Source organism: Amia ocellicauda, chromosome 2, assembly GCF_036373705.1.
Source record: "Amia ocellicauda isolate fAmiCal2 chromosome 2, fAmiCal2.hap1, whole genome shotgun sequence".
NCBI lineage: Eukaryota > Metazoa > Chordata > Actinopteri > Amiiformes > Amiidae > Amia > Amia ocellicauda.
This window is the reverse complement of record NC_089851.1, coordinates 10,187,321-10,432,030: the sequence shown is the minus strand read 5'-3', so window position 1 is coordinate 10,432,030 and position 244,710 is coordinate 10,187,321. Positions and strand designations below refer to the sequence as shown.

The following is a 244,710-nucleotide window of genomic DNA, read 5'->3' as shown; positions in this document are numbered from 1 at the left end:
ATACTGATATTTAAACGGATCTAAATGTGTGTAATTACAGTACAACTTGTCAGAGGAGACAGGTGGTCAGAAAATGTACTGGACTTTCTTTGATTGTAATTATGTGTGTATTCACATTATCATCATTATTAGAAAATCATGCGTGTGTATGTTCAGTACTGTTATAAAGATCTACAGCAGGTGCCTTGAAGGAAAACACCGGTGTTTCTATCAATGAAAAGTTTATATCCCTCCTCCACAGGTGGAGGTCATATGTAGCCACAGCATCACTGTAGACTCAGTGTTTTATTTGTTAGATTTTGTTGAGTGGACGTTGAAAATATACGCCTTTATTCCATAAATGTAAAGAATTCTAAACCAGCCTCTCGCAATCACGTAAAAGTACAGTTTTTACATACCGGTACATGTTAAGAACATACACAGAATGGAACCCAAGGTTCTGTAGTTATATCTTTCACAATGGTGACAATTATCATGATACAGTTGCCTACTTAACTCCTGGCATGCTTTAGGCCCTCACTGATGATCCCATCCAGAATCCACTGAAGCGTGTTTTTGATATGGAGTGGATTGTTTAGAATGTTCTTAGTGGGACTTATGTTCCCTGTGAGACATTCATTCTCTGTTGTTTTCTGTAGTTTTCAGTTCTCCTTCTCTTACGGCCCGTTGGACAGTGCAGTTATGATCTCCGGTGAGATGCTCACAACAATGTTATAAAATGTTAGCAGATCCTGTGTAGGCAGCATTGCGGTTACAACTTTCCTCCTGTTAAACACGGCCTATTAAAAGGATTTTTTTTTTTTTAAAGCAGCCACCGCAGCACTGCGGTATTAACAAACAATACTGCCACCACGCAGGCACCATTTCAGAAAGACTTCAGGCCAGACTCTCAAACGCCCACATTGTGTATAATGTTTTTGTTTGTTTTTGGTGGTCGCTTCTTTTTGAGAAACGAAGTGTAGGAATGTTACAGCAGATTCAGCACTTCTTACGTCATAAGGAATCATGCTGTTTAATTGCCTCCGACTCTTGTTATGAACCTTGCACATTGTGAATGATAATAAGAACAAGTATGTATAACTGGCAAAATGCAGACACAAACTGCATTCGGTTGACTTCTCCCACATGTATACACTCACCTAAAGGATTATTAGGAACACCTGTTCAATTTCTCATTAATGCAATTATCTAACCAACCAATCACATGGCAGTTGCTTCAATGCATTTAGGGGTGTGGTCCTGGTCAAGACAATCTCCTGAACTCCAAACTGAATGTCTGAATGGGAAAGAAAGGTGATTTAAGCAATTTTGAGCGTGGCATGGTTGTTGGTGCCAGACGGGCCGGTCTGAGTATTTCACAATCTGCTCAGTTACTGGGATTTTCACGCACAACCATTTCTAGGGTTTACAAAGAATGGTGTGAAAAGGGAAAAACATCCAGTATGCGGCAGTCCTGTGGGCGAAAATGCCTTGTTGATGCTAGAGGTCAGAGGAGAATGGGCCGACTGATTCAAGCTGATAGAAGAGCAACTTTGACTGAAATAACCACTCGTTACAACCGAGGTATGCAGCAAAGCATTTGTGAAGCCACAACACGTACAACCTTGAGGCGGATGGGCTACAACAGCAGAAGACCCCACCGGGTACCACTCATCTCCACTACAAATAGGAAAAAGAGGCTACAATTTGCACAAGCTCACCAAAATTGGACAGTTGAAGACTGGAAAAATGTTGCCTGGTCTGATGAGTCTCGATTTCTGTGGAGACATTCAGATGGTAGAGTCAGAATTTGGCGTAAACAGAATGAGAACATGGATCCATCATGCCTTGTTACCACTGTGCAGGCTGGTGGTGGTGGTGTAATGGTGTGGGGGATGTTTTCTTGGCACACTTTAGGCCCCTTAGTGCCAATTGGGCATCGTTTAAATGCCACGGCCTACCTGAGCATTGTTTCTGACTATGTCCATCCCTTTATGACCACCATGTACCCATCCTCTGATGGCTACTTCCAGCAGGATAATGCACCATGTCACAAAGGTCGAATCATTTCAAATTGGTTTCTTGAACATGACAATGAGTTCACTGTACTAAACTGGCCCCCACAGTCACCAGATCTCAACCCAATAGAGCATCTTTGGGATGTGGTGGAACGGGAGCTTCGTGCCCTGGATGTGCATCCCACAAATCTCCATCAACTGCAAGATGCTATCCTATCAATATGGGCCAACATTTCTAAAGAATGCTTTCAGCACCTTGTTGAATCAATGCCATGTAGAATTAAGGCAGTTCTGAAGGCAAAAGGGGGTCAAACACAGTATTAGTATGGTGTTCCTAATAATCCTTTAGGTGAGTGTATATCAGCTTGCAATTGAGATGAAGACGACACCTGTGAACGTCACAGAAACGTTAGTAAAAAAGAAGACCATGTTGAAGCCACTGGTTTCTATAAAACTTTATATTTTACCTCTCAAACTGTTTTCCCAGTGTGCCATTCTCCCTGAGTCAGAATGCAGCAGACAGATTTCATGACTTTAAACTGGAATGAGACTTGAAAATGAAGAAGATTAGCAAGTGCATTACTAAGGCTCCAAAAAATGAAATAATATATTGGTTGTGTGTCCACCGCTAATTGCCCTCTGTAACTATTTAAGATAAATGTCCTTGATTGATATTTAAACGGGTAAGTCTACAGCAACCTTCCAGCAAATGAAAACCTCTAACATTTTGAGAAGAGCGATACATTTACTATGATACTATGATTTTTTGGTGACCCCATGATTTTGACCACCAGTGTCTATTGCATCAAATTGGCTTTTCTTGGAAGTTAATATTTTTATGAGTTCCACCAAAAAAAAAAACATTATCCCGCATTTAATTTCCAATAACTAGTCGTAAATCTGGGAATCTTAAATTGGAAATGCTACTACTAAAGTTGGAATGGGTTTATTTTATGTTAGCATCATATTACTGTGGCAATAAGCTATGGGAAGAATACATAATGCTATATTGGCACAGCAATCCTATGGAAATAAGAGATGGATATTGCCATTCATCATCCATTTTGGCTGCTGCAATTCTGTCGATGCATGGTATATTTTTGGTCATCCTCTCGTTCCAAATACTTGTGTAATGCTCACTTTGACTTTAAGACCGGGCTTAACATGGTAACATGTAAACAAAAAACACCACATAATTACAAGCTTTTTAATAAACAAATCAAATTAGATCAACATGGACAAGTTAACGTTTTCACAGTTAAAACATATTTCCTGTGAAAGTCTCTTGTTTTACTATGACGGTTACATTTTCAAAAATAAAACCCCATTAGAGAAGTGATTGGCATGTACAATTTTTTTTTTCTTAAATATTTAGTCAAAATAAATTCATCCAGTTTTATAATTGCATTGCTTATTTTCCTTTACAGAGTTGATCTGGCTTTCATGGTTGCACCAGTGACATAATTATTGACCTAGGTCCAGCTTCCCAAGTCACAAATGCACTCCTTCTTTCATTGAAGTAGAAAGCTCTAGATCTTTGCCTGACACACATGCTTCAGCCTTTGCTTATACTTCCAGTTTGTAATCAAGTTACCCTGAAAATTTAAAAAGGAAGTGGGGGTTTAAACTTTTAAAATTCTTCACAATACGTTTTCCAATATCCAGGTTTGGCGTAATTATAATTCCAGTCTATGCAGTTGGTTCTATGTAGTCCCTGTGTATCCTGAACTAACCAAATTAATCAGACACGAGGCCAGTTCTGTTAATTGCTGTATATTTTTCTATGAAACGAGTTCATGCTAAGCAGTTATGTTCTGCTTTACATGGATTATTTTTGTAATCTTCAACAGTGATTCTTGGGTACTTTGCCAATGACTTGTATAAATTCAGGCATTCAGACTATTGCAAGGGACTTTTATTTTGAGGGGTAAATCACTCACTATTTGAAAACAAGACCCCCTTGTCCCTGACAGCAAGAACATCCTTTATTGACTTCAAACAACCTGTGCATTTTTCTGTAATTAGGATATTTTTCTGAAATGTTTTAAATAATCAGTTAAGAATGTGTTCAGATTTCATTAATAAAGGCTTTGAATATATAGGATCTCAACTGGAATTACTGTAATCCAGCATACTTGGATTTTGTTCCCATTTGAACAATAAAGGTATTCTGGGTTCTGTGCATCTCCCACGCTTCTCTGCAGTGAGAGTTCTGTGCTTCTAGAGCCAGGGAGTTTTTGTAGATCATCCATTGCTGAGTCTCTTCTGTGATGGGAGTAAGGGGAACCTATTTTCATCTTGAGTCATGCATTCAGCCATTCTTCCACAAGTTAAATTAAATATATGTAGTTAGATTAATTATTTACATTGTATATTGCTGAATAGAAAGTTTATTGAAGAAAATGATGGTCTCTTAAAGGAAGCATTTATGGAAATCTATCTATATATCATTGTTATTAACAATTGCAGTTAGGTCTATAAATATTTGGACAGTGATAAAATTGTCATAATTTTGGCTCTGTACGCCACCACAATGGATTTGAAAGGAAACAATCAAGATGTGCTTTAAGTGTAGACTTTCATCTTTAATTTGAGGGTAGTACATCCAAATTGGGTGAACAGTGTAGGAATTACACCCATTTTTTATATGTGGTCCCCCCTGTGTTAGGGGCTCAAAAGTATTTGGACAAATTAACATAATCATTAATTACATTTTGAGTTTCAATACTTGGTTGCAAATCCTTTGCAGTCAATGACTGCCTGAAGTCTGGAACCCATAGACATCAGCAGATGCTGGGTTTCTTTCCTGGTGATGCTCTGCAAGGCCTGCACTGCAGCTGTCTTTAGTTCCTGCTTGTTCTTCAGTTTTGCCTTAGAAATCAAAACAAACCAATCAGAGAGATAGCAAAAACATTAGGTGTGGCCAAATCAACTATTTGGTACATTCTTAAAAATAATGCACTGGTGAGCTCAGGAACACCAAAAGGCATGGAAGACCACGGAAAACAACTGTGGTGGATGACAGAATTATTTCCCTGGTGAAGAAAAACCCCTTCACAACAGTTGGCCAGATCAAGAACACCCTCCAGGAGGTAGGCATATCTGTGTCAAAGTCAACACTCAAGATAAGACTTCACCAGAGTAAATACAGAGGGTTTACCACAAGATGTAAACAGGAAACAGGAAGACCAGATTACAGTTTGACAAAAAGCATCTAAAGAACCCTGTACAGTTCTGGAACAACATCCTATGGACAGATGAGACATAGATCAACTTGTACCAGAATGATGGGAAGAGAAGAGTATGGAGAAGGGAAGGAACTGCTCATGATCTGGAGCATACCACCATCTGTGAAGCATGTTATGACATGGGCATGTATTGATGATGTGACTGCTGACAAAAGCAGCAGTGTGAATTCTGAAGTGTTTAGGGCTATATTATCTGCTCAGATTCAGCCAAATGATTAAAACCTAATTGGACAGCAGTTCATAGTACAGATGGACAGTGACATGAAGCATAATGTGAAAGCAACCCAAGACTTTTTTAAGGCGAAGAAGTGGAATGTTCTGCAATGGCAAGGTCAGTCACCTGACCTGAATCCAGTTGAGCAGCATTTCACTTGCTGAAGTCAAAACTGAAGGCAAAATGCACCAAGAACAAGCAGGAACTAAAGACAGCTGCAGTGCAGGCCTGGCAGAGCATCACCAGGGAAGAAACCCAGCATCTGGTGATGTCTATGGGTTCCAGACTTCAGCCAGTCATTGACTGCAAAGGATTTGTAACCAAGTATTGAAACTCACAATTTAATTAATGATTATGTTAGTTTGTCCAAATACTTTTGAGCCCCTTAAATTGGGGGAACCACATATAAAAATGGGTCTAATTCCTACACTGTTCACCCAATTTGGATGTACTACCCTCAAATTAAAGATGAATATCTACATTTAAAGCACATCTTGATTGTTTCCTTTCAAATCCATTGTGGTGGCGTACAGAGTCAAAATGATGACAATTGTGTCACTGTCCAAATATTTATGGACCTAACTGTATGAGACATGGAAAGATGCTGCACATATTTTGTTGTTAACACACATGAAGACACACCCATTAATCACCATCACCCTATATTGATCCATTGCTGTATGAAGGCTAAGATGTTTCCACTTACTTTGATCTACAGCTTCCCTTTTCCATGCCACGCCTGCAAAGTTTATTATTTAATCTTCCCATCTTCTGTGTGGTCGTCTTTTAGGTATTTTTTCTTGGGTCTTGGGTTCCTTGCAGTAGCTTCCTTTGTCCATCTTTGATATGTTCTGTGATGAAGCTGCTTTGCATCTCATCACTAATGCAGGATCGGTCATACGATCATGATCCACTTTTCTTACCCGTTTTGCTGTTACCTTTCATGACAAAGTAAAATATACTAAATCTGTTTATTAAAACATACATCCGTTATTAAATAAATACATAGAGTAAAAAAACAATCGACCTGGTGTTTGTTACATGGGGATGATTACCTTCCCTGCAACCATGTAAATACAGGGTGTTCCTTTATAGTAGCATTTAATCATGCATGACATTAGTTTTGTTTGCTTTTGCCTGTTTTCATGTTTTCTACCTGCAAATTACTTTCTCTTTTATATTCTTTTACAGTTTCTTTCCAGTGAATGACTACCAGTTTTCTCTTGATACGAGGGGGAAGTCCTAAGTCTTGTTTAAATACCCATGCCACGGTTTTCGTATGTTGGAGGGGGGTATCGGTTTGATATGTTCAGATCATATGAAGGATATGTATTCTAATACCATTAACATGAATCATTTCACTTTTTATATTTTCAGATTTTAATGGTACAGCGTAAATATATTTGTGTGGGGGTTATTCACTTAATGTCTCAATAGCAAAGAGGGTTACATGAAGCATTGATGAATTGGTTTAGTCCAAAACTATAAAGATGGGGGGTAGGAAACATGGGGTAGTTGTGGTTTCTGGTTTACCCTGGTTTCATGACTGAGGGGCCAATTTGATCTTCAGAGCAATTATGTTTATACATTTTTTTTATATAGTTGAATCAACTAATTATTTAGAATGTGCTTCAAATACAACCTGGAGTTATTTTTCAGGTTTTTTTTTACCATATTTAGATTTTTTGTGAAGATGAAATTGCCACTTAATTAAGCCTGGGCTGCTCATTCTGACTACTTCAGGGGACTATTATCCCACGTTATTATTTTATATATATATATATATATATATATATAATGCATAAGTATTACAAAATGTAGACTAGAGCAATATATAGACTTCTTTCATTAAAATCATGGTGACCTGCAGTGTTTTCAGGTTTACATTCCCCCTGAGCTCTTAACTTTAATCACTTATTGACTCAACTGAGCAGATTTTACCACTTTTCACAGCTATTTACATACGTGTTGTGCTTCTCTGTAGAGCATGGTGCTTGTGGAAGGAAGAATGAAATATAAATATATATTAATCAAAAAGATATATTCCTGCTGTAAGATTTTGTGGTGTTCTTGTTACTCTGGAAGAGCATAGATGTGTAAATATATAAGTCTATATCTGCAGAATGTGACATCTACTGTGGGTTTCAGCTGTCATAGAAGTTTACTTAGTATGACATATGGCATCAATTATTTATGACAGGCTCTCTAAAGCATATTTTTGTAGGTGATGAATGCTTTTGTAGGAAATAAATTTCATGCACCAAGTTTGAATTTATTGCAGATTGTTAAAGTGGCCCCAGAGAAATGTACTTGTTTATATTGTCATGCCATGATTTAATTGGAACGCAACTTGGACCATTTACAGTGCAAGACGAAGAGAGTGCTTCCTGACCAGCTTATTTCTCTGTGTTAGTTTATGGCTCAGGTAAAGCTGGAGACCCGACACTGCCAATTAGCAAACACTCTCTAACTCAACAAGAAAAGAGTATATGTTTTGAAGTGGTTTTGCCTCAGCAGAGTACACTGTTAAGAGTCTCAATGTTATGTCTGTAGCTCTCAGTCCTGTGCTTTAATATGACAGACAGTCATGTATTGTGACACAGAAGCTCGGGATAACAAGATGTGGCTGAAGTTCAAAAACTTCAGTTGTTACGGCGCCTTTCACAAATGGTATGTTCTACTCAAAAGGTCTGAATGACGGATCTGAAGCCCGTTTCTGAAAACAGACACATTAATGAAGGTACATATTACCAATGAGCTTTGGCTAGATGTACTGCTCTGAAAGTTACTGGCTTTTTATGCATTTACAGCCTTAAATACTTTGGCTGCTCTTCACAGGAGGCACATTTATAGTTCAAATATTTACATTTTTAAAATCAAGCAGTAGACAGTAGCACATATATTTCACTGAGGTCATTGAATCCAGCCACCCTCCCTAAAAAAGTGAAAAGGCCTCTAGATGGGGGTGAATTGAACAGGAGAATTATGCCTGTTGGACCCCACTGTCAATGGTTCTAAATTCACATTTACATGGCTAGTCTTTGTTACCATTTATAAACTTAAATGATAATTTCTGCGCACTTTTTGTTTTATTTATGTATTTATATAATTTATAATATGAACTTGATGGAATTGTGAGAAGCTTGACAGTTCACGTCTGTGTGAGAAAGAAGAAAAAAGACAGGTCTTGGTGCAGATTAAAATACAGAGCTGCAGAGGAAGCGGAGCAAACTAAACTTTGATAACTGCCAGACCATCTGGATCAACATATATTACTGTCTCCGTATGAATCTCAAGTAGATCGCTGTCTTTTTATAGCTTTGGACTGAATACAGAGGAGCACAAAGCAGCCTTTGAAATGTGGGGAGGAGGTGCATTAAACAGTACAGTGTAAGGTTGATCAAATCAAAGAGAGGAAACAAAACTCTTCATCTTGAATGGGAATATTCTTCATGTTTTTCATGATTTGCTTTTCCTTCAAGAAATGATGTATAGCTTTTCCCCAAAGCACTTAAGTGACAACTTCAGGACTCTTATGGTGTAATGTGAAATTTGATTTGTGTTTGTAAATTCAGATACATACATTTCTGATGATATCAAGGGCTTTCTGATTTTACATAAAGAGGTTTCATTCAGTGACATAACAACCAGGTACTGGATGTGTTCCTCCTTGGTTTCTTGTATTAGCACTACCCCCTTACACACATAGGACCTGCTGGGGTATCACCTCAAGTCATGATTTCAGGGAAATTGCCAGTGTATCATGAAACAGCCTGATTAAACTTAGTCTTCAACAGCGAAAGTGTCAATTTAAAAATGTCTGTATATTCTTGGATATAAAAACAACAGCAGAGCAACATCTGGGATGACCAGCGTCACACAGCTGCAGTGTGCCCGTTGCAGTTTTAATGTGTGGTCACAGTACGGCTCTCACTCTCACACAAGGCTAGATTATTTCAAGCCGTGTTTATTTGTTGGCTGCTAGGCCTGGCGGAGAGCAGGGCCATGCCTGCTGTAAGGTTTGGATCGGCCCTCTGGAGTCACTCTTCGGAGATCTGCTGCAATGTCACACGCTTGAAATTCAGTGGTACATGAGTGGGATGGCAAGGAAACGATCATCATCTTTGTTCTCATTTTTCAGCTTTGTCAAAAGGAGACTTCATATGGCAACAAAACTCTATGCGTCATTACTGAAGTGCGCGTCTCACAAAAACAGATGTAGAAGCATATTTTTATTTTTATGTTCTTCATCTACATGTGATATAACTATTATTCCTTTCAAGGGAAATATGATTTATCCCATGAATGCATTAATACAAATGTATAACAGAAAGGTTAAGCATCATATGTATAATATAAAGATGATAAACTAAAGATGTTGGTTTAATCAAATATGAAATATAACTTGTTTAAGGTTCAGGTGACTCTCAAATATTCTGGAAATACATAATAGTTAATTAATTCAACCCTTTGTGTTTTTTCTACACTGAGGTTAACCTGCTTCACACACAGGTATTACAGAAAAGGCCTTGTTAAGAACAAGAGGGTGGTCTTAAATGTTCTTAGCCATTTATCTCAATTTTTGTCTGTAGTTCTAGTAGGTGTCTATAACCCATTCACACTGAAACAACAAAAGGTCTGTGTGAATGGGTCGTTTTTCGGCAAGGGTCCTAGTCTAGTTGCCGGCAATTTTCTGGCTACACGTCTGTTGAATGGAGCTGGAATATGATTGCGGGCAAAATCAGCGTCAAGTCCTTGCGTGTCGACGCAGTGCGTCAGCTAACTGACTATCCAATCAGAGTAGGGGCGCATTGTTGCGACCACAACACGACAAGGCGAAGCCACCTTTGACCAAGAATGACCGTAAACAGAAACGGACCGGGTTGTTACAAATGGCTGAGGTTGAAAATAATACAGCCGCAGCAATTCTGAGTGTTGGCTTATGTAATGGTAAGTATTGACACACATGTCAGAAGTTATGTTCCAATAAATAATACAAAATATATGATCTCTATGCAGGCAAACGAGTTACCCCTCACACTGGGTTCGTTTCAGACGAAATCGGTTCGGTTGTGACACAATGTATCCGTCACTGCGCTGCTGTTCACACTTGTGTACAAACTCAGCTGGTCACTCGGGCTCGTTTTCGTGATTCACTCCGTTTTCTCAGGACTCCGATCATATTGCAATAATCAAGTGAGCTCGGTTCCTTTTGTATTAATAAAGACCGGATATTTACATGTTACATGATTAGTGCATATAAGAAATGGCAGCATAACGCGTACAATAACAAATACATTTGACTACATTGTATTGCTTACTGTATATTTCCTATACACGTGTGTACATTGTAAATTGCATTAGGCCTATGCTTTGAACTGTGCTGTAGTTTTGCGCTTTGTATTGCCCTGGATAAGTGCGTCTGCCAATAAATAAATAATAATGATGATGGCAATAAAGTTACTACATGTAGTCTAACACATTTGACTACTTCTGATACAACCAAATAATACAGGGTGTGTTCACGTTGTGCAGATCTGACAGCAAAGCGATTCATTTTCATAATCGTATGACAACAGTGTGAATGGTGACGCATCAGCTGTCTATGAAACACATGCGGTCACAGAACAGTGACTATTATAATCAGCGCTGCGCTGCCGAATGGTGATTGTTTTGCTTATATAAAATATACAATACCACAGTAGTGTGACCTCTGATAAATATCCATCTCGGAGTATTTTACTGCTTCTGCCATATGATCGCACTTGTACAAACACGTCCACAGTGCCGTCCGGCTCTGCTCTCCGGATGCATCCTGAATGCATCCTTGAGGGCAATTTTCCGGCATTCAAACCCAGTGTGGATGGGGGGCAACGGGATAAAAGCAGGCAATCGTTGCCGGCAATTTGGCGGCATTTCAGTGCGAATGGGGCTTTATATCAATGTTTTGACTTGTGTGGGGGTAGACCATAGTGCTGAAAAAAATACAATTATAAAACATCAAACCTAATCATGATATATACATCTCTGCATGCTCATTGGTCTCCCTGTTAAAATCCAAACATAAAATACAACTAAGGGACACAGCAGAGTCCTGTGAATGGTCAGCTTATTCACATCAATGTCAGCTGCACTAGCCAGGGTTTCTTTTATTTTCACTTCAAACTACCCTTGTATATGAAGAAGAGCATTGCTTTAAAGCCCATAGAGCTTTCCTTTGACTTATAGATGCATTGTAACCTACCTCCTATTTGAATTGGTTTGTCCCACCTTCCCCTCCAGTTGGCAAGGATATAAAACCTGCTCTGCAATGACAAAGTGTAAATTACATTTGAATTCCGATACAAACATAAATATTTCTTTCCAGGTAAGCATGTCCAATTCTCGGCCGTGTGTTTGTCTTTCTGCTCAGCAGGAATGAAGGATACTGGGATAAAAGCACTTTATGGCTTTACAAGAATTACCTTGAAAATAAACACAGAGGAATAAATAAGCCCTTGAATTAAGCTCTTTGAATAGCTCTTGCTTTCTTATCTGGCTGGGCGTCTTTCTTTACTTTACAACTGTGTCGCTTTGTTGGAGAGTGTTTTCAGGAAAAACACACAGTTGTAAAATTATATGTCGCATTATGGACATAAAAGCATCATTAGATGAAAAGAATACGACAGGCTTATTATGTATCAGTTTCTGTGGCAGCTGGCAACCATAGACAGGAGGCACTGTGTTTTAAACCATCAGATATCTCTTAAAACAGGCTGCGTAGCTTTCAATCAATTTTGTGGTGCTGCTGGAAGAAGAGTGGTCTTCTCACCACCTGGATAGTAGTGCACTGTTGCTCTTACAGGGTAATTTATATGCTGGTTGATTGTTGATATTGTTTATCTACCAGTTCCACCATGGTTACCCAAAACACGTTCCTCATGTGTAAAAGTGATGTTTGCTGGCAGAAAATGTAATTAAAGGTGTCATATCCAGACTTTTGCTACTGCCTAATGGTTATAAGTTTCCCGTTATCAACTGCTTCCATTGGAGGAAGGCTCCTTTTGGCTGGGCTTGGGCTGTAACCCCTGTGTCACATTGAGGACTTATCCCACACTTTTCCTGGTTTCTGTTGTAAGGATTGACTGTTGAAAATATTTGTCATTGCATACTTGGTATCCTTCAGTTTGATTCTTGCTGATGATCCCTTCTCATTTTAAATACTGCCTGTATTGTGTTTGATTGTGTTAAAGCGACATTTTCTATGCGTAGTAAAGGAATAAAAGACATGGACTTAAAAAAGAGATATCCTCCACCTGAAAAAACATGCAAAATGTCCTCATTTGGCCATGCAGAGGAGTTTCATGTGGTTTCTTGACAGTTTATTGTAAGTATCTTTTTTTTTGGTGGTTTCTTGGAAGTTTATTATAAGAAATAAAGACAGGAAATATTTTTACTGCCCTAGGTTAGCTTACTGAAAAGCAGATTTAGAAATGGGTTACCGCCTTGCCATAGAATTGGAAACAGAAAAAGAGTTAAACATCTGTGGATATAATACAACAATTTGGAAATGTAAAACGAAAAACAAAGCCAGCATTCATTTTCAGTCTGAAACCAATACAAAGCAGAGCGAGGAAGTAATCTATTAAGAAACTTAATATTACAAAATAAACCTATTATGTCAGATACAGAGCAGGGTGTTGTTGCTCCACACCAGAAACACGTATAGATCAGGTCCTGGTATTTTTTCAGCTACGATAACAGGGTGAACAATTTGATGGTGTTTTGGTTGAAGCAAAGCTCACTTTTTCCACTGAAAAATATGCATGAAACAGTTCAATATCACATAAAAATCACATATCACAACATAATTTTCACAGACTGTATAGAATAGATGTAGTATATTAATAACAATTATTATAATAATAATAAGATGATGATGATACATGTGAAGAGAGGTGCTCTGTTGAAGATCCGGTTTACCTCACACAAATTGGCCCTTTTCTTTGCAGTGTATCCATCTGGACTGAAGACGAAAGTGTGGGGAATAGGAGCTGGTCTTGAAAAAAGCATTTGCATTGTCTGGCCTAATTTTACTTGATAAATGATTTTATGATTTGTGTTTAACTGACTCATGTGCGTTCCATGTGCAACAGCATGGTATGAATACAGTAGAACAATATGGGCTACCTCTAATTAATGTCTCTGCTGGAATTTAACTATAAGGTAACTAATTACTTCAATATGGTAGGAGGTCATATTTCTTCATCATATAGGAAATACTTTCTTTCTAATTCAGAGCATTTCTTTGTTCTTTTATTTCATTCGTATTTTTCTTTATCCTTTTTTTTTGTAAATGGAATTCGCAAGTGGAAAAAAAGTGTTCTGTTCTTTGTCAAGTCACTTGCCATGCAAGCATCTTGGGTTTGTCCATCTACATCTTCGGTAGATGAGATAACTGTGGTGCACTTGCTTAGCAGGCTTCAGGCCTTATTCACGTGAATATGATTAATGCAGATAAAGAAAAACCGCTATGAAGTCTAATAAAGTAAATTTGTGTTGTGTGAGGGGAGGATATCCTCTTAAAATGACTGTTTATAATAAATGATAGTACAGTGAGGGAAAAAAGTATTTGATCCCCTGCTGATTTTGTACGTTTGCCCACTGACAAAGAAATGATCAGACTATAATTTTAATGGTAGGTGTATTTTAACAGTGAGAGACAGAATAACAACAAAAAAATCCAGAAAAACGCATTTCAAAAAAGTTATAAATTCATTTGCATGTTAATGAGTGAAATAAGTATTTGACCCCTTCGACTTTTAGTACTTGGTGGCAAAACCCTTGTTGGCAATCACAGAGTTCAGACGTTTCTTGTAGTTGGCCACCAGGTTTGCACACATCTCAGGAGGGATTTTGTCCCACTCCTCTTTGCAGATCCTCTCCAAGTCATTAAGGTTTCGAGGCCACAGATTTTTTATGGGATTAAGGTCTGGAGACTGGCTAGGCCACTCCAGGACCTTAATGTGCTTCTTCTTGAGTCACTCCTTTGTTGCCTTGGCTGTGTGTTTTGGGTCATTGTCATGCTGGAATCCCCATCCACGACCCATTTTCAATGCCCTGGCTGAGGGAAGGAGGTTCTCACCCAAGATTTGATGGTACATGGCCCCGTCCATCGTCCCTTTGATGCGGTGCAGTTGTCCTGTCCCCTTAGCAGAAAAACACCCCCCAAGCATAATGTTTCCACCTCCATGTTTGACGGTGGGGATGGTGTTCTTGGGGTCATTCCTCCTCCTCCAAACACGGCGAGTTGAGTTGATGCCAAAGAGCTCGATTTTGGTCTCATCTGACCACAACACTTTCACTCAGTTCTCCTCTGAATCATTCAGATGTTCATTGGCAAACTTCAGACGGGCCTGTACATGTGCTTTCTTGAGCAGGGGGACCCTTCGGGCGCTGCAGGATTTCAGTCCTTCACGGCGTAGTGTGTTACCAATTGTTTTCTTGGTGACTATGGTCCCAGCTGCCTTGAGATCATTAACAAGATCCTCCCGTGTAGTTCTGGGCTGATTCCTCACCGTTCTCGTGATCATTGAAACTCCACGAGGTGAGATCTTGCATGGAGCCCCAGACCGAGGGAGACTGACAGTTGTTTTGTGATTCTTCCATTTGCAAATAATCGCACCAACTGTTGTCACCTTCTCACCAAGCTGCTTGGCGATGGTCTTGTAGCCCATTCCAGCCTTGTGTAGGTCTACAATCTTGTCCCTGACATCCTTGGACAGCTCTTTGGTCTTGGCCATGGTGGAGAGTTTGGAATCTGATTGATTGATTGCTTTTGTGGACAGGTGTCTTTTATACAGGTAACGAGCTGAGATTAGGAGCTCTCCCTTTAAGAGAGTGCTCCTAATCTCAGCTCGTTACCTGTATAAAAGACACCTGGGAGCCAGAAATCTTGCTGATTGATAGGGGATCAAATACTTATTTCACTCATTAACACGCAAATCAATGTATAACTTTTTTGAAATGCGTTTTTCTGGATTTTTTTGTCTCTCACTGTTAAAATACACCTACCATTAAAATTATAGACTGATCATTTCTTTGTCAGTGGGCAAACGTACAAAATCAGCAGGGGATCAAATACTTTTTTCCCTCACTGTATGTCATGATTTGGTGAACTCTTGGACTAAGGTCTTCTTTAGAAACCACTTGGCTGTACTCCAGTAGGAGTCATGCTGAAGACACATTTATTTGACCAATTAATTCCTTTGTTTTGTTCTATGGATTATAATGGGAAGAGTAACAGTACCTTGAAAGCTAGTAACTGAGTGAAGAGTACATTGAAGTGTGGGCATCAAATCAACTTTGAGTTAAAAGTTACCTCCTATTAGGAAACGTCCCAAGCTACTATAGTTGTAACCTTTTCATGGTAAATATCTCCCATTTTTTAAAAGCGGTGTAAAAGTATAAAAGCAAAATAGTCCACTGATAATAATTGAAGATTGGCCTGTATATGTAATGTTGTTTTTATGATCTTGTCCTGACTAGTGATAGATTTAGTTGTTCCATCTGTTTGCGTTTTGTGTGGGAGTTTTGGATTCAAGACTTTATGAATGACCTTACTTTCCGAAAAGCTTGTTCGAAATCTTGTTGCTTTTTTGTGTGTTTTCTGTTTGTTTTGTTTTGTTTTTTGTCCTGCAGTTATTGAATGGAAACCAAAGAGAAAATTGCATGCAGCATAATTAATGGTTCCACATTTAAATCATGGCGGTTATTCAGTAAAGAAAGCAGAAGACATTGCAACACCATCTGAACTTCAGCTGAACCTAAAAGATGGATAACAGCTTTATATTTTGTGAGGCCATACGTTCTGGGATGAATTGTTTTCTTAGTTTTCTTGTTTCATTCTCAAAAGTGAGAATACAATGTTAAATCAAAAAGTAAACAATAAATGGCTGTGGTTAAGGAACAGGATTTGAGTAATTACAGTGAGGGAAAAAAGTATTTGATCCCCTGCTGATTTTGTACGTTTGCCCACTGACAAAGAAATGATCAGTCTAAAATTTTAATGGTAGGTGTATTTTAACAGTGAGAGACAAAAAAATCCAGAAAAACGCATTTCAAAAAAGTTATACATTGATTTGCATGTTAATGAGTGAAATAAGTATTTGATCCCCTATCAATCAGCAAGATTTCTGGCTCCCAGGTGTCTTTATACAGGTAACGAGCTGAGATTAGGAGCACTCCCTTTAAGAGAGTGCTCCTAATCTCAGCTCGTTACCTGTATAAAAGACAACTGTCCACAAAAGCAATCAATCAATCAGATTCCAAACTCTCCACCATGGCCAAGACCAAAGAGCTGTCCAAGGATGTCAGGGACAAGATTGTAGACCTACACAAGGCTGGAATGGGCTACAAGACCATCGCCAAGCAGCTTGGTGAGAAGGTGACAACAGTTGGTGCGATTATTCGCAAATGGAAGAAACACAAAATAACTGTCAGTCTCCCTCGGTCTGGGTTTCCATGCAAGATCTCACCTCATGGAGTTTCAATGATCACAAGAACGGTGAGGAATCAGCCCAGAACTACACGGGAGGATCTTGTTAATGATCTCAAGGCAGCTGGGACCATAGTCACCAAGAAAACAATTGGTAACACACTACGCCGTGAAGGACTGAAATCCTGCAGCGCCCGCAAGGTCCCCCTGCTCAAGAAAGCACATGTACAGGCCCGTCTGAAGTTTGCCAACATCTGAATGATTCAGAGGAGAACTGGGTGAAAGTGTTGTGGTGAGATGAGACCAAAATCAAGCTCTTTGGCATCAACTCAACTCGCCGTGTTTGGAGGAGGAGGAATGACCCCAAGAACACCATCCCCACCGTCAAACATGGAGGTGGAAACATTATGCTTTGGGGGTGTTTTTCTGCTAAGGGGACAGGACAACTGCACCGCATCAAAGGGACGATGGACGGGGCCATGTACCATCAAATCTTGGGTGAGAACCTCCTTCCCTCAGCCAGGGCATTGAAAATGGGTCGTGGATGGGGATTCCAGCATGACAATGACCCAAAACACACAGCCAAGGCAACAAAGGAGTGACTCAAGAAGAAGCACATTAAGGTCCTGGAGTGGCCTAGCCAGTCTCCAGACCTTAATCCCATAGAAAATCTGTGGCCTTGAAACCTTAATGACTTGGAGAGGATCTGCAAAGAGGAGTGGGACAAAATCCCTCCTGAGATGTGTGCAAACCTGGTGGCCAACTACAAGAAACATCTGACCTCTGTGATTGCCAACAAGGGTTTTGCCACCAAGTACTAAGTCGAAGGGGTCAAATACTTATTTCCCTCATTAACATGCAAATGAATTTATAACTTTTTTGAAATGCGTTTTTCTGGATTTTTTTGCTGTTATTCTGTCTCTCACTGTTAAAATACACCTACCATTAAAATTATAGACTGATCATTTCTTTGTCAGTGGGCAAACGTACAAAATCAGCAGGGGATCAAATACTTTTTTCCCTCACTGTATGTCTATGACTATCTTATGGACACATTTCTATGAAATTAAATGGATGGCTTATGCTTGTCCCAGCTGAAGTGCATCATGGGTATTTGTATCTGACAGTTATGTCCATCCCACAATTGTTAACTTGGTGATAACCGAATGCCCACCTCTCATGCAGACCCTTTCTTTTGCTCCATTGTATTTAATTATGTAGATCCTTTCTTGTTCTTAATGCTTAAATTCTTAAATCTGATTAGTCTATTTTTAAAACATAACCATAGCCATTAAAAGGTAAATGGATGGAAACAGGTTGAATTCAATTAAAATCCCACAAAAATAAAAGCAATAAAGGATATAAAAAAATAAAGGAAAAGATGTGAGTCAATAGCATTTTCAAACTGTTTATTCTTTATTCTGGAGAAAGTACCGTAGTTCTTTTAAAATCTTTACGTAAAGCAGTTCAAACATAATGTGAAAGTATGCATTGGTCACAGGACAAAAATCCAGCCTCTGAAATTCACATAACTTAACAAAAATAAAAACAGAATATTTTCTTCGGCTTCACACTCCATAATAATTTATATTAAAAAGTATGAACAAAGTAATTGCTATAGGTTCGTAACTGTCCAACAGAATGTGTTCAGAATACAGTACAAACATTGATATTATTTTGTATTGCTTAAGGTAATCTTAGGTATCAGTCTACTGTGCACTCAGCAGTAAGGCCTGCAGTTTGGATTCCACATTATTCACAGGCCAAACTGCTGGCACATTAAACAGCTGCTGCAGTTCTTCAGGTGTATTAAGCCACATTAAATCTCTTTCAGGATCAACTATAGTCATATGTTTATGTAAACAACCATATATTTCCTTATATACAGTTTTTGAGTGTTCTCACTTCTTGTGTTGTCATGTGCAGATCTGTATGTATTTATAATTGGATTTATTTATAACGGAGCAATTAGCATACTAGCATAGTGTTGCTACTGGTACAAAAAACAACTGCAAATGTTTTTATATATATATATATATATATATATATTACAAAGTACCTTTGGAAGATACTGAGCACTTACTCTGTCAGCCAGAACAGCTAACTACATTTATTCATATAGTCATACTTCAATTTAATTTTTAATTGTATTAGTATACTTAGCAATTATTGCAAATATGAATATAACATATGTACATACTTTCTTTAGTAAAAAAAACAACTTTTGGCTGCATGAAAGGAGCTTGATAGCTAATGTGGTATGACACTAAGAGTTTCTACATAAAGGAACAACCACAATAAAAAAAAGGAAAATACACACTCCAGGCATTAAAAGATAAATAATGATTGAGCTAATGTTAATGAACAAAACAAAACACACACACAACATATATGTTTATACGTGTGTGTGTGTGTGTGTGTATGCATGTATGTCTCCAGATTCTTGTAAACAGCCATTGCTATTTTAAGTACCTTGTTTCAGAAGGAAACATATGCAGCAAATCAGTTTTCAATTAAAAACAAAAATAATCCAGGATATGAAGTCCTTTTGGGTTTCAGTTCAATTAAAAACAGCATCAGACCTCTATACAGAGATTTGTCTGTTCAAAGACCTAACCTGGAAGAGCAAAGTCAATGCTGGATGGGGTTCTTCATCCAAGAGCAACGTCTCCTTGGTCAAAGCAATACAGGCAGCAGTTAATTCGATTCTCATCAACAACATATACAGTAAGTAAGCTGCCAGTCAGTTTGGCTTTGGGTATTTGCCTTGCATTAACCGAGCTCACTTATCCATTTATTCACAGTTATGGTTTACATTATTTAGGTCAATATTGTTTTAGAGACACAACAGTGTTACATCTACAGCCATAATCAATGGGCAGACAAAACATTTCCAATGCCATTACAAGAATCATATTCTACACAGCTGAGTTTTTATTATTGTAAATAAAAGCTGTGCATGTCATTAAAGGTTAGCTTTGCCCTTACAGATACATATTTGTCAACATAAAACTGGCTCCTGTTCTTTTAGCTCTCTGAAAAGCATGAAACCAATGAGCAGAAACACGAAGACACCTCTTCAACTCTCTTAAATAAAGCATATATTTTTTATGTTTAAAAAAAAATCTAAACAATTCCCATTTGAGTGCATACATCCACTGTGGACATGTTTTTGCTTCAAAAGGCACTTCGGCAACGTACAATACAAATTTTGGAGTAAAAAAAGTCAAATTTTATCAAATAAGTTAACATCATAAAAGTGTGTCGTTCAGAATACTGTCATTAACAATAATAAAAATGTTTTCAACACTTGTTTAATGCACGTGCATGGAAAAAATGCTTAAGACTTATGCAGAAATAAAACTATTGTCTTTTGTTTACTTCTTCACCATATATAATAAAATAAACATATTCAGTTTTGATGGACTAAAAGGTCCAACGACGTTAAGATCTTCAATGGAATGTTGCATAGAGCCGTGATAATTGTTAATATTTCTGCGCCATGGGCACTTTCACTGTCTTTATTTCTGATATATGGGAGGATTTCTGAATGATACAGCTGGTTGTCCCTGATACACTGTCCTTCCCCTGTGCAAGGTTTGTCAAGGCCATGGCTGCGTTGATTTCTTTCCAGTATGTCTCATCTTTGCCTCGTCCCTTTTCCTTTGATGCGCTACAATTAAACACAACAGCACTTTCAGATTGTGTGTACAGCAAAGCCTTCTCTTTCTGTAAATATATGTAAAGTCTACAAAGAAAATGCAGAGTAACATGGAAGGAATCTGTAAAAACACTCACTTGTCACATTTACTTGATCCATGTTCCACAGTCTCTGAAAGTACAACAGCAAAAGTTAATTTTAAACGTACAAAGGTCAATGAAGATTTATTATGGAAAGTGTAGCTTGTGAAAATGTGTACATGGGTTTATTAAAGAAACATGTGTTTCCTTGTTTTTCTTCTTGATTTTATGACAAATAAAGAGCCTCCAAACAGTCATATCATAAATGTACTTTTTGGGCCATTCATCAGCAGATGCTTTCCTACTGTGCTGAGAGACGGAGACATACACTTAATACTAATGAAAACTCCTTCAAAACCACAATCTGCTGTGGAAAGGTCTGTGGTTAAAGGATGGATACACCTGCTTTTTGTACAAGGAAAACAGTGAGAGAGACTGCTGAGAATGAAGAAACAGATTTACAGGAACGTTTTTATAGATATATTAGCAAGTATGTTTGACTTTTACAGAAAATGAAATGATCACTGACTGGAGCAAAGAACTGCCCATTCGTCTTTGACATGTCTGCTTCAGGAAAGGAGATCCACAGAGCCGACTCTTAAATAATGGCAGCAGACCATCATGGCTTTGCCAACATGCGAAAGCTGCTGTGAGCATGGTGTCTTGCCAAGCTGGAAAGAGTTCTGAGTCTGAAATATTTGAGTCCAAGGATAGCAGCTCAGCTCTACCCAGTGATGATGACACTGGCTTGGCACCCGTGACACACATTAAAAAGAACAGAGCATCTGGGTTTCCTGCTCATAACACTGGCGGCACACCCTTTACATTAACAAAACACAGAGTAAGTCAAATGATCGCTTTAAGGAGGGAAAAGCTAAATATACAGTTTCTCTGAAATTGAACACGATTTCTTGTCACTTGTATTTGTAAAACGTTTAAATGTAAAGACCGAAAATCAAGACTCCAGCAGTTAACGGACACTTTGATAATGATTTCTTGATTAACACTGAAGTGACTGAAATGTCCCTCCTGTACTCAGAAGGAAGCCCATTTAATCACACTGTGACCCCCCAGTAATAGCAGGTACAAATGTGCTTAATTGTGGTTATAATTCTGACTGGAAGAAAACATAATCTTGCCAAAAACTTAAGCCAAAGCATAGTTGAGGTTTGTAGATTGATATTAGCATGGGGGGTCAAAGTTTAGTTTTAATCTGGCTTTGAGATAATCACTGTTCGTTGGGAGAAGATAATGCCTAAAGGGTGTCTCTTTTATCTGTTAATTAGTTCTCCAAAGAGTGATTAATATACTGTTGTTCCTAGTGCGTTTCCTAGAACATTTGAAATGATGATGATTAGGAGGATTTGATCACTCAGATGGAGAACAGCTGCATTCGTTTACGCTCATCGACCTCTTGGTAACCCCAATCCACACAATAGATAATGACTGAAAGAGAGAGCGGCACCACATTTCCTCATAATAAAAATGAAACATGTTTGGTTGATTTAATGAGCTCCTGTCAAACCGTTCAATAGCCTGGCACCAGCACTCCCGAGTTGTTTTTGATTCGAAGTTCACTAATTTCACAGTGAAGGTCTGTCTTTTATCCTGCTATTATCTCTCTATTTGTGTGTCTGTAAACTTTTAAATCATTACTATATTTGAAAATCCTAGTCCTTCAAAAAGGAGCTTGCCGGTTCCTTCATGTCAGAGCCCTTGTTCAGGACCAAAATCATGTCTGATTGTAAATAACGGCTGTGGATGTCACTTCGGCTCAACCTCCCGTTCCCGGTACCACGAACTGGCCAACTCACAACAGGCATGTTTTTTTAACAGTATGAAATACTCTAAAATGTACAATCTAGACATCCAGAAAAAACTAGAAATAGGCTTCAGCTGTTTCTATTTGAGTGCATTTCCGTTTTCAACTGGAAAAGGTACTTCAGCAATACACCTAATAGGTTAAACCTCTCACTCTCCACTAGTTGGAAGCAACGACAAATTCACACCCTTGATCTCGAACAGGAAGCGGGCGGCTCTCAACTTTCCATTGATTATGTCACAGTAACAACCCAGTGGCAGTGACAGCAAGTTTGATATTGGTTACATCATTCCCTGTTACTTCATATTTCTTAAATAATAATGATTTTAGTGTGCACAGTCATTGTAAAAAATAACAACATATCTCAGAGGAAGATTAACTATCAAGTTATAAATACGAATAAATCTGCGAGATTCTCAAAGCAGAATCTGTGTCTCTCAGTAGCTGAGCAGCCAGGATTGGTTCACATGATCCATCGCCTGCAGGTGCCTTTCGGTGCCTGTCGGGCAGAATGACTTCATATGAAAAGTTGCTTATGGTTTACTTTAGATTGAATATATTCTTGTAGTACAGCCAACGCAATTTAAATGTTTCTGTTGGTTATGCAAAAAATTCCACAGGCCATTTACATGCTTGAAATGATGACTTTTGGTTTTGTTTGTTTGTGTGTGATTCTGAATCCATCAATGAAATATACACCGATCAGCCATAACATTATGACCACCTGCCTAATATTGTGTAGGTCCCCCTTTTGCCGCCAAAACAGCCCTGACCCGTCGAGTCATGGACTCCACTAGACCTCTGAAGGTGTGCTGTGGTATCTGGCACCAAGACGTTAGCAGCAGATCCTTTAAGTCCTGTAAGTTGCGAGGTGGGGCCTCCATGGATCGGACTTGTTTGTCCAGCGCATCCCACAGATGCTCGATTGGATTGAGATCTGGGGAATTTGGAGACCAAGTCAACACCCTGAACTCGTGATTCATCAGACCAGGCCACCTTTTTCCATTGCTCCGTGGTCCAGTTCTGATGCTCACATGCCCATTGTAGGCGCTTTCGACAGTGGACAGGGGTCAGCATGGGCACCCGGACTGGTCTGCGGCTACGCAGCCCCATACGCAACAAACTGCGATGCACTGTGTGTTCGGACGCCTTTCTATCAGAACCAGCATGAACTTTTTCATCAATTTGAGCTACAGTAGCTCGTCTGTTGGATCGGACCACATGGGCCAGCCTTCACTCCCCACGTGCATCAATGAGCCTTAGCCGCCCATGACCCTGTCGCCGGTTCACCACTTTCCCTTCCTTGGACCACTTTTGATAGGTACTGACCACTGCAGACCGGGAACACCCCACAAGAGCTGCAGTTCTGGAGATGCTCTGACCCAGTCGTATAGCCATCACAATTTGGCCCTTGTCAGAGTCGCTCAGATCCTTACGCTTGCCCATTTTTCCTGCTTCTAACACATCAACTTTGAGGACAAAATGTTCACTTGCTGCCTAATATATCCCACCCACTGACAGGTGCCATGATAACGAGATTATCAGTGTTATTCACTTCACCTGTCAGTGGTCATAATGTTATGGCTGATCGGTGTATATTTCTCTGTGAACTGTGTTTGGCAAAAAGTTAGAGTGTTGTTATTGTACGCGTAAGTTGTCCTTCACATATAAGCCGCACAACAAGTATTTCATAGCTCTTGAATGATAAAGAGGATTGAAATTTAACCTAGACTTTGAAAAATACCCCTGTCTATGAAATGATAAGACTTGAAAAAATTGGTTTATATTGTATTTTGTTGTAATAATCACGGGAGTCTGTATTGCAATTGTGCATCTACCGTGATACATAGAATATTGTCAATGTTTCCATTACAAAAAACAAATATCTTATTTCCTTACAGTATTAGTTTAACCCCAGAGAGATGTGATACAAGCCTTACAGGCTTCAATATAACACTGGGTGCTTTGATTTTCCATAAAAGGAGGTTTATGGTGTTATTTAACAGGACACTGAAACTCTCATGTGAGAGGAGACTGAACAAAGTCCACAGTATTATTTTAAGTAGCACACATGTCAAAATGTATTTCAGTGCAAAATGGGTCAAGCAGTATTCTAAAAAAAACGCTTTCATTTTAAACGTACTCAGAAATTAATTTACCTGACAGCTGAATGCTGCAGTGCACTAAATCTGTGGAGGCCCAGATTTGGCACTAAGAATTATGTATGAACTTGATCACAGACAGAAATAAAACTTAAGTATAAGATGGAAAATCTCATTTCCAATCCTCTTTACTGAAAATATAAAAAATCGTTTTTTAAGATTATATGTGTCCGAAAATTGTAAATAACATAATTAAATCATTAAAGATTGTTCAGTATTATCTCTCGTTTTTCATTCAGCTGTAGCAATACCTTGGTAAGGCACACAATGCCTATGGTTTAGACTAAGACAAACATAAAACAAGTAAGAATAGAATTTTTAACCAAGCATATATTCATACACAAACTGTTATCAATCATATTAAACATCTTAATTAACAACATTAAAATAAAGGAACATATAATCAATTACAAAAACTATTAAAAATAAACCAGATTAAGAACCCTCTACAGTCGACATAATGAAAATCCTAATCACAACTAATGAATCACTTCAAAGTGACTATGGTAAGGATCATAAATAAAATTAAAAAATCCTAGGGCCCTATCATACTAATGATAAAGAGATTGTATGATTATTTATTCCCCTGTTCAAATATTGCATAAACAAAATGAATTCCATGTATTATTTTAGCTATTGTTGTTTGAGCAGTTGGTTGATTTAAAAATATACAATTATCCTTGTTTGCTTGTTTGCTTTCTTAGGCAACGTGCATAAACTACATTGGGCTTCATTCCTTCTCAAGTCTAATCCCTAAGAGCTAAGAGCAGATTGTTCACCACTCTGCTTGCACCCAATCCCCCCCTACACACTTGAGTAACAGTGACTGAAGATGATAAATTGCCTGCTGTTTCCAGCATCTGTTTTCATGCCTCTGTGCTGGATGAAACTCATTATTAGACTTTATTAAGGTACCTACCGCATTCTAACACTGCAATTTCCATATGACCTTCCTGGGTATCTTCTCACTAAGGGCTGTGGTACTGTGTGAAGTATCTGGACTAAGCTCAACTCTCTCCCTAACCACAGGAATAACAGCAAGTAACGAGCAAGTTAGTAAATTTTTGGATGACAAACTGGGTACCCCCAATTTAAGGTGTTCTCTAAGCAAATTAATATAAAGTCCAGTGGTAGCATAAGATGAATACCATAACCCAGTTATTCACTGTACCACCACTAACAGACTAGAAACTGCATTTTCTAATAAATGGTCTGCTTTTTTATCATGTCAGGAGAGAGGGGTCTGTAAACTTAATGACGGCTTGGCACATCACAAGTCTGGCTGTTCCCTTGCCAAGTAGACAAATCATTCCTGAGCCATCACCACAGTGCCAACGCCTCCCAACTTGAGTTTTCTGCAACAGTTTTCTGGTCAGCTATGGTGAGTGAAATGAGTCACCGCTTTCAGAATAAAACAAACGTAACGGAACACAAATACAGTGAGCATAAAAAGTGCAGGACAACCTATTGACAGCATCCCTGTTCCCTGCTTGTCCTTCTGTATTCACATTCTGGATCTTGTTGATAAATCAAATGCAGAGTTTATTATTTTGTAAGATTCTCATGAAAGTTTGGTGTTGTTATCCCTAGTAATGTGTTTTAAATATTATAAAATAACAGCTCCTATCAGAAATCCCCCAAATCAATTACTTCTGTGTTCTGCATTCATTTCTGAATAAATAAGGTGGCTCACATATGTGAGTCAGTACAAGAGTTGACTTAAATGAGAATAAAGTGTCATATATTAATTCAAAGTTGTTTCCTTAACAATCGAAGAACATTGTTGTTGTTTTTTTTGGGGGGGTGGGGGTTGGCATAAATGCAGCTGGTAACGGGTAACGGGTAACAGATTTTATCATTCTAATATCCACTGCTGGTTGTAGATCAGCCTTGTCTTTTTCGGCAATTTAGTTTTTTCACTCAAAAAACAATCAAAGTCCACTATTAGATGAATGTGATTACACACACTGAAAATCCCATATTCAAGATCATAAATAACTTATTATACTGAAAAAATGGGGCCAGAGTGTCCATCATCAAAGCCATTAAAGCAGGTCTTGAAATTGCAACACTGTGTTGCACACTTAACTCTTTTCGGCGCTGTCATCTGACTGGAGAAATGCCAAACACAGCAGTTAATCCCCAGCTATGCAGAGATTTCCAAGGAAAATTATGAAACTGCAACACTGAAAGTGCAGGAAATCTACTCAGAATGGAACAACAAGGTTTAAATTAACATCGATTGAGCAACTACATTCTTTCACTTTTTTTACATGGTGTTGCATCAGTGTAATTTAAGTTGAATAACACAGTCCTGTTATAATGTTAAAAGTTGAGAAAAACAACATATGTATTATGTTTATGCATAATTGTGAATCATATATTACCCCTAAATTAAGTAGTTAGTATTAATCAATGTAATGAGATTTTGTGATGGGCTGCCCTGCTGAATCAGTATGAATTATAAAGTAAATCTGTTGTTACAGCCCTACACTTTAGTGTGCTGCTGCCATGTAGTCCTAAACACCAACACACTGCACAAGAGTGAGACAGCCTCACAGATTAGACCGACAGTGATGTACAAATCCTTACAGCAGATGGTTGGCCAGGATATAGTTATCACAAGTCTGTACATTTTTGGTCACAGGATAGTAACAATATTTATATCTAAAAAATGATAAGTAAAAGGCTTTTCATTGGTATCATTTATACAACGACCCAGAAAGGTTTAGAACACATAAATTGTTCTGGACATACAGGCAACATAAAGACATCTCTGATAACTTTTGGCAAGATGTAGTCTATTTCTAATAAGCTCACAGCAAAAGTATTTCACAGCTGTGGCTGCTATTATCTTTGTAATTTCCTATAATATTCATACTCTTCATTGTGGCTCTCCTTTCAAAAGCCAACTGACAGTTTAAGATCGTCCTTGGTTTCCGCTCTTCTCCTGTTTTTGAATAGATTACACAGGAGACACTGAGAAACAATGTGTGATATTAAGTTCCATGAGGCTTCCATTTTTAAAACGCAGAAAATCTGTTCACACACACACACACACACACACACACACACACACACACACACACACACAAGATTATATAAATATACAACTACTAACTTATTCTCCAAAGGAATACATAAAAACGTATTAACAACTTTTCAAATATAATCTCAGATGGTTTGCAATAAATCATAATGTCATGAAGTTTGAATGCAGATCCTATGTAAACAGAAGTTACTAGGTTGTTAAGCATTTTCTTGACTAAAATAGTCTTTCTGGAGCTGAAACCAAAATGATATGTTTGCAATGCAGTTTCACGTTGCTCCATTATGTTACAATTTTGTGGCATGACCTTGAAGCACTAACACAAATCAACAACATTCAGACAAACACCCCTGAAATTTCCAGCTGTTCATAATTAGCTTAATTTACCATTTTATAATTAAATTACCACATGTCATTTTCTTGCAACACTTAAGAAACTTGTGCACACAAGTGGAATGATTTATAAATACTTCAATAAAGACATTAAAAAAAAACATTTATCAAAACCTATTATTTTTAAAGTCTGTAATACACAAAGACAAAGTGTGTCAAATAACTGAAATATTACCATACACATAATAGTTTTAAAATTTCTAAAATGGAGACCCTGAGAGATTAAATTGGTAATATATGACTGTGATGTACATAAAAATGAATACATACATAAATAAACAGAATGTATATTTGTAATGCACTTTAATGCTGTTATTAGTAGTAGTAGTAGTAGTAGTATCCTATGTAAATATGCATGAAACTGTCCAGATCATCTAAGTACCCTTTATATAATGAGATCATTGATCATGTTAGACATCACACATAACCTCACAGAATACAACAAGTTCCTCCATATTAAGTGTATCAATATGACAAACAAAATTATAAAGCTGATGTGTGACAAACGCAAATCAGAGTTCCTTCACCAGGCGAGGGGCATGAACAATGAAGATATTTTGTAACCTTCCACTACCAGCCAGTCAGCACAGTAAGAGATCCTTTGAGGAAGCTGCAATGAATGCTTTAGGAGAAAGTTGCAAAACTGCCTAATTGCCAGGGCTCCCCTGTTCTCCCTCAAGTATGTCTACATGGTGCCAACCGACAGCAAGACACAATGCACGTGTGACTGACAGGTGCACAGAGCAAGGAGGACAACAGAACCAAGCACAGAAAGGATTTCATTGCTTATCCTGAAAACTTTCATCATATTTTGTTTCAGGGAACATGATGAAAACACTGCTGTGGTCTTTTATTAACCTACTTTCACTGCTACTACAGGCCATGTTTTTACTTTCTCTCTCTTTCATTAAGATGAGTTTCCAGCAATAATAAAACACATTTATTCCAAAGGTCACCTCCTGACACTGATGTGACATAAAAACCTTTGCAACTTTCATATTCTTTCTCAGCTGTGTTTACTTGACAGTGCCTGTTTTCAGATAAAATATAGCAATAATCTACCCTTAGATAAATATTACACAGAAATGTGGATTGTGAATCTTGGCAAGTGTCATTTTTGGAACAGATTTCTTTCTTCTTCCTTATTTTGCAACTGTGGAAAGAAAAATGTAGTCTGTCCTTATTCTGGGTTTCTAAGATGAGGATCTCCACGCCACGTGCTGATTGTCCACTGGCTTACCTTGTGGCACATTCCCAGCACAAGCACAAACACAACAACGTTTTTGAGTTAAATCTGTATTCAGGCAGCTACCAAAAAGCTAAACTGTGTGTTCCTAGTAAGATAGTTACAAATATCTACTATAAATCCTACAAAATATTTTACACACTATTCACATTCTACTTGATTTATTTTAAACTGAATATATTTGCTCTCACTCAAAAAAACAAACTACTTTATAACAAAAGACAATGTAATCTAACTGTGACCAGAACCATTAGCAGCAATCAGCCATCTTAAAGGGGAAAAAAAAACTTGTACATGAGTAATTAATATGTTCAGAATTACTGTAATGCTTTTTTTTCCTTCCCCAAGTCCAGTAAAATACCTGATATTTGAAATGGCAAGTGTAAAACAGTATGTATGCTTTCTCACTTCCATTGAGCCATGGATTTGAGCTGGTTTGTATAAAATGTTTCCATTTAGGGAGATGCTTTTGAGCACTTTTTAAACAGTGAACAATTCTCCAGGATTCAATAACTGTCTGGCTCTCGCTGTGACCTAATTTGAATGGTTCTTATGAGTCTCTGTTGCCTATTCAACACTACTGTTTTCATTTCACATATTTCTAACTGAACTATGTGTTAATTTTTTTTTTAAAGTAAATACTGCAAATTACAGGTAAATTATATATTTGTTGATAATTATACTGAATCAGAAGTCCAAGTGATAGCTCTGGAGTGATATTTTTAGTAAAGCATTTCTTTGCAAGTCTGTTATCAGTTATGCCACGTACTTGCTGTAGCTTATGTAAGACTTAAAAATAAAACATTTAACTTTCACTTATTTTTCTGAAAATTAATTTTAGTAAGCTCATTCTATTGAACACTGAATTGTTCAGGTCCCCAAAGTACACAAATAGTGGGACAAGGCATTAATGTAAAATATGCAATTACAGGGTTACCTCCGAATCAGGGAAAATATGGTCAATTGTGAATTGTAGTCAAACTATACCTCAAGTGATTAGCATGTAGAGTCGTCCTTTTCTACAAATATCTGCAATTTTTCATTTGCCCGTAAATAATTTTTTTGATCAATATTGTCAAGAATTATTTTATTTATTATGATGTATATCACACCAAATGGAATAGAATATGGTTTTGAGCAAGAAGAAAAACATAGAAAGAGATTCCTAGCATTTAATATCCCATTAAAGGATAATTTGGCATAGAAAGCCTGGCATGTGCAATGGAATTCTCCAACTCCGTGTTTTCAATGAAATTCCCTTCAGGACTTTTTTTAAACAAAGGCCTTTAGTTTTCCGCTGGAAAGACAAAGAAAATCTAAACCCACCATCTCCTGCCACATGTCCGATTAAAACTTCCATTGAAGTTTGAGATTGGCATTTATTATGTGTATGTTGGAGCCAGTTTCCATTAGCCACCAATTGTCCCATTAATGTAAATTTCAACCAGCACACTCCCGATAATTTGGAGTGCCAATTTGTTTAAGCGACTGAAAAGTGAGGCGGAGGTACACTAATTCAAACCATCGGTGCCATGCACTTGGAAAGTTCAGCTTTCTTCAAACCAAGAAATAAAGGTCTGAAATTTCAGACGTTCGGTAATTGTCAAAAGACTAAGCAGTTCCTTTACTGTAAAAATATCTTGGAATGTACTGAGGACAAAGTTATAGAGGAAATGATGCAAAATAAAGATTAAATGATTTTAGCCATAACAAGATGGCATGTATGTATTAGATTTTTCTTCATTATATAAGCATTACTGAGACGGGCTTTAGTTTGAACCCACAATTCATTGCTCTCTGAATGTGCTGTGAAGGGAGCAAAAGTGTCAGCACACTCTAACGTAAAAACGATGGCTGATATGCTTGACTTCTATACGTATTAATTTGATTTTAAAGAAAGACAAAAGCACATAAACATTTGTAGCCCTACTTTGATAGATTCTAGGCAAGACATCCTATTTTATATACTGTTTGATTTCAGTGTCGTAAACAGCCTGCTGATGTTGTCATTTAAGGCATATTCAACTCTATTATAACAACTGTCAAGCAGAGGAATACTGTATTACCAAGAGTGAGACAATGTACATTAAGTGCATCTCACTCACAAATAAAGCAGTCCTATCCAGATCAGTATTTTCAATACTGAGCTAATTATTCTAGGAGTATAACCAGCAGAATCAAAGCCTTTTGTAGCATACATGTAGGCAGAAATTCTACTTTAAAGGTATTCTATTTAAAGAAGGTCTACTTGTTCCATAAAGATATGCTTGTTTTCCTGCCTCACACTGTCCATTTGCTATGTTACAAGCCTGTGCTCTAGATAAATTAATTTAAAAAACTGTAAAAGAAGCACGAAATATACTGAGGTGCCAGTAACATATTTGCACACGGGAGCTGCTAGAAACTGAATATTCACACAGGGACTACAAGTATATGCAATTTTTGTTTTTAGGCCTCAGTACAAACATCCATGTTTGTCAGGCAACTGTCTACAGCCTACAACTTCTTCCATCTTCCAGAAGAGACACCATGATCATGCAGATATACTTCTGTCACCGCTATGTCAAAGGCCTGTTACACTGCAGTCCGTGTCTTTATTTAGCTGTTCTGTGGAATGCCAGATTAGGTCTCCATTGAAGAGCAATGCCAAATCATGACAAAGTAGATAACTGAATGCAAAGTGCAAGGCTTCCTGATTTCTCATTGCATTAATCATCTGGTCAATATACTGTACATTCAGTATCTATTATTATTGAAGAAAACAAACTAGACTTCCAATACACAAACACTGCACTAATCTTATCACACCTGCTTACTTTTTGTAACCACAGAGTGTAGCAGAGGTCAGAACAGGAAACTTTCCACTAATCATTCAAATAAAAGGAAAAAGAACAAGTAATAGTAGTAATTATATAAATGGAGCACTAGAGGCTCATGATAGATAGCTATGAGCTGTGAACCCAAAGCCAGGATGACACGTTGAAAATATAAGCAGAAACTTACCGGCACGATAAACAAAATTTGCTTCAGTCTCAGAAGACGAAGGCGAGAGTAGTTCTTCGTCATACTCGTTAGAGCTAAAAGATCCTGAATGGTTTCTTTTGCGCGAGTCCATGACGGCACTGGACACCATGACGTGGCGCAGAGAGTCGTTGAGGTACCGGTGCAGTAAACTGCTCTTGTATTTCGGTGGCGACACGTAATCCTCACTGAGAGACGCGTCTGCCCTCAGTCCAGTGCTGACAACGTTGCCTTCCTTCTTAATGACACTCTGGTACATGGGCTTATTGAACTCAGCGGTGCTTGGCTGGGTCCGGGATGGATTCTCGCCATCTGTAAGAACAGGAAGCAAAATAGGGTAAAAACAAAGAGCATGGATCAGGAAATACTTTTCAGAGCTGACACATAACTACTGAAGACTTTAAAAGTTTACGTTTCTGCTCTGCTTGGAAGTGGGTGTGGAACTCTTTGCCCTTCTTCATTCAGTGTGAAAAAGGACCGAACTGCTGAGCATCAAAATGCAAATGACAAGACTATGCTGCCAATCTGCACTGATAAAATATCAGACAGGAGAAATATTTTGTGTTATATGTTACATAATACACATTTTTCCTCCATTGAATGCTCACAGCACAATGAAACACACAGAGTACGAACCCCCCCATACTCCCCGTGAAACCACACGCCCCCCGTGGTCAGTTCTACTGTGCACTTGGCTGCTGGAGAAAATCCTTTGAGATGCCACAAGAACAAAAGCCGCTTCTTTGATATCCCACTCTGCCTGCATCAATCAAAACAGTGCTAGGGTACTGCTGTGTGACATCTGCAGGACTCCTAGAAATTGCTTCCAGGTTTAGAAAGCGCTGTCAGGCCCTTGACATTTCTGAGTGACGGAGCCCACAGAGCTCAGAGAAACTCTATCTGGAAACAGCAGCAGAAAGTTTGAGCTAGTCTTTTGGAATTGGAACTGCATGAGGGCATCGTCAGGGACATGCCTAAGGTACTAGTCTGGCTGCGACAAAAAATAAAATAAAAACTGGTCATAAAGAATGAAATAAAAAATGCTTTATAAGGTTTAAGCCTGTATGATACATGAGTAGAAACATCTATTCTGAAATGCAACAATTAAACAAACACAAACTGAACACTTGCAGCCTGATTTCCCTGAAACCCAAGGGATATCTCAAGTATGTGAAGTAATCTGAGCCAGTTATTTAATGGTTTCAAACATTGATGAGCAGGATACACAATATATGAACTAACAGCTTTTTCAGTCACCCAAACCTTGCCTTTAAACACTTCTACATTTTCTGTTTTCAGTTTAACACCAACACAAAAAGAAACAGGAAAATGCTACTAGAAGCTTTTAGAGAGAGAGACTGGAACACAGTGATGAGTACCTTCTGAACATGTGTCTTCACTGCTCACGCTTAGCCTCTCTGCGTTCCCCTGAACGTATTTGTTATATAATTTAATGCGTAAAGCCCAGCTTAGGTCAGGTTGTCTTACAGTATTCTTCAGTCTCCGTCGGGCATTGGCAAACCAGTTAGATACCTGCAAAATACAAGAACAATGTCTATAAAATGAAAGTGTCATGAGCACTTTCATTCACAGTAATAACCTAAAATGCTTACCAACCACAGCAAAAATAAATAAAAGTCCTCATGAAAATGTATACTGAGCTGCTTCACGATTGCCAAATTCAGGGCATGAAAGGAAATTAAATTACAGAGAAGGACCAATATTTTTAATCCCTCTGATTCACTCCATGGTTATTGTGACCATCAAAGACTATTGCCGGACTGTTTGATATTCACTGCATTTTGCACTCTTGTGTTAATGGAGCGTGCCTTCTGGTGATTTTTTACGGGAAGAAAAATCCGAATCACTGTCAAAGTCTGCATTTACAGTAAAGTTACCATTTCTAAGCCAAGAGAATTTCTTTGCCTTCCTCGCGGTGGGTTTGCCTGGTCGAGCCAGCTTTTCAGTATGCAAAACGTACCATTTTCTTCCATACATCCCCACTCTACTGCTTTGGACATGACATGCAACGCGATGAGTGGACTTGGTTTTGAACCGTGAGTACCTGACTGAAACTCCCAGTCACAGGATTCAAACTGAAAACTGAAATCTTTCAACAGGTCCCATGCGGATTACAGGATCAATGTGATGTCCTGTTCTGATGCACTTGGAAAATACACATTGTTGTAATGGCGCTGGTGTTGAATTGTAAAAACAGAAGGAAAAGACGAAGCCAGAGAAAACAGTGCCACTGTCGCTCATGCAAATATCTGTGCCATTGTTTTAAAATACACAGGATCAAAATCTCCTCCATTTAGTCAGCCCGGCCACACACTCCACGAGCATATCTGAATAAGGCTAACCAGAGAAAGAGATAGTGAGTGTGACCTTTCTCCTCACCTCAAATTATAAGGAAAGATGTATAATCCTTACTGCTGATAGTGAGTTAGGTATGAGGAGCCTGACCACACATTCATCACATTCCTCTGCAATGTGCTCATACGGAGACACAAACTATCTATTATTATAGACTATACAGAACATTAAAAGCCATTTGGATGGATTAGTGAAAGGTTGTTCAAAAATCAGAAATGCTTGCCCAGCCCAACGAGATCCACTGCAATGTCTCAAGATATACAGTGATCTCCCCATGCTAAACACAATGCCTCGGCAGAGTAGTCACCCCTCGTCCCGGTTCACCGTGTTTCAAGTCATTTGGGTGCTGCTTATACCAGCTTGCCATAAATATGTTTTAGTTTACAGTAATCGACATAAATTATCGTTATGCAGTGGAAGGATATAGCAATTTGTGGTTTGTACATAAAATAACTTAAATCTCCTTGAAACAGGAATTAAAAAAAAAAGTTCTAACCAGAAAAAATATTTTTACAAAATAAAATAACATAAAATAACACTGCCATCAAAAGGTTCAATACCAAAAACAGCCCAAATCATCTTTCCAACGACACTCGGTGCTTAAATGGGGCCCTGCCTGCCTCAAGTTTATATAAACTCCAAGAAGTCTGGAATATTGATTTAAATCTGTATTATAAGCTATCCATTATTTTTTATTTTAATTTCAATTTCAATTAAATATCAACAGACCTGTTCACTTTGATTCCCATTTTCCACAAGTTACAACTTCAAAGATAATTTTGCTGTAATTTCACTTTAGATTTTAAATTAATTTATAACATTGAGTAAATAATATTGGTTTGATGGTCTAAAAGGAATAATATATATATAAAGGTTCGTCTCTTCACTTTATATTTGTAAGCACAGCTTGTCCTCGTTAAACAAAACAATAATAATTACCTCTCTAACACTGTATCACATGCAGTTAACTTTAATTTTCCAAATGTGTTATTTTTCCCCTCGTTTATTTCACATGAAAACACTGAAAATAATATATATACTCAACATGATTCAGGAGAAAACATTTTTAAAGGTAACAATGTGTAACTATAGTATATACATTAATTTGCAGCTTATTCGGGATCTACATGTTTGTATAACAACTAGCCTACTGTTATTGTGATAAAGGACTATATCTCTGTCCATCTTTATGATTCATGGTGATCCATCTTACCTGAACTAAAGTCATCTGTGAGCCAAGTGCCAGGAGGATTTTCTCAGTTTTTGTCGGATAAGGATTATCTCTGTGTTTGTAAAGCCACTGTTTCAGAGGACGAGCCATATCCTGCAAAGCTTGTCGTTTGTGTCTCACCTTTCCTCCACTCTGACGGGACCTACAGATAGAGAAGAGAAAATGCGTCCATCACAATGCACAGAGTAACGGAGATCACACAGCACCACGAAATGCCACCTCTATCATTAATTACATAGCCAACATGCTTCACGTCTCATGTTACAACATAAGGTGCATAAATTGGCTTATTGCACATGAGAATTTACACAAAAACACTCAATGTATTTTTTTTGTATTATTGTAAGTGGTAGTAGTAGTTATTCTGAATATAGTTAATACTAAAGTGTATATTCATATTTTAAAGGTTTGTCACAGTCACGGGCACTTGCAGGGTGCCGTTTAAATTGGGATTTTTATTGTAAAAATGTGTGTTGTTAATTGACTACAAGGGATATACTGCAGTCTTTATATGTTACAAATATATTACTATACCAGAAAATGTATTAAAGACATTAGCACCCTGGCCTTAATTTAGCCTTTATAGGCTTTACCACATAAACAAGTAGCCTGTAGTATAATAGCTTCACGTAACACAAACATCTGTAAATAAATATTTTAAAATATACACAAACATCTGTCATCTTTGCTGTGTCATATACATTTCAGATAAACTTGAGCAACCCTCGCCCAGAGTCACAGAATTGATTAATTCTACTGGAGATCCAGTTGCAATCCTCATTCTCATAGTTAAATAGAGAGATTAAGACATTGTGTTTCAGAAGCTGGGTTACTATCCCAGACCAAATTCAGCTAGTTTTCTATTTGTGTGTGTAAAAATAAAGGTTTGCATCATGTATTCCTCCTTAGACGTGATAAACCCTAACTTATTCTTCACCTTTGGAGTAATTCATTTTCCCATCCTGTGGAGTTTGCCCCTCTGCAGCACCATTTCTGCACCCGTAGGTGTCAGCGTAGAGCTGTGATAACTCGCCTTTATCTTCTGAGACTTGCAGCAGATGTAATATATTTCCTTCTAACCCCAAGCCTGCCCGAGGTTCATGTTGTACAAATATTTTCCTTGTAATCTAGATCTGCATGAACAACCTAAAGAACATTTTACTCCCTGTACCAGCTTTCAGTGACACACACCTCCTATTTATATGAATATCCTTTATTAGCAGGCCTAATGATACTCCCTGAGAAGCGGCACCTAGTTACAGTCATTGTGTTATCCTTCAGTTTCAGCTTACACACACAGCAGTACAATAACTTCAAGACAGGCGAAGGCAGTGTAAAGGATGTTTACTTAGTCTGACTTATATTTCATACAGAATCAAGTAAGACGTGTTGTTGGTTTAAATCGCCAAGGATTATAAAGCACTAGGCCTACTGTACTGTCTGCACATACAGTGTCTGTGCAATGTCAACACCCGGGGCAGTGACTGGCATGTGTGTTTGATTGTGCTGAGGGATGGGAGAAATAACACATGACATGATACCTTCAATATTCAAAGCCACTCAGCACACATACAGGCGTGTGTTTGACTGACTGGACCTCACAGGCAGCTACAGGAGCTCTGCTCTTTTGGCTATTTTTAAACGACAAGAATAACTTAGCGTTCTGGTATATTCTCGCAGGTTGAAAATGTAAAATTGTAAATGTAAAGTTACATTCAAAAATAATGTTGTGAAAAACAATGTATAAGCTATCTTTTCACGTGTTTCTGTTACTTTAATAAAATACTTAGGCCTTCTTAAGTGAAATCTGAGAGTAAGAAAGCCAAAGAATCTTTACACAAATAATTTCATAAATGAAGACCGCCCACTAAGTTCCTCATATATATATATATATATATATATATATATATAATGTTATTTTTATTATTATTTCAGACTAGCCACAACATGACCTTAGAAATAGGCTATAGGTGATGTATCACAAATGCTGATAAATGCTATCCAAATATAAGTACACGTTTACCCGAACATAACTGCAAATTTAGACAGGACTTATTCGTCAATAATATATCTAATAAACAAACACATACATAAATGCATAAACACGTACATATATAAGTAAATAAAATGCAAGTTACAATACAGATTTTACAGTATTTTATTTGTATTTATTTATTTATGTATTTATGTATTTATTTATTTTAGACAGGATAATCCAGTAATTCACAATTGCCACTGTTTTACAGGGAGTCCTGGGTTTCGTTTATTTCTTGTCTGTCTGTTTTAATCCTGTTTTATATTTGATAGCCTATACACACACACACACACACACACACACACGTTTAATTTTGCAGCGGGTAACGGGGTATTTAATTTGTGACAACAGCTCACGAAAACAATCTGAATTGCGCACATTTGCAATAAAATGCGTTTTTGTCAAGCGGTCCAGCCGTCGTCGTGCAGCGGTTATTGAGGCGCACACGTACCCGGACCTCCTGTGTCTGCTGCCGGAGCTGTCCTTGCCTGTGTGGCTGCTGGAGATGAGCTCTGGATGTTGACCATCGATGACTTCCAAATAGTTCCTGCTGCTCCTTTCCACTTCTTTCGCCTTTTCCTCAAACAGGACTTGAGTGCTGAGTTTATTAAACACGATGGTGTTCATCTTTGGTTTTGTAATAATATATTCCCTCGGTTTATTCTGTGCGCAACTGAGTGGAGCCGCAACACTGTCTCCTGTTAAAGTTCCTGCGGGGGGAAATATATACATTTGAAACTGGAGACAGGATAGTGTGATTTATTTAGTTAAATGTGGGTTCATGGTTGAACATATGCGTGTGTATAAACAGACCATTAGGTAACAAATACCACGCACACCGTTTTTCCATGTTCAAAATTAAAAACATTTTAATGCATAGATAATATATGGCTCTAATGCCCACATTTCGTAACACTTGTAGACTACAGTGTAAAGACAGCAGTTCATATATCAAATGCATTGTTCATTTAGCAAGAGGCAAACAAACCCATCAGTTTAATTCTTGAACTTATATAGTTATAATGAATATGCTCATACACTGATTTAAATGTCTGCGCGGTGTATGTCTATTTATGTACAGCCTATATATATATATATATATATATATATATATATATATATATATATATATTTCATGCACCGAGCTAGTAAAGCAAACACTAAGCAAAGAAAGATGTTTCTCTTGACTTGAATGCCAATGTTTTCCACCTTGTTGACTCAAGTCTGCAAACAACTCGCTCTTTTAGCACTTAAGTCTTTCCCCGGGCTCTTTTCAATGTCAAATATGCGAGCACATTGCTTGGATGCATTATGTTTCATTGCAGCTACGAATGCATTTTCTATAGCCTATATTATATCTACATGCATTGTACAGTTGTATAACTTCATTGTAATGTCAATCACGACGCACTCATTATCTAATAATAGCTGCACTCTTCATCCCAATGCGCTCTGCTGTACAGAGAGAAAAGAGCAGCTGCTGTGCGCTGACCGCTGCGCATCTACACACACAGCGCTAATGCACAGCGAGGTTTTGCACATGCTTACCTGCTCCGCGCCCCTCCTGCGTGTCTCTGTGCCGAATAACCCCGCTGCCTGTTTCCCATCCCCGGCTCACATGTTCCCACTTCCAGCTCCTGCGCTCAGACCGCACGAACCGCGGCCGCCTCTGCGCTTTATCCCCCCAGCCCGGGACCCCGCGCCCGGGAACATGAATACGGCGCCCTGCTCATGTTTCCCAGCTAGGCGGCGCGGCCTGCGAACATAAAGCTAATGCCGTACGCCCGTTCCGGGGCCCCGCAGAGGGAGGCTACTCGGCTACAGCGCTGCAGTGTTGCTTGTTAGTCGCAGCCTGGACCACTTCCAGCAGCCAGTCAGTGGGACACAGCGGTACTGTGCGGACGGCGATAGAGATGCTCATTTACACCTTGGGCCGGATTAAATCAAATAATAGCAAACTACAAACCTGCACATCATAGTGGTTACATTTATGATTAGAAGAAATAAAATCTTAATCAAAATGATGCCGCAACTGAGTACAGTGCTGTAGTTTTCTGTTAGCGGGTGGGTCACAGTTTTGATTTAATCCGGCCCCTTATTGAAAGTGTGTTGCTAATGAAGGCATCTCACTATTTACTGCATCACTTAGTGCTTTAGTAAATGCCTTGTAAGTCAAATGGATACATCAAGAGGAGGACAGAGGCTTAACTATCTCACATGAATAACTATCATTGGGAAACCATGTGTATTGAGGAATATGCTTATATTATTAAATTGTCTTAAAAAAAAGAATAGTAGCCTTATTATCCATTAGATCAACTACTCATTCTTCAACTCTACAGCAATAACACACCATTATAATGCCTATATATAGAACTATTGGAAGACTAATTAAAGTATGCAAAAGAAGCAACTAATCTCGCAGGTTTGGTATTTATACACGACAAGACACACCTCAAAATAAAGAGATGCACAAATACATCGATCTGCAAGTTGATCAGATGTGTTTTTGATGGTCCTATTTTTCAGGACATAGCTCGTTGTAGTTAGCTGAAAGGGAAAATTACAACCGATTTTCAGCATCAAGTTGGTATTAGTTATTTATTCACCCAAATCCAGGGCCAGGTGGGTGTTTTTGTACCGTTTTTATAATAATGTGATTATTTGTACAGGATTAAAAGTTTGGTGGGAAACTATATTTAGGAGGTTACAGAGTAAATAGAAATTTAACAGTATTTAGCTGCAATCAAAGTGTACGTCTAACTCTAAAATAAACCATTACCAGGTACCGACACCTTACAATATTTAAGAAACATCCCCACTCATAGTGTGATTAAAAATAAATGTTGTCATATCATTCAATATTAAGCCTATTTAATCTATCTATCTATCTTTGTCTCCCAGTTATCCGAACAGTGCGAATAAACAGTGTATAGGCCCACACTATACACTACAAATAATACTTTCTCTCAACAATACGTCGCATCAATGCTAACACTTCAATAATACCATTGTTTTAAACATTTAGCTTTTTAACGCACAATTTAGTAAAACACACTTTACAATACTTAATGGTGTGGTTAACCGTTTTTAAATGAGTGTTTACACAAATCTTATACTATATATTACACAAACTTTAATCATCATCATAATCAGAAAAATAACGCCAATTAGTTGTTTTGTTTCTTAAGGCACAAATAATGGCATTAAAAAAAGAAAACAGTGCGAAACGGAGACTATACGAACCAATGCTTAAAATAATATTACAGCTTGTTAAAAGTCAGAAATAGAGAGGAGGTGGAATTTAACACATTAGCTCAAAAACGGTTTCAGTCCTCAGTGTTTTATGAACCGGTGGTTTTATCATCTTGGTCAGTGGTCAAACTCAGTGTGTGTGAATCAGTGCTGTGCTGTATAGTCCTGTAGATAAAGGGGGAATATAAAAAACACATGAATTCGTCTGCATTGTGACGGGGGTAAGTGAGAAATCCGTCCAGCGACATTATTATTATTATTATTATTATTATTATTATTATTATTATTATTATTATTTATTAATAGAGTAGTAGAGGTAGCAGTAGTAGAAGTTCTAGTAGTAGTAGAATCTGTACTAGGCTACTACGACCATTAGATTTAATTGTTAATACTTTGAATAGTAAAGTAATTCTGTTTGCGAAATTTATTATTTTGAAAATTATTATTTATTTACTTCGAACACGTTTAAGTACTGTAACATTAGTTTTTAAGGAACTCAGATGTTCTCCTGGAAGATTGGAGCTTTTATGGATGCGTGTGCTGTTTAGGACTCTGTACTATATCCTGAATTTGTCTTCAATATAACAGACACCCCCACGGCGTATTTTCAGGGAAAATGCATGGCAAAAAAATAAGCTAAAGAAAAAAAAAGCTTTGAGCGAGGATAGGCATAAATGGTCAGGTTGCCTTGGATGTGCCACCTATGTAACTGTGAATTTGTGACGAACAAATTATTTTTGTACTTTTTGTATATAGGCCTAGTTGTATATGTGTGTGTGCTATATAATTAAATACAATACATGAATTATGATTATTGCTGTTTTTAAAACATTTCTTACATGTTTAATTGTGTGTTTGTGTGATGGGGAAATATAACAAATATTCCACGAATTGAAGTGACATATCAAAATCACAACAGCAAACTGTTCTTTCCTTATCACATCAAATGTACATTTTCTAACTATAGCCATCTAAAAGTGTGATATTATATATTATTAGGGAGTTGTTTGCATTTGTATTGCTTAAGTAAAATAACATGTTTACACTGTTTACACTGTTACACAGCTGTGTCTGTGAGTAAAGATTTGTTTAAAGAATGCTTTCCATTTTCTTTAGAAAAGCAATTAATACATTGTTTGGAAATGTGTCCCTTTTAATATCAAGACGAGGACAAGACACATATAAAAAATACTATGGATTGAATTTGTCAGATTTTGTCAGTTTGTTTGACATTTAATAGATTCAGCGTGTATGTCTTTCCTAATCAGTTTCATAAAGAGAACATTATATCAGTTACATTTTTGAGCAGAAGCCTAAGCAAATTCTGTCCCATCTATCTTTCTGGATGATGTTCGCTCAGACTCAGGATCGGGCATCCCACGTGTCATGTCAGTTGCAAGAGCCAAAATATAGGCTTGAAACACTCCGTCAACTCTCTGCGGTTCACTCATTCGCATTCCATGAAAATACAATGCAAACATGAATGTCTACAAAATGTCTATAATCTCATCTATATGATTCACAAATCATGATGCAAACTTCCAGTTAATACTGTATCAGCTTTTATGGAGAACTATAGAATAAACCATGATACCTTATATTTTACTGGAGGAGCCCTGCATTGTCTTTAAGTCTGAGTCTTGTTCTGATACTGTCAACTGTAATAACTATTTCAGAGAATCAAGCACAAATGGCTGTATTTTAAATTTCCTCAGAATCTTAACTGGGTAGTGCATTCCTTCTGCCATAACAGACAGCTTGCATATGGTCCCAAATTGCAGCCAATTTGATTGTAATCAGTGCATTAAATGGGATTAATAAAAGGACATCAACAGTTTATTTAAATGAGGCCCCAGCTCCACATGCATTATAAAAGGTGGGGATGTTACAGGTGCACATTTGACACACACCGCGGTTTTCATTCTGGCCCCAGAGAAGAGGAAATGTGTAACTTTTTGGCTTGTTTGTTTGTCTGTTTTTAAAAATCTGAATCCACTCCAAGAGCATGGCCTAGACCAAATCAAAACTTTGACCTCCCCACAAATCTCAAATTACAATCTTGTACCCAATCATGGTTTGTTTTATTGTCAGAGGCTGCTTTCTACAAATTATAAATAAAAATTGGCTACAAGTGTATAATTTGTGATTCACGGGTAGGTCAACGTTCTAATTTGTTCCAGACCCATGTGTTGATTATAGGCATTCACTACATGATCACAATCAAATCAGATGACTGTGGATAGCCACTTCTCCTTTAAAAAAATATAATTGGTGCCATGCTTTCATTGCAGTGACTGTGGCAGTCTTGCTAATTTATTTATTTATTTAGTTCATTTTATGTTTTGTTGATACTTAAAAACCTGAACATATACATATACAAGTAAAACAAAGCAAGACAGTTCATTAATGTAACTCATAGAACATATTACTTTCAAATTGTGATGGTTTTATGTAAGCCCATAATTAGGAATCACTGTAGTAATGGAAATACTTGAAAAAGAAGCAACAACAACAAAACGTTTCCTCCAGTCAATCCCTTTACCCTGAGCAAAGTTTGAGACCTAGATTCCAGACACTGATAGTTAGTTAGTTGTATTAGGGACTATCTCATAGCTGACTGTGACTGGGATTTCCCATGGGGTAGCATGGGCTGACACCTACTGGGGACTGGAGAGTGGGTTTGATTTGTCTAAGGTTTCCTTGGCTTGTGTTCTACAGTGATTATTTGTTGTGCTGTGCACTTCCAGTGTTAAAACCAGGGGAAATCTTTGCAGCGCCTAATTCAGAGTATGTGTGTTAGCTGCCTGTGTGAGTTAAGGAGTCGTAGTTGCATGCATTAACAATGGGCCACTACAAACTGTGATGATATAACATTAATGAAGGAATTAACATACAGGAATGAATTCCTCTCTGGAGGATAAATCTGACTTGTTCATAATTGACAGGATTTAAATATTCAAATCTGATTCATAACAGCATGAACATCTAGACTTGGGAAGGGCTGTTCGCGGACAGCTTTTGGTTATTGAGGTTTCGTGTGTGTACCCAATGGAAGACTGCCATTCACTTTTGGGTTTGGAATCTGCAATGGGTGAACGGGTTGAGTCTGACTGAATACCAGCACTAGTGCTCATAGGTCACACCTCTACTCTCCTGCTGCTCCACCTTGTCTGGAGGAAGATAAACTATCTGCCCTAACAACTTGTGTTCATGTTCACACTCAGCTGGCTGAGGCCGCAACGTAGGAGAGCTCTTGAAATGGCATGTCTCTGCAACGGATGACTGGAAAAAACAACTGCCTTGGCTTCATCATTACTTAGTTGAGAGAGGGAAAAGAGTCCCTGCTGACAGATAGACTTTATTGCAGGAATTCATTGGCAATGGCACCTCGACAAAACAGATGCACACTCAAAGCACTTCTGCAGTAGCTTTCCTGCAATTAACATCTCATACAACATGGACACACCTGTGACTAGCTTCATATTAGAGGCTAACTTATTACCATCGGGCTTGATGTCTATGACACATCCTGTTCTGTATAAAGTATGACAATGCTATCCAGGATATCAATAAGAAAAAAAAAATGTAGTTGTTCCGTTTTCATATTTATATTGTTTTCTTCTACTATGATAATATGTAATAAAGATAAGCCAGCACAATCTCTTGAATAAAAGTATGCATTACCATGAATGATAATACATTTAAAAACATTGTAGGAAAGTACAAAGTCTTCAGACATCAAAGAGACAAATGATGTTACAGTTGAGAGGTCATTAAGATGTTTATAGGATAGTCTAAATCTGGGAAAATTAATGCCCTACAGAACATTTCGGTTATGGCGAAATGTATAATAATATTGTGTAGTTTATTACGTGGTAATAACCATATAGCAACTGAAGATTTTTGCTTGTGTTTAGTTTTACCAAGTACAGTTAATATATAACTACAGTGATATAGGCTATACAACAGTGTTGTATTGTCATAGCACATAGTCACAGAATATGTATGAGACTGTCTATACTAATGCAGTTAAACTCATTCAAATCATAGTTAATTTTCATTTTTACACATATTTTTTAACACAATCTGTTTGGGGATCCAACAGACTATTTTTATTTGTCTAAAATTTTGACATAAAACTTGACCGACATAATAAACAATGGCAATTATTGTAGCTTATGTTTTCTCAATTACAAAGCTATCCAATGCCCTGTGTAAAGTCACACCAATACTGTGTGGCACATGCCAACAATTATTTGTTGTTTTGATTTTATACTGGAAATGTAGAGGAGACCATTTGGCTTTGTGACAGCAGTGCAGTTCTCCGTAAGTTATTAAAGGTCAAGTCAGGTGATAATATAACTATCCCCTCAGATAAACATTTCACAGTTAATATCTATGAAGCCTTAGAGTTGGGTAATTAAAAAACCTGTGTGTTTTGTCGTTATGCCAGATTTTGCCAATTTCTAATTTCCTGTTCTGCTGCATTTTTTCTATACATGTATTCAGATGGCATCAAGTAGATTTAGTTTGTACCGTGAAAAGTAGCTCCCTTTAAAAATATTTTTCCTTAAATTGTAAGCGATATGATTATGACACAACCATTTTGCTAAAACTTTGAAAGAAATACAAGTATCATATTGATATTTTACTCTCAACAGTGTATCCCTTCATTGAAGTCATTTTGGACACTTGCAAATTGTCTCATGGTAACACAGGTTTGTATTTTCTTACATACATCTGAAAAAAGAAAGAAAACATCCCTGACTTAAAATATTCATGACTACTACAGTATAAAGAAAAAAGTAATCAAGGCTTTAATTCAAGGAGACCACAAGGCCATTTGACTGTTGCCTACAAATTTTGATAAAAATGCCTATCATGTCTGGAATAAAAAGACATCAACTTCTATTAGAGTATTTAAAATGGCTCAATCTGTATGTTTACTTTGATTATTTTAAGATTCTGGGACACTGATCAAAAAGATACACATATTGTCTTTCAGCACATACTTAAACCAATTATGGATTCTTAGCCAGATATCATTAGTGGGCATTACGGCCTCTGTGGCAATAAAAGTACAGTGGGAAACCATTGTCTGCACTGGATCTGAGCTGCTGGATTTGCTTTAAAAGTGCTCCTTAAAACACAAAATAGACCCTTAGGTATTAAGCATTTTTCAAATATGTGTATTTTAAATAAACATTTTTTTGTATATATATATATATATATATATATACACACACTCACCTAAAGGATTATTAGGAACACCATACTAATACTGTGTTTGACCCCCTTTCGCCTTCAGAACTGCCTTAATTCTACGTGGCATTGATTCAACAAGGTGCTGAAAGCATTCTTTAGAAATGTTGGCCCATATTGATAGGATAGCATCTTGCAGTTGATGGAGATTTGTGGGATGCACATCCAGGGCACGAAGCTCCCGTTCCACCACATCCCAAAGATGCTCTATTGGGTTGAGATCTGGTGACTGTGGGGGCCAGTTTAGTACAGTGAACTCATTGTCATGTTCAAGAAACCAATTTGAAATGATTCGACCTTTGTGACATGGTGCATTATCCTGCTGGAAGTAGCCATCAGAGGATGGGTACATGGTGGTCATAAAGGGATGCACATGGTCAGAAACAATGCTCAGGTAGGCCGTGGCATTTAAACGATGCCCAATTGGCACTAAGGGGCCTAAAGTGTGCCAAGAAAACATCCCCCACACCATTACACCACCACCACCAGCCTGCACAGTGGTAACAAGGCATGATGGATCCATGTTCTCATTCTGTTTACGCCAAATTCTGACTCTACCATCTGAATGTCTCAACAGAAATCGAGACTCATCAGACCAGGCAACATTTTTCCAGTCTTCAACTGTCCAATTTTGGTGAGCTTGTGCAAATTGTAGCCTCTTTTTTCTATTTGTAGTGGAGATGAGTGGTACCCGGTGGGGTCTTCTGCTGTTGTAGCCCATCCGCCTCAAGGTTGTACGTGTTGTGGCTTCACAAATGCTTTGCTGCATACCTCGGTTGTAACGAATGGTTATTTCAGTCAAAGTTGCTCTTCTATCAGCTTGAATCAGTCGGCCCATTCTCCTCTGACCTCTAGCATCAACAAGGCATTTTCGCCCACAGGACTGCCGCATACTGGATGTTTTTCCCTTTTCACACCATTCTTTGTAAACCCTAGAAATGGTTGTGCGTGAAAATCCCAGTAACTGAGCAGATTGTGAAATACTCAGACCGGCCCGTCTGGCACCAACAACCATGCCACGCTCAAAATTGCTTAAATCACCTTTCTTTCCCATTCAGACATTCAGTTTGGAGTTCAGGAGATTGTCTTGACCAGGACCACACCCCTAAATGCATTGAAGCAACTGCCATGTGATTGGTTGGTTAGATAATTGCATTAATGAGAAATTGAACAGGTGTTCCTAATAATCCTTTAGGGGAGTGTATATATATCAACCTACCTAGTTTATCAAGAGTTAAAACAACAGTTGTTTGGATGACAAAGAAGGTTTAGAACTTAAAGTCTCATGACAAATATTTTGCAAGTATCAAGTTCATATTTTGTTTTTCAATATTTACTGTATGTCATAATTGCAGCCATGTGTTTTGTACCAGATATAATCGGATTTCACGTATTTACTGAGGAGAATGTTTTTTTTTTAATTTAATTTTTACTATGCCATATACAAAACAACAGCACAGAAAAACAGATAAATGCTTTTCAAAGAACACTAGATTTTTTTATGATAGTATATATATATATTTTTTTTTCAATATTTCAAAAGGATCACATTGGCTAAATAAATATATACGTATTATATAAACTGTTCAAAGGTGTAGATTAAAAAGCATATTAATCTATGCAGAAAGAAAATAATATAATAACTAATTATTCATATTATTATTACCTGTTTATTTATATAAAGTTAATTTTATAAAACAGTAGTATGTCATGCATGGTCATGGAAAATAAAAGTACATAATTACCTGAAATATAAACAAAACATCCTTACATTTAGCATTTATATTTCTGTATTTAACATCACAAACTTGTATATGAGTTTCAACTAGTAGGAAAAAAAATACAAGGGGTGTAAAACATAAACTGTTAGAAGATAAATGGTAGAAAATATGGCCAAAAACGATCAGAATGATAATCTACTACAAATAAAACATGCACGCAGACTTCAGAGTTATTTGTCAAATGTGTCAGCTGGATCTCAATTATTTTATGTAATCGTGTCAAGGTAGCAAAGCCTGGTTAGGAGCTTTACTCTCATGGTGTTAGCAATCTGTCTTGAAAGGGAAAAGAGTCAGAAATGCAAAGCAATCAGAGGAAGCTTTACTCCCTGGTGAGTTCATCATATTTTCCTCTGTTCCTCTTATGTTTAGAGTCTGATCGTTTGATGAAAACAGCTTGATGAAAATTCAAGGATAATATAATTTTTGGTAGGATGCCATAAGGAATTCTCGGTTTGGTTCAGAGCTCAGTGAAGAAAACCCAGTCATTTATGGCTCCCAGCTGTGTATTCTCCAGTGGAGCAACGCAGTCCTGTGAGGAAGAGTGCACATCTACCTCGATGTACAGCTGACAACTGTAACTGAGCTAAACTGCAACACCATAAAAGATTCATTCAATGCATATACAGTGGCAATATTATAACTATCACTTTTTTCTAGATCCCATTCTGTTAAACTTTTGTCTTTCAATTAGTTATTTCACATTCATATCAACTGTACAGCAGAAATAAAATATTTGCATTTCTGAAAACATTATAAAAATGCAAGCCACTATATACTTGCATATATATATATATATATATATATATATATATATATATATATATATATATATATATATTTTTTTTTTTTTTTAAAGCCTCTTGACTTATTTGGGACAATGATACACTGCTTAAAAAACAAAAATGAAAATATCAGTGAGAGATGAGAGCACTAACAGGTTAGTTGTCGGGTTCAGAAAGAAGAATACATTAAATGAGCCATTATAGGCACCTAATTAACAAAGACACCCACTTCAGTTTCTTGATTTGAGATGTTACATGAGTACAGTAGTCTTACAGTAGATAACATATTCAACTTTCCTTTTTGGGCCATCCTATGGGTTGGTTTCACAGACCCAGATTAGTACGAGTCATGGACTACTAATGTGAATTAATGCAGAGTTGTCCTTGCCTAGTGCTAATTGAGGTCTGTAAAACCAGCCATACTGTATATTTCAATTTCTCTATATTGAATGACAGTGCTGGATGACATATCCAATCTATCTAATATATGACACACATTTTATTTTACATTACTACTATATGGTTCCCACATGGAGATTGAATTCATTATTCATTTTTTGGAAGGACATTTATTATAAAGGGAATTTTGAAATTGATTGGGCCAATTAAACTATTTAAAATGTTTCTAAATCATAGTCGCGGTTTCTCTCTGTCTCTCTCTCTCTCTTTCTCTCTGTCTCTCTCACACACACACCATATATATATATAACATTTGAACTATTTAAAGTTTTTGGTCACATTCTAGTACATTGGTCACAAATGAGTGGGGGAGACTGGGACAAACATACTCCAATGATGAAGGAGCAGTTTGCAACACAGTAATATTAATATAAAACTTTACTTTACATTTTAAGATGAAGGCAGTATTGCACTCTGCTACTTTCTGAGAGCTCAATTTGTCATATGGAACAACAACTAAAAGCTTTTGTGTTTGTTTGTCTTTCCTTGTCATCGCGGCTGTAGCTGCACTTTAGACCGGAGTAATATTACAATGGTGCTGAGATTGTGAGGAGAGAAAACCACTTATGTTGCTTGGAAGGAACTTTTAAAGTTCATTAGTTGCTTTATGAAATTCTTTAGGCTCAGTGCCTTGGGAGATGTGGGTTATATAGGCTTCAAAGACCAAATGAATTTAAAAGGCATTAAACTGCTCTGATGTTTTGGGAAATGCTTCTGCACATTGTACCTTGTCTGGTACATAACACCTAGAAGAATGAATGAATGCTGCATTCAACAATACACACCTTCATGTGAGAATTCTGCCTTAAAGTGATAGTGAATTAATGTGGGGGAAAACACAACATTAAGAATGCTTTTCCAGTAGGAATTGACTGAATCATAAGTTGTGTTCTTATGCAACAATAATACAAGAACACAACTTTAATGATCAAAGTGAAAGAACTCTCAGTAAGTATAACACCAAACACCAATGTATGATCAGCTGTGAGTCTGTTAATGGGGAGAGATTGCACTTGTTTATTGCTCATTTTTATACAATGTTTATCATAAATCATTAGTAGCTCTTATTTAACTTGTCAAGACGATTTGAAAAGTGTGGGCACCTCTAATTTCCATCAGTCAATGTCCCTGAAGTGTAGGGACTTTGCAGAAAGTATAAAGTACTAGTTTAATTTCTGGAGGGACACATGACTTGGTTTAGAACCAATAGCTTTGAAAGTGACTATTCCCTGCTCCCTCCTTTTGCTCAACACTGAAATCAAACACACATGCCTCCAAAAGTAAAACCAAACCAACAAATAAAAGAGAGATGTGACACAATCGCGAAACACAAAACATAAAAAATGTAACCAAATAATGTGCTTAAAAGCAAACATACTTTACTAAACCCTAAACATATACATGTCCTATGCATTGACTACCTCTAACTAAACCTATTAATATTAATAGGTAAACCTATTTAATATTAAACCTATTAAACATCTCATAAATTCCTTTCCTTCAGTGAAACATGCAACATTTGTTTAATGATGCTAGTTGTGCATAGCCTTCCAGTAACTGGTCTTGCACATTGAGAGACATTATAGCAGTTTATTCCTGCTTATTTCGATGATCATATGAAAAAGAGACTTCTATTTAATGCTATAGGTTTTAGATTGTAATACAAAAATGTATTTGTTATTTGTCAATGTTGTTTTTAATTGATTTGAAACCAAACTCATTTGACTTTTGTCTTACACAGTCAACTGAATGTGACATGAAGTGGGGTCACTGACAGGTTAACTGGACCAATATGGAACCTACTGAGCTGCTTAGGTCCAGTAGACTAAGTAGAAGGTTAAAACAATGTGAGTAACTCTGGATGACACCCTAATGATAGATGACACCCCAGTATGGACTGAATTGTGTTTATTTTAGGGGTACTCACAACACACGTGTCTCTGAACACTCCCTTGTTTGAGAGGGATCCTGCCTTTCCTACATCATTGTCATGTTTACTGTAGCCACAATGCAAGAATAGCCCAAAAGAATAGAAAGGAAAAATGTTTCAGTGTTTATTTAATGCCATGCCCTTTGCTTTAGTATTGATAAGTACTTTCATGACTCTCAGAACATGTGTTTAATTTTAATTTCCATGGCAGCAGCAAAATGAGTGAGGAAATTATAAAATTATTTTCCGCTTATTTGTAATGGGTTCTTTTTCCATAATCTGATTGCAATTCCACAAATCTGAAGCATGTTAATTAGGGGGAAACTACTGATACACACTATTATTTCATATAAGTATTTTGTCTGACTTCAAATGCAATGAGAGTTTTCAATTCTGTCTTAAAATTGCTGGAAACTTTCCTTCCTTCCTATCAGTGTTAATTAAAGTTATGAGTGTATTGTTTTATTTAAAAGTATATTTTTTACTGAGTGCAATGTGCAATGTGATGATAACAAAAACATACCTGTAGCTAACCTACATTTCCTAAGATTTTACGAATCTGTAGCAGTTGATGTATGTATAGATCTCATATTTAGAAATGTGATGGTGATATATCATTTTTATTGCAGCTGCTTTGTGCTCTTCTTACACATATTAACTAAACCAGATGTGAAGCTTTTTTTATCTTAATCTCTTGTGTGGATTACAGAAAAAAATGTGAGCAGGGGATCCGTGCTTAGGACTGCTAAATAGAAAGGAAAATGTATAGCACTTGGCAAACAAAAGAATAAAAGCATTTATTGTTATTAAATCAGACTATATGAAAACAAGGCAAGAGTAAATGTCTTAAATCTCCACATAATGTCCAAATTAAATGGTTTCAATTAAACATGACTTCCTGGAATCATATATCCTACAATAACATCAGGTTTGCAATATTCTTATTCTATTATAAGGAATATTCATTGATATTGAGCAAATCACATATATAATATTAATATATTTTTCTGATAGTGCCTGGGCAGGTTACATGCCACAGTGCTGCTGTGGAGTCAGAGACGATGATAGAATATAATTTGTTTTAACCATATCTGGCCTTTTCATTAGCCAGAGCAAGCCTGCGGATGTTGGCCACACAACCAGCAGATGCCTCCTGCAGAACTTCATCAGGAGAACCGACCATGTCCAGGAGAAGCTGTTTGGGCAACAAGTGGGGAGAAAACAAATTATAAAAATAAATAAAATGCCAGAACTTGAAGAAATAGATAGTTTGATCTGAACAATGCCATGATTTTGTCCGAAATATTAAGAATATAATTTGTTTAACAACAGCATTTGTGCTGTCAAGAAGCTGGCTACTTCCGAGAATGTTGTCGTTATGGGTGGTGATATTTCTTTAAATACGAATCACTGCAACAGTAAAAACAAAATCAATAAACAAAACAAAAAAGACTGAACCTTAACTAGTATATACAACGTATTTCCAAAAAGACACTATACAACATTCAGCATAAAAAACTCCAGCCACTTCAGAAACTCAAAAACTTAAATTAATATTCTCATTTCTGAAGCTGGGTTGATATATGCTACCTAAAAATAAACATGGACATAAACAAATACATACTTTCTAAAGTGACACTAATGGACTGATACATTCAATGCAAGCTTTGGATTGAAGCATTACCTATTTTAACTTACTAGAAGGTATTAGGTATGAGCTACTGCCGCAAGCACATGCATCTTGAACCTCGTTGAGATGTACTTTAATCTCTTACAGGCATTCTCTGCATTAAGCAAATGAACATGGACTACAGTACTCTTCCACTGCCCCAGATTCAGAGCTGTTGTTTTACAGGCTTGTAAAATCTGACTGTAGAACATGTTTTATTTTTATTTTCCCTCAGCCCCACCCGACTCCACAAAAACAAACCAAAACAAATACCTTTAGGTAAGTAATGCATAAAATACTAAAATCTAATTTAATTAAAGGCAAGTTACTGTGTATGAACAGTCACTAAAAGTTTACATAATTAAAAAAATCTCTGCCAGATAGATAATATAGTTATGTTATATCCAATTTTTTTATGCACAGATAAAATACAGAGAGGAAAATTGATACATGAAGTCTGTGGTGAGCTGTGGTCTTGAATTTAAATAAATACACATTTGGGCTCATGCACTCTGGCCCTGAAACTATTCTAAATGTGTTCAGTGTGTGCATTTTTTTACATCAAAATGGTTTATTATTAAGAGCCTCCAAACAACCCTGAGAGAGGGAACATCGGAGGTCATGCAGTGGGTCTTCAAGATCCAACACAGTCTTCCAGTAACAAGACCAGATGTGAAAGAAATGTCACACAAGATTCAAGACACCCAGGAAGGAAGAAGCATCACCTGTATCTTAGGCAGGAGCCACAATACACAATACACAGAGACAGGTAGGCTGTGTCTGTTCAGCATGCAAAAATGATTGCAGCCATGTTAGGCCTCAATTAACACTTGTTTGTGACTGAGAATGAAGTCTGCATTATATTACATAGTAAAGGGAATGTACTTCTCAGTGTCATTTCTCAACATTTTAATCTATTCTAGATGTTATGTTTATAGTGCTGCAGACTTCAACACAACTGACAATCATAAATTTACAATTTACACAAGTACAGTAAGAGACTTCCTACATCCTGGACGGTGAAAACTAAGTTCTGTCAAGACGTAGGATCACAGACGAGGGCTACGGGAAAGTGAGAAAGGAGGAAAACAATCAAGAACGCGAGGAGCATAATAAGCTGAAGTGCTATCTAGCAGGGATAGAGGACTAATATTACAAGTGCTGTCGGAAGAGATGCGTCTAGAGTAAGCGCCGGAATGAGGTCAAGGACTCTGCTGTTGTACCATCCAGGTTAAGCATAAACTTCAGAATTGCACAGTACCGAAAGAGGCGCCACACTTTCAATTGTAATATATCAATACAGTGAGGGAAAAAAGTATTTGATCCCCTGCTGATTTTGTACGTTTGCCCACTGACAAAGAAATGATCAGTCTATAATTTTAATGGTAGGTGTATTTTAACAGTGAGAGACAGAATAACAACAAAAAAATCCAGAAAAACACATTTAAAAAAAGTTATAAATTGATTTGCATGTTAATGAGGGAAATAAGTATTTGATCCCCTATCAATCAGCAAGATTTCTGGCTCCCAGGTGTCTTTTATACAGGTAACGAGCTGAGATTAGGAGCACTCTCTTAAAGGGAGTGCTCCTAATCTCAGCTCGTTACCTGTATAAAAGACACCTGTCCACAGAATCAATCAATCAATCAGATTCCAAACTCTCCAACACGGCCAAGACCAAAGAGCTGTCCAAGGATGTCAGGGACAAGATTGTAGACCTACACAAGGCTGGAATGGGCTACAAGACCATCGCCAAGCAGCTTGGTGAGAAGGTGACAACAGTTGGTGCGATTATTCGCAAATGGAAGAAACACAAAATAACTGTCAGTCTCCCTCGGTCTGAGCTCCATGCAAGATCTCACCTCGTGGAGTTTCAATGATCATGAGAACGGTGAGGAATCAGCCCAGAACTACACGGGAGGATCTTGTTAATGATCTCAAGGCAGCTGGGACCATAGTCACCAAGAAAACAATTGGTAACACTACGCCGTGAAGGACTGAAATCCTGCAGCGCCCGCAAGGTCGCCCTGCTCAAGAAAGCACATGTACAGGCCCGTCTGAAGTTTGCCAATGAACACCTGAATGATTCAGAGGAGAACTGAGTGAAAGTGTTGTGGTCAGATGAAACCAAAATCGAGCTCTTTGGCATCAAGTCAACTCGCTGTGTTTGGAGGAGGAGGAGGAATGCTGCCTATGACCCCAAGAACACCATCCCCACTGTCAAACATGGAGGTGGAAACATTATGCTTTGGGGGTGTTTTTCTGCTAAGGGGACAGGACAACTGCACCGCATCAAAGGGACGATGGACGGGGCCATGTACTGTCAAATCTTGGGTGAGAACCTCCTTCCCTCAGCCAGGGCATTGAAAATGGGTCGTGGATGGGTATTTCAGCATGACAATGACACAAAACACACAGCCAAGGCAACAAAGGAGTGGCTCAAGAAGAAGCACATTAAGATCCTGGAGTGGCCTAGCCAGTCTCCAAACCTTAATCCCATAGAAAATCTGTGGAGGGAGTTGAAGGTTCGAGTTGCCAAACGTCAGCCTCGAAACCTTAATGACTTGGAGAGGATCTGCAAAGAGGAGTGGGACAGAATCCCTCCTGAGATGTGTGCAAACCTGGTGGCCAACTACAAGAAATGTCTGATCTCTGTGATTGCCAACAAGGGTTTTGCCACCAAGTACTAAGTCGAAGGGGTCAAATACTTATTTCCCTCATTAACATGCAAATGAATTTATAACTTTTTTTAAATTTGTTTTTCTGGATTTTTTTGTTGTTATTCTGTCTCTCACTGTTAAAATACACCTACCATTAAAATTATAGACTGATCATTTCTTTGTCAGTGGGCAAACATACAAAATCAGCAGGGGATCAAATACTTTTTTCCCTCACTGTATATAATCTCTCAACTGCTCATCTTCATTACAAATATAACAGAAGATACAGAAACTATTTAAGTTTATATATCATATAGAGTACATGCTGAAAATAACAATTACTGTTTCAACTGCAGAGATTGGAATTCAAACTAACATTATGTAAAGTTTATTTTGGGTAAAACATTCATTGAAGCTTATTGAATTATCCCAAAAGGAATTAACTGTAGTTAATCTTAGTACAGTTAAGCTTTTTGACTACATCCCCCCCAAAAAATAGCTATAACCTAAACTCTGTACTTCACAAGAGATGTAAAATAAAGCATAGGCCTACCACCTGTATACTCTCTGTCAAACACCTGAGATACATACTGTGATAGCATGCATTTATCTTTTCATTGTTTTTAGTGTATGTCCTTATTTGCACTTATTTTATTTTTCCTGGAGATATGCAATCTTAAAAGGCTGCTGTGCACATTTATGTGGTTAGCCCAGTGCCAAGGCAAAAGGAAAAGACATTCCCTGAAGTTTTTGTCGAAAGATAAATACAGAAAAGAAAATAGATGAAGGATGAAGGGTCTATCTATTGACAGCCAGATTCTTTGGGTGTTTGGCACCCCTTAAAAGCTGGCAAACTATTGCCATCTAGATTGCATTTATTTTCTACTGGAAAATTGAGCTATGGAACATATGCTTTTATATTTGTATCTTCCTGTATCCATAGTTATGGTATTATATTTTGTGCATATAATACCATAGTTATAACATGTATTATTATTAATATTATTATTATTATTATTATTATTATTTCTAGTAATAAAAATAATAATAGTTAATTGATTTATATTTTGATTTACTGCAGTTGTGGGCAACTTCTTTTACGTTAACAACTTTAAATAAGAAAGAGAGGCACTGCAAATTATACCAATATATAAGACAGCTACAGAAAACATACAGCTTACTCAGACAAGTCTCTTTTGTAAGAATAAAGGATGCTTGAAAAGTGCCAAAAACAGCCTTTTGCCAGCCTCATAGCATGTTATTCAGACTTGGCCAAATAAGGTCTCCCGAAGCGCACAGTCAAGGCAAAGATAAGCGTGTCTCTCTTTGCTTTTTTCTCCCAGCTGGGATCTGACAGACTATAATGCACCACTTGTTGGGTATTCTAAAATCTGAGTAACTTGATAACTTTACCCTCATTTGGAAAATTAACTCAGGTCAGTGGTCTTGCTCCCACAGATTCCACGGCTTCTTGACCTCCAGGAAGGAGTCCTAAAACATGCGTTCTGTGTTTGGCTGTGGTGCCAAAGGCTGCATACGGCTGCGTATGCATGTCAGGACCAGGCTTATACAGAGGTGTCGTGGCGTTAAGTTTGTGGGCAGCCGGCTGCTGCTTCCTGCTCAACAACAGCACTAAATCCCCAGTAAAGGTTTCCATCTGACAGCTCTTGAACAACTGCATGGAGTAAATAGCCCACAATTGCCATGTTTCAGGTTCCTTCCCATAGGTTAATAACACAAACAAGATGGGAGATTAGTGTGCAGGGACCCTGCACTGTCATGAGGAAGCTGCTGGAGTCGATGTGAACCAAATTCCTATTCATTCATTTTTCCAATTTTTCACAAAATATATTAAATAAAAATCCCCAAACTAAAGTCAAGATCTAGGGAGGATTTTCCATCAACATGAAACTTGGATCATTAAAAAGGAAAGAAAAATAAGGTCCACTTTATTCCCAGAATTCCTAATTTCTACAGTTTTTGTAACTCCATGTGTCACATTAAGTGCATTTTTCCTGAACGAAATGTAATGTAAAACCCACATTTACTTAAACGTTGATAAATAGGGCTTAATGGATAAAAATCTCCTGTGAAACCAACATTTTGTGGATTTAAAATATACAGAAAACAGAATCCTCTGGGGTGTCATCTGTTCGCCACACCTCTTGTTTAAAACTCTGTAGCCAGCTTTCAGAGATACGTAGGGATAGGGAAAAATAAAAGCAAAAGATAAATAAAAACAGATATAGCACTGGAATTTCCTATTATAATCCTGCTCAAAAATGTCTGCATGCTGTTTTTTATACTTGGTTATATTTTACCAAAAACACCCATTTCTTTTGAATATGTTTACACTGCAAACAAACACATACAATATGTGCGCACAAGTACATACATAGCAACAAAAGAACAACAACTATAAACATTTTTTTCATTTATGTTTTAAAGCCCAAAATACATACCAGGAGCTGGCAGCAGTCATTTTTTGGAATACCTTCAGTTGAAAATTACCAATAATTACCATCCGCATTTTGTAATTTACATCAATTTACTTCACAAAGCTTTTCTTATGAAAGAGGTTCTTTAATAAAAAAGCTGGCTAAAGCTGTCTTCAAGGATTTATGGTTTCAGCAAACAATCCCTAGCCCTCTGGAAGTAATGTATAGCAAAAGGCAGAGTGTGTTTGTCTTGTACAAGGAACAAAATAAAGCATATCCTTATAAAACTGTGAGATACCAAGTGTAGATGTCAAATCAAACTAGGAGACAATTAATGTTAGTGCCTTCTGGTTTCACAGTGCTATATAATTCTGTTTAGAATTTAGTTCAGTGCTTCAGTTCCTTAACAACATTGTTTAAATGTATTTCAACAGATTATTTAATAAAACATGCAATTCTATAATGGGAGAATCTAGTGAACAAAAATACCTTTCTACTAATATATTTCAATTTAAATGGAAATAAAAAGTGGGGGAAAGGCAAAAAACATTATTTGCAGCTTTTAATTATTTTAATGTTTCAGATAAGTAATACATTTAGTAAACATACTGTATATTCTAGTGGCTTTAGGGTAATTTACCTTGTTTCATCACTTCTTTACACTTCTTTCAATTTGTAAATAAAAATGGAAATAAACAAAAAATAAAGCAAAAAAACAAAATAATTACTTACATGTTTTCCAGTATATATATATATATATATATATATATATATATATATATATATATATATATATATATATATATATATATATATATTTTTTTTTTTTAAACCTTAATTTCCTTCTCAAAGCTTAAGGGACTGATTTATACGCCATTAAGTATGCTGAGAAGGAAAGTTACTTACTGAACAAGGTATTGAGAGAAAAGCATGTGCTCAATGAAATCATGGGAAATCCTTGTGAGTGTAGGTGTACATGTTTTTTAACATTGAAATATATACATATATATTTAGAATAATACAATAATATTGTCTTTAATTGTTGTTTTCCATTTGGTCAATTTAGTTGCAAGATAGACAACACATAACAATACTTAAAATAAAAAAAATGTATATTTAAAAATACTACTACTACACAATCAGTACCATATAGCATGTGCTTTTCCCATTGTGTCTAACGACAAAACCTGTGATAACAGATTTCTTAAACAACTCAAAGGAGAGGCTTTTAACTTCTCCCACGTCAATCAATTCTATATCAGAACAAACCATTTCTCCTGGTACAAGGCTTCCAAGTATTCTGACAGGTATGAATCAGTTTTTTACAACATGTGGTAGTATACATGACATTCATTGATCTCCTTTTATTAAAAAAAATTATGTAAAGGTTACCAGTGTCGGTGCAATCAGTGAACAATGCGTTTCAGATCTGGCTTCAATGTCTGGAGGTTGTGCATTGAATGAAACAATTCAGGGACAGTGAGGTGACCGTGCTTCAGTACACTAACACTACTGTCTGCTTTAAAGAAAAAACAGCTGCACAGATTCTGTTGTAGTTGAAACGGAAAACGTTCTGCTAAACGGCTTTTGCAAATTGGACATTACTCTTTTGAGGTACCAAAGTTTCAGTTCAGCTACCAATTATGGGTAGTGTTGAACCACATACAATGCAATGGCAGATCTAGCTGAAGTGCAGCATTAAATGAACTTTGGCAAAAAAAAAAAAGATTTGGCTGCAAGTAGAAAACCACTTCATAATTTATAACAGTGTTTTTTATTTTTTCCCGCTTTAAATCCATATGGTCACATATTTTGTTTTATGTGGAAAAAAAGTAAATTAATTTAGTAAATTAACTATAATATTATTATTATTATTATTATTATTATTATTATTATTATTATTATTATTATTAATATTCTTTACCTCATTACACCTTTCTATATGCCAATAGCTATTAAGCCTAAAAGCAACAAGTGTTGGATATTGGCAAGAAAGCAATAACCCACAAACAAATAAATACTGGATTGAGAAGGCCACAACAACATATATTTACATACATTATTGTATGGCCTTTCCTGGAATATGGTTAAACCTTATAATATGAAATACATAATTAAGCCAATATACTACATATCATAAAATATAATAAACTACTGTTCTCAGTCTTTTAAAATACATGTTAATTAAATATGAATGGTGGTTGTGAAGGCTGAACTGTAAGTACATAAGAACATAAAAAACATAAGAAAGTTTACAATTGAGAGGAGGCCATTCGCCCCATTGTGCTCGTTTGGTGTCCATTAAAAACTGAGTGATCCAAGGATCCTATCCAGTCTGATTTTAAATGATCCCAAATTTTCAGCTTCAACTACATTGCTGGGTAGTTTGTTCCAGATTGTGACAAGTCTCTGTGTGACACATACAGTAACAAAAAGTATGTCTACTGAGTTTAATTTGTAGGAAGCCGTTACTCGTCTGTGCAAATTAGGAGAAAATAAAATGCATACATTGATTTGAACACAAGTGACTCAATCAGACACATTCACATTAAAAAACACATATATTGTGTTTTATAATATATATGAATGTGCCTATTTGATTGACAATGCTTAATGATGTGTCTTTTGGCTCCCTTTCCAGTGAACAGTTGCAAAATGTGCAGATTTGAGAATTTTTATAACGTATGGGCACATTGACAAGGGAAGTGAAGCAGCCGCTGGTACTAATAAGAACCACCCATACAATCTGCGAAACACTGCAAACGCGCCAAGAAAACCAAAGACAGGAGTAAATTTATTGAGGATAATGTTCAAATGTGTGCTAGGGCCACAACCCCTATTGAAGCTTGACTACTCTTCAGTTCGATAGTACATGAATCATTTAATTTAGGGTGGAGAGAGGGAGCTTGTCCCAACACTTTTGAGAAGGTAGTGTTAAATGAGTAACACACACACTGTTGTCATGTAGGCTGCATATTAATTTGGCCTACAGCTGTTATTGTTTATTATATTTGAATAAGGCACAGCACTATTACGGTGTTGAATTTAAATTCCTCCTATTTGGCTTGTCCCAGACATAGAAAAACCCACTGGCATTATCACTTTCCTTTTAGATGTTGCTCTGAATATTCAGCCAATGATGTTAATGCAGTTACTGAGTACAGGTGTCATTAGAGATTGGCTCACACTGGTGACAAGGTTTTTGTCATGTGCGTTACTTTTTCGCCCCTCATGACCGAATGCTAAGAGCATTCCATTTGTGTTTGCCAATTGCGTCACTGATAAAAATAGGGCTATACATGCTCTGGTACACTTTTCTTTGGGAGGGGGGGTGGGGTAATTCAAACATTGAAAGCACAGGGCTTCTTACATGATTAGATTTATCACACTCTTAAATAACAGTGCAATCTTAATCATTTGTGAGAACTCATCAAATCCAGCTTTCAGAAAATATACAAGATACTTACTTCTCTATAATTGCCAGGACAGTTTCTCTTACACACTGTCAAATATGTGAAATAAAGCAACACCTGTTAAATACACCTGTGACTTTTAACAAATTAAGAATGTACTCAAACTGGAAAATATTTTCAAATCAGGTGTTAGGATTGTCTTTTTATTGCTGACACTAGTGCCGCTTCACTACTCCTGCAAACAAATTGGTACAACATTTTGCTTTCATGTCCAAATGTAACTCATAGCAACCGTTACCCAAGATACAGTCTTTTGAATTGGTTTCTAATGGCATTTTAAGTCTACAAGGGAAGTGGCGCTTGGCATACAGTGAAATGTTTACTTTTTCTGAATTCCCATGACTGTTAGAAGATTTTGTCATGTTTCCACCCAAGACAAAACAAGCCTTGTCTTTGCGTGATTAATCTAAGGCTTTCTGAAAATACCAACAAAACAATACATTATCAATAACATTTTCTTCTGATAATATAACTACAACATTTGTGTTCTTTTGCCTTGAAGTATCTATGTAAAGCAGTTATTGTGTCACTGAGATTGTAGAATGAGACATTACAGTAAAACAATATGAAGCAAGGCATGCAAGAGATTTATATTATTATATTTTCTAATACCCAGAATTACATACACTGAAGGTAAATCCCTTCAAAATATTCTTCCTGCAGTAACATAAAAGTTAAAGTGTAGTACTATAATCCCTTTAATAGTGAAGTAAAACAATATCATGTAATCGTTATTTTTGAAAGCTTAAGTTGATTTTTATTTTAAAGGTCACAGCCAGTAACTTACCTTCACGACTCCATTTTCATGCATGATGATGCAGTTATTGGGGTCCTTTGAAAGCTGAAACAAGGCTTGTGCCGTTTCCCTGTGGACTGCAATGTCTCTGGATTTGAGGTAGCGCACTAGAGGGGCAACAGCCCCAGCCTCCCCAAAGGAAACTCTGTTGGTGCCCCACATACAGCAGCGAGCAATAGCCTCTGCCAAGTGACGGCGCAGTTTGTCATCAGTCTGCAAAAGGTAAGTATTAAAAATTCTATTAATTGTATTTGCTGATTAAATGTACACACAAACAGATTTAAATACATGCATTTTAGATATCTAGGTGTCTCTGCACAACAGTTACTTTCTTCTTCAAATTATGTAGATTGTTTTCAGGGGAAACATTCCTAACATTTTCTAACATATGACCGTTTTCCTGCCATTGTAAGGACAAAATGGAAGGAACATCTGAAAATGTTGTAACCCTCCAAAATTGTGCTTCCTATATATTCACACACACACACACACACACACACACACATATATATATATATAAACCACACTGAATGACACGGGATAAGGTGTCTCAGGATACATGATCTCTCATTATCAAACATAACCTCAGTCTCATGAGACCTGGCCCAAATAGAGCTTGTGAAGAGACAAAGAAAGTTGAAATTTTATGGGTTGAGGCATGGGAAGCAAGCATTCCCAGTTATTTTGTAACAGGAAGAAATCAGGAGGATCTAAGCAGTAAAATCTATGTACTTGAACCCTATTAAACAGGTTTGAACCATGAACTCCACAGCATTTCCAGGATGCCCTTATCCAAGAATATGGTCTACTTGACACTTTTTATTAATTAAGAAAATATTATATTGTCCCTTATTATTAAGGAATTACATTACTATTATTGTAATAATTTATATCATGCAAGTGGAGCAATATTGTGTAGATTTTGTAGTTAGTTTACATCTAGTTTACATCAAATACTAAGTTATAGTTTACCAACTTATCATTAAGTATTATTATTTTATTTTTATTTCTTATGGTTAGACTATGCTTTTTTATTTGTAAGTAACTGATAAATACAGCACTATTAAGATATCCAACTTCCATTTCCTAAATAACATTTAATGTATGTTTCCTGATATGTAACACAGCTAAATAACTTAATAAGCTTAATAAGGTGAAAATGAGTATGTCAAATGTAAACTAATATCTATGCAATACTATGAAGAGTATAGGGCTATATTATTGTGACTGTTACTTACTGTATTTGTCAACTTTCCCAACATAGGCACAACCCCATGGTCCGTTATAACTGCCAAATTTTCTTCATCTTTGGCTATTTTTGCAATAGCAGCACATACACTTGCCAGAACTTCTTTATTTGTTGACTTCAACAAATTAACAATAAGTTCCAATCCACCCACGAAGGACCTCACCATTTCTCCTGCATCCTAATATAAAGTAAAAAAATAATAATAATCATTAGCACATTATGCCTTCAGTCCATGGAATTCAAGAAACTCAAAAGAATATTATCAGATTTTAGATTACAGTCAGTTGAACTATCTGAACTGATTTAATGAGCTGGTAAGTATGTAAAAAAAAAATAATAATAAAAAAAAAAAAATATATATATATATATATGCCACTTTAACAGAAACAGAGGACATTCTACCAAATATTAAGATATGTACAAACACAAATATAATTTGCCTCCATGAGTTTTGTGTACACCCTGTGTCCCAGAGTTTAGGGAATCCAAAAGATAACCCATGGTTACTCACTATTTATCACACACCATAAAATTAAGGTAAAAGTTTAAAAAGTCACTGCATTACATAGCTGTACCATACATGTAGGTCAATACTGGGCAACAGGATTAACAGCATGTGGTTACAATGTATAAAAAATACACCTGACTAATTTTGCCACCAGAGGGTGTATTGTTACTAAACGTGTTCAATTCCCCCGTCCTCATTCTCAGCAGACAATTAAGAAACAATGTTGCAAATGGCCAATTGCAACTTTCTGTGGAATATATGTGACTTTGCAGAGGATCGCATCCTTCAGCATAGAAAGCAGTTGAGCTACATCCTGGTACAGACATGCCTTGAGTTGACCCTACAATGACTATTGTGTGATCAGCTGATCAAGGTGGTGTGTTGATTGCCCAGTTTTCACTGGATGCTTTTGTATTATCTGATTTAACCTGTAGAATGTCAGCATTACATCACAAGAGAAAAAAGTTATTTACTCTTATGTGATATGCTCTTATATATGTGTATACAGTAGACTCTTGATTATCTGCATTGGGTTTATCTGATTTGTGGTTTAACCGTGCAGCCAAGATTGGACCTCTAATTGTCTGCTGGCACAAAAGGCAATGGTACTGCTCTGTTTAGAAAGATGAGACCATATCAAGAATACTAATGACCCACTAAAAAGGACTGCCTTCAGGGTCCATTAGAAAGAACCTCTTTGAACATGATACATGATAGTCATATCCTTAATATTCAATCCACAAAACTAAACAAACAAAAACTGAACAAACAAAATAAACCTAATTTAAGGAAAGTCTTCTACACATTTTGAGTCTTGACTGGGCTAGAATGCTATCAGCAGAGTGCTGATCATTATGAAAATCATGCAAACATAATCAAACACATTGCTTACTTGAATGAAAAGTGAAGCCGATTCATAAAATACTGCACATTACTGAATTTCCTCTGTTTGAGTAACATCTTAGGTTCATTCAAAATTGACTGCCTAATAGTACAATTCACATTAGGAAAGAGGAGCAGTGGTATAGGGCATCCAGCTGCACTTACAGCATGACTCCCTCGTAAATCCACACTGCAGTTGCTAACTTAAACCAGATGTGTTTTATCTAAATAACTACTGCACCAAGGAATATCAGATTCCTGCCCTGTACACGCGGAATGCACTGTTTAGCTCTTGTCATTGCCCTCGCTCCAGAAATCACAGGGATAGCATGTATTCTAAATAATTGGCACTGTAAATGTCAGACAAACATTGTCAAACTTTGTTAGATTTCAATAAGATCATCTGTCCTCTTTTCCATATGGTTCACATACATCATTCTTGCCATACTTGGGAGCCAGAAAAACAATCTTTAAAAAGAAAACAAAAAATCCCACAGCACCTGCTTACATACAATATTTATTTCAACCTAAGTACATGGTAATAAGGATTTGTCTTCTATGCAAAAATATTAATAACACATATCGTTAAAATAACACTAGTGTTATAGAATGCAGTTTAAGTAAAGCATGAATTTATTTTTAGTGCCATGAAACAATACAAAAATATTTGTTTGCTAAGCTGTAACAAAATTACAATTAAATATATGTATTATGTCAGGAAATTAAAAGCTGAATGCATCTCTTGGCATTGAGTCTGAGGTAAATGGTGGTTTTATAGATTAGAGTTGTGCATAAAAATATGTATTTGTCCTTTTGAGCTCCAGAATTCATGCAACAGGAAATTACTCTCTGCTACTTGCTGTCTGTCCCCAAATGCACCAACAGAGTGCAGCGATAACTGCTTTGTATTAGTGTATGTTCAATGTTACATTTCACTTAATTCGGTATCACCTCCACTGAGCAGGACTGCCTTTGAAAAACATATAAATACATTTGTAATGAAAGTTTGGATTATAAAATGTAGAGGGTGATCTCTAATGAAAATAATCTCAGCTGCTTTAATCGTAAAATCTCCAGTAGCTTCATGATGAAAATGTACATGAAATTGTTGCTTTTGAGAACAAGCTAACAAATCAAACGTCACTCCCAACCCAAACAAACAAAACTCAATACATGCTGGTTACATATATATTGCATAGTTAAAATGTCAGTCATCATTAGCTTCAGCTGGATGCTCAGTTAGATTTTCTTATTTTTTTCTCTACTGGAAATGTTTACATAGTTGCCATTTTCACACTTAGGCTAGATGCACTGTTATTATGGTTCAGTCAGTAATAAGGAATAAACAATTAACAATTTTACCATTAATATCAGTGCAAGAAATTGCATATACATAGTATCATTTGGGGAGTTCGGATTCTGTTACATTTTTCATTTTAGTTTTTCATTGATACATTATTTCTAAATATATAATACTATGCAGTTTTGCCACGGAGAAGTGTGTTGATTGTGCCAGTTAAATCAGTCTGTTTTAATGTGAGATTGTCAGCCTTTTTAACTGTAAAAAATGCATCATCATTCTGTACATATTTTTTATATTTGTTTTTCTCCCCATTGCCCTTTGTAAGAGTAAAGCAGGTCATATTTTTCATACAGACAATTACAGTACACGTCTCACATTTTAATGGGCCATAGGGAGGCATGTTCTTGCTCCAAATACAGCTCTGGAAAAAATTAAGAGACCACTTAACATTGATTTCTGAACTTGGATTGGTCTCTTAATTTTTTCCAGAGCTGTACATGTATATACCCAGAGCCAGCTAGAGGCCTAATACTTCTGTAAGGGCATGTTTGTAGTGTTGATTTAGCATACAGGGAAGCATGTGCTGCATGTTAAAATAAGTGTTATTCTTGCCAAATTTCAAGCCGAGAACCATATTACAGTGAGTAATCATCACATATTACCTTTGCGTTTTCAATACACGGACAAATAGCCCATGCGGCACTGGCCTGAACATCTGGATTTGGATTCTTCAGCAAGGACCATAACAAGCGAACCCCGTCCAAGCGATCAATTATCCTGTAATGTGTAAAAGAGACAGCATGTTATAACATGCAGTATATACTGATGGCATTACAGCTTTACTGGTCTATGTATCTCATTTGCCGCAACAAGAAAAAAAATCTTGGCAAAGGTTTTTCAGATTTTTTTTTTTTACCTTGAATATACTGTATTGTGTGTATGCCTTTCTACTCTAAAATACTTAAACAAGCACGCACTAGTTCCTTGCCTAGGATTCAATGGGAATTCTCTCTCAATCAAATAACTGTTGCAGAAACATTTTTCTGAGAATTTAATTTAGAGTTGAATTTACTTAGTGTAAGCCATATTTCAAGCTAAAAGGTATAAAGTATAAGACAAGGCCTGGGAACCAAAAGAGTTACACCACAGTGCACCCATAGTCTGGTATAAATAACATGTAACTTGTTTCCCATGTGTGTCTGACCAACAAGACCAACATTGAATACTGTCATAATTGCTTAAACACTCTCTAATCAAAGTATCTTCATGACTGGCAATAAATGAATTGTCATCAGACACATCTCTGCACCATCTGTCTAATGTTTATATATAAATCAGTCTAGGGGATCATAACTTCAGATTACAGTCCACTGGGTACTTTAAATTGAGAGTAATGCCAAACTGAATGTAATGTCATCAACACAAACTGCTTTATTCATAAGCACAGATAGGATTCAACATTGAGATGAGATGAGAAATACATTAAAAAAAAACTAATTTAGAATTATTACCCAAGACATGTCCAGCTACGGTACTTCTTATTTCAGAAATGATTATGAATACAGCAGCTTTGAAAAATTGATACATATTCGAAGCCTGGTGATCCTGTTAACAATGATTATTCAGAGAAAGATGATTCTAGGCCTTTAAAGGCAGCCCAGTCACCTGACCTGAATCCAACAAAGCATGTGGCAGAAGGCAGGGAGGAAGGAAGAACCGGAAAGCATGAACAAAGAAGCTCCAAAGAGCATACTGTACTTACCTTATTATGAAAAGACCACATCAAAGCAAAGCCTAAAAGACTTGTAGAAAAATAACTCTAACAAAATAGGAAAGTGGAACAATAAAGATCTGAAAATGGCAGTGAGTGAATGTTTTAGTAATACTCTTGTATTCATAAAGGTTTAGGTCATATGAAAACAATTGCCCAAAATACTCCTTTGATTTTGCTTAAATGTTAGACATACGTTTGCCTTTGAGAGAAATAGTTAAAGTTTTTAGGCCTGAATTACCACATGATTTGGACCCCCATCCCACCCCTTACATAGTTATAATTTCCTCTGTGAATGACATAGAAAGGTAGTTTACTTTTAAAGCTCTCAGATAGGGTTATCAGCTCATGCTTCTACTTTATGAGATGTAAGGTGAGAAATGTGACTTTGTGATCTTTGCCTTCACAGTTAAGAAGGCTGATCATGTCAAATGTCACCCTTGTCTACATTGTACCCACTAATGGATGACACACAGCACAGAGTTGGATACGGAGTGTGAGGTGAATCTTCTTCATGAAGCAAGCATGCCTCAATTCTAGCTGCTGTGTACTGCTGCAGCTTTAATAGATTAATGTTATTTAATTAATCAAGATGACCCATTAACTTAAATGCAGTGGTCCTCAACCTTGGTCTTAGAGGGCAATAAATCAGCAGGTCATAAAAATCAAACAGGATCAAGGCACAAATGGCCATTTGTATTGATTTAATGTGTAATGTCCCAAAGGTAAAGTGCTCAGAAAGGTCTCCCAAGTCAGAACTGCAAACCAAGCAAATATCAAAGTGGAACAGGTTTTACAACAAAAGAAAAGGTATTTAAAATGTATCTCCTCAAACAAGTGGATAAAAACATCTGCAAAAACCTACATCAATTTAAAAGATTCAAAGCAAGAAAAAAAGCCTTGGTTGTCTGGAGACAAACAGCTAAAAAGAGAATAGCATGAGCAAAAGAGCATAAAACAAGAATCACTTAGAATGTTATTGAACACAGTCTGCAGTTGAAGAAAAAAATATGTATTAATCCTATAAATGTTTTAAGTATCACAGTTCCTTATACTGTTCAATCTTCACTCATTACTGAAGGTTCTTGAAGCTGCCTTTTCAAGGAGAAGAGCTGGGGGAGACCTGGATTCTGATTTAATTGTTCCAACTTTGGCAGCAGAAGAGCTATATCCTAGGGGTGTATCTAATTGGCAGGCATTGGCAAAGTGTTAATGTAGGGGGATAAAATATGAAATCTATATAAACGCTTTGGCTAATGTTTTGAAGTCTGACATTATTGCCTTTAGCCTACTTTGACACCTTCTGAAATTCTCTTCCAGCTTGAAAAAGCTCTGTGCCACTGATTAAATTCAAGCAGGGAATGGTTTACAAGAAACCACATTGCCCTTCTCAGTTGGTCCTCCAAGTCTCTGACCTTAAATATTTAAGTTAAAGTGATGGAGATTATTATTCCAGGGCAGAAGTATAAAACAAGAAGAGAATGGAACAGAATGGAAGCTATCAGGATAGAACTTGTGGACATTATTCTGTGAAGAGGGTACTGTCAGAAATCTGTGCACTGTTTAAGCCCGGCATCGGCCTGAGACAGACCTGGTGTTTGAAGCTGCAGCCAATAATATGCACAAATAAATAATAAAATGACTCATAGCTTTATGTAATTTCAGCAGCTTATTGATTTCTTTAACTAAATATTAAGAAATAGTTATTTTGCCAAGTATACATGTTGAGAGAAAAATGGCAACATTGTGCTAATTTTAAAAGGATCTTTGTTTCCTCTGGTGTTAATTGTGTTATAACATGATTAGCTAATAACATATTAACATATAAACAACTGAAAACATTAATTCCACATCCACATTAAAGGACTCCTATATAATTACACTGCATAATTACATAATCAAGATACCAGAAAGAAAGATACCAGATAATACAGGGGAACATGTAGTGTAAGGCTATATTTTAGAGAATTGTGCTGATGGCTCCTGAAAGTAACTAATGCCCCTTTTCCACTGGCATATCCAAGCTGTGCCAGAAACAAGCCGAGCAGGCCTGGCACGGCTCAGGTGTGTATCCACTGCAATACCCAAGCCAGGTGAATGACGTCAGATGCTGTGGATGTCGAGAGTTGCTTGCCTGACGCTGAAAGATAGTCGGGTTTTTCAGATGACAACAATGCAGGAGCTTGAGAGTGTGGTTGTATTTTTTATATTTTACTAAAATGGAAGTGAAAACCAACTGGCCCGGCTACCAAACTGTAATAGTGAAAGCTAGGGTGTGCAATCTTTTCCAGAATTTTTTTTTGTTATACTGGTTGAAAGTTTCTTCAAATCCTGATAGCAATCAATAATTTAAGTGCTCTAAATGTAAAAAAAAAAAAATATATATATATATATATATATATATATACACTCACCTAAAGGATTATTAGGAACACCATACTAATACTGTGTTTGACCCCCTTTCGCCTTCAGAACTGCCTTAATTCTATGTGGCATTGATTCAACAAGGTGCTGAAAGCATTCTTTAGAAATGTTGGCCCATATTGATAGGATAGCATCTTGCAGTTGATGGAGATTTGTGGGATGCACATCCAGGGCACGAAGCTCCCGTTCCACCACATCCCAAAGATGCTCTATTGGGTTGAGATCTGGTGACTGTGGGGGCCAGTTTAGTACAGTGAACTCATTGTCATGTTCAAGAAACCAATTTGAAATGATTCGACCTTTGTGACATGGTGCATTATCCTGCTGGAAGTAGCCATCAGAGGATGGGTACATGGTGGTCATAAAGGGATGGACATGGTCAGAAACAATGCTCAGGTAGGCCGTGGCATTTAAACGATGCCCAATTGGCACTAAGGGGCCTAAAGTGTGCCAAGAAAACATCCCCCACACCATTACACCACCACCACCAGCCTGCAGTGGTAACAAGGCATGATGGATCCATGTTCTCATTCTGTTTACGCCAAATTCTGACTCTACCATCTGAATGTCTCAACAGAAATCGAGACTCATCAGTCCAGGCAACATTTTTCCAGTCTTCAACTGTCCAATTTTGGTGAGCTTGTGCAAATTGTAGCCTCTTTTTCCTATTTGTAGTGGAGATGAGTGGTACCCGGTGGGGTCTTGTGCTGTTGTAGCCCATCCGCCTCAAGGTTGTACGTGTTGTGGCTTCACAAATGCTTTGCTGCATACCTCGGTTGTAATGAGTGGTTATTTCAGTCAAAGTTGCTCTTCTATCAGCTTGAATCAGTTGGCCCATTCTCCTCTGACCTCTAGCATCAACAAGGCATTTTCGCCCCCACAGGACTGCCGCATACTGGATGTTTTTCCCTTTTCACACAATTCTTTGTAAACCCTAGAAATGGTTGTGCGTGAAAATCCCAGTAACTGAGCAGATTGTGAAATACTCAGACCGGCCCGTCTGGCACCAACAACCATGCCACGCTCAAAATTGCTTAAATCACCTTTCTTTCCCATTCAGACATTCAGTTTGGAGTTCAGGAGATTGTCTTGACCAGGACCACACCCCTAAATGCATTGAAGCAACTGCCATGTGATTGGTTGCTTAGATAATTGCATTAATGAGAAATTGAACAGGTGTTCCTAATAATCCTTTAGGTGAGTGTATATATACACACTCACCTAAAGGATTATTAGGAACACCTGTTCTCATTAATGCAATTATCTAACCTGACCACCATGTACCCATCCTCTGATGGCTACTTCCAGCAGGATAATGCACCATGTCACAAAGGTCGAATCATTTCAAATTGGTTTCTTGAACATGACAATGAGTTCACTGTACTAAACTGGCCCCCACAGTCACCAGATCTCAACCCAATAGAGCATCTTTGGGATGTGGTGGAACGGGAGCTTCGTGCCCTGGATGTGCATCCCACAAATCTACTGCAAGATGCTATCCTATCAATATGGGCCAACATTTCTAAAGAATGCTTTCAGCACCTTGTTGAATCAATGCCACGTAGAATTAAGGCAGTTCTGAAGGCAAAAGGGGGTCAAACACAGTATTAGTATGGTGTTCCTAATAATCCTTTAGGTGAGATATATATATATATATATATATATATATATATATATATATATATATCTCCTGTGGAAGGAGCAGGACTAAAAGATGATCGACCAATCATTGCATTCGGTCCGAATGTAATGATAGGATGTCCTTCCTGTCTGTCAATCTGTATTTGCATACCGCCGCGCAACTTGTTCGCACAGACAATCACACGTCATCAGTGCGGGTTCCTTGACGCTGTGCAGAGTGAACCACAGCTACCTTATGTTCCTCCTGAACCACCAAACTGTGCTAAAAGCAGAATTAACATTGGCGTTGCTTTTTCACGCTAGAGGCAACCGTGGGACTCAAAGGGTCTGAAAAATGACGCCATGGTTGCCGTTTTTCTTTTGGACAGGTAATTATATGGTTTGATTTATTTTTCATATATTTTGTTAATGTAATGACGTTAGCTCATGTAGTGTGAATGAGACATACGGTAATCTGAGACCCTTTGCGATCGATTCCACCAACACGTCTCTCCTCCTGGCACTTAGACTCTGCTCTGTGTGTGTGTGTGTGTGTGTTCATGTGTGATAGAGGAGGCGTGGCTTTGGAGACACCTCTGAAGTGAGGGCGGGCTCTATGCTTTCAAAGCTAGCTTGCTAACTGCTAGCCTCTCTGGATTACACACCCTAGTTTGAAGCTGCAAAGAAAAAATTAAAACATTCTCAAATGCGACAAAAACAACATGTGTTTTGAGAATCTTTTAACAAGCGACCAAGGGGGAAGGGAGCTCTGAAAATGGGAGATGTTCTACGAAGGAAAGAAAACCAAGGGAAACTGCAAGTAGGAAAGTCCTGAAATGTTTGTACCTCAATGCCAGGAGTAAAAGGAACAAGATGTTAGACCTAGAAGCCACAGTGCTGGCGTGTGACTATGATGTTGTAGGAGTGACAGAAACATGGCTTACAGAAAATGATGGGGATGAATACAAGTTGAAAGTATACACACAATTTAGGAGAGACATGCAAAATTGAAGAGGTGGTGGGGTAGCATTATATTTCAGAAATGACACTGAGGCAGGATCTAATTTGAGTTCTTCTGCTAAAAAAACAGAATCTTTGTGGGTTAAACTTTTAAATAAAAGATCTGGAGGATTAATGGAAGGGGTTTGTTGCAGACCATTCATTTCAGAAATTCAGAAAGATGTTGCATCAACACTGCATGTAGCAAGGATGTGACTGTTATAATCAGGGATTTCAATTTCCCAAACATAGATTGGGAAAGCCCAGTTGGGATTACAGAAGCAAAAATAGAAAATCGTTGAGATGGTAAATGACTGCTTTCTAACTCAATTTGTCAGGGAACCAACCAGAGAGCGTGCATGCATTTATTTGATATTTTTAAATGACCAAGACAGAGTCAGAGGGACACTAGTTAGAGAACCAATGGCAAACTGTGGTCACAATATGGTTAGCTTTAAGGCATACTTTAAAAAAACAAGGACCAAGTTTAAAACAATGGTCTACAATTTTAGAAAAGCAAACCTTGAAGGTATGAGGCAGCACTTAGAAGAGTTAGACTGGAGCACACTGGATACAGATTCAGTCAAGAATGGATAGTTATATTTTAAGAATATACTACTAGAGCCTCAGGAGAAATTTGTACCAAAACTTAGCAAATTGAGGACCAAAAAACATTGGCCAAAATGGTTTAATAGAAATATGTTGTATAGCACATACAAAAGGGATGAAGACGAAACAAAATACAAAGAATATGTTGAACTGCAAAGACATCTTAAGAAAGGGATGAGGAAAGAAAAGAGGGAAATAGAAAGAAACATAGCTCTTGGAGCTAAAACTACGCAAAGAGCTTTTTTAAATACTGTAACAGCAAGAGGTCAATAAAGGAGGAAGTGAAACGTGTAAAGGCTAAAAATTGAAGTATCTTAATAAATGATCAATATGTTTTTTAAATGTTATAAAATTACTATTTCACAGAGGTTTTTACAAAAGAAATAAAACAGATAACATGCCACAGGTTAACAATGACACTTAGAACAGGGGATGTGCCAACTGACTGGAAAACTGCAAATGTCATACCTATCCACAAGAAAAGGGACAAAACTGAGTCACCTGCATTACCTGTAACATTTTGGAAACAATGATTAGACAGAAAATCGAGGAGCATCTTAATGAAAATCATATTCTTGGTGATAGTCAACATAGGTTTAGATGAGGCAGATCATGTCTTACTAATTTATTAGTTTTGCAGCTGTAGATTATGTGAAAGCATATGATAGTATATACTTAAGATTTTCAGAAAGCTTTTGTGCTGCAAAACGACCTTCTCGCAGCTCCTTTCATGCACAACACGAGAGAATAAAACACAGCTTTCACACAGCCACTACTATAAAACTACACAACTGTACTCAGTTGCACTTTCATGTTTAGTTAGATGCTACTCTCTTCTAATTTTTAATGTAAATCCCATGATGTACAATTGTGTAGTTTGCTATTAGGGGCTGGTTAAAGTTATGGTTAATCCCGCCCAACAATACAGTGGGAGTGGTTACATTTTCGCTGTATTAAATCAAGAAAACACCCTGAAAATGCTCTCAAAGCTCCTCTAGTTTTAGACACTTCAGAGTTGTCTAAAGCTTCTTGCAGTTAAGGCACAGTGGAAAGAAAGTCCAATTGGCACAGGTTTGCGCAGGCGCAGCTTTGGGTTTATTCACAGCCTCCGCAGCTGTGTGTTCAGTGGAAATAACTGATTATTGCTACAGTAACTACAATACAGGTGTACAGTGCGGGTAACAAATTACATGTTGCGCCCAACATCCACACAAACGAAATGTTGTCTATTGTTCGTGCACAGAGAGAAAATATGTTGTTATTGATTCTCATTTTATATAATATATTTTGTTCAGCAATGTGTCAGTGTTTTGATTAAGTTTTATATGTATATTTTCATGAGTTATTTGTTTAATTCACTCATTCGTTTTTTCAGCTGTTGCATTGTTCGTTGTTCTGAAAACTATTTCATGTCTTAAAAATGGTTTCCTTATTAACACATCTTTCATGGAAGTAGTGCCTACTATCGAGTAAATATTAATCCTCACTCGTACTCACTACAACATTATGTATATTCAGCCTATATCACATAGGGGGGTGTTTCCATGCATGATACCTTTGCCATTAGTTTTACACGTAACAGAAAGGTGGGCTGTGTTCATTTCAAATTTAAAATAAGAAAATGCACTCACCAGTGAGAAACAGCTTATTACAGACGGGTATATCCAACAGAAGGACAAAGGTAATGCCGTCCAGTATCCGTTTATATTAGGTAAGCATACATATTGTTGTTAAAATATATCAGTCACTCACATCCAGATACAGCCTAGAAATCCGTATAAGTATCCTTTCATACAGTGTATCTGTACCCTAGAAGCCCATGCAGTAACGCACTCACCGCAGATTGAATGTGTATCTAATGTGTATCTAAAGTGCATCTCATGTAAGCATTTTGTAATCGAAGTTCGTACATATCAGGTTTTCAAAAATGAATGCAGCTCTCTCTATATGGACTGAACGCAACTTTTAAGAGACGAACACTGCTTCGAGTGACACTGCTGTCAGAGCGGCTGTAGCGTAAACATACAGTATGATTGCAATTATTAATATTTACACAAATAGGTAAAGCATGGAGACGTGTGGTTGATATTTATAGAATATGTACAGGCATACACCAATCAGCCATAACATTATGACCACCTGCCTAATATTGTGTAGGTCCCCCTTTTGCCGCCAAAACAGCCCTGACCCGTCGAGGCATGGACTTCACACAGGCCATGATAATGAGATTATCAGTGTTATTCACTTCACCTGTCAGTGGTCATAATGTTATGGCTGATCGGTGTATATGGTTGTGTAACTTGCAAGCCAGTACACATCCAGTGTATGAGGTTTGTGCACTGCACATTGGGCGGATTAAATAAATAAATAAATACATACAGTGAGGGAAAAAAGTATTTGATCCCCTGTTGATTTTGTACGTTTGCCCACTGACAAAGAAATTATCAGTCTATCATTTTAATGGTAGGTATTTTAACAGGGAGAGACAGAATAACAACAAAAAAATCCAGAAAAACGCATTTCAAAAAAGTTATACATTGATTTGCATGTTAATGAGGGAAATAAGTATTTGACCCCTTCGACTTAGTACTTGGTGGCAAAACCCTTGTTGGAAATCACAGAGGTCAGACGTTTCTTGTAGTTGGCCACCAGGTTTGCACACATCTCAGGAGGGATTTTGTCCCACTCCTCTTTGCAGATCCTCTCCAAGTCATTAAGGTTTCGAGGCTGACGTTTGGCAACTCGAACCTTCAGCTCCCTCCACAGATTTTCTATGGGATTAAGGTCTGGAGACTGGCTAGGCCACTCCAGGATCTTAATGTGCTTCTTCTTGAGCCACTCCTTTGTTGCCTTGGCTGTGTGTTTTGGGTCATTGTCATGCTGGAATACCCATCCACAACCCATTTTCAATGCCCTGGCTGAGGGAAGGAGGTTCTCACCCAAGATTTGACGGTACATGGCCCCGTCCATCGTCCCTTTGATGCGGTGCAGTTGTCCTGTCCCCTTAGCAGAAAAACACCCCCAAAGCATAATGTTTCCACCTCCATGTTTGACGGTGGGGATGGTGTTCTTGGGGTCATAGGCGGCATTCCTCCTCCTCCAAACACGGTGAGTTGAGTTGATGCCAAAGAGCTCGATTTTAGTCTCATCTGACCACAACACTTTCACCCAGTTCTCCTCTGAATCATTCAGATGTTCATTGGCAAACTTCAGACGGGCCTGTACATGTGCTTTCTTGAGCAGGGGGACCTTGAGGGCGCTTCAGGATTTCAGTCCTTCACGGTGTAGTGTGTTACCAATTGTTTTCTTGGTGACTATGGTCCCAGCTGCCTTGAGATCATTAACAAGATCCTCCCGTGTAGTTCTGGGCTGATTCCTCACCGTTCTCATGATCATTGAAACTCCACAAGGTGAGATCTTGCATGGAGCCCCAGACCGAGGGAGACTGACAGTTATTTTGTGTTTCTTCCATTTGCGAATAATCGCACCAACTGTTGTCACCTTCTCACCAAGCTGCTTGGCAATGGTCTTGTAGCCCATTCCAGCCTTGTGTAGGTCTACAATCTTGTCCCTGACATCCTTGGACAGCTCTTTGGTCTTGGCCATGGTGGAGAGTTTGGAATCTGATTGATTGATTGCTTCTGTGGACAAGTGTCTTTTATACAGGTAACGAGCTGAGATTAGGAGCACTCCCTTTAAGAGAGTGCTCCTAATCTCAGCTCGTTACCTGTATAAAAGACACCTGGGAGCCAGAAATCTTGCTGATTGATAGGGGATCAAATACTTATTTCCCTCATTAACATGCAAATCAATGTATAACTTTTTTGAAATGCGTTTTTCTGGATATTGTTTTTGTTATTCTGTCTCTCACTGTTAAAATACACCTACCATTAAAATGATAGACTGATCATTTCTTTGTCAGTGGGCAAACGTACAAAATCAGCAGGGGATCAAATACTTTTTTCCCATACTGTAAATAAATAATCCATTAAAGGCAAACTTGCACAATGTAGTGGATACATTTAGGATTGGAAACAAATATAATCTTAGAAAAATGATCTGAACAGATATTCTTTTAGGGGGTGGTCAACGTTTTGCCTTTATCCCAGGCACAGTATACAAAGTGGAAGTGATAACTATACATGTTACATTGACACACACAGACACACACACACAGTACACGAAGCAGGCTTGGTGCGGTCGGATCGCGCACACACACACACAGAAGGACATATTACAAAGGTGTACTGTAAAGAGTATTTATGTATGGAAATGCAATTCAGACAATGGTACAAGTGTAAATATATCTGTGTAACATGATCATATATTTAACATGTATGCATAAACATTGAACATTGGTTTACTGGTTTCTTCATTACATATTTTGTCAGTGTGGCCACAGTGCACACATTCTTTGGAGAGATATGGCGAGTGCGCAGGTCACAAAACCTCAACAAATATCACTCATATACACATCACGTATACCTTTTAATTAAGTAGAGTATAAAAAAACAAACCCGTTAAATAAATAATCTAACATAAATATGTATTCATTTTATAGTATCATATCTTATTTCATAATCAGCTTCCACCATACCGTTGGAATATAATAATTGTACTTTAAAACATAAGTGCAGTTTCCTTCCATTTATCTTTTCGAGGTCAATACACAGCTGCCACTGGGAAATGAATATGCATGCTCAGTATTTGCGTATAAATCTAAGAAATGGAACCTGAAAGGGGGGTGGGAAGTTTTGTATGCCCGTACACCCTCCTGCTCTTCCGCCCCCGGTTTCTCTTCAGTTTCAGACACTGTGGTTGGCTCACAGTGCCTCTCGCGCTGCCGCCCATCTCGGAAGCCACGCCAGCAAAACAGGGCTCCTCCACGAGAGGAGATTCCCTCCTGCGACTCTTCCACAACTTTTCATGTTCACACTTTGCGAACATTTTTGATTTAATCCTGCCCAAAGACATAGGAGTCTATGTGGACTCCTCGGTTTCTCCAGCCAAACAGTGTGGGGAAGCAATAAAAAAGGCAAACAGAATCCTAGGGTATATTGTCAAAAGTGTAGAATTGAGAACAAGGGCAGTGCTGTTCAGACTGTACAATGCACTAGTTAGAGCTCATCTGGATACTGTGTGCAGTTCTGGGCTCCACACTACAAGAAAGATATCGCTGCCCTAGAGGCAGTTCAGAGGAGAGCAACCAGACTTATTCCAGGTCTGAAGGGAATGTCCTACTGAGAGACTGAGGAACTGAACCTTTTCACCCTGGAACAGAGGAGACTACGTGGGGACTTGATCCAAGTCTTCAAAATCATGAAAGACATCGACCGCATCAAACCAGAGGAGCTTTTCGAGATCAGCAGGGACACACGCACCCGGGGACACAAATGGAAATTGGGTTTCAAGACATTCAAGACAGGAAAATAGGAGACACTTCTTCACACAGAGAGGTGTCACAATCTGAACAAACTCCCCAGCGATGTGGTTGAAGCTGAAATCTTGGGAACATTCAAAAATACACTGGATAGTATCCTTGGATCACTTAGTTATTAATGGACACCAAAACGAGCACGATGGGTCGAATGACCTCCTCTCGTTTGTAAACTTTCGTATGTTCTTATGTGAAAAACCATAACAATTGATTTTAATTTCTATTTGTGAGGCTATAGTATTGTTTGGTTATTGAACCCTGATAATATGGAGTATTCCAGCATGCACTGAAACAGTCTATTAATATAATGTATAAATATATCGATCTATATATAAAATTGTGAACATAAATATTAGCTTTTAACAGGAGAGTCTAAAACGCTTAATATAGAAATTGCTTAATGTGGCTTACTGTACATAAAATGTAACCATTATTTCCAAACTTCACACATTACAAGACTGACACCATCAAGACTGATACACCAAAGATTTATGTTTAAAGTGATAAGTATCTTGTGTAGCCAAGCGTGTGTTTCGCTTATGTGGTTTACTATATTGGGCTTAATGTGAAGTTTATATTGATTGTTGAATTTGACTTTCAAGTCAAATTGGTTATTGACATTAATAATTATTATCTTGTAAGTACAATAAACCATATAAGCACAGATTATATGCAGGGCTTTACATAATTATTAGATTGTTAATGTTAATTGTCTCCATCTTTTATTGGTAACATTAGGATTAGAAACTTTGACAAATAATGGTTATGTTTAAGCACATGAAGGTACGTTATGCGATACATAAGCATTTTAGACTCTCTCGCTTTTAACGTAAAATAAAATATAGGTCGAATCTTGTTAAAACCAAGTCCCAGCCCATTGTAACGCGTACTCTTTCGACAATGACATTTCAGTACAATTAAATATTCTAACCTTATAGGTGGATTTGACCTGTATTATTAGTTTACATGTACATTAAAAACTTGTCTTTCCAACAATGCGCCGACAATGAAAAGAGAAGAGACAAGCTTTTCTGAGAGAGAGAGAGTATCTCACAATGTACAGCTTGTGAGAAATCTACTCAGTCGTAAGCAACTTTGGGGGGTAAAGGGAAGGATACATTTTCTAAGCTCCCCTATTTCAAAAGCTGTTTTGCAACATGCAAATGTTTGGATTTATCCTTGTTACCATGGTTTAATTCGTAATTAAAAAGCTATCAGCGTTTACTGTTATAAATAAATAAATGTATACATTGTGAGAGAGTCGAGAGAGGTGAGAGAATGAGTTTTAAAAAGTTATTGGATGTTGGAGGTTAAAGACCTAACTTACAGTTGAAGAAGGACTATCGCTCGAAACAGTAACAAATTCATGTATTTAAACTCGTTGTGTAGATCAATCCTACGATTCTTTTACCAGTATATAAATAACAATAGTAGTTTGTTAAGTATTTGTGGTGTATTTTATTAATGTATTAAGTATTTGTAATGTATGTAGACCCAGTAATTGAGTAGGCTGACGCTACGTGAAGACGGGTTCAGTTAACTCCTCCCCCGGCACAGCGCGGCCTGGGGCCAGCATGAGGTTAGGAGCAGGACCAAAAATTCACGACCTGGTCCTCGGATATGCCAGTGGAAAAGAGGTAAAAATGACTTATGCTCACATTCATTTATTATTCATTCATTTATAGCCTGGCATATGCCAATAAATAAACAACAATAATAGCAGCTACTTCGTACAGCAGGTATTGGGGTGGTGCTGGCTTAAGAGCATGATAAAAAATTGAAACAAGAGTACCTCAAAAATTCTAAGAGTCCAACTGTGTGAAGTTAAAAAAAAGATTATATATATATATTACTCATAATTAATAATGGCTTTAGATTTGGGAAAATGCTACATTTCTTATTTTATGTGTAAGACAACACTTGGCTCAACGACTAGTTGGTGAAAAGAAGTTGTGAAGAGGGCCAGGCAGGAAGGTAGATGCCAGATAGGAAGCATACCTTAATGGGCTGCTGAGTAATTCTATATTGCTTATTCTGTTTGTTTTTAATTTAAAAAAAAAACTGTAAATAACTGCAACATGAGTACCTGGAGAATCTTTATAGTCCAAATGTGTGTAGTAAAATTATATATATATATATATATATATAAAGGTTTTTTACTTTTAATAAAAATACCCCTAAACAATTTACATTAACTACTCAGTTGCCAGTATTTTATGGGGTACCTAATAATTTTCACAAAGGCTCTTACGAGGGTGCTTAATGCACAAACATGGCTTAAATATGACAAATTCTAAAGTACAACAAATAATCTGTAATTTTAAAAATATAATAAAAATGGTAATATATAGAGAGAGCTAAAAGCTATGTAAGTATATTAAATTAAGTATCTGGTCTAGTACTGAACATATTTTTGTCAGTCAAAGCAAATATTTCCTTTAATCAAAAATAACGATGTTTTGGAAACTGTAAATGACATTGTACTGTTGATATTGATTTTATTAAAATATTTTATATAGGAAAAATTTTCCAGAATCATGTTAATATTTGAGATCAGTTGGTCTGGATAAACACTGAAATGAGATAGACATCAGTAGTGCCAAGTCAAAGTAAAGAAACATAAAAAATAATAATGAGTTCAATGTGTAATTGGTGGTGCATAATGACTGTTAAAAACGGGCAGTAAATCCTAAGGTTGATTTTCTCATTCTCTTCACGAGCAGACTGTAGTAAAAACCAAGGATGCACTACTATGTCGTCTCACTTGCTGGTAAGTAAACCAGATGGAGAGTCAATCTAAGCTACATGGAGAACAGCTTTGCTGCTTGTGGTTCTCCATCACCAAACGATGATATTATATAAATGGTTTGAAAATACCCTTAGTCCTGTATAAATAAAGTCTAGCATATATGTAGTATATATTAACTAAAGTTAATGATGGCTTTGGATTTGGGAAAATGCTACATTTCTTGTTTCATGTGTAAGAAAACACTTGGCTCAAAGACTAGTTGGTGAAAAGAAGTTGTGAAGAGGGCCAGGCAGGAAGGTAGATGCCAGATATGAAGCTTACCTTAATGAGCTGCTGAATAATTCTATATTGCTTATTCTGCTCGTACTTAATTAAAAAAAACACACTGCTGGGAAGCAGGACAAAAACATATGAGGACTATGCACATTATTAATCAAACTAATATAAACTATATTATACAGTATCTAATAAAATATAACATGGCCGCAAGAAAGATAAAAGACAAAACCACTATTAGCAATACAATATTTCCCTCTATAACAATGCATAAACTCAGAATATATGCTGAAATTACATTCCCTTAGAAAATATGAAATTAATGATTTTGTCTGACCACTATGTTTATCTATAACACCTTTGTGAAGTTGTGGGAACTGTAAAGCAGGCACAAACTCTAATTTGTTAAAATGTTTTTTATGCCATAATATCCAAGAGATACAATTGCTTTTACGTGACCATAAAGTATGACTATTATTGTTTAAATATCTCTGGAAAGGAATATAAATATATATTATTTATAATAATGCCAAGATTAAGAGCAAGAGATTGTAATGATATATTGCCTTAAAATAACCACTTTTGGACTTTAAACATGTACGCCCAGAAGTGTAAGACCATTTAATGTTATCAACTCTTAGCTAACAAAAACACACTAAAACTAGTTTACTGCTTACTTTAGCCTGGTGTTAATAAAGCAACAAGATTTAAATCTGTAATTACATTGTAAAAGTGACACGAATTAGATAGACGTTAGAACAAGTCTGAATGGTAACAATGAAAGCTCCAAGACTATAAGTCGGTGTTTATTTTCATTGTTATTACAGCAAAAAGCATTCTGTACAGCTGAGACGTGCTGCTCCTATATTTCTCGATCTGATGACAACCATAAGATCAAAAACCCATTACTGTGTATTGTGAAGCAGAAAATAGATATAAAAAATGTTCCAAGTCTGCAGTTAGCTCTTTGCTCATATAATGGTGTTCAACATGATTTCAACCTGCGTCAGCATGTAATTATGGGGTTCACTTCTGTACATGCCAGAGCATCTTTCACTGTTGCAAGATCTCAATAAGTATTTGAAGCCACCTCAGACGGAGGGATAACAACTTTACAAAAGTATAAAGACATTGACTTACGCCATATTTTCAGGCTCAGTAGCACATGCGCCAACAGCCCTGGTAACATTGACAAGTAGTGCCTGATTGGTTCCAGTAAGCAGGTTGACCAGTGGCTGAATGCCACCACACTTTCGAATGACCGCTCGATTGACTGGTTCTTGGGCACACTCTCCCAAAGCCCCCACAACATTGACAAGGACTTCTTCAGGCTGGTCAGTCAGCAGGCCAACCAGGGTTTCGATGGCTTTGTACTCCTGAAACCTAAAGAAATAAGAAGGAGAATTTACATTTTATGTTGATATTAGCAAAGTATATAATGTGGTTTGAGAAAGCCTCAACAAACCTCTGATATATAGTTGAGTTATATGATTCTGTTTTTATACACATTTACGGTCTCTGGCACCAATGTCTTAAGCTATTGTAGAAAGTGTCCAAGGTCATTTGGTTTTGGTTGCAATCCACAAAAACTTTTCTTGCAAGTAAAAAAAAGTAATGAATGGGGAGGCTGCCAAAGTTAACTATAATACTTCAGTTTACCGAATTCAGCAAAAACATTGTTATTCATGTGCCGCTATTGAAGTGTTATCTATAGTACATAGGATTATGGTGTAATTGCCCACATTACTGTTAATAAATTTAGTGTAGTTTTGTCTATTTTTGTCAAGCCAATACCAATTCAAGCAATTAGAATGGCAACAGAAACACAGCTCCAGAAGAAAGGGCTTCTGGCTGCCTTAATTAGTCCTTGCTATGAAACAGGCTCCAGACATGATCGGACATTATTATATCTTGGCAGACTATGCAAGACCCATACAGGTACAACTGATTTATGATCCCAAATGCCAGAAGATATGTGTATAAGCCATACACTTATACATTATGACATTATACACATTTTCTACTATAAACTGCTTTGCCTTTGAACTGTATAAGCTTGATAATGATACATAATATAGGCCATAATAATGCCCCAGCATAATGACAATTGTTTTGTATAGGAGGGATAATATTTCAGATGATACATGAATCCAAAGTCCTGCCTATACTAAAGCACATGTTTAAAGTAATAGGGCAGCAAACATAATATATATATATATATATATATATATATGGTATATTCAATCTCAATGAGCAAACCTTGTTTTAATATGAATGTTGCAAATATAGACTTTTGCTTATCAGTCTGCCACACATTGCTTAAGTTACACGAGTAAAGGAATTCACTAGATGCTGATCGTTTACACCAACTGGTCTGAATCCTATCAATGGACCATTCTACTGTTGAAGTCAATGAAGCTGAGTAAGACCCTTATTCTATACATCTCTTTGAGGTAAAGATAAGCAACAACAACAAAAAGGTAGCCAATCATATTTAACAAAAGGAACAATCTCAATTATGTACAAAGTGAACTAAAGGTCACCTTTCACTAATACACAGGTATAGCATCACATTTTGTTCCTTATTGACCTCTTGCTAATAACTATTTTAAGACCTTAGTCTCTCTCCAAGTTGTATCTGAAATCTTTGAAAGGAGTGCAATTTTTTGTGTGGTGCACCTTAGCTGATATGAAAGGTGCGCTATGGCTCTCTACAGTACAATAGATGTAATTTACCAAATTTGCTTTGCAACTATTGCATGCATCGTTGAATTGTGTCAGTAAAGACATCTACAAATATGTAGTTTTAATAGTGCAAACACTATTTATTATCAATTGAGACATAGAAACATATATTATTTATTAGAGGACATTATTTTATTTATGTTAAACAAGTTTTAGGGAAAACTTAAATATCTGTGTATTATAAAAAAGATCTAGATTTAAATTAACATCCTTCAGTTGTGACAGTAATTATATTTTTGCAATCAATCATTATTTTCATTTTGATGCTTCATTAATCAGGCAAATAGTTACCACATGCTTGTGTGCTTAAAAAAAAACAACTTTGTATTCCCCACATCTTATAGTTCATACACTGTATGTATGCCACATATTATTTATACTAAAGATTGCCGTCTGATATCTGCAATATACATTATTTAAATTGAACATGTACTTTCAAGAACCCTTCAATTATTGTTGTAACAATATATTTTAAACACCAGGTTTTCCTCACAGAATATTTCTTGTGTTTCCTGCTTGACTTTACAATGAATACATGCCAGCACTGAGCAACATTACATTATATATTTTCTCTTAGTATTAGCATTTTTTTAAATAAAAGAAACAGCTTGTTCTTTTCATTCCAATAGTCAATTTGAACATTTATATTTATATATATTTTAAACCGGGAGTAGTATACCACATGCACTCACCACGCCAAGTGCACATTAAAACATTCAATGTGCATCACGCTGATTTCCTGATGTAGTAAGGCAGTTTTACTTTCTTTCACACCCAACCCGCTGAAAGATCTAACACGAAAGGCACACAGGGAAATATTTCTGTAGCCATTATGTGTTAAGATTATAAAGTCGATTCACGTGATACAATTTCTCATTTTATCACACCTATTATTAAGTATAAGAGCAGTAATTTAAAATTTTGAAGTACGTTAATGAAGTGTCTCGGATTGGGGTTTCAGGGAAAACTTAAATGCTATTACTATTTTCATATTTTTTTCTGCATAGCAACAGTGTTATGAATAATTACCAATGAAGCATGAAGTCTATATTGGGAGTAAGTATGCAAAGTGCAAAATTACTCATTGCCAGTTCAGCTAATCTTTTTATCACTTGCCTGACTGTTTGAAACAGCCAGTCTTTGCCACTACTGTATAACCTTAATTTAACAACTTGACTATGATTAACAGGACTGCTCCGTTGTGTACAAAACTGGTTTTGTGTGCAAATTCATGATTAATTGGCCTTAAAATAAGGTCCACTCCAAATCAAAAGATTCATCTGCCTGCCAATTGAAAATTATAATTCCAGAATTTACTGGCAACTTTCTGGTAGACAGGGATCTCTTCCTACCTAATGGAAACCTGCCATTTTTAGTTGGCCATTGGCAGGTCGGTCTTAACTTGCTTTTGATTCAGGACTAAATAGTTTACAGACAATTAATAAAATAGGCTATATATATATATATATATATACACACACAAACACACACACAAGCTTTATTTTATAAATTATTTCTGATTAATTTCTAGAAGAAAATACAGTACCTTAATCGATTATTATTATTAGGTAATGATAATGTGTTATTTTCATTTAGTTTTTACCAGAGCTCTGTCCATTCAGTCCTGCAGACATGTCAGTGCAAATAGTTGTATGTGTTAATAACACTTAGAAAGCTTTATTGTATTGCTTTTAAGAAGTTAGCCTATAATACGTCTTAGAAGAACAAGATACTATAAAACTTCAGAAAAATGTAATCAAGAATTGTACTAACACAGTGAAAAAGAGAAACTGCTGTAGTTATTCTTGGTGCAGTCCATTTTTACGATTCCGGCTCACTTCATTACTTTTCTATAGAAGTGAAATTCACAGTCAAAACAGTCTAAATTGTTGCTTTTAAAACAACTACTAAGTTATCTGATGCTAAAATGCTTTTTTGGACAAACCCATTTGAAAAATATCTGGAACGATTTAATGGCTACCAAAATTAAAATAATGTGGACTGTATATGAGTTTCATTAATGTCCTGTTTCATTAGTTAAAGGGGAAAAGCTCACACATTAAAAATATTCAATTTGTTTTATTATTTTATTTTAATTAGTATTATTTTTCAGTAAAGTCACCAAGAAAGCTTCAAAACATGTCACTGTCTGTCTGTCTTCTTGCGTCTCCTTCCAAAGCTAGTAGGCAATAGGAGGCAATGAAGACAGGCTATCTATAGGCCTATGTCTAAATATTTTGTATAATTAATCTTACATTTTGTTATTCATTCTTCTTTAACTGTTTCACACCCTCTACATCATGTTAGGTCGGCGTTTGTTATGAACGTCCATTCTAAAATACAATTGCAAATCTATAGTTTCTACAGCCATCATCAATGTGTGTTAAATCTACAGATTGGTTCAAAGCCATGCAATTTCATGCTATTGTTTGAAAACAACATTGCTTAAAACATCTACATAGAGAGGTGTGTGGGGCTGTAACAAATTCCCTACACTGAGTAAGTGGACTCCTTTAAAAAGGGAGACTCCAAAAAGCAAACTGGGCTGAATGGCCTGCTCTTGTCTAGGGCACTAGAAAATAATTAATTGCACAATTCATATTTGCTAATAGCCTGGTTACTGTTTGGATTTACGATTCACCGGTAAATCAAGGTTTTGATTTTGTTTAGGCCTAGACGTTGGGCTGAAAAAGGGGGTACTGTTTGCATACTGCATATTCTTGGCAGCTTTTCTGACAATGGTGTTAATGCAGATTCCTAATTTAATACATACTTCACAACATTCTCCATGCTGATGGAACATTTCCAGATAGCTCCAGTTGTAGCAGCTAAGAGTTGCTTGTTCTCAGACATGTTCAGAAGAGAAACCAAAGGCTGAAGCCCCTCATACTGTCTGACAAGGTCACGTGTTTTCTTGTCTTCTGCGCACTAAGAAATAAGTCAATAAAAACATTGCATTTCCTTAAGTTCACATTTAAATGAATGACATTCACTTCACATTTTTAATTCCTCTTACTAAAGGGTCTTTTTATTCCTATAAAAAATACAATTGTCTTTCAAATGCACTCCACTCATATTTACTTTAATTGGTCTATATTCTTCTAACACAATAGAATTTTGCAGAATTTTCCATTATTTACAGATCAACAACCAATTGAATTTATCCAAAAAAAAATTACCAAAACATTCCACTTATAAAATATATTTAAAAACATAATGCTGGATCTGCGCTTTATTCTAGGCATCACACAGTATACTCACATTAGGAGTAATAATAAACTTTATCTTGTTAAAAACTTTTTTAGAAGAAGATAATGTAGCTTATAAAACATGGTTATGAATGTATAATTAGTTAAATGATTTGTTCACACATAATAATCCTAGAATTACTGACAAGTTCATAATATGGTAAAATAAATCCTTTGATAGTAGTTATCGTTATTTCAATAATATTTCAGTATTTTTTTCATTAAAAAAATGATATTATATTTAATACATCATATTAAAGAGTTGCAAATTAATGAATACCTTAAAGATAGCACTGGCACAATGCATTTGAAGTTCCTGGTTATCACAATTAAGATTTTTCACCAGGTCTTCAATCATTTTTTCAGTCTGAATCGCAACCCTGTATCTTTGCTGTAAATACGACAAAGAAGGTTACACAGTTTGGAAGTTAACAATGAAGTTAAAAAAGTGGAGAAAGTACTTATTGTACTCTGTCAGCAGTTCCTTTTGACATTGCTTTGTTGCACTGAAGAGTTTATAAAGTCTATGGTATTGTTCAAAACCACACTTCTCCAAATTAATACTTTCTCCAGGGATAATTAAAACTTTTGAAATACATTACCTCAGAAGCACATTCCTGCAGTGTACCGACTACTGGGATCAGCATGTTTTCATGAGGTGATTTCAGGAGCCGAGCTAGCAGTGGAATGCCCCCCGCTTTGCGAATGGCTTCTTTGTTCCTGGGGCTCTTACTGCAGCTCCACAATGCCAGGGCACCACACCGCGCCACCTCGATGTCTTTCTCCTGCTCAGGAGTCAGGGTGGCAGAGTCTTCGGGGACACAGTCCAGCAGTTCCACCTGAAAACATTAGATTTGATGACTGTAAAAGATTGGTCTATCACCAAATGAATAAATATAACAATGGGATTGGGGGGGATGGGGAAGATAGAAGCATTTATTAACATTAATTTCACATTTGTATGCTTGTTTTTCTTTTGTAAAAATAAATACATATATAAATAAATGTGTGTTCATAAAACATTATATTTAAATTATTTAAAATTTTAACACCTTGTATAATTTACAATCATATTTTTTATCATGACATACAGAGGTGATATATTTGACATACTTGGCAGGTCACCTGTTCAGAACAAAATGGAGCAAAGCAAAGAATTACACAAGGAGTCACAGATGTGTTCACAGCCTATTCTGGATTTAACAAATTCTGTCTGAGTTTATGATTGAGTTACCTATTATGTCATAAACCAAATTTCCTTAGATCTAGGCTGATGCCCACAGAATAATTATATTTGTGTTAAAAGGTGGTCTGTGATTTTGGAACAAATAAATTTGCGGTTGCAAATATCTAGCATCTAGCAATGAATGGAATAAAATATGAACTTACCAAAATATACACCACTGTTGCTTTAAAGATCTTAGGTTGCTCCATCAATAAACATAACTAAATTGTAGGATGATGGTATATCTCCTATTTCACGAAATTTCATGATGTCACCATATTAACAGTTTATGAAATGAGACTGAATAATTAGCTCGTTTAAACATAAGAACTATGACACAAAATATAAAAGGCTGAAAAAATAAATAATTGCATGAAAAAAAATAGGAAAGTAATATGGTTTAAGTGGTTTCGATTTTTACTTACAAGTCTCTTTATTCCTCCATGCTGTCGTACTGTCCTTCTTGCCCTTCTAAACTTGGCCACATTAGCGATTGTCTCTGCAGCTAGACATTTGAGGTCCTTATCTGGGGAATCTAATATTTTCACCATGGTTTGTAAACCACCAAGGTCAGCAATGGCTCTCCGGATCTGTGCGTTTCGGCTGATTTCCTTTAAGATTTTCAGGGAACCAATCTAATTGGAAATGAGAACCAATCCTTTTAATTGTGCACAATTCTTAATACACTTAATCTGAAGAACACAATAGCAATAAGTTGATAACTTTGCTTTAAAAGTACCTTACAGATCACTGTAAATTTGAATGCTGTTAGACAATTGTTTATAAAAATGGAAATAAAAACAGAGCAACTGATACAGGATGTGTTTTTATTTAAAGTTTCACTATAAACATTGTATCTGAAAAGCATAACAACAATTGTTACCCTACGTCTTTAAACACTAGCATTTGTTATGCTGACTAAGAGAGCTCTGTACTAAATACATACTGGCATACAATATAATGCTGTTTGCCTACAGGCATAAAGGTTCTTTGGCAGGACTACTCACATTGCATTTAATCTCTTCTGTATCCAGCAAGTTAATGAGAACTTCAAGGCCACCTACATCCCTGATGGCCAATTGGCATGTCTCCTGTGCTAAATTAAAGTCCCTCATTGAGCACAAAGCAATCACAGTTGCTGTCTGGTTGCCTCCCTGAAATAATCATTCAAAGCATGAATTAATTAAATGGTTGGCATAAGAAGATTTAAGAAACAATTCAAATTTAATGTGCATAATTGTAATTAAACTTACTTTCTGACATGATTTTGTTTAGACCACATGAGTGCAAGTGTTTGACTTTGCCCTTTTTAAAATTAGCTATATGCAAGTTATATGATGTCCTTTAAGACTACACGTCCTACTGAGAATTAACCAGGAACCATACAGAATAATCAAAGATTGCAATTTAGAGAAAAGTAACACCAGCAATTTTTTGACAGTTGCTATAGACATTCATAATAAATAATTCAGCTACACATTCTCCTAGAATTAAATACTAAGTGGTTTAACTGGTTTATGTAAAGCAATTCATAAGATTTTTACAAAATCCGGCAATATAAGAAACAGGATATTGAACAGATTTTGTTTTTTATTAGTTTTAAATTCAGTATATGCATAGATTAAAAACATGTGGTCTAAAAACAGTTTATCATGTGGCTATCGCTAATAAAAACATACCCACATCTCTTTTCACATGTTCAAAACAATATGAATATTGTACCACTTCAAAACATCACTGTTTGTAATCTCCAGTGCCTTTAAATAAGGTTTTCATTTACCTAATTGATAGATTCCAAGCATGCTTTTCGTTCCATACCATGACTGATGCTTTCCCTATTGTTTACTGCACTGCTACATTGTAAAAACAGTTTTAAAAGGGCAACTATATAAAATAACAAAATACATTGTTTATGTTCAGAAATGTCCTATTTTATCTTTAATCAACTAGTCTGATACCAATAATTGTGAAAAAAAACTTCAACATCAACTGTGTTTTTCAAAGGACTTCTTTCATGTTAGAAATAACAGGTAAAGTGACTTTGAGAAATATGTCACAATTATACTATTTAGGAAGAGGATGAAACAAAGTAGTAGAGATGTGAGAGTCAATATTGCCTACTACTAGTTTATAAGTATGTTTGTTTGGCTGTTTATGTTTTCCCAAAATATAATTTGTTCCTGCAAGACAACTCAAAAAGTAAACGGAAAGACAAAACAAAGATTAAAAGAGCAGGAACATAAAAAGAATAACTCAAAGCATAATACTAAAATTGTCATATGACTTTGAAATGTGATACTGGATACAAAAGTAAAATCTCCTGGCAAGTGAACAATCACATTTTATGGTTTTAAATTAACCCCAGATTCAACCAGTATGTCCTTCAAAGTCAAGTGCACTCCTGCACTGCTTTTGCCTGTGACATACTTTACAACTGTTCTAGATTTAGGACTTCTAAGACAAAAGTTTAAAAAAATAAAAAGCTGAATTTAGCTAACAGTTTAAAAAAAAAAAAAAAATATATATATATATATATATATATATATATATATATATATATATATATATATATATATATAAAACATGTTATGTGTATCTACATTATTATGTACATTTTCAGATCATTGATTTTATTGATTTTTTTACTAACATTTATAAGTATTTCAAATAATACTTGTCAGTTCAGTTCAGAAAAATATGAGAACAGCCACTGTTCATCACAGTCATTGATCTAATATTCCTATTAAGTGTTAAAATGAGCAAAAGGGCTTCCAAATGCTGAACATGTGTTACCCATATTATGATGCATCTTAAACCATTTGTCTAACAGTAGGTGATCTACTGTTCCTTTCTGTCTTCACTATTTTCAATCGTATAAGAAATCCACAGGGTTATGATTAGAGTTATTGAGATAGACGTTATATTTCCAAATAAGGATATATATTTTTTCTCTTTTTGATAGCTTTGGTCTTTAGTTAGCACCAGCCACCTTTACTATACATATGATATCACTATCTATTGTGTTTTGCCTCTTCTAGCTTCTTTCTTGTACAGAAAGTTTTCTGGCAGTTGTTCAAAAGGGGACAATTTCAGAACAATTCAGAGTGAATTAATTAGCTACTGGACAGAAATCAAGTATTCTGGACCTAATATTTTATTATTTAATTATACATTTGTTAATCCACATGATTGATTAACAGCTAGAATTTATTATGCAAGAATGAAGAACTATCAGAAAAATAAATCCAGAAATCAACTAATATTTATGTATTTTGTCTGATAACATTTCTCTGCAGTCCTGATTTTCAGAGTACAGATCTAGATTGTGCAATATCTGCTTTTGTCAAAGTTGCTGTGAAAAAAATTACTCTAACTTGCATTACAGCACAATATAAAAAGGGGCAAAGTCGTTCATTCAATCTGTTGTACCAAGGTGAATAGAAGGTCCCTATTGCATTTTATATTCTGATTGATTCTGGTACAAAAACCTAAAGACCCACTGTTCAAGACATTTGCTACCAGCAGGGTTTGGCAAAAATAACAGCAGCGACTGAATGTCCTCATAAATTACATCCTTTGGAAAAATATCTTTAAATATCACACATTACAAACTAGGAAAGAATGAAGGAGATTCATAAATCATCTTAAGTGTTGACCAATACAGTCAATTACCAACGCATGAGAAGGCAACAATTCCTAAACAATTTTGTAAGTTCAGTAATATGCATAAGCATGACAATTCAACAAAAATTGTAAAAGCTGTAAGTGAGAAATGGTCTAAATACCTCTACAAGATACAGTTTGTACTGCATTACATTTGTTATATATATATATATATATATATATACACTCACCTAAAGGATTATTAGGAACACCATACTAATACTGTGTTTGACCCCCTTTCACCTTCAGAACTGCCTTAATTCTACGTGGCATTGATTCAACAAGGTGCTGAAAGCATTATTTACAAATGTTGGCCCATATTGATAGGATAGCATCTTGCAGTTGATGGAGATTTGTGGGATGCACATCCAGGGCACAAAGCTCCCGTTCCACCACATCCCAAAGATGCTCTATTGGGTTGAGATCTGGTGACTGTGGGGGCCAGTTTAGTACAGTGAACTCATTGTCATGTTCAAGAAACCAATTTGAAATGATTCGACCTTTGGGACATGGTGCATTATCCTGCTGGAAGTAGCCATCAGGGGATGGGTACATGGTGGTCATAAAGGGATGGACATGGTCAGAAACAATGCTCAGGTAGGCCGTGGCATTTAAACGATGCCCAATTGGCACTAAGGGGCCTAAAGTGTGCCAAGAAAACACCCCCCACACCATTACACCACCACCACCAGCCTGCACAGTGGTAACAAGGCATGATGGATCCATGTTCTCATTCTGTTTACGCCAAATTCTGACTCTATCATCTGAATGTCTCAACAGAAATCGAGACTCATCAGACCAGGCAACATTTTTCCAGTCTTCAACTGTCCAATTTTGGTGAGCTTGTGCAAATTGTAGCCTCTTTTTCCTATTTGTAGTGGAGATGAGTGGTACCCGGTGGGGTCTTCTGCTGTTGTAGCCCATCCGCCTCAAGGTTGTACGTGTTGTGGCTTCACAAATGCTTTGCAGCATACCTCGGTTGTAACGAGTGGTTATTTCAGTCAAAGTTGCTCTTCTATCAGCTTGAATCAGTCGGCCCATTCTCCTCTGACCTCTAGCATCAACAAGGCATTTTCGCCCACAGGACTGCCGCATACTGGATGTTTTTCCCTTTTCACACCATTCTTTGTAAACCCTAGAAATGGTTGTGCGTGAAAATCCCAGTAACTGAGCAGATTGTGAAATACTCAGACCGGCCCGTCTGGCACCAACAACCATGCCACGCTCAAAATTGCTTAAATCACCTTTCTTTCCCATTCAGACATTCAGTTTGGAGTTCAGGAGATTGTCTTGACCAGGACCACACCCCTAAATGCATTGAAGCAACTGCCATGTGATTGGTTGATTAGAAAATTGCATTAATGAGAAATTGAACAGGTGTTCCTAATAATCCTTTAGGTGAGTGTATATATATATATATATATAATTTCAAAATCACATAACTTATGAAAAAGTTTGAACAATTTAGATATTTAATAAACAGAACAGTATGGGAAAGAAAAAACATTGGGTCAATAATCAGTAAGAGCTCCTATTAGATTAACATGATAATTATACACACATCTTCATGCAAATACCTAAGAAAAAAAAAGAAATACACAAAATGATTTGCACCCTTATATATATTTTTGCATTAGGTTTCAAAACATGCATTTCAATGTATTTGTTTTAGTCTTATACCATTTCCTTAATTTTCAACTCTTGAGATTAAAATCCAGATTAAATCAGGAGAAAAGGTTATCCTTTGAGGTATTCTAGTCTTGCTCTGAACAAACAGTTCAGCAAATATTATGAAAATTCTAAAATCAGACAAAGGCTTATTAAAAGGAGTAATAAGTACAAAGGAGTGTAATCACGGACAACAACTGCAGTCAAAATCTTGCAATTTACGTTTCATAATCTGTTAAATTTGCTAAATTGCCACATTGTAGGTTTTCTCCCAGAACGGCAACAGCTAGAATGCACCCATAAGTAGTAATTTCCCTCACAAATTCTCTTCGAGAGATTACTAAAGCTCTCGTACTATTAGTCTGAATGGCATAGTAATTGTAAGGGAAACAGTATTCAGGAACTAATTAAATCATTTTTAAGAGAAGCCTTCAGACTAAAAAATAATGAGTCATTTAATATAGTACGAAAAAAGAAACAAGATTCATCTAAAATGCTATCATCCGTGTAATTTTCTTAACAGCTTTGGGTTCTATGCAGCTGCAGTTTTCACGACATTGGGGCAATCTCAAATGAAGTGAGGCTGCTGTTTCAAGAGGCCAGTTCAAAGTATTTATTGTGTCATGTAACCTCATTGCAGTAACAGCTTATTTCCACAGTTATGCAGTCTACTAAACTAATTCTGAGCTGCAGATTACCTCAAATGTGCACCTGTACGTACGCAGCAAGAATTTTCATTGCAATAAAATCCTTAACGCTAAAATCTCTTTTGAACTAGATGCCATATTTCAGTATACTAGCAACACAAACTACTAAATCTTCATTGGGAAAATGTTGAAAATTGCTCCAGTCAACCGTACACTCTCAACCAAAACCTCAAACGTACAGACACCAGAAATGTATACAGACAAGCCTGCACTGCATAAATTGTTTTGTCCATTTTATTTACTTTCAGTTTTTCAATTTTCTATGCTTGTCAATTTCATATACTACCAAATATAATTACCATACAGTGCCAAGATCTTTGAGAAAGATGTCAAGAGGGACACTTGTCATTATAGTCAATAATATCATTTGATTGATTAGAATAATGTATTTTCTTCAGCACAGACTGTTAAAACTGCAACACTATACAATGATAAAGCTTCCAGTCACAACCTGAGCATCCTACCCACTGCATCAAAGCTCCATCATCTATTATTAAATGGAACAAAGGATCTGAATTAGCAAGCCTGGTATCTTTAGACCCCGTTCACATTTGAGATTTTGGCTAGCCCAGGACCACCTTAACTCAAATGTGAATGGGGTCATAGTTTTAAGACGGCCCTGGGCCTTTTTTGACCCAGCTTAGATCTTTTGAGGGGCCTAAAGGCGACCCGACTGTGAATGTGACGTGCCGGGCCCTGGGCCGCGTGGAAAGCGTCAGCGTGTGACGCAACTCAAGCCCCGCCCCCAGAGACTGCGTGTCTTATTCAAAGGAGACGCCGCTTCTCGCCATCGCAGAATAAACACTGGCACCCAAACAGCTTACATGACTTCACAAGACAAACAGTATTGTCTCTATATTGTTTGCATGACATATCAATCTATAGCCTTAAATGTACTGATACATTTCTCTAGTTCACATCTTTATATATATAAAAAAGTATAGGCTAAGTAATCGGTTCAAATGAGTGTAAACAGTTCAAAAGTACTCGGTCAATGAAAATAAAAGTGTGTGTAGCTGTTAAACTTACTATTGTTTTTTTCTTCTTATATTCTAAGTATGATTGAAGTCTGAAATTTAACAGTATGCAATTTTCAGGTATAAAATGCATTGTGAAAATGTCAACGGGACCAGGTAACTTTATTCACGTATCCGGATTTTGCATTAAAACAATATAAATTTTACCGAAGCAGGTTTCCATTAAATCCAATGCATTTTAAAACGAGAAAAGCTGTTTACTGTACTATGCAAGCCTACATGCAATTATATTGAGCTGAGCATGACAATTACAAATGCTGGCTTTGGAGGTACCTGGGACGATGCAGAAATTAAAGCACTGTTTACAATGTGGATGGAAGATAAATTTAAAGAAACCGAAGGAAGTGTACGAGTGCTGCTATGAGGATATAACTATAGAAGCGATCAGGCTTCTTTCGATGGGTATCAGTCATTCACCCGACAAAGTTAAAAGGAAAATAAAAATGCAAAGATCAGACTTTAAAAATGACAACAAACGCAGTCGAGTCCAGAGAAAAAGTTGCATGTTTTTCCGAGGAACTCTGAGAAGAAATACTGAGCAGCAGCTTGGATTGCATTGGACAGATCGATCTGCAGCAAACAGCACCAAAGAGGCAGACACTTTTGAAGTACTACTACTAATATATTATCTACTGTATGTGTATGTGTGTGTGTGTGTGTGTGAGAATGTATGTATGCATGTATGTATGTAATACACATTTTCAGATTATAAATCTCAATAGGCTATTGATAATTAACGCATACGATTTGTGATTTAATGTAATGTCCTACTAAATGTGCTTTGTTTTCAGGTGAATTGTGTAACAGCACTTTTGACTTGCAGAACCGAAGATAGACATTTGAAAAGGGAAATATATTAATTCGATTCCCCATTGAACCATCACATCGCATACACCTGTAAGCATACCTAATGTCATGCGTAACTGGTTTGTTTGAGCAGATTTGTTTAATTCCCGCCATGCATTTCGTTTAAGCCTCCTTTTCAGCTGCATATGTGAACACACTTAGGCCTCCTAAAAGCTCAACTGTGAACGGGGTCAGAAAAAAAAGCCAGACTAAATTTGAGGTGGCCCAGGACCGGTCTAATTAGTGTGAACAGGGTCTTAGATGCACACTTATATGTGTTTTAACAAAGTGAGTCACTGGAAACACCATTAATTGATCAAACCAAAATCCCTGCAGTAAAGCTATTCAGAGTGACACATATTTTAAAAAGTCTCAAGTTAGAATGAGAGTCTGATGATTCCACGTGTGAAACCAGGCTGTGCTGCTTGGCCACGGTGGCCGAATGTGGACGGTGGTGCTGCAAAATTGTCTGAAAGCCACCAGGGTTGGGTGAAGTACAGCTGGTTATGAGATCGTCAACCTGCTCTCCGACTTTGATACCTGTCACTGGCCAGGCATGTGCAAGTCCAGACATCAATCTTTTGGAGTTATGTCTGTCCTCCGACTCAAATTCAGAGCTCCAATGTTTGTGTTTCAGATTCCCAGTGCGAAAGGAAGGGACTGGCTTGGCAGGGAACACGCCTCCGAGGATGCATGTGGTTTTCAGTTTTCCCACTTCAGTTTAGGATTGCAGTGGTGGGATAGACTGAACAAGGACAAGTGCCAATTCCATACTGAGATGTAAAAGGGTGTGGGGGGGTGGGAGATGACTGTGGGTTCTAAGCACGTTAAAAAAAAAAAAAAAAAAAACACCCAGAGGAAGAATTTTAATATATATTTAAAATAAAACAGAAGAACAAAAAATCATGTGTGAACCAAACACTATTAATAATACCATTTTGAAATGGTAAAGACCTAATGGATGTAAATTGTATAACTGGCATGCGGATGATTCGAGTATGAACATATTTGAAATGAGATCAAGATCAAAGCTTTTATGTATGCCTATATCTTGAAATGGTAAACAAATAAGTGGGTATACTCCATAGGCCAAAGTCTGGCCTGCGAAGCTACATAATTAGTTTCTTCAGGCTATAAATCTCCATATAAATTGTCCAATCAGTGAATAGTGATTTATCAAAAATATAATTAGGAAAACAGGATGCACTGTGACTAACTACATTATAATTTAGTTTTTTGGGTGAAAAAAAATGAAGTCAAGAATAAATGTATAAATCACAGATATATTATGACAAACAAATTTCACAAAAGTGTGTTGTTCAGATACATCCATGGTATAAGGAGGTAATGCAGGTTACAAAGTGCATTATGGTGCAATTGCACCCTGTCCTGGAGGGGAAAGGCTGAGGTACAACAGGTATACATTCTGGACAGCTGTAGCTTTGGGAGACGCCAGGCCTCCAAGCACTGGGGCGGCCCTGACCTCTATGAGAGTAGAGAGAGAACTAGCTCTGGATGCAGGGTAGTGAAGGGGGGCGTACAGCCTGTGGACAGGAGGGGGTATGTAGAGAAATGAGCAGTATTAAATCAAGGCTAAACGTCTATGAAATTAAAACAAAAACAGTTACAGTGCAAAACAAATGTCTTACAGCCTTCGTTTCACAGTGTGCAGAGTCTCGTTCTCGATGTATTAAAACAGAAAAGAGCCCTCGGAAAACAACCTGCTAATGATTTTGCTGATTTTGAAACCTTTTCAGTTTTGGTTCAAAGTATATGAAGCACATACTACTTACTTACTAGTGACGTACATAATCTTTACCAAAGAAAACTATATGTGTGAGTTAAGATGAACACAAGGCTATCCACCTCACAAATACTTATCATTATAGAATTCTGAAGTGATGATCAAAAGACTCCGTTCATGGAACAGGGTATTGCAAGCTGATAAAATATGAAAGCCCCAACAGAACACCTTTAATTCCATAAGAACCAAACATTTGGTAATGTTTATCAGAGAAAACTAAAACAAATGCGGCACACAGACAGATAAATGAGGAGACTAAAATTCTCTCACGCCAGCAGAGGGTGGACACCCCTTATAAGGGTTAAATCACACTGAGTAATTATGAGATCTGCAAAGAATAATAATGCCCTGTGTCAAGCAAACAAACACATTCTTAAATCAAATATCTCTAATTGCTACTCCCACACTCTCCTTAAATACATTAACAAAGAAATAGGTGACTTCAATATCAGATCTAAAACAAAATTGTCTCTCTGTAAGATAACAATAATTTTAATAGTTTATTCACTAACTTGTTGCTAATTTCAGTCTTGCAACAAACCACTCGGTATAAAAGGAAACAGGGCTCCAGCACCTTAGAGATTGCATGATAGGCAGTGGCAGCTCAACAAACCTTCTATATATTAATACAGCTAAAATTTCACCAGAAAGAATATCAAGTAACCTAATTCAAAAGTATTCCAAACATGATATCAACCACTGCAACTCTATGCAAAACACAAAATTCATAATGTTGGTTTCAGCACTTCTCAGATACTGTGTTTGTGTTTAATCAGTTTTGTTCAAGGTACTGTAAAGCATGCATATTATTTCAACTTCAAGTAGCTAATTGTAATGTTTGATAGTTGTTCTAATGTTTTTGTACTAAGCTGCTCTTGCTGGACATATGAATAGTTTTGCATTCTACTCTGTGTTGACTGTCTGGGTATGGTGATCCATTTCACGTATTCACTGGTATACAGCTGTTGAGCCCAAACATTGCACAGTATTATTGCTTTGTATTGCTCTTATATTTTGTAAGTCACCCTGGACTAGGGCATCTGCTAATAAATATATACATAATTATAATTCACACCATTAGCAGAGGTTATGATAATAACACTACTGATTCTGTTTACTGCACTTTCTTTATTACCTTTTCAACCTCATCTCTGCTGGTCTCATTTGCTCAGTGTTTTCTCTGCTTTTATTTTTATTAAACTTACATATTTACTCCAAGTGTTAACACTATAATAATCTATAAACCATGTCACAACAAAATGCTTGCTGTATTCATGTAATATATATTTTACCACATATTTTTAATCACAGAGACAGTGATATTTAGCTGTTTAAATAAAGGAGTTTAATTCTCCATACAACCTTCAGCAGAAAAAAAAACAATTACAGCAAGGTCTTCAAGTGTAATTACATTTTATTGTTAATTATATTATCTAGAAAAATGCATTTTTTGAATAACTTCACAGTTTAATGCTAGTTACGATTAATTTTCTTAAGAAAATTAATCAAAAACAGCAGTGTGAAGTAATTGGTAACAGGCAATGTGAAAGGATATTCTATGAAACACTGTTGTGTTGCCATATATATGTAATTCTAGCTAATTAGGCAATTTAGTTTCTGCTTGTAAAACAAATATCCTGTGGTTACCTAAATATCAATGCCAATTATTTATTATGGAAACTGTACTGCTTGATCCTTGACCATTTAACCAATAAATTAATACACTTAAGGTGTGCTATATACCATAGTCTCTTGTTTAAATATGTGCTTTAACTAGGCTATATGTTGCTTTTAGTTGAATATCACAAACAAAGTTATAAAACATGTTATACTTATAAAATCCAGGAAAATACATCAATAAAGAACAAAACTGATCAGTAAACATTTGCTCTTTGGAAGTCTCTCTTTGTTTAAACTACAAATGCCTGCATATATACTGGGAAAAAAGTCCTCTCCTAAAATAAAGCAGATATTTAACTTGGCTCAGGGCAAATTTTAGCTTCTGATGGTAATGATATTATAAAATAACTACTGGACAAACCCCCATAAATAACTTCACAGCATGGTTTCCAGACATACTGAATGCTGGGAAGTGCATGTTACAAATGCATCCTGTTGAAGTACAATCATTTAAAATACATTGCTAAATCAGTTCTCAGAATTCCACGTACCCAAGAAGACAACAACAGACATCTGATTCTAATAAGCCAGAATGTTAAAAGCATTGATTCAACAACAACTGTTTCAGCTTTTGTCATCTGCCATCAACTGTTGCATGTGTTTTTCTTCTGGGATAGAGCTGTAGGTTTCCTAAGAGGAATTTAAATTGATTATATTGAGTTTCATTACCTACCTATCACTGAACTCAGTACAAAATATTCAAAACAATTCACTCACTGGATGCTGTCACTAAATAGTGTATACTTATCTATAGTTAACTTGTTAAAAATACATTTAAAAGTAGTTAACAAATGTACACTTTCAGTCCCAAAGTTCAAACTTGTTCTTATTTTTCCAGGACCCTGAATTTGCTTATATGAGTGATATGTCAAAGCTAGGATTTTGTTTTCTGAATTTCTCAATCTCATGCACACTGCTTTCTTTGGCATAGTCTTCAGTATTCCAATGTCATGTATATTCACATAAACAAAGCCAATAAAATATGCTTAATCAGCCTGGATGACAAACTATTTTAATTTTATTTTCACTCATTAATAGACTCCATATGCACTGTCACATCTTCAGTATTTTGTACTCTGGGGTATGGTGAAACTGCGTACAGTTTCTGACAGTCTTCATGAATGCATATGTATTGCAAGAGTCCCATCTCAAAAGCAAAACTAAGAAACTGGCTAACACATTCAATAAACAATGTGATGTTGAAAATCACATTATCCCACTTTTACTAATCATATAATAGCTAGTTATTTATTACACCAATTACACTTTATTTTAAAATTAACCTGCTATTCTATTTGTTTCTAAAATTGCTGGACATTTTAGCTCCAAACATCACTAAGTGATTATTAGTACAAGGCCCCATTTTGGACATTAAACTTTTCAAAAGAAAATACAAAACTTACCTTAACTACATTGCATCAATTCTGTGAAAGGTAGGGCCAAACAAATTTCACACATGGAAATATGTGATGTGGCTTTCATTATTCAACCAATGTATCTTCAAATGATTTATTGAAAGTTAAATGCAAAATTGCAATGCTGAATATATACACCAGAATTATCAGTGAAAGTTTACTTTACTATGAACTGCAATACAAAATGCAAATAAAAATACATACATGCACATAAGCCATTCAAATAAACAAAGACAAAAAGCCAAGTGATAATATGACATGCTTGACATGATATATACTGTACATTGAGGGAAAAAAGTATTTGATCCCCTGCTGATTTTGTAAGTTTGCCCACTGACAAAGAAATGATCAGTCTATCATTTTAATGGTAGGTGTATTTTAACAGTGAGAGACAGAATAACAACAAAAAAATCCAGAAAAACGCATTTCAAAAAAGTTATAAATTGATTTGCATGTTAATGTTAATGAGGGAAATAAGTATTTGATCCCCTATCAATCAACAAGATTTCTGGCTCCCAGGTGTCTTTTATACAGGTAACGAGTTGAGATTAGGAGCACTCTCTTAAAGGGACTGCTCCTAATCTCAGCTCGTTACCTGTATAAAAGACACTTGTCCACAGAATCAATCAATCAATCAGATTCCAAACTCTCCACCATGGCCAAGACCAAAGAGCTGTCCAAGGATGTCAGGGACAAGATTGTAGACCTACACAAGGCTGGAATGGGCTACAAGACCATCGCCAAGCAGCTTGGTGAGAAGGTGACAACAGTTGGTACGATTATTCGCAAATGGAAGAAACACAAAATAACTGTCAGTCTCCCTCGGTCTGGGGCTCCATGCAAGATCTCACCTCGTGGAGTTTCAATGATCATGAGAACGGTGAGGAATCAGCCCAGAACTACATGGGAGGATCTTGTTAATGATCTCAAGGCAGCTGGGACCATAGTCACCAAGAAAACAATTGGTAACACACTACGCCGTGAAGGACTGAAATCCTGCAGCGCCTGCAAGGTCCCCCTGCTCAAGAAAGCACATGTACAGGCCCATCTGAAGTTTGCCATCTTTGGCATCAACTCAACTCGCTGTGTTTGGAGGAGGAGGAATGACCCCAAAGAACACCATCCCCACCGTCAAACATGGAGATGGAAACATTATGCTTTGGGGGTGTTTTTCTGCTAAGGGAACAGGACAACTGAACCCCATCAAAGGGACAATGGACGGGGTCATGTACCGTCAAATCTTGGGTGAGAACCTCCTTCCCTCAGCCAGGGCATTGAAAATGGGTCGTAGATGAGTATTCTAGCATGACAATGACCCAAAACACACAGCCAAGACAACAAAGGAGTGGCTCAAGAAGAAGCACATTAAGGTCCTGGAGTGGCCTAGCATTAACATTAACATGCAAATCAATTCATAACTTTTTTGAAATGCATTTTTCTGAAATTTTTTGTTGTTATTCTGTCTCTCCCTGTTAAAATACACCTACCATTAAAATGATAAACTGATGATTTCTTTGTCAGTGGGCAAATGTACAAACTCAGCAGGGGATCAAATACTTTTTTCCCCTCACTGTAGGTCCAGGGCTAATCTCACCCAAAAGTTTCTCAAGATCTTAATCTCTGTAATTAAATCATACAACCACCAGATGTCCACTGCACAAAACTGTGCCATTTTTTACCATTTAATAGACAATTACTTAACAAAGACATGATTGAACCATATGCACATCTGTTACAATGTATCCAGAGCTAACCTAAATTATAAGTAAATCTAAGTATATCATATCATAGATCATGTGAAAGCATATGATAGTATATACTTAGATTTCCAGAAAGCTTTTGATAAGGTTCCACACCAAAGACTGATCCTCAAATTGGAAGCTGTAGGCATTCAGGGTAATGTAAGTAGATGGATTATGAACTGGCTGATGTAAAGGAAACAGAGGGTGTCGATTAGAGGAGTCGCTTCTAAGCGGAGTGAGGTTGTTAGTGGAGTTCCACAGGGATCAGTACTAGGGCCTTTGCTTTTTCTAATCTATATTAATCATCTGGACTCTGGGATAGTTAGCAAACTTGTCAAATTTACCGATGATACTAAAATAGGTGCCTCAGCAGATACAATCTCGGCAGCACAGGCTATTCAAAGGGACTTGGATAATATTCAGTTGTGGGCTGACACCTGGTAGATGATATTCAATGTGGACAAGTGCAAGGTATTACATGCAGGTAACAAAAATATCCACTATAATTACACTATGGGAGGAATAGAACTAGATGAAGTATCGCATGAGAAAGACCTAGGAGTCTATGTGGACTCCTCACTTTCTCCATCCAAACAATATGGGGAAGCAATAATAAAGGCAAATGGAATGTTAGGGTATATTGTCAAAAGTGTAGAATTGAGAACAAGGGCAGTAATGTTCAGACTGTACAATGCACTAGTTAGAGCTCATCTGGATACTGTGGACAGTTCTGGGCTCCACACGTCAAGAAAGATATCGCTGCTCTAGAGGCAGTTCAGAGGTGAGCAGCCAGACTTATTCCAGGTCTGAAGGGAATGTCCTACTGAGAGACTGAGGAACTGAACCTTTTCACCCTGGAACAGAGGAGACTACGTGGGGACTTGATCCAAGTCTTCAAAATCATGAAGGGCATCGACCACATCAAACCAGAGGAGCTTTTCCAGATCAGCAGGGACACACGCACCCAGGGACACAAATGGAAACTGGGCTACAAGGCATTCAAAACGGAAAACAGGAGATGCTTCTTTACATAGAGAGTAGTCAAAATCTGGAATAAACTCCCCAGCAATGTGGTAGATGCTTAAAATTTGGGAACATTCAAAAATAGACTGGATAGGATCATTGGAACACTTAGTAATTAATGGACACCAAATGAGCACGATGGGTCGAATGGCCTCCTCTCGTTTGTAAACTTTCTTATGTTCTTATTTTCTTGTGTAATAGTAATTATAAACACCACGAATATCAATATATTTAATGTGCCTTCAATCATAGATTTGAAAAAGACAAAAAGAAACGTGACAAAAAAGTATTTTAAATGTATGACACATTAAATACATGGATCAGATAGAGCCATCCATCCATCCATCTATTTTCAAAACCACTTATCCTGGCGAGGGTTGCAGGGAAGCCGGAGCCGATCCTGGCAGGCATAGGGCGCAAGGCAGGAATTTCACCCCATAACCAAATTATTAAAATGTATTCTACTGTGGTGTACACACACACACACGTTTTACCTTGAGGTACTTGACCAGCTTTTGAATCTGCCAGTACTCAGAAGGCAGGTCAGTGTTGCTTTCCTGTCTGCGCTCGGGCTGATCCTCATCTTCCTCACTTTCTGTGGAGCTTTCACTGAACTCTGAAGCCCCAGGTCCTCCACCAGGTGTCTTACTTTAAAAAAATAAAATCATATCATCAGAACATTGGGTTCAAGTCATTTACCATAACAAAAGATTTTTCTTCATAAGCTGGAATCATTACTGAATAAAATAAAATAAGTTTCTCAGTCTTAAGAGCAAGTAGACAATGAAGAAAAGTCTTGCTTATCTGAGCAAAGGTACTCCGGACAGACAGAAGCAATTAAAAGGTTATAAAACAGGCTGAGGAGGAAGCTTTGTGATATAATGATTTAAAAATCCCTACTACTAATCGGTACTAATTTTTTCTGGAAGGATTCTGGTAGACGTCTTGATTGTGAGGAGGGTAGCTGAGGAAATGATTGCATTGTCCCCATTATCATAAGTTATATTTGAGGGTGTCTTGCAGAATGGCTTTGTGTTAGGATTGAATGGGTTAGACACTTACACAAACAGATCCAGAAAGGCTTTGATGTTCTCTATTAATAACTTATTCCTTCATTCTGCAAGACCTAAAAGTCTTATCCAACAAGATAATGCTCCATACTTTATACTACATGCTGGGGGAAATTAACTTACATGAGACCAGGGCCTGCATATAAGTTGTTCATTTTCAAGTATTCAAGTCAATAATTAATTAATTACAAATCTTACAAGTGTATGACCCTGAAAGAAATGTTTCAGGTTAAATAAGCGTAAAACAAATAAAATATTAATTCCAACAAATCCCCTTTCATTACAATTATTTATGTGAGCAAGTTAAAGACTTACATTTTGTGTGATGAGTATCGCCCAGCTAGAGAGGAAGAGGAAAAAATTGTTCTTTTTTTACTCTCTGGACTGTGAGGCAAGATGTCTTCCTGTGTTTGCTTAGGTTTTTCATATTTCCCAATTTTTTTGTTTTTTAAATTATAATTTTTCTCCCTGAAAATAAATGTAATATTAATTTGACACTTATTATACACAGATAATAGATTTGTATTGCTATACAATGTATACATATACAGCATTCAAGTAGATCAACACATAAAAGCCTCCTCGTAGAGCACAGAGTGAGCTCTATGGACACAACGGAATTTGAAAAGAAACATCTAAAAAGAAATGTAAAAAGGAGGCTATCCTCCTCCTCAACATAGCATGCAGAGATTTGACCATCCATGTTTGTTTCAGGTTTAATGTCCTTAATCACATTTTCCCAACATAATACACTCAGTGGCCACTTTATTAGGTACACCTGCTCGTTAACACAAATAGCCAAACAGTAAATCATGTGGCTGCAACTCAATATATAAAGCATGCAGACACGATCAAGTTGTTCAACCAAGCATTAGAATTGGGAAAACTCATGATCTAAATGACACCAGATGTGGTGGTTCCAGCATCTCAGAAATAGCTGACTCCTGGAAGATTTTCACATACTACAGTCTCTAGAATTTACAGAGAATGGTACGGTAAACAACAAACATACAGTGGCAGTTCTGTTGGCGAAAACACCTTGTTAATGAGAGATGTCAGAGGAGAATAGCCAGCCTCGTTCAAGCTGTCAGAAAGGCCAGTGTGTGATTGAAGATTGGAAAAACATTGCCTGGTTTGATGAATCTTGATTTCTGACATGCAGAGGGTAGGGTCAGAATTAAGCATAAACTGGACGAATCCATGCGTGCATCCTGCCTTGTGTCAATGGTACTGGCTGCAGGTGGTGGTGTATTGGTGTGGGGAATGTTTTCTTGGCACACATTAGGCCCTTTAATACCAACTGAGCATCATGCCACAGCATACCTACGCATTGTTGCTGACCATGTGCATCCCCACAGTCTACCCGGTTTCAAATGGATACTTCCAGCAAGACAATGCGCCGTGTCGCAAAGCACGCACCAAACTGGTTCCACGAACATGACAGTGACTTCAAATGCCTGCACAGTGCCCAGATCTCAATCCAATAGAGGTCCTTTGGGATGAGGTGGAACAGGAGGTTCGCAGCATGAATGTGTGGCCAAAAAATCTATAGGAACTGTGTGATGCCATCGAGTCAGCACAGACCAAAATCCCCTAGGAATGTTTTAAGCACCTTGTTGAATCCACAGAACGAAGAATTCAGGCTGTTCTGGAGGCAAAAGTGGGTCCTACCCGGTACTAGATGGGAATACCTAATAAAGTGGCCACTGAGTGTATGTTCTAGGTCGTGTTCCATATACCGTAAAAATCCTAATACTCGCTGGGTCTCAAATAGCAGCCGGTCTCCAATAAACGCCAGGTTACACATCTTTCTTGTTTTCAGTAAATATATATATACTGTATATTAATTAAAAAAACACCATCACTTGTGTTTTTATTAATTTATATCTTACTTTAACTATATATATTATATATATATATATATACACTCACCTAAAGGATTATTAGGAACACCATACTAATACTGTGTTTGACCCCCTTTCGCCTTCAGAACTGCCTTAATTCTACGTGGCATTGATTCAACAAGGTGCTGAAAGCATTCTTTAGAAATGTTGGCCCATATTGATAGGATAGCATCTTGCAGTTGATGGAGATTTGTGGGATGCACATCCAGGGCACGAAGCTCCCGTTCCACCACATCCCAAAGATACTCTATTGGGTTGAGATCTGTTGACTGTGGGGGCCAGTTTAGTACAGTGAACTCATTGTCATGTTCAAGAAACCAATTTGAAATGATTCGACCTTTGTGACATGGTGCATTATCCTACTGGAAGTAGCCATCAGAGGATGGGTACATGGTGGTCATAAAGGGATGGACATGGTCAGAAACAATGCTCAGGTAGGCCGTGGCATTTAAACAATGCCCAATTGGCACTAAGGGGGCTAAAGTGTGCCAAGAAAACATCCCCCACACCATTACACCACCACCACCAGCCTGCACAGTGGTAACAAGGCATGATGGATCCATTTTCTCATTCTGTTTATGCCAAATTCTGACTCTACCATCTGAATGTCTCAACAGAAATCGAGACTCATCAGACCAGGCAACATTTTTCCAGTCTTCAACTGTCCAATTTTGGTGAGCTTGTGCAAATTGTAGCCTCTTTTTCCTATTTGTTGTGGAGATGAGTGGTACCCGGTGGGGTCTTCTGCTGTTGTAGCTCATCCGCCTCAAGGTTGTACGTGTTATGGCTTCACAAATGCTTTGCTGCATACCTCGGTTGTAACAAGTGGTTATTTCAGTCAAAGTTTCTCTTCTATCAGCTTGAATCAGTCGGCCCATTCTCCTCTGACCTCTAGCATCAACAAGGCATTTTCGCCCACAGGACTGCCGCATACTGGATGTTTTTCCCTTTTCACACCATTCTTTGTAAACCCTAGAAATGGTTGTGCGTGAAAATCCCAGTAACTGAGCAGATTGTGAAATACTCAGACCGGCCCGTCTGGCACCAACAACCATGCCACGCTCAAAATTGCTTAAATCACCTTTCTTTCCCATTCAGACATTCAGTTTGGAGTTCAGGAGATTGTCTTGACCAGGACCACACCCCTAAATGCATTGAAGCAACTGCCATGTGATTGGTTGATTAGATAATTGCATTAATGAGAAATTGAACAGGTGTTCCTAATAATCCTTTAGGTGAGTGTATATATACATACACACACATATACATACATATATATGTATTGCTTTTAATTGCAGTGATTGAACTAACTGTCAATTGCAACATAAACAATGCATTAATGAAGTATGTTGGTTTGATTTAAAGTGTATTTCTACAGTTTTCTGTTTATCACAGTATATTGAATCTTAGACTGCGAACAGAATTACCGGTATCTTGTTTTCAATCCAGTGTATAGTTCACCATACATTGAATGTGATTTGTTTGAATCTTTGGAAAGTAAATTATTAAAAAAATAATAATAATTACAAAAATAAATAAATAAAAGCCTGGCCTATTAGCCTACTTCTACAATTAAGCAATGTTTCCAGGCTCTTCTTACCCTGCATGAGTCCACAATATCTTTTTATTTATTAACATTTAATATAAACGCCAGTCTCTCTCCAATTGACGCCAGGGCTCCTTGCAGTTATTTGGAATAAACACCTGGGGCGTTTATTTGAAGTTTTACTGTATTAATTTTTTGTCCATATATTGTACTATTTAGCATATCTGAGATTTCACAGGTTTCACTCAATTCCCACTCTAAAGTATCGGCAACAGCAGTACTCTTTCTATAAGCAGCATCCACAGGAGAAATAAATCAACATTCAAAAGACCAACCCTTAATAAGTACTCACTCACTGCAATGGCAGCAGAAAGATTCCATTATTTTGTAACATGGTGACATTTACATTGACATTTAAAATAAGACAGATATTGAAGACTTTAAATAGAACATACTCATATGAAGATGTTATACCAAGGTTCCTCCATTTTAAAGATGGTTCTAATTTCTTCTTGCTACTTGGCTTGTTCTGAGCAGGCTGTTGTCTCGTCTTCTCGTGCATATTCTTCTCTTGATGCTCGTAAGACCTCTGGGTTTGGCCTTGTTCCTCCACATCAACAGATTCCACATGTGCCGTCTTTTCAGTCGATGGAGGTTCTTCATAATTTGCAAAGTCCTGTTAAAAACAGTAAAAAGACGTTTCTGTATTTTTACTGAAACACCAGCACTGAAATATACAATAAATTATAGTTATAAAATTATACAGACTTGGGTTGTAAAAGAAAGAAAAACATTTTCCCACTGAATGATTGTTCTTTTAACAAATTCTTACAGATCTTTTATGACTCTTTCAAGTTATAGGACATACTTTCCATTTGAGCATCTGATATGTTGCCTCTTTATTCTTTGTTGAGAGACATATGGCACATTGTGAAACGTTCTGGAGCTGTCCATGCCACACATAATCATGTCAAATTAACAATTAGGTATTTATGGCTTTATTTAAATATCACTGCTTAGAATAATTCCAACAGTGAAAGTACCATTCAGTCTTTGTTAGCCACTAATAAAATACAAAATTTCAAGACCTCACATGAGTACCTCTCAATTAACATGACTAATATCAAGCTTTTATTTTTTAAAGATTCCATGAGCACAAGCTTGCAGTTTGGCACATAGAAGGCACCATTAATGTGACTAAGTTATTCAGCAATGATTTTTAAGGTTTGAATTCTACCCTTTTCAACTTACAATAGCATGCCAACTGGACATGCACACATGGTTTGCAAAACAGGACATTTTTTTTAAATAGACAACCGTTTCGAAGTAAAAAGGTTAAAAGAATTGTGTTCTTTAGGTTTCATCCCATTTTGGATTTAACATGATTACAGGGATTTTTATTCACAAGATCGATTTCACAGGACGGGCACCATTACTAGTAAGCAAGCTTATAAGCTTACAAGGTACTGTAATATTATTGGGTTTACTACTGAAAGACAGTCAATACTGAAAAGGTAGAGAAGTAGCACTGTTAAAGCAGTTTCCATTGATTTACTGTTTATAAAAACCAATGCGGGGGTGGGGGATTACATACATGTTAAAGTATGGAATGAAATGGAAGGAATGATATCACTTGACATGTTCTCCTAAACTACAGATGGGATATCACCAGTGATTCAAATGAATAGAGGGTTATCTATCATAAAAATATAAAACCAAGGAAATACTACAATCAGGGATTACTCCACTATTGAGATTTGTAAGTTGCTTACTGGTTAAATTTGTTTCCAAAGATAACCAAAACACTGGTCTACAGAACTAGATGGTGTGTCCAGAAAAATAATAACATCCAATCCTAAATGTACATCCCATGAAAATGCCTAAGTACATACAGTGAGGGAAAAAAGTATTTGATCCCCTGCTGATTTTGTACGTTTGCCCACTGACAAAGAAATGATCAGTCTATCATTTTAATGGTAGGTGTATTTTAACAGTGAGAGACAGAATAACAGCAAAAAAATCCAGAAAAACACATTTAAAAAAAGTTAAAAATTGATTTGCATGTTAATGAGGGAAATAAGTATTTGATCCCCTATCAATCAGCAAGATTTCTGGCTCCCAGGTGTCTTTTATACAGGTAACGAGCTGAGATTAGGAGCACTCCCTTTAAGAGAGTGCTCCTAATCTCAGCTCGTTACCTGTATAAAAGACACCTGTCCACAGAATCAATCAATCAATCAGATTCCAAACTCTCCACCATGGCCAAGACCAAAGAGCTGTCCAAGGTTGTCAGGGACAAGATTGTAGACCTACACAAGGCTGGAATGGGCTACAAGACCATCGCCAAGCAGCTTGGTGAGAAGGTGACAACAGTTGGTGCGATTATTCGCAAATGGAAGAAACACAAAATAACTGTCAGTCTCCCTCGGTCTGGGGCTCCATGCAAGATCTCACCTCGTGGAGTTTCAATGATCATGAGAACGGTGAGGAATCAGCCCAGAACTACACGGGAGGATCTTGTTAATGATCTCAAGGCAGCTGGGACCATAGTCACCAAGAAAACAATTGGTAACACACTACGCCGTGAAGGACTGAAATCCTGCAGCGCCCGCAAGGTGCCCCTGCTCAAGAAAGCACATGTACAGGCCCGTCTGAAGTTTGCCAACATCTGAATGATTCAGAGGAGAACTGGGTGAAAGTGTTGTGGTCAGACGAGACCAAAATCGAGCTCTTTGGCATCATCTCAACTCGCCTTGTTTGGAGGAGGAGGAATGACCCCAAGAACACCATCCCCACCGTCAAACATGGAGGTGGAAACATTATGCTTTGGGCGTGTTTTTCTGCTAAGGGGACAGGACAACTTCACCGCATCAAAGGGACGATGGACGGGGCCATGTACCGTCAAATCTTGGGTGAGAACCTCCTTCCCTCAGCCAGGGCATTGAAAATGGGTTGTGGATGGGTATTCCAGCATGACAATGACCTAAAACACACAGCCAAGGCAACAAAGGAGTGGCTCAAGAAGAAGCACATTAAGGTCCTGGAGTGGCCTAGCCAGTCTCCAGACCTTAATCCCATAGAAAATCTGTGGAGGGAGCTGAAGGTTCGAGTTGCCAAACGTCAGCCTCGAAACCTTAATGACTTGGAGAGGATCTGCAAAGAGGAGTGGGACAAAATCCCTCCTGAGATGTGTGCAAACCTGGTGGCCAACTACAAGAAACGTCTGACCTCTGTGATTGCCAACAAGGGTTTTGCCACCAAGTACTAAGTCGAAGAGGTCAAATACTTATTTCCCTCATTAACATGCAAATGAATTTATAACTTTTTTGAAATGCGTTTTTCTGGATTTTTTTGCTGTTATTCTGTCTCTCACTGTTAAAATACACCTACCATTAAAATGATAGACTGATCATTTCTTTGTCAGTGGGCAAACGTACAAAATCAGCATGGGATCAAATACTTTTTTCCCCCACTGTTAAACTGTAGGAGAGTTGTCCATTGCGCAACAGAAGTCTGTGATGGAAAAAATGGAAGTCTGTGTGTACAATTTTGCTTCATTCTCCTATGATGTAGTTCATCCAGGAATTTACTACCGAAAATTATTATTTTCTTACTGAATGAGCTCATGGACCCTAGTAATTATTTCTGGAGCTGCCAGTGATATTGAATATTATAATCCTCGCTGATCACTGCAAGCATTCTGGTTATGTTTTGGGAAGACATAATTAATAACAGATAACTACCTGCAGAGTCTAGACTTAAGCACTCATTTAAAAACATAACATCCATAAACTGTGCAAGAAAGAAACAGTAACAGTAATATGACCTTTTGACAGGAATACAATCTAACATTATTTGAGAACATATTGGCAATTGGTTATTGCCTTCTGTTACACTCAGATTGTTTTTGAGAGCTTAGAATGTACTTTTTAATGTGATTTTCAAAAAGGCAAAATAAGAAGTGGTTAAGATGTGATTTTTAAATCCTTAGGAAACCAAATCACTTCATGTATATTTTTATTTTGCAGAAAGTGGATACACAATAAGGCATGGACCTAGTGATTTGCGATTTGCAGGTAACTTTTGATTTGATTAAAATCTTTGGCCTAAACACCAAGCAAGGAGTTTATGGCTTATGTTTTAGAAATTACTTTGCAATAAACATCTGATTTTGCCTCTCTGAAAAACATGTTATTATTTTGGGATTCTGTTTATCTGGGTGAAGGTTATCTAGGGAAATTATTCTGTGTTATATATTAAACTGAATTAATATTCACAATAATAAACTGAGTATTACATATGCATGCTTATTTCTGATCTTTCATTAAATAAAAGATCAAATTAAATTAGCTCTTGACAGTGCATCTGAAATAATGTTATTGTTGTGTTAATATGTTCATAGATGAATTTGTTGTCTTTGGCTGTCATCCTTCACTTCATTTGGAACCATGCGAGTTACATTACGTGTTGAAATAGTGGAATAAAGAGTCAGCTTTTTAGTTCAGAGCATCTTTGAAAGGAAAGATTACATTTGGAGGTAATTACAAAGAGATTAGTTTACTCTAAATGGCGAAAATTATTTTTAAGCTTCTACCTAGTTCATGTTGAAATGAGACGTATCAAAATGTCAGAAAGGTTAACTTTTTCAATTGATTCTCCAAGGAAAAGTAAATTGGTCTAAAATAAAACAATATGTTCAACAAAAACAATAACAACTAGGCTATATAATGGAAGCTATTGCCTACAGGAATTGTTTTCACAATGCATATACAATGTATTTGTTATTGCACATGTTTACCTTAAGTGAAAATACTTTCACAGTACTTTTAATTTAAGAACATAAATCATATGGTGGTCTACTGCAATAGTTCAGGGCTCTGGACTCCTGAGTGGAGGGCTCTGGGCTCAATCCCAGGTGCCTTTGTATCCTTGAGCAAGGTACCTAGATTGCTCCAGTGAAAACCCAGCTGTATAAGTGGGGTTCTGTATGTAAAAATAACGTGTAAAATAGAAATAATATGATTATTATTATTATTATTATTATTATTATTATTAATAATAATAATAATAATAATAAACTGATAAACCAAAAAACAGCAGAGCATCATTACACTTTGCTAAGGCATCTTCCTGACAATTGACTTCCTCAATATTATTGGATTTAAATCCTGTATTATTAATTTGTAAGACATTTAATTTGCTAGTTAAATATTTTTGTGGTGTAAATGGTAAGACATGTGGGTATAATTATAGTACAATAAATATTAATGAAGCCTACAAGGACACTGATATTTCATTTTATTTTTTTAAACGAGCGATATTAATATGACAAAAATAAATTCAACTGTGTATACAAAGGACTTTTGTTCTTACATTTTTAGGTTAGGTTCGGTTTTGCTTCTTTCAAATATAGTACTAGGTCACTAACTACCAAAACTGTATTAACTTTACAAAAATGTTTATTTTAAACAGACTGAAACAATTAACTGGTGATTGGTTAATCTGTCACTTCACTTCACTAGGAATATACAGTGCTTATAGAAAGTGTACACCCTACTTTTTTTTGTGTCAGTGCCTGTTTCATGCTCTCTCAATTTTTTCCCCCAGTTATCTATACACTATACTCCACAATTTTAAGATTATATATACCGTAAAACTTCAAATAAACACCCCCGGTGTTTATTCCAAATAACTGCAAGAAGCCCCAGCGTCAATTGGAGACCAACGTTTGTATTAAACATTCATAAATAAAAAGACATTGCGGACTCATGCAGGGCAAGAAGAGCCTGATACATTGCTTAATTGTAGAAGTAGCCTAATAGGCCATACTTTTATTTATTTATTTTTGTAATTATTTTTAAATAATTTGCTTTCCAAAGATTCAAACAAATCACATTCAATATATGGTGAACTATACACTAGATTGAAAACAAGATACCGGTAATTCTGTTCGCAGTCTAAGATTCAATATACTGTGAACTCTCGCTAAATAAACAAAAAGCACTTCAACAAAACTGTGGAAATACGCTTTAAACCAAATCATCAACATACTTCATTAAATGTATTGTGTTAGTTCAATCACTGCAATTAACAGCAATACATATATAATATACGGTATATATATTTACTGAAAACAAGAAAGACGCGTAACCTGGTGTTTATTGGAGACCGGATTTTTTTTACATGATTATGCAAATCAACGCGGTGACTATTGGAGACTGTTTGCTATTTGAGACCAGGCAAGTATTGGAAGTTTTACGGTGTATATAGTTAAGTCCATAAATATTTGGACAGTGACACAATTGTCATCATTTTGGCTCTGTACGCCAACGCCACCACAATGGATTCGAAAGGAAACAATTAATTTGACGGTAGTTAAAGCCAAATTAGGTGGACAGTGTAGGAATTACACCCATTTGTATATGTGGACCCCCCCAGTTTTATTACTTTTGAGCCCGTTCACCCAATTTGGATGTAACTACTCTCAAATTAATTGTTTCCTTTCAAATCCATTGTGGTGGCGTACAGAGCCAAAATGATGACCATTGTATCACTGTCCAAATATTTATGGACCTAACTATGTATGTGTGTGTATATATATATATATATATATATATATATATACACACACTCACCTAAAGGATTATTAGGAACACCATACTAATACTGTGTTTGACCCCCTTTCGCCTTCAGAACTGCCTTAATTCTATGTGGCATTGATTCAACAAGGTGCTGAAAGCATTCTTTAGAAATGTTGGCCCATATTGATAGGATAGCATCTTGCAGCTGATGGAGATTTGTGGGATGCACATCCAGGGCACGAAGCTCCCGTTCCACCACATCCCAAAGATGCTCTATTGGGTTGAGATCTGGTGACTGTGGGGGCCAGTTTAGTACAGTGAACTCATTGTCATGTTCAAGAAACCAATTTGAAATGATTCGACCTTTGTGACATGGTGCATTATCCTGCTGGAAGTAGCCATCAGAGGATGGGTACATGGTGGTCATAAAGGGATGGACATGGTCAGAAACAATGCTCAGGTAGGCCGTGGCATTTAAACGATGCCCAATTGGCACTAAGGGGCCTAAAGTGTCCCAAGAAAACATCCCCCACACCATTACACCACCACCACCAGCCTGCACAGTGGTAACAAGGCATGATGGATCCATGTTTCTCATTCTGTTTACGCCAAATTCTGACTCTACCATCTGAATGTCTCAACAGAAATCGAGACTCATCAGACCAGGCAACATTTTCCCAGTCTTCAACTGTCCAATTTTGGTGAGCTTGTGCAAATTGTAGCCTCTTTTTCCTATTTGTAGTGGAGATGAGTGGTACCCGGTGGGGTCTTCTGCTGTTGTAGCCCATCCGCCTCAAGGTTGTACGTGTTGTGGCTTCACAAATGCTTTGCTGCATACCTCGGTTGTAACGAGTGGTTATTTCAGTCAAAGTTGCTCTTCTATCAGCTTGAATCAGTCGGCCCATTCTCCTCTGACCTCTAGCATCAACAAGGCATTTTCGCCCACAGGACTGCCGCATACTGGATGTTTTTCCCTTTTCACACCATTCTTTGTAAACCCTAGAAATGGTTGTGCGTGAAAATCCCAGTAACTGAGCAGATTGTGAAATACTCAGACCGGCCCGTCTGGCACCAACAACCATGCCACGCTCAAAATTGCTTAAATCACCTTTCTTTCCCATTCAGACATTCAGTTTGGAGTTCAGGAGATTGTCTTGACCAGGACCACACCCCTAAATGCATTGAAGCAACTGCCATGTGATTGGTTGGTTAGATAATTGCATTAATGAGAAATTGAACAGGTGTTCCTAATAATCCTTTAGGTGAGTGTATATACATATACACACACACACACATACACACACACAACCCCAATTCCAAAAAATTTGGGACATTATGGAAAATGCTAATAAAAACAAAGAGGAGTGATTTGTAAATGTACTTTGACAAAAAACGTATAAAGACAAGGTATTTGATGTTTTACCTAATCAACTGCATAGTTTTTTTAAGGTAAATGTTTATTTTGAAATTGATGCATGCAACATGTTCCAAAAAAGTTGGGACGGGCAATTTAGGACTAATAGTGATGTGACAAGTTGAAATAAGAAAGTGATGTAAAACAGGTGAGGCAATCGTGTTATCATAGTATATAAGGAGCCTCCATAAAAGGCCTAGTCCTTCAAGAGCAAGGATGGGTCGAGGCTCGCCAATCTGCCAACAGATGCGTCAGCGAATAATCCAACACTTTGAGAAAAACATTCCCCAAAGACAAATCAGATTTCACCTTCTACAGTGCACAATATAATTAAAAGATTCAAGGAATGCGGTCAAAGCTCGTGCATAAAGGGCAAGGCTGAAAACCACTTCTGAATGCGTGTGATCTCCGATCCCTCAGACGTCACTGTCTTAAAAACCGTCATGAGTCTTTAATGGATATCCTGACATGAGCTCGGGAATACTTTGGTAAACTTTTGTCAGTCAACACCATTCGCCGCTGCATCCACAGATGCAAGTTAAGGTGTGTCAGTGCCCATGGCATGGGTAACTTGCACATCTGTGAGGGCACCATTAATGCAGAAAGATATGTACACATTTTGGAGCAACATATGCTGCCATCCAGACGTTGTCTTTTCCAGGGACATCCCTGCATTTTCCAGCAGGACAACATCAAACATTCTGCCCAGATTACAAGTGCATGGTTGCATAAGCAGAGAGTGCGGGTGCTAGCATGGCCTGCCTGCAGTCCTGACCTGTCTCCAAATGAGAATGTGTGGCGCATTATGAAGCACAAAATGAGGCAACGAAGGCCCCGTACAGCTGCGCAGCTGAAGAAATGCATAATGGATGAATGGGGGAAAATTCCGCTTGCTAAAATTAACCAATTGGTGTCTTCAGTGCCCAAATGCTTAATACGTGTTTTTAAAAGAAAAGGTGATGTTACACAGTGGTAAACAGTCAACTGTCCCAACTTTTTTGGAGTGTGTTGCAGTCATCAGATTTGAAATGAGTGTATAAATGTATATTCTCAAAAATAAATTAAATTCATAAAGTAAAACATCAAATAATGTGTTAATAATGTGTTTTCAATATAGTACAGGGTGAATTGAATTTTCAGATGACTCTTTTTGTTTGTTTTCTTGCATTTTCCATACTGTCACAACTTTTTTGGAATTGGGGTTGTATAATATATATATATATGTACACCGATCAGCCATAACATTATGACCACCTGCCTAATATTGTGTAGGTCCCCCTTTTGCCGCCAAAACAGCCCTGACCCGACGAGGCATGGACTCCACTAGTCCCCTGAAGGTGTGCTGTGGTATCTGGCACCAAGACGTTAGCAGCAGATCCTTTAAGTCCTGTAAGTTGCGAGGTGGGGCCTCCATGGATCGGACAGCACATCCCACAGATGCTCGATTATATATATCTATATACACTCACCTAAAGGATTATTAGGAACACCATACTAATACTGTGTTTGACCCCCTTTCGCCTTCAGAACTGCCTTAATTCTACGTGGCATTGATTCAACAAGGTGCTGAAAGCATTCTTTAGAAATGTTGGCCATATTGATAGGATAGCATCTTGCAGTTGATGGAGATTTGTGGGATGCACATCCAGGGCACGAAGCTCCCGTTCCACCACATCCCAAAGATGCTCTATTGGGTTGAGATCTGGTGACTGTGGGGGCCAGTTTAGTACAGTGAACTCATTGTCATGTTCAAGAAACCAATTTGAAATGATTCGACCTTTGTGACATGGTGCATTATCCTGCTGGAAGTAGCCATCAGAGGATGGGTACATGGTGGTCATAAAGGGATGGACATGGTCAGAAACAATGCTCAGGTAGGCCGTGGCATTTAAACGATGCCCAATTGGCACTAAGGGGCCTAAAGTGTGCCAAGAAAACATCCCCCACACCATTACACCACCACCACCAGCCTGCAGTGGTAACAAGGCATGATGGATCCATGTTCTCATTCTGTTTACGCCAAATTCTGACTCTACCATCTGAATGTCTCAACAGAAATCGAGACTCATCAGACCAGGCAACATTTTTCCAGTCTTCAACTGTCCAATTTTGGTGAGCTTGTGCAAATTGTAGCCTCTTTTTCCTATTTGTAGTGGAGATGAGTGGTACCCGGTGGGGTCTTCTGCTGTTGTAGCCCATCCGCCTCAAGGTTGTACGTGTTGTGGCTTCACAAATGCTTTGCTGCATACCTCGGTTGTAACGAGTGGTTATTTCAATCAAAGTTGCTCTTCTATCAGCTTGAATCAGTCGGCCCATTCTCCTCTGACCTCTAGCATCAACAAGGCATTTTCGCCCACAGGACTGCCGCATACTGGATGTTTTTCCTTTTTCACACCATTCTTTGTAAACCCTAGAAATGGTTGTGCGTGAAAATCCCAGTAACTGAGCAGATTGTGAAATACTCAGACCGGCCCGTCTGGCACCAACAACCATGCCACGCTCAAAATTGCTTAAATCACCTTTCTTTCCCATTCAGACATTCAGTTTGGAGTTCAGGAGATTGTCTTGACCAGGACCACACCCCTAAATGCATTGAAGCAACTGCCATGTGATTGGTTGGTTAGATAATTGCATTAATGAGAAATTGAACAGGTGTTCCTAATAATCCTTTAGGGGAGTGTATACACACACATACATATATACACTATATATATATATATATATATATATACACACAGAAAAAAATGAAAAAAAGTCTCCATTGCCATGAGTTAATACTTGGTGGAAGCACCTTAGGCAGCAATGAGTCTGTTGGGATAGGTCTATATCAACTTTGCACATCTAGATTTGCCAATATTTCACCATTCCTCTTTATAAAACTGTCCAAGCTCTGTCAAGTTCCTTGGGGAGCACTGATGGACAACAATCTTCCAAGTCATGCCACAAACAGTACATTGTGTACTGAAAATTGGAGCTTCTAATACTGTCATAAGCTTGGGCTCAACAAACCACAGTAAAGGTTGTCGATTACACCCCCCCCCTCCCCCATTATTAGTATTATTATTATGATTATTTATGTATTTATTTATTTCTTGGCAGACGCCAGGGCATCCAGGGCGACTTACAAAACATAAGAGCAATACAAAGTGTATACATACAGTACAGTTCAAAGCATAATGCAATTTACAAATTTCAATTTAGACGCTTGTATAGGGAATATACAGTAAACAATACAAATCCTAGATCCTAGATAGCTAAAGCTCTTACAACAGATTTTCAGATGGTGACCAATTATATTCTTTGTGGATATCATTCAGTTTTATCACAAAGGAAAAGACAGTAGGAGGGTAAAAGTATGAGTCCATATTTCAACATACCTGCTTATTTATATTTTCTTCAAAATGTCGGGACTTGTTTTTCAGGAGTATTACAAGATCTTTATATATATCACTTTTTCTTTCATAGTCAATTTCACCATCATCCTTTTTCTTGCCCTAAATGTAAAAAAACACAGAATTAATACTTTTATAGAGAAGGACTGCTTGATGTAGTACACATTTTATGTCGAGACATTGAAAACACAGGATTTGACATGATTGATTAATATCACTGTGCCACAGCAAATCATGACAAAGCAGCTACCCTTTCCACTTTGAACATTGCTTTCAATAAAACCATATGAAGAAAGAAGACTGCAAACCATAATGAATATGTGCAAAAGAAGTCTGTATAGTAATCCATCAGAAACCAAGGGCTGAGAAGTTCAGGACATTCCAATGAAACCATCTCCCAGGTTTGAATGTTGATTTCACTGGGCAGTCAGTAAGGGTGCACACTCATTATCAGGAGTGATGAGTCAAAGCTGTATTTGTCTTTCCAAATTAAGAATATATGAGGAAACAAAATTGGGCAAGATATAGTAGTCCATGGGCTGTACGCTGTATTATTTAGGTCTGTTCCATTACATTAGTTTATTATACCATTGATAAGATAACTCTTTGTATTATTTGTTCAAAGTTGGACACCTATATTGTATTATATCACAGAAATCTAAATCTAAATTGTATTGATTAAAATCATTGTTAGTTTAGACTTCTAAAGATAGTTATATTGATTAATAGATTAGCAGGCAGTTAATTTAAAGCTTTAAACAAATATACAAATAAACAAAGATGGTAAAGTATGATGACGTTTCAATTTTGCCTTTGAGATATTGCATAAAGTGTAGTTTTACGTTTTGCTTTACATTGTATGTAAAAGATAAGTCTCCCTGGCATTTAGACATTTTGATAGAAAGTACTAAGGTCTATAGGACCTTATAAAATCAGCTTGTTAACTGAAGAGATAGTAAAGTTATTGGGTCATGAAAAGCGGTGATTGATGTTGTATTACTGAAATACTGGCAAGTTTCACATGGAGAACTTTTATTTCCAGCTTAAGTAGATTGTTGCAATCAAGAAACCATTGAGAGAAAGTAGTCCCCATGTCGGTGGAATGGAACCATATTTCTAGCCACATTCTGAATTACAGCTTATGGCATATGGGATTTTTCTACAAAAGTGGGTCTAAAGCAGTGTTTCTCAAATGTTTGTGGCCCACAGTCCACTCCACTGATGCAAACATTCCCAAGGACCACCCAGCCCTCCACCCCGCGTGACTAAACACATTTGCTTATCTCTAAATACAAGTTATGCACAATTATGCATATTACACAAACATAAATGGGAAAGGCTTACTCTAGCCAGTAAGAAATTACATATTGTTTATTGAAATTAGCAAATGGTGTTTTTATTTGATCAGGGAACTTCACCTACCTTTATTTTAAAATGTAATATCATAAGTAAAATATGAATTCATGTCTGAAACAAAAAGTGTAAACACTTATTTCTAGATCAACCTGTATTTGAATCAGCCCGAGGACCACCTGAACGACCGCCCTGGTCCACTGATTGCACTTTGAGAACCCCTTGTAAGTGGAGTGTACAAGATTCAATAATGTGTATATGAATGGATATGTGTGTGTATGTGTGTGTATGTATTATATATATATATATATATATATATATATATATATATATATATATATATATATATATATATATATATATATAATAAAAGCAGTTTATAAAGCACCACAAAAAAGTATTTTTGTAACTTAAAAAATTACTAGGTATTTGATGTATTTCAAAATGTTTTTAAATTGGTAACTGCAAGCCAGGCATTCATCTTCTACAAGTATATGTAAACTTTTCATTTGCACTTACCTAATATTTTGGAACATATATATATATATATATCTTTCATTAAAGTTAATTAAAACTGTAAAACTTCAGTGAATTCATTACGATTGAGTTCCTTGAAAAGTCGCCACATTTCTGCATAAGGTTCACATCAGATGTTGACCCAGAGGGCTTTGAAACATGTCAAATATGCTGCTTCTGATTAAATCCAATTTGCACTTACAAATATATCCTTATAACCCATTAGGACTTCTGACTGCTTTAATAATTAGCCATTCTAAAATACTTTAACACAGATATTTTAAGGACTATGCAAAGTCTAAGTATTGTTGCTTTGGTAACATCAAGCAGGGGTTGAGCATTCAAATAGTTCACAATTATAGTTTGAATGCATTCTGACATATGCTGACAATACACAGTGATGTATACTTTATTAATAGCTCATTGTAAATATATGTGTTCTGCTTAGTACATACAAATTAACTTAAAATAATATTTACAATGTTGCTTAAGCACACACACACACACACACACACAAACATAAAAAACTGTAATTTTACATTGCCATTTCTGACCCAGATCAAATGCATCAGTAGCATTTGATCTTGCTCAAAAATGGCAGTATAAACGCACGGATCAAATGTACCTCTCAGGGAGAAGGTACAGAGCCGGATCAAATGCATCGGCAATGTAAAAGATCGACCGTCTCAAGCCATGCACTGCGGTGGTGTTCATTTTAGAGGCAGCGGGGCAGACAAACACTCTTCGCATCAGTGGAGCAGATTGGAGAACACTTCCCTACTTCCCTTATTATTAATAACATTTTGTAAAAATATTGTAAAAACAGTAAATGGATTGTTATTTTATGTTAGCAAAAATATATAATTGTATTTTTATTTTAAATGCTTTGGTTGTGAAAAAATAGGTAAACGTGCATTGGTTTTACTTGTTAGAATAATTCATAATGAGATAAAGACAGTTTTCAATATAGCTCTGTGTTCTGAAGGACTAATTTAATATATATAATTAAGTTTGGACTTTCAAACTATTGCGGCAGCATTTGTTTTAAAGGCAGGAAGCAGACGTGCATCAGTGGCACAGATAAGAGACCCTTCCCTACTTCCTTTATTATAAATAAAATATTGTTAATATTAACACTAAAAGGCTTGTTACTTTATGTTGGTAAAAATACATAATATTATTTTTATTAAAAATATTTCGGCTGCGAAAAGTAACTTATTTTATGTTTGCAAAAAATGTTTGTATATTTATTTTAAATGCTTTGGTTGAAAAAATATGCAAGTGCGTTGGTTGTACTTGGACTTGCGTACTAGTGTGCATGCGAGGGCCCCTGTGGCGGCTGAAAGCTGATCCTGATCAAATGGCACCGATGCATTTGATCCGGATTAGAAATGGCAGTGTAAAAACGCCTATTGAGACAATGCAGCAATTACCTATGCTGAAGAACTTACTCACCCCATTAAGAAATACTCCCGTTGTACTACACGTAATGTACAAGGGCTCTGTGTCACATGGTTTAATAACAAGGTAGCATATTTCTCCGTGCACTTGCCTCCATGGTGGCGTACGACAGCCATTTGAAAATTCATAGTCTGAAAGAAAAAGAGTACTTATTGTGATGTTAATACTTATGAAATTCATCTGCACTTCCTGCTTAATTTTTGTTTGTTACAAAAGTAGTTGGTTAAAAAATATATTAAAAATTACTAGACATTAAAAGAAAGTACTAGTACTTAGAATCTGCCAGAGTATGTACCAATACAGTTGCCTAAGAATTTGACTGATCACTGAATTATACTGTTCTGAAAACAACTGAGGTTATATTCTTTATTTCACACAGTTATAAATCATCTTTTGAAAACACACCCTATCATGACACAACTATAAATTACATTATTATGATATCTCAAGTGTAACTATTTGCATAGAAGGTTTCGATTTCCCTTAGCATAGGGGACACATTTTTCAAAGACATGCATTTATCACTTGGTATAGTACACATTTATAGGAACACTAAATTGTTATGGTACTGTAAATCTGCCCCTGCAGGAGAGAGAAAAAATAATTAATCTTTTACTAAACTACAATCTGACATACATAATGACTTCCATGTTTCTAAGAGTTGAATACAGACATTTCATATTTTGAAATATCCAGTATTACCCCTAATAGCAATCACTTTTTCAAACCAAAAAAAAATAATTCAAACCTGATGTGTATTCAATAGACATCAACACCCTTTTCTCCCCTTCGCCACAGAAGCGTTTCAGCAATTCCACATCATTCTTTACTGCGGCTGGAGAGAGTCGAACCTCTCTGTAAATATCAATTCAGTCATTAATGTAAGCAGTTTACTACTTAGCCACTAATTTAGAATTAAAAATTGGAAACATGGTCTTCAAATCACTGAACATAATGAATCTGAACAGAATTTCTTAATAGCCATACATGCTTGCTACAGAATACAAATAGGACACGTACTGTGAAATTTGTTTCAATGAGTTATTTAGCAGCTGCATGTCCAATTGCTGGATGAGGAGGAAGACCTTCATCTTGACTTCAGACTCATTATCCTTATCATCCTGTTTCACTTTCTCCACGAGTCGTAACACTGAAGTGTCTTCTCCTTCTATGGTAGCAAAGCTCGGCCCAATAATTTTTGCAACCGGATCTCTGTTAGCTGTACACGGAATATAAACACAATAGTCTTTTTCGTATTGTTTCAACAACAAAATATTACTTCATTACAGACTATTCCATAAGTTCGGCAATTTGACCGTGGCTGTTTAGTGAACTTTTTATATGTGCAATAGAAACATATTTCAGGATGCATTTACACTACAAATTGCATTACCAAAGAAAATATATTTGTATGTTAGTTACATTAAAAGAGTAGAAAAACATTAATTTCTGTGCACCAGGACTAAACTAAATACATCTGGAGCAAACCATGCAGCGTACAAAAGGGTGTCATTTTACACAGTACTGTACTTTTTAATGTGTTGCTCTGTACGGACTGGCTATGGCCATTGTTCTTTTCAGTTTATCCTCAGAAGAATAGCGTAATTACTTAGCAGACATTAGAAATCTGGGTGAAAACAAAACCTAAGAAAAATAACAGAAGATTTGTAGGACAAATAGAAATGCATAATATGACAACCAAGTGAAGGGTGAAGTTGAGGGAAAACCATATGCGGTTTGTACAACTGAAGTATTTGGCCTTCAGTTTCAGATCTCTGTCTCTATGTCCTGTTGTAGCCTGAACACTAACCTTCAAGACACGCTCTGACTTCCTTCAATTTTTTATCCTGTGCCATCTGTATGACTTTGGAAAGCTGATTAAAGCTCGACACTGCTATGGATGACGAAGAAAGGTGAAGCAGAGGATTCCCATCTTTGCCTGTTTCTCTTGATTTTACTGTAGATCCACTGCAAAATAGAATTACAAATATTCTGATTTAACAGTATATCAATAATTAACACAATCCTCAAAGGAACATAACACACTTAATTAAAAATTCTTGGCTTTACACTGGTGAGCCGTGGTATTACGTGGTATGTCAACTTATCAGCCATGCGTTTGACACATCACTGGGTAAGTATAGATTCTGGAAAATATGATGTGTGAAATTTTCCTTGCAACTGGAAATCACCAAAAGAGAAAAACAGTTATATCAGCTTTTCAATTTTCCACTGTTTTGTTAAATTGTACTTTAATGCTTACACATCATACAGTGGAAAAGATTCAAATTTACTCAAAACGTATAATTTGTATTATTCTTATCAGTGAAAAATAAATACATTTCTATGTTTTTTCCTTAATGTTTAATGTACTAAACTGAGAAGTCACCGCTTAATCACTTACAGATTTTTAAATCCATACAGCTATTTTTCTCTTTGCTAAGGAATATATAGATAGATTCCAAATATTAATTAAAAAAAAAAATCTATTTTAACAACATTATATTATTTTACAAATGTATCATGACTTTTACTTTCCAGTTATAAATAAATAAATGTTAAGGTTACTAATTCCCATTGCTTTTCAAAAGGGTATTGTTTGAATGTTATGAATTTGTAATAATAGTAATAATAATAATAATACAGAATTTGTCAATTCCTTCAAAAGGAAAATTAAATATATTACTTAATGGAAACAACAATACGTAAGTAGTTAACTAGCTGTACAGAGTATATTTTCATAAATAATATTTTTTTACTAAACCTGAGAATTAAAATTACCTGATATCATAGTCCGTTGTAAAATGTGAAACATCTAAAGTTGATGTCCATTCAAGAGGTTCCTTAAACACAAGTGCCGCCTCTTGAGGATACCTGGCACTAAAGTTTTCCACAAACCGAATTATTTCTTTCAGCAGTGACTCATTCAGTGGGGTGAGTTCCAATTTGCCAGTTCCAGAACCAGCCGTCGTCCACTGTGCTGCTCTGGTCAGTGCAGCCCCCATGACATTAAGTGTGGATTCGTCTTACTCCTAAAAAAATGCTCCCAATCAAAAATATGTTTCATTTTGCATACTGACTTGAACCAGAATACGGACAAGGAAACACCAATACAAAACTGAACAAGGATGAGCTTTTGGTGTCTGTTTACTGTGGGTTTGTTGATTTGATTACTTTCTAACCTCACACGTATAAGCTTACCCTTATAAAGCCTGGTTCAATAATTCATGTCAAAATATTCCTTAATGATAAAGAAAAGTAAATGGAATCTGTTTGAAATGAAGTACATGCTACTTTTCAATTAAAATACAATGGATACATTCCATACTGTGATACAATAAAACAGAACTGGATAATACAAAGAGGCACAGTAGTAGCTGCTGTTTAATCAGAGGAATGCATATCCTATACACATTTTATTATTAACTGGAAGTCAGCCTGGATACAGGAGTTGGGCAAGTAAAATAATCCTAAACATTAAAATACTGCTAGAAGATACCAGTGGATAGCTGGTCACTGTCTCATCAGAGACTTTACTTATTAAGGAAGCTACACTACTTTGATGTTGACCAACCAATTGTGACTCTCTTTTATAGATCTTTTATTGAATCTGTTTTAACTTTTACTTGCATCTGTTGGTTCCCAAAAGTGGTTAATATGGTTCAGATATTACAGGAATGCAACAACGGTGTTTAACTCAGTTATTTGAGTCTCATACTTACCATCCTGGGTGACCCTTTACATCCACTCCAATCAGATGTTATATTGCTTCGTTCAGGTCATCGATACATGGTACCTCTTATCAGAACTTCCAAAGGCTAACACTCATTTACTCCAATGGCTATACATTCAGTTCATTTAAAACAACAGTATTTTCAGTAACAGTAACAGTAACATCCTTGAAGTTATTTATGTATATAGATTGTAGTGGACAAAATTACATTAATAGGGGACATTGCTTCTTTCCATACTTGTTTGGGTCTGTCAGTGCCCATTTTATGCATTCATGCACTTATGTATTGTATTTATGTTTTGTGTATACTTTTTAGACTGCACACAAACTGCCCTGCAGAGACAATAAAGATTAACTGAAACTGCCCTGAGCACAAGCAGATTCTCACAAGAATTGTCCCATTACCTTCCAGCTTGAACTATACTGAGTGATTGCAAACAATCACTGTCTTTAGTTTCCTGAAGTCATGTAATTGGCCAGAGAAAACGTCATCCAACGTGTCATTTATTATGCACAGCATGGCAGCATAGTTGTTAAAACTTCATAAATAATATATAGTCTAGAATTATTATATTAAAAAAATAACATAGCGAACAAAACGTTTTCCACGGAATATTTCTACTACGGTATTTGAATGACATAATAAATTGTGGAAAAGTAATAAAGTAGCGGAGGAATAGTCGCAGAAACAGTATAATTTCTGCCTTCACTTGTTGATCTCATTACAGACGAATACAATCACAAATAGAAAACTAGTCTTCATGTACTATTTCGCTTTATTTAAACAGTATGGTTTGTTTTCTTTAGTCTTACCTGTCGAGCTGCGTCCAGCACTGGCTTGTCTTCAGTTGTTACCTTGGAAACACGCAGGCGCAGTAAGAGCGAGGTTTATGTTGCTAGGATAATCACAAACAACGAATGCCTGGCGGGGTCAAAATACTAGGTGGACGGAGCTGGCATTTAGATTTGTCTTGTAGGGAAATACAGTGCACTGCTACTGAGAGACTATAATTCCTGTACTTGTGTCTGTCTAGATTTAAACTTTAGTATGCACACATCTACACAGGGTTTTATTCTATTCATTTGTATTGAAATCCTGTATACAAGCACATGATTTGATTACATACACCAATACCAAATTAGGAGGTACATCAAGATTACATATGAGTGTGTGTTCATGTAAAGTTGTACCAGTAGGTGAAAGACAACCATAATTAAAATTAATGGGGGGGGGTTTATTCCCATGAAAATAAAATCACCAATCAAATTACTATTCTACCCTAAAACATATTACTACTCAGTAATAATAGAGAAAACTGGTTCTCATATTTATCATAACAGGAACACAATACAACCTTCCTGCAGAACAATGCATTAGTGGGTTTGTTTTACTGTTATGTCTGAAGTCTCCCTATGTGTGCTGCATTCTTCTGAAGTAATGAAGCAGGCTACATAAAAATAGGGGATGTTTTATCCAAGTATATATAAGCGTTTCCTGTTGAATACTTTATTATTCATATTGCTGTGCTTCTACGTTCCTCGCAGGTAAACAATAATCAATCTATTTAACTCAGTGGATTGAATTGCACATTTTCTCTCCATATCAATGAAAATAGAGACAAAAATAATTGACTTCTTTAAACCTTGATTTAGAATCTGGAAATTGATCTGCTTCACTTTGAAAATATATAGTGTGTGTGCATGCGATGGTTTCCAGTCAGGCATGCAGCTGGATTAGTAGCTAACACTGACGCTAAATGAAGCGAACCTAGATATAAAGGTAACCTAATTTTTTAGTGTTCAAGCAAGCGTTCGACGAGACCATGATTTATGGCTTCAGGACAGACATGTTTTCATACGATTTGAATAAACTCCTTTTATCTTGGCAGAATGAATTGCACAATTTGTGCAAATCAACAGTGTTTCTCATTGTTTGGCAACTGCCCATGGTATCTTATGACTAACTGGAATGACAACACATGTATTCCATGGCCAATAAAACTACCTATTTCCTAGATCTCTAGTTTCTATTGCTTCACTCTCCCTGTTGGCCTATGATTCAAAAGTCAGCCTTTGAAATTATGTTATTTCTGCCCATCCAACACAGCAGGTGGAATTATTCTTTATCGCAGCTGAAGAGATATTGTGACTTTGCTTTGAATGAACTATGCAACATGCCATGTAAATCATTCATCTTAAACTCTCTAGTGGAAAACAGTAGCTCATCCTTGGAATCAGACATAACATTCACAATGTTGTTGTTGTTTCAGAAACTATTTATGGTTTCCCTTTAATGTATGTAGTTTGGAAGTAGGGACTCTAAATTAGGAATTGTCCATGGAAAAGTGTGCAGGTGTTGCAGGACAATGACTTTGTGAGATGCTACTCTAGTCTGTGTGTGTGATCTGTTAATAAAATATGTATGTATGGGTTACGTACGATGGTGCATACTTTCAATTGCAGCTCGAATTGCGTTTTAATTCTGCTAAATAGAACAAGCTGGTTTGGCCTGGCCCATACAGCTTACTCAGAACATAAACAAATATGATTTTCAGTGAAAGTACCTGCAATTATTCTTGATATATTTAGCCCTTGGCTTGCAAAAATTATAATAAACATAAACCTAAGCTGTTATTTCCCTCTTTCCATTCATTATTCTATTGTTTTATTTCACTGTTACAAATGTAGTGTAATAATTAGAGGACATTTGGTTGAGATTCCTAAAATATGTGTAAATATTTATTTTGGAATGAAAGAAAGAAGACATTTAGATGGTATAAGACAATTTACAGTAGACATACTTCATATACTGGATCTTAATTAATTAATGCACTTGGAATAAAACTTGTGAAACACTAACAGAAACTTTAATTCATAATATCTTATTTGCTTTTCATTTTGTAAAGCAACGGTTGTAATTAAAGTAATATGTATGTATTTGAATTTGACATGTAGTATAAATATTTCCAATGCAGTAGACCAGCTTGAATAGAGAGGCATTTGAAAACATTAGGTTAAACTAGAAATGCAGCCAGAGTGACTGGAAATACCCCAGAAGTCCAGTCAAAACATTAAACACTGTGGATACATTTAAATTAAAGAGTCTCAGAGATGAACTGGCACTCTCCAATTATATACAATAGCTTTTCTATCCTGTATGTTGTTTCATGATAAAAAGACATACTCCTAATATTTCTTCCAACATGTAAAACAGGAAGAATATTAAATATTCTGAGTGTTTAATATCAACACATTTGGTACTTTTCATGTAGTCATGCATTAAAATCTGCATCTGCATATTGTTCTCTTGCAGGATCCTTATTATTGATCTAAATGAGAACATGCATGCACTATGAACATTGTTGTGAGAACTCAAAAAATCTAACACTATAATAACCCATAAACATAATTCAACTGAACATCCATATATAATTGTTATCATAATCAACCAGACAGCTCCGAGGTACCAAGATGATCCCCTCTAAATGTGTCACCTTTGGCTTTGAAGTTCTTTACAATATAGATTTATGACACAGTACAATAATGATGTATGTTGTAGAGCAATTTAATGAAAAACAATACCGACAGTAAAACTGACGTCTGATTGAGACTTGATTAGCACTCATATGGCTTATTCTAAGGATATTTTAGGATACTTCACTTCATTGTGCAGTATAACCCTTCTCTCAGGATACTGCTGAACAACTATCACATTTTGGCTCAAAAGACATTGATTTATATTAAATATACATTATGCAATATTTATTAATTAAAAAATATTATACAGAATTGTATTGACTGTTCAAACAGTTAGTGCACAGAGTGATAAACTCATGGGAAAAGCAGTGTGTCTACTGTTTGTGGGAAAGGTAGGTTAATGGAAGTTTGTAAAAAAAAAAAGAAAAAATACAGGTTTTGGAGCATCTCCTGGTTTCCAAAATGACTTTTCATGACATGATTCAGGGCAGTTTCTTTGGTTAATTGTTTAAATTAGATATGGATTTCTTTAAAGAAATGTTCTCAATGTCTGAAAATCTTGGAACTACCACTAAATGGCTAGGGTACATTAATTTACCTGCCACTAACAGACAATGCATCTTGAAGAGTAATAAACTGGGATTCTTGGAAAACAAGCAGCACAGCAAAAAAAAGAGGCTAAGATTAATGTGAAAATGGTTTCCCCACTCTATTCCATTGACTTCTTAGTGTCACTTGAATTGATTTGAGCTCTTTTGCTATCCCGGTTAATTCGGTGATGTATTTTATGAAGCGTATGCCAAAACATTTATATTTACATTACAACCTTCAGTCTTCATCCGCCTCTGCAGAGGATTCTTCAGCTCCCTGTGAGCCCTTTTTCCATTCTGATGATGAAATGAGGCAGAAATGTATTTTGTTTTGTTTTGCTTTTTTACTAAACATTTTCCACCCAAACAGTAAATGGAATAAGGTGCTGTCTCCAGAAATGTTCCACAGTGCTGCAGCACAAGATATTTTCCATTCATCACCACCAAAATGCAAATCAGTGCCATGTAAACACGAAGAGTATTTTTAAGGAACTTGACACTATTACAAATCCATAGATTTTGTTTATTTTATCTGCAGGTTTTCATGTAATTAAATTAGGTATTAGGTTAATACTTTTCAAATTATATTTCTGTTTAGATCACTATTCCATTTTTGTAGTCTAAACTGAATCCAAATATTATTCATGTCTCAGCAGATAGTGTGTGCTTTATCTATTATACATTTTTGGTACAACTAAGGGACTTGTAAAATGGGTCAACACTATAGTGTGTTATAATTTAAGTGTCTGGTAAAATCAGAGTAAAAAGGAAAATAGAGCGTGGCCCCAGTGAATGAAAACAACCTGTTTTTACATGACAGAAATCCAAAACGAAAATCAAAACCATCTAAAAACTGTTTATATTTGAACAGCAATAGAAATGGCTCTTATAGGGCAAAAAGGTTACTATAAAAGAGCTAACAATAATATGCGGTTTCTATACTTAACATTTTTGTCTGTTTTTTAAGAAAACAAAATCAGATACTGTTGAAAATCTTTTCTAAGTAACAATGAATATCATTACTGGGGCTTCACAGAGATGCAAACCAGCAATTATGGGCTTGCTATACTATGTATATTTTCAAGTTGTTAGTGCCAGTGCTTTCTTTGGAGCAGATTATTGCTTGTCAAATATAGAAATAAGAAATAAAATTAAAAAATGATTTATGGATGTATGGATTTGGGGGAAAACAATGAAAGACCTTCATGCTATAATGTATGAAAACACTTTCCAAGTTTTCTTACTCAGGCAATATTTATACATCTGAATTCTCATATCACTAAGAATGCACACAATGGAGCAAGACAAGGGTATTATTTGTATGCTTTAATCCACTTCATATATTACAAAATGTCTCCAATTTCCCCCTCCCCCCCATAGCTGGAAAACATGCTTGAAGTACACAGAACCTTGAGTTAGACTGTCTCAAGAGTAAATGAGGCATGTTATCTGGCAGGTTCACATTAGGTGGATCTGGCCCTCAATCTCCAGCTCACACAAAAGTCACAGACGTTACCCCTGTAATTCAACAGCTCTGGCTATTTCTGCAGTCCATTTGGCTCACATATCCTGCCTGGAGATAGCAGCTGGTTCTACTATTTAGAAGTCACTCAACATGTTTAAATAAAAACATAATAATAATGTTTGTAATGTATATAAACATTGTATACATATACAAGTATTATTTCTAATATTATTGTTATTATGCATGATCTGAAAAGGTAAAAGTATGTACTTGGCCATTTTTCTGACTTTACTTTATTCATCCACAGGCTTCTCAGTGTACATGGTGCAACACAGAACACACAATGCATTCTGGGCTGTTGTGGGGATGCCTGTCACAGCACACATTGATGCTTTTTATATAGAGTGATCACCTTCATGAGCGTAGCTTCACAGGTGTTGTCAGAAAGCCAAGTTACAACAGGACATTGCAAATTGATCAAAAGTACAATCAAGTTATCCACACTTTAACAAGTTCTTTTCAGTTCTTCCAATCATTACGGATTTGAAGGACTGTTAGTCATTGTAAGAAAAACAGAAACCAAATGTTTCATTTCTTCTTAGCACATGCAGAAATTAAAAGCCCCCAACTGTGAGGGGAGTACTTGAAAAGCCAAAGCCTTGGGACAGAGCCGTGTAGCCTGACCACAAGGAGCACAGGAATAATCATAGCACCATGTGCCAGCCAAATACACAGCTCTTTTTGGAGAGCTTTTGTTTTATTTTGATCTTGACACGTGTGTCCCTCTCAGTACTGTGACGTTGAAGCACTGCCAGAACATCCCATCTCTGCAGGCCCATGTCGAATCAGCTCATAAAGGCTTCTATGTCTGCTGGCTGTGGACTCTGTCTGAAGGAAGCTGCTAAGGATCACTCATTATATCACTGTTTTAAAGACAGATTTCCAGCCAAACCAGAGCCTCACCATGTGCTCCCAAAACACCTAAAATACTATAAGCTATTAGCAATGCCTGCTTAGAGAAGAAATAGTGGGACACCCTTCACTTCTGCGTTGATAATTTCTTACACTAATAGTCTATGAACAGTTTTGTTTCCCAGTGATTTTGATTTCATACGCAAATTCAATTGAATTCACTGTGCATTTGGTTCTGTTCATGAGTCACTTTGAATTGGACAGCTGTCATGCATAAGCCTAGCCCCTTCAAAGCACCCCATACCTTCCAAGCACACGGCATAGCACACAATATGAAGAACTGTCTAGTCTGCATAGCGCACACCACCATTGCCCTGCTGATAGCTCTTCATTGGGGATTACATCACCTTGAAAAGGGACACGACCCATTACCAAATCATGCCGTCTCTTGTTATTTTTCCCCAATAAAACCAGACGTGTCTCTTTTAAAAACACCCATTGTTCATTTTGGTTCCCAGCGTGTCTTAACTGAAAGGACAATCAGCTGGAAACAATAAGGTGCTGTGAATGACCATTCCAGAATCCTGCCACCATTCTGTTAGAAGGAAACGGCACAATGTCAAAACAGCATCAGAGTACCGAACACCGCCTGTGAAAGAGCGGGGGGGAGGGGATTTTTTTTGTGTGGTTAATTTCAATGTGTCTGTTTAAATTTGAGTGGGACATTCCTCTCTTTCCATGAGCTGGCCTGCCACCATTGAGCAAAAGCCTTGTTTCCATCGCCTGTTAGGATCACACTGAAGTTGTGAAAGAGGTCCTGTCTGTGTCCACTGGTGGCAGGCCAGTATAAGGCAGATAAGAAACAGGACTCGTAAAATGCAAGTGAAAAACATGTCTTTGATATAGTCACAGTATAGTGTTCAAAATAAAAAGCCTCTAAATGAAAACAAATATAAAAATCCCCATCTGTGATACATGCAAATTATAAAACCTCCAACCATGTGCATTGCTTCCCTATTAAATAAAAAATAAAAAAGCTATTCTGTGTAGAAGTAAATTTTGTATGCTTCTAATAAAAATGCTCTGTACACCAAGCAGCACACATCTGTACTTATTTACAATGATTCCCATGACTGTTAGTAATAAAAAGAACAACAAAAATTCCTTTAAAAATATACCACGCCACTAGAATCATAGAATGGGTCATATTTTCAGAATTGGTGAAAAGTTTAGAGCAAGTCTTGAACTATGGATGAAACAACCTCCCCTGATTCTAATTTTGACTTTCCAGTATGAGATTGACAAAATGAACATTTGGGGTCTAAGCAAATTTACAGACGAAGTATCTTTTCTTGTTTTGCACTACACAGGGCAGACAACACAAACACACCTTGCATTGCATGCATTTGCAATCCAGAACGATGTTGTGTTGAAACAATGGTGAAAGGTTATCTGCAGCATTAGACATAAACACTTGTTGATTATGAGTTCTTTAGATAATTAAAAAGCTCACAAAAATCACTTGCTGTAAGATAAATAAATACATGGTGTGAACCCTATGAATGAGAACATTGAGAACGAAAGCATGATACATCTTTGGAAAAATATGGGCCATATTTCAGAAAATTATTCTCATTTTATTCTGAATAGGCTTACAATGTGTTGTATTTCTGGCATGCACACTGACATCATTGTGACAGCTACTTAATACCCCCCTGTGTCTTCTGTTATTTTTCACATTTCAATTTCTTCGTTTAGTGTACATTCACAACTCCAGTACAGGGGACACTCTCATTGGTTGTATGAAAACAAACAAACATTCAAGTGGGAAAGAAAATACAACTGCCTTACCTAATCAGGGAGGAGGGAGACTTGTAACTGCACACAGAACAAGGTCCTGCAGTGCCGCAACACAACACAAGAGCATTCTCAGCACCTGGTTTCTGTGGGAAAGTTGATGGAATGCATCAAAAACAAAACTCACTAACGAAGGCAGCAAAGAATTAAATAAAACCAACAAAACTGGATCTGATGAAGTTCAGGAGATAATTGAAAAAGGAAGGGACTGTTACATTCTCACTGTGGCTGGAAGGGACAACAAGCTCCTCAGGAAGGAAGTACTAAGTTTAGCTGTAGTTGTAAGTTTTTGGGGAGTCATTTAGTTTAATATATATTATTAATTCAATCGTACTACCTTTTGAAAGCGTTAATTGAATAACAAAAACAGTAATGATTCCAGTCTCTCGAACCATGCTGGTTTTCAACTTTCATGTTTCAAAAGCGTGATCATGCATTTGGAATGTATTCATCCTAAAAGCACAATGCCTAGCACATCAGTCCACAGAATTACATACATTTGACTTTAATTAAACAACTGTATTACTTTAGAGCATCACAATTTTCATACGGCAACAGAGCAGTCAGACTTTTAACATTAAACATTAAGACTCTTGTCTGAATAATTAGTACTGGTACACAGAGGCCGACAAGCCATTTGGGAGTACTGAACAAAAGTTTAAGAAAATACAGGTGGAAGTTTTTTTGTTGCTATTACATAGTCAGTGTGTATTCACGGCTTCAGCTTCGTACACTGGTTTTACTCTTGAGATGTCAAAGTAATTTTCATTATAACGAAACCTTCTACCTGAACTTTACACCGATTGCATGATGTCTGTAATGTCTCCACACAGCGGTACGTCACTGTTGTCTACACTTTGATATGCAGTGCATATTGTGCTGTAGCCATGTGTGTGTTTGTGTGTTTTCTCTCATTCGTGGGTAGGAAGGTGAGAAGCATTATGAAGATTCTTTAATGAATTGGATCATTTTTACTTTCTAAAATACTATAATTGAATAATACAGCTCAAGGTAACAAGCCCTGAAGATTTCAAACATTTAGACATGAGGTAATATGCAGTTAATTAGCTAGAGAGTTAAAAAAAATGGTCAAGGATACCCACTCTAAATTTTTTATATATGATTTATTTTTTTGTAATTCTTATACATTTTAAGTGTGGTATTCATTTCATAAAAGTTAAATACAATTCTCAAGTGATGGGTTCTATTCTGGAAAAATAATTAAAAATATAATTTAATATATCCAGGACAAAATCTGATCAATCATATTTTAAACTAAATTAAACTTACTTTAAACATGGAAAAATAACATACATGCACAAAGAACAACTAGGTAATGTACACATTACCAAAACTAAAACATTAGACTTACAAAATGCATTCATTGAATGCTTACTATATGTGGACTTATGTGGATCCCTCACTTTCCCCATCCAAACAATTTGGGGAAGCAATAAAAAAGGCAAACATTATTGTCAAAAGTGTAGAATTGAGAACAAGGGCAGTGATGTTCAGACTGTACAATGCACTAGTTAGAGCTCATCTGGATACTGTGTACAGTTCTGGGCTCCACACTTCAAGAAAGATATCGCTGCTCTAGAGGCAGTTCAGAGGAGAGCAACCAGACTTATTCCAGGTCTGAAGGGAATGTCCTACTGAGAGACTGAGGAACTGAACCTTTTCACCCTGGAACAGAGGAGACTACGTGGGGACTTGATTCAAGTTTTCAAAATCATGAAAGGCATCGACCACATCAAACCAGAGGAGCTTTTCCAGATCAGCAGGGACACACAGACCCGGGGACACAAATGAAAATTGGGCTTCAAGGCATTCAAGACGGAAAACAGGAGACACAGAGAGTCACCACAATCTGGAACAAACTCCCCAGCGATGTGGTTTAAGCCGACATTTTGTGAACATTCAAAAATAGACTGGACGTGATCCTTGGATCACTTAGTAATTAAATGGACACCCAACGAGCACGATGGGTCGAATAGCCTCCTCTGGTTTGAAAACTTTATGTCCTTATACAGTGAGGGAAAAAAAGTATTTGATCCCCTGCTGATTTTGTACGTTTGCCCACTGACAAAGATATGATCAGTCTATAATTTTAATGGTAGGTGTATTTTAACAGTGAGAGACAGAATAACAACAAAAAAATCCAGAAAAACACATTTCAAAAAGAGAGAGTGCTCCTAATCTCAGCTCATTACCTATATAAAAGACACCTGGGAGCCAGAAATCTTGCTGATTGATAGGGGATCAAATACTTATTTCACTCATTAACATGCAAATCAATGTACAACTTTTTTGAAATAAATTTTTCTGGATTTTGTTGTTGTTATTCTGTCTTTCACTGTTAAAACACACCTGCCATTAAAATTATAGACTGATCATTTCTTTGTCAGTGGGCAAACGTACAAAATCAGCAGGGGATCAAATACTTTTTTCCCTCACTGTACGTCTGTACCAGCTTTGCACATCTGGACACAGGCATTTTTGCCGATTGTTCTTTGGATGGGTACCTTTGGTGGACAGCAATTTTCAACTCAATTTTCCACATATTCTAAATTGGTTTGAGGTTTGGGCTTTGACTGGGCCACTCCAGGACATTTACCTTTTTTTAAGTCATTCCAGTGTGTCTTTGGCTGTATGTTTGGGGTCATTGTCCTGTTGGAAGATGAATCTTCTCCCAATTCCCAGGTCTCTTGCAGACTTCAACAGGTTTTCTTCCAGGATTTCTCTATACTTTGATTCCAGAAAACTCTATTTTGGTCTCATCAGACCATGGAATCTTCCTTCATTTGGTCTCAGAGTCTCTCACATGCCTTCTGGCAACTCTAGTCGAGATTTGATGTGATTTTTTTGTACAATGGCTTTTGTTTTGCCACTCTCCCATAGAGGCCACATTTGTGAAGCACCCAGGCTATTGTTGCAGTATTCACAGTGTCTCCCAGCTCAGCTATGAAAGATGGTAATTCCTTTAGAGTTGCCATAGGCCTCTTGGTGGCCTCACTGACTAGTGCCCTTCTAGCCCGGATACTATGTTTTTGAGGATGGCCTGATCTAGGCAGATTCACAGTTGTGCCATATTCTCCCCATTTCTTAATAATGGACTTTATGGTGCTCTAGGGGATATTCAATGCCTTGGATATGTTCTTATATCCTACCCCTGATTGGTGCTTTTGAAAAACCTTATTCCGGATTTGCATTGAATGTTCTTTTTTCTTCATGATGTAGTTTTTGTTTGAAATTGTTCTAACCTCCCAGAGACAGCTATATTTAACCTGAAATCATGTGACACAGGGGGTGATTACTTATGCATTCAATTTTTTTCTGTTTTGTATTTGTAATTAATGTAGAACAATTTGCAGATTTTATTTTTCACTTTGACATAATGGACATTTTCTGTGTTGATCAGTGGCAAACACTCCTGATTAAATCCATGATTTCATGTTGTAACACAGAAAAGTCAAATGGGGGTGAATAGTTATTAGAGCCACTGTAACCATGATACCATAATACAGTTAAATAAAATAAAAATGCTTGGAATATCGAAACGTTTTATATGAGGTTTTCCTTAATGCATCAAACAAACAACATATCCTCTATGACACTGTTAAGTTGATGTTCTACCAATCGCTTTACAAAATTTCTACACGTTTCCTGAGCATGTTTTCTTGATGCCTTATGGTTACAAATGCTTTTTTATTTGTATAATAAGTTACAATGAGAATTAATATGAAAACAATCAAGGGAAAGTCTGACAGGAATTACCTTTTAAAATTTTAACCAACCAGAACTCAGCTCTCTTTAAACGCTATAAAAGTTCAACACAAACAAAATTTAATTCCTTAAACACTGCATTATAGACTTTTATACAGGCACTGTGGCACTTCTTTGATGTCTCAAGTCAGGGCTCTTATGAATTAGTTTTCATAAGAGAAGAAACCAAAGCACCATGCAGTGCATATTAATGCTGTTCTAGGGAACAGGTAAAGGAAGAGAAGATTTGTTTTTCTAAATCAGGCCGTGAATTTTGGCACACCAGAGGTTTATTGACCTATATTGGGATTTATTTGAATAGGTCTATAATTCTCTGAAAGAGAGCCGAACAACCTGCAATGCACCCAGATCAGGCAGGCTTTCAATTCAGCATTAATTCAGCAGTATGGCACCTCCATCAGTGAAATTGCATTTAATTTCTTTGATTGAGCCCTGGCTCATGGAGAAGAAAGACTTCCCTCTCAAAAGCCACCAGCACTACTTTCCAGCAGCCCATGATTGTCCGTGGCATTCGGAGAGAAACTTAATCTGGGAACATATGTTTCTGTCTTCTTCGTTTTTATGTGTATAAAACATTGAAGGAGGCTGATGCAACAGTTCTTACCAGAATTAATTTATTTTCAGTACTTTACAGCTTTCAGGACTGTTTGAAACTATACTGAAGCCTTTCAGCAAGAGGCATGGTCTTTTATTTATTTATTTTTGAGGCCGGCCAGACTGATTCTGTTATTGAGAATATGTTTAAATATGGGCATGTTTTTAGAGCACAGTGCTCAGCTGTGACGGCCCTGAGGGGTAACAACAAACCTTCAGACAAAGAAGAATTATTTTAAGGTTTGGTTTGTGCCCGATACTGCCTTGATGTAAGGGAATAAGTCAGATTGTTTCACAGTATTTGAATCACTTTACATGGATATATTACAGAGAACGTTTTTTTTATCCAGAGGATACTAATAGTTTGCATCAAAAACCAATTTAACATAATAAATCAATGCAAAATGAATAAAAATCTATTGTTATTGGAATTACAAGCCAGTACTGTAAACTTAAGTGTTGCCTATAATGATATGGCCCATTACGCATCATTCATCTGAGATGGAAAACTGCCAGTAAGGGGATTAACACTCTCACAACATAACTGGAATAATTTCAGGGAATGGAGAAAAAATCACATTAATTTAGAATTTGTATCTGACACCTACTGGAATTTCCCAGGACTTGGGTTTCTCTTTGTTCAAGGCAGCGGGAAGAAATATTCCTTTGCGTTCCACATGGGTCACTAATCTTGATAGTTTATGGAAGCTTATACCTAGGCATAAACTATGATCTCCCTAAATTCATATTAAACATGATAGACCAGCAACTGAGGCTGGTGCTGTCCTGTATTATTCCCTCATCACTCTTAATTCTAATTAAAATCTGAGGACTGGAAACAAACTTGAAACCATCCTGCTGGCCTTTGTGAGTGCTTTTACCTTTTTCTGACCTTCAACAAACACTTTTTTAGCCCCTTCTGCCTCTCCAGCTCTCCAGCGATCAAAGCAAACGCTGTGGAAAAAGGAAATCTGAAGGTCATGCGACCTGTTTCTCTTTGAGTTTGTTTTGGAACATTATCAAGCAGCTCTCAAATCCCACGAGTGCCACTCAAGGCTTCTCCAGATTCCCGAAGCCATTGTTTTGAAGGTCTAATGACATCTGAATTAGCAATTTGGCTATTGCACAGACAACACCATTTAATTAAGGAAAATTGTTTAAATTTCAACACAAGCTTTCATTTCCTGCAGCAGGCATTGTTAACCAGATGATTTGTCCATGTTTCTCGAGCGCAGGGATCTGCACATGCCATCGGTGTCTCTACTAATTACTGACAGCGTGATAAAGGCTCTCAAAGAGTTACATAACACATTTCATTCTGGGACCACAGTTCTCTCTGGTGAAGTCATCTAATCAGTTGAAAGGTGCGATGCAGTTTGTACTTGCAGATATTTACTCAAGTGGTCAGTCTGAGCACGCTTCGGGGAATTCTACTGAGCTTGCTTTGGATAACCGTGTTCAAGGCCACAGAGTCAAGTTCCAGGAACATATTACATTTCCACAGACCTGATGTTGGGGTACCAAGCAAAACCAGCAAGATCAGTCTCAAGAGAATTCAGTCCTATATAAAACAAGACAAAAAATACCCCCCAAAGAGTTAAAGACAAGAATATACAATATAAATAAGTGAATACATAAATACATGATTGAACACCTTCTTTCCAAAACCAGCGATAACATTATACTGCTATGTTTTGAATTCCCTATGATGTAGATATTTTACATTTTTAAGATGACAAACATTTTGAGTATTAGTGTGATCCTATTTTTCATCTTCCAGTAGCTAATGCCAAGGACTCCGTTGCAGCCTGTGGTGTCTCCATTAGGACAGGTGTCCATTTGTCTCTGCAAATCAGATATTTAAATTGTCAATCACAAATAAGCAAACAAATACATACATCATCATTTGGAACTGTGAAACAGTCATTTTTTCTGCTTGATGTATCCTCATACGTGAGAACTGCGTTATGTGAGATTATGTGAGGACATAAACATCTGAGGAACCAAATGTGAAATGTATAATTAAAACAACCACAAAACTGCCTAACAAAATCAAATCTGTATTTTCACAGATACTTTAGTTTTAATTACAGAAAATGGGTATTAAGAAGGATACAATTAGTTTTTTGCATCACTGAAGAAAAAGTGTACTGGAGCAAATGTTGCTTTTGTAGAGAAAGACAAACGGTTTTAAAAAGTAGGCTGATATAGTTTTAATGGATTAATCAAAACTTTAAAAACATGACAGTATAAGAAAAAATCTTTCATAGTTCAAATATAATGCAAATGGGACTTAGATCTTGTTTCGGGTATGTCATTATTTAAAAACAAAATGCATTGGCAAAAGGCACCAATCCTTGCTCTGGACATATATCTAATGTACAACACTAATACAAAATACTGTATATTTATCAGGAGTATTAAAATACAATTACAGTGCTGCTGGTGACCAAACCGGCACATTGCGAGGTAAATATTTACATGGAATGTTGAGCATGATTGTTCAAAGCCAAAATTTAGAAACTAGAACAGACGCTTCTAAAAATACACAGCTGAGAGATTTCACTTTCCCTGCCACGTCCTTTCATAAATAGTTGCACTAAAATTCTTCACATCTAGGTGCCACAGATATGTTGTAAAGATATAAGCTCAAGCACGAAGTGAACTCAACAACACCCCTAAGTAACAAGCAACACTTACATACAAAAATTAAAAATAAAAATAAACGCAAACCCTGATAACTGAGAAGTAGCAATTTAACATTTGCTTCAGTAGTAAATCTGGAAATGTTTAGAACCTTCTGTTAAATTCCTTGTTTTAGACCATTTTACGAGAATAAATGCAAGTAAACTCCACCCTAATTATACAAGATTGAGAACATTTCTTGTATCTGGGAGCCAAAGTCTGGTAACTTTTAGAGGCAAACTGTTATATCGGGCACCTTCATAAGAAGGGTGGAGGTTTTAAAATAGCTTCTGAATGAATTACAAGTTGGAAAACAGAACAAAATGCCATTTTAAGAAACCAGTGCGGGGGTCATGTTGATATTTGTAAAATGGTAACTTAGTTTATTTAAAATATTACCACTGACCCAGAGGATTTCCAAAACACTTTAGAAAAGATGATGGGAAATATGTACATGAAGAATATGTAAAACAGCAGATTTTTTAAAAATATATTAATTTATAACTTAAATACAGTTATGTTTCTGCTTTATTGGAAGCATCATCCAGGGTAAAATCTTTTTGAAACTGGAGTTTGTTTGTTAAAACTGTAACCTTAAGACTGCAAAGGCAAACATCTTTGTTTCCATGTCCTATACAAACATTTACATATAAACCTTCTTTCCAAAGAAATACAAAATAAATAATAATCCCTTTGGTTTCTATAAACTAATGTTAAAAATACACTAAGACACATGTCCATCCTGGCACACGGCTGGTTGGCAGTCAGACTGGCGAGGAATCCTAATTGACAACGCATCAGTAAGCTATGTACATATTTAAATAGAAATCCAGTGTCAGGAACAGAATTCAGGAAAAAATACTCAACTATCCCTGTGAAGATGACCGACCCTGCGAGGGAGATACTTGGATGTTGGTGAGCTGTATAAAAATGTTAGACAAAAGTGAAATGCTTCATGGTTTTGCAGGAATTGCATTTAAAAGTCCTTCCCTTTCTTGTGTGTATATATATTTCTATATTAGGAGTGTGTCCAATTCACAGGAACCCAGAGAGTCTCTGTCTCCAGCTTTTTCAACGTCATCTTCAACTCGCTGAAAGCAGTCATAAGATCATCGTTCACAATAACATTTTCGAAAAGATGGCCATATTGGTTTTCCATCAGCTGGGCCGAGCAGATCATTTGCTGTAAGTCTTCCTCCTGGAACATCCACAAAACAACAACAGAAGGGAAGACATTAAGCAAAATTAAACGTCTCTTTCAGGAAAAGCCCACATGCGCACACACCCACATACAGAGCATTTCCAAACCCCTTTCCAATCACGAACCAAACCTCAAGGAATTTTCATGATTTCCTCTGAGATTCTACAGGCCTTATAGGCTACTTTTCTTTTCAACCTAAAATCTTTCAATTTCATTTTTTATTTTAAAAAAATCTGTCCCCCCAGTTTTTGTTTTGTTTTTGCCAAATAATACATGGTACTCCACACGTCTCCTGGAAAAGAGGGTAGAATTTGCTAGTTTTAGTTGAATCATGATTTACTTGTTTCAGGGACTAAAATAAAATAAAAACAGAACAAAACAAACTGTACATATATTCAAATCAAAAAGCCTGTCTGTGACAGTTATCAAGAGAAAAAAAATAATTAAAAACATTCACATGTTGAAAAACATTTACATTTAATTTAGTAACAATTAAAGACAGACACCTACATAAATTCCCATTAATGTAGAGCTTCATAAAGCACAACACTTGCTAACTTAATTAATAAAAACAAGAAAAACATGTAATTAGCTTTGTACTGAAGACTGAACATTTTATATTCATTTAACCTTTTTATGTTTGCAGTGTTACACAGGAACGTTACACATCTGCTTTTACAGGTTGAAGTAAATTGCCCCTGTCTTCTGTCTGTCTGTCTACCAGATGTGGTTTATGATGGTGTCCAAATAAGATGATTTATGTAAAAGTGTAAAAGGTTTCATACATCAAATACTTAATAAACAACAACATGACACTGTGAAACCCACATAATATATATATATATATATATATATATATATATATATATATATATATATATATATATATATATATATTCTCTGACTTTCTGAAGATGGTCTTAATAAATCCAACAACTTTGCATTAGGAACCAGCACATGTTCTATCACCTTGTCTTACACCATTACCTCATTAGTCTGCATAATAGTGAGAAAAACATTAACAGTTCCTCTTTATCTAAGTGCAAGTAACTAAAAACATAACTTGTGAATAAAAAGGCTGATCTTTATTATGCATCTGATTCTGCCAGTGGTTTTGAAGTCTTCATAATTAATTCAATTGTAGTGTTAGGACTCAAAGACTGAAACAATTATTAAAATGTTTCTTTGGTTTTCCAAAACAATGACATCAGCACTACACAGGACATATTAGGGTTTTTTAAACAATGGTTGGCAATCCGATTTCCATAAAGAAAATAAAGAGTTTAGAGAACAATGTCTTTGCTGTTAACATGTACCAGACTTTGTGCGGACCGTGCAGCCTGGCAGGTGGAGTGTAAAAAAGCTATACAATTTAATTGAACATTTTTTCTTTCAGGCTGAACAGCATTAATCTATGGCAAGCCAAATTATCATTTAGAGATATCTCTAAATGCATTTAAAGATATCTGCAAATCATTTAGAGATATCTGCAAATCATTTAAGGATATCTTCAAATCACTTCCTGTATTTTGGCTGAGATTATCACTTCCTGTTTCCTTATTCAGTTACATAGAAATGAATGAACAAGTTAACAGGAAGTGATAATCTTGGGCTACATACAGGAAGTGATTTGAAGATATCTTTAAATATTTGAAGATATCTTTAAATGATTTAGAGATATCTTTAAATATTTGAAGATATCTTTAAATGATTTAGAGATATCTCTAAATGATAATTTGGCTTGCCATATTAATCTGATACCTGAACATGATCCCAACATTTAAAATAAATAAATGTCTCATCGCCGTCTGGCCATCTTTTTCAAAGACAGTCAAGTTTGATGTGGTAACATTGGAAATGTACAGCATCTCCCCATCTTTCGACACCTCCTAAAGGTGGATCTGTTTCGATTAAACAGTAGACCATGCCACTATTCTCTTATAGCTTCACTTTAATCCCTGTAGTGTGGACAAATTATATTGTAACATTGTGTATATGTAGAGCATTGTATGTGGGTGTTTGTTGAAGCATGTAAGTCACCTTGGATAGAAACATCCGCTAAATAACAGCAGGAGAAGAAGGAGAAGAAGAAACCTTAGAGCTTCCCTATATATTTGGACAGAAACAAAGCATGACAACCTTGCACACACAAATTATTCACCAGATCTAACTGCAGGTGCAAAGCTGATGATGACTCTGCCATGATAGAGTGAAAAGACACTATTTAACTAAAACAATGTCCCGAACGAGTCAACAGGAGGATTTTCTCATGGACAGAGAGTGCAGGATAGTCAACTGAGGCCTGCTGGGCCCCTGATTTAAACCCCACAGAGCACCCGTCAGAGGAGCTGGGAGAGACACACAAGCTTTCCCCACAGACAGCGCTGCTGCGAAACCCATCAACGAGGCAAACGCTAATGGGTTTCATGTGGCTGTGATCTGCTGCTGTACGGGAGTGCAAGGTGTGCACAGCACTGCGTCTTCTCAAGATGGTGTTACTGAGGAATGTGAAGAGATGGAGTTGGGGGGTGACACTGATACTCTCAATTGGTGAGTACAAATTTAGATGAAATTGATTTTGGTTCTAAATGACTGGGACCACTTGTTTCTTCTCGGGAAATAAAAACAATCAATAGCCATCTTTTGCATTAATGCAAGTGTACATGACAGTACACAATACACAATGGGAAAATAAATCAATCAATCAAAATCAATCAATGAAATTGACAGGGCACTCTATTGTAACTTCACTACTAGTGGCTCCAGAGTAATTCCAGCCTATATGACATGGACCTCCCAGTATTATATATAGGAAAGTGTCAGTACGTTACCGTGAAGGCTTTGGCTGTACCTTTGTCGTCTTTGCTGGATATGACCTTGGCGTTTTTCCTGGATTCTCGTAAGCGTTCAATTGGTGGAGGCTTCACGAAAATCACATAGGGCTTAAATTCTGACGTCCGTAAGTGTTTGATTGTCTGCAGAATTCAAAACATAAAACAGTCAGTCGCCAGGCAGCAGGACTGATTTCGACACAATAAACAAAATAGACTGAATAGATACCTTGTTAATAATAACAAGGGCAAAAGGTATACTCCAATTCATTACCTTTTCTTTTCAATTAGATACTGAAATAACCCCCATTTTTTGCCTGTTTGACTGACACACAGACATCTTGGGCTGTTGTAGAGTGCATGTAGCGAAATCCAAAAGTTGTCCATAGAAAATGTGTAGCATGAGGATGATTTTATTTGCATTACTTCATAAACTTGGCATCAAAATGCCTCGCTCTTGTCAGAGTGGAGCTCATCCAAACAAGTTATGAATACAAAAACATTCATCAAAATCAGCAAGCAAAGGAACTCCCATTCGACAAGCCCCCGTTCTGCATTCAATTGCACACTGTCATCCGGCTGCAGAATTGTGAATAAAAAATGTAATCACCACGTCAAATACGTGTTCATTCACTCATTGAAAATGCTTTTCAGCTGCTCCTGAAATATGAAGATCTGTGGAATCCATTCAGCTGTACAAGTCAGGTCTTCTACAGCTCAAGACAAAAACCACTGGAGACATGATGAAGCTTCTGGTCTGCAAAATGATGTAATTCCTGCTATAGCTTCTATAATGTGTCCAAAATCAGCAAGAATGACATATGGGCCACTTTAAGAAGGCATTCACTGCCACCCAGACGCAGAAAAGCCAAAAATGAAACATGAAAAAAGGGAACATTTACAGTAATTGCTGCTAAAAATGTCCCTCAAAACTAAGTCTGGTAACCGAGTTATTAAACAAATAGTTAAGGTTTCCAGGGAAACATCTGACAGTAAATAGTATTTATGCCTCGATCATTAATCTAGGCTGGAGGGGAGAAAAGCAATAATCAAGAAAAGTTGAAGATTTTGCTTTGAGAGACTAAACAGAGCTGCTGAATTTACATATGATATAGTCACACAACTCAAAACACATCAATCCCTCATGCAGACATGACAGGAACGCTGATCTGATCTGGACAGCTATGCAAGAAAGCTCTGAAGATTCTGCTACTCACATGGGGCTGCACATCCAGCAGGCACACTTTGTTCTTCGACAGGACAGAGCGAACCGAGTCCAAGCTTGTCCCATAATAATTTCCCTTATACTCTCCATGTTCAACAAACCTGTAGGAGAAAAACATCAGAAAGAAGGACATTTAAGTAAATTATGGACCAAAATAACACTTTGTTCTGTTGACTCCCCACATCCAGGCACACATCTGAGAAAAGATCTGCCTTTTCAGAAGACGGATATCTAGAAAATAAAACGTTTCTTTCCTGTTTCTGAATCACTACACGACAGTTCCAGGACCTGCCGATGTAAATCTTATAGCTAAACCTGGCAGCAATACATCTCATGACAAGTTTGAATGTTAAATTATACACGGGCCCTTATAAATAAATAAATAAAATAAAATGTTTTAAAATACCTATAAAAAAACCTGAATAAAACTAAAAAGTTTGTCCTTTTTTACCCTTTCAAACTTTTACTTGCGGTAAATAGATTTAAATTTGTTAACAACATACACATAGATTTGGATGCAGTAAAGAAGAAGAAAGGCCAGACCACCTTCAATAAATACCACATCCCACTTCTTTAATTGAAAATCTACTGATATACTATTAGAAAAAAAACAAATAGACCCATTGACTTCTTTCAAAAGGAACGTGAGGATTAATCTCTCGACCGTTACTCTCAAAGTTGTAGCATATTTCAGCAGAACACAATTCCAGACATTTTGGCACAGGGATATTTTATATAATCTTCTATGTTACACTTTAAATCAGTAACACCTGTTTATTTTAAAAGGTAAAAAATGCAAATGCCAAGACTAGTCTAATCCAGATTTCCTGACCAAGCTAAAGCAAACAAATATTTTTCCATCACATAAGATGCCTCATTCACATTGATGAGTGTAATAAAATATTGAAATGTGCTTTTAGAAAAAATAGAGAAGTTAAACTGAAGCGGAAGAACGTGGAAAGAATGTCTGATCTCAAATCCCTGTGCAGAATCTGTGTAATGTTATCAGTGAGCCCGGATAACCTTCAAATACACATAAATCATTAAAGAAAGCTGTCCTGCCTGGCCTCCAGGAGGAAACCTAGTGGGTCCTGGATACAAATGATTAAAATGGCAACTATAATAATAAAATCACTGATTTAGTTTAATGTTTTTAATTATATTGATTCTAAACTGCCAGCTCACTAGAAAATGTCTTAGAAAAAGCAACATGAATCTGGGGAGAAATAAAATTCATTACCTCTAGTATTGCATTTCATTAAAGTCAAATTCTCGTCTGGGGACACAACTGTTTTTGAAGAAGCTCTATAGAAGGAACGCAGTTTTGCCACTAATGGGTTTTAAGAAACCAAACACAAATAGTAAAATCTGACTTTTTGCCAGGTTGTTTGCCACTCTAATTCGATTTGTGTTTTCCATGTCGAGCGTTCAAGCATTCTGCCCCTGAACTTCGGCTCTGGTCTGTATCTGTCATTTGCACCTCTCCCCTCCGGGAGTAACTCGTTCTGCTCAACGCACAACAGGCGAATGGTGATAGGTGTGTATTGGATTAGCACCAGTGCCCAGGATAGGAAAATAAGAACAAGGAACATTTCAAGGGCACTAAACATTTCACTCTTGCACAGAATGTCAACCACAATTATATTAGTTGCAAATTTGTATTTATGACTTCGTAGTTGTGGTGGGAAGTATAAAATAACTCTTTATGCTCCAGCCAATGCAAGGTTTTCATCACTCATCGTCCCAGCCCTGCAGAAGGCTGCGAGTCTTTCACAGCGAGCACCACAGGCTGTTCTCATCTCACACTCATGCACCGCAGATGGACTAATATGGTCCTCTTCTTCACAATGTAATTCATTAAGATTAGAATATTATTCCTTTATTAAAGTGATATTCTGTATTAAAAAAGCAAAGTAAATGTTATCATGCACAAATGTGCCTGACTGATTCACCTTTATCTACTGTCATCGCTCTCCTGGCTCTGTTTGGCTCTGGTTGTGTCTGTGGGATTGAAGAGGAGTTTTCTCAGTTTGCAAAGCTTTTCTAGTTGTTGTTGACATGGTTTTTCACCTTTGTATCAATCAGAATATTGCAAGCATTCTCACATATTCTCAGACTGCACAAATATACTTCACAACAGCTCTATGAAACATACAATTAAAACAAATATTTTCAAACTCATTACTTCAAACTCAATTATAAACACTAGAATAGTTGTACATTCTCAAACTGAACTTTTTCTTCTTGATTGAAAACAAACAAACAAAAGAAAGAACACTGTTGCCTACAATTGGATGTGCCATTTCAATTGTAAAGATTTAGTGCAACAGCAAGTCTCAAACAAGATCCAATACACTGCTCCTTCACCAGCAGAAAATGAGCACATGATAAAACATTATTTTCTGTTCATATTTTCAAAAAACAGGTCACAATCCACATTCACTCCTTTGTGAGCATGCGGTCATCTCTTTAGATGACTGCCATAATTGAAATACATTTTTGTACATACATAGACACTTATAGGTAGAGATCATGTGGTCACAACTTTTTTTTTAATTGCTGACCTCATCTTTCAAGTTAAAAGTAGAACACAATACAGTCTTTTCAACAGGAGTAATGTGGAATGTGCTTCATAAGAGTTAAACAAATGATGGGTCACATTTGTAAGTGATTAGCTGGCATTTAAAAAAACTAAAGTTGCAATGGGATTTTAATATGAGCAACATTACAAGTGTCAGACTCGGAATCGGCCACATCCATTATACACTTGCATGTAACAAACACTACTATTTATTTAAACTGTTAAGATGTTTTTGCACATGTTTTCATAAATATACAATAACTTTGCAACTGTGCTTAAATACATAAATCACATTTAATTTCTTTTAACATGTCAACTGCATAGTTAGCCAAGTTCCCCCCCTCCCTCACTCCACCCCTTCTCCTTTAACATCATAATGGCTGCAACCGTGGTCTTATTTAAGTACCACGGCTGGATTTCATTCAGAAATATGGCAAGCTGTCATTTGGTCCTTATAGCAAGAAAAGCAGGTTCTGCGCCAACACATGAGGCAGTGGAATGGCATTTATTCAGGAGGTAAAAAAACAAAAAAAAAAAACGATTTCCTCCATCAACCAAGACTGTCAGACTGGCTGTGAAAAGCTGACAATTGTACAAGAAAAGAGACACTGAGCTTGAGTAGGAATCTCTCCTAAACTACAACAGTTACTTACTGTGAAACATGAAGACCTTTCTTTATTTAGTACAAACAAAATGTCCAAATACATACATACATATATATATATATATATATATATATATATATATATATATATATATATATATATAATGTATACCATACAGTTAGGTGGGTGACATCTGGACATTAACTTTGCACTGTAACTCATTGAAGACGGGTGAGGACAATGCTTATCAAAGCACAGTCAAAAAAGCCTAAGCTAAGTGTCTGAAGATGTTTTGAGTATATATATAGATATATATATATATATATATATATTTATTCAGGAGGTAAAAAAAAAAAACTATGGAGGAAAAATGGGTGTGGAAATGAAATTCTGCTTTTAATGTACAGCTCTGGAAAAAATTGGAGACCGCTGCGAATTATTCTTAAATCAGCATCTCTACATGTATGGCAGCCATTTCATTCCAGTTTCTGTTCAATTCCAACACAGGCACACCTCATTCTACTGAATGAGGTACTGATTAGGTGATCACCTGAACCAAATCTTATTTAATGAGGAAAAGTATCAAAACCACTGCTGTGGTAATACTATCTTCTTGCAATAGGACCAGCTGGATGGCAAAAACAGTGCTAGTAGTACCTCAAAAGTAATTGGAATCAAGAAATAACTATTGACCATGTCAAAAGAGTTCAAAAGGAAAGTTTTGAGTGAGGAAAAGGGTTCAATTTTGGCAGAGAGATACAGTGAGCATCGGGTTGCTTCCATCCTTAAAATTTCAAAGACAGCGGTTCATAAGAACAAGATCAAGCAGCAGACATTGGGTACAACAAAGCTACAGACCAGCAGAGGGCGAAAACAACTCTCCACTGACCGGGATGACCACCAACTCATTTGAATGTCACTCAACAACCGTAGGATGACATCAAGTGACCTACAAAAAGAATTGCAAACGGCAGCTAGGGTGAAGTGCACGGCGAGGATGGTTCGAAACAGGCTCCTAGGGGCAGGGCTGAAGTCATGCAAAGCTAGAAAAAAGCCCTTAATTAATGAGAATTAAAGAAGAGCCAGGCTGAGGTTTACAAAAGACCATAAGGATTGGACCGTAGTGGACTGGATTAAGGTAATCTTCGCTGACGAGTCAAATTTTCAGCTTTGCCCAACACCTGGTTGTCTAATGGTTAGATGGAGACCTGGAGAGGCCTACAAGCCACAGTGTCTCGCACCCACTGCGAAATTTGATGAAGGATCGGTGATGATCTGGGGGTGCTTCAGCAAGGCTGGAATCGGGCAGATTTGTCTTTGTGACAAACGCTTGAATCAAGCCACATACAAGGTTGTCCTGGAAGAAAACTTGATTCCTTCTGCTCTGACAATGTTCCCCAACTCTGAGGATTGTTTTTTCCAGCAGGACAATGCTCAATGCCACACAGCCAGGTCAATCAAGGTGTGGATGGAGGACCACCAGATCAAGACCCTGTCAAGGCCAGCCCAATCTCCAGACTTGAACCCCATTGAAAACCTCTGGAGTGGGATCAAGAGGAAGATGGATGGTCACAAGCCATCAAACAAAGCTGAGCTGCTTGAATTTTTGCACCAGGAGTGGCATAAATTCACCCAACATCAATGTGAAAGACTGGTGGAGAGCATGCCAAGACGCATGAAAGCTGTGATTGGAAATAAGGGTTATTCCACCAAATATTGATTTCTGAACTAAGTTAAAACATTAGTAATGTGTTGTTTACAAAGGAATATGAACTTCTTTGCATTTTTCGTGGTCTGACAACACTGCATCCTTTTGTAATTGTGACCAGTTTTCTGCAAATAAATGCTCTAAATGATAGTATTTTTATTTGGAATTTGGGAGAAATGTTGTCAGTAGTTTATAGAATAAAACAAAAATGTTCATTTTACCCAAACACATACCTATAAATAGTAAAACCAGAGAAACTCATCATTTTGCAGTGGTCTCTTCATTTTTTCCAAAGCTGTATATTAATTTGCAGAACAAACACTGCAGTCATAAGGCACCGGACATTGGTATAAAATGTACAGATGCTGGCAGTCAAAACGCAGATTCCACAGAGTGAATGAAGGGAAACACAAAAACGTAATTTAATCTACAGAAGCTTGATACAGTACTAGATTAATCAAAGGTACTGAACAGAGGTTTAAACTACCAATGAAACAGAGATGTATATTGGAACTACATAGTCTTATCTGCCATTTTATATTTCAGGACTTTTAGAAGTCTATTTATAGATCTATGTGTGCAAGACTTTCAACTAACCAGTCACCTAGGCAGTGCACTGAATTAGATGGACCCTATCAAATATTACTTAGAACAAGCACTGCATTCAAAACACACTATAGAAAATCTAAATTAAACACACTGAATAATCAACAAGGCTTTTATTCCACTGTGCATCTGTATTTTCCGTTACTGCTACTAGCAACATGGTAATATAATATTGATTTCTGTCTGTGGCTGCACAGTCCAGTGTCTTTCCAAAACACAGACTTTACTCTAACCTTTCCACTGCTGAGAGCCATTCTGCTTCACTAAGAATACGACTCCATCTGATATTAATTTACAAGGCCCAATATATTTGTATTTAAACAGGATAGACAAGAATAAATGACTCTATACTACACAGCCCAGCCCAGCGCACCATACCCTGAGCACATGCACAAATGGGTTGTCAATATTAATCAGGATCAGGATTTTCTTGTTACATTGGCCATTAAAAGCATTACGTTTTCCTGTCTTACATTTACAGCTGAAGTGTCTTTTGCAAGGAAAAGTAAAAACAGCGTCAGAAAGGAAGAAAATGCAAGAGGAAAGGTTAGAAAGAGCCTCATGAAAATTAAAGTTACCCTTACATCCCTAAAGGGAATGTTTGTTTTTATGCATATTTTTTGTTAAATTTTCTGTAAAACATCCTGTGACAAAAAATGATGGATTTGAAACTGAAACCAGTTGCAAGAAGATTAAATAACAGTTTTTTAGCGAATTACTTGTGGGTGTTATTTAATTTATACAGTTGCTTTTCCCCTCTTTATGTAAAATCTTGTTAGTCTCAAAAATATAACCCTGCATGCAATTCACACAAACCTGCAACCTTGGCACAAGTTTCTGTTCGGTTTTGAGTTGTGAAATGAACCAACAGTATTGGCTGGTCTTCCAAAACATAGTTCTTTTTTTTTTTTGCCTAAACAGCTTACTGCTGCACAAAGACAGCAATCAATCTTCTTGAGTTTTTTAAGAAAAACTTTCAGAATAGCCTACAAATGATTTATTAAGACAAGGAAATGAAGTTAATTTCAAATTTGCTTTGAAAGACCACAAGGAATTTGGTGCTTCTGTTAAAAAATGCAATGTATCACTACATAGAGTGTTGTTCTAGGTGCTAAAGTCACTGAAGCATGTTAATACATGCTTTTTATGACCCGTATCTCAGCAGCGAGACACTGCAAGGAGGCTGGGCTCCAGTCTTGCTGACAAATTTGTTTGTTTGAAATAAAGCTCAGCGGCTCTTGTAGATATTGGCTTGCGCATTAAACGACTTCAAGGCTGACTAAAATTACAATATGATTGAAGGAAATTCAAACACTTCTTTAAAATTTAATTAAATAATTATCACGTTTTAATAATTTTTTCTTAGTGGTGACTGTTATGACATTCAAAATATGAATACGAATTCATATGACAGCCATAGAATCCTAAACTTGGAAATTACCTGCAAATGAGTTAGACAATAGCTTCTCTAATGCAGAACACCCCAGTCAAATTAATGTGGCAACAAAAAGAACAAGAGTACTTAAACAATACACCATGGTGGAAAATAAATGTACCAATAAAAAAAACTATTACCATTGTTTTTATTTTTATTTTTTCATTTTATTTTCTACCCATCAGCAATGTAATACTGTACTTGTGAGTTACCAAGTTAAACAACTGCCAGTAGATGTGTCAAACTTCATTACTGTTCTCATTAGAGGAACGTGGTGTAATATTGGGACTTAATAACTTCCAGGCTAAATGCTGAATGGATCAGGAGCAGTTACTTTGAGTGCTTGAGAGGCATGTCTCCTCATACTTTAAGATTTCAGATCAGTTTAACCTAGACCTAAAGTGGGAGGGATAAAATCAATGGAACAATGAGCCAAAACTTAACAAACTAATTATGCTTATGTAAAATATTTTAATTACAAGGATGAAACTAATAATAACATTAAACAAATAAAATGGTTGGGGAAGCAGCAGATATATCAGTTTTCAATCAGTAATAATGATTGTATTGTAAAACAGAAGAATTTTCCAGGACTGGCAGACTCCTAAAAGGATACTTTCTGGTTAATTATTTTAATAATAAATTATTTTAATAATAGACTAATGAACACCTTTAAAAGGACTGAACATATTTGACTTTAGCCAAATAACAATTAATATAGAATGAGTTCAGTTTGAATGGAAAGATGAACTGGCCAAGTTAATGACAGGCCCTCCAGCATCTATTGGAGATATGTACTCAGTTTCTTGGCTCATTTGGTGTTTGAAATTTAAACAGTGCTCTGAAGAAAAATACTCCAACAAACTCAGGTCCCCAGGGAAGTGAAATACCAGCAAAACATAAAACAGATCTTTTCTTTCCTTCATATCATTTGGGTGTGAAATTATCCATAGGTGCTATTCAAATTATGAAACTTAATGAAACATATTTATATTATCTTGACAAATACGGCCTCACTGGGAGGTGCATCCTTTCTGTAGGCTGGAATTGCTGGCAACCAAACCAGTACGTTACAAACTCCAGACTGAACTGTTTGCATGACGAACTCCATGCACCGCAGCACACTCGGAGTACAAAAGTCCAATAACACTGCAGCACAGTCCTCAAAAACTGAACACAAGGCATCAGAGGCAAAACAAAACATAGGGGTTTGGTTTAAACAGGGTATCAGCACCTACAGAATGAGGTCGTAATCATAAGGTCCACATCAATTTGATTTCTGTTCAGAATATCTCACATTAGACCAACACATGGTGTAACTGATTAAACATTTTAATTCAATGATTGACTGAATCACATTATTTATTCATAAAATTACAGATTTTCCTGGTTAAAGTGGCGATTTCTGGTTCAGAAGTATTGATGGCATTTAAACCGATCAACCATAACATTATGACCACTGACAGGTGAAGTGAATAACACTGATAATCTCGTTATCATGGCACCTGTCAGTGGGTGGGATATATTAGGCAGCAAGTGAACATTTGTCCTCAAAGTTGATGTGTTAGAAGCAGGAAAAATGGGCAAGCGTAAGGATCTGAGCGACTTTGACAAGGGCCAAATTGTGATGGCTAGACGACTGGGTCAGAGCATCTCCAAAACTGCAGCTCTTGTGGGGTGTTCCCGGTCTGCAGTGGTCAGTACCTATTAAAAGTGGTCCAAGGAAGGAAAAGCGGTGAACTGGCAACAGGGTCATGGGCGGCCAAGGCTCATTGATGCACGTGGGGAGGGAAGGCTGGCCCGTGTGGTCCAATTCAACAGACGAGCTACTGTAGCTCAAATTGCTGAAAAAGTGAATGCTGTTTCTGATAGAAAGTTGTCAGAACACACAGTGCATTGCAGATTGTTGCGTATGGGGCTGCGTAGCCACAGACCAGTCAGGGTGCCCATGCTGACCCCTGTCCACTGCCAAATGCACCTAAAATGGGTAGGTGAGCATCAGAACTGGACCATGAAGCAATGGAAGAAGGTGGCCTGGTCTGATTAATCACGAGTTCAAGGTGTTGACTTGGCCTCTAAATTCCCCAGATCTCAATCTAATTGAGCATCTGTGGGCTGTGCTGGACAAACAAGTCCTATCCATGGAGGCCCCACCTCGCAACTTACAGGACTTAAAGGATCTGCTGCTAACATATTGGTGCCAGATACCACAGCACACCTTCAGAGGTCTAGTGGAGTCCATGCCTCGACGGATCAGGGCTGTTTTGGTGGCAAAAGTGGGACCTACACAATATTAGGCAGGTGGTCATAATGTTATGGCTGATCGGTGTAGATTAGAGTTCTGATTTGCACTTTATTCACTGGAAGCCTGTGTAGTATAAAGCTTGAAATACAGTACTGCATATTATACTCTTGAAAACCTTATGAGTATTATTATGAAGTCTGCACAGGAATGTTTTTCTTTCTTCCACTCATTTGTGTTATGCAAAAGGCCTACAAGAATATACTAGTGGCTACTGGCACAGTGGCACAGTGGCAATGCCAAACATGCCAGAATTGCATCCTGAAACTGCTGCTGGCTCTCTTACTCACCAACCAGAACCACCAGTCTGTACTTCTCTCCATGCTGTCTGCGGTAGGTGGTCACCTCTTCATATGTGGGGATGTCAACCATGTCGTACAGCTCGCTCTTCTTGCACTCATACATGGACTTGTTGGTCATTTGGTCTCTTCTGCTGAGACGGAAGCTTCTCCGCAAATTCAATTTGAGATATCTTGAAATTGAGTTATTTTGAGATATCTGCAATTCAGTTTAAGATATCTTGAGTTGTATTTTGAGATATCTCTAAATGACAATTTGGCTTGCCATACCCTGTGTACTATTGCTCAGTTTTTTCAAGACTGGCAGAGGTTTTACATTTTGAGTGTGTACAGAATTGTAGTGTCAGTAGTGTTATTGTAGTCATTTAGATACAATACTACAAAATACTTTACTGAACTGTGTGCAAAGCAGCGAGTAATTTGAACTAAGCAAATCTACTGTCTACTATTAAGATTATCTAATTTACCTTTTTTTAAAAAACTAATATCACTCAGTTTTAAGGAGTAACCTGAACAAAAGCATTATTCCCAGAAGAGATATGACTTTTATGAAGATCTACCTGACTGGATAAATGCCAAACAAATTAAACAAGATATCTTGTCTCAGCACAGGACAGTGTGAACTGAGGGATTATATAACTGATAATATATTGGTTTGAAGGAGAAAATAATACAATTAAATGACAAAATATTATTATTATTATTATTATTATTATTATTATTATTATTATTATTATTATTATTATTATTATTATAAAATCCTCTAAATGACAACCAGTCACCCTACCACTGTGGCCTACATGAAAGTCAACAATTGTGTTTCCCTAAAACTAACTCAACATCTCAAAAACAAATAGAATTATTAATGAAATGTATAAGTCAAACACTAGAAAAAATAAGCAATGCAGTAATGATTGATATGTATGGTTAGAGCTGGTGATCTTTTACAGTAAATCGTATCAACTGTGCTACAGCACCAGAAGAAGGATGTGAAAACCACCACATCGTTTTAGAGAAAGCATCGCTATTGCAGAAAGGAGCAAGAACCTCTTCCTTCTATATGTAAGTCTTTATGTTTTGGGGGGAAAGGCTCCAAATTATGATGTTTGACCCATTTAGCATTTCCATTAAACAACTATTGTTGAAGCATTTACAGTTAGCTGTGTCTGTCTGTGAACTACGGAGAGCTGGTCGTGCACACATTCGGAAAGGAAAAGGTATGGGAAGGATAATGAAATTGTGCTTCCAAGGTCACTCCTATTGATTGACCATTCAAACAAATTGCATTCTTGTAAGCTTGAAAATTTTAAATTTTGCCAAATCTGTCAGAGCAAATCTCCTTTCTGCGAAGCAGGCAGGTGCAGAGGATTTCGTTACGCCTCTCAGCTGTGGGCAGTCAATACAAATTGATTTTCTGTAGTTGAGGGGATTCTATAATCTACTCCCATCAAAATCATTTAAACCCTTCCAGACAGCTCCATCCAAATAATAAAATAACCGCTCCATACGGCAGTACAGTTTCAGCGTAAATAAATCAGTGCTTCTCACTACTAAGAAGCTATCATTCTGATTCCTAACCCAGCTAGGGTTACACTGACTACTGCAAAATAATTCAAAACAGCATAGAGGCACTGGGTTTCTGGATTTGCCTTTTTATGCAATTTGTTTCTGGGCTTGCGCTGCTGCTGGGGATCCCTCAGAAGATCGTGTTCGGTAGGAGTCATATTAGTCAGAAGAGGACCTTTATAATGCTCAGTTTTAGAATTCAATCCAACTGGATTGGAAAATTAGGTTAAAAAAGGGAGAACAGTAGAGAAGGGTGTGATTTAAACCTCCCAGGTCAAAGGTTTATTGTCTTCCGCAACATGATGTTGAATTTAGCTTAGTTTCCTTCAAAAAAAAAAAAATCACACACTTATCAGGGCAAGTGCGGCATGTGCGGTTTGCAAGAATTCAGAAAGTACTCAGCTATATGCCCAACAGCTGCACAGCACAAAAACCCACACCCAGTCCAGGATGAATGTAAACAATATGCACCCCATTCATAATCTCCTCCTTGTTGCCCGTGGATTGGCATGCCTATTTTCCACTCCAATAATATTTTACAGCCGTGTAGGAAATTTAACATGTGTGCAAGCTAAGTACCCTGAGGCATTGACTAACTGTGAATACTAACTGCTTACTGTCCTGTTTGCAAAGGTCTGTGAAACACAGAACGGGTACTGCAAAACATGAAGTTTAAAGAAGGTTACATGAAAGACATACCAGATGCATTCTATGCAGCAAACGTATGTTTCCGCAGTTTATAATTTACACAAGGAAATAGTTCAGACTCTACAGATGATGGAACGCTGCTCAAAATGTAAGATCGGTTGTAGGTGGTGCAAATTGTATAAATCACAAAATCATGCGGCTGCTTCGCCTCGGTTGTAGGATCAGGCATCGGAATGGAGAGATCAAAGTTCCAGCACACATAGCACTTTCAGAGCCATGGTGCTGAAAGGTACAGGATCATCCTGGCAGTTGTAGCAAACCATGCCGAAGATAGATAACTGGATTGGAAAATTCAGGATTCAATTAATTGGTGCAGTATGGTGCAGAATTCAATGAATTGGTGCAGTCTTTCATCTCATGTGTCTCAATAACTTCATTCATCTCTTTCTTCTTGTTTCCAGAAAAGAATATTTAAACATTTAGAAATGTTTTTTAACAAAGACCTTTTCAAATCCACTACTTCCACAAACCCTGTCTTTGTCACACGTAGAGACTAACGAGCATCTTTACATCGAGAACTGCTTAAATCTGGGTCAAAACTGCAACTGAAGTAAAAGTCAATATTGCTACAAATAATGTTATTAAAAACAGATGACAGAAAGGCCACAGACCCAGCAAATGGAAAAAATGTTTCTATTAAAAACAAACAAAAAAATCAAAGCTACTTCACTTCACTTTACATTATTATAAAATGGCTAAAAACAAAGAGAAGGAAAATAACAACCCAATAAATAAATAAATAAACAACCCCCCTCTCATAAGCTGCCACTAAAAGGGTTGTCTTAATGAGCTGTCAGTAAGCCTTAAAAACCACACTACATCCTAAATCAACAGCTTTGTTTAGCTTTTGGCACTATTATACCCTCTTTTCTGGTTTAGGCTGAAAAGGTTTTTGGCCTAAAATCTCACACACACAAGAAAAAAAGGGGTAACAAATATGACACATACTGGGACGGAAACTAACTTTGGCTGGATTATGCAAAAAGTTTGAGACTTGAAACAGACCGAATGTGCTCAAATGCTGCTTGAGTTCAAAATGTAAGGCTTGTATTTGTTTCTTTGCTTCTGAAAACCCCATCCTACGCCATCCACCTACGGCCAAGTTCAGAAAAAGGAATTAGATTGTCAAGTGATGCAGCTGAGCTGTGAGAGGAATTCAAAGAGCCAGATGGTCCAACCGGCTCTTTGTCTGCTCCGCACAGCGCTCTCCGCCGAGTTTCAGAAGGCATCTGCAAAATGGTTTATGGGTGGTAACAAACCTCCTGGAGCCTGTCCTCTGAGTATCTGCATGTTGCAAAAAACAGTACTGGGTATCTGGTTTTACTCTGATATCTGAGCTTGTTTCTGGAAAGTGTGTTTACCTGGATTGCAAGGCAACACAAATGGTTATTGTATTGAAATGACCATCTCCAGGGGGACAAATTTGTGTAATGTTAGTTTTTACAAATCCCTTTGGCCTGAAACATCTTTTTCTGTCTGAGTTCACCGTTTTATGTACAATTCTGCTTCCTGCCTAGGGGAGATATAAAGTCTTATGAAGGTTTTAAAAAAAATGTTTGCCTAAATATGCATTTAGCTCCAGCATGTATTTGACAAACCTCAGATCTGTAGAAGACCTAACTAAACATTCTAGCTAGCTTAACTGTCACATGTGGGAAAAGTGGTGCTATACACGAGGGTTACATATAAATCATAACATCTTTTATCTTACTTTCATTGCAACGTAGAAGCAAAATGTACAAGATGATACCCATTAAGGGAGTACTGACCACAGCAATTTACATATGAATTGCTTGTCTTCCTAGGCATCCCATTAACTGTATACTGAACTTGCTTTTTTCCCTGAGTTTTCCCTGCATACTGGCAATAAACTTTGTCATTGGACAGATCCCTTTAAATAGAAGCAGGGATAGAATGAACTCCAGGACAGTCTTGAACACTTTGTGAACATTTTTAGCTAAATAGGCCAACAAGAGATCCTATATTATTCTATCAGCATCTTCTGATAGTTTAGATTAAATGTGCAATCCATCTGCAAACTACAACCAGAAAGTAAACAGTATGAATTCAAGCTTGAAACTTTTTGTATTTTAAAAACAATTTTAAAAACAAAGGACATTAAACCAATATATATATATATATATATATATATATATATATATATATATATATATATATATATATATTCTGAAGCATGATGATTCCTTGTTTATTTAATTTGAATGTAAATATTTGAGGACCACATGCAATTTATTCAGGATAACCCGTTCTGAAATTTGTATTTAAATTCTCTATTTTGCATCTTGAAACTAAAATCTGTTTAGAAAACGTGCACATGTGTACTTCATTTTTGTATTGTATTTACATTTTTTTGATAACAAAGTGAATTCTCCCTGGTCACAAGGAAGGTTTGCAAGGAAAAACAAAACAAAAACAAAAACACATATTTGACCGGGAAGTGTGTCTGGAATGTAATATTTTTCACATTGGGTAAAAGGGGACCCCTCTGTATGCAGTAGAGGGCATGCCACTCATCTTATTCAGTAAACCTAGATAGCTTCTGCCCAGACACTGATCATTTCATATATGAAGCTTATATAGGAGTTTCAATTATTAGAAAAGCATTTGCGATTCATAATGGCACCTAGTCCTCTATGTTTTTGGTTTGCCATTCACACATCCAGTTTCCTGGCAACAACTTCAGAAAAACAAAAGCCATTAGCTGTATATACTAATAGAGAGCAGTAGACAAAATCTGTAAGTGACTGTACTTTTCCTACCTAGGGGAGAAGAAAGGATGACTACCAAGGGGAGGTGCTATGGGTACTGGACAGGCAGGGCGTGTGTCTGCTGGTAATAAGCTAGGCTGAAACCATTACATTTCTTAACTGAAAGAGAGAAAATTAAGCCTTCAGAAATGCATCCTTCTACAAGAAACATGCACAAAAAAAGCGTCTGATAACAGAATCGATCTGTAGGTAAAATGGTTTGTATAATTCTTACCATAATAGAACTTTTACATGTACTTTAGTTGTTTTGGAGGTTTCATGGGCTCACTCACTAAACAATTTAATACACATGAAATAGATTAAATGTTCTGGGAACTGGTCTGCAGTTTGGTTGTGCCTTAACAGAAGTATGAAGCGTTGAGGTCAGAGGGAGCACATTCAATGTACTTGAGTAAGGGAGTGAAATTTTGTGGGCAAAGAAAACTCTGGTATTTAAAGGTTACTCCTATTGAATGACACCCTGATTGAGTTTGGGAAAAAGAACTGAGGAATTGAAATGTGCATCTCCTGTAAAATCAAAAATGTCAGAACTTAGTCTATAACAGGGTTTAGATAATGAAACTTGCACATAGTATGTTCCTTAAATGGTTTATAACTTATGACCTGTTGGAAATGTGACAGTAGTGATGACAATACTATGAGTAATACTTACTGCACGCAAACAGAGTTGACAACAGCAACGTGAAATTTGCTCAAACACAGTCCATCATTGCTTGTGATTGTTAGATGACCACTTTAACACAAGCATCCATTTGGACCACATAAAAAAGGAACAAAAGCATGAGTAACTGAATCATAAAAGTAAATGACGATTAAATGAAATGTGCTTTTCCTTGTCTACCATGACATCATTTATTTGCCATGATGTCTTCTTACATACATACATTCTTAATATTCAGACTAATTGCTAATTTGGAATTTCCAAATAATAATTTAAGACCCATGTCTGGGTCTCAAGGTTGTGCAACAGGATTGTGCAAGTTTCCTCGACATAGAGAAGAGACAATGCAGGAAATTTAACAATACATTTAAAAGTTAAGCACAGGCAGCTTACATTTTTTGATCATATTAACTGATGTGAAAAAACAGTACTTAAAATAAAAGATGAAAACAAAATCCCAGAATTAATAAACAGTATTTATAGGCATCGTCACACCTACAACAGATTTCTTCAGTATGGCAAATAATAACTTTTTTATAGCCATGTCTCTGAACTTTAAGAATAAGCCAAAGAAAGTATGATAGATGGTTATTAAAATGAACCATTGATATCCAGAAAAAATCAACATTACTTTTGGTTTAAGTATTTCGTTATATTGCTAAGAAGAGGCCATCTTCTGTCATCTTCTTTGGTTTGTTTATCACAAATGTTCATGAGAATGAATGCACAATTAGAAACTGTCTGAACCCTAGCAGAGCCATTCAAAGCCAGGGGTCTAAGACCCAAGTGCGGGGTGAAAAATTGAGCAGTAGATAGCAGTCTGAAAACAAACAAGAGGTCAAGATCCGGCCAACAGGGCAATTAGGACAAGGCGAGAATCAAGGTCAAGGAGACAGGAAAAAGGATCGGAGTCATAGTAAATGAGGTCTTGAGCTGGGCGAAGGCATTGGAAGCCGAGGGAGTCCATGACAAGGTGTGGGCTGAACCTTTGAGGAGCAAAGTCAAAGGTGAGGCAACGGATCAGAAATAGCAAATTAACCTTCGATACAAATTGCCAAATCCAAGAAATCGTTGTAGGTCCTTGACTGTGCAGGGCAAAATGATCCAGGGAACAGGCAAACAAGACAAGGTAGAGCGGTAATCAGGAAACAGTCAAAGGTCAGTAACAAGGGAAATCAGGAATCAGAAAGAATGCTCAGAAATGTCACACAAAGCAAACAAATCTCACAAAGAGTATGAGCAACAAAGGGGTATATATACTGAGAGCAGAGGGGAGCAGGTAACAGTGGAGTGGTGTGCTGAACGAATGGGAGAAGATGGTCAATTAAAGTAATTGTTACGTCCCTGTCCTCTTGTGAATCTGTGTGGTGCCGTTTGTCTTCGCTTTGTCTGTAGTTCTTTTTAGGTGGGATTTGCTGCTGAAGAGGGGGCATGTTACCTGTCCTCATTGGTTCCCCCATCTTTGGCAGAAGGACAGAAGGACAGAAGGACCCATCACCCATATATTCCTGTGCTGTTTAGTGTGTGAGAAGACTGTTATGGTGGTGTTTTGTCTTGCCTGGCTCTGTTTCTGTTTCCCATCAGTTTCCTGTCAGTATGGAGAAGGGCTAGATAAGAAACCCATGGGTATACTCTGCATCACGTAGCTGTTGTTTGTTATATACACTAGGTTAGGAGCGAGTGGATGTCACCATCTTTCTTTAGCAGGTAGGTTAGACTGAGGGCTTAGTATTGTTGTAGGTAGGGATAGAGGTGTAGGGAAGTCAGGGCCTTTTTGTTACTTTGTTGTTTTGACAGACCATTTGCACGACCATTCTCCTACCCTTTGTCAGTTAACCACTACCCCTTTATTTACATTACCCATCTATTGTTATTTGTAAAACCTATTGTTATATTGTGTAAGCCTGCCCCATGTTCTATATATGTAAACCTGTTTGTTATTAACTTTCATTAACTTGCGTTCCTCAGGACCATAATCCTCTCAGTCCACGAAGTATTGGAGATGGCCACGGAGCCAACGGGACTGGAGAAGGGACCATACAACATAAACAGGGCCATTGTCCAGCAGCAAGGGAGGCGGAGGAGAGTTTGAAGCAGTGCTTACTGGATCGGAAGGGAGGTCAGGAGCAGACACGCCAGGCTTCAGCAGGGACGCCTGAAAAGTGGGGGAGATGCGGTATTGCGGAGGCAACTGAAGATGAGTGAGCTGTTGGACTATCCAGGATGGGTGATGAACCGGGGACTGAGCTTCTTACATGGAAGCCAGAGATGGATATCCCAGGTAGAGAGCCAGACCTCTTGTCGGGGATAGTAGAGAGGAGCTGATCAATTATGGCGATCAGCCTGGATTTTCTGACATTGGTTGACTCTGTGCAGGCATGCACGGGCAGCCTGCCAGATGTCATCACTGCGTCGAAACCTTTCATCTATGGCTGGAATGGTGGAGCGGTCCCCACACCAGGGAAGCAGGGAAGGTTGGAACCCGAGGACACACTGAAAAGGAGTAAGACCCGTAGACGAACTGATCAGGGAATTATGGGCGTATTCAGCCCAGGGCAGGAACCGATTCCAGTCATGTTGGGACTGACTACAATAGGAGCGCAAGAACCACCGGACCGCCTGGTTTAAATGTTTAGAAATTGGACTGAGGGTGGTACCCAGAGGTGAGACTGATGTTATATGTTGATGTTGAGTCAGCGGAGAAAAGCAGACCAGACAAGTAAATTGGGGACCTTGGTCAAAAACAATGTCCTCTGGCAATCCTTTGACACAGAAAACATGGTTAAAGAGACATTCAGCCATGTCCAGGGTAGTAGGGAGACCCTTCAAGGGGATGAGTTGGCAGACTTTCGAAAAGTGAAATCAGGGACAGAGGGGTTTGGGAAGAGGTTCCAAGAGACCCGATGGGAGTTTTTGTGAGGATTTCGACTGGGCACAGGACGGGCAAGCCACGACAAACTATGTCACGTCATGCACCAAGGTGGGCCACCAGAACTTCTGTCGAACCAGAGAGGTAGTACGCTGTATTACAAGGATGTCCGGAGGCGGGATAAGAATGGATGCAGGACAGTAGTGGAGACTGTACTGAGGAGAGGACATAGGTGAGAAGAGCAGGGCAGTCAGGCAGAGAAGGATCCGTGGCTTGGGCCTGCTGAATTTGATTAATTATGTCCCATCTGACAGGAGCCACAGCGCAGGTGGTAGGCAGTATTGGATGTAAGTGGTAAGTGGATAGCGGAGAGGCGTGTTGACAGAGCATCTGATTTGGTGTTCTTTGTTCCTGGGTGAAAAGAAAATGCCCACGGACTAACATGGAATGAGTCACTTGGCTGAACATATGTATTCCAAGTTCTGGTGATCCGTGAGGACCAAGAAAGGGTGTGTGGAACCCTCAAGCCAATGCTGCCGTTCTTCAAAAGGCAGTTTGAAGGCCAGGAGCTCATGATTTCTGATGTCATAATTCCGTTCTGCAGGCGAGAGTTTCCTGGAAAAGAAGGCACATGGATAGAGCTTGGTCGGTTGGCCACTGCATTGTAAAAGAACCACCCCAACCCCAGATTGCAAAGCATCCACCACCACGACGAAAGGAAGAGTGGGGTCATAGGAAATGAGGTCTTCAGCCGGGCAAAGGTGTTGGAAGCCAAGGGAGTCCATGACAAGGTGCAGGCTGAACCTTTGAGGAGGAAAGTCAAAGGTGATGCAACGGAACTGAAATTGCAAATTAACCTTTGATACAAATTGCCAAATCCAAGAAATCGTTGTAGGTCCTTGACTGTGTGGGGCAAAATGATCCAGGGAACAGGCAAACAAGACAAGGTAGGCAATTCAAAGGTTGGTATATATATACTCAGATCAGAAGGAACAGATAACAGTTCAGTGGTGTGCTGAACGAATGGGAGAAAACGGTTAATTAAACTAAATGCACATGGTGCTAAGGAATGTCAGACACAGGGCTAAAATTCCAGAGATGGCGACTTCTGGTGGTGAACTTGGGAAGTGCGGGGTGAAAACATGACATAACCACATCAATCCTTTTATTTCACCAGCAGGAAATTCGAGACAAATTCGAAGCCAAAGTGAGCAACCTCTGTAATCCTACCACACCTTCTCTTAGGTCCATAAGGAAGGTATACAGGTATACATATAGAATATACAGACAGGTGACGAATTAAAGGAAAACCAACATAAAGTCTCGGTAAAGTGTTGGGCCACCACGAGCCACCAGAACACCTTCAATGCTCTTGGCACAGATTCTACGAGTCTCTGAACTCTACTGGAGGGATGGAACACCATTCTTCCCAAACATATTCCCTCATTTGGTGTTTTGATGATGGTGGTGGAGAGCGCTGTCTAACACGTCGGTCCAAATTCTCCCATAGGTGTTTAATTGGTTTGAGATCTGGTGACTATGAAGGCCATAGCATATGATTCACATCATTTTCATACTCATCAAACCATTCAGTGATCCCTTGTGCCCTGTGGATGGGGGCATTGTCATTCTGGAAGAGACCACTCCCATCTGGATAGAAATATTTCATCATAGGATAAAGGTGATCAATCAGAATAACTTTGTAATGATTTGCAGTGACCCTTCCCTCTAAGGAGACAGGTGGACCCAAACCATGCCAGGAAAATGCCCCCCACAGCATAACAGAGCCTCCGGACCCCCTCACTGTAGGGGTCAAGCAGTCAGGCCTGTACTGTTCTCTTGGTGTCTCCACACATGCACACACCCACTTGTCGAGAGCACTAGCCAGTTGAGCGTCTGTGACTAAAGCTCCTGCCATTTGTGCCCCAATAATAGCACCTCTTTCAAAGTCACTTAGATCCTTTCCTCTTGTCATCTTGATCCAAAATTGAGGTCAACTGGGCCTGCTCAGCATTTTTATACATGCCACAGAGCATGATAGGATGTTAATTGCTTAATTGTATCATGCAGTACACCTGTTTGGAGGCATCTGCATTTGTTATGTTCCTCCACTCATATATTCAGGTTTTGCCATTAATTTGTCACCCATCTGTAGTTTTATAAACAAAAACTATATACAAATAAAGGGCTGAAGGTCCTGGTCTGAAATACAGAAATCTTAACTTTTTTTTTACTGGTGGAACAATAAATCGAAACCACACTATATGTGGAATGACTACTTCTGAAGCTTCCAGGCAGCACTAAATTATCTGTTATTACACAATGTCACAGAGAGGTCAGGAGACATGATGTAAATGAACAAGAATAGTAAAGAATAAACCAGTTTAAGTTTTGGCCACAGTAATGAACTCCCTAATTCCAATACACAGTTGGCAAAAGATAAAACATCAAAAAGGAGCAGCTTAGGACAAGGAAGCACGTCTTCCATCTCTGACAGAAACACTACACTAGGACAACAATGGGTCAATGGTGTCTACTCAGCACATCTTCATTGTTTGGGTAACTGTATCCCCCAGTCAATGAGGTGGGCACTCCACATCTAATGGGTGAGTAAGGTTAGTTGAACAGGCAGTACCTTCAATTTCTTCTGCAGAGCATACGGAAAGCAAAAATGGAAATCGTTAAAATTAGGTCAGAAATGAAGAGAATGTAAGTTATCTATATTTCACAAAACAAAAAAATAGAAGATACACCTACCCCTTTCAACAATCTTAGAAAAGCAAAAAAACAAAACATAACAAAATGTTAAAACGTTAAATGAACAACAAAGAAAATGTTATAGAAAATGATTTCCCAAACTAAATTAGTTTAATAAATAATACAAATAGGATCCTTCCTGAAGAATAAGGAGAATATATTTCAATTTTAGCATTTTAAAGTTAACCAGACAACAGTACACACCCTAAGCCCTTCTTATAAAGGGCATAAATTAGTCAACCATACAAGATGAAACATGAATGAGGTTTACAGCAAACAGCTTTCAACCCTCAAACTGCTACCATGGACAATGCATTCTTCTTTTTTTTAATTTTTAAATAGTTGGTTTATGTTCATTTTAGCTGAGTGTGGCACGCCAGCTGCAAGATGCTACTTACTGAATAAAGTGGGCAACATCTTGTTTAAATGAGTAACATTTGGACACAGTTAAAAACTTCCTTTTGTTCATGTGGTCTCAATTCCACAAAACAAGGTTAAGTCAAAACATGCAAATAGTATCTATAGGGTCTCCAGCTTGGTTTGCAGATTGCACCACAGTGAGAGGCAGGTATCAAGCTAAACTGAAGACATAATTTGTCAAAGCAGAACAAAACATGAATGGCCAACCAATTTAAAATAAGTTGTTTATGTCGTCCTGTTCATATATTTTTTTGCTATAGATTCTTCTATAGTGTACAGGAGAGTAGTATTTTAGACCTTCACAGACAATGCTGTATAATTGCATCGGCCTCCTTTTGCCAAGAAAACCTTTTTCTGTAAGAGAATCACTTGTGTGCAAATCAGCTCATACTCAAGCTATTCAGAAGTGGGTTCTTATTCTTAAATGAATAATGTGATGAAGAATTGAATCTGATACAAAAACAAACAATGGCAAAAAACAGAGTTAATATGGAACACAGAAAGTAGAGTAAATAAGATAATGAAATCTTAAGAATTACATTAAATAGTTAAATGTACTTTATTTTTACTTATCGCCATAGTTGATACTGTACCCTGCAGTTTTTATGAGTAAGCTCTGCGTACCTTTCAGGTATAATGTTCAATTAAGTGTAATGCAATGTCTTATCAGTAATAAGGCACATTAATAAACTATCATATATTATAATACACATTATTTACATTTAGAGCTTCAAGTGACAGAAATCTAAATTTTCTATAAAGGCTGATTACTGCCATTGAATAAAATATACTGATATTGTTAAAACAGTTAATCTTGCAACTTCTGTTCTGAGCCTTCCAACTGTAATGCAGCATAATATGTGAATTTCAATTTTAGAAGTGGTTTTGCATTACTATAAAGGGGCCTGCAGATGCGTCTTGTGTAACAAACAACATAATTAAGCATGAATGTGAGAAACAGAAGCATTTTTTCTCCCTGCTGGTATTTGTTGGGTTCAGAGGGGCCATGCAGTGTTTTTCCACATTTGAATGTGACTTGAGTGTTCAGTGAAATACCCTCGCTGAACTCTGACAGGAATTTTGTGGTACTGAAAAAACCACAGCTGAACAGCAAAGGTCTGAGCTGAGCTCCCTGCAGACATTTTTGAATGGGAAGAGGCCAAAAAAAGTTTGAAAAGCTGCTTCCCAAGGCAGGCAGGCGTCTGACAAGCAGTACAGGACAATAATGCTGGCCTCTACATTACCTACATTGGAAATAAACAGTTGCCTTCAATCTCCAACTGGTTTAACTATATATAAAGATTATATAAGTACTTATTGAGTAAGTGCAATGAGTCGAGATGCTTTTTTGTTGGACAGACAATCTCTCTCCTCGTATGCCATTATCTATTTGGAGCTAATTTTATTTTCTATTGAACATCAATGCCTAAAAATCTGCAACCCTTATGTGTATTTCCTTTGCAGGCACAACACTATGAGAGGTATTCAAAAAGAGAGACAACTGCTCTGTTTTGGACAGTAAAATAAAACGAGCTATGCAACAGGAAATTTGGAAGGTGTGGAATTAAAGTTCAATAAATATCCAATAGGCAACTTGCAGATGGATTCCACTGAAATGAGAAACTGGAACAATTTATGAACCTGTTTCCCAGAGAACATTTATGGATTGTTTCAAGGATTCTACACTTTAAATTCCCTTTAGAAACATTTCAGTAAAGAGTATCCTTTTTTATAATCTACACAACAGCATTTAAAAAAATGAACGATTGGCAAAATACAAGATACAACAGTAAGGGACTTAACCAGAGAAATAACAAAATAAAAAATAAAAATCACAAATACATAATAAATTAAATAATAAAATAAACTTTAAAGCAACTGTTTCAAGTGTATAAAAACAACACAAAGAATACGTATTAGCCTATATGAAAATGACAAAGAAAGAGCCTTGTAATTTATTATTATTTCTCAGCCTCATTTTGTGAACTACTACAAAGAGGAAACTCTCTCTTTTGGATACTTTATGAAACAACACTTTTGCTTTTTAACTGGAAATCATTAGCGTTGCCTGTAAATAGGCACTGTAGCATAGCAACAGTGAACACAGAGCCGTGTGCTCTCCTTTGGAATTACTGGCACACAGTTGTTAATAAATGTGATTTTTAGTGGAAAGCTGGGCATGGGCGCTTTCTCAAAGACATCTGTGGACTTGTCAGAATGTAGTATACAAGACTTTTTAAATACTACCAATAGATATGCTCCTTGGTCTACAATTGTTTGAATTGTTCATGTCTTATAATATTTCATCAGTATTTCCTTGATTGTAAGTCAGTTGGTCACTGAGCTGCTTAATCATCTGTCAGCTGTTACCATTTTGGGGTTTTAACTTGTTCAATGAAATGTGGTCTTGATCATATACACAGCCACACATGCACACACACTAACACACGCACACACTATAATATATATATGTATTAGTGCTGGGCAACAATTTAAATTTTTTTATCGCGATTACTCGCATGATTTTCTGCGATTAATCGCGATTAATTGCATTGTAATGTGTAAAATTCAATAATTAATTAAAAAGTAGTGTATTGCGCACTTTTATTTTAAAAGTACTGCTATATGAACAAAAGTGCAATAACATTTGGTTTGCAAACACTTTAAACACATAAGGTGCTTTTTAACAGCAGTATTCCCTTTACACAGTAGCAGTTAAAATATTTCTTGTAAATCTCAACTTAAACATTAATGTAATCAAATCAAATATAAAACCAAAGCTATTTGCCACTGCCAGGGCATTAACGTTTTATCTAGTTTGTTATAGAAAAACAAGTTACCCTCAGAGTCCAGAGCCACGATCATAACATTATGACAGGCACCTTCCGAGCAACAGCAAGTTAATATTTATAAATCTGTTTTCTTTTTTTTCTTTTTTTCTGAACAGGTACCAGCAGAAACATTTTTCTTTTATCAGGGAGCAGCATAAACAGTCTATGTTTAGTAGCAAGTGTCCCTGTTAGGTGAAGGTGAAGTGGTCGAGCACAAAAAAAAGTCCATGTTTGTACTGGATTTCCTTTGGAGAATCTCAGTCAACAAAATAAAATAAAGCACTTTCAGTGATGCAGGTTGAGTAGTTACACAATGACAAAATTAACTGCATTTATCCATTCCTCCAACTTTACATTTTCTTACTCCTCTGCACCAAGCCAGTTGCTAAGACATACAAGGTCATTTACATTTTCAGATGATAAAGAAACTCTCTTCTTCTGTACAATATGACCAGCAAGAGAAAACAACCTTTCACAGGGTACAGATGTTGCAGGTGTGGCCAAATACGTCTGTGCAATGGAGGCCAGCCTGCTGTGTGAGCCTGCATGTTTGAACCACCACTCTAATGGACAGGCCTCTGTACTGATGGTGGGCTCCGCTCTGTATCGACGCACACTGTTCTAAACTGAGTCTTCCTCCTGTTCAGAATCAGACTCTGATGAAGCAGCCAATAGGGCTAACTTTTTCTTTGGTGGCTCTGATGTTGTTGCTTCCACAGGTTTCTCTGCAAGAACCCTCTGTTCCTTGAGTAAGTTGGTGACTGAGGCCCACACCTCACCCCTCTCAGCTCTGGGTATACACTTTAGGTCCTGAATCTCGGGTCCAATGTGGTAGCAATCTTCAGATATGCAATGTTGGCATTTTCCTTGCGTGTCTCCAGGTCTATTCTGAATGTAGACTTGAATTTGATCACGTAGGCAAGGTCATCATCTGAGCTCTCCATCACCCGAGAGAGATGGCAAAAAGCAGGCAGAACCACAGAACATGACACATTCTCCTCCCAGAAGTTCAGTCACACCTGCAACAGAAAAAGAAAAACAAAACACATTTCAGTCAAAATGTATTGCATTCACTTATGTCCTCTACATATTCATGCTATATTTACACACACATACAGACACTCTATTTCTCTCTCACACGCACTCAGACAGGACCGTGAGAAATATATGATGTAAAATATACCTGCAGGGCTCCAGTAACATTTCTAACCTCTGCAGTTTGTCCATTTCAGCTGTAGTTGGCATGGCAATCTTGGTGTTGTGTGTGGTGAGGACATCCCTCAGTGGCTGTCCATTTCTGTGGACGCTTTTTATCATGTCCAGAGTCAAATTCCATCTGGTTGGAATGTCTTGTATAAGCGACTCCTTCCTTTGTCCATGTTCAATTTGTTGTTCTAATTCTGCAGCACTTGCTGGACTGTGTTTAAAGTGGCCCACAACTTTTCAGCATTTGGCCAGGACATTGACAAACGCACTGTTCTGTAGAGATACTGTGACAGAGTGCTGGAGACTGTGTGCGACGCAGGGGACGTGTTCAAAAGGTAGATGTCTCGCAGCAGCGATCATATTTCTTGCACTATCTGTGCTAAGTGTGCTGTCTTTATTTGAAACATTCCACTGCTGTGCAACATGAATAAAATGTTCTGTGCACGTTTCAGCAAAATGTCTCTTTTCTGTTTTCATTACAGTCAGAGCATGTGAATGCATCAATAAAATGCACTGTAACTCCGAGGTAAATATGGTTACCCAGCGGTGTCCAGTAGTCTCCAGTGAGAGCAACAGTTGGTGCACATTGTAACGCCGTCGCTTTTGTAGTCCTCTCCTTTTCATACAACTCGTGTATTCTTCTTGTGATGGTGCGTCTTGAGGGAGGCTCATACGTGCCGTCATTCGTTGCGATCCTAAGAACGTTCCTCAGACCGACATCTTTCACAATACTAATTGGCCTGCAGTTTGTAGCTATCCACTTTGCTATGGCATTTGTTAGCTTGTCTTGCTTTTGTTTATCTATACTTCTCCCACACGCTGCATCCAACGTAGTCTGACGAAGCCTCCCTCCACTGTTTGTTTGGGTAGGTGATTTGCTGGCATCAATGGTGTGTATTGCATTTAAGTGATACTTCAGACTCGAAGTACTCCGGTGATAAGAAAATTCAACTTTGCAGTGGTTACAAATAACTTTGGTTCTATCGACTCCACTGTCTGGACGAGATTTAAAATGAAAATGTCCATGTAAGAGTTCGGTACCTTTCTCCATTTTTCTGTCCCCGCCAGTTATTTTCTGTTCCAGTTCATGTGAGTGCTGCAGCAGTCTTAGGCCCACCACAAATGCTCTCATTGGATGAGACTCGTGGTGACGCCAATCCCAAGCCAGTACTGATCAATGTCCCACCCCTCCTGTGACCCACGGCTTGTCTGTATGTGTATTCAGAGCCAGTGAGCAACGGACTTTCAAAATAATAATAATAATAATAATAATAATAATAATAATAATAATAATAATAATAATAAAAACTGCGTTAATGCGAGATAAAATAATTGTCAGCGTTAATTAATTAATGCGTTAACGCGATAATAATGCGCTAACTTGCCCAGCCCTAATATATATATATACAGTGAGGGAAAAAAGTATTTGATCCCCTGCTGATTTTGTACGTTTGCCCACTGACAAAGAAATGATCAGTCTATAATTTTAATGGTAGGTGTATTTTAACAGTGATTTGCATGTTAATGAGGGAAATAAGTATTTGACCCCTTCGACTTAGTACTTGGTGGCAAAACCCTTGTTGGCAATCACAGAGGTCAGACGTGTCTTGTAGTTGGCCACCAGGTTTGCACACATCTCAGGAGGGATTTTGTCCCACTCCTCTTTGCAGATCCTCTCCAAGTCATTAAGGTTTTGAGGCTGACGTTTGGCAACTCGAACCTTCAGCTCCCTCCACAGATTTTCTATGGGATTAAGGTCTGGAGACTGGCTAGGCCACTCCAGGACCTTAATGTGCTTCTTCTTGAGCCACTCCTTTGTTGCCTTGGCTGTGTGTTTTGGGTCATTGTCATGCTGGAATACCCATCCACGACCCATTTTCAATGCCCTGGCTGAGGGAAGGAGGTTCTCACCCAAGATTTGATAGTACATGGCCCTGTCCATCGTCCCTTTGATGCGGTGCAGTTGTCCTGTCCCCGTAGCAGAAAAACACCACCAAAGCGTAATGTTTCCACCTCCATGTTTGACGGTGGGGATGGTGTTCTTGGGGTCATTCCTCCTCCTCCAAACACGGCGAGTTGAGTTGATGCCAAAGAGCTCGATTTTGGTCTCATCTAACCACAACACTTTCACCCAGTTCTCCTCTGAATCATTCAGATGTTCATTGGCAAACTTCAGACGGGCCTGTACATGTCCTTTCTTGAACAGGGGGACCTTGCGGGCGCTGCAGGATTTCAGTCCTTCATGGCGTAGTGTGTTACCAATTGTTGTCTTGGTGACTATGGTCCCAGCTGCTTTGAGATCATTAACAAGATCCTCCCGTGTAGTTCTGGGCTGATTCCTCACCGTTCTCATGATCATTGAAACTCCACGAGGTGAGATCTTGCATGGAGCCCCAGACCGAGGGAGACTGACAGTTATTTTGTGTTTCTTCCATTTGCGAATAATCGCACCAACTGTTGTCACCTTCTCACCAAGCTGCTTGGCGATGGTCTTGTAGCCCATTCCAGCCTTGTGTAGGTCTACAATCTTGTCCCTGACATCCTTGGACAGCTCTTTGGTCTTGGCCATGGTGGAGAGTTTGGAATCTTATTGATTGATTGCTTCTGTGGACAGATGTCTTTTATACAGGTAACGAGCTGAGATTAGGAGCACTCCCTTTAAGAGAGTGCTCCTAATCTCAGCTCGTTACCTGTATAAAAGACACCTGGGAGCCAGAAATCTTGCTGATTGATAGGGGATCAAATACTTATTTCCCTCATTAACATGCAAATCAATGTATAACTTTTTTGAAATGCGTTTTTCTGGATTTTTTTGCTGTTATTCTGAATACACCTAAAATTATAGACTGATAATTTCTTTGTCAGTGGGCAAATGTACAAAATCAGCAGGGGATCAAATACTTTTTTCCCTCACTGTATATATATATATATATATATATATATATATATATATATACACTCACCTAAAGGATTATTAGGAACACCTGTTCAATTTCTCATTAATGCAATTATCTAACCAACCAATCACATGGCAGTTGCTTCAATGCATTTAGGGGTGTGGTCCTGGTCAAGACAATCTCCTGAACTCCAAAATGAATGTCTGAATGGGAAAGAAAGGTGATTTAAGCAATTTTGAGCGTGGCATGGTTGTTGGTGCCAGACGGGCCGGTCTGAGTATTTCACAATCTGCTCAGTTACTGGGATTTTCACGCACAACCATTTCTAGGGTTTACAAATAATGGTGTGAAAAGGGAAAAACATCCAGTATGCGGCAGTCCTGTGGGCGAAAATGCCTTGTTGATGCTAGAGGTCAGAGGAGAATGGGCCGACTGATTCAAGCTGATAGAAGAGCAACTTTGACTGAAATAACCACTCGTTACAACCGAGGTATGCAGCAAAGCATTTGTGAAGCCACAACACGTACAACCTTGAGGCGGATGGGCTACAACAGCAGAAGACCCCACCGGGTACCACTCATCTCCACTACAAATAGGAAAAAGAGGCTACAATTTGCACAAGCTCACCAAAATTGGACAGTTGAAGACTGGAAAAATGTTGCCTGGTCTGATGAGTCTCAATTTCTGTTGAGACATTCAGATGGTAGAGTCAGAATTTGGCGTAAACAGAATGAGAACATGGATCCATCATGCCTTGTTACCACTGCAGGCTGGTGGTGGTGGTGTAATGGTGTGGGGGATGTTTTCTTGGCACACTTTAGGCCCCTTAGTGCCAATTGGGCATCGTTTAAATGCCATGGCCTACCTGAGCTTTGTTTCTGACCATGTCCATCCCTTTATGACCACCATGTACCCATCCTCTGATGGCTTCCAGCAGGATAATGCACCATGTCACAAAGGTCGAATCATTTCAAATTGGTTTCTTGAACATGACAATGAGTTCACTGTACTAAACTGGCCCCCACAGTCACCAGATCTCAACCCAATAGAGCATCTTTGGGATGTGCCCTGGATGTGCATCCCACAAATCTCCATCAACTGCAAGATGCTATCCTATCAATATGGGACAACATTTCTAAAGAATGCTTTCAGCACCTTGTTGAATCAATGCCACGTAGAATTAAGGCAGCCTGTCAGCAATGTTAACCATCTTGACTCAAAGACTCAAAGACTGTCAGGATTCACACTGGAAGGGCAGAGTAGAGGATAACTGGAAGAAAGCCAAGGAGCAAACTGGGTTTCAATCAAGGCACAGGATACATATTGAAACCAGCTTCACATTCAACAATCACCCTGCTGGAGACTGTCTGAAGGTTTTTAATTTTTTTAATCTGGGCTGAGATGGACAATGTCTTCCAAAATCTCTCTTCTTTTCTATGGGAATTTATATGGGGTAAAATGTCACTATTATTTCTTAAACTAAAGCTGGGATTAGGGAAGAAGCTTTATAAAATACATTACATTATTTGTCATTTAGCAGATGGTCTTATCAAGGGCAACTTACCCATTTATACTGCTGGGTATTTTACTGGAACAATCTAAGTGAAGCACCTTGCTCAAGGGTACAACAGCACTGCCCCACCTGGGAATTGAACCCACAACCACCCAATTATGAGTCCAGAGCCCCAACCACTACTCCACAGTGCTGCCTGAAATACATAAGTACATTTTGAAAAATAACAGCTGATGGAGTATTAATGCTACACTTACTATTGAATATCAATAGTGATACACTGTCTTGCAACTGATCTGAGAAAGACTGAATCCTGCTAATTGTACAGATCCCATTCAGGAAGAGATTACTGGAAACAATGGTAAACATGGCTTGCAAAACGATAATGCACGCTGGGAAGAACTTCACTACCATGAAACGCAGTTGCTTTCAGCACAAAAGGACAGCAGGATTCAGGTACTGTACAAAATAATGTGCTCTCTCCTTTAGAAGAGTTTCAAATGAATTAAATAAACATTGCTGTGCTGCTTAAGATATTTGAAAAAAATTATGTCAATGGAATTCCCCTCATCTTAATGTCCTGCCACACGAGTTCATGCACACAATGTTGTTTATTAACTAAACCTTTGCTTTCACTTGGAAGGAGATTAACTGCACTGTTAAGTGAAGGTTTATATTCATCGTTTGGGTGAACTGAGCATCTTTTAAAAGTAGACATATTTGTTTTTTAATGTTAAGAAACAAATGGTGACATTAAGAGTTACATGGAAACACCATTAGAAGACAGTGCTCAAAATAAATTCAACAGCAACAGTAGTTGAATACTCTAAAAATGACTGAAAAAAAAAAATAATAATAAAAAAAAAATATATATATATATATATATATATATATATATATATATATATACACACACACACTACCAGTCAAAAGTTTTAGAACACCTACAATTGTCCAGTTTTTATTGAAATTTACACAGTTTAATGTCTCAATGTACCCTGAAATTAAAGCATAGAACAAATAAACAATTGGAGATAAAAAATAAATCATGGAATAATTTTGTTTAACAAAATGTAACCCCTTAAGCTGACAAACCCCTCTGGTACCCTTAAAATGGCACCAAATCCATGTGCTTCTCCTTAATCCCATGTCTACTCTTCACTGTTGTGTTATTTGCCAAGTGTTTGGTATCCCATGAAACCTGAGACTCTCAGCTTTCTAACGATGTGAAGCATTCTCTGATGTGAAAAATTTGGTTTTTATACCCCCCAGGCAATTTATGCCCCCCCTCCACATTCTAAAATGGAAGGGTGGAGGGGATACTTGGTCTCAGAAGAAATACACAATGATTTTACATAATTGGATCTGAACTTCTCTGTGTTTGATAGAAGATCAAATTATATATACTGGATTAATCGTTAGGTTGTTCTGAACAAAACAAGCCTATTTGCAAATACTGTCTGAATCCATCTGTCTTCAAAGTCTGCAGATATAGTAGAGATCCAGCTAATTGTGTATTAAATATCAAAGTAAACCAAAACAATATTGCGTTTCCCTTTTCTTTTCAATTTTTCAAACATGGGGCTAATGGCTGCTGACTTTAAGGGAAGCTCTTCTTCGGGGCTCAATGGCAGGTATAATAGTGGGCCACTGTGTCAAAGGTGCTGTAATAGGATTGCAGCCCCAACATTTCCTGCTGTTTGAAAATGTGCCTGTTGGGATTACGCTGAAATGTCAATGCCTGGGAATGTAACTAAACTTGCATGACCAAATGTGAGATATTATAATATTGTATATCACAGCAGTGTAACAAACACCCATACAACTGCCTGTCTATTGACACTATTCTCTGACTGGGAAGGGCGCAGTGCAGTAATCGGACAGGATGTAACCGTAATTATGAGATTGCACAATGAGGGAACTTGTAATTTTGTGAAATATGGAAAATGGCTCAAACGGCATGCATTAAATAGGTTTCCTGAAGTTGTGGAAACATATACCTATACACAACACTTTATATTTAACACTAGTGCCCCTAGTTCAGAAGGGTATTCAGCGTCATGTCCAATCCGAGCATGGAATCAATATTGCAGGCTGCATATTTTTGATCCATGCTCCTGCCATGGCACAAGGCCAAAGCCAACATCCTACATGCAGCATTAAGTTATAATCATTGAATGTATAAAACAGATAATTATATTATAAAATTACAGCTTATGATATCTATAATTCAGACCCAACTGACACATTAATTCTCTTGTATTTTAAGGTATTCAACACAAATCAAAGATTTCAGAAAAAAAGAAGAGGGGTTCAATACTTCCTTAGTACCATTCTGCAAAACAGGATGATGGGGGGGGAAGTATAATCAATGTTTTTTCAAACATTCAACACCTCAATAACTCTTCCTTTTACTCAGACACCTGTTCGACAGAGAAAGACGAATGGGATGATTTGTAATCTCTGTCATGTGATACATGAACTTACATGATCTTCTGCTTGAGTTTCTCTGTGGTTGAACAAGGGCTACAGGGCTTCTGAGTGCGAATCTCCTGCAGGAGAAAAGAAGAGCACAATAAAACCATCCGTTTTCACAACTGCGATTAATAAACACGTCTGCTATCATAATGAGAATGTTCTTAAATATCCTTTGAAAGAAAGATGGGGGGGGAAGCGAAAAACACAATGCATTCTATTCAAACACAGCTGAAATAAATCTGAAGGCTTTGAGTTTTCAGTCTTCCTGCCATGCCAAGAAACTGCTACAGCCCTGAGCTCTGCATTGCACATCAATGTAGATTCAAGCACCACTGATGTGCTATTTTCCATATGTGTATGATTCCAAAGTGGATCAGTACCAGTGCTATCATTTTCTGTCATTACTCATTTCAAGCCAGACATGCACGGAAATCCAAAGTATTTTGGCAGTGTGATGCAAAACTCATTCTTCTTATTGTCAGAAGTCAAACAAATTCAGGTTTGGTTAAAGTTGTAATTGGGTGCTGGATGGGCTTCGTCTGAGCTGGGCTGAGGGTTTCAGCCCATGGCGGGGAGTGCGTGACAGTGTGGTTTTAGAACTGTCCGTCCAAAAACACAGTAGTGTCTCAGTAGCTCACCTCTCCTGAAACTGTTTGGAGGGAATCAGGCCAGCTCGGGGATTGGCATCGCCTTCATGTTTGGCTTGCGACCAAGTTGCATCATCCTGGCTCATGATCTGAAGGATATCTCCCTTCTTGAAAGCCAGCCCAGCTTCTTTACATGGGATCGCTTTGTCCTCATTAGGATCATAGTCAAAAAAGGATTTGACAAACATCTGGAAAGTTAAAAAAAACAAACATGAAAACATTTATTTCAGATTACCTACTGCATCTTCCAAAGCCATTTTTCTCAACTGTGGTGACATCAAGGTGCAGTTCGAGATAATGTTAAGCCTTCTGAAGGCACTTGATTCATCATCAGCTACAGAAATCTCAGAAAAAACGACCCATGCGAATACTTGTGATCTTTTTCTCCCATTGTCTTGAGTGAATGGCAAGTTAAACAAAAACAGACGGTTATTCTAAAATAACGATTCTTGTCACTAACTTTGAAGCATTGTGACTTTGAACAGTTTCAAACCCAAACATCCTAAAGAAACGCCAACATAATTTGTGTTAATGATTTTCTGTGTAGGCTTTATACACAATATTTTTATATTTTTGGAACCTTGTGCGACTGATACTTAACCAAAATTCCAAGGCCATCAACATAGTATTAATAACATCTAGAAAGCCTGGCGTTTGTTTCAGAGAGGGTGTTTTTTTTTGCCTACAAACAGCACCAGCCCATTAGACATGAATAAACATTCACAAAGAGAGGAAAACACTTATAGAAGACTGGCAGCAGGGTACAAACAGCTTTCATGTCTAGTAGCTAATTTATGTCATGATAAATTAAATGTAAAGTGCTGCTAGTATGTAGAATGAGAAAGGAATTCTGAAACTGCAAGGTAATTTCTTCTACTGATTCATTGAAAGCTCTTTGCCAGGTAGTGAAATTAAGTTTAAGTCAGGGACTTTTGTTTGGTTCTGATGAAAAATGCTGCCTGTTGGTTCCAGCAGAATTTTCTAATACATCCTTGCTGAACGCTGCTGCTCTGCTTTTTTTAGACATGTGTACCTAATTAGCAGCACTTAAAGGTATTTATTATACTTGCAAAAAAGTAAATGAGGGTCAAATAGAAAAGGCAGAGTGTTGGCGGACAAACACAGTTTTAAATGTAATTCTAAAATGGACACACTAAAACCATTAAAGCATAAAAATAGTGTAGAAAAAATATTATAACAAATTATATTTCACAAAGTGTGTTTAGATACAGCTATGGGACTGATTCGTGCCTTCTGTTACTGATGCATGTCTTTGAAAGACAAGGAAAGTATCCAGAAAACATATAGCTTTTTTTTTTGCTTTATAAATGTACTTTCCACCCCAAAGCCTTACATGGGGGCCTACATATAATGAAAGCTGCCAGGACCAAAGATGCAAGGATTTTCAGATGAACAGCTTTCACTTCCCCACCCCTAGCAAAACGTCCCCTGAAAACAGAACCGATTAATTTCCCCTGGAAATAAGGCAGACCATTCAGGCCCCAGGACTGGAGGCAGTGAGTAGGAGAAGAAGTTTAATTTCTCTGCTTAAAACTCCACATGTGTGTAATACAATCAATATAATTTCTCTGGCAGGACATACCTTAGGCTCCTTGGTTGTCGTTTCCTCTTTGATGCCTGGTATTATTTTAAATGTTAATGCCCCTTGGGACTGGGCCTAACATGGAAAAAAAAAGATCGAGAGAGGAGAGATTTATTTTCCCTCATTCAAACAAAATAAAAAATGGCATGACAGAAAATAAAATATGATTTATGTTCCAACAACTGCCAGTCAGTAGGCTAAGATGATATCTGTGACAAGAGAAGCAAAGTAGAATTTAAGCCTTCAAGAAACCAATTTTTCTGCTATCTTGTTTTGTTTATTTGGACTGAATGCAGTTAGAAAAACTGAGGTCGCTCTTCTCCCAGACGTATTTGCCACTGCTGCTGAAACTCAAATCTTAACATGTGACTTAAGTGAAGCGAAGCGAAGCTGGAATTCAAGCATCGCAGCTGATGCGATCTGGCCCCACGATGCACCGTTTCAAACAGACGTTTCGTAGAATGACCTTGTAAATAAGTAAATGTTAACCATCAACAAGGCGCAGTATCAAAAGGAGTGTACAGGACCAGACGGATACATTAAAAGCAAGATTCATGCCACTAAAAACATACCAATAAATCTCAACCTAAATAATAAAAACAGATCTATATACAGCAGGTGAATAATAACTTGCACATACCAAAATATGAATGATTTCCTCTGGCTTTTTGTCTTCAACAGGAATCCCATTCAATTCCCTCAGCTCATCTCCCACATGGATTAGACCTGTGAAAACAAACAACGCAGAGTGAAAACCGACAACACCGACTGCTGTCTTCAAAGCCCAGGCAGGGGACAGCTCTCAGATTTTAGGATTTTTTAATTTTATTTCTGGGATGCAACTTCCAATTGATTTCGTGGACCATACATTTTCAGTGTTGTCTCATTAAATGAAAGACATATTACATGCATATACTAAGTAAGAGATCCGCGAGGGTGCTCTGTTCAGGTTCAAGTGATATGAGATGAATATGTAAAGAATAAAACAGACTGATATAATTTAGTTCAGTGGGCTAAAAAGCACGGATTATCTAAAGAGCACGTACATTGCGCTTTCTAGGCGATATCTGCCACATTTCACTTGCACTTTGAAACACTACATAATAAGTTGTCGAGCTCTTCAGAGACCATGGTTCACGGTATTAAGAACTCACCACTTATATCAGCAGCTCCTCCTCTCATTATTCTGGCTACAATAACAGCTCCTGTCTGTCCCTTTTTATCGTTGCCCCCTAAGAGACAGGGTAAAGAAAGGCCAAACATGCTCTTAGTGTTACTTACATTTGGTACAGAGCGAATCCCTACAACCCACAAACTGTTAACACAGTACAGCAGCATCTGCCACTTCAATCGTCACTTCTAAATGTCTTTAAATTCTGCGTATGCCGCACACAGAATCCATTGATCTTCTACCAACAGAAAAAGTGTATTAAGTTTTATTCAAGGGCTTCTACACACAAATGAAGTCTAAAGTCTAAATTTGATCTCAATGTGTACAGAAGCATCACAATGACAGAACCAAATGCAGCTCCACTACAGTAGATTAACTGGACTGAGTTTATTTAAAAAACTTCAGACACAGACTGACTGGCCACCACATTCACCCTTCATTCATCCCAACTGAGGGGACTTATCCTCTTGGAAAAGCATTAGGCCAAGTAATGAGATGAAACATATTGGATCTGGGATCAAGAATCCAAATAGTGTTATTAAACTGGATACTGCTAACAAAATGATGGAAAGGATGCTGACAGATGAACAAAGAACAAAGACTACCAGAGAGTATATGACATTCTGAGAAAGACTTTACTTTTATATTTGGGATTTTTTTTTAAAGACTACAGCATGTAGGTTTTCCAATTCCTCTTCTTAATATAAAACATTCCGGTATGCAAATATAACAAAACAATTATGACAACTTGCTATTTTAAACTTAAATTACAATATCTGTATACATATTATTATTTGAAATATAGGCTACACATCAGACAAGTAGGCCTATGTCTTTTACACAAGATTTCAGATTTCAGGTCACTGTTGTGAAGATGCCACAAGATGCTTTGTTATACTCAAATAGCATTTAGCAAATGCAAACCAATTCACAATGCTGTATTTATTTAAACAAGCACTTAAGTAAATCAATAAATCAATCAAATCAACCAATCAATTAATTAAATGAATAAAGAAGCTGACAGAAAACAGAGATAGTTCAATTACTTTCCTAAGTGGATTCCCTGGTTTCACTGCTGAAGATGACACCATATGAGACAATACTATAAAATGTCACATTATCTAACATCTACGTATTTCCACACTGATCATGATGTGGCATATTAAGTTGAACTTGTTTAAAGATGACACAATTGAAACACCTCGTCTGTATCCCAGGCTCATCTATTTTAATCTGAACAGCTGGATAAGAAAAAACAAACAAGTTGCTTAATAAACTGCTCAATCCTCACACAATCCACCAGGAATGACACCTGCATCTGTGCATTTCCAGTTTAGACAGATCCTGCACCATTATTAAGGTAACAGAATAAGCATTGTCAGCCTGGTTCTGTAGAGCCAAGAAGGTCAAAATCCAGTCCACAAGACCCACGCGGTCTTCTGGGTTTTGTTCCAACATTTGGTCTTCAAGTATTTAATGGCTGTAATTATTTGCTCAGCTGGTCATATTTAATCCATTTTCAGGGTCTTTCACAAGTTGGTTTCAAAGATGCACTTGACTGAAAGTACGGTACCAATAAAGGCCTGCAGAAAAAGTGTTAAAATGCTTCTGTAATACCGATACTTATACTTGCTCCTCAGCACACAGCAGTTATGGAAGTTTTGAAAGGTTTGTAAACTGTATTCTGTACTTGTTCTAGCTCGTCTGTACTAAGTATACTTATCTTACTGTATTTATTGTATTTTATTTTGAAGGATAAGATGCATAAGGACATCTGCTAACAAACAAAAACTAAACAAACTCATAAACATAATAATAAACTATTCTAATCCTGGCCATGCACCCTGCCTCTTCACTTAACCACTATTACTCTACTGACAGCTAGCTGGGCAGGGATACCTGATAACATGCACCAGTCTGACCTGGGTTCAGTATCACCACACACTCTGATGATAAGGTTCCCCGGGCTGCCAAATCACTTGGCAGGCAAGATGATCTAGGATCGCTCACTGAAGGCAATTTAGAATAAAGCTTTCCAAATTAAGAAGGGGAAATTGTAACATGAGATGGGAGTGCTAAACAATGAAAATTAAGCTTCTCAAAAGTTCCTGGCTAGTCGAAGAACACTGGCATGTTTACTTTTCTAAGGAATTTCTAATGTGAGGACTGGAATATAACGATCTCAGTCCAGACAACAAACCCATTTCTGGACAGTGTCACCGAATAAGGGGTCTCTTCAGAAGAGGATGAAGGTGACAGAATGCCTATATATAAGCTAGTTTCACTTTCAACCTGGTCCACAGGAGGTATGGGAAGGGGTAAAGACGCTTTGTTGAGAAGGAAAACAATTATTAATGTCATCAATAAGGGGTTTACATCAACTGTTTTTCACTTGCAAATCCTGAGTTCTGTTTAGTTTTTGGTCTCTGCTTTTGTTTGGAAGAAATATCCCTGCAAAACTAATTACTTGTGAAAAGTGTGAATGGATTTCGCAGTCTGGATGCAATCTGCACTGCCCTGAATATATACCCTACAATGTGCTCTCTTTGGGCTCCAGTGCATAGAGTGAGGCCAACATTCTTCCCCTCCTCACATTGTTCATATTTTTTATGTCAAACCAAAGTAGAAACATTTCAGTAAATATGATTTCTCTTAGATGATCCCTCTCTACAGTATGCAATTTAGCGTCAGCCCCTTAATCAGTGCCTACCTGGCGCCATGGGTGTTTCTGTTGCACGTTGTGTGCGAGACAGCAGATACATTACATCACACACTGAACAACACTTTGATTATTACAACACTTTCTTCAAAATTCCCTTTGTTTATGGCATTTTAATTAATCTTGTTTATTTGGTGGTAGTTTGAAGCATATATATTGTGCCATCTCTGTTTTGTTAAAATGTTAACTTTTTTAATCCGAAATTTCATATTTTTGTGATGATGTTCTGTTTGTAATAAGTATGCAACCTGCTTAAAAAATATTTATAGAAATAAAAAATATATATAGGCATTGTTGTTATATCTCTCGTACTATTGTTTTATAAAGCAAAGACAACACGTGTGTCTATAAACGTGTTTTGTCAAGAATGCTAAATTACAAAAACTGTAAAGCTATTCAATGTTTTTGTGTAACTTGGGTGTACAGCATAAATTGCTGTCAAACATTATACTTTTGTACTTTCTTATTATTTAAGTGTCCAGGTGCTTTCCTGTGTTTCAATTAAACTTAAGTTAGCAGAGAAGAAAAATAAGTTAGATCTAGTAATACTAAATTAATCACAACAGTACTATTTTCAAACATTCAGTAGGGGCTATTGCATTTTGCCCCAAAAAATGTCCAGCATAATTACCATATTTGTTCAAAAATGAGGTTCAAAATTATTCATAGCCTCATCATTTCAAATCCAATAAACATGTGAGGGGGGTGATCGCATACTGTTGGGGTGCTTGTGGATCAGGTTTAGCTGTGGCGAATGAGAGCAGGGGCGATTTTTAGCAAGGTGGCGTGAATAATGCTATGGGAAACCCTGTAGTGTTTTATATTTGCATGTATTTATCCCCCCCCAAAAAAATGGACCCACCAGGCTTTTCTCCCTGCAAATGCACTTCCAGTCTCCATTAAATCTAGATTTTGAGCCATTTCTAAATCAATAGATATAGTAAGTCATCGTTGAGCAAACAGAGTTATTTTTCAGCTTCAGTTTTGAAAAGCTGTGAGTGTCACTTGCAACAGTGCACCCAATCTGACTATACTGTCTTTGATGCCAGTATTTATTCTATGCAAAATCCAAATATATAAAATGGTATATTTTACTTATATTTCACACAATGTTAAGTTTCACGTTTAAGATCTTACAGCCGATCGCTGCTTCCACAACGTTTTCAAACTCCAGCATTACTTTCTCCTGTTTTTCCTTTAAAATAATTTGAACCTGTCAAAGGCCCTCTGAGGACTATCACTCTGCTTAGTCCTGCTTTCAAGCAGAAGTAAATGACCAACCAGTGAAACGAGGTTTGGGAAAACAAACAACTATATTATGACAAAACTGCTGCAGGGGCATAACTATATGATGCGTCTGATTCGTTACCTGCCTCTTGGAGGCGGGACATACATGTCACAACCCTAGTTTTTAAAGGTTTGTAAACTTGGAGACGGTGCCGCCCCCCACGTCTTGCAGACACCTATTGGCTCATGCCACCTCTGTACTGATCTGTATGTACTGACATATTGACACAAGTTGTTGGATTACTACATTAAAAATATTACACATTATGTTTATCCCACACCTGGGATTGAACCCACAACCCTCCACTCCAGAGCACAGAGACCAAACCAGTACTGCACACTGTTGCCACTATTCATGCCATTGGTCCTATTTGCATACCCAGGTGTAACCCCGGTCAATTAATGGGTTAAATCTTCTGTGGAATGTGAGAGAGGCGACCAGATTGATTATCAGCCAATCAGAAGCATGTGAATCTAAAGGTCCTGCCTTTGATTGACAGTTCAATCATTGCAATCTCAGAATGCCTTATTAGTGGAAGCGCCATTTTGAGAGAAGTTTGTATAATTAGAAAAAGAAAAAAAGGAAGACAAAAATCCTAGAGTCTGAAATAATAATTAAAACCTGAATTTACCTATGAAGAAAGGCTGGTGATCAATTGATCATTTTGTCAAATTCTTGAAAAGAAAGGGTGAATGCGTTTATGAACCATTTAATTGCTGAGTTTTATTTTTTCCCTTTCTCTTATTTGAATGAGGAAAATGTACTTGCACTGTTAATACTAGACCAATGCTAACGTTTTATATGCTAGTGAATGTAAATTGTGCCATTTGTTTCACTAATTTCTTAACAAAACCTTTGTAGAAGTAGTCCTTTTCATTCTTCTAGACTTTTCGTTAGTCGTTAAACATTGAAACGTACATTGTATTAGCTTACACAGACTAAGTCAGGTGCTATTTCATGTTTTTCTTAAAAGCATGTAGCTGTAAAGAAGCAGTTTCAAATAGCGGTTATGCTGTTTGTACAGTTTTATGTGAAGTAAACCTAGGAGTATTAGGCTACTATCTGTTTTGTCTATTTTTATTTTTTGAGAAGAGATATTAGACACTGTTGTACAACAAATGTGAACTGTTTTTATTTAATACTATTCAGCACAGCTCTCCAATGTTGATTGGGACTGATCACCCCAGAATATGTGGTAGGACAGTGAAATACTGACTGTGTATTTAATTACTATTTGTTTTAAATAAACAAGCCGGCATTTTCTTTAAACTTTACATTCTGGATTCTGGTCTGTTTTTCTCTTGTAATCTCACACTGCTTTTCCCGAACCTAGTCCATTGGTCAGTTGTGTTGTTAACGTGTTCCATGCTAAATACATGCTACACAGTGAACAAGTTTCTAAAGTAATGTCCATCAACAAGAATCTTAATGAGGTACATAAGAAAGTTTGTAAACAAGAGGAGGCCATTTCGACCCATGCTGCTTGTTTGGTGTCCATTAATAACTAAGTGATCCAAGGATCCTATCCAGTCTTTTAAATGTTCCCAAATTTTCAGCTTCAACCACATCGCTGGGGAGTTTGTTCCAGATTGTGACAACTCACGTGTCACCACCTATGGGTGCTAGAGGTGGCCATGCCAAACCAGACTATGCCACTTCTTTTGGTACGAGGGAAGAGCTCAAAATCTCCCTTTTCGCAAGCCCTTACAAAGCTCCATACACAAAATCCACTTTTTGACTCTTGTGCCCGTAACATTGTCTGGAATTGCTCCTTCCACTCATTATAATTTTCTCCCTTTTCCCCCGCAAATTTAGGGATCCATGGTACACCCATGAACCAAGGCGTAATGACATTGCCTACTACTTGGGGAGCTTGGGGAACCTGCTCATCCATGTTGGGTGCCTGGGGTCCTGCCGACGCTACGCCAAAACGTGTCACCACCTATGGGTGCTAGGGGTGACCATGCCAAACCAGACTATGCCACTTCCTTTTTTCTACGAGGGAAGAGCTCGTTGCACCCAATAAGATTTCTCTTCCACACGAGCAGGCTCGATTGCACACTTGTTCTCAATTCCACACTTTTTACAATATACCCTAGCATTCTGTTTGCCTTTTTTATTGCTTCCCACATTGTTTGGATGGAGAAAGTGAGGAGTCCACGTAGACTCCTAGGTCTTTCTCATGCATTACTTCATCTAGATCTGTACCTCCCATAGTGTAATTATAGTGGACATTTTTGTTACCTGCATGTAATACCTTGCACTCGTCCACATTGAATTTCATCTGCCAGGTGTCGGCCTACAACTGAATATTATCCAAGACCCTTTGAATAGCCTGTGCTGCCGACAGTGTATCTGCTGTGCCACCTATTTTAGTATCATCTGCAAATTTGACAAGTTTGCTAACTATCCCAGAGTCCAGATCATTAATATAGATTAGAAAAAGCACAGGCCCTAGTACTGATCCCTGTGGAACTCCACTACCAACCTAAGTAACCTGCACTTAGTACATGGCACACTACTGAAAAAGCCAGAAGTCAAAACATTCATCACTTTTTAATCTGTATAAAAAAACATAAAAATAGATATTACATTAAAGAACTGGCTTTGGAAAATTATATGTTGCACTGCAAACTATCATACTTCTGCATAGAAGCAGGGCTACTTTTAACTTTGGAGGTCAATTACTCATCAGTAATGCGATATTGCACCACTACTCTCCGACATGATCAGATCCATATGCCCTCGCTGCTCTGAGGACTATTACTATATATTTAACACATAAATGATTCTGATTGTTATTGTAGACAAAGCCAAAACCCAATAACTTAATCTTCTCAGTAAAATGAGAATTGGACCAAAATGAATCTATATCAGAACAACTCAGACTAAAAGAGGTAAAGAAAAAATGGACTCGGCATTAAGTACATGATGAAAAATAGCTCACCCTTTATATATACTTTGAACAGGGTGGGGGGGGGGGTTCTGGATAACCTCTTATATAAGTATACATTTCTAAGAGGCAAGAAAATAAAATAAGTCAAGCGATATCTTCCAGGTCCTTTCAGCACAACTACATGTGAAACTGAACCAGAAATGCCCAATCCCAAAGGAGGAAAACATAATTTCAGAAAAAATATATAGGAGATGCAAAAATATTGACTTAAGCACTATGCATTGTTCACTTAAATAGCTTGCGGTTGAAATTCAGAAGTCTGTAGAAACATTATTAGGATCCTGATATTCTTAAGTGGACTGCCAGAGAAAACAAAATTAGATGTATCAATTTTACATGGCTTGCCCACACTTTGTAACAACCACTCAAGATCTTGTACAAACACAAATGCACAAGAAGTGTCATTTAACAAACACTGTTTCACACAGTATATGAGGAAAGACAAGTATAAACGAATGTAAGTGTTCAAGTAGCAAAATGCCCGTTTTGATATTTTAAGTCATTTTATTGTAAGCTATACCCACTTTGACTAACAGCAGTGCTGAGAGCATTTTCATTGAAATGTATAAAAACTGCAATCCAACATTCTTGTTGCCAGATGTTATCAATCAGAGAAAGAAATAAAAATCAAAATATTCAAAAATATTCCTAAATAGAACCTTGTCATCAGTTTTTTTTATTCAGTTGATTTTTGTGTATATCTTTATAGAGAGCTAGCCCACTCCTATATTTGACTTTCCATTACAGTTCCAATTCAAAAAAGTGAAAATGGAGTGACTCTCTTAGTCAGATGGAAAAGGAAAGCTACCAGGAGAGAGAGAGAGAGAGAGAGAGAGAGAGAGAGAGAGAGAGAGAGAGAGAGAGAGAGAGAGAGAGAGAGAGAGAAAGGGGAAAGGCGGAGAATATAGCAAGTGATGTTTAGATTTCGTTACAGTGCCGTGCTGTTATCCCCTCTGGGTGACCTGTTGCATGCCATTCCACCTGTTTTATTCAATAGCTTGTGATTACTACTAATAAAATCTTAGCAAGAAAGTGTTCTAAAATTTCCTTTTTTATTTCCTTAACCTTAGTCCTAACCTCAACCATAATTAACAAGTATTATGAGAAAAAAAGAAAATTGCAGGTCATTATCATGATAATTACAAGGAAATTCCTGCAACTAACTGCCAGATACTGGTAATATAAAGCAGGGGTTGAAAATGGCTTTTATGTAAGTTTTTTCCTAAGTCTTAATGTTTAATAGCAGTTCAGTTATTACACTTTCCCTAAAATCAACATACTTTGCCCAGGAGAAGTGTGTGTGCCTTTATGACAAACTACCTGAGGTTAAAACAGAATTACTGGGGACCTCACCAATTCTCTGCTCCTATACTTGATCATGAATGTACACAATGACACAGTCATATCTATATGTTTGCGTATCAACTGTTTTCATAAAAAAATTATCCCACCAAGAAAATACCACTTTCAGATGTCACATCTCATTTCCAAAAGTGTTCTGGGAAAGAGGCAGCACAGAGCAATTGAGATTTCAACACAAAGCAACAATGTGTACATTCATACGTGACACAAAGGAAGTCGTGCGGAAAAGCCAAAAAGGGAAGAAAAAATGTTATAGAGAGAGGGGGGGAAAGGTGTTGGTTGAAATTGTGTTAATGACCTTTATACACATCACATATCTCCTGACTGAAGTCCTGTTAGTTGAAAAAGACTAAGAATATCATTACATCAAAGGTGTATTCATGTGAAGCTTAAACTGTACTGTCACTGTAAAAAACATAAGCCAATGTGAAAAAAAGGAAATCATGACTGCAAAGTTTTTTTTTTTCCAAATCATGAACTAAACCAGCTAACACCAAAAAGCAAATTGTGTTATTTGAATAATAAGGCTAGCATTTTTAACCTTCACCTTTGGAACACTAAATTAACTTGACAATGATGATTTCAAAACAAAATCTTGGTAATCAAACAAACAAATACCAGAATAAATTATTTAAACAGCATTATAAATGTTTAAGAGATTTGTTCTCTAGAATGGAGTACAAGTACAGAAACCCCCTGTAATCCTCTGCTGTTTATATTTACTCTCAAGACATATACTCTGCTTTTTCCTGGGTAATTTGTTGCTTTTTGTACTTATTTTCCAAGATGATACTGATGATATTGTCAGATTTGGCTTACACGCGTTCTGGCTCAAGACAAGATATGTAACTGTACCAGTTCTCTGTTCTCCTTTAGTTTTTTCTCTCTATAGTACCAGTATTAGTCACTCTGTATTCAGACAATTTATCGTAGGAAGGTACTTCAACATATTGCACTGGACAGAATTTGGTCTATGTGCACCTCTGTGTTCTACTTTAATTTAGGTTGGTGTAATTGTATCCCAAATAACATTCCTACATTAAAGTATTCGGCTGGGCTTTCCTTCTCTTTGCAGGGACCCTGTGTTTATGACTTGTAGAAACCCAATTATTTCATTGTCTTGACATTTGAGCTAATAAATTATGCAGATCTGGTTTCAAGACAAGAATGTGAGTTTGAGAAAAGATCATTAAGATTAACATTTGACATTTACCAAAATATGGCATGAAGTCATGGCCTGAAAAATTATAGTGATTAATCAGCGCTACTGAATACAATCCATTCAGCTAATCACAATTAAGCTAATGGATGAGTCAGTAAGAAGCTGGGTTTACTAACGATGGCCCCTGAAGACAGCCAAAACATCCCCTTCCCCTTCATTGTATCAACATGTCACAATGATGTCAAATTTTACATTTACAGACTGATTAACTATAATTGCTATTTAAATGGCATTTCAAAACCAATTTTTTCAAAAGAAAAAGAAAACAGACAGAACAGGGTTTTATTGGAGCTAAATACTGGATTTTCAGGAAAACTGTTACTGTATCTTAACAATTACTTCTGTTTGATCATTAGTGCTACCTCAACAATTGTGCAAGCCCCAACAAATCTGTGTTCATTTTCCAAAGCTTCACCTGTATAACCACTCTGTCAGTCCCTTCACATGTAATTAACAGTCATAGTAAGGCCATTTAAACAAGAAGTAACAATAATTGTCAACAACCATTGGAACATCATAGTAGTACGGAACAAAATAAACGAAGGCCACTGATTAAGACATTTTAGCTGACTTATTCAGATTTTGGTCATACAGAGGGTAACAAGTTGATGGAGGAATGGACAGGACTGGGGATGTTGTTGTGCTATTGGTACTTGTCACCATTATGTGTTTGATAAAAAATACACATGGATTTACTGAATGATCAATGAAAAGCAGTCTTCATGGAACAGATCTGAGCACCTTCAGTTTTGCCACAGAAAATGTTGAAATCGTATAATTTTGTTTAGCTTCTTTTTCTTTTGTGAGACTGCTTGAGTGAAGTCTGGGCGTGAGCCAGGTGATAGGACAGGCTGTGTCCGATATCCACACAAGATGCGCATAATGCAAGTTCAGCCAGGACCTCGGAGAGGCTGTGGTCATGCTGAGGAGAGAGGGCAAGCCCCACCATGCCACGGACAGGAGCTCCTGTTAGCCAGTGTCTCCGGAGGAATGCGTGGTATGTCAGTCAAGAACAATAGCGGCTGCCCAGAGAAAAAGCCAAGATGCCATTCTCCCAGCAAGGTCAGCGAGAATGTGAGAAAAGTGTTAGACCAGGAACGCACACTCTAATCGCATTTGGTTTGCCAGATGCAGGCTTAGAAATGAATGTGATGATTGGGTGCTGAAATCCACAGCTCCACAGGCTCTGCAGCTCCTCTGGAGCATTGAGTCATCCTGGCTCTGAAACCCTTGAAAATACTTATTTTTAAGAACTCAAACCAAACCATTCTGGTCTTCCAGCTGATCAGCATCTGGGTATTACAGAAGAGCGCACGATATGGGTCTGTCATTGGCAGTGCCAGGGTGCACTTCTGCATGAAAGGGCTGTGGCAAGTTTAAGGGCTGCTGCCATTGTGGCCGATACATATGAAGAGGTTCTGGGAAAAGTCACTAATGACAGAGAAGGATCCTGTATTCTTTTTTGGGTTACCTTAAAACCTTCCAATTAGGAAAGAATACCCCTGCTAAAATAACATTTCAACAAGCCAATCAGTAGGTTTCTTCAAATGGCCACTTTTCTTCAACCCACAAGCCACAGTTCTAAAACCACATAGTCCAATCAAGGTTCTCCAACTCATTGAACGAGATTGAAAAACCACACAAAACAAGACAAAACAAAAAACAAACAAAGATTATATTTAAGAATAATTAATCATAGTTTCAATTAGTTATTTTAGCTGTTGTTAATGGATGCAATGTAACACTGACAGTACACAACTTACCAGTGGCACCTTGTTTTTCACCAGTCGGATGAGTCTTCATCATCATCAGGCAGTGGTGGCAGCTCTCGATCATAACTTTTCTGTGTCACTGTGTCATGGACAGAAAGTAAACTCTGCGAAGGAAAAAAAACACATGAATAAACGCCAGTCAACACCAGGAAACTTGTACTGGTGTGACTTACTATGACAGCTTCATAGGTGTTGTGTATTAGATTGGATTATAGAATTGTCCTCTGCAAATCTTATTGTTGATTGTCCCTGATATGTTTTTTTTTTTTTATTATTATTAAATTATCATTTTTAAAGAGGTATATTGAAATTGTCTGTCACACTCAATAACATCAATCCTACAAAAGTTTTCCATAGAGTCTCTGATATACATAACTGCACAAACAACCCTCTTAAGTAGCCTGAAGGGGAATAATAGACCAAGAATGAATGTCCAAAAACAAGAGCTCTAGTGTTTTCACCCATCTTGGTTGAGATTATTGCCAGACACAATATTTTTGTATGGGTGATACTTTGAGCCACACATCACAAGGCATTTATTAATACTGAAATTAATTTGCAAACAATTTAACCTCTTGTTCCGCCTACTGCATTGGAAATGTCACAATTATGAAAATGCCCTGCAGCCATAAAATAAAAAACAAAACACAAACAACAACAATACAAAGTACAAGGCAGCACGCTGCGATAAGACATTCAAGATGTTTCTAAGAGGGAACAGATGGAAGGCAGAGAAATAACTGGTGTGCAACTCCCAAAACCCAGTAGGTGTCTGGAGTGTGAAAACAAAACCACCGTAAAAGTTAATCCCACCAGTCAGATTTGTAAACCAAGTCTTTATGAGCATGTACATGTAGCAGTATTAGCTTTATGAGCTCCTGTTTTTATTTTCCTGAGAGACATATTCCAAAGGCTGAGCTTAAAATGGAATAGAAAATCCAGCAGACAGTTTCTGTAGAAATCTTTTCAAAAGTTTTATTTGCTTTTTATCAAATAATTAATGTGGAAATGTGTAAAGAGGCTCAGCTTTCCAAAGGCAGTGAAGATGAAAGTAGTCCTCTATCATTTTAGTCTGCAAGAGTCTGCACTGCTGCTGAACAAACAGAATTCTTTGAAAAGCACCCCTGGTGATGCACCCGTGTTATTTAACATGCCTGGTTCAATATTTAACTGCAATTAGCCTTCTTAGAAATGCCAATCAAGCATTACACATTTCAACAGCTCCGTCCAAGGACTGAGAAAGAACAGGATAGCACACAATACTGCTATAGCTCTCGAATGCTCAGAAGACTCTGCAAAGGGCCTTTCCTATTAACCTGCGATATGATCTTAGGTCTATGGGCATCATGTCCAGTATCCTGAAGGAAATGTCAATGTCTTATCAAGTCATGGTCTCTGTAGAAACTTTTCTCAATCCCCTGTGCCCTGATAGCAGAGTACAACACCTGCAATAAAAGCTTGTAAAAAGTAAAGGCCACAAGCACTGAGAGGCAATAGTCAGTCATTTAATAATGATGAAACTCTGGCCCATGAATACTGATGCACTCATGGCTATGGTTTACTTGGTTGAGACCTCAAACTTTAGAAGATTCAAAGTATGTTACAGCAATTGAATTGCCTTTCTGCAGGAATGCAGCTTGAATCTGCAGCAACAGATCAGATACTGTTATTCCTTTTTGATTTTCTTTGTATCATCTCTTCACAAAATAAGAAATGGAGGAGGCCATTTGAGCCACTGTGTTAATAAATGTATATTTTTAATCTATGCTGCAATGTTTGTGGTCCTGTTCACTTCAGTTATCAATGCAATGTTACAGAAAGTGGTCAGGAAATACATTAGTGCACAAGTAAAATGGGGTTTTGGGCTACCAAAATAGACAGTTGCTTAACAGAATTCAGTCTGCTTCAGAGACATTAACTTTGATACTGAAAAAACAAATTTAGGATCAAAATAATTTGATGTAATTACTATATTTTATCATCTCAGCAGAGGACGTTTGAACATTATCTATAACTCCACATACTAAGTTAAAACACTAAAAATCAGAATGGATTTAGTTGACTAAATAAATCAAATGTTTCCTCCTAACACAACACTCTAACGGCTGAAATGTATCTTTGAAAGAAACAATGCATACAAATAAAGCTGATGAAATTTAAATTTATCTTGTGACCCAGTTTCAAAATGTATAAGAAAACCTCTACTATTCTGCAGAGGGATTGTTTTCATCGTTAGTGTAAAAGCAGATAGATATTGTAGAAGCGATCATTCTCTGCTATTTCTATTTGCTATAGAAATAGCCTGTCCTCATAATGAACACTTTAAGCATTGTCAATATTAGTCTTTTAAAAGAGCTTAATAAAGCTGAAATGTATTTTTTCAAGTGTGAGCCATAAAAAAAAAACTTTAAACACAGACTTACTTCCAGTACAATAAATGGTTCATTTCAACCATAATCAAGAGTGATGCTATTACTATCGTACAGAGCAGCCATTCAAACCACCCATCTGCTTGCGTTTTGTGTGATGGAGATTTAAAAACCTCCTATATCAAGCGCTTGTCTTCAGAGATCTTAAGCCATTGTAAGTATTTTAATCTCGCAGAACACCCCCCCCAACCCTTTTTGGAGAAATTTCATTTCATTTTAGGAATTCAATTTATTTTACCACTGAAGTAAATCTATCATAACCTCTTTCTTTAAATGAATACTGTTCTTTCACTTCAGTACAGACAGTTCCTGGGCATATTACATTTTCAGAGGGACGCCCCTGCGCTACAAAGGCCCGCAGTACGGGCCTTCCCAACGGCCTTGTTGGGAAGCCATATAGCTAGTGCTAACTGTGTAAGCTGTCAGTGGCGGCTGTGTCACGGCATTCCCCTCTCAAAGGTCTTTAATGTTATGATTGTTTTTTTTAAGGTGGCCTATTTCTCTTTGCTAGTCAGTCCACTATTGCAACCCATTGAAGAGAGGTAAGAAGACCTATGGGTGGTCATTCCGTTAGGTCACTTTCCACCCATTAATCTGTTCCCAATTCCTCATCTTTAGCCCCTGACAACACTGAGGATAATGGGTCACTCCCTGGGGACGCCCATTTAAGATTGACAGGAAATCATGTTAGGTCACAGACAAATGCAGGGCACAGTAATATTTCCGTTTTCAAAAGAGACGGATGAGAGACAGATGGGGGTAAATGTGAAACCTAAATACACTTGAGGCTCAGACCCATGTTGCTGTATTATTCTGCAGTTCTTTTGGCTTTAGAGTACTGGGGAGACTCGTTTCTGCAGACAGAGATCGCAGAATGTTTTTCTTGTGTTGAACTCTCATCTCCTGGGGCTTCATCCTTAACTCCCATCACAGCATTGCGGCATTTGATACTTGTTGCTCCATTGAAGACATGTCGACAATTAAACGACAAGAGGACTGGGAGGGAGGAAAAAACAACACAACCGCAGTCAAGACGTTTTCCAGCACCGCCAGGTATGATGCTGCCGCTGTGACTCAGTGGTGGACTGAGAAGATGAATTAGTACCTTGTTGCTGAATAAAAACTCAGTTATGGGGAAGCATGGTGTTACTCAATTGGGGGAAGAATGATGCCAACCTATAAGAAGCAAAACTCTTATATAAAATATAAACTCTGATATAAAACTATCAAGTCACTCACTTCTTCACAAACACCTATATCATAAGTAGTAAGGAGAATTACCCCTATGCTCACAATTTTAGCATAGTTGAAACCTAATACCTCCTATCTGAGATTTAAAAAAGGTTCAGACAGTTACATTAACCTTAAGATGAACTAGCAAACTGATTTAATGAAACATCTACATGACCCAACAGCCAACACCTTTAAACCAAACACCAACTCTGTGGTTTCACTAAAGTACAGCAAATCATTTTGTGTTGATATTTTCAGAAATAATTTTTTTGGAAGCATACACTGATACGGATACTGAAAGCTGGCTACACATTATAAACATTATTCATATAAGAGACTGCAGACACTTTTTCGGCTGGGTGATTAGCTACATAACAGTTAGGTTATGATGGATTCATTATTTAATCATTCTACTGGCTGCAAAAATTAATCCAAATAAAATAAATGTGATATTTAACACTATAATAGGGCAATCAGTGAATAATCTGGAGATGAGAAGGGAAATAAGTATAGTAACTACAAAATTGAAGAAAAACAGCTTTTGAACCTGAAACAATTATTATCAACGAGGCAATACATTCCTTATGCAAACTTAGAAGGTGTAACATTTCTTTTTTGTGCAAACTGTATGCTTTAATATCATTAATCATTATGCTGGTATCCGATTATTCATTGCTTCAGATCTGGCATGAAACATACAAAATGGTATTAGATTAACGAATAAAACTGTGAGAGGGTCATCGTCCAGTTTGAAATGCTTTTTGCAATGTACGGCATTCCCCTGCGATCTGTGTAGGAGAAGCATAAAGAAGGCAGGATCATAAGAATGACACCATAGTCCATTCTTGTTTGAATTATCCCTATCTACATTTCATAGACATTTCAAATGAGCGAAACAGACAAACATAAAATAGAGTTGATTTCTTTATCCATAAGTATCCTTTATTTCTGTGACCTATATGCCTTAGGTTGAAGAAAAAAAATGATATATTAATACCATGTAGGAATTGTTGTCGAGGCAATACATTCTGCACCCATATGTGTGTTAGCAAATGTGTATACGTGTGCAAGGGACTCCTCACCTTGACATGAGGTTTCGACAGCAGCTTCAGCAGCTCTCGGATCTCGCTGTTCATTGGCTTGCTCTGCAGCTCCTCAGCCAGCTGTGAGGGGAGATTGAATTGACACAAAGAGCATTAGCCACAGCATTGTTTTACCCAGTGCGTCAGTGACAACCAGGAATCTATCTTGTTCAAGGTTATTACTTTCCAGTGTGTTCAAACAGAAGCCAGCATGAGGAAAAACAGACCATTAATCAGAGATCTTCACTGCTTGCCCCTGACAGACCCGATTTAAGCCAGGCTTTCGGTCTCAGTCTGAGCGCGGGGATTGTATCTGGCGAACGCCACGTTCAGCGCACGGCGTGATTTATTGTGCGCAGATGGAGTCGCAGCTTCTCAGTCAGAGAAACCACTGCTTGCGTGCAGACAAAGGGCTGCTTGTACAAAGACTGGATCAAAATGTTTGACACCGTCTATGTAAGACGGTTTTCAGCAAGAGGTGGTGAAAATTCACATCATTTCTGAAAATTCTCACATTCACAAAAGGGGAGGGGGGTGGGCTGAAGATTGACACACACTGCCACCTACTGGCTGGGGTTAAGATCTAAATAATGGCTCCCAGACTACGGTGCCCCACTGGGTGTTGTTTGTGTGGCACTTTGTGTGGATAAACCGTTTACGTATGCAGCTTCAAAAAAGTCGATAATCCTGAACAAGCTTTGCTGTGCTTCGGAGGGGCCACCGGTGCCAGGAGATGGCACAGAGGAAAGCAAAGAATGAGTTCAGTCTACAGAGCTCTACTATACCACAGGAAAGATCTTGCATTAATGTGTGTTGCAGTGTATACATGCGGGGTGACTAATTAGTCTTTGGTGAGGTAAAGAGGGCTGTGTTTATGAAAGGGACAGCTGTGGCTGGGTGCGTTTCATCCCTGTTTCACTTTCCCCACTGCTGAAGCAAAGTCTAGCTCTGTGGACTTTTCCACTCCCAGCATTCCTGAGGCTGACAAACGCTCTGATTGATGCCTGCAGCGGCACAGCTGATTCTTCAGTCCCCTCCCCAGGCAGCACGCTCTCCGGTTTATCAAGCCTCGCCTGCCTCGTGGAGGGAAGCCACGGCGCAGAGCTGAACTCATTCATGAGTCAACATTAAAAGGAGTGCAGGGGTTCCTGTACAATGTACGTATTGTTTGGGGAAAGATTAAAAAGAAAAAGAAAGCAGGGATCTTTTGATAAGCATATTTTTTCAGCTGTTTCCAGCTAGTAGCAGTTTTTATTTTGTTTGTTTATGGTGTAATTACAGTTCATTTGATACACTGTTACAGTAATATCTTTAGATATACAAGACTGGACCTGCGCAAACAAATCAGCCATGTTTAGCAATAAGCTTACAAGGCATTTGTGGACTTGGATCCTTAATAAAATTAGTATTTACACTTACATTGTCAAACTCTTGTTTTGGTTTGGATTATTTTAAGCTGTGCGGCTTTATTAACATAAAACAAGAAAGGAAAGTGATCCATTTTGCAATAATAAAAATCTATATTTAGCTCACAGATTTAAAGAGGATTTTAAAAATATGCTTATTTTCAAAACCGGAACAGATCTCCTCTTCACTGAAACAGAGGTACATTCCAACAGCGGCCCACAGACCAATGCAAAAGCCTTGGTGGAGCGCTGTGGTTTAAATTTGGCAGTATTGCCAAATGTGACATGTTATATGTAGGTACATATGTAACACATTCCATACAATATGTAGTGCAAGAATTCCTCAAACACCCCCGACATAATTAACACACCTGCTGGGACAGATGAAAGAAAATAGAGAAATCACTTGCTTCCACCCTCCTACCCGACTTGGAAAACCTACTTCAGTGACCCACAATACTTTTTCAAACCTGCACACAGTGTTGTAAGATATTAATTGCTTTCACATATTCATTCAATTAAAACATGGATTAAGAAATGTAGTTAAGGGATCTTTAACTTGACATTCACACAAAAAAAAGTGATCCACCAATTACTTTTATGCTTTCAGAATGGTTTCATTGGTACAATTCATTATGTAAAATTATGTGTTAAATATTCAAGTTAAAGGAAAAAGTTAAACGCAAAAAAGCAAAACCTGTCTTAACCAGTTTTCTTCGTTTTTTCAGAGCTTTTAAAACTCTTTCAGGGCTTAGCAAAATATGAATATATCAACTACAGGGTGAATAAAATGGCTAGCTTGTTAACAGAATCCAATACGCTCATGAACATGTATGCTCAGGTTTAACAGCTATACAAAGGCTACACACACCAGATGCTTTGGGGGAGGAATGACTTCAGAAGCCCAGGGATAGGTACCCATAGGCATAAGAGCACAGCCTTCAAATGCACTCTACGGAGCACAAGGTCAGGGTCAACCATTGATAACAGCACATGACTCTTCTGACCTGCCCACCATAGATCACGATCAGTGCCTTAAGAGACAAAAGATGATCCACGCAGCAGACACCTGCATATTGCACAACATGTGTGGGAACCTTGAAATCTACATCGGTCAGTCAGGCATACTGACTATGTCCTAGTGCTGGTACATGGAGGAAGGGAGATAAAAAAAGTAAATCAAATAAGTCCCTTTATCCTTACACTAGGGTTATAGACTTTGTTGGAATTGACTGGGATTCAGTTGTGAAAGATTAGTTTTTCATAACTTGTCGTGCTTCCCCTGCGTTATCACAGTGGGACCGTGGAGCTGAGTTCTGACCACACAGTGACCCATCTGACAGCCTGTCTTATAAAGAGACCCCCTAGTAGGACCTTGAACTCCAAGCAGTGCCCTTGTCCTGAACATCAAGGGCTTTCCTAAAGAAACATTTGTCTGAAACAAACTGGCAGCCAATCTATAAAACCTGCAGGTCTTATGTGATTATTTTTATCTTCCTCTTCCAATTCAAGACTAATTATACTGACATACCGCTGTATGTTCTTTAAAGAGAAGACATTTTTCTAAGCACTGTGATTACAATAAACAGACTTTAGGATTGCCACATGTCGCAGATATTTAAACATGTGCCCTTTCTCCATCCCTAACTAGGCTGTCTCTTGGTTTATACAGGTGGGTATGCAATATAACTGAATGTTACATTTAATGATCAACAAGAGACAGGGACTGCAGGTCAGTTTTTTTTTTATTTTATGGTGAGGAGGGTTAAAATTATGACTTTAGGAAATTACCCGCTCCATCAGAGCTGACAATTTAAATAATTTATTTCAGAGGGCATGATGGCAATTTGGACTGTAGACCGTACCCATAAATCACCCTGATTCAATATCACAGGTATACAGTGACAGGTCCTTTCACATTTATTTATTTCATATGCCTCATTTCTTTGGTTTTATCTGTCATTTTTCTTGTCCTGTCAGCTGCCCAACACTCCAATCCATCTTTATTTTTCTTACACATTCCTTTGTACTGTCTGTTACCCAAAATACCATGCGGTTGACAATCCTTGTGTCCCAGAGGGGCTCAGACCTGGATTTTCTATTACACAGCTTCTCAAACTGAACAAGAGGGATCTCTCGGTGCACTGTGTGTGGAGGAGGCAAGTAATCAAAGTCATCGAGGGTCAAAAGGCGGCATTTTTTTTGAAGTACAAATAAAACGGCAAAAGCTCATCTTGTTTTTGGAAAGGGATAGAAGCAGACTTGCATTCTCTACAAAGGGAGACTTACATCATTAGCCAAGATCCCGGCACTTGGCAGGACCGGTACCGGACACTGCTGCTCTTAGTACTGCATTTTCTCATGAATCTGAAATACAAGGGTAGAATGATTTCATTTTTCATTTTTCAAGACAGCAAGGAGGCGGGTCGGTGGGCACATGGAGGGGGGTAGGGTGAGTTCAATATCCCCGGTGAGCACGACAGCTTCAGTAGGGCAGGGGTGGCTGTACAAACAGCTCCTCTGCCTCGGCAGTATCTGTTAACAAGAGAAACAGCCGTGTGGAAAACGGTCAAGGGCCCCAGCACTTTCAAGTAATTCATCATTAAACCTCAAGCAAGAAAAAGAGGAGTTCTATAAATATGGGCTCAGACAGAAGAAATGAGCAGCGTGTTCAGAAGCATGCAATCCCTCAGAGGGGAATTCACTGTTCAATTCATCTTCTTTTCTCACTTATTACTTAAAAAAAAAAAGTAACTGCATTTTAAAGCTTCTGGTTCATTTGACAAAAATCACAGTGCCAAAAGAGGTAGGATGTGTTCATTAAAATAAATCTTAGGTAAAAGTAGGTATGTAATAGACCACACTGTGTTAAAACCAATAAAAACACCCATAATCAATATTCATATTATTTAACAAAACAACTTTATATCATCTATGGAAGACATGACATGAAACTTGAAGGAATAAAAATAGCAGTCTAGGATAACAATGGGTGGCAAAATAAAGGAAATAAATGATCCAGAATACTAAATCATCCCTGTTAATCATGGTCTGTGCCTGAAAGACTGAATCCCCAGTGAAGCCTATAACCCCTGAGTGCCAGCATTAGACTGAGGTTATTAGCGTCCTGACCTATTTTAAGACAGTGTTGTTGTTTTTTTAACCAGAGCCTTAGCAATATCACTCATCAGACAACTGGACCAAAGCCCTGAAATGGAAAATTGAACAGTGAATAAATAACAGTGAATCCCTGCTCCAAGACCACACATAAAACTCTTTCTTTCCCCAATTAGTGTTGTTAATGAACCCCTGTGTAATAAGATGTGAATTGTACAATATGCATTTGACACATGCTTAGAATGTAAGCATGTTTAAGAGATAATTTGACACAATTCAAGATTATGTTTTATTTATGAAAACAAAAAACAGACAATTCAGGTCAAATAAAATCTAGTATTGACACTAAAATATATTTAAAATAATTTAATGTATATGCATACAATTCTGAGAAATACATTATAACCATTTATTAAAACATCTATTTAGAATTCTTACTTTCTTTTTCAATGGAATTAGGATTAATATTTTCAGAAGACATTACACAAAATATGCCTTATTGATGTGTAGTATTATTCATGTCTCCTATTTAGTTTTTATTTCCATACATGTATTAAAATAGGCTTAGTAAAGAAATCATAATGATAATGTTTTATGTTTAATATTCCAAGTACGCCAAGAACAACCTTTTAGGTAAGTCTCCTTCTGGCTTTGAAGGAGCACCACTACAGGGTCAAATCCCCACGCAAAGTCGACATTACTCTACACATTAAACACCCTGCATTGCGTTTGCCATTCTCTAAATCCTGGAAGGCTTGCCAGTTCAGGCAGCTCATATACAATGGCTGCACTGATATTAGGAAAAACATGAGTTTGAAAATGTCTCGTTTTAAAAAGAACAGACATCCTTGAAAATGAAAAGGCTGAGAACATATTTGTGATGAAACCCTGTCCTTTTGGCAGCGTTGTCTGTTGAGGGGAGTTACTTCTTTTTCGGTTGTTATTAAGTTAGAGAAACAAAAGTTCAGTGGTAAAAGCTGTTAGACCATCACCTCAATCCCGATGCCATGTGAAGGACGTATACATAAATACTGACTGAAGTTCCACAGAAATAAAAAGTTGACTGTTTCGCTAGGAATGTCCCTCACTTTGTGATCCAACCCAGAAAATGACATCTGCTTTGGTAGTTTCAAAGTGTCTGGTTAGTTACAGTGGAATATTCTTGGTGAATTGAGATTAAATGCGTTATTTACAACTGTGGACATAATCCAATAGACTGTCCGTCTGCACAAGAATGCACCTATCTGCCATTGTCTCACATTTAAAAGCTATTACTGCACTTTACATATCATAGTAGAAATTTTTCAGGCCCCTGGTGATAGGGTTTTTGGCAGGGGCCCTGATAGAGTGGAAAAACTACACTTCATTCAGAGCAGGGGAATGGGGGTGTAAGGTTAAAGAATGTAACGGAAATCAAAGAGGTATTAATTACAAAAACACATAAATATTTAGTGATGAATATTAACTTGTAACATTATTATTTTTTTTTAATTTCTATGTTGAATTCACCTGTATGAGTGCGTGGATAAAGCACTTTTTTTCTCCCACTAACGTTTCTTAGTTTCATCACATCTAGTAATTCTAGGTTAATTTGCTGTCTCCTACTGTATGTAGTACACAAGGCATATCCACATGCCTCTTCTCTTAATTAGCCAGTTGACCAGCACAATGGAGGAAAGCTATTTATCAGATATCCATTCAGCTCCCACCATAGCTGCAGACCCCACCACATCCCATTGCTGCAGCCACACAACAACCAATCACCCAATCACAGACAAGCTAAACATGGGGTGTCAGAGGTGTCTTCTCGTTTTGGGTCCAGCCCTTCTCTTGGCTCCTTAATCTGTGTATGTAAATTATGAACTGGATGAATTTAACACTTCTCTCCAGACTCTGGAGTGTTCTGTGGGTACAATATTTTGAGTAATGAGCAATATTTAAAGTTATCAGCTGTAAAACTAAATTGTTAAATTGTTGTCTTAGATAAGCCCACCTGAGAAAATAGTTATTATAATACAATAATTGAGAGCCCTTTTTGGAACACATACCAGTGGCTCTCTGGGACTGGAGTCTGATCCAGAAGATACCTTTGTAATCTCTTGTCAAACAGCCATCCGCCCCTGTCAGGCAAACCTTTCATATGATTATTGTGAAGACAGCACAAATGATGGTATACAAATTACAGAGTGGTCTTCGCTATGACTGCAAACAAAACCAAACATTTAATCAGCTCTGCTCAACCAAAGCATTACGTGATAGACTTCCCCAGGGCATGCTGAAACCAACCAAAAACAACATCCTGTCAGGAAACCCATTTCTATACTGACCAGCTTTAATTACACACTCATCCATATTTATAATTATATTCATGTATTTCTATCTCCCAATTAAGTGACAGCTCTTTGAGCAATTGTGCTCTCAGCTGTTTTGTGGAACATAGGATGATTTTGGTTGCTGACATGTATCTTCCACGTGTCGGCACTACCACGTGTTTGCATAAGTCATTACATAGTAGGAGCGCAAGTGAGTGAATTGAGTTACACAGTTCCAAGTTATACTAAACTTTTGAGGGCAGTCAATCTGAGAAAATCATCATAGGAAGCTAATTCTGATTTCAGATCAAAAAATAAAATAAAATAATAAAAATAACTATTGTAGAGTTTAACATTGTCATGAATTGCCTTAAATTTGCCTTTCCTGAGATTAAAACAATAGAAGTGGCAGTGGTCAAGGAATAGGAAGTACAATTCTGAACAAGGGTTCTTGTCAAACAAGCTGGTGTAGACAACTGACTTACAAAGCAGAAGGTCTTACTGTATAGAAGTATTCATTCATAGTAAAATTATACATTGGTGTCGATGCTGAGTGATATTACCAGGAAATAGCTCAGAGAGTAGGACCTACAGATAAAGACCTCTAGTTCAGAAAACTAGGCTGTCAAAGCCAGTTATGAATTCCCCATGGGGCACTAAATAATTTATCTGGTGCTGACTTAACTGGGGGAGCAGACACGACTATTTTAACCAATACAAATCCAGGCTCCCAGAAAACGGCTTCAGCCAATAATATTGCAGTTCATTAGAAAGGGCGTTTCTATCTCTCACATTGTTTTTTTTTAACTTGATTAGCAAATCTGCGCTATGAATCCAAATCGCCCATTAGAAATCCGCCCAGCTGTAAAATCGCAGTCTTTACTCCGTAAGATTGAAGGACGAGCATCAGTGGATTATATTTATTTCAAAATAGACTGGATCCTTCATCGCAGGGCTGTGCAGCCTCTTCTCAGTGGGGGACTGAGGCTTGACATTATATTGGGGGGGCTTCTCTTTACACCTTGTTGGCACACATATGTATTTATTTATTTGACTGTACGCACTACATGTGTGATTTTGGTTTTAAACTTTACCCATTGCAAATCATTGCAATATTAGCTAATTACTTTAAGTTGGATAATGTACTGTATTTTTTTAAATATGTGCACACGAAAATAAATTAAACAATACATACTAAAGCCAAATAAATACACTAACAATAAACACATTGCCCTAGCCAATCGAACACATATATCCATTAAAATACAATTAAACATAATAAAAATACATACAATACAGCAGTCTGTTAAAATGCCAAAAGCATTGTCTCTTAACCAAACGAATTTAAAATTAATACAAAAACACCAAGAACTTCAACCTTGGCATGTGTCATGTAGATTATGCTAATTGTATTACACACAGTATTTCAAAGCATTTTTCAAGAAAAAAAGAAACATCACATTTGTCACTTATTTCGACAGTATTTTAAAAATGTGTTACGCTGCATGTACAATATATAGTGATTAAACACTTATTTAATCTAGGCAAAGCTGTGGTTAAGCCATGCCTATTCTAACAATTAATCTTCTCATAAATGAGCCCATGTTAATTGTGATTTAAATTTCCATACGGTTACACAGAGATGCCAGTAACGCCCTTTCTAATAAACTGCACCATTATTGGCTGAAGCCATTTTCTGTGAGCCTGGAGTTTTATTGGTTAAAATAGGTGAGTCTGCTCCAATTGGCTAGAAGGACTGAAGTGGGTTTGGCACAGAGCATGATTGACAGTTGGTCTGTTCATCTGGAAGTTCATTGGGTTGTCTGGAAGTTTGTCTGGAAGTTCATCAGGCCGTCTGGAAGTTCATTGGGTTGTCTGTAAGTTTGTCTGTTCATCTGGAAGTTCTTCAGTTTGTCTGGAAGTTTGCATGGAAGTTGGTCTGTTTGTCTATTTGTCTATTGCTGTATGGACAAATTGTTGAATTTCCCAATGAATTTCCCAATGAACTACCAAATTGATGGACAAACACATTTGGCACATATCCATATCTGTGAGAGCCTGCAGTGCATACAGTGAGAGCCGAGTTAGTCTTCACTAGGGCTCTATAGTGCGGTGTAACACAAATTACTTTTCAGAGATGATTCAGTGGATGCATGCGTCTGTCTTCATTTCTCCCGTGTTAGTACAAGTGTAAGTCCAGTTTATTTACCATTGGAGATTCCAAACTGGAAAGGAACAAGAGGAAAATAAAGGCCTTTTCCAATATTAAATCGGGGGGAAAAAAGTGCATGCATCTGCTAAGGCTAAGAAAAGACTGCATTTTTTGGCCACTGAATTGGAGTTTCAGTCAACATGGACTTGAATGCTTGCTGGACTCTCAACACACAACCTGGGACTGTAATTAGCTTGGATTGCAATGACCAGCAATGTCTGCAGAGACAGAGAACTGCAGGAATGAAAATTAAAATTGTAATTTGTGTAGCTGGTACTGGGATTTAATATTGAAAATAAATGCAGTTTTCTTTTAATTTATTTCAATATGTATGACATTGTCCCATTTCACCCATTGCGCTGCAGAGATATTCACATTGACAATAAATGCATCTTCATCTCGGTGACAAGTTGTGCTTCTAGTTGACTGACTGTTTATGCCCTTGCTGCTGTTCCTGAGCATCTACTACATGTTTCAGCTCAGGGAAATTCCATCGGGGAAAACAAACACGCAAAATAAAGATTCACCGATGAACTGTGCCTGAGAAGAGCACAAAAAGGGGCATAAATCGTCCAGGGTTTAAATAAACTAACATGCATCTGGTGAAGTGGCTGTAAGGAGATTACATGGCAATATTATATTACTGTGCCGAGAGCCTGTTTGGAAGCCTGTTTAATGTCCTAGCAGACAGATTATTTTGACCTCTAGGTACTGTTTCCATCTGGATTTGTTAAACTATATCCAATATCCAGTGCCTGGATTACAATCGCTAATCCAGAACACCTCATTACAAAAAGAGAAAGCACCTAGCTGTCACAACAGGCAAAGGAGCGCAGACGAAGGAGCTTGCCTGTAAAAGCCATGTCATTTAAAAATATTTATTCAAGCCCTCAAGGTATATCGAGGGAGGCCGATTTCTTTTTTCCTTCAAAGACCTTTTTATGAGTACCATAAAATCTTCACAGCGCACAGGCACTGCACAGTATATGGCAGCAAGAGTGAATGCCTTAAAACGACAAGGACATCCTCTCTCACTCAGCCAAAGTATGCAATGAAGCATAATATTACAACAAAAAATGACAAACACTATCTGAAAGCTTTTTTAGTAATTGAAGTGTGAATGACTGCATTTGTTGGGCCAGAGGCTGCCAAACGAGCCGTCTGTCGAACGCTGTATGGCATTTTTCCCAATGTGGAATGGCAGACATTTAATCACTGCCATCGAAGCAGGGTTATGCCCACTGAAAGATATGGTTGCACTTGTTGATTTCCTGCCTCATTAATATCCACCCCTTTCCAAATTTAATGAAGAATAACCCTTCATTACTTCATCAGCTTACTAATACACAGAAAATGCACCTCCTGAAGAAGTTGTTGAGGGAGGTCTAGCATTTCTGTTGGATTTATTTTAAAGATTTTTTTCTTGTTCTTAAAAAAAAAAAGACTGGAAAATATTACAGTTTATTAAGAACAGGCCAAAGATATATTAGAAGGACCCAAACTCCAAACTCTTATGACAGGCATATCATTAAGTTAGAGGATAAATTTACTTATGGAGTCGTATAAAAGCAACAGCAAATTTATGCAAGTTGAGCATGCACAGTGTTTGAGTTAGAAGCTAATTTGATTTCTTCTGTTCAACACACAGGCAGTGCAGTACTAAATAAGCAGCACAGTGCTGTGAGAGTTATAGTCGCATCCCCCCCGAAGTGAGCTAAGGCAACAATGAGGGAGAACACCTTCAGCATTATTTTCACTGTACTATTTAAATATTTAATATCCCATTTCAGTACTCATAAAATATAGAACATGCAAGCAATTTATTGCGCATATGGCATTTATTATATATGTGAATTCAAATGATTTATAGAAGCTACTGGATTTTACTTAATTTATTATTTAAAAAAAAGCTATTTCTGATTCAACCCATCCTATGTCAAATGCATTTTAGTTTTCAAATCATGATTTCCTAATCATGTTATTGGGCTTATCTTTCAAGTCAGAAGCACTGCCCAAGGGGGAGGGGTTTCTGCAGGAACCTGATTCGAAAATGTCACTCTATATAAGCTGCCACTGGCCCCTGCGCACATCACTCAGAACAGGTCCCTTCCCACTTACTATTCTATAAAACGTAATGTCTTCACAGATTCATCCTCTTTTGCCATTTTGCTGGACCTGAGAACGTGAGCTCTCTGTGTCTTGTCTGTGCACTAGAAATTATTATCATTATTATTACCACTGTTTCGGTTGGTTGGCTTCACAGCTGTGTTGTTCGCCACCATTATTAGTGTGTCTGTGTGTCTCTATTTATTACATTAGTTATTATTGATAGCTAATCCAATTCTGTTCTGTCTGTGCACCAGTGCTCTGACTGTGATTTCAGTTTCAGTTTTGTTTTAAATAGAGCACTTTTTAAAATAATAGTCATGTTTATATAGTAAGAGATCTTCTCTGAGGGGCTCCTCTGCCAGCTTGCACCCGCACTACAGCCATGGGCTTGTGGCTATAGGCAATCTCGCTCTCTCAGTTCGCTGAGAAAGAGCTCTGCTATGCCTCCTTGTACATGTGTGCAGGCCTCGGTTTTAGATCCTGCTATGGCTGGTGGTCTACTACCCTCGGCCCCCTCAAACCCTGGACCCCGCGTCACCCGGTGTCCCCAGAAACCTCGGCACACACAATGTGCTTAAGCCTACGGGCCTTGTATCCAGCACCTGGTGCTTGGAATATACAGTGTTCTGTCCGGCAACAACAAGGTTGCGTTTGGTTGGTGTTGCAGTGCCCCCATGCCCATTAATGTTGCTGGGTGGAGACGCACTTACATTCGCTTATCTCAGAGATAGCGGCAGCGGCTGACCAGCTGGTGACAGTGATGCGTCAAGGGGCAAGGGCGACTGACCCTGGCAGCCATTGTGGTGTTGAGCCACCAGCTCTGGCTGTCCCGTCAGGCATGATGGGTTGCTGAAGCGGACAGAACCCTTTTTCCAAGTGCATGGACGTCGTGTACGGCCCCTTGCATTGCCATGGGGTCCATGTCCTCAATTACCTAGACAACTGGCTGGATTGTTTTCACTCGAGTGAGCAGGTTCAGAGCCACACAAACCTGATTCTAGTCTGTCTCTCAGAACTGGGCCTCCATGTCAATTTAGAGAAGAGCTGCCTGACACCAACTCAGCAGGCACCGTTTCTCAGACTGCGCATCGAGTCCATTGCCATACTTGCCACGCTGGCGCCAGAGAGAGTTGTCTCCATACACACGTGTCTCTCCCTCTTCCGACTGAGAGCTCATGTCAGGGTGTCCCTTTGCCAGAGGCTGCTGGGTCTCCTAGCGGCTGTATCATGGACCCTCCCCCTCAGCCTCCTCTAATTGAGGCCGCTGCAGTGGTGGTTCAGGTCTCTCAAGATGCACCTTTGCTGTGATTGAAGGCGGAAGGCGGAGCCCCCACAATTTGACCCTTGGTGTGCCCCTGGGCCCAGTCTGCCACTGAGCAGTCATGACGACAGACGCCTACAAAACAAGGTTGGGGAGCAGTCTGTGATGGACGTGGAATCCGAGGCAGGTGGACGGAGCCCGCACAGGCCTTCCATATCAACGTCCTGGAGTTACAAGCAGTACTCCTCGGACTGTCTCATTTCCTGCCAGTCCTACAGGACAGACATGTGCTGGTTCAGACGGACAACACAGTAGTGGTTGCCTATATCAACAGGCAAGGAGGTATCAGGTCGCGCAAATTGTACTGTCTAGCATGCCCTCTGCATCTGTGGGCACAGCCCCGGCCTATCCAACACAGCGGGGGACCTCCTCTCTCAGGGAGGCCCCCCCGGTTTCGGAATGGCGCCTCCAACCGCTCATGATACAGCAATTGTGGAGCCGGTTCAGAAGAGCGGAAGTGGTACACCCACTGCCCACTATTGTTCTCCATTCGAGACTGCTCAGGAACCCTAGGGATCGACGTGTTAGCCCACTCATGGCTGTGCTGTCTCCTTTACGCATTCCCACCATTCACCCATCTCCCGATGGTCCTGGAGAATGTCAGGAGAGAACGAGTGACAGTTCTCCTGATAGCCCCATGGTGGCCTCGCAGATTCTGGTTTACAGACCTGACCACCCTCCTCCAGGGAGAGCCTTGGCAACTCCCAGTGAGAGCAGACTTGTTGTCTCAGTTGCAGGGCATGCTTTGGCACTGCAATCCAGGCCTCCTCCAGCTTTAGGTCTGGCCCCTGAGTGGGAGCGTTTGATTGCCTGGGGTCTGTCAGAGCAGTAGTAGCCACTATTCAGTCAGTGAGAGCTCCCTTTACAAGGTTGCAGTATTCTTACCGCTGGTGGACAATTAGCACCTGGTGCCAAGATAGTGGTCAAGACCCAGTTAATTGCCCCATTGGGGTCATATTACAATTGTTACAAGAGCTGTTGGACCAGGGCAAGTCCCCATCCACGCTCAAAATGTATCTGACAGCCATCTAATAAACTGTCATGTGGCCTCCAGGTACGTTGCCTTACGAGGCCGCCCTGTATATAGTTAGTTCATTATTGCATTGTGTTGTGGTGGTGCAGGCATCTGGCCTGTACCCCGCTACGTATATATCATATGTGTAAACAGCAGGACTGTGGCTCTGCTCTAGACTGCTTAGAATGGAGCTCACTGCCGCTGTTCCCAGCTGATGGCGCTCGAGTTGTTCTCGCTGTGTATATAGTTCCTTGGTCAGCAGGTCTATGACCTGCTCTGGCTGTGCGCCATAGAGCAAGAGACCACTGCAGCTGTCCTCAGCAGTAAGCACTTGAGCGGGCTCTCGTGTTCTGCTGTGTACATTTGTCAGCACAGTAGAGCTAATGTTGCCCTGCATTAGCTGGTCTAATCAGCAGGCGTCAGCTGCTCCTGTGTTCAGCCGGTGGCGCATGAGTTGGTTCCTGTGCCCCGTGGTGTATATAGTTTGTTTGTATGACATTTTAAGCTGTCAGCACAGTGGAGCTCTCCACTCTGTATGGTTCAGTTGAGTAGGATGCTCCTGTGCTGCGCGGAGGCAGCATGAATGTTCCTGCTGCCACGCTATACCTATTGTTGGTTTTCAGCTCGGCTACTCTGTTGACTAGCCGGCTGTGTATTATTGTTGTGTTTCAGTGGGTCTGTGACTCCTGTAGGATCAGGGGTCCACTGCCATGATAATGTGGAGGCCGCAGAAGTTGCTTGATTGCCCACGCCAAATATTGTGCAAGTAGATTATGGCCTCGCTCCTAGTTGCACTAGTAGAGCAGCCTGACTTAACCTCTGTAGCCCCGCTTGGAATATGCTGATTCTAGACAGTTCCTGGTAAGAGCGTGACTGCGGTCCTTGCTCCTGGGCAGCCCAGGTGTGGCCCAACAGGGCCCCTGGGATTTCTGTCTGGAGTTGTGTTGCCTAGGCCCCCTAGCAGTCATCTCGGGGCAGGCTCCATTATCAGCTAGCTGCCTCCTCCCTTGCAACAGTTTTGTTATACAGGAACACCTCCCCCTTGGGCAGTGCTTCCGACTTAAAAAAGATAACGATAGGTTGTGAATGCAAGTGTAACCCGGTTAAAATTCTTAGATATAGAAACCTATTAAGCTAGGCAATTAGGGCGTTAACAGGAAGTCCCGCCTTGATTGACACTCACACTCATTGAAGACGAGAGGATCCATTTTGAAAAGAAGCTGCATGGAGAGTTCCAGACTTCAGACTGCTAAAATTAATCCGATCTTATATTATTTTCTTGCACTAAAAAAAATTTGCATTTAGTCTCAAAGAAATCTTTAAACCGGAGACAGATCACTTTTAAAAGGCCCTGGTGAGTTTCTATTTCTGTGTTTTATCTTAAAATGAACCGAATGTAAAATACTGTATTCCTTGCTAAAATGCAGTAATGTAACTAATGAAAAAATATTGAAGCAAAACTGATAACGGTATTTAAAGTAATGAGAACATTTGTTTCCTTTTTATGATAAATAAGTATTTTGTTTATAAATGAAACGAAATGAAAAAAAGAAAGCTAAAGGATATATTTTTCTTTTGTATAGCAATTTAGTTGATTTATATTTTGTCCTTTTTCAAAACGAGTTTAATTTTGTTAAAGGGATAAACGGAAAAAGAAAAGATACAATTATGTAGCGCATGGTAAAAAGAAAGACGCATGTGTTTTAGAAATTAGACTGTTTTAAACAGCAATGGAAGTTAAAAGTTGAAATGCTGCATAACAATATATTTATAAAAATATATATGTATTCATGCTAACGAGAAGCTAACATTTTGTATGTATGCTAAAGGGAAGTTGTCGTTTATTTTAAATTAAGTGCGGCTGAAATTACTAAGCTGCAGTATTTTTATTTTTTCAAGAAGGCTGTAGTTTTTTTTGCAGCAGTGAACAGTCTTAAAGAAAGTTTTGAATGTAAATAGTGATTCTTAAGTTTACAAAGAAATGGTAAGGCATTGTATTCTCTGTTGATTTGAATACTCGTTGAATTGCAGTGCTAACTTTCAATTTTCTGACTTAGGTCGTTTTTTTTTCTTTGTTGATGGAGTTAGATTCTCCTGCACGGGAGTGACGAGCCATCCTTATTGAAAACGACATTCTTTTTTTTTCTTCTTCTTGGATTTTTCATTTATTTTTACTTTTCTTTGGGACCCTAAAGGACTTTAAACACGCTCCTCCGAATTTCTACAAGTGGTAGCAATATTGAACTGCACCACTACGCACACATTCACTAGGACATTGTTCTCATTTGGACCCTTTATTTTTATTTTAGTTTTTTTTTGTGCTGCTATTCTTCCAGACAACCAGTACTGGGTATATTGGGTACATGATACATCATTCTGTTGTAATAAATGTATGCTGGCTGTTTGAGGCAAAACCACAGTGATTGTTCCTTTTGTTTTCATTTCTAAATATACAACCTCTCATACGGACCTAGGATTAGAAGTAGCCAAAGGTGGGTTACACAAGCCCGGTTATCTGAAAAAGGAAGCACTGCCCAAGGGTTGCAAGGTCAATTGGGAGTCCTAGCTCCCGGCAAAAGAGGACGAACCTGCGCAGATGTCGCGTTTTATAGAACAGGAAGTGGGAAGGGACCTGTTCTGAGTGACGTGCGCAGGGGCCAATGGCAGCTTTGATAGAGTTGGGTTCCTATGGAAGTGCGCAGAACCCCTCCCCCTTGGGCAGTACTTCCAGTGCTATTAATTGTGGGGTAGAGATTCACAACCTAATAATATCACCCCAAAACCATACGATTTCTGACCATTGACATTTGAGCTGCTTGGAGTAGCAACAGACACACAGGAGAGGAACATACAATCTTGTTGACTAAATCCTACTGCTATTAATAAATGTACTACTCTGTTGCCTAATGCTAGCTTTATCAAAACAGGATCTGTAGATTAATTATTAAATAACTTCAACAATACGGTAAGCACTGCTTTAGATACAGTAGCTCCATTAAGGACAAGACAAATTAAACCAACAAAATTCTCACCATGGTTTAATGAGCTCACTTGCTCATGTAAAACAGAATGCCATAGATTTGAACATAAATGAAGAGCAGTCTTCCACATGGCATTGAATGACAGTATAATAAGATACAAGCAGGCCCTGTCCTCTGCTAGGTCTGCCTACTACTCTAATTTAATAGAGACACATAAGAATAACCCACACAATAGCGACACTTACTAATCAGCAGGTAAAGCCTTCAGTGATTATCCCTCGCAATATCACCTGCAATTACTTTATGGATCATTTTGATAGCAAAGTCAACAACATTAGAAAACAGACAGAACTGGAAACAAATACTATAGCCAATGCATGCAGTCCTTCACAGTCCCTTAGACTCGATTAACACAGTAAATCACCAAGAATTAGTCTCCTTCATTAATAAAATGAAAATGACAAGCTGCGAACTAGACCCTGTACCCATTAATTTGCTAAAACAATCTCTGCCATTAATTATTCACTTAATACAAAATATTATGAATGCCTCTTTATACTCAGGATCTGTTCCCAAATCGTATAAAATAGCTGTAATTAAACCACTTCTCATGAAATCCAGTGCTGACCCTTGCTTAAACACTACTGACCTATTTCAAACCTTCCCTTGCTTTCTAAGGTTCTAGAGAAAGTAGTTTCAAACCAATTGCAAGCTTTTTTAACCGATAATCATCTTTATGAAAAATTTAAATCAGGCTTCCGCTACGGCCACAGTACAGAAACGGTCCTATTAAAAGTATTAAACAACGTGTTTCAGTCCTCCAACTTAGGGCATGCCACTGTTATAATTTTACTAGACCTAAATGCAGCCTTTGACACAATTGACCACCAAATCTTGATACGCCGCTTAGAAAACCTTGTTGGCCTGTCTCACAATGTGCTGTCATGGTTTAAATCATATCTGTCAAACAGACTCCAATATGTACCAATTAATGAAGACCACTCCAATTAAACTGAGGTTAAGTACAGAGTACCACAGGGCTCAGTCCTCAGACCTATATTTCTTTCATTGTACATGCTCCTTTTAGGTATTATCATTGGACGCCATAATATTAACTTTCACAGTTACACAGACGACACACAATTATATTTGTCAGTAAATCCGAACAATACCATAGACATAGAAACACTAATCTGCTGTCTGTCTGAGATTAAAACTTGGATGACAAGTCATTTTCTTATGCTTAATTCTGATAAAACAGAAGTCCTAATTTTAGGGGACAAAAATCTAACTGTTCATCATACACTGACAAAATTGACTGATGATAACTTTAATTTCACCCCTGGGTGTCATCTGTGATCATAATCTATCCTTTGAATCATTCAGAATGTGTCGAGATCTTCCTTCCCCCAGCTTAGAAACATTGCTAGACTAAGACCATTCCTCTCATTACATGACACTGAGAAACTGATACACACATTTGTGACCCCTAGATTGGATTACTGTAATGCCATTCTGTCAGGCAGCACAAACAGAGCTATTTCTGCACTTCAGTTAGTCCAAAATGCTGCTGCAAGAATCTTAACTAAAACAAAAAACATGACCACATCACTCCAGAATTAGCTTCTCTTCACTGGCTCCCTGTGCCCTTACAGGATAGATTTCAAAGTTCTCTTACTAGCATTTAAAGCACTAAAGGGACTGGCACCTCCCTACTTAAATACACCCCAGGTCAGCCATTGAGATCCCAGGAAGCTGGTTACTTAGTGGTCCCTAAAATAAACAAGAAAACCGCAGGTGTTCGAGCATTTAGCTATAGGGCCCCGAAACTGTGGTACTATCTTCCACCCAATGTAAGAGATCTGTCTCTGTCTTAGCCTTTAAATCATGGCTGAAGACTCATCTTTTTAGTCTTTGTTTTTCTACCAGTATTGCCAACGGTGTGCCATGGATATGCAATGCACAATTGTTTTCTAGGGATGTCCTGCATTGCATGACCAGTATCTGAGCACAATTTTATTTTTGTCTTCCAGCAACAGCACCCTCTGAGGGTCCGACGAGGCACCGCATCCCACGTCGTGGAAGCCCGATGAGGCACAACCCACCCTAAAGGCACCCCACCATGGATGGCTAACAGGGATGTCAATGTTCCAAACCCCCCACCCCCAAGGGCCGGTGAGAGGGAAGACCACAGCCAGCAGCACCGTTTAAGAACTTTCTGATATCTTTGCTGCTGTAACAACTATACTGCCTGCAGGGGAGGCAACCATTAGGCCTGGGCCTTAAGTCGTGGACCCCCAGAGATTTATTTTGTTTGAGTTTGTATGTTCACCACTCTGTAAAGCGGTCTGTGGCTACCCTGCTAAGGCCGCTATACAAATAAAAATTGATAGATTGATTGCTTGATATACAAACAGGAAACAGAAAGATGAGTGAATGACACAGGGGCCAATGGGCCCTTGGGCAGTGCTTACAACTCGAAAGATAACCTGTCAAAAAGCATTGATTTTTACCTCCAATTGCTGAATATGAAAATCAAGGATTATTGCTTTGCATGGATGACAGGAAGTTATGTCATCTTGCTTACTTGAATTGCTAGGGTTACCTTCCTAAAATAGATATGTGTGGAATCCATTAAAGGGACTGCAATTAAAATCCGCCATGATGTGCCTTCAGTGTTAAAGAGAAACAGGTACAGTGTTTTCAGTATTAATTATTTCACCTCGTTTTGCAATTTGGCAAATGAAGCATTCAGGTGAACATGCTTAATATCAGCATCACGCTATCCAAACTGCCCCTCAGAGTCCAGGAACATTTACAGGGCTGTAAAATAGAAGCATTCAATACTAATAAGGGAAATATTGTAATCTGACAAGTTAAGCACTGAGTTGGTCATATGGAAGTTATCAGCCCTCACCTTCTTAATGGTTAGGAATCAGATATCAGTCCTCTGGGCTGCTGCTGCAGACAGCCATTGACAAGAGAAAGTGTGTAGGAGAGACCCTGATGGTTTTGTCTGTGTTCATTGCTTGCTGTTTGTTACCCAGTCATTCGATGGGGTCCTAAATATCTCTACCTAGCACAAGCCTTACTTTTGGTAGTAGGGTATGTATATATATATATATTTTTTTTTTTCTTCCCTAATTCTTAAAGTAGCAATGGGTTTATGTATTTGGATACATACATGTACAGAGGAAATAAAGTATAGGTATGTTGTATGATCACTTTTAATCACTTTTAGCTGAAAGAAACACAAAAGTTGGCTGATAGGTTACTTTCAATTACAATGAAACAATTTGTGGTTTGTTTTTTTAAGAAATACAACATTTTCAAATAGGTATTCCAACTTCTTGATTCCCGTACTTTCAAATAGAAAGCCATAGGAAATATGATCCAAAATTGTATTTCCATCTGCTACAGGTAGTATGTCTATAACCAAGTTTCTGTCAGCACTTGTTTCTTCTACCACAGTAATATATATTACTTGATTATATATATAGTGTTAGAGCTGATAATCTGTTTATTGTAGGTCTTCTTCTCCTTCTTCTGCTTTTTGTTTCTTCCTGTAGTGAGATATAACCGTTTCCATTGTGATCTTCTACTACGGCCCACATTTTTCAATCATATCTGGCAGTTTATATTAAACAAAAGAGCAAGTCATCAATCCATGTTAGCAACAATCATGCGTTAAGTGTCACTAAATATCTTGGCAAGGCAAGGCAAGGCTTTGACTTGAAATGACCAAGGACACCCTGGCCCTGGGGGATGTAGTAATGCTCAAAATCAAAATTGTGATGGTTTAATAACGACACCAAGTTAAAATTGCGATAATCGTCTTCCACTCCTGAAGCCATACAAAAAAGAAGAATGCCACCAAGTTAACTTCTGGGAGTAAAAAAAAAAAAAACACATTTAACTGCAAATGAGAGTCCTCTGTATGGGTTATACTTTTCTAGAGCTTGTAAATAGTACTTAATTTGAATTTAATTTGTGGTGCTTCTGTTTGATCAAGACATTTTTTTCCTTTGTTGTTTTCTACTTGCAATGAGATTTTAATTGCTTAAATTGATTAAACTATCAAAGTGCAAATATCTTTCACCTGTACATCAGTACACCTGTACATTATGTATATGTGGACAATTTTTATGTTTTGAAAAGGGTATGACACATAAAGATGAAGGTTTACTGTAAGTTATCAGTTAGAAACTAAATGCTTAATTACGCTAAGTTTAACAAAGTTAAAGTACAATTACAACTATGATTATAATTAATTGCCAAAGCATTACAATTACTATTGACCCCAGGTCCTTCTGAAGGAGCCCATGTTGGATGCTGCGAAATCTCCTGATAACACATCACCTCCAGGGGTTCCTGTATAACAAAACTGTTGCAAGGGAGATGGCAGCGAGCTGATAAGGGAGCCTGCACCGAGGTGACTGCTAGGGGGCCTCGACAACACAACTCCAGACAGCAATCCCAGGGGCCCCATAGAGCCACACCTGGGCCGCCCAGGAGCAAGGACCGCAGTCACGCTCTTACCGGGAACTGTCTAGAATCAGCATATACAAAGTGGGGCTACAGAGGTAAACTCTTATGCCCCCAACGCTTACAATAGCAAGGCCGGCTGCTCTACTAGTGCAACTAGGAGCGAGGCTGTAGTCTACTTGCACAATATTTGGCACGGGCAATCAAGCAACTTGTGTGGCCTCCGTGCATTATCATGGCAGTGGACCCCTGATCCAACAGGAGTGGGGTCACAGACCCACTGAAACACAACATAATACACAGCCGGCTAGTCAACAGAGTAGCCGAGCTGAAAACCAACAGTATGTATAGTGTGGCAGCAGGAACATTCATGCTGCCTCCGCGCAGCACAGGAGCATCCTACTCAACTGAACCATACAGAGTGGAGAGCTCCACTGTGCTGACAACTTAAAATATCATACAAACTAACTATATACACCACAGGGTGCAGGAACAAACTCGTGCGCCACCTGCTGAACAGAGGAGCAGCTGACGCCTGCTGATTATACCAGCTAATGCAGGGCAACATTAACTCTACTGTGCTGACAAATGTACACAGCAGAACACGAGAGCCCGCTCAAGTGCTTACTGCTGAGGACAGCTGCAGTGGTCTCTTGCTCTATGGCGCACAGCCAGAGCGGGTCACAGACCAACTGACCAAGGAACTATATACACAGCGAGGCAGCGAGAACAACTCGAGGGCCATCAGCTGGGAACAGCGGCAGTGAGCTCCATTCTACACAGGATAGAGCAGAGCCACAGTCCTGCTGTTTACACATATGATATATACGTAGCGGGATACAGGCCAGATGCCTGCACCACCGCAACACAATGCAATAATGAACTAACTATATACAGGGTGGCCTCGTAAGGCAACGTACCTCGAGGCCGCATGACAGACCCTGGGAACATATCATCAGCAAGTCCACTGGTTCAACTGGAAGGCAAAGTCCGGTGGAAGGGAAAGACACAGTTCAAATAGCTCCATCAGGATGCGCTTAACAGGGGCAGACTGGGAGAGGAAATCAAGAGCCAGAGCCCTTTGTCTACTCGGGTTCTACTGCAGCCAGCACTGGGTTCCCAATGGAAAGGACTGGTCCTAACACATCCAACCTGTAGAACCAGACAAATGTAAGTGGCAAAGCCCAAACTGCATCAGCACAAATGTCTGCCAAGGGGGCGTCTTGAAAAAGGGCCCACGATGTGGCATAGCCTCGAGTCGAGTGGGCCACCAGGTGTTCAGGCAGTTTTAAGTGACACTAGCTTCAGCTCAGCTGAGTTTAGTGGCTCAAATGGGGATTGGGAAAGTGCATCCAGCAGTACATCAAGGCGTCATGCGTGCAGTGAAGGGGTGCGAGGAGGCCATTGCCGTCGTGACATGTAGAGATGACCGCCAGATACACTTTGAGCGTGGACAGGGACTTGCCCTGGTCCAACAGCTCCTATAGAAATTTTAATATGACCCCAATGGGGCAATTCATCAGGTGCTAAACATCTGCCAGCGGTAGGACTACAGCGACCTTGTAGAGGGAACTCTTACTGACTGAATAGTGGCTACTACCGCAGGCAATTAATTGGGTCTTGACTGCAGACACAGGCAGAAAAGAAGGCATGGGAGGCGCGCCTGTCTCCAAGGTTGCATGTCTGGAGTAGGAGACGGAGGGGTTCGAGGAGAGACAAAGGTCCAGAGACACCGAGCCCCTACCATCTGGTGCCTGGTGAGAGCCTGGGGCTCCGGGAAGCACTGTAGCTGACCCGGATGTCGCAGTCATAACGCGCACACTGTCAGTGCCCAGACAGACGGGGCAGAGGACCTCCCCACGCCAGGTGGGCAAGGTGAGTTGGCCGCAAGTGGTGCAATGGCGGAAGAGAGGAGCTTATCATTTAGCACACAGGAACCAGGAAACGTGCAGCGGGGGAGCCGGTCAGTGTTTGCACCAGCAGGCCCACAACAACTGAAACTCTGCCGTGACAAGTGGAGCGCCTAGTGGGATTTGCCGCTGTAAGTGCGTCTCCACTTTGCAACATTTATGAACACGGGGGCACTGCAACACCAACCAGACGCAACTGTGCTGTTGGCGGACAGAACACTATGTATCCAAACACCAGGTGTAGGATACAAGTGCCACGTAGGTCCGTAGGCTTAACCACACCGTGTGTGCAGGGGGGCACGGGGTCTGGGGGCCGAGGGGGCCGAGGGTAGTAGACCACTAGCCAAAGCGGGGCCTAAAACCTGCACACACAGACGAGGATGTGTAGCAGAGATCTCCTACAGCTGCAGCTGCGGGCTGTAGTGTGGGTGCAAGCCGGTGGAGGAGCCCCTCACGCGGGCGAAATCTTTTACGACACACCGAGGCTTAAGCCGGGGAGAAAAAAGCCCTGTGGACAAAAAACCAACACAGCAAGCAGTCGGAATATATATAGGCACTATATAAACATGACTATTATTATTTTTATAAAGTGTTCTATTTGATCACAACAAACCGAAAAAACAGCCGGAGCCCCGGTGCGCAGACAGAACAGAATCAGATTAGCTATCAATAATACCTAATACAAACAAATAGAGACACACACACTTTAATAAAATGGTGGCGAACAACACAGCCATGAAGCCAACCAACCAAAAAACAATGATCATAACAATATGATTGCACAGACAAGACACAGAGAGCTCACATTCTCAGGAAAAGGGAAATGGCAAAAGAGGACGAACCTGCGCAGACGTCACATTTCATAGAACAGAAAGTGGGAAGGGACCTGTTCTGAGTGACGAGCACAGGGGCCAATGGCAGCTTTGATAGAGTGACGTTTTCAATCAGGTTCCTAAGGAAGTGCACAGAAACCCCTTCCCCTTGGGCAGTGCTTCCTTTCTCAGATTCTCAGATAACCGGGGTTGCATTCGCAACCTATTGTTATATATAATACACAACACTGGCTATGCTAAGAAAAAAGACCCCAAATAAACAGTTAAGACTGATATTGAGTGTGTTAGGCAAGGCATCCAAATACTGGCCAGCTATTTGAGAATATGATCAAACTGAATGACACTAATTCTTTATGGAAATGAAAATGTTTAAATATATTTTTTTCCCATCTCTCCTTCAGGAACAGTACCTCAATAAAAAGTCACTGAAACCTGAAACGGTCTGCCTGTGACAACCTGTGAGGCTCAGACCCTTTCATTTACAGTTGGATCTCTGAGATGCCAAGTCTCTCACTATCACTCCCAAAGTGTTCAAGACCTTCTAAATTGTTACCACAGCTATACTACAGCTGGCAAACCAGCCTTTCTGACAAATAGGTTCTGGTATTTCCCCACTCATTTTCTACCTTGTTCTCAGTCCCAGACTACCAATGCGCTAGACATCTGCTCTGCCGGTGCTTCTGTAGCTTTCGACCATCTGGCATGGCCTCTTGTTGTTGTCCGACACAACAGATCATGTGACACTCCAAAAGGGAGCTTCTGGCAACCAAAATACAAGCTGTACTATTGTAACAATATTATTAGATTTCTTTGTAAGGAATAATGAATATTACATCATGTACTTGTAATTGAAAACAGAAAAACAAGGCATGTGTGCATGAGTTGTTCAGTAGAAACATATAACATTCATATCATATATGTACGGCAAATTTCAGTCTATGTATTAATACTTGCGGGAAGCAAATGGCAGAAGTTCGCTGTGACAGCAGATCCCAGTTTATCTGTAATGTTATATTAATGAATAATAAGGAATCAAAGTGCAAGAAATAATAAAGTGTGAAAGATATCACAATGCCACTTCACACCAGGGAAGCCTCAATGCTAAACTGTAAAAACTTACCTGGAGAAGACAAAAAAAACGCAAGGTTTAGATTTTTCTACACCATTGTTTATATAGTGCTTGAATATGTATTGAACCCAGGCAATTTAGATTATGGCTAGCATTTAAGAGTAGGTATAAATCAAGCCTGTGTTGCTTTGGATATGAGAACACACCACAGTTTGGCCACCCAAGTTAATTTCAGTAGCCATGGCCAACATTTAACACTTTCCTCTGGCTTGATGAGATCATGGCACTTAGATACAGGGTTAAAGAGAACTGTGATGTCATCATGGAAAACATTTTCTTCTAAAATGTATAACTTTTTGTGTCAATTGTTCTCCCCCGTGTTCATAATACAAACGTCACTTACTTTAATAAAAAGATTACCCGCAAAACTTATTTAGTAAAGAAAGCAAATTAAAAAGAAAAGAAAAGGAGAAATGACTGCCTTGGCTGCCTTGTGTCCCAATCTCAACTCTTTATTCAGGCATCTAAAGTATTCCATCATTTTGAAGTCTTTACACGCTTGCACTGGCACATATAAAACTGGAGCCTGTACAAGGCAGTTAATGGAGAAACGTTTGTGTTCATTCAGGGAGAATTATAACATTTTTATACAATAATTAAACCATGAATACTTAAACTCAGCTTTCATGGTTTCTTGCTTATTCTAAATAAGCAAGTGTTTATTTTTGCTGTAGCAGGAACTTCTGCCACTATCATCACTTCTTTGCCCATTTTGTCATTGGAATTTGGATCTGATAGGGATCCAAATGTCCCACCCTGATACTGTTTCTGACTGCTACACCAGACAGCATGTGTTTGCCTCATTAGCACAGGTTGCCAGAATATAAAGCGATCAAGTTTTGCTCATCTCCGTATTTTTGGAACTATCTCTTTTAACGGTTTCGGCTGCAGGAATGCGATCAGTGGCGCGACTCGAATAAAGAGCTGTTGTGCGAGGCAGCGAGGGAGAATGAGTTGTGCGACAGATTGGGCACGGCACGCTAACTAGATGGCGCTGCATAACATATTTTCCATATGTGCCATCCCCCCTCCCTCCCCACCTTCTCTCAAAGAGCACCAAAAGTGAGGTTTACCTTCACCAGTGAATGCAGACTTTTGTCACCAAACAAATCCTGGAGGAAGGTCCGGTCTTCCTGACTGTCTACATGCGGCTGGAGCTGGGTAGGTAGGGCAGCCAAGAATTCATACAGACCTTAAATGACAAAGAAACACTGTAATGCCCAGTGGTGATCTTTTAGCATTTCCTCAGAAGCCAGCTAAACGTTTTTCAGTTTTGTTGTGTGTTTTTAAATGGACCTGGGAGATTTGGGGACGTCCGAGTGCACCCCCAACCTGTCCACTCCTCTTCTGGTCTTATCTGAGCAGTTTAACAAACACAGATTAAATAACACCACTGAACTAGCCTTACTGAGCTGCCAAGAGCCTCCATTCAGACCATCCAGGGTGTGCACTACTGTATGGGCACACCCTTATCAAAGCCTCAAACCCTGCAATTGTTCCAGGTCTTCCTGACACAACTTCACATTCACTGAGATTTCTTTTTGTCATATAATATATGCATTTGTTACATTTCTTCAACAATACACATTATGTTGATAGAGATTCCTTCTGCAACAACAGAAATGTAGTTGCCTCAAGTCAGATCTGACAAACTCAGCCAGAGACCCCCTGTGCACCCGGCAGCTATATCCTTCATTATGGCTTCTCTGTGTTTGTTAAAACAATATTTAGGTTACTTTTTTCCTCCATTCTATCCAAACACTAAAGCATAAAAAACATTATAGAAACTAAGGGTGATATTCTATCAACTACTTTTCCACAAGAAACTTACTGGTCAAACTGTGCAAGGGTTTAAAAAAAATATTTGTTTTGGCATTGTTTAACGTGTCATACTGAGCAAAATGTCATAGGTTCATATTTGCTGGATGCTACTGAAACTTGGGTTTGTGTATAGACTTGAAAAACATACTCAGCCTCATACTCTGCCTTTTGCAGTGGTTCATGTATTGAATAGCAGAGAGACTTGTTTCAGCGAAGTCTGTAAAAGTCAAGCCTTTGGTAAGCAAGATGGGCCCTACAGCCCCCACATCACTGGTTTCTTGCCTGTCAAATTTGATTGGGCAGAGAACAAGTTCTGCCAGAATTGGGTGGGCTCGAAGTCCAACAGGGATTTTCTTGGCTTGCTGTAGGACAGTGACCCCTGTGGCACGTCCACAGTGTTAGACCACTCTACAGTGCTACAGCTCTTGTGATTACGCTGCGGAATAGTGGTCTGAAAAGAAGCAGATGGCTTGCAGAGAAAATAACGGAGAACATGTGTAATCTGTCTACATCTCTCCCGTGTTTAGCTGTGAACCAAAGCTGATAATTAGCTGCTGATTCCTAAACTGGGCAGGAGTCAAAGATTGACAATTCCAACATGTATAAATAAAGAACACTGAACTGCAAAAATGTTATTTTATTATATTTAAATAAGTTACTATGATGAAAATTTTACTGTATTTTAGCAGTGTAAAAATAAAATTGTGATCAATGGAGGTACAAAATTAATAGATGGTAACACACCAAGTTGCTTGAGTCATCATCACTATGAGGTAAGCAGGGTTCAGCTGACCCCAGTGATGTATGGAGTAAACAATACACTGCACTACACAAAGGCCTGGCTTGTGTTTTCTTTAATAAAGTCTTAGGAGGATTTAAAAATATGTATTGGCCTTGAAATATAGCTAGACATGTTTGTTTGTAACATGAATAAAGAAACTAAAACAAGGTTTATGAGTATTATTTTAACTTAGTAATATTACACAATTGTGCTTTTGAACAGGATGGAGGTTTTTCTTGCCCAGCGCTCTGTGGTCAGTACGCATACCCTTCTCCAAGGCTGTAACAGGAGTGGGAGCTGGTCAGAGATAGTATTAAGGATATAACGACAATGGGAGATTACTCACACTTTTCCCATTTGGAAACTGCCGAGTCCCATTCTATTGTACCAGATCTATCTTGCAAAAGTCAACTTCATGCTGATCAAACTCATAAGCAATACAAGGCAGAACGCAGCTGTGGGGCATCTGCTCCTCTCATTAATTTACAGCTTGGAAATCTGAATAACATGTCATATTATAAAAGATTTAAAGGACACAGGATGATGGGGAGTGAGGGTATATGGAAAACCCATCATGACAGACCCTCATAATACATTATGACTGGGCTGGGCTGCTCCGTCTCATATGCGATGCATTTTCTATACACTCTGGTTGAGTCTTCCACCTCCATCATTCCATACCAAAGGAAAAATGTTGTATATATGGCAAACAGATCAATTATTTTTCTGTGTTTAAAACATCACAAAACTGTGTGACCTCTTATACAGCTGAAGTGTTTTATTTTTTCCTTTCTTTATTTTAAGTTAACCTAGCTGAGTTGGTCACTAACATTAAAGGGTCAAGGTACATTGACTTGTACCTACAAAGAAACCAAGACCCTGTACATAAGCAAGGATAGTTTTTGACTAGTGCTTGAGAAAATAACAACTGCAGTCAGACTCCATAATGAAATAAAGCCAAGCTAGATTTTGGTTTCGAAGCTGTAATTGACAGTACAGTGTTCAACCACAAATATTCTCTGAACTAAGTCACAGATTACATTTACTAACACTCACAGAGCTCAGACATACTTTCAGCTACAGATCCTGGGATGACAATGATAAGTTACAGGATCAGCCACTGACACCTACTGTTTAATTTAATTATGTCATTCTGTCTAGATACACTAGTTGAAATTATAATATAAAAGAAAACTATGAATCAATAAACAAATTAAAGGAATAGTTGAACATTGTTAACTTAGGCTGAGGTTTAAATGCAATTGAAAAGAAAGAAGCTCAGTTCACTAGTCCATCATGTGTCTGTCTCATCATTGAGCAGACAGAAGGCTAGCTGCAGCAAAGGAGAACAGAACAGAACCTTTTTTTCCTCTCTTTAGGGTTAGTTTTTTAAATATTAATTGAACAAAAGGGAAAAAGACCATAGTGGAGCTGGGAAGAAAAGGCCCGGCATCTGTCACCAGTCATTGACCATCATTGATTATAGATGATTACAAAAGGATTGCAGTGAAACTTAAACTACACCTAAAACTACATAAAATACAAAAGACATTCAGGTTATCCCTAACAACCATGAAAGATTTGACAAAGGATGACAAAGCTGAATTTATAGATGTATTTACACATTTATTAATTTAATTATTTTAGAAAATAAGGTCAGGTAAAATGAAGATGCGGTGTTGAGAATTGGACACACAAAGTCCAAATTAAGGACCACGATGGCTAACTCTGAGGAGCATGGTTATACCCCCACACCATCCCATGGGTCTAATATACACACAGCACTAATTCAGCATGTAAAATTAGTTAATTAAAGATCCTATAACCTAGAGAGAAGTCTGTGAAACACACAGAAAACATAAAATAAGCAATGAAAAATAACACCAATCAAACAAACAGGTGTCAATAATGAATCTACCAGAAACATCTTGGAGGAGGGCTGATGTGGTTTTCAGATTGAAAAGGGTCTTTTATGTGCACAGAGACTTCCCTTTTAAAAGTCCATGGGCGATGTGTGTGACGGGGTGAGGTGGATACTATCGCAAGGCGAGTGGAGCCTTGCACAAATAACTGATTGCAGTCATGGCTACGCCACCTAGTGGATTTAGGGCACTAGGACCCAGAAAGGAACTTTGCTTCTTTCGATTGCTCTTCCACACCTCTGGTTCGACCTTGTTGCACCTCTTGAACCAGGACCACCATACAACACCATGCACAGGACGGACACAAATTTAAAAGAAAATATAAATAATTAATACAAAGGGATAAAATAATAAAACAGCAGAGTCCTATCGGCTCTGGTTTCCCTGCGACCCTCACCAGGATAAGCAGTTTCGAAGATGGATGGATGGATGGATGAATGGAGGAGAGTCCTGGGGGACTGGAGTCCACACCGATGCTAAGCACCCAGCAGTCCTGTTGAAGGTTAGCGAATCCTCCTTGACTTCCAAAGGGGAGAGGACAGAACCCAGGATGACTATGGGGGAATATAAAAAAAGTGCCAGTAAACGCACTTTGATATCCTATATTCCAGTCTAAGCCTAGAACACGACCTTCAGTAACGTGCACCACTCAATTCAATAACTAATCACAAAACCCGACACCAACTCTAAAGTCTAAAGCTCTATACACTGAGTCCCCTTTCCCCATTAAGAAATCTAAAATAAGTTAAAACTAGAATGTAAAACCTTTAAAAGACAGAGCTGGTTACAGAGTGTTAAGTTAATACAGAGCTGTACATAAGAATGGCTGATCCCTATAGCAATACAATTACTATTTGAGTTTTAAATAGACAAGTAGAATGTAGAATAATAAAATGCTAAATGAAAAACAAGAGCCCACTGCTAGGGTTTAAACTAAAAACCAATACACACTAAAAGCTAAATCTAAAAGGCAGGTTTCTTACACCATGGTTACAGACCTGTACTCTTAACTTGACAGACATGCATTTAAAACTGTATCCATAGGGCGTGTGCTTTGTAGTATTCTCATAGATATACAAGGTGTAACACAAATGAGTCCTGTAAAACTCTGGCAAGTGCACGATCACTTATCTTTTTGTGGGGGAAAGTGCCACACTGCATCCCCCCCATGCACTCCTCAGCCCAGATCTGCAGCCCTGGAATGCGGTGTGGACTCCAGTCCTAATCGCCACTGCTCCGTCCAACAATGCCTCTGATAATGCCACAAAAGTCCGTCTGTGCTTCGTTTGCTCAGTTTCTTTTCTCTGCTCTCTTCTCCAATCTGCGTGCTCGATCTCATGTCCTCAGCTGTTTCTGTAACCTTGATTTAAAAAGGCCTCAAGTCTCAAATTTGTGGATTGCCAATTGGTCACTGATTGCACCCAGCTGGAAAATCCCCAGCAATTGTTTGTTTTTCCAGTAGCCATGCTGCAATGGTGTCACCTCAAAACCCGTCTGTGAGGAAACCAGTCCCGGGTGAAACCCATCGATCTGCCAATTTACCTCTTCTCCCATCGATCTGCCAATTTACCCCTTCCTTGACGTCGATTTGCATGGATCAACACACATTCACCTGGCACTAACGGACCCCCTTTTCACTCCCTGATCATAATACTGGCGCTGACAATGCGAGGCTTGTGCTTCTATCTCCCCCATCCATTGATATGCACCCACCAACTGCTGGTGATGCTTCTGAACCCATTCTTCTGCACTAACTTGTTCTTGTCCCGTCACTAGGTCCACTGGTAGTCTGGTGTGTCTATCAAACATAACATAACTTTCCTGCTCTAGGGTACCTAGCATATTCATGAACATTTGATTAAACCTTTCACAGGTGCCATGTCCCTGGGGAAGGTATGGACTAGTCCTGCTCTTCTCACAGCCATAGTACCGGCACAGCTCATGAATGAGATGACTCAAAATTCGCTCCCTGATCAGAATGAAACCTCTGTGGACAGCCGAATGGTTGGATTACAGTATGCCATAAAGCACGGGCAGTGGTTAATGCAGTTTGATCTCTGGTAGGTAAAGCCCATGCAAAACAAGGAACAAGTCAGTTATTACCAAAATGGTCTGGTATGCATCAGTGGGTCGACTCAAAGTTAAAAAGTCAATTGCTACCATCTCTAAGGGGGCAGCTGCAGCTATCGAGACAAGTGGGACCTTACCATCGGTCTTGGCCTTCCGAGAGATACATCTCTCGCAGGTGGAGACCCAATGGCGGTTTTCTTTCTCCATCTTTGGCCAATAGGACCTCCATCGTAGCACAGATAGGGTCTTGTGTCCCCCAGATGTCCAGAATGGTCATGGAATTTTCCAAAGACAACTTTCCAAAGTGCCTGCCTCTTTCCCTGTGGAACAAGAATCTGTAGGTGTACCTCACCAGTGTTTGGATCCTGACTCCATCTCATCAATACTCCCTCTTCGATGCTGAGCTTTGTCCACTGCTGGGACTCTACTTGCCGCTCTCCGACTGAGGGTTGGCTTCCTCGGTCTATATAACTGAACTCTATTCAGCGCAGGGTCTTCTTTCTGGAGGGCCATCCACTTATGAGGGTGCCAACCCCAAACTTGGGCTTGTGCGGTCTGGACCATAGGCCTTGTATTAACTTGCTGGATCTGAGCGCCATCCTCCTCCTGGACCTGGGATTCTAAAGGCAATCTGGACAGAACATCTGCATTAACATTCTCCTTGCCTAGTCGATATTTCAGCTTATAATTATAATTCTCCAGTTGAAAGACCCAGCGCTGCTCCACTGCTCCCATTTTCAGATGAACAAGGGGATTGTGATCTGTGAATACAATGAATTGACCACCCCATAAGTAGTCTTTAAACTTATCAGTGATTTCAAAGCGAGCAGTTCCAGTTTAAAAGAGCTATAATTTGCATAATTTCTCTGCTGGATGCAAACTCCTACTGGCATATGCAATCACGCACTCCCTTCCATCCTGCACTCATGATAGGACGGCTCCCAATCTTCCCAAGCTAGCATCTGTATGAAGCTGGAATGGTAGAGAAAAGTCAGTGAAAGCAAGAACAGGGGCTTGTACCAAAGATAGGTTGCGTATGCAACCCCGGTTATCTGAAAATGGAAGCACTGCCCAAGGGGGAGGGGTTTCTGCGCACTTCCGTAGGAACCCGATCGAAATGTCACCCTATCAAAGCTGCCATTGGCCCCTGTGCTCGTCACTCAGAACAGGTCCCTTCCCACTTCCTGTTCTATAAAACATGACGTCAGTGCAGGTTTGTCCTCTTTTGCCAGGAGCCAGGACTCCCGCGCGACCTTGCAACCCTTGGCCAGTGCTTCCTTTTTCAGATAACCGGGGTTGCACACGTAACCTATCGTTATCTTTCAAGTCGGAAGCACTGCCCAAGGGGGAGGGGTTACTGTATAACAAAACCATCGCAAGGGAGGAGGCAGTGAGCTATTAAGGGAGCCTTGGAACACAGGAGCAGTTGACGCCTGCTGGTTAGATCGGCTAACGCAGGGCAACATTAGCTCTACTGTATACACAGTAGGCAGCGAAACTCAAGCGCCATCAGCTGGGAACAGCAGCAGTGAACTCCATTCTACAATTTTAGAATGGAGTCCTGCTGTTTAACACATAATACATATATACATACATATACATCACGGGGTGCAGGAGCTGACTCATGCGCCACACGTGGAACACAGAAGCAGTTGACACCTGTCGAATAGTGCAGCTACAACAACTACAGCTCTTACCGTGTGAATAAATTAACTATGTACACAGCAGGGCACTGGAGAACTCAAGTGCCCTCCGCTGGAGGACAACAGCAGCGGTCCCCTGCTCTATGGCGTAATACAACCAGAGCGGACCACAGACCTGCTGACCAATAAACAGAGCGGGGTACAGGCCAAAGCATGCACTACCGCAACACAATTTTAATGAACGAACTATATACAGGGCGGCCTCGTAAGGCAACATGCCTGTAGGCCGCATGACAAGTCCTGGGAACACATCGACAGTTGCTGTCAGTACATCCAGGAGCAGCTTGCGTGGGTGCTCGACTGGAAGGCATAGTCCGGTGGAAGGGAAAGACACGGTTCGCTAGCTCCCTCAGGAAGCACTTACAGGGGCAGACTGGGAGAGGAAAGGCAGGAGCCAGAGCCCGTATGCTACTGGGGCTCGACTGCAGCCAACACCGGGTTCCCAATGGAAGGGACCGGTCCCGTCACATCCAACCTGTAGAACCGGGCAAATGTAAGAGGTGAGGCCCAAGCTGCAGCCGCACAAATGTCTGCCAAGGGGGCACCTTGAAAAAGGGCCCATGATGTGGCCACGCCTCGAGTCGAGTGGGCCACCAGGTGATCAGGCACCAGGGTCCCGGTAGACTCGTAGGCCATGGTAATGGTATCCACAATCCAATGCAAGAGGCGTTGCCTGGCCCTGTGTCCACGCTCCATAAGACACAAACAGTTGGTCTGAGAGCCGAATGTCCTTAGTGCGTTCCAAATAGCACCTGAGGGCCCGCACAGGGCAGAGCAGGTGATCCGACTCTCTTTCTCTGAAGCGAAGGGAGGAGGATGAAAAGCCATCAACTCAATAGGCCTGTTGACATGAAATGGAGACAGCACTTTCGGGAGGAACACAGGGTTAGGCTGTAGTGTGACCTTGGAGCCATCTCCAGCAAAATGGACACACGATGGGTGTACGAACAGGGCGTGTAACTCGCTCACGCGTTTTGCAGAGGTGATTGCCAGCAAAAATGCAGTCTTAAGTGACACCAGCTTCAGCTCATCTGAGTTCAGTGGCTCAAATGGGTCTTGGGAAAGTGCGTCCAGCACTACATCAAGGCGCCTTGCCGGCAGTGAAAGGGTTCGAGGAGGCCGTAGCCGTCGAGCTCCCTTTAAAAACTGCACAGCCAGAAAATGAGACAGAGGAGGTTCGCCATCAATCCAGACATGACATGCGGAGATGGCCGCCAGATACATTTTGAGCGTGGATGGGGACTTGCCCTGGTCCAACAGCTCTTGTAGAAATTGCAATATGACCCTGATGGGGCAAATAATTGGGTCTTGACCGCTGTCTTGGCACCAGCTGCTAAACGTCCGCCAGCGGTAGGAATAATGCGACCTCATAGAGGGAGCTCTCGCCGAGTGAATAGTGGCAACTACCGTGTCCGACAGACCCAAGGCAATCAATCGCTCCAGCTCAGGGGCCAGGCCCAGAGCTGGAGGAGGGCCGGATTGGGGTGCCAAAGCGTGCCCTGCACCTGGGACAACAAGTCTGCTCTCACTGGGAGCTGCGAGGCCAACGTGGGGCTATCAGCAAAACTGTCGCTCATTCTCTCCTGACCTTCTCCAGGACCACTGGGAGAAGGGGGAATGGTGGGAATGCGTAAAGGAGACAGCGCGGCCATGTGTGGGCTAGCGCGTCGATCCCTAGGGTTCCTGAGCGGTCTCGGATGGAGAACCATAGTGGGCAGTGTGTGGACTCCACGTCCGCCCTGCCGAACTGGCTCCACAGTTGTTTGTAGCACAAGCGGGTGGAGGCGCCATTCCAAGACCGGGGGGCCTCCCTGAGAGAGGAGGTCCGCCGCCGTGTTGGACAGGCCTGGGAGGTGAACTGCTCTGAACCGTGGCTGCGCCCACAGAAGTAGATGGCGTGCTAGACAGTACAGTCTGCACGACCGGAGACCTCCTTGCCTGTTGATATAGGCAACCACCGCTGTGTTGTCCGTCCGAACCAGCACGTCTGTCCCGCAGAACTGGCAGGAAATGAGACAGTCCAAGGAGTACTACGTGTAACTCCAGGATGTTGATATGGAGGGCCCGTGCTGGCTCCGTCCACCTGCCTCGGACTCCACATCCATCGCAGACTGCTCCCCAACCCTGCTTGGAGGCGTCTGTTGTCATGACTGCTCGGTGGTAGACTGGCCCCAGGGACACACCAAGGGTCAAATTGTGGGGGCTCCGCCACCAACGGAGCACCTTCCAGCACGCCGGAGTGACTGGTCCATGTGTATCCGAACCTGCACCCTCGAGTGAAAACAAACCAGCCAGTCGTCTAGATAATTGAGGACACGGACCCCCTGGCAATGCAAGGGGGCTAACACGACGTCCATGCACTTAGAAAAAGTGCGTGGCGCTACCGACAGGCCGAAGGGGAGAACAGCAAACTTGAACACTCGGCCCTCGAAGGCAAAGCAGGGGAAACTTCATGTGCGCCTGCGCAATGGGGATGTGAAAGTAAGCATCTTTCAGATCCACTGTGGTGAACCAGTCGCCGGGCTTGATGGCCTGGGACATGGTGCGCAGGTTGAGCATCTTGAAGCGTGGCACCTTGAGGTTCAGGCGCCTCAGATCCAAGATGGGTCGGAAACTGACATCTTTCTTGGGCACAAGGAAGTATGGGAAATAAAATCCCTTGTGCTGCCCCAGTGGGAGCACTTCACGGATTGCTCACTTCTACAGGAGAACGGCAATTTCGACGCGAAGCGCCACACACTGCAACGGGTCCCTCACTCGCGTCCACACCACGCCCTGGAAGGGGGATGGACGTATCTGAAATTGCAGGGAGTAGCCAACTGATATAATTTGGAGCACCCAAGTGTCTTGGGTGCAGAGTTGCCAATTGGAGAGTTGCTGGGGGGTGTAAGGGTGGGTCAGAGGCTGCTGGAACGCCTCAGGGGTGGGGCTCGGGTGGTGGAGCAGGTGGGATCGGGCCAGGTCCCCTCCTACCACGAGCTGCTGTGGGCCGCCGGAGGCCAGGGCGGCAAGCCTGGGGGGGCGCCTGCCTGCCAGTGAGACGCTGGTGAAGATCGGCAGGCGGGCGGGGCTGTGACCTGGGCTGTGGTCCGGCCTGTGGCCTGGGAGCCACGTAGGCCCGTAGACTTAACCACACCATGTGTGCCGGGGTTTCCGGGGACACCGGTTGACGCGGAGTCCGGGGTCCGCGGGGGCCGAGGGTAGTAGACTACCAGCTGTAGCGGGCTCTAAAACCGAGGCACGCGCGCACGGACTGGGAGGGCTAGCAGTGCTCGTTCTCAGCGAACTGAGAGAGCAAGATCTCCGGCAGCTGCAGTCGTGGGCTGTAGTGCGGGCGCAAGCCAGCGGAAGAGCACCTCACGCAGGAGAGATCTCTTACGACACACCAAAGCTCAGGCCGGGCAGCCTTGGATTTACTGCCGCTGCTAGCGCTCCTGCTGTGGAGGAAAAAGCCATGTGGACAAAAAACCAACACAGCAAGCAGTCAGAATATATAAGGCACTATATAAACAAAACTATTATTTTATTGCTATTTGTAGCCAAAACTGAAACCGAAAGCGCACCGGAGCCCCGGAGCCCCGGAGCACGGACGGAAACAGACGGATTAGCTATCCATAATAATAACTAATAACACAAATAGACACAGACAATAATCATAACGGTGATGACAGCACAGCTGTGAACCAACCAACCGACAATAATAATAATAATAATTGTTAATAAACAATTAGGGTCTAATCCACAAGACAAGACATGGAGAGCTCATGTTCTCAGGTCCAGGCGAAGAGGCAAAAGAGGATGAACCTGCGCTGATGTCATGTTTTATAGAACAGGAAGTGGGAAGGGACCTATTCTGAGTGACGAGCGCAGGGGCCAATGGCAGCTTTGATAGAGTGACGTTTCGATCTGGTTCCTACTGAAGTGCGCAGAAACCCCTCTCCCTTGGGCAGTGCTTCCGACTTGAAAGATAACTACCGTTTTAAAGTGTTAAAAGCCTGAGTCCATTTGACTTCTGCTTTCCCTTCTGGGCCAAGCCAACTAATAGCGTGTTAATTGGGCGGGTAATTTTGGAAAAGCCCATTAAAAACCTCCTGTAATACCCAACAAACCCTAGGAAGGACCTCACCTGCTGCTTTGGCACCTCCCACTGCTGAACCACTGCTGTCTTTTCTGGGTCTTGCATTACTCCTTGGTTGCTGACCACATGGCCTAAAAACTTAACTTGGGATTGAAACAATTTACATTTCTGGGGTTTCAGTTTCAGGCCATATTTCCTCATTCTTTCGAATACCTTTTCCAAGTGCTGAAGATGGTCCTCAAAAGTGGGAGAAAAGACAATTTATAGACTATTAACATGCCATGTAAATACCCTAGCAGCATTAGTTTCTTAAAAGTGGGCATTACATAGTCTGCAGGGCATCCGTGAGAATTTGTATAATCTCATAGGGGTGGCAAAAGCAGTCTTTTCTTGGTCTTGGGGGTCGATTTAGCCACTGGCAAGGTCGAGGGTGTAATACCACTGGGTTTGTTTCAAGGTGGTCAAGGTCTCTTCAATTCAAGGGAGTGGGTAAGCATCCTTATGGGTCACCGAATTCAATTTCCTATAGTCCACGCAAAAACAGCATGTCCCATCATTCCTTTGGACAAGCAAGACAGGCGCTGCCCAGGGGCTACTGCTCTCCCGGATTACCCTGGTGTCCATCTTACCTTTCAAGAGGTTCCTCATCTCCCAACACAGAGTGGGGGGTACTGGCCGATATCATTCACGAATCGGAGCTGCATCACCTGTAGGAATCCCATGATGAACAGCATCAGTCCTTCCATGATCATCCTCGTGTGCGGATAAAACATCGCCCCAGTCGCCAAGCACCTGCTGAACACGTTCTTGTTGTTGGGTAGTCAATCACTCTCCCTGTTGGGACAGAGCTAGAAGAGCCTCAATCCACTCTTCGGGTTCCAGTACTGCTTACCTGTCAAACCCCAACTTCTACAACCCCAGGGTGTACTTCCTGCACAGTCCAATCGGTGGGTCCCCTTACATCCAATGGGTCAATCACGAACACTGTTGCCAGCTTCCGGTATTTGTAAAGGTAGACTGGAAAAGGATTAAGATTCCTAACACTCACTGGGATCTTCCCACACTTTGCTACTACCTATTTAACATTAAATAAGTGATAAGTGATACTCATAATAATAATAATAATAATAATAATAATAATAATAATAATAATAATAATAATGATACTAGTGATAAAATATAATAAAAACCCAGGTTCAAGGAAAACAAAGAAAAATAAAATGCACCCCTAGTTACCCACGTGACAATGTGCATCCTGTGCGTTATCTAGAATTAGAAGAACTCCTATGTATGTAAACTGTACTGGGATAGTAAGACAAGTTCATCACAAGTACCAGTAATTGGTATTTTAAGCAGCACTCTCTGCATCGGCAGATTTTTTTAAGCACTATTCATTTATCCTTTGATACCCAGCAGTCTCTGACAGCTGACTATAAAAACAGATGCAGGGAAGCAGATAAGACATCCACTGCACAGTTGGATCCATTTCAGGTTTTGTATCTAGTACCTGGACTTGTTTCCAGGTACTAGATATGTGAAACCTGTGGCCTTATTTTAGTGAATTTTCAAGAGACAGGCATACATGGTTAACAGCTGTATTCTTTTACGATTGCAGTTACAAGGGGGGACAGAGACGGGGAATGTAGACCAGGAGGATTCTGGGTTCGTCAGGACTGGAGCCTCCTTGAGGTGACCAGGAAGCCCTGCCTGCCACTTTGATTCTCTAAAGAAAAAATAAATGAACCCCCAATAAAATAAAATGAAGATTTGCCAGATTGACTAACAGATCTGAATTCCTCAGGAGTTGTAACTACACAGAACATGATGATCAATTGTCTGAATCACATTAGTGTTGTCTGTACATGTTCACTTGTTGGACCAAATTCTGTGTGTTATGCACCCCATAAAAATTACATTACTATATAAGTCGCTATTAACAAACATAAGACACCCCTTTAAGCTCGAACTACATGATGAGAAACAAACTATGAAAAGAAGCTGTCAGCGTCACAGTTACTAGGGCTGGCTGTTTAGATCTTCACCCATCTTAATAAAATTGCACCAGAGCCTGCTACTATTCATTAGGGAAGTACCTAAAACCTCATCACAGGAGGGAAAAACCTCTGCCATATACAATATATACTCAAGAAAAACAATCCGATTTGGTGTGTGCCATAGTTTCTGCCTTGATTCCATTAAATTGCCTTTAAATAATGCGGTATTAATTCACTTTCACTTCACCTTTATCATTTTTGACAAACACCAACAGAGGTTCCAATTCCCAAATGTGGTTTAATTTAAAGCTTCACAGAGAGGACATTTTCTAGCTGTAAACACTTTAATCCCAAATTAAAGGCATAATTTGGCCAGTGAAAACAGGCTTGTTTCTGTTAAATGACAACAGGCAACAAACATCTGACCTAGTTCAACTCCCCATCTGCAGGTGCAGAAGAAGTGATTTAATTCACCCATTTATCTGTCAAAATGTATTTCTCCCACCTTCTTTTTCCTTCCAAAACCCCCCCAAAAAAACACTTGGACGTCTTCAAAGTCAATATTTCAAACGCAGCTCTTAAAAGTGAATGTTTCAGGCAGCCTGACTTGTACAGAAAACTACAAAAAATTCAACAACTACGGATAGTCGTTCCATTAAAGGCAAGAATATATTGCAAGGCAGTTTACTTCATAATTTGGGTTGCATAAGGGGATAAAAACAAATCTACCACCTCATCAAAAACTAATATAGGAGGCATTAAATGGTTTGCTGTTGTTTTTTGATGCGTATACAGGTGAAATATTAGAACTGAACATGTGAGATACTAAAACTGTGGCTCTGGTTAACTGCACTGCAGACAGGAGATTGTGTAGTTGTTCTCAGGCTCCTGTTAATTCAATACCACAAGATTCTGTTATGGTATCTCACCTTCAAGTGTATTTTATTACTGAATTTGTCATGTCAAATTTAAAATCCGTACAAATAAATCCTCCATAGTTTATAGACTAATCTATTAAAAATTCATTTTAGCTAGATTGTTTGGTTATGTCCTATAGAACCTCTAGACTGGTGTTCTTAGCTTCACAGCCTATACAACTGTAAATCATCAAGACCATGAAATTTTTTATAACCTAACCCCTTCCCTTCTTGGAATTTGACAAAAACGCAAGAAATTTGTGTTGAAAATGTAGGGTCATAAATCCAATCATTGACTTCTGTTCACCCGCATGTCCACACTCTGATGTTTCAGTAACACCTTCTGGTACAGCACACATGTAAAAGAAACCTCACTGACACCGAAAACAGACGTCTCCTTTAGCACAACCTGTTTGAGCAGCTGGCATCCTGGATTCATCTTTATCTGACATCTGCACATTTCTTTCTGTGTGTTGGTGATAATCTGGCGAGGTGATATGCAATCGTTTATGAAAACCCTCTCGCACTTGCACAGTTGAACTTAGACTCACACATCCTTTGCAAACAAATCTCTTCTTAAATTAATTACAAATAAAAACAAACTCCCGATTCTTGGTTTATGGTATTAATAATGATGATGACCTCATATAAACGTTAGGAAAGTGCTGTGGATAATATCAGAGGCTGTCTTGTTTAGTTTTGATCAAGGCACTTTCCAATATTGTTGAGAATGACCAGTATAGAATAATTACCTATTTAATAGTCTGTGTGCTTTGGATGAGTATGGGATAAGATATCATTATCCCTTTTTAAAATTATTTTCAAATCCTTTTTTCTTTTCTTTTTTCTTAAACAAAATGGATTTTTTTACTCTGATGTAATTGGAAACAGGGACTTTTTCCAGTTGCAACAAATTCTTGTGTTACAGTACTGTATTCCTATGGCAAAATGTGAGTTCCTGGGAGGAGAATAAATGGCTCGAAATCGATAAGTGCTCCCGTAGCGAGAGCTACACTCACTGCAGATTCCAGATGCTCAACATTCTTGACATCAGTATGGAAAAATTTACTGTTAGTCTAGAGAAATTTAATATCACCATTCTTGTCATATCCCTCATAGCTACATTATTAGGACAAGTCTGTGGAAGCAATAACCCCAAGTTAAATGATAAAAAAATATGGAGCCTGCGTTTCATTATTGTTGCTGATTATAATACAATTACCTTGTTTGAAATGAGGAGCATAGGATGTGAGGGACCACAAAAATCACACACCTTCATTAGTAAGAAGATCTGGTAGGGGATATTGCTGAAAGCTTTTTCTTTTGTACCTTTTTTTTTCATTTTGCTGCGGTTCCGTGCTATAGATGCAGGTCAATGTCTTATTTTTTCAATATTGCAGTGGGGCAATAAACAAGAACGGAGTGTGCAGGTAAGGCCCAGAACAACACTGTAAACTTGTATAGGCCTAATAAAAAAGGGGACAGCTGCAATTTATTAAATTTCCCCCAGTCAAAAAGTAAGAGGCATCAAAGGGATCACACTAATTTAGGCTTTGAAATGCCTTGTATGGATTACTGCCGTCAGCTTAAAAAGATGTAGCCGCTATCCCGTATGCTGGTTCCAAGAGCAGGAATGCCGTGGCAATGTTAATGCCAACCTGTTTTGTGACATATGGGGATTCTATATACACGTATGATAAGCTCATGGAAAATCAGGGCTGCTTGTGTGAGAGTAGGGTGACAAAAGGGAAATAGATTCATGATTTTACATTTTATTTTTTACTTCAAGAAAAGATCGTGGTCAAGATGCGCTGGAGAAAGCATGTGTTGGAGAAATGTGTTAAGTAATGGAAAGACAAGGGAACAGGGAGCCCAGCAGCACCAATCTCTTACATCATGTAGGTATGTAGGCATGAGGCTCAGGTGTGACAGATACTAATTCCAAGACAGAAAGAGGGCTAAGGGAGTGTTAGAGAAACATTTTAATACTGGCTCAAAGAAATTGTATAATTACATAGAATTATGTCATTAAGCAATTATATTATTAAATTATTAGATACTTTCAAATATAATGTAGCAGCTGTGATTAATCTTAACCTTGAGGAATAGTTTGGGAGTTTAAGACACATCTGAGTGTTCCAGTAAGGACACAATAGACTTATTAAAACACTGACAGCACGGCCTGTTGTCTAGGTAAGCACAGAAAGAATAATAGAAGTATAGTGTTCAAGACCTGCTGTAGTAACATTACTTTGACTGAGAAGTAAAATGGTGACAATAGAATGTTAATTATAATAAATACATACATTAAAAATGCATAAATACACTGAAAATTGGGCCTCGGTGTAAGAGGAAATAATATCACAATGTGAGAATTGAAATAGATACAGACACATTTTCTTCAGAATTTTCAAAGTTTCTAGTGTGTGGAAGAGTGTTAATATCTTCATCAGTAACTGTGTATGGAGCAGGTCTCGGATACCTGACCAGTCAAATATCTAGAAAAGCAGCAAGACTAGTGAAACATACCCTCTGAAGGTATGTTTCAATTTTAAGGGATTTAAACACATGCTGTAGGTCCTTTCCAACTACTAAATAACTCTGTAATGTAGTTCCAAAATATTTATTATTAAAACTAAAACTAAAAAATTAAATAATGTACATCTCAAGCTAACCACTAAGACAGTCTCACCACAGTCCCTAGGGTAATATGTTGTATGCCAGTTTTCCAGCTTTTTATTGTTTTTCGGGTTTATTTTTTCTACTATTTGGTTTCATTTATTGACTCTTAATTTGCAAAATGCATTTTCTAGAGAGCAGGGCACCAATTAAATAAAGTTTCTCCTGCTGAGAATAAATTAACTGTGTACCAGTAAAGCACACAGGGTACAGAATGAGCAAACTTACGCACAGTGGATTTAGATAGAAAGTATGTGTATAATGAGCAATTTAATAAGAGGACTGTACATAAAAGTTAAATTGTGGCATTCAAAATGTTCATGGGAAAAAATAAATTGATATGATTAAAGAGTAATAAGAAACATATTAACAGTTTGTTTTCTTGCAAGACGTATTTTTTTTTTCCAGGCTCATTAAGCTGCTTAAACATCTTACACAATGTCCTCAGCATGAAAAGACTGCTGTTCTTCCCTGAATACACTTTTGTGCTATTTCAACATTATGCATTTACTCATTAAGTTCCCTTTTTCAAATTTTTAATCACATTTTATATATTTATCAAAGTTATTTTTACAGAAAAGTGTTTGGGCCACTTGTTGACTCAGCTTTCATTATTTTACTGTCATCTGCTAATAAATGTTAATCATCTGAAAATGCTCAATTGCTGAAAAAATTTTTTTTGACCGTCAATAACAAGAGATCTTCAATTTCTTACAGGATTGCTTTGGAATGCACTCAATGCCAGTAATTGCTTCAAATGACTATAATAGTAATTGATGGTCTGGGTTAATACTTGGTCTGTATTCATTTCTATAGCAGTTACGTAACCGACGTCTAAATCCAATGTCAAATATTGTAATCCCTATATATATATATATATATATATATATATATATATATATATATATATATATACTATTACTGTGTAGCACAACCATTACACTTATTTTATTTTATATTACATAAATTCAATTAATTGAACAATCAGGTCTATCATTCAACTAATGAATAACGATCAATATTTTCTCAATTTAAAAGACCAGATTTTTTTTTTTTCATTCATTATGACTGTCGATTATACGGTTAACAGAAGCACTGATAGCTCTTTAAACGCTGTGGTATAATGGATGGCAAACGACTGAATAAAACTAGCACACATGTAGTATTTAAATTGAAATATTAACATAAAACATTAAAATTATTGGTATAAGTAACATCAAAGCCCTTTTTTTAAACGCATCACTGCACAGTTAAAACAATGAGGCAGGTGTGTATTCGAGGTAACCACTCTCAGTGTCCACTCAGTCTGACTACAGTTGTAAGAAGATACTTGTAATGCTATACAATGCATTTTTAAAAAATAATATACATTTCTATTTTTATTTTTTTTACCATTGCGATAAGCATTGTTATAGGCTACTGTAACATCAATGCCTTGTATTTATTAAAGTATTACTGTGT

At 38.2% G+C, this 244,710-nt stretch overlaps 2 protein-coding genes and 1 pseudogene across 3 annotated transcripts; all 3 read right to left on the bottom strand.

Moving 5' to 3' along the window:
* Positions 1–18,329: 18,329 nt before the first annotated feature.
* On the bottom strand, positions 18,330–39,722 carry mkxa (mohawk homeobox a). The gene is made up of 7 exons (XM_066717918.1): positions 39,560–39,722; positions 38,463–38,721; positions 35,959–36,118; positions 33,749–33,902; positions 32,352–32,681; positions 20,734–20,767; positions 18,330–20,608 (listed from the first exon to the last, which is right to left on the bottom strand). The coding sequence occupies exons 2-7, from the start codon at positions 38,636–38,638 to the stop codon at positions 20,422–20,424; spliced, it is 1,041 nt and encodes a 346-aa protein (XP_066574015.1). The 5' UTR covers positions 38,639–38,721; positions 39,560–39,722; the 3' UTR covers positions 18,330–20,421.
* Positions 39,723–50,547: 10,825 nt separating this feature from the next.
* odad2 (outer dynein arm docking complex subunit 2) lies at positions 50,548–128,979 on the bottom strand. 2 transcript variants are annotated; one of them, XM_066717900.1, is made up of 20 exons: positions 128,930–128,979; positions 127,165–127,415; positions 126,194–126,351; positions 125,404–125,602; positions 125,132–125,238; positions 124,378–124,514; positions 121,039–121,155; positions 110,122–110,342; positions 106,532–106,684; positions 105,641–105,794; positions 90,569–90,715; positions 89,987–90,196; positions 88,939–89,175; positions 88,617–88,727; positions 87,862–88,016; positions 83,484–83,726; positions 67,121–67,235; positions 63,755–63,943; positions 62,508–62,729; positions 50,548–52,675 (listed from the first exon to the last, which is right to left on the bottom strand). In XM_066717900.1, exons 2-20 carry the CDS (start codon positions 127,386–127,388, stop codon positions 52,562–52,564), a joined length of 3,213 nt encoding a protein of 1,070 aa, XP_066573997.1. In that variant the 5' UTR covers positions 127,389–127,415; positions 128,930–128,979; the 3' UTR covers positions 50,548–52,561. The 2 variants fall into 2 exon arrangements, with proteins under 2 accessions (XP_066573997.1, XP_066574004.1); XM_066717907.1 differs by having other exon boundaries at positions 127,165–127,426; positions 128,930–128,974.
* A 13,860-nt stretch (positions 128,980–142,839) lies between these two features.
* Positions 142,840–232,085, bottom strand: LOC136712328 (MAGUK p55 subfamily member 7-like; annotated as a pseudogene).
* Positions 232,086–244,710: the final 12,625 nt, after the last annotated feature.

What these genes read in the sequence shown, in the direction of transcription:
- mkxa (XM_066717918.1), bottom strand. Translation starts at nt 38,638, where the DNA reads ATGAACACCATCGTGTTTAATAAACTCAGCACTCAAGTCCTGTTTGAG. An exon ending in CACAGATGACTTTAGTTCAG is followed by an intron (nt 33,903 to 35,958) that starts GTAAGATGGATC and finishes TGTATTTTGCAG; the next exon opens with GTATCTAACTGGTTTGCCAA. An exon ending in TGAAGACACATGTTCAGAAG is followed by an intron (nt 32,682 to 33,748) that starts GTACTCATCACT and finishes CTGTTCTTACAG; the next exon opens with ATGGCGAGAATCCATCCCGG.
- odad2 (XM_066717900.1), bottom strand. Translation starts at nt 127,388, where the DNA reads ATGGGGGCTGCACTGACCAGAGCAGCACAGTGGACGACGGCTGGTTCT. An exon ending in TGCAGGAATGTGCTTCTGAG is followed by an intron (nt 88,728 to 88,938) that starts GTAATGTATTTC and finishes TCGTATTTACAG; the next exon opens with CAAAGATACAGGGTTGCGAT. An exon ending in GTGCCAGTGCTATCTTTAAG is followed by an intron (nt 88,017 to 88,616) that starts GTATTCATTAAT and finishes CTTATTTCTTAG; the next exon opens with TGCGCAGAAGACAAGAAAAC.